This window comes from Pleurodeles waltl, chromosome 8 (assembly GCF_031143425.1).
Source record: "Pleurodeles waltl isolate 20211129_DDA chromosome 8, aPleWal1.hap1.20221129, whole genome shotgun sequence".
In the NCBI taxonomy this organism is placed as follows: domain Eukaryota; kingdom Metazoa; phylum Chordata; class Amphibia; order Caudata; family Salamandridae; genus Pleurodeles; species Pleurodeles waltl.
The window spans coordinates 1,527,607,357-1,527,895,714 of NC_090447.1; the positions used below are offsets into that span (position 1 = coordinate 1,527,607,357).

Here is a 288,358-nt window from a genome sequence, read left to right on the forward strand (position 1 = left end):
CTCTCTCCTAAATCCTATAGAAAATAAACTTATTTTAAATAATCAATGACCTGGAAATATCAAAATCCAAATTTAATCATAATAGTCAAACATATCCTACCTTGTTCATTTGATTGAAATCATTGTAATACACAACAAACCCCCGACAAATTGTGTGAATTATATTTATTTCATGAGATGTTTGGTATTATGGATATTATCTGATTCATACATTTATATCAATTTGGATTAGATAATGAGCGACAGAGAGGATTTCATGCTCCAGTGAGAACTTAATGCCCTGAGGAAGGTGGAGGCAACCAAGCTGGATATATATTGGTTGTGCAAGTCCACCGAAACGCGCGTCGGCGAGTTGGATGGTTCATCAGTTAATTGGATGTGACATTTGATAAACGAATGACATTTGCAAAATCATTTGAAGGTGAACTATGTTTAATGGAGAGTGAGAATTGAATAGACGAAACACGTGTTGGCTGCATATTTATCTGATTATATTGACAGTTTTACATCTACTAACTGAAACTAACGGAGTACTGAAGAACGTATTGAGTTGTTTTTCTACACATCACGGAGTACCACCCAGTGGAATTGGGAGTTTCCATGAATAAACTCTAAAGGACTGGATACCATTATTGGACTGTTTTTGTGATAAAATTTGGATCTATGATATCATTACCTATGAGATTATATTAAGAAGGTTATATGTGATTGATTTATAAGTGTTTTTAATGAGTGCATCACAGTTGTTTCTGTATGTGTTTATTTTGTAAACCAGTTGGGGGATTTGGGGTGTTCCCTTGTGAGTGCACCATTTATACATATTACATATCATCCTTGAGAACCGGTTCTTCCCCCAATCTGCACCCTATTTGGATTAGTTTTCTAGTTCCTCATAAAAGTATTCATATAAGGGGGTTACAAGTTAAGAGGATCAGATAGTGATTGAGCATTTAGATACACCATTTTAATACTGTTAAGGGAGAAACACTAGGTTTTATACCTGAGAAAAATAAAAAATCCATGTAGCAAGTGTGGGCATTGCTGATACAGTTATTTTTTGTAACTAGGCGGACGTCCTGAGTTATGGGCCCAGAGGGGTGTGGAGTAGTGAAAGGTTTTTTTAAACCTTCGATCAAAAACCAGGAGCTACTCCTCACCAAAGTAAGCATCATCAGAAATAACAAATTCTTTGGCCAATGGAGCAGGTCACAGGCCTACCGGGGACAAGGCAGACGATCACTGGGTTTAGCTGGCCTGGGTGTGCATCTGACACATTTAATTATACATATTCCTGTGGAGAATGGATGCCCTACCAGCAGGAAATGAACTTCTGTGATATATGTGTATTAGTTATTAATTTCTGTTGTTTACAGATGCGGTTGTTGTCCATGCCACATTTTTTTGGCCTGTACTTGTTCTCAAAATTTAACACAGATATATTTGAACACAAAAATAATTCAGAATGCAATCCAAGTTAAAAGAACTCAGAACCATTGGAACACAGGATGATGGTGACAAAAGACTTGAAGGATTGCATCTGCTGGTTTACAGTGGTTTGACAGTTTTCTCTATTTTAATAATCCAATATTAATTATGAACCATGTTTCCTTTTTTAAAACTCTGTCACACACGGCAAAGCGCCACACTTGAAGCGGGAACATCAGCGCTCCTGTGTGTGGATGTCGCAGTAGGGACCGCCCAAGTCCTGGCTCAATGCCCCGGTGATGTTGAAGATCAACCTTCAGTATAAAGTTCTGCTGAAACTCACTGTGGGGACGTGAACTTGCACCGTGTGAATAGTAAGGTGCCGAGGAAGGTGGCTTAAGAAGCAATCTTTTCACACATTTGGTATAAAGAAGGGGTCTCGCTGCTCTTTGGATAGTCTGGTTATTTGCAAAACAATTTTTCTCAGTAAAGTTTTTTCGCACTAAGTGTAATGATAGGGCAGCGCTCCCTTGTGTGACGTAGCAGACTTGACTTCTGAGTAAACCTTTTAGCACAGACGGTACAGTTAAAGGGTTTTACCCCAGTGTGTATTCTCTGGTGTCGTATAAGATTTGTCTTTTGAGTAAAGCTTTTTTGACAAACAGTGCAGTGAAAGGGCCTTACCCCAGCGTGGATTCTTTGATGCCTTGTGAGACTTATTTTTTGAGTAAAGATTTTCTCACACACTGTGCAGCGGAAAGGGCTCACTCCAGTATGTTTTCTCAGGGCTGTATGTGTACTTTGATGCATTACAAGACGCTGCTGCTGGGTAAAGCTTTTCTCACAATCTGTGCGTTGAGAAGGCCTCTCTCCAGTGTGTGTTCTTAGGTGCTTTTGAAGATCTGACTTTGCATTGAGGCTCTTCTCACACTCAGTGTAGGGACAAGGCTTCTCTCCCGTAAGTGTTGTCTGGTGCTCTGCAAGATGTGCGCTTTGAGTAAAGCTCTTGGCACACACTGTGCAGTGAAATGGCGTGAGTCCTGCATGTTCCCTTTCGTGAGTTATAAGATTTGACATCTTGGTAAAACTCTTCTCACACTTTTTGCAGGGAAAACGCCTCCTCTCTGAGTGGATTTGTTGATGCTCCACAAGAAATCCCTTCTTGGTAAATGTCTCCTGACACCTAGCGCAGCTGAAGAGCTTCTCGTTTGTGTGGATTCTTTGGTGTTTTTGCAGTGAGCATATTTGGAAACATGTGCCATTCATCTTTCCAGCCTCTGACTGTGGCCCTGAAAAACAAAAAGTAAAATAAAAAAGTATATGAGAAATTTGGTAAACAAAATACAGTATGGTAATGCTACATACCTAAAGTCCCATTTCAGGAAACTAAGCTGTTGAGTGTTCCAATGAAGGAACATATTAAGCTTTCCTTTTGCAGATATTGTACAGATCTGGAATATAAAAAAAACTCACGTTTTCCTATAGGAAATCCAGTGCTAAGCAATAACCATTAAGTATGGTAGTTAGCTAATATTGCATCACATTGTGGTAAGTGTAAGGTTGCCTTGTAGTAAGTGCAATGCACCTGAGAGACGTACCCCACATCTGTCAGGGTATTTCCTGCCCAGATGTCTCAGTCTACATTATCAGCTCATTACAAACCGTCCATTACGACTCACATGCCAACATCCTCCTGTTAGAAAATCAGACATCACATTGTGTTGGCCTGTAAAGCCAATATGCTTCACGGTGTCCACGTGCATTGTAAAGCAAGCCACAAAGCCTCATATTATACATACAATATTTAATGCAAACTCAGCCAGCAGCAATGGGAATAACCAGAACATATTAGAAACAATGCAGCACAGGAATCAAGAGTGCACCCTTTTCTGCTGCAGGGCTGGCAGAAATCTACCAGGTACCTTGCTCTCTGTTTTGGCCAAGCCTGCATGTTAGGGCTTTTAAGGCCAGATGTTCAAAGCCCTTTTGTGGTTGCAAACCATGAGATTCACAGTGTCGCCGGGTCTGTGACCACAAAATGGATTTACGATGAAAAGTGGTTCTGAGTTCTTCGCAAAATCATTAAAGAGCTTTTAAGACCCTTTCCGAATTGTAAATAGGAGGGTGAGTGAAAGAAACACCATTCATATTGGGGAGTTGGAAAAGATTGATGGTTTGACACTACAATTGTGGACGAAAACCATCAGTTACCAGTTCTTAAGCTTGGGTGGTAACTGATTCGCAAAAGGGAAGCTATTTGGGAATCATGTCTGCAGCCTCGGTGGTTCATAGGTCGCAGGCAATTGAGTCTACAGAGACAAAACTTTTTTTTTCAACAGTATCTATCCCTTTAATAAATATAACCTATTTTTTTTTAAAGAAAAAAATTTCCCTGTTTCTACAGTGGGCAAGCATATGCCCAATGTAAGGAAATGCCTCCTTGGCATGGTTACCCCCTAACTTTTTGCCTTTGCTGATGCTAAGTTTTGATTGAAAGTGTGCTATGACCCTGCTAACCAGGCCCCAGAACCAGTGTTCTTTCCCTAAACTGTACCTTTGCTTCCACAATTGGCACAGCCCTGGCACTCAGATAAATCCCTTGTAACTGGTACCCCTGGTACCAAGGGCCATGATGCCAGGGAAGGTCTCTAAGGGCTGCAGCATGTCTTATGTCACCCTGGGGACCCCTCACTCAGCACATACACACTGCCTCACAGCTTGTGTGTGCTGGTGGGGAGAAAATGACTAAGTTGACATGGCACTCCCCTCAGAGTGCCATGCCAACCTCACACTGCCTATGGCATAGGTAAGTCACCCCTCTAGCAGGCCTTACAGGTCAAAGGCAGGGTGCACTATACCACAGGTGAGGGCATATGTGCATGACCACTATGCCCCTACAGTGTCTAAGCAAAAGTTTAGACATTGTAAGTGCAGGGTAGCCATAAGAGTATATGGTCTGGGAGTTTGTCAAACACGAACTCCACAGTTCCATAATGGCTACACTGAAATCTGGGAAGTTTGGTATCAAACTTCTCAGCACAATAAATGCACACTGATGCCAGTGTGCAATTTACTGTAACATACACCCCGAGGGCATCTTAGAGATGCCCCCTGAATACCAACCTGCCACAACCAGACAAGTTGCTGGCCACATGGGGAGAGTGCCTTTGTCACTCTGTGGCCAGGAACAAAGCCTGCACTGGGTGGAGGTGCTTCACACCTCCCCCTGCAGGAACTGTAACACCTGGCGGTGAGCCCTAAAGGCTCACCTCCTTTGTTACAGCGCCCCAGGGCATCCCAGCTAGTGGAAATGCCCACCCCTCTGGTGACTGCTCCCACTTTTGGCGGCAAGGCTGGAGGAGATAATTAGAAAAACAAGGAGGAGTCACCCACCAGTCAGGACAGCCCCTAAGGTGCCCTGAGCTGAGGTGACCCCTGCATTTAGAAATCCTCCATCTTAGTTTTGGAGGGTTCCCCCAATAGGACTAGGGATGTTCCCCCCTCCCCACAGGAAGGAGGCATAAAGAAGGTGTAGCCACCCTCCAGGACAGTAGCCATTGGCTACTGCCCTCCCAGACCTAAACACACCCCTAAATCTAGTATTTAGGGGCACCCCAGAACCCAGGAAATCAGATTCCTTCAAACTGAACTAAGAAGAAGGACTGCTGACCTGAAAGCCCTGCAGAGATGACGGAAGACGACAACTACTTTGGCCCCAGCCCTACTGGCCTGTCTCCTGACTCAAAAACCTGCAACAGCGACGCATCCAACAGGGACCAGCGACCTCTGAAGCCTCAGAGGACTGCCCTGAACCCAAGGACTAAGAAACTCCCATGAGCAGCGGCTCTGCTCAACACGCAGCAACAATATTGCAACTTTTCTGCAACTTTCAAAGACCTCACTCTTCTCGCCGGAAGCGTGAGACTTCACACTCTGCACCTGACGCCCCCGGCTCGAGATCCAGAGAACCAACACCACAGGGAGGACTCCCCGGCAACTGCGAGCCCGTGAGTAGCCTGAGATGACCCCTCTGAACCCCCACAGTGAAGCCTGCAGAGAGAATCCAGAGGCTCCCTCTGACCGCTACTGCCTGTAACAAGGGACTCGACGCCTGGACCAAGCACTGCACTCGCAGCCCCCAGGACCTGAAGGAACCAAACCTCAGTGCAAGAGGGACCCTCTGCCCAGCCCAGGTGGTGGCTGTCCCAAGAAGCGCCCCCCCCCCCCCACCTGTGCCTGCCTGCACCGCTAGAGTGACCCCCCGGGTCCCTCCATTGTTTCCTATCTAAAACCCGATGCCTGCTTTGCGCACTGCACACGACCGCCCCTGTGCCGCGGAGGGTGTGTTTTGTGGACCTACTTGGGTCCCCCCCCAGTGCTCTACAAAACCCACTGGTCTGCCCCCCGAGGACACGGGTACTTACCTGCTGGCAGACTGGAACCGGAGAACCCCTGTTCTCCATAGGCACCTATGTGTTTTGGGCACCTCTTTGACCTCTGCACCTGACCATCCCTGAGCTGCTGGTGCAGTAACTTTTGGGTTGCCTTGAATCCCCAGCGGTGGGCTGCCTATGCCCAAGAACTGAGACCTGTAAGTATTTTACTTTCCTCACAATCTAACCATTACTGTATCGACCTGCGTCTGCCCCTTCTGTCTTTGAGAGGGTTCATATACAGCCTCATGGTGATGATACGTGTTTACTGCACATGTAGTTCTGCATCAGGGTGTGCTGGGTAATGTAGTTTTGCAGTGCTCCATTCTCATGTTTACGACTTTTTTTGTTGCTATCAATCATGTATGTCTTTTCTAATTATTTCACTTTGTTACAGTTACAAATAGTTTACTTACTGTGGCTTGTATTTTTACTATTTGATGAAATTAAGCTGGTTTGCAGCTAAGACACAAACCTTCATGTTCATGTCTACCAGTGGGCCACCTTAGAGAGTGCAGCATTTTTTTTGCTCCTTTTTCTTTAAAACAGTATCTGTAGTCCAAAAGGGTTCATGTGTTGCTCGCTCATCGCACAATAATCCTCACAGCGCTTAGAGTGTTCCCCAGCCTCCCGCTCGCCAGCACACTGCCTCTTCAGCTCTAATTGCTGTTGGAGCGAGCAAATTAGTTTCCATGTCACCAAAGGTCAGTTTTCTGGGGACAAGCTTAACAAGAACATCTCAAAGCGCATCACTATGCTGAACTCCTTGGATAAAGTCCAGCTATTACTCAAAAATGCTTTTGGCCAACGTGTTTTATCTAGGACGGACAGAAACGGGCTGGTATCCAAGTTGCAGCCAGTATGACACACAGTCCCAAATCTAAAACATGAGGCCATTGCCGGTATCAGCTCAACAGATCCATCTTCTACCATCCAAGGAAGGAGGCTATACCAGAGCAAACATTGCCAGTGTTAAGTGTAAGATCAGTACCTCAAAGATTAAGGAGTAAAACTGCAATGTTTTATCAAAGATGATTTCGATTGTGCACAGATTCTTTATACAGTCTTTGGGGCCACATAATTTTAAAACGATCCAGTTCAGACTTATTTTCCTTACTCTATACATTTTTCTCAGAAACTCACTTAATATCACAGGAAATAAAAGAAGCACTGACAGAGGGTGCTATAGAACAAAGTTTACCATCAGTTAGGTTTCTTGATCACTTATCAGTGAAAAAATAAAAACAAGAAACTAAGACCAGTGATCAATCTGCAAAAATTCAGCCAAGACCTTTTCACAAGTGAAACAATTCATCACCTCTGGGAGTGTCTCTAACCTTGCGACTGAATAGAGCATCTAGATTTGAAAGTTGCTTGCCTATGTGTACCAATTCATCCACTGCATCGGAAGTTCCTTCGGTTTCAAAGGGAAAACAAATTCTCCCTTTCGGTCTTTCCTCAGTACCTATGTGTCTTTGCAAGTTTTTAAGGCCTGTCATATATCATGTAAGATTTTAGGGATTCTGCCTACGCAGCTATCTAGATGGCATTCTTATCACATGGCAAGAACGTTCAACGACATCATTTTAAGGCCACAATTTAATTTTCATTAAGTTTAGGTTCCATCATAAAACAACCAAGATTTTTGCTTATTCCATTTTAACCCATAGATTTCCTGGGTTTCTAGTGAACTAAACAAAAAGTAACATTCAACGCCCTGTTTCGAAATTAGTAACTATCAGGAACGAACTTTCACACTTATTAGTTAGTTTTTCAAGTTTCTATGCCATTTAGCACGCATAGTCAGCATTCTTGCCTAAAACATCCAAGACGTCTTTCCAGGCCCTCTTCATTATTGAGACTCAAAATTCGACATCTGAGAAAAGTTACGCTTCTAAGATGTCATTTCTTTAGACCACAAAGCTCAAGAAGAAGCAAACCGATGGTTGGACCATCGTCATTCCTGGAACAGAAGATTGATTTTCAATTCTAACACAGATCTTCTGTTAGATTCTGACGCAAGTTTGTCAGGATGGAGGGGGGGGGAGGTCATTTGGCCAATTATCGAATGGTAGTGCATATTCTCAAAAGGGGACCTCTATACATATAGATTTAGAGCTCCTTCCAGGTTCTTTCGTGGCCAGATTGGTCGGAAAAAAAAGAAACGCCTTTGTACAATACTCCTCAAGATGGACAATTTTGCAGACCTCAAGGTTATCGGTTCCAACAGCATGGTAAAGCTAGCAAAACAATTCTAGAAATATAATCTCCATCATCGCATCTCTGTGACAGCAGTATGTCTCCAGGCCATCTGAATTTAGTGGGGGATTGGTGTTCCTGTCATTGGGGGATTACAGTCATGTGAAACTCTATGTCCTGGTATTTCCGTATATCTACTTAATTTGAAGTCCACTAACAACAGATCTTTTCCGTACGCATTCAATGAACAACTTCCCGATTGTACAATCAGAGACTGCATTTCTTCAACTTTTGAACAAATATCGCCCCTAAGGGTTTCCTCCATTCCTAATGATCTTCGGTTGTCGATCTTACTAATCTTCTCCACCTCCAGTGAGTGAGTGTCACAAACTCATTGTCACAAGCAAACTCCAGCTAATGGCTTGGAGAATTTCAGTAATCCCTGATCTGTCAGAGAGCTTTCATCCTGGGCTCCAGGGACTTCAAAATGTTACTTATCCTGTAGCTACTTGTTCGTAGCGTGTGGTGCTGTACATTCACATGATCTGGATACTCCTGCCTTCTAGTGTTGGGCTGAGATGTAGGCAATTTGTTTTTCTTCAAAAAAGTCTGAGGATTGAGTCACAAGACCCATGGTACACAATGCACCAGGACACCACTAACACCTCAAATTGCTCAGCAGTCAAGTACTGTAGTGTCGAACAAAGTGTGCTGATCATTCTAAAGGGACAGAGTGAAGTAGGAAACATCTACGGTTGCTGGCTTCTGAGGAGGTGGGTGGGGGCCGGTGAATCTACAGGGCTAGAATGCTCACACAGGGTTGATTAGTGAAGATTAGGTTATGTTATGTGTATTTATAGAGTGGAAGGAAGATTATCCTGCCACTAATAACAGGATTTGCATGGACCAAGTCTGGGCTGAGGCTAATCAAAGAGCCTGTCTTCAGTTTCTTGTGGAATTCAGGAACTGTGGTGGCACCGTAGATGTGCAGAGGCAGGTCGGCTTCGGGAGTGAGGTAGGAGAAGGCCAGGGTCCGATTGGCAGACGAGCAGTCAGGCATTGGGTGATGGACCGGTGCCTCACGGTCATGTATGGGCCAGTTTTTCAGGACCTCTGTAAAACAGCCCACAGAGACTTTCTGTCTTTCACAATCCCCACCAGACCACTGTAGTGGGACACCAGCATAATGGACACTTTCCTGCCATGCTGTCAAACTTGGCTGGGGACCCAGTGTTTCTCTGACCCTCACGGCATTTTCACCCCATACCCCGTCTCATGTGGTTGGCCTGATCCAGAATCAGTGACATCCTTCACTGGGCTGTCTCTTTCAGACCATGTTGTGCATGGAGAGGGTGGGAGGATGCAGGGGTCTCGCATGAGGGGTATTCTCACCTAAGCTCCCCTGGTGCATCAGTCCTGTGCTTTCCTTGACCACTCCCCTGCCAGGTCATCACCCTGAGGCTACTGAGGGCTGGGAAGGGTGCAAGTACATGAAGGGGCATCATTAGGGGTCAGGTGGCGTCTCCTCGGGCCCAGTGTCTTTAAGGCCTTTGTAGAGGGATTGGGGGGGTGTTTGCATAGAACAAGCTGCTATGCCACCTTTTCCTGAGAAAAATACATAGGAAGAAGTGTTATGGTCACAGATACTGATGCTGGAACTAGAGAAGTAAGTTTGAGTTCCTGGGTGAGCTCGACATCTTGTGATTCTGGGAAAAATCACTTAATCTCCCTACGTAAACAAATTAATTTGATCTTGTGTAATGTAACTGGTGTTCGTGTAAATTGCTCTAATGCCTTCAGGCTTAGTTCACACTATATAAAAAAATAATAATAACAATAAGGGAATGTGGGCCACTTTTTGTGGGAGTGCCTGGGCCTAATTGTGATCCCAATCCGACCGTGGAGAAGGCACTACACCCAGATCTGGTCCTGTGTATAAAGGGCATGTGTTCAAGTAGGATTCTGGCTTAGTGGGGTGTCTGGTAGGTTTGTGGAAGCTAAAGTGACTGTAGAAAAAAAAGGGGGAGGGGACGATGTGGGGGGCACTGTAGATGTGCATGAGGAGTTTGAAGAGTGCCCGTTTATGGATGGGGAGCCCATGGAGATCTTTGAGGTGCAGGGTGATGTGGGTGCAGGGGGTAGTCTGAAAGTGAGTTTGGAAGATGAGTTGTCAATGATCTAAAGTCTTCTGATAAGTTGTAGGTTGAATCCTACAAAGAGGGCATTGCAGTTGTGCAGCTTGCTGGCGACAAGGGCCTGGGTGATGGTTCTGCAATTGACAAGAAACCACCTGAAAATCTTTTTGAGCTTCTTCAGTGTTTTGAAGTAATAGGTGGAGACTATGTTCACTTGGGTGGTCACAGCAAGCTGGCTGTTGACTACTATGACAAGGTTCTTCACAGGGTTGGTTGAGTCACATGTGGGTCGGAGTTCAGCTGGCCACCAGGTGGAGTCCCACAGTGACGTGTTTTTGCTGAATATAACTAGTTCTGTTTTGTCAATGTTGAGTTTGAGGCACTTGGTTTTCATCCACCTCGCAACATCGGACATGCAGGTGGTAAAGTTTGTCTGGGTGTTCAGTGTTTTGTCAGAAAGAGAGAGGAAAGGGCAGGGTGTTATCTGCATATGATATAATGTTAATGCTGTGTGCACGAAAGACACTGGTGAGTGGGGCCATGTAGGTGATGAACAATGTAGGGCTTAGCGAGGTTCCTTGTGGTACTCCGCAGAAGAGGTTGGTGGTGGCTGACTTGGAAGGGGCCAATCTGATTGACTTTATTCAGCATGTAAGGAAGGAGCAGTTCCTGCGGAGCGCAGGTCCTTGAATGCCGGCTTCCTTTGGGCGTTGAATGAGTATGAGGTGGGAGGCAGTGCCAACAGCAGTGGATAGATCCAGGAGGATGAGGGCAGCAGTGTCTTCTCTAGCCATGATCAGTCGGATGTCGTCAATGGCAGCAATGAGGGTTGTCTCAGTACTGTGGCTGGTTCTGAATCTGGATCGAGTGGTGTTGCGGAGAAAGTTGTTGTTGAGGTAGGAAGCTAGACGTTTGTTCATAATCTTCTCCATGACTTTCACCGGAAAGTGTAGCAGGGAGATGAGTAGGTAGTTGGCTAGCTTTTTTGGGTCTGCAGAGGGTTTCTGGAGGAGGTTGAGAACCGTGACATGTTTCTAGGCATCCAGGAAAGTGGATGTGTTGATTGAATTATTCATGATCAGAGTGAGGGAAGTCTGGTCCTGGCAGCCTTGGTGGTCTTGAGTGGAGCCAGGGTGTGTGTGCAGGAGATGATCCTGAAGTTGAAGTTGGAGGTGGCTCTGGGGAGGTTGTTGATGTGTTGCAGTCAGTGGTGTGGGAGCTCCAAGTCCAGGCTTCTTCAGAGATGTGTTGCAGTCGGTGGTGTGGGAGCTCCAAGGACGAGGGACCTTCAGGGATCTTATTCCAATCACACTGTGAATTTTTGGCAATAGCATTCCTGCAGTAATGAGGGGCATGTATGTTGAAGCGGACGAGGGTGAAATTGGACCAGGTGATAGGGGTGGGCTTGTCCACAGTGATTTCATTGAAGCTGGTGAAGATGGGGTCCATTAAGTGTCCGGCGGCGTGGGTGTGGCCTTCCACTTGCAGAGTTTGACTGAAGCTTATCAAGTCCTCTAGGAGACTGCTAGTGTTGGGGTCAGTGAGATCCTCCATGTAGTATTTGAGTCAACCTGGAGGAAGAAGTGTAGGAAAGTACCATCTTGCCTGGCATGTTACTTATATGTCAGTTTGTTTTTGCCTGTCTCACTGGGATCCTGCTAGCCAGGACCCCAGTGCTCATAGTCTGTGGCCTGAATGTGTGTCCTTGTGTAGTGGCTAACTGTGTTACTGAGGCTCTGCTAATCAGAACCTCAGTGCTTATGCTCTCTCTGCCTTTAAAATTGTCACTGCAGGCTAGTGACCATTTTCACCAATTCTAATTGGCACACTGTAACACCTTATTATTCCCTAGTATATGGTACCTAGGTACCCAGGGTATTGGGGTTCCAGGAGATCCCTATGGGCTGCAGCATTTCTTTTGCCACCCATCGGGAGCTCAGACAAATCTTACACAGGACTGCCATTGCAGCCTGAGTGAAATAACGTCCACGTTATTTCACAGCCATTTTACACTGCACTTAAGTAACTTATAAGTAACCTATATGTCTAACCCTCACTTGGTGAAGGTTAGGTGCAAAGTTACTAAGTGTGAGGGCACCCTGGCACTAGCCAAGGTGCCCCCACATAGTTCAGGGCAATTTCCCCAGACTTTGTGAGTTCGGGGCCACCTTAACACGTGGTCACTACATATAAGTCAATACCTATATGTAGCTCCACAATGGTAACTCCGTATATGGCCATGTAACATGTCTAAGATCATGGAATTGTCCCCACATGCCAAATCTGTTATTGGGCTGCCAATCCCATGCATCCCCGGGGCTCTAGCATGGACCACGGGTACTGCCAAACCAGCCTTCTGGGGTTTTCACTGCAGCTACCGCTGCTGTCAACCCACAGACAGGCTTCTGCCCTCCTGGGGTCTGGGCAGCCCAGTCCCAGGGAGGCAGAACAAAGGATTTCCTCTGAGAGAGGGTGTTACACCCTCTCCCTTTGGAAATAGGTGTTAAGGGCCTGAGAGGAGTAGCCTCTCCAGGCCTCTGGGAATGCTTTGAAGGGCACAGAAGGTGCCCTCCTTGCATAAACCAGTCTACACTGGTTCAGGGAACCCTCAGCCCTGCTCTGGCGCGAAACTGGACAAAGGAAAGGGGAGTGACCACTCCCCTGTCCATCACCACCCCAGGGGTGGTGCCCAGAGCTCCTCCAGTGTGTCCCAGACCTCTGCCATCTTGAATCCAGAGGTGTGAGGGAACAATGGAGGCCTCTGAGTGGCCAGTGCCAGCAGGTGACGTCAGAGACCCCTCATGATTGGTGCTTACCTGACTAGGTGGCCAATCCTCCTCTGAGGGCTATTTAGGGTCTCTCCTGTGGGCTTTTCCGCAGATAACGACGTGCAAGAATTCACCAGAGTTCCTCTGCATCTCCTTCGTCGACTTCTGCCAAGGATCGACCGCTGACTGCTCCAGGATGCCTGTAAAACCGCAACAAAGTAGCAAGAAGACTACCAGCGACATTGTAGCACCTAATCCTGACTGCTTTCTCGACTGTTTCCTGGTGGTGCATGCTCTGAGGGCTGTCTGCCTTCACCCTGCACTGGAAGCCAAGAAGAAATCTCCTGTGGGTTGACGGCGTCTTCCCCCTGCTAATGCAGGCACCAAACTTCAGCTTCACCGGTCCTCTGGGTCCCCTCTCATCGTGACGAGCGTGGTCCCTGGAACACAGGTGCTGGATCCAAGTGACCCCGATAGTCCAGTGGTCCATGTGTCCAAATTTGGAGGTGGTAAGTCCTTGCATCCCCTCACCAGACAGTAATCCTGTGTACTGCAAGAACTGCAGCTGCTAGGGCTTCTGTGCACTTTTGGAAGGAATCCCTCGTGCACAGCACAGCCCAGGTCCCCAGCACTCCGTCCTGCATTTCTCAACTCGCTGAGTTGACCACTGGCTTCGTGGGACCCTCCTTTGTAGCGTTGAGACGACAGCCGTGCTCAGTTTTCTTGAACCTGTGTTCAAGTACTTCTGCGGGTGCTGCCTTCTTGTGCGTGGGCTCTGTGTGTTGCTAAGGGCCCCCTCTGTCTCCTCATCCAAGTGGCGACCTCTTGGGCCCAGGCAGCACCCTTTTTCTTCAACTGCGACCTTTGCAGCTAGCAAGGCTTGTTTGCGGTCTTTCTCCAAAGAAACAACTCTGCATCCTGCAGCACGCTGTGGGACATCTTCTGTGCAAAGGAGAAGTTCCTGGCACCTTCCGTTGTTACAGAATCTTCAGCTTCTTGCACCCGGAGGCAGCCATTTTGCACCTTCATCCAGGATTCAGTGGGCTCCTGCCCCCCCGGACACTTTTGTGACTCTTGGACTTGGTCCCCTTTCTTTACAGGTCCTCAGGTCCAGGAATCCGTCTTCAGTGCTTTGCAGTCTGTTGTGGTCTTTGCAGAATCTCCTATCACAACTTTAGTGTGTTTCTGGGGAAGTAGGGTCACTTTACTCCTACTTTTCAGGGTCATGGGGTGGGGTATCTTGGACACCCTTAGTGTTTTCTTACACTCACAGCTACCCTCTACACACTACACTAGGCCAGGGGTCCCTAAGTGGTTCGTATTCCACTTTCTTAGTATATGGTTTGTGTTGCCCCTAGGCCTATTGCATCCTATTGTATTCTATAGTGTTTGCACTACTTTTCTAACTGTTTTTGGTTTGTGTGTATATTGTGTGTATTTTACTTACCTCCTAAGGGAGTATATCCTCTGAGATACTTTAGGCACATTGTCACTAAATGAAAATGTCACTTACCCAGTGTACATCTGTTCGTGGCATTAGTCGCTGCAGATTCACATGTTTGGCACAGTCTGCTGCCTGGTGTTGGGCTCGGAGTATTACAAGTTGTTTTTCTTCGAAGAAGTCTTTTTGGTCACGGGACCGAAGGACTCCTCCCTCTTTGGCTCCATTGCGCATGGGCGTCGACTCCATCTTAGATTGTTTTCCCCGCAGAGGGTGAGGATGGAGTTGTTTGGTATAAATAGTGCCCATGCAATGGAGTGAATATGTATGTATGATAAGAGTTTCTAATAATTATTTACAAATGTTCAGATGTTTAAGGTTTATGATCTACTTCTAAACGGCTACAGGCTTCCCGGGGAGGTGGGAGGGTACATGTGAATCTGCAGCGACTAATGCCACGAACAGATGTACACTGGGTAAGTGACATTTTCAGTTCGATGGCATATGTTGCTGCAGATACACATGTTTGGCATAGACTATAAAGCAGTTACCTCCCCTAAAAGCGGTGGTTTAGCCTGTAGGAGTTGAAGTAGTTTGGAATAATGTTCTTAGTACAGCTTGGCCCACTGTAGCTTGTTGTGCATTTAGTACGTCTACACAGTAGTGTTTAGTAAACGTATGAGGCGTAGACCAGGTTGCAGCCTTACATATTTCGCTCATAGGAATGTTTCCTAGAAAGGCCATTGTAGCACCTTTCTTTCTGGTTGAGTGTGCCTTTGGTGTAATAGGCAATTTTCTTTTGGCTTTAAGATAGCATGTTTGGATGCATCTGACTATCCATCTAGCAATGCCTTGTTTAGAGATTGGATTTCCTATGTGTGGTTTTTGAAAAGCTATGAACAGTTGTTTTGTTTTCCTGATTAGCTTTGTTCTGTCAATGTAATACATTAGTGCTCTTTTGATGTCTAATGTATGTAGTGCCCTTTCAGCCACAGAATTTGGTTGTGGGAAGAACACTGGCAATTCTACTGTTTGATTTAAATGGAATGGTGAGATTACTTTTGGCAGAAATTTTGGATTTGTTCTTAGAACTATTTTATTGTTGTGTATTTGAATAAATGGTTCTTGTATGGTAAATGCCTGTATTTCACTTACTCTTCTGAGGGATGTGATTGCAATGAGAAATGCGACCTTCCAGGTTAGATATTGCATTTCACAGGAATGCATGGGTTCGAAAGGGGGACCCATGAGTCTTGTTAAGACGATGTTAAGATTCCATGAAGGAACTGGTGGTGTTCTTGGTGGTATAATTCTTTTTAGCCCTTCCATGAATGCTTTAATAACTGGTATTCTAAATAGAGACGATGAATGAGTAGTTTGTAGGTAAGCAGATATAGCTGCGAGGTGTATTTTTATAGATGAAAAAGCGAGATTTGCTTTTTGCAAATGTAGTAAGTATCCTACTATGTCTTTAGTAGAGGCATGTACTGGTTGTATTTGATTGGCATGGCAGTAGTAAACAAATCTTTTCCACTTAGATGCATAGCAGTGTCTAGTGGAAGGTTTTCTAGCTTGTTTTATGACCTCCATGCATTCTGGTGTGAGGTCCAAGTGTCCGAATTCTAGGATTTCAGGAGCCAAATTGCCAGATTCAATGATGCTGGGTTTGGATGTCTGATCTGTTGTTTGTGTTGTGTTAACAGATCTGGCCTGTTGGGTAGTTTGACATGCGGTACTAGTGAAAGGTCTAGTAGAGTTGTATACCAAGGTTGTCTTGCCCATGTGGGTGCTATCAGTATGAGTTTGAGTTGGTTTTGACTTAACTTGTTTACTAGATATGGAAGGAGAGGGAGAGGGGGAAAAGCGTACGCAAATATCCCTGACCAATTCATCCATAGAGCATTGCCTTGTGATTCGCGGTGTGGGTACCTGGATGCGAAGTTTTGGCATTTTGAGTTTTCTCTTGTTGCGAACAAATCTATCTGGGGTGTTCCCCAAATTTGAAAGTACTTGTTCAGAACTTGGGGGTGAATTTCCCATTCGTGGACTTGTTGGTGGTCTCGCGAAAGGTTGTCTGCTAGTTGGTTTTGTATTCCTGGAATAAATTGTGCTATTAGGCGAATGTTGTTGTGAATCGCCCACTGCCAAATTTTTTGTGTTAGGAGGCACAATTGTGTTGAGTGTGTTCCTCCTTGTTTGTTTAGATAATACATTGTTGTCATGTTGTCTGTTTTGACAAGAATGTATTTGTGTGTTATTATGGGTTGGAAGGCTTTTAACGCTAGAAATACTGCCAGCAGTTCTAGGTAATTGATATGAAATTTTGTTTCGTGTATATCCCATTGTCCTTGAATGCTGTGGTGATTGAGGTGTGCTCCCCACCCTGTCTTGGAAGCATCTGTTGTTATAACGTATTGAGGCACTGGGTCCTGAAATGTCCGCCCTTTGTTTAAATTTTTGCTGTTCCACCATAGAAGCGAGAGGTATGTTTGGCGGTCTACCAACACCAGATTTTGAAGTTGACCCTGTGCCTGTGACCATTGTGATGCTAGACACTGTTGTAAGGGTCGCATGTGTAGTCGTGCGTTTGGGACAATGGCTATGCATGATGACATCATGCCTAGAAGTTTTAGCGCAAATTTTGCTTGTATCTTTTGGTTTGGAAACATAGCACTTATTAGCTTGTGGAATGCCTGCACTCTTTGTGGACTTGGAGTGGCAATTCCTTTTGATGTGTTGATGGTTGCTCCTAGATATTGTTGTGTTTGACACGGTTCTAGGTGTGATTTTGTGTAGTTGATGGAAAACCCCAGTTTGTGAAGGGTTTGTATGACAAAGGTGGTGTCGCTTGCGCATTTTTTTACTGTGTTGGTTTTGATTAGCCAGTCGTCTAGGTAAGGGAACACATGTATCTGTTGTCTCCTGATGTGTGCTGCTACTACTGCTAGACATTTTGTGAACACTCTTGGTGCAGTTGTTATTCCGAATGGCAACACCTTGAATTGGTAATGTATTCCTTTGAATACGAACCGTAGGTACTTTCTGTGAGAAGGGTGTATTGGTATATGAAAGTACGCATCCTTTAGGTCTAATGTGGTCATGTAATCTTGCTGTTTGAGCAGTGGAATGATGTCTTGTAGTGTGACCATGTGAAAATGGTCCGATATGATGTAGGTATTTAGTGTCCTGAGATCTAATATTGGTCTCAATGTTTCGTCTCTTTTTGGAATTAGAAAGTACAGGGAGTAAACTCCTGTGTTTTTTTGTTGTACTGGTACTAACTCTATTGCATCCTTTTGCAGTAGTGCTTGAACTTCTAGTCCTAAAAGTTCTAAATGATGTTGTGACATTTTGCGTGTTTTGGGGGGGATGTTTGGTGGGAAGTTGTGGAATTCTATGCAATAGCCATGGTGGATTATTGCTAATACCCAATTGTCTGTTGTAATCTGTTGCCAAGATTGGTAGAATTGGCTTAGTCTTCCCCCCACTGGTGTTGAGTGAAGGGGTTGCGTGACGTGAAAGTCACTGTTTAGGTGGAGGTGTTTTTGGAGTTTGGAATCTTCCCCTACTCCTTGGGAATTGACCCCCCCGATATCCCCTGAAACCTCCCCTTTGGAAGGAACCCTGATATGGTGTGGTTCTTGATTGTTGGCTGGTGGTGTCTGTGGGTTGGCCACGAAACCCCCCTCTAAATGGAGTTTTCCTGAAAGAGCCTCTGCTCTGCGGGGAGTAGAGTGCGCCCATGGCTTTGGCCGTGTCTGTGTCCTTTTTAAGTTTTTCAATGGCTGTATCCACTTCCGAGCCAAACAGTTGTTTCTCGTTGAAGGGCATATTAAGGACAGCTGGATTTCAGGTTTGAAGCCTGAAGTGCGCAGCCAAGCGTGTCTCCTTATGGTGACAGCAGTGTTGACTGTTCTTGCTGCAGTATTGGCTGCGTCTAGTGAAGAGCGGATTTGATTGTTTGAGATCGTTTGTCCCTCTTCCACTATTTGCTGCGCCCTTTTTTGGTATTCCTGGGGAAGATGGTCTACGAGAAGTTGCATCTCGTCCCAGTGTGCGCGGTCATATCTGGCCAGCAGCGCTTGTGAATTTGCGATGCGCCACTGGTTGGCTGCCTGTGACGCCACTCTTTTCCCTGCCGCGTCAAATTTTCGGCTTTCTTTGTCCGGAGGTGGGGCGTCGCCAGATGTATGTGAATTTGCTCTTTTGCGAGCTGCCCCTACTACCACAGAGTCGGGTGGTAACTGCGAAGTAATAAACACTGGGTCTGTGGGTGGTGGTTTGTATTTCTTATCCACCCTTGGGGTGATGGCTCTTGATTTTACGGGCTCCTCAAAAATTTGTTTTGCGTGCCGTAACATCCCTGGTAGCATTGGGAGACATTGATATTGGCTATGTGTAGCCGAGAGGGTGTTAAATAAGAAATCATCCTCTATAGGATCGGAATGCAGTTGGACATTGTGGAAGTCTGCAGCCCTAGCCACCAGTTGCGAGTATGAGGTACTGTCCTCTGGCGGTGACGGCTTTGTGGGGTATGACTCGGGATCATTGTCCGGCACTGGGGTGTCATACAGGTCCCAAGCGTCTTGATCCTGATCGTCATGACTTATGGTAGTTTGCGCTGGTGAGTGCATTTGTGGCGGTGTTTGTGCCGGCGATGCCTGTGGAGGAGAGGGCGGAGGCGTGACTTTTTTAACCACTTTGGCTTGTGGTTGTGTGTCATCCTTTGGAAGTCCGATCCTTCTTTTCCTCATGATTGGGGGAAGGGTTGATATCTTCCCTGTATCTTGCTGGATGCACAGTCTCTTTTGTGTGTAGTCCGATTCTACACTTTGGAGCTCTTGTCCAAATTTGTGCATTTGGCCACTTAGTCCTTGTTCCTCTGAGTAGGATGAAGGTGTGGTATTTTTCGGCGCCGAGAGAGAATCTTTTTTCGGTTTCGGCACCGACAGAATTTTTGTTCCTTTCGGCAAGGATTCTCGGTGCCCATGTTTTTCGGTGCCGGTATCTTGTTTCTGTCTCTCGGAGCCGCTTTCTCGGCTCCGAGGTTGCTCCATGGCGGTCCCTCGACCGGAGTCGGGTGTCTTCGCTATGGGCGTGCCCTTTTTCGGCCCCTTCGACGGGTCGCCTGATTTATGGTCGAGCCATGGCCTGTTGGCAGTGGCGTCCCCTGGGCTTTCGGTTTGTCGATGGATTTACTTTTCGACGTCTTACTCACAGTTTGTTGCTGTTGTTCGACGTCGGAGTCTCCGGATTCTGATTCCGGAACCGAGAATGTTTCCTCTTCGTCGTCGAAACGTTGTTTTGTCGACGTGGACGCCATTTGGTGACGCCTGGCTCTTCGGTCCCGGAGTGTTTTTCTGGACCGGAAGGCTCGACAGGCTTCACAGGTATCCTCCTTGTGCTCGGGGGACAAGCACAAGTTACAGACCAAGTGCTGATCTGTATAAGGATACTTACTGTGACATTTTGGGCAGAAACGAAACGGGGTCCGTTCCATCGGCTTCGATGTCGCACGCGGTCGGGCCGACCAGGCCCCGATGGGGGATCGAAACTGCCCCAAAGTCTTCCGATGATCGGTGTCGATGTACCTAACTATCCCGATACCGAACGGAACAATACCGACGCTTTCTTCCGAGATTCTGACTAACTTTCCGAACCGAAACACGGAGCGAAAAGGAATACGTCCGAACCCGACAGCGGAAAAAAACAATCTAAGATGGAGTCGACGCCCATGCGCAATGGAGCCAAAGAGGGAGGAGTCCTTCGGTCCCGTGACCAAAAAGACTTCTTCGAAGAAAAACAACTTGTAATACTCCGAGCCCAACACCAGGCAGCGGACTGTGCCAAACATGTGTATCTGCAGCAACATATGCCATCGAACATAAAGTACCTTTATTTTTAGTAACTTTGAGTATTGTGTTTCTTATGATATAGTGCTGTATGATATAAGTGGTATAGTAGGAGCTTTGCATGTCTCCTAGTTCAGCCTAAGCTGCTCTGCTATAGCTACCTCTATCAGCCTAAGCTGCTAGAAAACGACTAATCTACTAATAAGGGATAACTGGACCTGGCACAAGGTGTAAGTACCATCAGGTACCCACTATAAGCTAGGCCAGCGTCCTACAAGAAGGCACTGCAGTGGAGTATCAAGGGGGTGACTAAATCCACAAGTGTGCTTCCGAAGCTGGCTTGGAGTCTGAGGGGAGCAGAGGGTGGGGCTCAGGGCCTAGTTGAGAGTGATGTGGAGTTTCAGAGTCAGGTGTTCTATGATGCTTTTTGCTGAAGTAATGAAGCACTGGATGTGCTCTTTGAAGATGATGGCAAGTTTGCCTCCGGGTCTGTTAGTCATGTCTTCTGATCGGGGTTGGACTGCCATGGTGATACTGGGAGCCAACGTAGACAGGTTTCTGTCAGGAATAGGAGGTTGGTCATGCAGCAGGTCCCAGATTCCAATGGCATGTTTGGTATGGGAGCACGAGTAGAGGAGGAGGCAGAACATGGAAGGTAGGGGCAAGGAGTTGCTGGGGTTGGGTGATCATGACCATGCGTGAGGTGGGTGTTAAGTGTGATGCATTCAGGAGTTGCATGGGGGTGTGGGAGGGTGCAGGAGAAGTGGCAGGGACAATGCCTTCAGTGGGGCTTAGAGCAAGGAGGGAAGTGGAGGAGTGGGAGGCGGGCATAGGATCCTGGCACCGAGTGTGGACAGGGTACAGATGGGATTGCTTTTGGAGTAGCTGCACTTCATCCACCATAAGATCAGAGCGGGAAGGGGGGGGGAAGCTTTGGAGGCAGTGGGCGGAACAAAGCATGTGGCAGGAAGGGAGCGAGGCGCAGAAGAAGAGTGCGAAAGAGCGGGAAAGGAATTAAAACTAAGAGGCAAGTGAAAATAGCAGGAATAGGAGGAAAAGACACAGGAGGTGGCAAAGAGAGCACAAAAAGCAGAAAGAATGAAAAAGAATGAGTGAGAAAAGGCACAAAAAAGCAGCAAAGTAAGGATCAGAAAGTAAAGAAAAGTGGCAGAGAAAAGCACAAAAAGGTGACAGAGAATGAATGACAGCACAGGAAGGTACAAGAGCGGGAGGTGGAGAGAAAGGCACAGAAAAACATCAAAAAAGGGCATGGAAAGTGTCCGAGAAAAGCAGCACAGAAAGAACAAAGGGTCGAGAGAGACAGAGAGGAGGTAAAGATGGAGAGCCTTGTGGCAGTGCTGGAGCTGGGCACGGAAGGGCTGGGCCTGGTCAGTGGACCGGGCACATGTAAGGGTGCAGGAGCAAGGCAGGGGCCAGGCGAAGCCAACCTAATGGCTAGTCTGCGCTCCAGCCATCATTAAGTACGAGCAGAGGTGGGAGAAGCTTCGGGCGGTGGGCAGGGCTAAGCGTGCAGCGGAAAGGGAGCACAGAGTGGGGAAAGGGCGCAAGAGAGTAGAAAGGGAGGAAAAACAAGGAGGTAAGTGAAAATGGCAAGAATGGGAGGAAAAAGGCAGAGAAGACAGCAAAGAAAGCTAAAAAAAAAATAGAAAAAATGAAAAAGCGAGTGAGAAAGGCACAAAAAAGCAGCAAAGAGGACAAGAAAGCACGAAAAGAGAGGCAGTGAATGAATGAGGGAGTGCGCAAAGAAATGGAGCAGAAGCACAGAAAAGCAGCAAAGAAGAAAAGCTCAAAAAGTGACAATTAAGGAACAAGAACAAATGAGAAAAGCAGGGGCAAAGAAGAAAAGAGAAAGGCACAGACAAAGTCAAAGAAATAATGATAGGCTCAGACACTTTCAGAGTTTCAGAGGGAAGAAGCACAGAAAGAGTCGAAGGTCAAGAAAGAGAGAGAGGAAGTTGAGACAGGGAGCCTCATGGCAGCCTTGGAGCTGGGACCAAAAGGGCTGGCGATTGGTTAGAGGGCTGGGCATAACTAAGGGTGCACACGCAAGGCAGAGGGCAGGGTGTTGACCACGATACCTTCTAAGGGGATGCTATGTAACAAAGCTAAAGTAGCACCCTCTGCATGTGGAGTGGGCTCTCTGGAGTCAGGGAGTGTCCCCATGGCCTAGCACAGCAAGTCTAGGCACTTGACGATGCATCTCGCAATGCCCGATTTAGAGAAGAAGTGGCTCGTGCGAGATTTGGCAAAGGCTACAAAAAGTTGACTGGATAAATGAAAAGACTTAGGGCCTAATTAAGATGTAGGCAGAGGGGAATACTCCATCACAAATGTGACGGATATCCCGTCTGCCCATTATATCCTATGGGGATCGTAATATGGTGTACGGGATATCCGTCATGTCTGTGACGGAGTACTCCCTTCAGCGACATCTGAATCAGGCCTTTAGTTCTATCAATGTAGTATCTGAGAGCCCTCTTTACAGAATGTTAAGGGCCCTTTCCGCTACAGACTCTGGTTGCAGGAAGAAGACCGGCTGCTCAATGGTCTAGTTCAAGTGAAAGGGTGAGACAAACCTTTGGCAGTACCCCAGTGTAGCTTCAAAGGACTAACCTATCATTGAGAACCTGGATGAAAGGTTCCTGTACTGTAAGATCTTTGAGCTAACCAATGCATCTGAGGGAGGTAATTGCAACTAAGAGAGTCATCTTCCAAGACAGGAAATATAGGGTTACATGAATGTAAGGGATTAAAGGGCACAGGGGCTCAGCTTCCACGTAGGCGCAGGGGCGTTTTGGGAGGTGGTACCCTTTTATGGGCCATGACAAAGGCCTGGAACCTTGAAAAGTGATGTGTTGTCTATTCACTAAATAAGCTGCAACTGCAGTTATGTGTAAATGTACAGAAGTGTAGTCAAGGACAGCCTTGTACACGTATAAGAGGTAGCAAACAGCCCTCTACACTGAGATCTTAACAGAATCTACCTATAGGTAGATACAGGAGTGCATGGATCTCTCCGGTTTATCTGTGAAATAGGCACAAGTAGTGGGTTTGCGCGTTGCTCGCAGGATAAGCACGCACTCCTCTATAAGTCTGAGGTAACCAAACTCCAGACCTGCCAACCTTGGAAAAATGTCTATAGCGTGATCCTTCAGTTGATACACAGGAGTGCGCATAGCAGCGCACGGGCTACGTTGCAAGAGTTAAAACACAAAACATGACATGCTTATTATGAGAATTACCAAGGATCTTATTAAGTGCTGCAAGTGCATTAACTGTGCTTTAAATCGTAACATTATTGTACACATTTAAGTACTTTATATGCATTTATTTGCAGTGTTTCCTTTGCGAGCCAATACTGGTTTGGTAAATAAACTGGCAGTTCTGTTCTCTGCCCAGCCTTAGGCTTTTACATTAGAGATGTAGCTTTTCTATATTGGGAAGGAACAACGCAAGACCTTACGTTTTAAGGACTCATTGTCAGGCTTGAATACATTTTTGGCACGAGACCTGCCCAACAGAAAAAAATGAATTATCAGCAATTACTTGTACAAAATGAACATACCCAGATCCTACTTTGAGGAATGTTTCCTACTACATGACTTAGATGCTGACTTTGCTTTGTGGAGTAATTCATTGAATGGTTCCCAACTATAACATGGAACACTACTTTCTGGAGAGGTATATTTAACAGATAAAATATTGGACAGTGTCTCATCAAGTTTTAACAATGCTCAAGTCACTTATTTTTCCTTACACTGCTAAACACTCTCTCAAGTTCTGCATTCGAATGAGGTATTGAAGTACCAACTTTACAACCTTAAAAAGTAGTTTGAATTGCTTTTGTTTGAATCGCTTTTCATTACTTGTGCCAGTTACAATCATACACTGCAAGTGGTACCATAAAATAGCCATCCGCTGATGGCGCCTGTCCTCTCCATCATTCATAAGGGCCTATGTGAAGGCAGACTGTCCTATTTCCTCATCAGAAACACTTTGATAATCTGACAACTCATCAAACAGCTGCAGGACCTCTTGTTCTGAAAACCTGAGAAGGCTGGAAAATCTAATTACATAGTAATCAACATTGGACTAAGCGGCATTTTCACGGTTTGTAATATTAACTCATTTTGCATTGATAATTAGAAGATTATTAAGTGGAAGGAAAATGTTAATTACCAAGTAAGCATCTTTGAAAGGAAGGCCCAGCACATCCAAGTGTCCATTAATGTCCACAGAACTATTGTCCCATTTCTTCACAAATCACATAATTCAATAAAGTTCTTATGAAAACTTTTTGTTCTTTATTCATCCACAAAAAGTTTTCATAAGAACTTTATTGAATTATGTGATTTGTGAAGAAATGGGACAATAGTTCTGTGGACATTAATGGACACTTGGATGTGCTGGGTCTTTCTTTCAATGTTATGAGCCCTTGGCTATTTGAGGTCTAGGGGGTTGGCCCTCACAACCCGTGCACCCAAAAGTGCCATAAATCGTACGTACAGAATAAAAGCTGAAGGTGCGGTATCAATTCACCTTGACCCCCAATGTTTTCATTTTTACCAAGTAAGCATCTGTTTGTGGCATGTAGTGCTGTAGATCCACATGCTCTGCATATTTCCGCCATCTAGTGTTGGGTTCGGAGTGCTGTAATTAGTTTTTCTTTGAAGAAGCATTTTCGAGTCATGGGAACGAGTGACTCCTCCTTCTCGGTGATACTGCGCATGGGCATCGACCCCTTTGTTAGATTGTGTTCCCGCAGACGGGTGGGACAAGGAGTGTAGAGGAAGTATAGAAAAAGAGATGTCCATGCAAATGTAAATATATGTATGTACAACTATATGCAAGTAAAAAGTAACTGAAATGGCCACAGTCGTCCAGGGAAGACATGTGAATGAACAGCACTACACGGCATAAACAGATGATTTCTGGGTAAGCAACATTTTCCGTTTGGTAGCATGTGCAGCTGTAGATACACATGCTCGGCATAAACAGCAAAGCAGTTCCTCCATGAAAGCTGTGGCTAGCCTGTGAGAGTTGCAGTTGACTGGAAAAGTATTCTTAGTACTGCTTGGCCTACACTGGCTGCTGGCATGCAAGTACATCTACAGAATAATGTTTTGTAAATGCATGCGGTGTAGACCATGTAGCAGCCTTACAAATGTCAGTTATGAGTATATTTCCAATGAAAGCCAGAGTGTCTCCTTTCTTCCTGGTGGAGTATGCTCTGGGATTGACAGGAAGCTGTATTTTCGCTTTAGCATAACAAGTCTAAATAGATTTACTATCCACTTAGCTAGGCTGCTTTTGGATATTGGATTGCCTTTGTGCGGCAGTGAGAAAGCTACAAAGAGCTGTTTAGTTTTTCTAAACTCTTTAGTTCGATCAATGTGGAACATTAACACATATTTAACGTCTAGAGTATGAAGGGCTCTTTCGGCGACTGAGTCAGGCTGCAGAAAGTAGACTGGTAACTAAATGGATTGATTAATGTGGAATTGAGATACCATTTTACGGAGGAACTTCAGATTAGTGCGAATAACCACTTTGTAACTATGAATTTGAAAGAATGGTTCTTCCAAGGTTAGGGCCTGGTGCTCACTAACATATCAGAGATGTGATAGCAACTAAAAGGGCCACTTTCAGGTACAGAAGAGGACATGAGTAAAGCGGCTCAAAAGGAGGATCCATGAGCCTAGTAAGGACAATATTAAGGTTCCTTGATGGTGCAGGAGGCACTATTGGTGGAATGACCCGCTTAAGGCCTCCTATGAATGCTTTGATCACCGGAATTCTAAACAGGGATGTATGTTATTTGCTTTGTAAAGCTGCAAGATGTAAGCGAATGGAGGTGTAAGCTAAATCTGTTTATTGTAGATGAAGCAAGTAGCAGACAATGTCTTTGACAGCAGCTTTAATGGAATTAATGTGTTTCAGTTGACAATAGCAAACAAAGCATTTCCACTTTGCAGAATAACATGCTCTGGTAGTGGGTTTACAAGCTTCTCTGAGAATGTCCATACATTTTGTGGGCAAATCTAAGTAACCAAATTCTATGACTTCAGGAGCCATATCACAAAGTTGAGAGATTTGGGATCTGGGTGTCTGACCTGAACTTGGTTTTGAGTGAAAACGTCTGGCCTGTTGGGAAGCTTCTTGTGGAAGACTACTGAGAGGTCCAGTAGTGTGGTGAACCACGGCTGGCGCGCCTATGTGGGAGATACAAGGATCATTTTGAGAGATGTCTGCCTGATCTGTTGAACTAGAAAAGAAATAAGAAGGGGAGGCTGAAAAGCATAGGCAACTATCCCTGACCAGTTCATTCATACAGCATAGAGGGGTTCACCGCTTCTAGAAGTTTTTTTGAAGGACTTGCGGGTGGAGTTCCTATTCGTGGATTCGTTGCTGCTGCTGAGCAGGTCTGCAGTCGTTGTCCGTCCGTGGGAGATGCTCAGCCGCCAGGTGAATGTTATGGTGGAGAGCCAATTTCCATATTGCCTGAGAAAGTTGTGACAATTAGAGTGACCGTGTCCTCCCTTGTTTCTGAAGGTGGTACAGTGCTGTAATGTTGTCTGCGCAGACAAAAACAACTTTGTGAGAGAGGTGATGAAGAAATGCTTCCAGGGCTGGAAATACTGCCTGAAGCTCGAAGGAAGTTGTTATGTAAGGATTGGTGATGGGGATCCCACTGGCCGTGTACTGAGAGTTCTCGAAGGTGCGCGTCTCAGCCTGTGTGTGATGCATCTGCTGTCAGAATGATCCAAGGCACAGGGCCTGGAAAGGCTGCCCTTTCAATAGGTTGGTGGTGTTCCACTACTGCAGAAAGCAGTGAATATGGCAGTCTAACAACACTAGATATTCCCAGTGACCCTGTGATTGAGCCCACTAATGAGACAGACACTGCTGTAGGGGACACATGTGGAGTCTGGTGTGGGGGAACAATGACAACGCAGAAGGCCATCATCCGAAACAGGTGCATCACAGTTCTGACAGTGTATGATGAATTCTCTAGAAACTGAGGGATAAGAGATTGGAAGTTGTGAACATGAGCCAAAATGGGTACGCTATCCCCAATTCTGCATTAAGAATTGCTCTTAGGGCTGTATCTGAAGAGGTTGAAGGTGGGATTTGAGGAAGATGAGTGTGAAACCTAACATGTGCAGAAGGTTTATTGTCATCTCAGTGTGACATTGGCATAGTGGTAACGTGCTGGCTTTGATAAGCTAGTCGTCTAGGTAGGGAATACGTGTAAATTTTGTCTTCTGAGATGTGCTGCTACTACTGCTAATCACTTTGTGAAAACCTTGGGAGCTGTGGTGACTCGGAAAGGAAGAACTTTGAACTGGTAGTGCTTGCCCGCAATAACAAATCTGAGATATTTGCGGTGTGCAGAGTGGATGAGAATATGGAAATAGTTGTCCTTTAGATCTAGGGCCGTCATAAAGTTATCCTGCTGTAAGAGGGGGATAATGTCTTGAAGTGTAACTACGTGAAAGTGTTCTGATAGAATGTAGTGGTTTAAGGGCCTTAGGTCCAAAATGGGCCCACTAGAGCCGTCTTTTTTTTAGGAATCAGGAAGTATAGGGAGTATACTCTTGTTCCTTGGTGGTGTTGCGGAACTGGCACCATGGCCCCTTTAAGAAGAAGGGATTGTACCTCTTGTTTGAAAAGAAGAAGGTGTTCTTGAGACAGCTTGTGAGACTGAGAGGCAATGTTTGGAGTATTGTAATGAACTCCAGACAGTAACCATGTTGGACAACGGAAAGGACCCATTGGTCCGAAGTGACGTTGACCCATTGTGTACAGAAAGATTGAAGTCTTCCCCCGACAGCTGTGGAGTAGGGGGTGGGAAGAGGTAGGTAGTCACTGCTAGATGTTGATGTAGAGGTGCAGGTGGTGCTTCTTCGTCTACCTCAGGTGTTATTACCTCTATAGGCTCCTCTATAGAAGCCTTGTGAGTATGAACTGGACGGCTGTCTGGGCTGAGAGGTGGAGGTCGTTGTGCTTGTTGGTTTGTAAACACCTCTGAATGTCGGGTGACGAAAAGTGCCTCTTTTGGAGGGGGACTGTAGAGCACCCGTGGCTTCTGCGGTGTCCATATCTTTTTTCAGCTTCTCAAGCTTGGAGTCCACTTGAGGGCCAAAAAGATGCTCCAGATGCTGGTGTTGATACCGCGTGCAGCTGTATCCACACACTGATGGAGTTATTACTGATTGTCTACCCCCCTTGACAATCTGTTGTCCCCCTTCTCTATGCTCATCTGGGAGATATTGGAGGAGCAAATAAAGCTTGTGAGTTGGCGATGTGCCAATAATTGCCTGCTTGCACAGTCAATCTTTTTGCTCTCCTTGTCTGGGGGAGGAGAGCCCTTTGAGGCCTGGCTATTAGCCCGTTTGTGTGTAATGGCAGCCACAATAGAATCTGGCAGGACCTGTGATCTTATGCAAGGTGGATCAGAGGGAGCAGCTTTGTATTTTTTGTCTACTCTAGGGGTGATAACCCTAGAGCATACTGGTTGCTTAAAAAATGAATCTGCATGATGAAGCATGCCAGGGAGCATGGGGAGGAACTGGATATCCCTATGTGTGGACGTTAGGGTATCAAAACGAAAGTCTTGCTCATGGGGTCCCTGTGCAGCTCAACGTTGTGGAAAGTGGCTGCTCGAGCTATTACTTACTGGTAGGACGTGGCATCCTCTGGCAGCGAGGGTCGTGCGAGGTATAAATCTGGATCTGTGGAAATCAGTGGCTCAGGGTCATATGTGTCCCATGGATCTGGGTCCTCCTGTGTCCCACCCAAATCTTCCTCAATTAATAAAGGGGAACCCTGTGGTGTTAGATCTCCTGCAGCAGGAGAATCAGGTGACTGGGGAGGGGAGGGGTGGTGGAGGAGAAGCAGGGGATGGAGGTGGTAGAGAAGATGTTTGCAGAACAAGAGGAGAAGGAAGAGGAATAGGCTTGTGAATAGTGGTGGTAGCCTTGTCCTTAGTCTTCTTTAGAGGTGGTGAAGTATCCAAGGCGTCCTGAAAGGATAGTTTCCTCTTGAAGGTGATAGAGGGGGAAGCAATAATGCGGCCTGTACACTCCTGGATGTGGAGGCAGCGCTGATGAGCATCCATGGTCTCCAAAATGGGAGATGGCGTGGCCAAAGGTTGGCTAGAGTCTTTCAGCTCTGAAGACATTGAATCCCAGGTTTTCGGCACCCAAGATTTCAGTCGGTGTCCTTTTGCTGGAGCCAAAGTGGTGGTGGGGCTTGTTCATCTTGGTGCTGAAGTGGTCGGTGCCACAGGTAGGATGGAAATAGCAACAATATCTTTTACCAAATATGTTGAGATTGATGCCAACGACGATGTCTTGGCAATTTTCGGTGCCAAGCTGGAGGGCAGGGCATCTGAGCCTGTTTTACGGAACCGGCCATGGCCTGGTGGCAGTGGTGCTCCGGAAACCTTGGTAAGGAGCTTTTTGTCAGTCTTAGAGGGTGCAGGAGGGGCCATGGTACTCACCGGTTGCGCCAATATCACCCTGTGGCTTTTGATGTCAAACTAGATGTCAGAGTCCTGGATGGGAAAAGCTCCTACTGGGCGTGCTCCTCCCTGAAGGAAGATGTCCAGAGTATATTCTGAAGGCTTCTGCGCCATTTCCAGATGATGAGCTCTTTGGTCACTAAGAGTCTTTTTCGATCTGAAGGATCTGCAGGCCTCGCAGGTGGCTTCTTGATGGTCTGATGGGAAGAGGCACAGGTTACACACCAGAAGTTGATTGGTGTGGGAGAATTTTGAATAGCACCAATGAAGAAACGAAACGGTGTCCGTTCTATCAGCTCCGCATAATGGTCGGTGCCACATGGTGCGGTATGCCCGAACAAGCGAGGGCGCTCTCGAGGGCAAGCAATCGATTCTCTGATCGACTGAGTGAGACTAATGTGAGAAAAATGCGATCAAGGACAATAATGTTGATGGAGCAAAGAACGGCAAGAAAGGTTTAGAAACCAAAGTGATGAGCAGACGGAGAGAAGAGACACACATCTAAACTCAACAGCGGAGAGAAAACAATCTAACAAAGGAGTCGATGCCCATGTACAGTATCACCGAGAAGGAGGAGTCACTCGATCCTGTGACCCGAAAATGCTTCTTTGAAGAAAGACATCTTGCAACACTCTGAACCCAACACTAGATGGCAGGAATATGCATAGCACATGTATCTACAGCCACACATGCCATGGAGCATGTCTTTTCAATATACTGAAGACTACACTAAAGTACTGTTGTGCTGCCATGAAAGCTTGTGTTCGATGGCATATGTTGCTGCAGATACACATGTTGAGCACAGTCCGCTGCCTGGTGTTGGGCTCGGAGTATTACAAGTTGTTTTTCTTCGAAGAAGTCTTTTTTGGTCACGGGACCGAAGGACTCCTCCCTCTTCGGCTCCATTGCGCATGGGCGTCGACTCCATCTTAGATTGTTTTTTTCCGCTGTCGGGTTCGGACGTGTTCCTTTTCGCTCCGTGTTTCGGTTCGGAAAGTTAGTCAGAATCTCGGAAGAAAGCGTCGGTATTGTTCCGTTCAGTATCGGGATAGTTAGGTACATCGACACCGATCATCGGAAGACTTTGGGGTAGCTTCGATCCCCCATCGGGGCCTGGTCGGCCCGACCGCGTGTGACGCCGAAGCCGATGGAACGGACCCCGTTCCGTTTCTGCCCAAAATGTCACAGTAAGTATCCTTATACAGATCAGCACTTGGTCTGTAACTTGTGCTTGTCCCCCGAGCACAAGGAGGATACCTGTGAGGCCTGTCGAGCCTTCCGGTCCAGAAAAACACTCCGGGACCGAAGAGCCAGGCGTCTACAAATGGCGTCCACGCCGACAAATGAAAATGTCACTTACCCAGTGTACATCTGTTCGTGGCATCAGTCGCAGTAGATTCGCATGTTTTGCAATAGCTCGCCATCTGGTGTTGGGCCGGAGTGTTACAAGTTGTTTTTCTTCGAAGAAGTCTTTCGAGTCACGGGACCGAGTGACTCCTCCTTTTGTCTCCATTGCGCATGGGCGTCGACTCCATCTTCGATTGTTTTTCCCCGCAGAGGGTGAGGTAGGAGTTGAATTGTAGTAATAGTGCCCATGCAATGGAGTGACTAAGTATGCACCTATTTAAGGTTGAGATGATACATATATAAATAGTTGAAGGTAACTTCCAAACTGCTACAGGCTCCCGGGGAGGCGGGTGGGCACATGCGAATCTACTGCGACTGATGCCACGAACAGATGTACACTGGGTAAGTGACATTTTCAGTTCGATGGCATCTGTCGCTGTAGATACGCATGTTTTGCATAGACTAGTAAGCAGTTATCTCCCCAAAAGCGGTGGATCAGCCTGTAGGAGTGGAAGTAGTCTGAAATAATGTTCTTAATACGGCTTGACCTACTGTGGCTTGTTGTGCGGATAACACGTCTACACAGTAGTGCTTGGTGAATGTGTGAGGCGTAGACCATGTGGCAGCCTTACATATTTCTTGCATTGGGATGTTTCCTAGACAGGCCATGGTAGCACCTTTCTTTCTGGTTGAGTGTGCCCTTGGTGTAATGGGCAGCTGTCGTTTAGCTTTAAGGTAGCAGATTTGGATGCATTTAACTATCCATCTGGCTATACCTTGTTTTGATATTGGGTTTCCTGCATGAGGTTTTTGAAATGCAATAAATAGTTGTTTAGTCTTTCTGATGTTTTTTGTTCTGTCAATGTAATACATCAATGCTCTTTTGACATCTAATGTATGTAGTGCCCTTTCAGCTACGGTATCTGGCTGTGGAAAGAACACTGGAAGTTCCACTGTTTGATTTAGATGGAACGGTGAAATAACCTTTGGCAAAAATTTAGGATTGGTCCTTAGGACGACCTTATTCTTGTGTAGTTGTATAAAAGGTTCCTGTATTGTAAACGCCTGAATCTCGCTTACTCTTCTTAGGGTAGTAATGGCGATGAGAAATGCCACCTTCCAGGTTAGGAACTGTATTTCGCAGGAGTGCATGGGTTCAAAAGGTGGACCCATAAGTCTAGTTAGGACAACATTTAGGTTCCATGAAGGAACAGGTGGTGTTATTGGTGGTATAATTCTCCTAAGGCCCTCCATGAATGCTTTAATGACTGGTATTTTATATAGGGAAGTTGAATAGGTAGTCTGCAGGTATGCAGATATTGCTGCAAGGTGTATTTTAATGGAAGAGAAAGCCAGGTTAGATTTTTGTAAGTGAAGCAAGTAACCCACTACATGTTCTGGAGTTGTGTGTAATGGTTGTATTTGATTAATATGGCAGTAGCAAACAAATCTCTTCCATTTACTTGCATAGCAGTGCCTGGTGGATGGCCTTCTGGCTTGTTTTATGACTTCCATACATTCTTGGGTAAGTTGTAAGTGCCCGAATTCTAGGATTTCAGGAGCCAGATTGCTAGATTCAGCGATGCTGGATCTGGGTGTCTGATCTTTTGGTTGTGCTGTGTCAACAGATCTGGCCTGTTGGGCAATTTGATGCAGGGTACTACTGATAGGTCTAGCAGCGTTGTGTACCAGGGTTGCCTTGCCCAAGTTGGTGCTATTAATATGAGTTTGAGTTTGTTTTGACTGAGTTTGTTTACCAGGTAAGGAAGGAGAGGGAGAGGAGGAAAAGCGTAAGCAAATATCCCTGACCAGTTCATCCATAGGGCATTGCCTTGGGACTGTTTGTGTGGGTATCTGGATGCGAAGTTTTGGCATTTTGCGTTCTCCTTTGTCGCAAACAAGTCTATCTGAGGTGCTCCCCAGAGTTTGAAATAAGTGTTCAGAATTTGGGGGTGAATTTCCCATTCGTGGACCTGTTGGTGATCTCGAGAGAGATTGTCTGCGAGTTGATTTTGGATCCCTGGTATAAATTGAGCTATTAGGCGAATTTGGTTGTGAATTGCCCAACGCCAAATCTTTTGTGCTAGCAGGCTTAACTGCGTGGAGTGCGTCCCCCCTTGCTTGTTTAGATAATACATTGTTGTCATGTTGTCTGTTTTGACGAGAATGTATTTGTGAACTATTATTGGTTGGAAAGCTTTTAGTGCTTGAAAAACTGCTAGAAGTTCTAGGTGATTTATATGCAGTTTTGTTTGATGTACGTTCCATTGTCCTTGTATGCTGTGTTGATCGAGGTGTGCTCCCCACCCTGTCATGGAAGCATCTGTTATTACGTATTGTGGCACTGGGTCTTGGAAAGGCCGCCCTTTGTTTAAATTTATGTTGTTCCACCACAGAAGCGAGAGGTAAGTTTGGCGGTCTATTAACACCAGATCTAGAAGGTGACCCTGTGCTTGTGACCATTGTGATGCTAGGCACTGTTGTAAGGGCCTCATGTGCAGTCTTGCGTTTGGGACAATGGCTATGCATGAAGACATCATGCCTAGGAGTTGTAGTACCATCTTTGCTTGTATCTTTTGTGTTGGATACATGCGTTGTATGATGGTGTTGAAATTTTTGATTCTTTGGGGACTTGGAGTGGCTACTCCTTTTGATGTGTCTATTATGGCTCCCAGGTATTGTTGTACCTTGCGCGGCAGAATTTTGGATTTTGTGAAATTGACGGTGAACCCTAGTTTGAAGAGGGTTTGTATGATATGATTTGTGTGATTTGAGCACTGTATTAACGAATGGGCCTTGATTAGCCACTCGACTAGATATGGGAACACATGTATTTGCTGCCTTCTTATGTGTGCAGCGACTACCGCTAGACATTTGGTAAAGACTCTTGGTGCGGTTGTTAATCCGAAAGGCAGTACCTTGAATTGGTAATGTATTCCCTTGAATACAAACCTTAGGTATTTCCTGTGCGATGGGTGTATTGGTATATGGAAATAAGCATCCTTGAGGTCTAAAGTTGCCATGTAGTCGTGTAGTTTTAGCAATGGCAATACTTCTTGTAGTGTGACCATGTGAAAGTGGTCTGATTTGATGAAAGTGTTCACTACTCTGAGGTCTAGGATTGGTCTCAGCGTTTTGTCCTTCTTTGGTATCAGAAAGTACAGTGAGTAAACTCCTGTGTTTATTTGTGTGTTTGGCACTAATTCGATTGCATTCTTTTGCAATAGTGCCTGCACTTCTATCTCCAGGAGATTGGAATGGTGTGTTGTCAAATTTTGTGCTTTTGGTGGTATGTTTGGAGGGAATTGTAGAAATTCTATGCAATAACCATGTTGGATAATTGCTAGAACCCAAGTGTCTGTAGTGATTTCCTCCCATGCTTTGTAATAATGACTTATTCTTCCCCCCACTGGTGTTGTGTGGAGGGGGTGAGTGACATGTGAGTCACTGTTTAGTAGTAGGGGTTTTGGGGCTCTGAAATCTTCCTCTATTCCTAGGGAATTGCCCTCCTCTATATTGTCCCCGAAAACCTCCTCTGTACTGTCCCTGGTAACTGGACGGTGTTGCTTGTGAGGTGCTGGCTTGTGTGCTCTGACCCCGAAACCCCCCTCGAAAGGGTGTTTTACGGAATGTGCTGTAATTGCCTCTGCTCTGCGGGGAGTAGAGTGCGCCCATGGCTTTAGCAGTGTCCGTGTCTTTTTTGAGTTTCTCAATCGCTGTGTCCACTTCTGGACCGAAGAGTTCTTTTTCGTTAAAAGGCATATTGAGAACTGCTTGTTGAATCTCTGGTTTAAATCCAGACGTTCGGAGCCATGCATGCCTTCTGATAGTTACAGATGTATTAATTGTCCGTGCAGCTGTATCTGCAGCGTCCATGGAGGAGCGGATCTGGTTGTTGGAAATGGTCTGTCCCTCCTCAACCACTTGTTTTGCCCTATTTTGTAAGTCCTTGGGCAGATGTTCAATGAGATGTTGCATCTCGTCCCAGTGGGCTCTGTCATAGCGCGCAAGTAGTGCCTGGGAGTTCGCGATGCGCCACTGGTTTGCAGCTTGTGCTGTGACTCTCTTACCAGCTGCATCGAACTTGCGGCTTTCTTTATCTGGGGGTGGTGCATCTCCAGATGTGTGGGAGTTGGCCCTTTTCCTAGCTGCTCCTACAACGACAGAGTCTGGTGGCAGCTGTGTAGTGATGAAAACCGGGTCTGTAGGAGGCGCCTTATACTTTTTTTCCACCCTTGGTGTGATAGCCCTACTTTTGACCGGCTCCTTAAAGATTTATTTTGCGTGCCGGAGCATACCAGGGAGCATAGGCAGGCTTTGGTATGAGCTGTGGGTGGAGGAGAGTGTGTTGAATAAAAAATCATCCTCGACCTGTTCTGAGTGGAGGCTTACGTTGTGAAATTGTGCTGCTCTAGCCACCACTTGAGAATACGCAGTGCTGTCCTCTGGTGGAGATGGCTTCGTAGGGTATGCCTCCGGACTGTTATCTGACACTGGGGCGTGGTATAGGTCCCATGCGTCTTGATCTTGGTCACCCTGGCTTATGGTGGTGTGAGCTGGGGAGTGTGATGGAGTTTGTGCTGGTGAGACGTTAATCACGGGCGGAGGAGAGGGTGGTGGGGTAACTCTTTTCACCACTTTTGGTTGTGGTGTCTGTTCAGTTTGGAACTCGAACCTTCTCTTTCTTCTAATGGGGGGAAGGGTGCTTATTTTTCCTGTCCCCTGCTGTATGAAAATACGCTTTTGCGTATGGTCCACATCAGTTGATTGTAGCTCTTCCTCAAACCTATGCTTTTGCATTTGGGAGGTTAGCGAGTGCTCTTCTGTATAAGAGCCTGAAGCTGGGTCGCTTGCAGTTTGTTTCGGCACCGAAACCCTGTCTGCGTGTTTTTTCGGCTCCGAGGTGACTTTTTTCTTTTTCGGGGCCGAAACCTCTCGGCGTCGATCTTCTTCGGTGCCGCTGTCTCGGCGTTGAGACGTGTCCACACCGGCATCTCGGTGTCGAGGCTTGTCTCCAGCACTTTCTCGGTCCCGAGAAGGCTGCGTGCCGGTGTCTCGACCGGAGTCGGACGATCTCGGCACTGTTTGGGCCTTTTTCGGTGCCGACGGTCGGTCACCGAATTTATGGGTTGAGCCATGGCCTGATGGCAGTGGCGTCCCCTGGGCCTTGTAAATCTTCCTCTGTGTGGTTTTCGACGTCTTACTCACGGTTTGTGTATCGTCGAATCCTTCGGAGTCCGATTCTTGGATCGAGAAGGTACCTTCCTCTTCTTGTTCCTCGAACTCTCGGTGGGCTGTCGGCGCGGACGCCATCTGAAGTCTTCTGGCTCGACGGTCTCGGAGTGTTTTTCGGGACCGGAACGCACGACAGGCCTCGCAGGTGTCTTCACTGTGCTCAGGTGACAGGCACAGGTTACAGACCAAGTGTTGGTCTGTATAGGGGTATTTATTGTGGCATTTGGGGCAGAAACGGAACGGGGTCCGTTCCATCGGCATTCTTCAGCACACGGTCGGGCCGACCAGGCCCCGACGGGGGATCGAAAAACTACCCCGAAGGGCACCGGAGCTCTTCGATCTTCGATGCGGTGTTGAATCTAACTACGCCGATCCCGAACGCAACAATACCGACGAAAATCTTCCGAAATTAGCTATCTTTCCGTTCCGAAACTCGGAGCGACAGGAACACGTCCGAACCCGATGGCGGAAAAAAAACAATCGAAGATGGAGTCGACGCCCATGCGCAATGGAGACAAAAGGAGGAGTCACTCGGTCCCGTGACTCGAAAGACTTCTTCGAAGAAAAACAACTTGTAACACTCCGGCCCAACACCAGATGGCGAGCTATTGCAAAACATGCGTATCTACAGCGACAGATGCCATCGAACACAACGTTTCGACGACGAAGAGGAAACATTCTCGGTTCCGGACTCAGAATCCGGAGACTCCGACGTCGAACAACAACAACAAAGAGTGAGTAAGACGTCGAAAATAAAGACCATCGAAAAAACAAAAGCCCAGGGGACGCCACTGCCAACAGGCCATGGCTCGACCCATAAAACCGGCGACCCGTCGAAGGCGCCGAAAAAGGGCACACCCATAGCGAAGACACCCGACTCCGGTCGAGGGACCGCCATGGAGCAACCTCGGAGCCGAGACAGCGGCTCCGAGAAGCAAAAACAAGATGCCGGCACCGAAAAACATGGGCACCGAGACACACTGCCGAAAGCCACAAAAATTCAGTCGGTACCGAAGCCGAAAAAAGATTCTCTCGGCACCGAAAAGTTCCACACCTCCTTCCTACACAGAGGAACAAGGAATAAGTGGCCAGATGCACAGATTTGGACAAGAGCTCCAAAGTGTAGAATCAGACTACACACAAAAGAGACTGTACATCCAACAAGACACAGGGAAGATATCAACCCTTCCCCCAATAATGAGAAAAAGAAGGATCGGATTTCTCAAGGATGACGCACAACCACAATCCAAAGTGGTTAAAAAAGTCACGCCTCCGCCCTCTCCACCACAACAGGCATCGCCGGCACAAACTCCGCCACAAATGCACTCACCAGCGCAAACTACTATAAGTCAAGATAATCAGGATCAAGACGCTTGGGACTTATACGACACCCCAGTGCCGGACAATGATCCCGATTCATACCCCACAAAGCCGTCACCGCCAGAGGACAGTACCTCATACTCGCAACTGGTGGCTAGGGCAGCAGAATTCCACAATGTCCAACTGCATTCCGATCCTATAGAGGATGATTTTTTATTTAACACCCTCTCGGCTACACATAGCCAATATCAATGTCTCCCAATGCTACCAGGGATGTTACGGCACGCAAAACAAATTTTTGAAGAGCCCGTAAAATCAAGAGCCATCACCCCAAGGGTGGATAAGAAATATAAACCACCACCCACAGACCCAGTGTTTATTACTTCGCAGTTACCACCTGACTCCGTAGTAGTAGGGGCAGCTCGCAAAAGAGCAAATTCCCATACATCTGGCGACGCCCCACCTCCGGACAAAGAAAGCCGAAAATTTGATGCGGCAGGAAAAAGAGTCGCATCACAGGCAGCCAACCAATGGCGCATTGCAAATTCTCAAGCGCTGCTAGCCCGATATGACCGCGCACACTGGGATGAGATGCAACTTCTCATAGACCATCTTCCCCAGGAATACCAAAAAAGGGCGCAGCAAATAGTTGAAGAGGGACAAACGATCTCTAACAATCAAATCCGCTCTTCAATGGACGCAGCCGATACTGCAGCAAGAACAGTCAACACTGCTGTCACCATAAGGAGACACGCATGGCTCCGCACTTCAGGGTTCAAACCTGAAATCCAGCAGGCTGTCCTTAACATGCCCTTCAACGAAAAACAACTTTTTGGCCTTGAAGTGGACACAGCCATTGAAAAACTTAAAAAGGACACAGACACGGCCAAAGCCATGGGCGCACTCTACTCCTCGCAGAGCAGAGGCTCTTTTAGAAAAACTCCATTTAGAGGGGGGTTTCGTGGCCAACCCACAGACACCACCAGCCAACAAACAAGAACCACACCCTAGCAGGGTTCATTCCAAAGGGGAGGTTTCAGGGGATATAGAGGGGGTCAATTCCCAAGGAGTAGGGGAAAATTCCAAACTCCAAAAACACCTCCACCTAAACAGTGACTTTCAAGTCACACAACCCCTTCACTCAACACCAGTGGGGGGAAGACTAAGCCAATTCTACCAATCTTGGCAGCAGATTACAACAGACAATTGGGTACTAGCAATAATCCAACATGGCTATTGCATAGAATTCCACAAATTCCCACCAAACATCCCTCCAAAAACACGCAAAATGTCACTACAACATTTAGAACTTTTAGGACTAGAAGTTCAAGCACTACTGCAAAAGGATGCAATAGAATTAGTACCAGTACAACAAAAAAACACAGGAGTTTACTCCCTGTACTTTCTAATTCCAAAAAAAGACAAAACATTAAGACCAATATTAGATCTCAGGACACTAAATACCTACATCATATCGGACCACTTTCACATGGTCACACTACAAGACATCATTCCACTGCTCAAACAGCAAGATTACATGACCACATTAGACCTAAAAGATGCGTACTTTCATATACCGATACATCCTTCTCACAGAAAGTACCTAAGGTTCGTATTCAAAGGAATACATTACCAATTCAAGGTGTTGCCATTCGGAATAACAACTGCACCAAGAGTATTCACAAAATGTCTAGCAGTAGTAGCAGCACATATCAGGAGACAACAGATACATGTGTTTCCTTACCTAGACGATTGGCTAATCAAGACCAACACAGTAAGAAAGTGCACAAACAACACCACATATGTCATACAAACCCTTCACAAACTGGGTTTCTCCATCAACTATACAAAGTCACACCTCGAACCGTGTCAGACACAACAATATCTAGGGGCAACCATCAACACATCAAAAGGAATTGCCACTCCAAGTCCACAAAGAGTTCAAGCATTCCACAAGGTAATAAGTGCTATGTTTCCAAACCAAAAGATACAAGCAAAATTTGTGCTAAAAATTCTAGGCATGATGTCATCATGCATAGCCATTGTCCCAAACGCAAGACTACACATGCGACCCTTACAACAGTGCCTAGCATCACAATGGTCACAAGCACAGGGTCAACTTCTAGATCTGGTGTTGGTAGACCGCCAAACATACCTCTCGCTTCTATGGTGGAACAGCAACAATTTAAACAAAGGGCGGACATTTCAGGACCCAGTGCCTCAATACGTTATAACAACAGATGCTTCCATGACAGGGTGGGGAGCACACCTCAATCACCACAGCATTCAAGGACAATGGGACGTACACCAAATAAAATTTCATATAAATTACCTAGAACTGTTAGCAGTATTTCTAGCGTTAAAAGCCTTTCAACCCATAATAACACACAAATACATTCTTGTCAAAACAGACAACATGACAACAATGTATTATTTAAACAAACAAGGAGGAACACACTCAACACAATTATGTCTCCTAACACAAAAAATATGGCAGTGGGCGATTCACAACCACATTCGCCTAATAGCACAATTTATTCCAGGGATCCAAAACCAACTAGCAGACAACCTTTCGCGAGATCACCAACAAGTCCACGAATGGGAAATTCACCCCCAAGTTCTGAACAATTACTTTCAAATTTGGGGAACACCCCAGATAGATTTGTTCGCAACAAAAGAAAACGCAAAATGCCAAAACTTCGCATCCAGGTACCCACACCGCGAATCACAAGGCAATGCTCTATGGATGAGTTGGTCAGGGATATTTGCATACGCTTTTCCCCCTCTCCCTCTCCTTCCATATCTAGTAAACAAATTGAGTCAAAACCAACTCAAACTCATACTGATAGCACCCACATGGGCAAGACAACCTTGGTATACAACTCTACTAGACCTTTCACTAGTACCGCATGTCAAACTACCCAACAGACCAGATCTGTTAACACAACACAAACAGATCAGGCATCCAAACCCAGCATCATTGAATCTAGCAATTTGGCTCCTGAAATCCTAGAATTCGGACACTTAGACCTCACACAAGAATGTATGGAGGTCATAAAACAAGCTAGAAAAGCTTCCACTAGACACTGCTATGCATCTAAGTGGAAAAGATTTGTTTGCTACTGCCATACCAATCAAATCCAACCATTGCATGCCTCTACAAAGGACATAGTGGGATACTTACTACATTTGCAAAAAGCAACCCTCGCTTTTTCATCTATAAAAATACACCTCGCAGCAATATCTGCTTACCTACAAACTACTCATTCATCGTCTCTATTTAGAATACCAGTTATTAAAGCATTCATGGAAGGACTAAAAAGAATTATACCACCAAGAACACCACCAGTTCCTTCATGGAACCTTAACATCGTCTTAACAAGACTCATGGGTCCACCTTTTGAACCCATGCATTCCTGTGAAATGCAATATTTAACGTGGAAAGTCGCATTTCTCATTGCAATCACATCCCTCAGAAGAGTAAGTGAAATACAGGCATTTACCATACAAGAACCATTTATTCAAATACACAAAAATAAAATAGTTCTAAGAACAAATCCAAAATTTCTACCAAAAGTAATCTCACCATTCCATTTAAATCAAACAGTAGAATTACCAGTGTTCTTCCCACAGCCAGATTCCGTGGCTGAAAGGGCACTACATACATTAGACATCAAAAGAGCACTAATGTACTACATTGACAGAACAAAGTTAATCAGGAAAACAAAACAATTGTTCATAGCTTTTCAAAAACCACACATAGGAAATCCAATCTCTAAACAAGGCATTGCTAGATGGATAGTCAGATGTATTCAAACATGCTATCTTAAAGCCAAGAGAGAATTGCCTATTACACCAAAGGCACACTCAACCAGAAAGAAAGGTGCTACAATGGTCTTTCTAGGAAACATTCCTATGAGCGAAATATGTAAGGCTGCAACCTGGTCTACGCCTCATACATTTACTAAACACTACTGTGAAGATGTACTAAATGCACAACAAGCTACAGTGGGCCAAGCTGTACTAAGAACATTATTCCAAACTACTTCAACTCCTACAGGCTAAACCACCGCTTTTAGGGGAGGTAACTGCTTTATAGTCTATGCTCAACATGTGTATCTGCAGCAACATATGCCATCGAACTGAAAATGTCACTTACCCAGTGTACATCTGTTCGTGGCATTAGTCGCTGCAGATTCACATGTGCCCTCCCACCTCCCCGGGAAGCCTGTAGCCGTTTAGAAGTAAATCTTAAATCTTAAACATTTGTACATTTGTAAATAATTATTATAAACTTTTTATGTACATACGTATTCACTCCATTGCATGGGCACTATTTATAGCAAACAACTCCAGCCTCACCCTCTGCGGGGAAAACAATCTAAGATGGAGTCGACGCCCATGCGCAATGGAGCCGAAGAGGGAGGAGTCCTTCGGTCCCGTGACCAAAAAAGACTTCTTCGAAGAAAAACAACTTGTAATACTCCGAGCCCAACACCAGGCAGCGGACTGTGCCAAACATGTGAATCTGCAGCGACTAATGCCACGAACAGATGTACAGTGGGTAAGTGACATTTTCATTATACTTCGCTTCCGAGATGCCTCTATAGTAGAGAAGTTGAAGGAGAATAGTTTTTGTTGACAACCCTAGGAAAACATCTTCTGTTGGCTTGTAAAAGTTTTCATAATTTAAATCAGTGTCCCACAGATGAGCTGTCTCCAGGATCTCCAGCAGTATGACACGGTGTGCCAGCTTCTATCCAAATCCAGCATGGCTTTGTGTAAAATATAGATGCATGGTTCTTGCCGCTGCAATAGAGTGTTGAACCACATGAAAATTGGCAGTGCTGACAAATGAAATAGTAGGTGAACCTCTGTTAAAGGATCTTCATACAAGTTTTGAAGTTGCTGAAATCGTACCTTGTGAAATTCTGAATTACAAACTAAGGGCCTCATTCCGAGGCCGGCGGGCGGCGCCTGGCGGGAACCGCCATATGGCCGCTCCGCGGTCGAAAGACCGCGGAGGCCATTCTGGCTTTCCCGCTGGGCTGGCGGGCGACCGCCAGAAGGCCGCCTGCCAGCCCAGCGGGAAACCCCTTCCCACGAGGAAGCCGGATCCGAATGGAGCCGGCGGAGTGGGAAGGTGCGACGGGTGCAGTTGCACCCGTCGCGAATTTCAGTGTCTGCAAAGCAGACACTGAAATTCTTTGTGGGGCCCTCTTATGGGGGCCCCTGCAGTGCCCATGCCATTGGCATGGGCACTGCAGGGGCCCCACAACACCCCATACCGCCATCCTGTTCCTGGCGGGCGAACCGCCAGGAACAGGATGGCGGTATGGGGTGTCGGAATCCCCATGGCGGCGCAGCAAGCTGCGCCACCATGGAGGATTCCTGAGGGCAGCGGAAAACCGGCGGGAGACCGCCGGTTTTCCTGTTCTGACCGCGGCCAAACCGCCGCTGTCAGAATGCCCTGCGGAGCACCGCCAGCCTGTTGGCGGTTGTAAGGAAATGCCTCCTTGGCATGGTTGCCCCCTGACTTTTTGCCTTTGCTGATGCTATGTTTACAATTGAAAGTGTGCTGAGGCCTGCTAACCAGGCCCCAGCACCAGTGTTCTTTCCCTAACCTGTACTTTTGTATCCACAATTGGCAGACCCTGGCATCCAGATAAGTCCCTTGTAACTGGTACTTCTAGTACCAAGGGCCCTGATGCCAAGGAAGGTCTCTAAGGGCTGCAGCATGTCTTATGCCACCCTGGAGACCTCTCACTCAGCACAGACACACTGCTTGCCAGCTTGTGTGTGCTAGTGAGGACAAAACGAGTAAGTCGACATGGCACTCCCCTCAGGGTACCATGCCAGCCTCTCACTGCCTATGCAGTATAGGTAAGACACCCCTCTAGCAGGCCTTACAGCCCTAAGGCAGGGTGCACTATACCATAGGTGAGGGTACCAGTGCATGAGCATGGTACCCCTACAGTGCCTAAACAAAACCTTAGACATTGTAAGTGCAGGGTAGCCATAAGAGTATATGGTCTGGGAGTCTGTCAAACACGAACTCCACAGCACCATAATGGCTACACTGAAAACTGGGAAGTTTGGTATCAAACTTCTCAGCACAATAAATGCACACTGATGCCAGTGTACATTTTATTGCAAAATACACCCCAGAGGGCACCTTAGAGGTGCCCCCTGAAACTTAACCGACTGTCTGTGTAGGCTGACTAGTTCCAGCGGCCTGCCACACCAGAGACATGTTGCTGGCCCCATGGGGAGAGTGCCTTTGTCACTCTGAGGCCAGTAACAAAGCCTGCACTGGGTGGAGATGCTAACACCTCCCCCAGGCAGGAGCTGTGACACCTGGCGGTGAGCCTCAAAGGCTCACCCCTTTGTCACAGCCCAGCAGGGCACTCCAGCTTAGTGGAGTTGCCCGCCCCCTCCGGCCACGGCCCCCACTTTTGGCGGCAAGGCTGGAGGGAACAAAGAAAGCAACAAGGAGGAGTCACTGGCCAGTCAGGACAGCCCCTAAGGTGTCCTGAGCTGAAGTGACTCTAACTTTTAGAAATCCTCCATCTTGCAGATGGAGGATTCCCCCAATAGGGTTAGGATTGTGACCCCCTCCCCTTGGGAGGAGGCACAAAGAGGGTGTACCCACCCTCAGGGCTAGTAGCCATTGGCTACTAACCCCCCAGACCTAAACACGCCCTTAAATTTAGTATTTAAGGGCTACCCTGAACCCTAGAATGAAAATGTCACTTACCCAGTGTACATCTGTTCGTGGCATCAGTCGCAGTAGATTCGCATGTTCTGCAATAGCTCGCCATCTGGTGTTGGGCCGGAGTGTTACAAGTTGTTTTTCTTCGAAGAAGTCTTTCGAGTCACGGGACCGAGTGACTCCTCCTTTTGTCTCCATTGCGCATGGGCGTCGACTCCATCTTCGATTGTTTTTCCCCGCAGAGGGTGAGGTAGGAGTTGAATTGTAGTAATAGTGCCCATGCAATGGAGTGACTAAGTATGCACCTATTTAAGGTTGAGATGATACATATATAAATAATTGAAGGTAACTTCCAAATTGCTACAGGCTCCCGGGGAGGCGGGTGGGCACATGCGAATCTACTGCGACTGATGCCACGAACAGATGTACACTGGGTAAGTGACATTTTCAGTTCGATGGCATCTGTCGCTGTAGATACGCATGTTCTGCAATAGACTAGTAAGCAGTTATTTCCCCAAAAGCGGTGGATCAGCCTGTAGGAGTGGAAGTAGTCTGAAATAATGTCCTTAATACAGCTTGACCTACTGTGGCTTGTTGTGCGGATAACACGTCTACACAGTAGTGCTTGGTGAATGTGTGAGGCGTAGACCATGTGGCTGCCTTACATATTTCTTGCATTGGGATGTTTCCTAGAAAGGCCATGGTAGCACCTTTCTTTCTGGTTGAGTGTGCCCTTGGTGTAATGGGCAGCTGTCGTTTAGCTTTAAGGTAGCAGATTTGGATGCATTTAACTATCCATCTGGCTATACCTTGTTTTGAAATTGGGTTTCCTGCATGAGGTTTTTGAAATGCAATAAAGAGTTGTTTAGTCTTTCTGATGTTCTTTGTTCTGTCAATGTAATACATTAATGCTCTTTTGACATCTAATGTATGTAGTGCCCTTTCAGCTACGGTATCTGGCTGTGGAAAGAACACTGGAAGTTCCACTGTTTGATTTAGATGGAATGGTGAAATAACCTTTGGCAAAAATTTAGGATTGGTCCTTAGGACGACTTTATTTTTGTGTAGTTGTATAAAAGGTTCCTGTATAGTAAACGCCTGAATCTCGCTTACTCTTCTCAGGGAAGTAATGGCGATGAGAAATGCCACCTTCCAGGTTAGGAACTGTATGTCGCAGGAGTGCATGGGTTCAAAAGGTGGACCCATAAGTCTAGTTAGGACAACATTTAGGTTCCATGAAGGAACAGGTAGTGTTCTTGGTGGTATAATTCTCCTAAGGCCCTCCATGAATGCTTTAATGACTGGTATTTTATATAGGGAAGTTGAATAGGTAGTCTGCAGGTATGCAGATATTGCTGCAAGGTGAATCTTAATGGAAGAGAAAGCTAGGTTAGATTTTTGTAAGTGAAGCAAGTAACCCACTACATGTTCTGGAGTTGTGTGTAATGGTTGTATTTGATTAATATGGCAGTAGCAAACAAACCTCTTCCATTTACTTGCATAGCAGTGCCTGGTGGATGGCCTTCTTGCTTGTTTTATGACTTCCATACATTCTTGGGTAAGTTGTAAGTGTCCGAATTCTAGGATTTCAGGAGCCAGATTGCTAGATTCAGCGATGCTGGATCTGGGTGTCTGATCTTTTGGTTGTGCTGTGTCAACAGATCTGGCCTGTTGGGCAATTTGATGCAGGGTACCACTGATAGGTCTAGCAGCGTTGTGTACCAGGGTTGCCTTGCCCAAGTTGGTGCTATCAATATGAGTTTGAGTTTGCTTTGACTGAGTTTGTTTACCAGGTAAGGAAGGAGAGGGAGAGGAGGAAAAGCGTAAGCAAATATCCCTGACCAGTTCATCCATAGGGCATTGCCTTGGGATTGTTTGTGTGGGTATCTGGATGCGAAGTTTTGGCATTTTGCGTTCTCCCTTGTCGCAAACAAGTCTATCTGAGGTGTTCCCCAGAGTTTGAAATAAGTGTTCAGTATTTGGGGGTGAATTTCCCATTCGTGGACCTGTTGGTGATCTCGAGAGAGATTGTCTGCGAGTTGATTTTGTATCCCTGGTATAAACTGTGCAATTAGGCGAATTTGGTTGTGAATTGCCCAATGCCAAATTTTTTGTGCTAGCAGGCTTAACTGCGTGGAGTGCGTCCCTCCCTGCTTGTTTAGATAATACATTGTTGTCATGTTGTCTGTTTTGACGAGAATGTATTTGTGAACTATTATTGGTTGGAAAGCTTTTAGTGCTTGAAAAACTGCTAGAAGTTCTAGGTGATTGATATGCAGTTTTGTTTGATGTACGTTCCATTGTCCTTGTATGCTGTGTTGATTGAGGTGTGCTCCCCACCCTGTCATGGAAGCATCTGTTGTTATTACGTATTGTGGCAATGGGTCTTGGAAAGGCCGCCCCTTGTTTAAATTTATGTTGTTCCACCACAGAAGCGAGAGGTAAGTTTGGCGGTCTATTAACACCAGATCTAGAAGGTGACCCTGTGCTTGAGACCACTGTGATGCTAGGCATTGTTGTAAGGGCCTCATGTGCAGTCTTGCGTTTGGGACAATGGCTATGCATGATGACATCATGCCTAGGAGTTGTAATACCATCTTTGCCTGTATCTTTTGTGTTGGATACATGCGTTGTATGATGGTGTTGAAATTTTGAATTCTTTGTGGACTTGGAGTGGCTACTCCTTTTGATGTGTCTATTATGGCTCCCAGGTATTGTTGTACCTTGCGTGGCAGAATTTTGGATTTTGTGAAATTGACGGTGAACCCTAGTTTGAAGAGGGTTTGTATGATATGATTTGTGTGATTTGAGCACTCTATTAACGAATGGGCCTTGATTAGCCAGTCGTCTAGATATGGGAACACATGTATTTGCTGCCTTCTTATGTGTGCTGCGACCACTGCTAGACATTTGGTAAAGCCTCTTGGTGCGGTTGTTAATCCGAAAGGCAGTACCTTGAATTGGTAATGTATTTCTTTGAATACAAACCTTAGGTATTTCCTGTGCGATGGGTGTATTGGTATATGGAAATAAGCATCCTTGAGGTCTAAAGTTGCCATGTAGTCGTGCAGTTTTAGCAATGGCAATACTTCTTGTAGTGTGACCATGTGGAAGTGGTCTGATTTGATGAAAGTGTTCACTACTCTGAGGTCTAGGATTGGTCTCAGCGTTTTGTCCTTCTTTGGTATCAGAAAGTACAGTGAGTAAACTCCTGTGTTTATTTGTGTGTTTGGCACTAATTCGATTGCATTCTTTTGCAATAGTGCCTGCACTTCTATCTCCAGGAGATTGGAATGGTGTGTTGTTAAATTTTGTGCTTTTGGTGGTATGTTTGGAGGGAATTGTAGAAATTCTATGCAATAACCATGTTGGATAATTGCTAGAACCCAAGTGTCTGTAGTGATTTCCTCCCATGCTTTGTAATAATGACCTATTCTTCCCCCCACTGGTGTTGTGTGGAGGGGGTGAGTGACATGTGAGTCATTGTTTAGTAGTAGGGGTTTTGGGGCTTTGAAATCTCCCTCTATTTCTAGGGAATTGCCCTCCTCTATATTGTCCCCGAAAACCTCCTCTATACTGTCCCTGGTAAGTGGACGGTGTTGCTTGTGAGGTGCTGGCTTGTGTGCTTTGACCCCGAAACCCCCCTCGAAAGGGCGTTTTATGGAATGTGCTGTAATTCCCTCTGCTCTGCGGGGAGTAGAGTGCGCCCATGGCTTTGGCAGTGTCTGTATCTTTTTTGAGTTTCTCAATCGCTGTGTCCACTTCTGGACCGAACAGTTCTTTTTCATTAAAAGGCATATTGAGAACTGCTTGTTGAATCTCTGGTTTAAATCCAGACGTTCGGAGCCATGCATGCCTTCTGATAGTTACAGATGTATTAATTGTCCGTGCAGCTGTATCTGCAGCGTCCATGGAGGAACGTATCTGGTTGTTGGAGATGATCTGTCCCTCCTCAACCACTTGTTTTGCCCTATTTTGGAAGTCTTTGGGCAGATGTTCAATGAGATGTTGCATCTCGTCCCAGTGGGCTCTGTCATAGCGCGCAAGTAGTGCCTGGGAGTTCGCGATGCGCCACTGGTTTGCAGCTTGTGCTGCGACTCTTTTACCAGCTGCATCGAACTTGCGGCTTTCTTTATCTGGGGGTGTTGCATCTCCAGATGTGTGAGAGTTGGCCCTTTTCCTAGCTGCTCCTACAACAACAGAGTCTGGTGGCAGCTGTGTTGTGATGAAAACCGGGTCCGTAGGAGGCGGCTTATACTTTTTTTCCACCCTTGGTGTGATTGCCCTACTTTTGACCGGGTCCTTAAATATGTCTTTTGCGTGCCGGAGCATACCAGGGAGCATAGGCAGGCTTTGGTAGGAGCTGTGGGTGGAGGAGAGTGTGTTGAACAAGACATCATCCTCGACCTGTTCTGAGTGGAGGCTTACGTTGTGAAATTGTGCTGCTCTAGCCACCACCTGAGAGTACGCGGTGCTGTCTTCTGGTGGAGATGGTTTTGTAGGGTATGCCTCTGGGCTGTTATCTGACACTGGGGCGTCGTATAGGTCCCATGCGTCCTGATCTTGGTCACCCTGGCTCATGGTGGTGTGAGCTGGGGAGTGTGATGGCGTTTGTGCTGGTGAAACGTTAATCACGGGCGGAGGAGAGGGTGGTGGTGTAACTCTTTTCACCACTTTTGGTTGTGGTGCTTGTTCCGTCTGGAACTCCAACCTTCTCTTTCTCCTAATGGGGGGAAGGGTGCTTATTTTTCCTGTTCCCTGCTGAATGAAGATACGCTTTTGCGTATGGTCCACATCAGTTGCTTGTAGCTCTTCCTCAAACCTATGCTTTTGCATTTGGGAGGTTAGCGAGTGCTCTTCTGTATAAGAGCCTGAAGCTGGGTCGCTTGCAGTCTGTTTCGGCATCGAAACTTTGTCTGCGTGTTTTTTCGGCTCCGAGGTGACTTTTTTCCTTTTCGGGGCCGAAACCTCTCGGCGTCGATCTGTTTCGGTGCCGCTGTCTCGGCGTCGAGACGTGTCCACACCGGCATCTCGGTGTCGAGGCTTGTCTCCAGCACTTTCTCGGTCCCGAGAAGGCTGCGTGCCGGTGTCTCGACCGGAGTCGGACGATCTCGGCACTGTTTGGGCCTTTTTCGGTGCCGACGGTCGGTCACCGAATTTATGGGTCGAGCCATGGCCTGGTGGCAGTGGCGTCCCCTGGGCCTTGTAAATGTTTCTTTGTGTGGTTTTCGACGTCCTACTCACGGTTTGTGTATCGTCGAATCCTTCGGAGTCTGAGTCCTGGATCGAGAAGGTACCTTCCTCTTCTTGTTCCTCGAACTCCCGTTGGGCTGTCGGTGCGGACGCCATTTGAAGTCTTCTGGCTCGACGGTCTCGGAGTGTTTTTCGGGACCGGAACGCACGACAGGCCTCGCAGGTGTCTTCGCTGTGCTCAGGTGACAGGCACAGGTTGCAGACCAAGTGTTGGTCTGTGTAGGGGTATTTATTGTGGCATTTGGGGCAGAAACGGAACGGGGTCCGTTCCATCGGCGTTCTTCAGCACGCGGTCGGGCCGACCAGGCCCCCGACGGAGGATCGAAAAACTACCCCGAAGGGCACCGGAGCTCTTCGATCTTCGATGCGGTGTGGAATCTAAGTACGCCGATCCCGAACGCAACAATACCGACGAAAATCTTCCGAAATTAACTATTTTTTCCGTTCCGAAACTCGGAGCGACAGGAACACGTCCGAACCCGATGGCGGAAAAAAAACAATCGAAGATGGAGTCGACGCCCATGCGCAATGGAGACAAAAGGAGGAGTCACTCGGTCCCGTGACTCGAAAGACTTCTTCGAAGAAAAACAACTTGTAACACTCCGGCCCAACACCAGATGGCGAGCTATTGCAGAACATGCGTATCTACAGCGACAGATGCCATCGAACAATTAGATTCCTGCACACTACAAGAAGAAGGACTGCCTAGCTGAAAACCCCTGCAGAGGAAGACCAGAAGACAACAACTGCCTTGGCTCCAGAAACTCACCGGCCTGTCTCCTGCCTTCCAAAGATCCTGCTCCAGCGACGCCTTCCAAAGGGACCAGCGACCTCGACATCCTCTGAGGACTGCCCCTGCTTCGAAAAGACAAGAAACTCCCGAGGACAGCGGACCTGCTCCAAGAAAGGCTGCAACTTTGTTTCCAGCAGCTTTGAAAGAACCCTGCAAGCTCCCCGCAAGAAGCGTGAGACTTGCAACACTGCACCCGGCGACCCCGACTCGGCTGGTGGAGATCCAACACCTCAGGAGGGACCCCAGGACTACTCTGATACTGTGAGTACCAAAACCTGTCCCCCCTGAGCCCCCACAGCGCCGCCTGCAGAGGGAATCCCGAGGCTTCCCCTGACCGCGACTCTTTGAATCCTAAGTCCCGACGCCTGGGAGAGACCCTGCACCCGCAGCCCCCAGGACCTGAAGGACCGGACTTTCACTGGAGAAGTGACCCCCAGGAGTCCCTCTCCCTTGCCCAAGTGGAGGTTTCCCCGAGGAACCCCCCCCTTGCCTGCCTGCAGCGCTGAAGAGATCCCGAGATCTCTCATAGACTAACATTGCGAACCCGACGCCTGTTCCTACACTGCACCCGGCCGCCCCCGCGCTGCTGAGGGTGAAATTTCTGTGAGGACTTGTGTCCCCCCCGGTGCCCTACAAAACCCCCCTGGTCTGCCCTCCGAAGACGCGGGTACTTACCTGCAAGCAGACCGGAACCGGGGCACCCCCTTCTCTCCATTCTAGCCTATGTGTTTTGGGCACCACTTTGAACTCTGCACCTGACCGGCCCTGAGCTGCTGGTGTGGTGACTGTGGGGTTGCTCTGAACCCCCAACGGTGGGCTACCTTGGACCAAGAACTGAACCCTGTAAGTGTCTTACTTACCTGGTAAAACTAACCAAAACTTACCTCCCCTAGGAACTGTGAAAATTGCACTAAGTGTCCACTTTTAAAACAGCTATTTGTCAATAACTTGAAAAGTATACATGCAATTTTTATGATTTAAAGTTCCTAAAGTACTTACCTGCAATACCTTTCAAATGAGATATTACATGTAGAATTTGAACCTGTGGTTCTTAAAATAAACTAAGAAAAGATATTTTTCTATAACAAAACCTATTGGCTGGATTTGTCTCTGAGTGTGTGTACCTCATTTATTGTCTATGTGTATGTACAACAAATGCTTAACACTACTCCTTGGATAAGCCTACTGCTCGACCACACTACCACAAAATAGAGCATTAGTATTATCTCTTTTTACCACTATTTTACCTCTAAGGGGAACCCTTGGACTCTGTGCATGCTATTCCTTACTTTGAAATAGCACATACAGAGCCAACTTCCTACATTGGTGGATCAGCGGTGGGGTACAAGACTTTGCATTTGCTGGACTACTCAGCCAATACCTGATCACACGACAAATTCCAAAATTGTCATTAGAAATTGATTTTTGCAATTTGAAAAGTTTTCTAAATTCTTAAAAGACCTGCTAGGGCCTTGTGTTAGATCCTGTTTAGCATTTCTTTTAGAGTTTAAAAGTTTGTAAAAGTTTGAATTAGATTCTAGAACCAGTTGTAGATTCTTAAAAAGTATTCCAACTTTTAGAAGCAAAATGTCTAGCACAGATGTGACTGTGGTGGAACTCGACACCACACCTTACCTCCATCTTAAGATGAGGGAGCTAAGGTCACTCTGTAAAATAAAGAAAATAACAATGGGCCCCAAACCTACCAAAATACAGCTCCAGGAGCTTTTGGCAGAGTTTGAAAAGGCCAACCCCTCTGAGGGTGGCAACTCAGAGGAAGAGGATAGTGACTTGGAGGAAAATTCCCCCCTACCAATCCTATCTAGGGAGAACAGGGTCCCTCAAACCCTGACTCCAAAAATAATAGTCAGAGATGCTGGTTCCCTCACAGGAGGGACCAACAACTCTGAAATCACTGAGGATAACCCCAGTGAAGAGGACATCCAGTTAGCCAGGATGGCCAAAAGATTGGCTTTGGAAAGACAGATCCTAGCCATAGAGAGGGAAAGACAAGAGATGGGCCTAGGACCCATCAATGGTGGCAGCAACATAAATAGGGTCAGAGATTCTCCTGACATGTTGAAAATCCCTAAAGGGATTGTAACTAAATATGAAGATGGTGATGACATCACCAAATGGTTCACAGCTTTTGAGAGGGCTTGTGTAACCAGAAAAGTGAACAGATCTCACTGGGGTGCTCTCCTTTGGGAAATGTTCACAGGAAAGTGTAGGGATAGACTCCTCACACTCTCTGGACAAGATGCAGAATCTTATGACCTCATGAAGGGTACCCTGATTGAGGGCTTTGGATTCTCCACTGAGGAGTATAGGATTAGATTCAGGGGGGCTCAAAAATCCTCGAGCCAGACCTGGGTTGACTTTGTAGACTACTCAGTGAAAACACTAGATGGTTGGATTCAAGGCAGTGGTGTAAGTAATTATGATGGGCTGTACAATTTATTTGTGAAAGAACACCTGTTAAGTAATTGTTTCAATGATAAACTGCATCAGCATCTGGTAGACCTAGGACCAATTTCTCCCCAAGAATTGGGAAAGAAGGCGGACCATTGGGTCAAGACAAGGGTGTCCAAGACTTCAACAGGGGGTGACCAAAAGAAAGGGGTCACAAAGACTCCCCAGGGGAAGGGTGATGAGACAACCAAAACTAAAAATAGTAAAGAGTCTTCTACAGGCCCCCAAAAACCTGCACAGGAGGGTGGGCCCAGAGCCTCTTCACAAAACAATGGGTACAAGGGTAAAAACTTTGATCCCAAAAAGGCCTGGTGTCATAGCTGTAAACAGCATGGACACCAAACTGGAGACAAGGCCTGTCCCAAGAAAGGTTCCACTCCAAACTCCCATCCAGGTAACACTGGTATGGCTAGTCTCCAAGTGGGATCAACAGTGTGCCCAGAGCAAATCAGGGTCCACACTGAAGCTACTCTAGTTTCTGAGGGTGGGGTGGATTTAGCCACACTAGCTGTCTGGCCGCCTAACATGCAAAAATACAGACAGCAACTCTTAATTAATGGGACTAGAATAGAGGGCCTGAGGGATACAGGTGCCAGTGTCACCATGGTGACAGAGAAACTGGTTTCCCCTGGCCAATACCTGACTGGAAAAACTTACACAGTCACCAACGCTGACAATCAGAGAAAAGTACATCCCATGGCAATGGTTACTTTAGAATGGGGAGGGGTCAATGGCCTGAAACAGGTGGTGGTCTCCTCAAATATCCCAGTGGACTGTCTGCTTGGAAATGACCTGGAGTCCTCAGAATGGGCTGAGGTAGAACTAAAAACCCATGCAGCAATGCTGGGTATCCCTGAACTGGTGTGTGTGAAAACAAGAGCACAGTGCAAGGCACAGGGTGAAAAAGTAGAGCTGGAGTCTGGAAAAATGGCCCAGCCTACCAAGAGAACAGGAAAGTCAGTTGGGAAACCAACTGCAACACAGCAAAAGAAAGGGAACCTCTCTTCTCAGGAAGAAGTTCTGCCCTCTGAGGGAACTGAGCCTTTGGAGCTTGAACCTTATCAGGTTGAGCTCTTAGGCCCAGGGGGACCCTCAAGGGAGGAGATGTGTAAGGGACAAGAAACCTGTCCCTCTCTTGAAGGCCTTAGGCAACAAGCTGCTGAAGAGTCCAAAGGCAAGAAAAATGGAACACATAGGGTCTATTGGGAAGATGGACTCCTGTACACTGAGGCCAGAGACCCCAAACCTGGTGCCACTAGGAGAGTGGTAGTGCCTCAGCTGTTCAGAGAGTTCATCCTAACATTGGCCCATGACATTCCCCTTGCTGGACATTTGGGACAAACCAAGACGTGGGAGAGGCTAGTCAACCACTTCTACTGGCCCAATATGTCCAACATGGTTAAGGAGTTTTGCCTCTCTTGCCCCACCTGTCAAGCCAGTGGTAAGACAGGTGGGCACCCAAAGGCCCCCCTCATTCCACTTCCAGTGGTGGGGGTCCCCTTTGAAAGAGTGGGTGTGGACATAGTTGGTCCACTAGAACCTCCCACAGCCTCAGGAAATATGTATATCCTGGTAGTAGTGGATCATGCTACCAGGTATCCTGAAGCTATTCCCCTTAGGTCGACTACTGCCCCTGCAGTAGCCAAGGCCCTCATTGGTATCTTTACCAGAGTGGGTTTCCCTAAGGAGGTGGTGTCTGACAGAGGTACCAACTTCATGTCAGCATACCTAAAACACATGTGGAATGAGTGTGGAGTGACTTATAAATTCACTACACCATACCATCCACAAACTAATGGCTTGGTTGAGAGATTCAACAAGACATTAAAAGGCATGATCATGGGGCTCCCAGAAAAACTCAAAAGGAGATGGGATGTCCTCTTGCCATGTCTGCTTTTCGCTTACAGAGAGGTACCACAGAAGGGAGTAGGTTTCTCACCCTTTGAACTTCTGTTTGGTCATCCTGTAAGGGGACCACTTGCTCTTGTTAAAGAAGGCTGGGAGAGACCTCTCCATGAGCCTAAACAGGACATAGTGGACTATGTACTTGGCCTTCGCTCTAGAATGGCAGAGTACATGGAAAAGGCAACCAAAAACCTTGAGGCCAGCCAACAGCTCCAGAAGTTTTGGTATGACCAAAAGGCTGCACTGGTTGAGTTCCAACCAGGGCAGAAAGTCTGGGTTCTGGAGCCTGTGGCTCCCAGGGCACTCCAGGACAGATGGAGTGGCCCTTACCCAGTGCTAGAAAGGAAGAGTCAGGTCACCTACCTGGTGGACCTGGGCACAAGCAGGAGCCCCAAGAGGGTGATCCATGTGAACCGCCTTAAGCTCTTCCATGACAGGGCTGATGTGAATCTGTTGATGGTAACAGATGAGGATCAGGAGGCAGAGAGTGAACCTCTCCCTGATCTTCTGTCATCAGACCCAAAAGATGGCACAGTAGATGGAGTGATCTACTGAGACACCCTCTCTGGCCAACAGCAAGCTGATTGTAGGAGAGTCCTACAACAGTTTCCTGAACTCTTCTCCTTAACCCCTGGTCAGACACACCTGTGTACCCATGATGTGGACACAGGAGACAGCATGCCTGTCAAAAACAAAATTTTTAGACAGTCTGACCATGTTAAGGAAAGCATCAAGGTGGAAGTCCACAAGATGCTGGAATTGGGAGTAATTGAGCGCTCTGACAGCCCCTGGGCTAGCCCAGTGGTCTTAGTCCCCAAACCTCACACCAAAGATGGAAAGAAAGAGATGAGGTTTTGTGTGGACTACAGAGGGCTCAATTCTGTCACCAAGACAGATGCTCATCCAATTCCAAGAGCTGATGAGCTCATAGATAAATTAGGTGCTGCCAAATTCTTAAGTACCTTTGACTTGACAGCAGGGTACTGGCAAATAAAAATGGCCCCTGGAGCAAAAGAGAAAACAGCATTCTCCACACCTGATGGGCATTATCAGTTTACTGTTATGCCCTTTGGTTTAAAGAATGCCCCTGCCACCTTCCAAAGGTTGGTGAATCAAGTCCTTGCTGGCTTGGAGTCCTTTAGCACAGCTTATCTTGATGATATTGCTGTCTTTAGCTCCACCTGGCAGGATCACCTGGTCCACCTGAAGAAGGTTTTGAAGGCTCTGCAATCTGCAGGTCTCTCTATCACGGCATCCAAATGCCAGATAGGGCAGGGAACTGTGGTTTACTTGGGCCACCTTGTAGGTGGAGGCCAAGTTCAGCCACTCCAACCCAAGATCCAGACTATTCTGGACTGGGTAGCTCCAAAAACCCAGACTCAAGTCAGGGCATTTCTTGGCTTGACTGGGTATTACAGGAGGTTTGTGAAGGGATATGGATCCATTGTGACAGCCCTCACTGAACTCACCTCCAAGAAAATGCCCAAGAAAGTGAACTGGACTGTGGAATGCCAACAGGCCTTTGACACCCTGAAACAAGCAATGTGCTCAGCACCAGTTCTAAAAGCTCCAGATTATTCTAAGCAGTTCATTGTGCAGACTGATGCCTCTGAACATGGGATAGGGGCAGTTTTGTCCCAAACAAATGATGATGGCCTTGACCAGCCTGTTGCTTTCATTAGCAGGAGGTTACTCCCCAGGGAGCAGCGTTGGAGTGCCATTGAGAGGGAGGCCTTTGCTGTGGTTTGGTCCCTGAAGAAGCTGAGACCATACCTCTTTGGGACTCACTTCCTAGTTCAAACTGACCACAGACCTCTCAAATGGCTGATGCAAATGAAAGGTGAAAATCCTAAACTGTTGAGGTGGTCCATCTCCCTACAGGGAATGGACTTTATAGTGGAACACAGACCTGGGACTGCCCATGCCAATGCAGATGGCCTTTCCAGGTTCTTCCACTTAGAAAATGAAGACTCCCTTGGGAAAGGTTAGTCTCATCCTCTTTCGTTTGGGGGGGGGTTGTGTAAGGAAATGCCTCCTTGGCATGGTTGCCCCCTGACTTTTTGCCTTTGCTGATGCTATGTTTACAATTGAAAGTGTGCTGAGGCCTGCTAACCAGGCCCCAGCACCAGTGTTCTTTCCCTAACCTGTACTTTTGTATCCACAATTGGCAGACCCTGGCATCCAGATAAGTCCCTTGTAACTGGTACTTCTAGTACCAAGGGCCCTGATGCCAAGGAAGGTCTCTAAGGGCTGCAGCATGTCTTATGCCACCCTGGAGACCTCTCACTCAGCACAGACACACTGCTTGCCAGCTTGTGTGTGCTAGTGAGGACAAAACGAGTAAGTCGACATGGCACTCCCCTCAGGGTACCATGCCAGCCTCTCACTGTCTATGCAGTATAGGTAAGACACCCCTCTAGCAGGCCTTACAGCCCTAAGGCAGGGTGCACTATACCATAGGTGAGGGTACCAGTGCATGAGCATGGTACCCCTACAGTGCCTAAACAAAACCTTAGACATTGTAAGTGCAGGGTAGCCATAAGAGTATATGGTCTGGGAGTCTGTCAAACACGAACTCCACAGCACCATAATGGCTACACTGAAAACTGGGAAGTTTGGTATCAAACTTCTCAGCACAATAAATGCACACTGATGCCAGTGTACATTTTATTGTAAAATACACCACAGAGGGCACCTTAGAGGTGCCCCCTGAAACTTAACCGACTGTCTGTGTAGGCTGACTAGTTCCAGCAGCCTGCCACACCAGAGACATGTTGCTGGCCCCATGGGGAGAGTGCCTTTGTCACTCTGAGGCCAGTAACAAAGCCTGCACTGGGTGGAGATGCTAACACCTCCCCCAGGCAGGAGCTGTGACACCTGGCGGTGAGCCTCAAAGGCTCACCCCTTTGTCACAGCCCAGCAGGGCACTCCAGCTTAGTGGAGTTGCCCGCCCCCTCCGGCCACGGCCCCCACTTTTGGCGGCAAGGCTGGAGGGAACAAAGAAAGCAACAAGGAGGAGTCACTGGCCAGTCAGGACAGCCCCTAAGGTGTCCTGAGCTGAAGTGACTAACTTTTAGAAATCCTCCATCTTGCAGATGGAGGATTCCCCCAATAGGGTTAGGATTGTGACCCCCTCCCCTTGGGAGGAGGCACAAAGAGGGTGTACCCACCCTCAGGGCTAGTAGCCATTGGCTACTAACCGCCCAGACCTAAACACGCCCTTAAATTTAGTATTTAAGGGCTACCCTGAACCCTAGAAAATTAGATTCCTGCACACTACAAGAAGAAGGACTGCCTAGCTGAAAACCCCTGCAGAGGAAGACCAGAAGACAACAACTGCCTTGGCTCCAGAAACTCACCGGCCTGTCTCCTGCCTTCCAAAGATCCTGCTCCAGCGACGCCTTCCAAAGGGACCAGCGACCTCGACATCCTCTGAGGACTGCCCTTGCTTCGAAAAGACAAGAAACTCCCGAGGACAGCGGACCTGCTCCAAGAAAGGCTGCAACTTTGTTTCCAGCAGCTTTGAAAGAACCCTGCAAGCTCCCCGCAAGAAGCGTGAGACTTGCAACACTGCACCCGGCGACCCCGACTCGGCTGGTGGAGATCCAACACCTCAGGAGGGACCCCAGGACTACTCTGATACTGTGAGTACCAAAACCTGTCCCCCCTGAGCCCCCACAGCGCCGCCTGCAGAGGGAATCCCGAGGCTTCCCCTGACCGCGACTCTTTGAATCCTAAGTCCCGACGCCTGGGAGAGACCCTGCACCCGCAGCCCCCAGGACCTGAAGGACCGGACTTTCACTGGAGAAGTGACCCCCAGGAGTCCCTCTCCCTTGCCCAAGTGGAGGTTTCCCCGAGGAACCCCCCCCTTGCCTGCCTGCAGCGCTGAAGAGATCCCGAGATCTCTCATAGACTAACATTGCGAACCCGACGCCTGTTCCTACACTGCACCCGGCCGCCCCCGCGCTGCTGAGGGTGAAATTTCTGTGAGGACTTGTGTCCCCCCCGGTGCCCTACAAAACCCCCCTGGTCTGCCCTCCGAAGACGAGGGTACTTACCTGCAAGCAGACCGGAACCGGGGCACCCCCTTCTCTCCATTCTAGCCTATGTGTTTTGGGCACCACTTTGAACTCTGCACCTGACCGGCCCTGAGCTGCTGGTGTGGTGACTGTGGGGTTGCTCTGAACCCCCAACGGTGGGCTACCTTGGACCAAGAACTGAACCCTGTAAGTGTCTTACTTACCTGGTAAAACTAACCAAAACTTACCTCCCCTAGGAACTGTGAAAATTGCACTAAGTGTCCACTTTTAAAACAGCTATTTGTCAATAACTTGAAAAGTATACATGCAATTTTTATGATTTAAAGTTCCTAAAGTACTTACCTGCAATACCTTTCAAATGAGATATTACATGTAGAATTTGAACCTGTGGTTCTTAAAATAAACTAAGAAAAGATATTTTTCTATAACAAAACCTATTGGCTGGATTTGTCTCTGAGTGTGTGTACCTCATTTATTGTCTATGTGTATGTACAACAAATGCTTAACACTACTCCTTGGATAAGCCTACTGCTCGACCACACTACCACAAAATAGAGCATTAGTATTATCTCTTTTTACCACTATTTTACCTCTAAGGGGAACCCTTGGACTCTGTGCATGCTATTCCTTACTTTGAAATAGCACATACAGAGCCAACTTCCTACAGCGGTGCTCCAGCCGACCCCGGGTCGGAATGACCCCCTAAGACTTTAAACCCTTATGTTTTGTTAGTGCCCTTTAAACAGAGCATCAGTGACAGCCATATAGTTTCTCCATGCTTTGATACTTTTGTGTACTCCAAATCGCAAAATTCCATGACGTCTACCAATACACCTTTTCTTTTAGAGCTTTTTTCAAACCAATAAAAAAGGACTATCATCATATCCTCTATGTTCTACCCAGTAACAGATTTATAGACATCATTGCCTTCAGAAGCCGTTATATCAGCAAGGTGGCAGGGACATCCAGACATAAAGATACTACTGGACTTCTTTGCAAGCCTGGTAGCCAGGGAATTGTTACAGCCATTAACAGCTGTGTTATCAATACTCACAGAGACAGTTTTTGAATGGTATCTGATCACACTGAATCAAGCTTTTCAACGCAGAAAATATGGATTCATTAGTTGCTCCATGTTCTCCATATATAAGGCACATATCATAAAAATGGTTTGTGACAACACATGCTCTTTCCACATCAAATACATTTATAACCACAGCATTAATTTTCTCTACCCCCGGTGTCATTAGAGACGTCAATCCTTGTGCTAAAGTGTTCATTACGACACAAAGCTATCAATTAATTGTTTGCATTCTGGGTCAACAGCACCATTCAAAATACAGATTGTTTTTGTCTGTGCTGATGCATACTTTTTTGCAATAGCTGAATCGGGAAAGATTGATTTGAATAAAGGGCCCATATGGTTTGCGGTAGAAAGCGGGAAATTATGGTGCACCAAAAATTGTCTTATCTATGTCACTGGCAGCCGTACTCACACCAAATTGCAATGTCTGCAGTGATTTCATCGCATTTACTCGCTTTCTGTGACCCTCCGTACTACAGTGCATCTGTACGTCTCTGACTCCTTGATGATCACATTTCATTACTTTTAAGCAAGCAAGACACTTGTATGAAAACGGATCATTATTCACTCCACAGACAGGGTACTCTTTGGCCCAAGCTGGTTGAAACTTTGTTTTGTATTTTGCTGCGCCATCCAACCTCCTCGTCTTAATAGCCTGACCGCTTCCTTCCTGGCTACTCTTTCTCTTTTTTGGCGTAGGACACCTATCTTCACCACCAATGGAGATTTCAGAGCTGGACAAATATCCTCTTGTAGTACCCTCTGCTACAGACATTCTGCGTCGCACTGAAATAAAGTTAAAAAGATATTGGTCACACTCTGAAAGTCATCCTCTCTTTAAAGCCCTTATTGGACTAATGACCTGTAAACAATCTGACTGCATCTAAGAAATACATTAACAAAAATAATCTTGCTTTTATACAGTTAGCCTGGCGGGTTTCGGATGGACGGGGCATGAAAAGGACCATTAAGGACCACATGATGTAGCACTTGCAAATCTTGTTTTACTGCAGTATGCCTCTCCTCCTGTGTGCGGTTCCCATTGTGAGGCCTCCCTGAGTTCCTAATCTTGAACAGGAAGTGAGGGACGGGACTTATGGCTGTCTGTGACAAATCAAAGTTTAGCATATAGATTCACATCTTACTCACATTTTACTGTGTAGTCTGGAAAGCTAGGAACCCAAATGTGTTAGCCTAATGGAAGTATTATCAGTCAAGGTAGGGTTCTTTTTTTCTTTTATGTTTCTCTGCTAATTCCTACTTTTTCAAAACACAGCTACAAATAAAAATGAAGATGAGCAGATCACTGCAACCATCCACCCTAACTGTTCTCAAAGATTTAGAGCGCAAACACTGAGAAAGCCAAATCTGCAAGGGGAAATGCAAACAAAAATATAGGTTGTTTAGTTTATATGTGCTTATTAAGAAAAATGTCAACGTTTATGATGTAAGTAAAGCCATGGATAGAACCCATCCATCAAGGCACACAGTACTGGTAGAAAATATACGTTTACTAGGCTTAATGTTTAACACAGCCTTCAAAGAACAATCCCACAGAGAATGAAAACATGGCAGATGCTGTAAGTGAGCACACCGTCAACAAGTAACTCTAACATCTTATTATATAAGGGATAAGGTTCCCATACAGTACATTATAAGGCTATTGCATGTCACCGAGGAGTTCCATAACCATATAGAAGAACGAGGCCGAACATGTACGCCAGGGGGGACTTTATCCCATATAATACATGGTCCACCATAATCTTTCCCACAAACCACTTAAAACCTTGGTGCATAACCTTTTCATATGAAAAAGCAAGCATGTTTAAACATGAAGAATACAAATAAAACCTTTAGTGCAAAACTAAACCCATCAAAAACCTGCTGGATAGTATTTGCAAATAGAAATTAGAAACACTGCAATACAAGTCAGTTTTGAAGGAAAAAAATGGTGCAGTAGCTCGGACTGTGTAGAAACATGCAGAAAGAGATTCTAGCCTTTTCTCTATGTAAGGAGTGCAAAGATAAACATATTCTCTCTGCTTGTCTTTCTAAACTATCAAAATAGAGCTGACGAAAGAAAAGCAAAAGCTGTAATCTGCTGCTCTGGATGGACTTGTTGCAGCAAAGCAACAATAAATTCCTGTCACACCTTCTTCTTACCTGGGAGATGTGTGAAGATACATGAAGGAACACACATCTGAGACTATCTCAGCTTTACCTCTCTCCTTGTTTACACCAACAAATAAAAAGGAGAGTCAATGAAAGAAATTATCGGCGGCGGATCACACAAAGTGGCCAAGCAGGGAAGCTAGGATTGGTCCCAGGATTTTGATTGCCACTGCAATTCAGCCACCAAATGGTCATGTTTATCTGACATCAAAGGGTAACGTTTTGTCCAGAGTCACCTCATTGATTCTTGTCAGATAAGGATCTAGACACTATTATGTGCCTGGCAAGAGTACCAAGGAGTACAGAAGGGTGTACCTGCATTGTAAAGCCAACCTCAGAAAGATTGCAAGACTACAAGCTGAAAGCAAATATTTTCTTATGCTTGCAGCATTGCACGGAAAAGCAAGGGAAAGCCTTAAGAAATCTTATTTACATGCAAGTAGTCTTCTAGTGTTCTGCAAGACCCACTTGACAATTAAAACAGGAACTCTAAAAACAACAGAAACAAACCACAGGCAGTTGGGACAAAAGAGTACAACTGCCAATTCACTCCAAGACTCCTCACTAATGGTGGGCTGACTTACAGAACTTAAAAGTATAATTATATCCTTTTGCAGGCCTCAACTGGACAACACAATTTTTTCTGAAGCAACTCTAACAGGCCACGAAGTACACTTGAGCTCCTGAATAGCAAAAGTTCAGTGCTGTAAATACAAGTCCTTCTTCGTATGCTTCAAGAGCACAGCTCCCGGTGTGCTGGCTGACTGGTCCTGACCAGCCTGCCACCACAGGCTAGTTTCTGACACCCTGGACGTAGGAGCCCTTGCTCTTTTGAGGGCAGAAACAAAACCTACTCTGGGCAGAGGTGTTACCACCTCCTCCAAGCAGGATGGCTAATTATCAGCATATCAAGGCAGAATGTTTCAAAGACCTCTGCCACTTTTGTTATGCAACCCTGGCTATCCCAGTCATAGGAGGTGCCAACCCCTCCCACCGCCCCAAGCCTATTTGGCACCAGGACAGGTGGGAAAATTAGCTAGTCAGGAGGTGTGTTTCCTATCAGGCTCGCTCCACCCCTAAGGTGGGCTATCTGATCTGAACACAACACTTCCTGAATCGCACCATCTTGGTTTTGGTGGAATTAGGCTCACCGGGTCAGGGTTATGCGCCCTCCCCACAGTAAGTGGTCATATATAGGGTGTAGTCACCCTAAAGGTAAGCAGCCTATTGACTACTGCCCGTCATTCCCCTTAACACCCCTAAACTGAATATTTAGGAGGCACCCCAGATACCAGGAACTCAGATTTGAGGGATCCAGAAGTAGAGGACAAAGAACAGCCACAAGATAGGAAGTACAGAATACTTGCTGTGGACTTTTGGCACCAAAACCGGCCTGCCTGCACCAGTCCCGACAACTGCGGCAAAGTGATTAGTCCTGCAGCGGAGCATCTGCCAAGAACCCCAGTATACTGGCTGCCCTGCAGAAATTGCCAGCAATCTCCATTGCAGCAGAGAAGCTACTCTCCTGCAGTCGGCAGGCACCAACACCGAAGAGTTCAGTCCACCGTTTTGCAGCTCTCCAGTCTGCCCGATGCCACAGCGCCCAGGACGAGGTATCTGTGCCCCAGAAGGTCAGATCTGTCAACTCACTAAGTGGAAAGAAATCGGACCAACAGGAGCCGCACACCATCAAGAGCCGGGGTATCGGACCCCCTGCACCAAACCAAGCCAGTGGGAGTCAAAGCAGACTCCCACTGCACCAACACCAAGGATCCGTCGAGGGACCTCAGCAACAGAGAGACCCACTTCCAGAGTGGCCCAGCTGTCCTGCTTTTGTACCCTCAACTGACGAGACCAACAACCACAAGGACCTTTGATGTGTCCAGCCCAGCTGATCTATCTACTCTGCATCGAAGCGCCCCAGCCCGGGTACCTGAGAGCCGACTGTGCTTTCTGGCTCCCAGGCCCCTTGCAACTTGAGCCCCCCATTTGGGAGCTCCCAAACTTGTGTCCATGTCACCCTCTGAAGGCTTTTTCCAGGCGGCCTCCTTCTTTCCACCAACCTAGCATGCAAAGCCACCAATCCGACCAGCACCTCTGAACCTGGAAGCCCCGGGGCAGATAACAAGTAACTGCTGGTGGTACTCTGGACCTTGGTCCCCTACAACCCTAAGTCCCGAAGGATATCCCCAGAAACTGACCTTAAATAACTGTATGCAACATATGACTTGCACTGCTTCGTAAAGAAGCATTTAAGTGAACATTTTATTTACATGTAAAAATCAATATTTAGAAAAGTACTTACTGGATAACGAAGTTCTTGGTAACAAAATTTACATAAAAATACTTTCTAATTTTCTAAATTGATATCAGATTTATTCTTTGAATGTGTGTGTCTCATTTATTGCCTTTGTGAGTACAGAAAATGCTTAGCACTACCCTCTCACAGTTGGCCTCAGTAAGCTAATGGGGGTTTGCCTGGAATCTTTACACAGTGTACCTTGTTTTGGCCCACTACATAAAGAGCCAGCGTCCTACAGCTCCCGAACAACAGCTTGTTTTGTTGCGTTAACTGCGTCTCTGGCTCAGTTCTATAAGTTTTGCTTTCCCAACCACAGGTAACACAAGTGAACTTAGTTCAATGTACCAGCACTTGAATGTTAAAGTCAGGTTTTCCTAGCCCCACAGAACCTCACCCAGTATATAGCTGAAGTGGTGTCATTGCCTCTGGGTTACTACCAGACCCTAAACAGGGATCCAGAGTCACCGTGGGGATTAGAAACAAACCTTTTTCGTTCTTCTCAATACCACGCACACAGAAACCGCACAAAGAAAAAACACTCTGACTGAAAAGATGCACCCTGTTACCCATCACATCTAAAATAACCACACAGAATACAATTAAAGCAGCACAAATGCATGTTGCAAACAAGTAGAATAGAATTAACTTTTCTACCATGAAAAAAAGTCATCTAACAACCTAACACCCTAAAACCTGCTTCTTTGTGCTACACTAAATGAGCATGGAGTAAAATTATTTGTATCTATTTATTTTTAGGGAGACTGAGCACACTACACACCTATTTACAGCAAGACACTGTAATTATAAGGAGTCAGGGAGGCTCTGTTCTTTGTGTAAGGCAAACACATCTCATCAGCATCAGCTCTTCCTGGATTCGGGCTCAGCTACAGCAGCATCTCTGGCAGGGAGGATTATCTCTGGCAGTATCTTACACAATAATCCAGAGCAACGAACCTCTTCTGGCAAGTGGTCAAGTGGCAATCCTTTTATACTATATCTTATCTCTGATGTAATATCCAACATCACCTTAGGAATTTCTGGTATAACCAATAAGCATCAAGATCATAGTCTAAGGTGCCTTCTTTTAAACAAGTAAGATAAAAGTATGACAATCCAGACTACATTACTTCAGCCTTTGTTCATATTTGATCTTGAAATTGAGATAACAAGGTACTTGTTCCAGATTAATGTTGAATCAGGTGTCTTGTTAATATCTATATCGGAGTGACTTGCCACTTTCACAGGTTCTTGGAAAGATATGGAAAGACATCTGCTTCAAAGGCAGACATGTTGATGATTTTGAAAAAAATACAGAAAATGGACATTTGGCCTGCTTAAAATGGAGTCAGGCCTTATAGTCTTTACAAGAGTTTCTGTTGCATAACTTCAAGGTGTGCCAAGCCATGGACTTTACCAGTAGAAGATCTTCGGCAGTGCACTTCAGCTTAAGCCCACCGCCTCCAGAGGCACTCCTGGAGTAGTTGCTTGTGCAATCTGGCGTGTGGTACTCTCATTAAGCCTAACACCATCATCTCCAACAATTTTATAACAGTTCTGAAAATTAGGCTCTAACCTGTGGAGCGGGGATGCTCCTGTTTGAGTGCGTGCTAGGCATTGTAATTTGTTTACGCTCTTGAGCAGTCAGTCATTCAAGCATGCAAAGGCATTTCTGTGTAACTGAGCTCCTACTACTACTACTAGGCACTTTGGGCTTGATTTAGATCTTGGCGGAGGGAATACTCTGTCACAAATTTGACGGATATCCCGTTGGCCGTATTCCGAACTCCATAGGTTATAAAGACATCGTAATAGGGCGGATGGGATATCTGTGACGTTTGTGATGGAGTATTCCCCTCCGCCAAGATCTAAATCAGGCGCTTTGTCCGGATCTTTCGGAGGGAGCCATTCTTTTTGTTGATGAGGAAGTAGACAGAGTACACCCCTTTTCTGCATTTGATGGCACCTTTTGCTAAGAACAATGGAACCTCTTCCTGTAGGAGCTGGAAGTTGTCTCAGCTCAGGATGTGGTGGTGGGATGTTTGGTGGTATGGTGTGGAATTCAAGGTAGAACTCGTCTCGCACAATGAAGAGGATGTCCTTTCACCGAGGTAAGAATTTCCTCAGCTTTCCCCAAAATAAGATGTATGAATGGGGTTGGATGGGGTGTCTCTGTCTCCCAGCTGAGGTACTTGGAGCGGATCCACCTCGATCTCTGCCACTGCACATTACTCCTTTAGGCCCCCGATGAAAGGTCTTGGCGTGCTGGTGGTCTTGAAAGGGCTGCTATGTTGTTGATAGGTTGGTTTTTGTGGGCCTGTGGGAGGTGCTTAACCAGCTTCTTCATCTCCTCCCAGAGGTAAGGAGACCCACACAACTGACCATGTACCAGTGGGTGGCAGCTCAGAGCGCCACATGCTTGCCTCCTGTACCTACGCACTTGGACTCCTTATCAGAGGGAGGGGAGTCCTCTGTTGCCTAAGCGGAGCCCCTCTTTCACTCAGTGTGCATGACTAATGAGTCCGGGGCAACCTGGGCACAGATACAGACAGGGTCGTCAGGAGCAGAAAAACTAATTCTCAACCCTGATTGTGACCAAATGCCTGAAGTAATGTTATCATATAAGAAACATCCTGTGGATCACTCAAGAACTATAAATGATGTGTTTCAAATATCATGGATTCACACATTTGTACAGGTTATTATAAAACATCATGAATTTGAGAAAAGAAAAAAAAAAAAAAAAAAAGGGATTTTGTTTTTGTGCAATGAATCATATGTGGCACAAATACAAACTAAATATTTAATCAAAAAATATACAAATAATCATCTATACATATACAAACAACACAGAGATCATATAATACAAAACAATCCAATCCAAAATACATATATAGACCTATGAAACCTATAAGTCCAAGATGGCAAAAGCCACAGTCCATAGTAAGTCCATTAGGTAAATATCATGCTCCTACTTGCAGATAGGGGGATCCATCTCAAAATGTATTCCAAACAGGAAAAAATGCTGCTTGTAATCAAGGAATTCCGCCTGATTGAGATCTTCAGTCTGTATAAAGTCATGAAATTAGACCTAATTTGAACCTGCAGCTTTCCACCTACTTATAATCCTAAGATTCCGTCAAAATAGAACCTTCAACCGATCCTTCAGCCGACACGTTTCGTCCAGAAAATTGACTTTATCAAGGCTCTTGAGCAACAATTCTCTCCATAAATTCACGATCGTATCCTGTGCCCAAAGTGTATATTTACAGAAGTTGGTCTTGATGTAAGTGACGGTACACAAAGTTCTACACAAAACCATTCATCTCCAAACAATCCTCATAAACCCCATATCAATAATCTCGAAGTAGATGTTTTGAATCACTAACACGCCGATTCCACGTCTGAACTGTTCGGATACAAATGTGTGAATCCATGATATTTGAAACACATCATTTATAGTTCTTGAGTGATCCACAGGATGTTTCTTATATGTTTATATTTACTGATTTAGGTTATTCTTATCTCAGTATACATATTAGGCAACAATGAAAATGTCACTTACCCAGTGTACATCTGTTCGTGGCATTAGTCGCTGCAGATTCACATGTTTGGCACAGTCCGCTGCCTGGTGTTGGGCTCGGAGTATTACAAGTTGTTTTTCTTCGAAGAAGTCTTTTTGGTCACGGGACCGAAGGACTCCTCCCTTTTTGGCTCCATTGCGCATGGGCGTCGACTCCATCTTAGATTGTTTTCCCCGCAGAGGGTGAGGATGGAGTTGTTTGGTATAAATAGTGCCCATGCAATGGAGTGAATATGTATGTATGATAAGAGTTTCTAATAATTATTTACAAATGTTCAGATGTTTAAGGTTTATGATCAACTTCTAAACGGCTACAGGCTTCCCGGGGAGGTGGGAGGGTACATGTGAATCTGCAGCGACTAATGCCACGAACAGATGTACACTGGGTAAGTGACATTTTCAGTTCGATGGCATATGTTGCTGCAGATACACATGTTTGGCATAGACTATAAAGCAGTTACCTCCCCTAAAAGCGGTGGTTTAGCCTGTAGGAGTTGAAGTAGTTTGGAATAATGTTCTTAGTACAGCTTGGCCCACTGTAGCTTGTTGTGCATTTAGTACGTCTACACAGTAGTGTTTAGTTAACGTATGAGGCGTAGACCAGGTTGCAGCCTTACATATTTCGCTCATAGGAATGTTTCCTAGAAAGGCCATTGTAGCACCTTTCTTTCTGGTTGAGTGTGCCTTTGGTGTAATAGGCAATTCTCTTTTGGCTTTAAGATAGCATGTTTGAATGCATCTGACTATCCATCTAGCAATGCCTTGTTTAGAGATTGGATTTCCTATGTGTGGTTTTTGAAAAGCTATGAACAGTTGTTTTGTTTTCCTGATTAGCTTTGTTCTGTCAATGTAATACATTAGTGCTCTTTTGATGTCTAATGTATGTAGTGCCCTTTCAGCCACAGAATTTGGTTGTGGGAAGAACACTGGCAATTCTACTGTTTGATTTAAATGGAATGGTGAGATTACTTTTGGCAGAAATTTTGGATTTGTTCTTAGAACTATTTTATTGTTGTGTATTTGAATAAATGGTTCTTGTATGGTAAATGCCTGTATTTCACTTACTCTTCTGAGGGATGTGATTGCAATGAGAAATGCGACCTTCCAGGTTAGATATTGCATTTCACAGGAATGCATGGGTTCGAAAGGGGGACCCATGAGTCTTGTTAAGACGATGTTAAGATTCCATGAAGGAACTGGTGGTGTTCTTGGTGGTATAATTCTTTTTAGCCCTTCCATGAATGCTTTAATAACTGGTATTCTAAATAGAGACGATGAATGAGTAGTTTGTAGGTAAGCAGATATAGCTGCGAGGTGTATTTTTATAGATGAAAAAGCGAGATTTGCTTTTTGCAAATGTAGTAAGTATCCTACTATGTCTTTAGTAGAGGCATGTACTGGTTGTATTTGATTGGCATGGCAGTAGTAAACAAATCTTTTCCACTTAGATGCATAGCAGTGTCTAGTGGAAGGTTTTCTAGCTTGTTTTATGACCTCCATGCATTCTTGTGTGAGGTCCAAGTGTCCGAATTCTAGGATTTCAGGAGCCAAATTGCCAGATTCAATGATGCTGGGTTTGGATGTCTGATCTGTTGTTTGTGTTGTGTTAACAGATCTGGCCTGTTGGGTAGTTTGACATGCGGTACTAGTGAAAGGTCTAGTAGAGTTGTATACCAAGGTTGTCTTGCCCATGTGGGTGCTATCAGTATGAGTTTGAGTTGGTTTTGACTTAACTTGTTTACTAGATATGGAAGGAGAGGGAGAGGGGGAAAAGCGTACGCAAATATCCCTGACCAATTCATCCATAGAGCATTGCCTTGTGATTCGCGGTGTGGGTACCTGGATGCGAAGTTTTGGCATTTTGAGTTTTCTCTTGTTGCGAACAAATCTATCTGGGGTGTTCCCCAAATTTGAAAGTACTTGTTCAGGACTTGGGGGTGAATTTCCCATTCGTGGACTTGTTGGTGGTCTCGCGAAAGGTTGTCTGCTAGTTGGTTTTGTATTCCTGGAATAAATTGTGCTATTAGGCGAATGTTGTTGTGAATCGCCCACTGCCAAATTTTTTGTGTTAGGAGGCACAATTGTGTTGAGTGTGTTCCTCCTTGTTTGTTTAGATAATACATTGTTGTCATGTTGTCTGTTTTGACAAGAATGTATTTTTGTGTTATTATGGGTTGGAAGGCTTTTAACGCTAGAAATACTGCCAACAGTTCTAGGTAATTGATATGAAATTTTGTTTCGTGTATATCCCATTGTCCTTGAATGCTGTGGTGATTGAGGTGTGCTCCCCACCCTGTCATGGAAGCATCTGTTGTTATAACGTATTGAGGCACTGGGTCCTGAAATGTCCGCCCTTTGTTTAAATTTTTGCTGTTCCACCATAGAAGCGAGAGGTATGTTTGGCGGTCTACCAACACCAGATTTTGAAGTTGACCCTGTGCCTGTGACCATTGTGATGCTAGACACTGTTGTAAGGGTCGCATGTGTAGTCTTGCGTTTGGGACAATGGCTATGCATGATGACATCATGCCTAGAAGTTTTAGCGCAAATTTTGCTTGTATCTTTTGGTTTGGAAACATAGCACTTATTAGCTTGTGGAATGCCTGCACTCTTTGTGGACTTGGAGTGGCAATTCCTTTTGATGTGTTGATGGTTGCTCCTAGATATTGTTGTGTTTGACACGGTTCTAGGTGTGATTTTGTGTAGTTGATGGAAAACCCCAGTTTGTGAAGGGTTTGTATGACAAAAGTGGTGTCGTTTGCGCATTTTTTTACTGTGTTGGTTTTGATTAGCCAGTCGTCTAGGTAAGGGAACACATGTATCTGTTGTCTCCTGATGTGTGCTGCTACTACTGCTAGACATTTTGTGAACACTCTTGGTGCAGTTGTTATTCCGAATGGCAACACCTTGAATTGGTAATGTATTCCTTTGAATACGAACCGTAGGTACTTTCTGTGAGAAGGGTGTATTGGTATATGAAAGTACGCATCCTTTAGGTCTAATGTGGTCATGTAATCTTGCTGTTTGAGCAGTGGAATGATGTCTTGTAGTGTGACCATGTGAAAATGGTCCGATATGATGTAGGTATTTAGTGTCCTGAGATCTAATATTGGTCTCAATGTTTCGTCTCTTTTTGGAATTAGAAAGTACAGGGAGTAAACTCCTGTGTTTTTTTGTTGTACTGGTACTAATTCTATTGCATCCTTTTGCAGTAGTGCTTGAACTTCTAGTCCTAAAAGTTCTAAATGATGTTGTGACATTTTGAGTGTTTTGGGGGGGATGTTTGGTGGGAAGTTGTGGAATTCTATGCAATAGCCATGTTGGATTATTGCTAATACCCAATTGTCTGTTGTAATCTGTTGCCAAGATTGGTAGAATTGGCTTAGTCTTCCCCCCACTGGTGTTGAGTGAAGGGGTTGCGTGACTTGAAAGTCACTGTTTAGGTGGAGGTGTTTTTGGAGTCTGGAATCTTCCCCTACTCCTTGGGAATTGACCCCCCCGATATCCCCTGAAACCTCCCCTTTGGAAGGAACCCTGATATGGTGTGGTTCTTGATTGTTGGCTGGTGGTGTCTGTGGGTTGGCCACGAAACCCCCCTCTAAATGGAGTTTTTCTGAAAGAGCCTCTGCTCTGCGGGGAGTAGAGTGCGCCCATGGCCTTGGCTGTGTCTGTGTCCTTTTTAAGTTTTTCAATGGCTGTATCCACTTCCGAGCCAAACAGTTGTTTCTCGTTGAAGGGCATATTAAGGACAGCCTGCTGGATTTCAGGTTTGAAGCCTGAAGTGCGTAGCCAAGCGTGTCTCCTTATGGTGACAGCAGTGTTGACTGTTCTTGCTGCAGTATCGGCTGCGTCTAGTGAAGAGCGGATTTTATTGTTTGAGATCGTTTGTCCCTCTTCCACTATTTGCTGCGCCCTTTTTTGGTATTCCTGGGGAAGATGGTCTACGAGAAGTTGCATCTCGTCCCAGTGTGCGCGGTCATATCTGGCCAGCAGCGCTTGTGAATTTGCGATGCGCCACTGGTTGGCTGCCTGTGATGCCACTCTTTTCCCTGCCGCGTCAAATTTTCGGCTTTCTTTGTCCGGAGGTGGGGCGTCGCCAGATGTATGTGAATTTGCTCTTTTGCGAGCTGCCCCTACTACCACAGAGTCGGGTGGTAACTGCGAAGTAATAAACACTGGGTCTGTGGGTGGTGGTTTGTATTTCTTATCCACCCTTGGGGTGATGGCTCTTGATTTTACGGGCTCCTCAAAAATTTGTTTTGCGTGCCGTAACATCCCTGGTAGCATTGGGAGACATTGATATTGGCTATGTGTAGCCGAGAGGGTGTTAAATAAGAAATCATCCTCTATAGGATCGGAATGCAGTTGGACATTGTGGAAGTCTGCAGCCCTAGCCACCAGTTGCGAGTATGAGGTACTGTCCTCTGGCGGTGACGGCTTTGTGGGGTATGACTCGGGATCATTGTCTGGCACTGGGGTGTCATACAGGTCCCAAGCGTCTTGATCCTGATCGTCATGACTTATGGTAGTTTGCGCTGGTGAGTGCATTTGTGGCGGTGTTTGTGCCGGCGATGCCTGTGGAGGAGAGGGCGGAGGCGTGACTTTTTTAACCACTTTGGCTTGTGGTTGTGTGTCATCCTTTGGAAGTCCGATCCTTCTTTTCCTCATGATTGGGGGAAGGGTTGATATCTTCCCTGTATCTTGCTGGATGCACAGTCTCTTTTGTGTGTAGTCCGATTCTACACTTTGGAGCTCTTGTCCAAATTTGTGCATTTGGCCACTTAGTCCTTGTTCCTCTGAGTAGGATGAAGGTGTGGTATTTTTCGGCGCCGAGAGAGAATCTTTTTTCGGTTTCGGCACCGACAGAATTTTTGTTCCTTTCGGCATGGATTCTCGGTGCCGATGTTTTTCGGTGCCGGTATCTTGTTTTTGTCTCTCGGAGCCGCTTTCTCGGCTCCGAGGTTGCTCCATGGCGGTCCCTCGACCGGAGTCGGGTGTCTTCGCTATGGGCGTGCCCTTTTTCGGCCCCTTCGACGGGTCGCCTGATTTATGGGTCGAGCCATGGCCTGTTGGCAGTGGCGTCCCCTGGGCTTTCGGTTTGTCGATGGATTTACTTTTCGACGTCTTACTCACAGTTTGTTGCTGTTGTTCGACGTCGGAGTCTCCGGATTCTGATTCCGGAACCGAGAATGTTTCCTCTTCGTCGTCGAAACGTTGTTTTGTCGACGTGGACGCCATTTGGTGACGCCTGGCTCTTCGGTCCCGGAGTGTTTTTCTGGACCGGAAGGCTCGACAGGCTTCACAGGTATCCTCCTTGTGCTCGGGGGACAAGCACAAGTTACAGACCAAGTGCTGATCTGTATAAGGATACTTACTGTGACATTTTGGGCAGAAACGAAACGGGGTCCGTTCCATCGGCTTCGATGTCGCACGCGGTCGGGCCGACCAGGCCCCGATGGGGGATCGAAACTGCCCCAAAGTCTTCCGATGATCGGTGTCGATGTACCTAACTATCCCGATACCGAACGGAACAATACCGACGCTTTCTTCCGAGATTCTGACTAACTTTCCGAACCGAAACACGGAGCGAAAAGGAATACGTCCGAACCCGACAGCGGAAAAAAACAATCTAAGATGGAGTCGACGCCCATGCGCAATGGAGCCAAAAAGGGAGGAGTCCTTCGGTCCCGTGACCAAAAAGACTTCTTCGAAGAAAAACAACTTGTAATACTCCGAGCCCAACACCAGGCAGCGGACTGTGCCAAACATGTGTATCTGCAGCAACATATGCCATCGAACATATGTTTTCCTGTGTATGAGCACCGTTTATCACTAGCATTATAAAGGAGGGGAGTGTGCGGCCTTAATAAGGTTTTGTGTTGCCATGTGCATAGTGCCTGAAGTAATGTTGTTGTTGGAAGTCGCAACCAAAGCTTCTTAATCAGGCAATAATTCCTTTATTAGAGGGATGACCTGATTACAGCTGAAAACGTCCGCCCCTCACTTGTCTCCCGAACATTCCATTTGTCACAGCACACCATTCTACTGAAGACAAGGCGAGGTTCCACAAAGGGCTATTCAGACCAATCACCACACCAGCTTTGCCTTTATCATCTCTTTAACGTTCTCTATAAAAACTGTAAACTTTGCACTTGTATAGCGCACTACTCACCCGTTAGGGTCTCAAGGCGCTGTACTCATACCGCTATGGAACCCCTCCTGGCTTTTTTTCCCTGTGAGGTGCCCACTCCTGGGCACCCCCAGGGTGAAGCCAGGCATCCAAGCGCTGGTGGGGCCGTTGTGGAGATTATGCAAGCTATTGCCCAGAGTTGCAGAGTGGGACCCATTAATTAGATTAGGCACCGAGGCGAGAATTATCTGGTCCAAGGGAATTGAGCCCAAGATCTGCCGAAGCAGGACTTGAACCCTGGTCTTGAGCCAGATCTCTGCTTCAGAGATCTATGGCCGGCCTCAGCATTTTCTTTAGCATGGGGAGGTGTCTCAACAAGGTACATCCTCTTGCAGTGTGCATTTTAACATGACAGTGCTGGGTGGCCCTTTGAATAACTACATGGTAGACAGCGGTATCATCTGGTGGTGAGGCTTTGGCGAGATTGGGTATGAAGTGGGATCCTGTGAGAGGGTCAATTATATAATCCTCCTATGGGTTTTCTCCCTCCAGGGGCCCATAGGGTTCTGTGGGAAATATGGGCTCCTGGTCCTTCATTTCCATTCCAAGTGGGCCTTTTCGTGGCCTCAAGGTCGATGCTGCATCAAAAAATTACATGGCTGGGCACACCTGGATAGGACTTTGGTGAGTGTCAACCCTGTCTTTCGTGTCTAGGGAGTGCCGGTTGGCAAAGCCAAGCCCAAAGGTTTCTGCCATTTTCAGACTGACTCATGGTTTGAAGCTGGATATCCTCAGGAGCAGTGCCCTGTATCTGCTGAAGGGTGTTTTGGGTGTCGAGCCTGACCTTGTGGTGCCTGTGGCATTGAAAAGGCACAGGAGGAAGACCTGGTCTTTGGTCCCGGTGCACGGGTGGTGACTGTTTTTACAGTGAGTTCTTCATTGCCTCTTTTTCCTTGGAGGTGTCCGAGAATATGGCTTCCGGGCTCTCTTCTTCTTCGGCTGCTCGAATGCCAGAGGGCAAAGCCTCTTCCTCTTTGACACTGACCAGGTCTTTGTCCCCAAAGATACTGGACGTTTTGGAGGATGCTTGCTGCTGCATCTTGTGGTGAGTCCACAGCCGTACCCTCCAGCACTGAAGGGTCTTCTTGCAGAAGTGGGCTGGAGAGAGGCACAAATTACAAAGATCATTCTGCTCAACCCAAGGAAATTTGGTGTGATACATAAAGCAGAAATGAAAGGGTGTACTTTCCATACCCTCGCCCCTGGTGCATTGTCCAAAGTACAGTCGAAACGCCTGTAGGTTTGTTGAGGGCTGGAGCCAGAAAGTGCAGTAAATGGAAGTCTGACAATGTTGGGTTAGCTGCCTCGGGCTTGCGCAGGTAGAAACTCTCAGCGGAACAGTGGTGTTGTCCTCTTAGCAAGGATCGAAAGTCAAGTAGCTGGCACAGAAAAAAAAACACACTGTAGAACATGTAGGTCCTGCAGATGCAATCTTGAACATCCGAGCCCAATGCGGAAGAAAACAATCAGAGATGGAGGCAGTGTCCTGGTGCATTGTGGACAAACTTCTTATAAGAAAAACAACTTGCAAACATCCGGGCCCACCATTAGATGATAGGAGTATGCAAAGTATGCGTATCTATAGCCACTTATGCTACAAACATATATAGTGCGTGAGAGACATTTTGGCTCAATAGTATGAACCCGTTGAACTTCTGTCACAAACAACAGGTACAATTAAACAATTGATAATCCTCTGACATAGATGGTCCCAAATACGATCTGATGCAGTGGGAAAACATCTGAAGCTTCCCAGCTTCTATAGGTTGCAGAAAAGTAGTAATCAGCTCTACTGGGAATTTGGAAGAGTTGGATCTATTCAATGTTTACGTCTGTGAATGATAAATCCATGAATGAGAAGAGAGACTCCCCTCTTCCTAGTCACAGTTTCCCACCGCTGACAATAGCTCACAGATTATTCTTCCAAAAACAAAGCTTCATTGACTTGCCCACTGGTGGGTCCCGGATCTTCTGTCCCTCAACAAAACACCTACCATATTCTTCAGTGAGTCTGTAGCTCAAGCTAAGCTATGATTTATCAACAAGGTACCCAAGTGGTATGGCTAAACGTGAGAGGAGCAGAATGTATCTGTCATCTGCCTTAGGAACTAATTACCCCTGTACACCTGTCATGAGACTAGGCAAAGGAAATACACTTTAGCTTTACGTGTAAGCCTGAGACGAGGCTCAAAAGATCAGTGTCTTCCAGGTCTGGAAGGTAAATCCTCCACTGTGTCAAGAACGTAAAACAGTTTGTGAGTGTATAGAGAGATGGTGTGTACCTGGAACCATGATTTTATTTACCATATTGTTATCAATATATATTTGTCTTGCTCTCCTACAAGCCCATACATTGGTTCTTGACTACTAGATCCAAAGAATAGGTCACATCCGGTATTTAAAATTTGTATTTATTCACAAAGATTACAGAGTCATCAGAAGTTTGTGCTGTTTTCATAGTACCATTCAGATCGCCACTTTTCTTGTGTGTGTTAAATAATGAGGAACCTATCTCCAGTACACCAGCAAATGTCATTCACACTCAAACATTAAGCTAATGACCAAAATACATGCTTCACCTGTCTTTTCTTGTTCATAGTCCATCTCCACCGGCAGAAGTTTTTTGTTGTCATCAGTAACAGTCTGTGACGTCCCAGGTGTAGCAAGTGGAACACCTAAAAAAAAAAAGGCAGAATATATGAGATAGTACTCGCGACAGTACGTGATGAGGATTCCACACTTTGGGAGGGGACCAGGAGTCTTCATTAGATTTGCGTTGTGTTGCCTGAACTAAATTGGGAGCCCAGTGCTTATTGTTATGTTATAAAATGCAATTTAATAATAAACAGTATTATTGTCATTATGAATATGACAGTAAGGATCCTGAGTATTAGAGAATTATCTAAACTGTTAGAAAAGTTTGGTGCCCCACTACAGAGCAAGTGAAACTGTTTGATTTCCTATGCATACAATTTTGCAAAGGGGTTGGGTAGTGGGGGAAATTTGAGGCAATGTCAAGTATAATCCACTTTCACTTCTACGCCAGACATTTTCTAGGGACCTTTTAGATCTGAATTGGGCTCTCCCATTTCTCTTGATGACAGCGTACTCGCGATCTGTTGAGAAAGGATAATTCTCAACGAGCAGAACTCTCTTTGGATTCTGACATTTTTGACATAGCGTATCACGCCGCTCGCCACTGAATTAAAGCCCTGAAGAAGTCGTTTGGGTCAATCCCCGAAGACGAAACACGTGTTGGCTGTGTATCTAGGAACCATATCAACGAAGTACTGGGAAACGCTTAAAGCTGTTCATCTGTATACATTCCACAGAGGGGGTTCATTGCTTATTGGAACCAGGAGTATTTATTAATTAATTTAGATGGACTGGATATCATTAAAAGACTGTTTATATGATGTTTTATGGACTTACAGTGGTGTTACTTATGGGATAGCATTTTGACGACTATATGTGATATGTATATGGGTGACTAGTAATGAGTGCCTCAAAATTGTATTTGTTCTTGTATGTGCTTACTTTGTAAACCATCTTTGGGGGTTGGGGTGTTCCCCTGTGAGTGCACCATTTCCACACAACACATTATATACCATCCTTGAGCGCCGTTTCTGCCCCTATTTCGCACCCTATACCCAACTAGACTGTGAGAGACCTTTTAGATCTGGCATGGTCACCCACTCAATATTAGGTTCTTTATCATACAGCAAGTGGCAGTAGTGATGAGCGGTGTGTAAACGTAGTATGGTGCACATGTGTGTTGCTAAAGGAAGCTAGTTAATAAAGGAAGAGATCAGAGCCACATGCCGCTAGGGAAGCGGGTGGGAATCTAAAGCACTCCACACAACCAAGCGATGTTTACAGGATAAGTAACATTTTATGTTCATGGTATGTGTTGCTGTCGATACACATGCACTGCACAGACTGGACGATTCAGATGTCTCACATAAGATCCTTAAGGCTGTCTGGCCAGTCACTGCCTGCTGTTTGGCTAGGATATCCTCACTATAATGCTCAGTGAATGTGTGTGAGGTTATCCAAGCAGCAGCTTTACATATGTCAGCTAGTGGAATATTTCCCAGAAAGACCTTGGTTGAGACCTTCTTGAGTGTAGAGTGCACCCCGGATACAACAGGGAGGGCTCTTTTAGCTTTGTGGCAGAAAGTTTGGATGCACTTGACTATCCATCTGGTATTACCATCTTTAGATATGGGTCAGCCTTTGGGAGGTTTAGCAAGGCTACAAACAGTTGGTCCGCTTTGTAGTATATGAGAGCGCGTTTGACATCTAAGGTGTGGACAGTTCTCTCTGCTATTGAGTCTGGTTGTGGGAAAAAGATTAGGAGCTCTATGATCTGGTTACAATGAAAAGTGGAGACTACCTTAGGGTGATTCTCAAAATGAACCCCGAGTTACCCCCTATCTTTATGAACCTCGATGAAGGATTCCTGTAGTGGATGATAGTTTGATATGACCACTGCATCTTCCATACCACAAATGGAAAGAACGGGAGAGGTGGAAAAGGGTAAGCAAAGATCCATGACCAGTTTATCCATAATGCGTTTTAAACAGACTGTGGATGTTGTTTCCTGGAAGTAAAGTTTAAGCATTTTCTGTTTTCGAACGTGTCAAATAGGTCTATTTGTGGAGTGCCCTAGTGCCGCATGGACTGGTGGAGGACTTGTGGGCGGAGTTCCCACTCATGGACTTGTTGATGCGCCCTGCTGAGCAGGCCTGTAAGGTCGTTGTTCACCCCAGAATGTACTCGCCATCAGGTGGATGTGGTGGTGGAGTGCCCAATGCCAGTTGTTCTGAGCCAAAAAGAGGGCGGTAGAGAGTGAGCAGTCCTGTTTCTGTAGGTGGCACTTAGCCTGTCCTGATGAGAACTACTTTGCCCCGAATTAGAGGAAGTTAAGCTTTGAGGTTGAGATGTATGGCATGGAGATCGACATAGCTGAAGCGGAGCCCCTGTTGAAGAATGACCCACATTCCCTGCAAAAAGGTATTGTTTAGATGTGCCCCTTCAACCAGTTTCAGAGGCATTTGTAGCAATGGTAATTTGCAGAATAGGATCTACAAAAGGTCTGCCCGTAAACAGGTTGCTGTTGTTGTTCCACCATGGTAGTGTCCTTTACCAGCACTAGATCATCCATCTGACCCTCTGCCTGTGATCTTTGAGCTGAAAAGCACTGCTGCAGTGGGAGCAGACTCAACCAGGCATGGGGCACTATGGTGATGCATGAGGTGATCAAGCCTAGGAGGTACCTAAATGTCTTGACTGAGATGGGAATTCAGCTGAAAAAGAGGTAAGAGCTGATGGAATGCCAGCCCTCTTAGTGGCGGTACTGAACTCAGTCACAGGCAAAGCCTATGCCAGCCCAGCCAGCTGAATTTGGACAGGTTGCAGGTGAGACCTGGTGGCATTTATAGTGAAGCTGAGGCAGTGGAGGAGCGAGATGTTAACCAGGGTATGCATCAGGCTATGGTGCTTGGATGCAGTCTTGATCAGCCAATCTTCAAGGTAGGGAAGAAGTGAGTGACCCCTCTCCTTAAGTGGGTGGTCACCGCTGCTAGGCACATGGTGAAAACCACTGGGGCAATGGTGACGCCAAATGGAAGCACTTTAGTGATAGTGATGGGCACTTAACATGATAGGTAGTGATGGTGGGCACAATAAATAAGGACTTGACCACAGGCATCCTTGAGCTGTAACGCAGCTGTGCATTTGCCTTGTTGAAAAAGATGGACAACATCCTGCAGTGTTACCATATGGAAGTATTTGGAGAGGATGTACCGACTGAGTGGCCTGAGGTCCACAATGGGCCAGCGGGTATGTTCTTTCTTGGGGATAAAGAAGTAGAGAGAGAGTAAACCCACTTCCCGCTGGTTGCAGGCACTGGTTCTGTGGTCCCTTTTTGAAGGAGTGCTTGTACTTCCTCCTCTAGAAAGTTGAGGTGTTTTCTGCTGACGCTGTGGCAGCAGGGTAGGATGATAGGAAGGTGTGTGTGAAGTTCTAGGCAGTACGCATTGTGACCCACTGCTAATACCCACATGTCTGATGTGATTTCCTGTCAGTGAGGGAGGAAATTCTGTAGTCTACCTCAGATGAGTAGGCAGTGGGGGACGCCAATGTTTTGAGGTGGCGGCCCCTTTGCTGTAACCTCCAGTGCCCCTGCCGCTGTTGCCCCGGTAGGCACCCTGGTGCACTCTAGTGGTGTCTGCTGGTGGGATGAGGAGGCGGAAGGATTCAGGGTGGTGGTCTGGAACTACCCGTATACTGCTGTCTCCGAAAGGAGCATCCAGGCGATAAAGTCTCTATGGCACCCACAGCTTTGACGGTATCAATGTCCCTCCTAACTTTTTCTAAGGTAGGGTCAACCTGTGGGTCGAAGAGATGCTCGACATCGAAAGATGGTTTGAGCAGATGTTGTTGGATTTCGGCTTTAAAACCCAAGGCAGGGAGTCATGCACAGCATCTAAGGAGGCTGGTGTTGACGCCTGTGGACCCAGAGCAGATAGTAACACTGGAGATGGTCTTCTCTTCTGTCACTAGTTCCACCACACTCTTTCTAAACTCCTTGGGGCGATGTTTAACAAATTCCTGCATCTTGTCCCATTGAACGCTGTCTTACTGGAAGGGGAGGCCGACGAGTTGGCTAGCCTCCAGTCAGTGGGGGTGTAGGAAGTTGGCTCTGTATGTGCTATTTCAAAGTAAGGAATAGCATGCACAGAGTCCAAGGGTTCCCCTTAGAGGTAAAATAGTGGTAAAAATAGATAATACTAATGCTCTATTTTGTGGTAGTGTGGTCGAGCAGTAGGCTTATCCAAGGAGTAGTGTTAAGCATTTGTTGTACATACACATAGACAATAAATGAGGTACACACACTCAGAGACAAATCCAGCCAATAGGTTTTTATATAGAAAAATATCTTTTCTTAGTTTATTTTAAGAACCACAGGTTCAAATTTAACATGTAATATCTTGTTCGAAAGGTATTGCAGGTAAGTACTTTAGGAACTTCAAATCATCAAAATTGCAGGTATACTTTTCAAGTTATTGTCAAATAGCTGTTTCAAAAGTGGACACTTAGTGCAATTTTCACAGTTCCTGGGGGAGGTAAGTTTTTGTTAGTTTTACCAGGTAAGTAGGACACTTACAGGGTTCAGTTCTTGGTCCAAGGTAGCCCACCGTTGGGGGTTCAGAGCAACCCCAAAGTCACCACACCAGCAGCTCAGGGCCGGTCAGGTGCAGAGTTCAAAGTGGTGCCCAAAACACATAGGCTAGAATGGAGAGAAGGGGGTGCCCCGGTTCCGATCTGCTTGCAGGTAAGTACCCGCGTCTTCGGAGGGCAGACCAGAGGGGTTTTGTAGGGCACCGGGGGGGACACAAGTTGACACAGAAATTTCACCCTCAGCAGCGCGGGGGCGGCCGGGTGCAGTGTAGAAACAAGCGTCGGGTTTGTAATGGAAGTCAATGGGAGATCTAGGGATCTCTTCAGCGCTGCAGGCAGGCAAGGGGGGGATTCCTCGGGGAAACCTCCACTTGGGCGAGGGAGAGGGACTCCTGGGGGTCACTCCTCCAGTGAAAGTCCGGTCCTTCAGGTCCTGGGGGCTGCGGGTGCAGGGTCTCTCCCAGGCGTCGGGACTTTAGGTTCAAAGAGTCGCGGTCAGGGGAAGCCTCGGGATTCCCTCTGCAGGCGGCGCTGTGGGGGCTCAGGGGGGACAGGTTTTGGTACTCACAGTATCAGAGTAGTCCTGGGGTCCCTCCTGAGGTGTTGGATCGCCACCAGCCGAGTCGGGGTCGCCGGGTGCAGTGTGGCAAGTCTCACGCTTCTTGCGGGGAGCTTGCAGGGTTCTTTAAAGCTGCTGGAAACAAAGTTGCAGCTTTTCTTTGGAGCAGGTCCGCTGTCCTCGGGAGTTTCTTGTCTTTTCGAAGCAGGGGCAGTCCTCAGAGGATGTCGAGGTCGCTGGTCCCTTTGGAAGGCGTCGCTGGAGCAGGATCTTTGGAAGGCAGGAGACAGGCCGGTGAGTTTCTGGAGCCAAGGCAGTTGTCGTCTTCTGGTCTTCCGCTGCAGGGGTTTTCAGCTAGGCAGTCCTTCTTCTTGTAGTTGCAGGAATCTAATTTTCTAGGGTTCAGGGTAGCCCTTAAATACTAAATTTAAGGGCGTGTTTAGGTCTGGGGGGTTAGTAGCCAATGGCTACTAGCCCTGAGGGTGGGTACACCCTCTTTGTGCCTCCTCCCAAGGGGAGGGGGTCACAATCCTAACCCTATTGGGGGAATCCTCCATCTGCAAGATGGAGGATTTCTAAAAGTTAGAGTCACCTCAGCTCAGGACACCTTAGGGGCTGTCCTGACTGGCCAGTGACTCCTCCTTGTTTTTCTCATTATTTTCTCCGGCCTTGCCGCCAAAAGTGGGGCCTGGCCGGAGGGGGCGGGCAACTCCACTAGCTGGAGTGTCCTGCTGGGTTGGCACAAAGGAGGTGAGCCTTTGAGGCTCACCGCCAGGTGTGACAATTCCTGCCTGGGGGAGGTGTTAGCATCTCCACCCAGTGCAGGCTTTGTTACTGGCCTCAGAGTGACAAAGGCACTCTCCCCATGGGGCCAGCAACATGTCTCGGTTTGTGGCAGGCTGCTAAAACTAGTCAGCCTACACAGACAGTCGGTTAAGTTTCAGGGGGCACCTCTAAGGTGCCCTCTGTGGTGTATTTTACAATAAAATGTACACTGGCATCAGTGTGCATTTATTGTGCTGAGAAGTTTGATACCAAACTTCCCAGTTTTCAGTGTAGCCATTATGGTGCTGTGGAGTTCGTGTAAAACAGACTCCCAGACCATATACTCTTATGGCTACCCTGCACTTACAATGTCTAAGGTTTTGCTTAGACACTGTAGGGGCACAGTGCTCATGCACTGGTACCCTCACCTATGGTATAGTGCACCCTGCCTTAGGGCTGTAAGGCCTGCTAGAGGGGTGTCTTATCTATACTGCATAGGCAGTGAGAGGCTGGCATGGCACCCTGAGGGGAGTGCCATGTCGACTTACTCATTTTGTTCTCACTAGCACACACAGGCTTGTAAGCAGTGTGGCTGTGCTGAGTGAGGGGTCTCTAGGGTGGCATAATGCATGCTGCAGCCCTTAGAGACCTTCCCTGGCATTAGGGCCCTTGGTACCAGAGGTACCAGTTACAAGGGACTTATCTGGATGCCAGGGTGTGCCAATTGTGGGATCAATGGTACATTTTAGGTGAAAGAACACTGGTGCTGGGGCCTGGTTAGCAGGGTCCCAGCACACTTCTCAGTCAAGTCAGCATCAGTATCAGGCAAAAAGTGGGGGGTAACTGCAACAGGGAGCCATTTCTTTACACAAGCCCCCCCCAGCCCACAGGCCAGGAGACTCAGCCAACGCTGGAAGAGTCTTCCTAGTCTGTCAGGCGAGGAAGAGTAGAGGAAATGGCTGGTTTGTTGCAGGGCCTACTCTGCCTTACATCCTCCTGTTCAGGTCATTCCCTCTGGGGAACTGACCCACTTCCACAGTGATAGGACCTAGTCTGAACTGCCTCTTGTCTGTGCTTTTTATGTCTTTACCCATTCTCTCTATTTTGAGGTCAGAGGTATCCACCTCTGCTAATCTTATCTTAGCCAGGGTCACCCCTAGCTTACCCAAAGAGGTTACCCAGAGCTGGAGTAACCCCACCATGACCAACAGGGTCAGGGGGCCTAACTTGTTATTTGGCATGGGGTCAGACCACCATGCCAAGGATAGTGCAGCCATAAAGGCTAACACCCAGCAGAGGCCACTGACAGCTGTCAGTGCCCAGAACCACACCTTTAGCTCTTCACCTACAAGGGAAGGGGCTAAGTTACAGGCTTCTTTGGGTTCAGGGTGCCTGTCTGCTGTATTAGAGTGGGGGGTTACCACATCTTGTAGTAAACACCCTTCTTCCACTCTTTCTTCTGTTAGCTGAGGAGCCACCCACTCAGGCTTAACAGTTGCCTGACTAGCCAGGACTTCTTGTGGGTCAGGTTGGACTTTATCAGAGCCATTTTTGGAGTTCTCCCCTACTGGAGCAGAATCTCCTTGGCTTGCTGGAACCTTGGCTAAAGGTTGTCCACCTTTCCTACTCTGTTTCCTTTTCTTTTTCTTCTGGGGCCTACTTGCATTTACTGCAGAGGCAGGCACTTCAGAATCCTTGGGAGAGGACTGGCCCTGGACCAGTTCTTCTCTTAGGCTCTGACTAACCTCTGGGTAGTCATTTCCAAGGAGACAATCAAGGGGGAGGTCTGTACTGACTACCACCCTTCTCCAGCTAAAAGTTCCACCCACTTCTATGGGCACAAGAGCCACAGGCCTATTAGTGACCCTGTCTGGGCTAACTCTTACTCTGGCCATCTCACCTGGGATGTACTGGTTTGAGAGTACCAGCCTGTCATGCACAATAGTGTGACTGGCACAAGTGTCTCTCAGGGCAGTGGTTGGGATTCCATTCACCAGTAGGTGGTGGAAGTGTCTACTTCCCTCTGGAATCTCCAACTCACCTGTTGGGCCCTGTTTCCAGTTGAAGGCTATGAAGACCTCCTCATCTGAGGAGTCATCTCCCATGGCTACACTGGTTACCCCTGGAATTTTGTTCTGGGGTTTGTTTTTGGGACAAGAAGTGTCCTTGGTGTGGTGCCCAGACTGTTTACAGTTGTGGCACCATGCCTTAGTGGCATCCCAGTTCTTACCCTGGTACCCACCTTTGTTTTGGGTTGTGTCTTGGGGCCCACCCACCTGTTCTGGTTTTTGGGGGCCTACAGAGGACTCTTTTTCTTTGTTTCTAGGGTCACCCACTTTCTCCTGGGGAGTTTTTGTAACCCCTTTCTTTTGGTCACCCCCAGTGGAAGTTTTGGTTACCCTAGTCTTGACCCAGTGGTCTGCCTTCTTTCCCAATTCTTGGGGAGAAATTGGACCTAGGTCTACCAGATACTGATGCAACTTTTCATTGAAGCAGTTACTTAAAATGTGCTCTTTCATAAACAAATTATAAAGCCCAACATAGTCACACACTTCATTTCCAGTTAACCAACCATCTAGTGTTTTTACTGAGTAGTCTACAAAATCAACCCAGGTCTGGCTCGAGGATTTTTGAGCCCCCCTGAATCTAATTCTATACTCCTCAGTGGAGAATCCAAAGCCCTCAATCAGGGTACCCTTCATGAGGTCATAAGATTCTGCATCTTTTCCAGAGAGTGTGAGGAGTCTATCCCTACACTTTCCAGTGAACATTTCCCAAAGGAGAGCACCCCAGTGAGATCTGTTTACTTTTCTGGTTACACAAGCCCTCTCAAAAGCTGTGAACCATTTGGTGATGTCATCACCATCTTCATATTTAGTTACAATCCCTTTAGGGATTTTCAACATGTCAGGAGAATCTCTGACCCTATTTATGTTGCTGCCACCATTGATGGGTCCTAGGCCCATCTCTTGTCTTTCCCTCTCTATGGCTAGGATCTGTCTTTCCAAAGCCAATCTTTTGGCCATCCTGGCTAACTGGATGTCCTCTTCACTGGAGTTATCCTCAGTGATTTCAGAGGTGTTGGTCTCTCCTGTGAGGGAACCAGCATCTCTGACTATTATTTTTGGAGTCAGGGTTTGAGAGACCCTGTTCTCCCTAGATAGGACTGGTAGGGGGGAATTGTCCTCCAAGTCACTATCCTCTTCCTCTGAGTTGCCACCCTCAGAGGGGTTGGCCTTTTCAAACTCTGCCAAAAGCTCCTGGAGCTGTATTTTGGTAGGTTTGGGGCCCATTGTTATTTTCTTTATTTTACAGAGTGACCTTAGCTCCCTCATCTTAAGATGGAGGTAAGGTGTGGTGTCGAGTTCCACCACAGTCACATCTGTGCTAGACATTTTGCTTCTAAAAGTTGGAATACTTTTTAAGAATCTACAACTGGTTCTAGAATCTAATTCAAACTTTTACAAACTTTTAAACTCTAAAAGAAATGCTAAACAGGGACTTAACACACAAGGCCCTAGCAGGACTTTTAGGAATTTAGAAAAAATTTTCAAATTGCAAAAATCAATTTCTAATGACAATTTTGGAATTTGTCGTGTGATCAGGTATTGGCTGAGTAGTCCAGCAAATGCAAAGTCTTGTACCCCACCGCTGATCCACCAATGTAGGAAGTTGGCTCTGTATGTGCTATTTCAAAGTAAGGAATAGCATGCACAGAGTCCAAGGGTTCCCCTTAGAGGTAAAATAGTGGTAAAAATAGATAATACTAATGCTCTATTTTGTGGTAGTGTGGTCGAGCAGTAGGCTTATCCAAGGAGTAGTGTTAAGCATTTGTTGTACATACACATAGACAATAAATGAGGTACACACACTCAGAGACAAATCCAGCCAATAGGTTTTTATATAGAAAAATATCTTTTCTTAGTTTATTTTAAGAACCACAGGTTCAAATTTAACATGTAATATCTTGTTCGAAAGGTATTGCAGGTAAGTACTTTAGGAACTTCAAATCATCAAAATTGCAGGTATACTTTTCAAGTTATTGTCAAATAGCTGTTTCAAAAGTGGACACTTAGTGCAATTTTCACAGTTCCTGGGGGAGGTAAGTTTTTGTTAGTTTTACCAGGTAAGTAGGACACTTACAGGGTTCAGTTCTTGGTCCAAGGTAGCCCACCGTTGGGGGTTCAGAGCAACCCCAAAGTCACCACACCAGCAGCTCAGGGCCGGTCAGGTGCAGAGTTCAAAGTGGTGCCCAAAACACATAGGCTAGAATGGAGAGAAGGGGGTGCCCCGGTTCCGATCTGCTTGCAGGTAAGTACCCGCGTCTTCGGAGGGCAGACCAGAGGGGTTTTGTAGGGCACCGGGGGGGACACAAGTTGACACAGAAATTTCACCCTCAGCAGCGCGGGGGCGGCCGGGTGCAGTGTAGAAACAAGCGTCGGGTTTGTAATGGAAGTCAATGGGAGATCTAGGGATCTCTTCAGCGCTGCAGGCAGGCAAGGGGGGGATTCCTCAGGGAAACCTCCACTTGGGCGAGGGAGAGGGACTCCTGGGGGTCACTCCTCCAGTGAAAGTCCGGTCCTTCAGGTCCTGGGGGCTGCGGGTGCAGGGTCTCTCCCAGGCGTCGGGACTTTAGGTTCAAAGAGTCGCGGTCAGGGGAAGCCTCGGGATTCCCTCTGCAGGCGGCGCTGTGGGGGCTCAGGGGGGACAGGTTTTGGTACTCACAGTATCAGAGTAGTCCTGGGGTCCCTCCTGAGGTGTTGGATCGCCACCAGCCGAGTCGGGGTCGCCGGGTGCAGTGTGGCAAGTCTCACGCTTCTTGCGGGGAGCTTGCAGGGTTCTTTAAAGCTGCTGGAAACAAAGTTGCAGCTTTTCTTTGGAGCAGGTCCGCTGTCCTCGGGAGTTTCTTGTCTTTTCGAAGCAGGGGCAGTCCTCAGAGGATGTCGAGGTCGCTGGTCCCTTTGGAAGGCGTCGCTGGAGCAGGATCTTTGGAAGGCAGGAGACAGGCCGGTGAGTTTCTGGAGCCAAGGCAGTTGTCGTCTTCTGGTCTTCCGCTGCAGGGGTTTTCAGCTAGGCAGTCCTTCTTCTTGTAGTTGCAGGAATCTAATTTTCTAGGGTTCAGGGTAGCCCTTAAATACTAAATTTAAGGGCGTGTTTAGGTCTGGGGGGTTAGTAGCCAATGGCTACTAGCCCTGAGGGTGGGTACACCCTCTTTGTGCCTCCTCCCAAGGGGAGGGGGTCACAATCCTAACCCTATTGGGGGAATCCTCCATCTGCAAGATGGAGGATTTCTAAAAGTTAGAGTCACCTCAGCTCAGGACACCTTAGGGGCTGTCCTGACTGGCCAGTGACTCCTCCTTGTTTTTCTCATTATTTTCTCCGGCCTTGCCGCCAAAAGTGGGGCCTGGCCGGAGGGGGCGGGCAACTCCACTAGCTGGAGTGTCCTGCTGGGTTGGCACAAAGGAGGTGAGCCTTTGAGGCTCACCGCCAGGTGTGACAATTCCTGCCTGGGGGAGGTGTTAGCATCTCCACCCAGTGCAGGCTTTGTTACTGGCCTCAGAGTGACAAAGGCACTCTCCCCATGGGGCCAGCAACATGTCTCGGTTTGTGGCAGGCTGCTAAAACTAGTCAGCCTACACAGACAGTCGGTTAAGTTTCAGGGGGCACCTCTAAGGTGCCCTCTGTGGTGTATTTTACAATAAAATGTACACTGGCATCAGTGTGCATTTATTGTGCTGAGAAGTTTGATACCAAACTTCCCAGTTTTCAGTGTAGCCATTATGGTGCTGTGGAGTTCGTGTAAAACAGACTCCCAGACCATATACTCTTATGGCTACCCTGCACTTACAATGTCTAAGGTTTTGCTTAGACACTGTAGGGGCACAGTGCTCATGCACTGGTACCCTCACCTATGGTATAGTGCACCCTGCCTTAGGGCTGTAAGGCCTGCTAGAGGGGTGTCTTATCTATACTGCATAGGCAGTGAGAGGCTGGCATGGCACCCTGAGGGGAGTGCCATGTCGACTTACTCATTTTGTTCTCACTAGCACACACAGGCTTGTAAGCAGTGTGGCTGTGCTGAGTGAGGGGTCTCTAGGGTGGCATAATGCATGCTGCAGCCCTTAGAGACCTTCCCTGGCATTAGGGCCCTTGGTACCAGAGGTACCAGTTACAAGGGACTTATCTGGATGCCAGGGTGTGCCAATTGTGGGATCAATGGTACATTTTAGGTGAAAGAACACTGGTGCTGGGGCCTGGTTAGCAGGGTCCCAGCACACTTCTCAGTCAAGTCAGCATCAGTATCAGGCAAAAAGTGGGGGGTAACTGCAACAGGGAGCCATTTCTTTACAGGGGGCTCCTATGGCTACCCTCTTCCTAGAAGCATCAGGCTTCTTGCTCTCCGTATTGGGCGTATGTGGTATGGATGACTAAGGAGTCGGGAGGGTTGGGCTCCTTGATTTAGGGTGGGTAGCTGGGGAAGGGCCTATCTTTTTCTCAACCTATGGCGGTACCATCATCACCTTGATGAATTCTTTCAAGGTGTCTGTGGCAGATTTTAACATGCCCTTCAGCATGAGGAGGAATTGCACAGTCCTCTCGGACCTAAACAATGTCTCTATTAAGAAATTATATTCCTCCTGGAGGACATCCATATCCACCTTGTGGAAGGTGAGTGCACTCTGCATAACCTCATGGTAATAGGAGGTCTTTTCTGGGGTGATGCCATTACTAGATAATGATCCAGGTCTGGATCTCCCAGGGAATGAAATTCATAACCGTTCTAGGGGTTGTTTGATGGGCACCAGATCAAACAGTGCATCATAAGGGTCGGTGGGATAGAAAGGGCTGCCTTCTCTGTAGGAAGAGTGTGGGGAACTCTCTGGCAATTGTGGAGGTGGTGCTGAAGAAGTTAAAGTGGTGGAGGTGGTGGTAGAAATTGGTGGAGGAGGAGGAAGGAATGGGGGACGGTGTCCCTGTCTTTGCACCTTTTATGCCTGTGAGCTATAAGGGGCTCCAAAGCAAGTTCTTCCTCAAAGGTCCTCTTCCGAGACAAACTTTATGTAGGCAGTTTTGTTGAGATTTCCTTGTTGGGAGTGTAAAAACTGTACTTTATGCCTCCTAACCAGTTCCTCCTGAAGCTGGATAATATAGGATGGGTTGCTTTGAGTCGTCAGTCTGCTGTTGAAGGAGTCCTGAGTGCTGATGGAGTCTTCAACACTGCTGGGTTCCCCGGAACCAAAGGGGTTATTGATGCTGATCCCATTTTTTACACTAATGATCACCTGGAGGCTGGTTTCGGCATCGGTATCAAAAAAGTCTTTGGCATTGAAGGGGCTGGAGGCCTGTGGAGTATCCTTGAGTTAGACCGGAAAAGGTCAAAGCCTGTGGGTGGGAGTGTTGCGGGCTCCACAGCCTTAGAACCCGAGGGTGGTGGCGGTCCAGAAGCCTGCACTTTAGTTGGAATGCTCGATGCTCAGCCCTTTTGGGGCTGTTATTCGTTTCAACTTGGTGCCTCTTGGAAGGCCAGGTGTGTATTTCGGTGTTGCACATACTCATGGTCTGTGCCAAGGTCTTTGTCCGGGGGCTGAAGGATAAGGAAACAAAAGAAGCTTCCTAAACTACTTCTACTGGTTTGAGTCAGAGGAGAAGGCAAGCTCTTGACTAGGTGAGGGCTGTTAGGGTAGAATTCCCTAGGGGGCGGTTTCTTCGTTCTCCTCGACATCAGGTGAGGCATGATCCCCCAAGATGTCTGGGGCTTCCTCAGAGGCTTGGTGCGCCATCCTCTGGTGTGCCTGCCTTCTGTCTCAATGATACAAAGAGTTTTCTTTGAGTGGAAAGTAAGGCAGGCCTTGCACGCAGTGTTCTTGTGCCCAATGGAGAGGCACAGTTTACACACCTTGTGGTGGTCAGTCCACAGGCACTACACGTGGCAATAGGTACAGTTCTGGAAGGGCCTCCGTTCCATCACTGAATGTGAATTTTCCTCCTCGAAGAAGTAATTGAACACTTTTGGCACACAGCCCAGAAGATGACCCAAAGCCCTGGCTATTAAAAGACAATAGTGGGGAAGAGTCCAGGAGGAGTAACAAAGCAACAAGTAAGACTAAGGATTTGCCCCCACCTGAGTATTAGAGACAAATTCACCAGCTGGGCACGAACAATCGTGCAAGGAATGGATCGAACTTCGAGATACCCCCTTAACCCCCCGTACCACAGTATCGGGGGGCACAGCCAGGCCAGGTGTAGAAACTCCGCACCCTCCAGCCCACATCTTGTGCAATTTGCATCTGGTCTTAGACCACACTTATGGAGCTTGATGGGTGTGTAGTACAACCTGTGTAGGAATTTATAGTGTGCAACTCTAAACCTGCTACTGGCTGTGATCCTGCCGGTCTTCTGACAGCAGTATTCCCACTGGTTGTCCAAAAGCTGCATCTGCAGCTCTTCGTCCCACCCCTCTCGTGCCCCCTTCCCCTCACTGACCATTGGCTGCTCCTGCTGTGTGTGGCGATAGAGTGTCGAGACCAGGTGTCGTGGTGAGTTTGCTTGCAGCAGTCTATGAAATGTGTTTGCCTTGGGCGGTTCCAGTGGGAAGGTCGGTGCAATGTCCCTGATGCTCCGCTTGAGGCGGATATACAGGAAATTATCCAATGGAGACTGCAGCATACCGCCTGGGAGTGCATGTCTTTCTCGCAACCGGGCATTCTCGTATAGGTCCCCCCATGTGAGACTGTTTAACCTCGTAAGTAATTTTGTACCTGCTGTTTCACATGCAACTGAGGCCGCTCCCTGTCCCAACAGTGGCATATTCGGCGAATATAATCAGTTCCTCTCTGCATGGCTAGCTATCTTTTGCCAGGCTCTTTGCGTACAGGCCACCGTAGAGTCTCGGGGGGATGTGATCATCATGTCTGGCCTCAAATATGCGGAGTGGGGGGGTCGGGCCATGTGACCCTGCTTTATTGCCAGTTGCGCCATGCAAGGGGGTCGTCTGTACCAGTAACACACAAAGTATGCCTGCACGGACATCTAGTAGAGCTCTAGATCAGGGGCCTCAAAGCCCCCTTTGGAAAACGGTTGGACGAGGACCTCCCATCTCAACCGCGGCTGCTTACCTGCCCATGCCAGTCTAATCATTTGGGTTTTTAACAGTTTAAAGAAATGCTTGGGTGGTGGAAATGGTATATTTAAAAATAAGTAGAGTAATTTGAGAAGGATGACCATCTTCATTAGGTAGATGTGGCCTGCCATCGAAATGGGTAGGGAGATCCAGCGCGTGACACAGGATTGTATACTGTCCTGCGCCACCCCATAGTTTAACCGCATTAATTCTTCCTTATCTCTGGTGAGCTCTATGCCTAAGTAGTGAATATTCGTGTCTAGCCATTGGAGGAGAAAGTCCGATCTGAACCCGGGCGTGTTTGCAGTTAATGGGTGTAAGGAAATGCCTCCTTGGCATGGTTACCCCCTGACTTTTTGCCTTTGCTGATGCTATGTTTTGAATTGAAAGTGTGCTGAGGCCTGCTAACCAGGCCCCAGCACCACTGTTCTTTCCCTAACCTGTACTTTTGTTTTCACAATTGGCACACCCTGGCATCCAGGTAAGTCCCTTGTAACTGGTACCCCTGGTACCAAGGGCCCTGATGCCAGGGAAGGTCTCTAAGGGCTGCAGCATATCTTATGCCACCCTGGGGACCCCTCACTCAGCACAGACACACTGCTTGCCAGCTTGTGTGTGCTGTTGAGGACAAAACGAGTAAGTCGACATGGTACTCCCCTCAGGGTGCCATGCCAACCTCACACTGCCTATGCAGTATAGATAAGTCACCCCTCTAGCAGGCCTTACAGCCCTAAGGCAGGGTGCACTATACCATAGGTGAGGGCACCAGTGCATGAGCATTGTGCCACTACAGTGTCTAAGCCAAACCTTAGACATTGTAAGTGCAGGGTAGCCATAAGAGTATATGGTCTGGGAGTCTGTCAAACACGAACTCCACAGCACCATAATGGCTGCACTGAAAACTGGGAAGTTTGGTATCAAACTTCGCAGCACAATAAATGCACACTGATGCCAGTGTACATTTTATTGTGAAATACACCCCAGAGGGCACCTTAGAGGTGCCCCCTGAAACCTTAACCAACTACCTGTGTAGGCTGACTGGTTTTAGCAGTCTGCCACACTCGAGACATGTTGCTGGCCACATGGGGAGAGTGCTTTTGCCACTCTGTGGCTAGTAACAAAGCCTGCACTGGGTGGAGATGCTATCACCTCCCCCAGGCAGGAGCTGTAACACCTGGCAGTGAGCCTCAAAGGCTCACCCCCTTTGTTCCAGCACCACAGGGCATTCCAGCTAGTGGAGTTGCCCGCCCCCTCCGGCCACGGCCCCACTTTTGGCGGCAAGGCCAGAGGAGATAATGAGAAAAACAAGGAGGAGTCACTGGCCAGTCAGGACAGCCCCTAAGGCAACCTGAGCTAAAGTGACTCTGACTTTTAGGAATCCTCCATCTTGCAGATGGAGGATCCCCCCAATAGGGATAGGAATGTGACCCCCTCCCCTTGGGAAGAGGCACAAAGAGGGTGTAGCCACCCTCAGGGCTAGTAGCCATTGGCTACTGCCCTCCCTGACCTAAACACACCCCTAAATCCTGTATTTAGGGGCTCCCCTGAACCTAGGAAATCAGATTCCTGCAACATAAGAAGAAGAGGACTGCTAAGCTGAAAAACACTGCAGAGAAGACGGAGACACCAACTGCTTTGGCCCCAGCTCTACCGGCCTGTCTCCCCACTTCTAAAGACACTGCTCCAGCGACGCTTTCCCCAGGGACCAACGACCTCTGAATCCTCAGAGGACTGCCCTGCTCTAGAAGGACCAAGAAACTCCTGAGGACAGCGGCTCTGTTCATCCAAGACTGCAACTTTGTTTCAAAGGAGCAACTTTAAAACAACTGCGTTTCCCGCCGGAAGCGTGAGACTTGCTACTCTGCACCCGATGCCCCCGGCTCGACTTGTGGAGAAACAACACTTCAGGGAGGACTCCCCGGCGACTACGAGACCGTGAGTAGCCAGAGTTCCCCCCTGAACCCCCACAGCGACGCCTGCAGAGGGAATCCCGAGGCTCCCCCTGACCGCGACTGCCTGACTCTCAGATCCCGACGCCTGGAAAAGACCCTGCACCCGCAGCCCCCAGGACCTGAAGGATCGGAACTCCATTGCAGGAGTGACCCCCAGGAGGCCCTCTCCCTTGCCCAGGTGGTGGCTACCCCGAGGAGCCCCCCCCTTGCCTGCATCGCTGAAGAGACCCCTTGGTCTCCCATTGATTCCAATTGAAAACCCGACGCGTGTTTGCACGCTGCACCCGGCCGCCCCCGTGCTGCTGAGGGTGTACTTTCTGTGCTAACTTGTGCCCCCCCCCCCCCCGGTGCCCTACAAAACCCCCCTGGTCTGCCCTCCGAAGACGCGGGTACTTACCTGCTGGCAGACTGGAACCGGGGCACCCCCTTCTCCATTGAAGCCTATGTGTTTTGGGCACCACTTTGAACTCTGCACCTGACCGGCCCTGAGCTGCTGGTGTGGTGACTTTGGGGTTGCTCTGAACCCCCAATGGTGGGCTACCTTGGACCCCAATTTGAACCCCGTAGGTGGTTTACTTACCTGCAAGAACTAACAATAACTTACCTCCCCCAGGAACTGTTGAAAATTGCACTAAGTGTCCACTTTTGAAATAGCTATATGTGTTTTGTGTAAAAAGTATATATGCTATTGTGATTATTCAAAGTTCCTAAGGTACTTACCTGCAATACCTTTCAAATTAGATATTACATGTAGAATTTGAACCTGTGGTTCTTAAAATAAACTAAGAAAATATATTTTTCTATAACAAAACCTATTGGCCTGGAATTGTCTCCGAGTGTGTGTTCCTCATTTATTGCCTGTGTGTATGTACAACAAATGCTTAACACTACTCCTTTGATAAGCCTACTGCTCGACCACACTACCACAAAATAGAGCATTAGTATTATCTCTTTTTGCCACTATCTTACCTCTAAGGGGAACTGTAAGGAAATGCCTCCTTGGCATGGTTACCCCCTGACTTTTTGCCTTTGCTGATGCTATGTTTTGAATTGAAAGTGTGCTGAGGCCTGCTAACCATGCCCCAGCACCAGTGTTCTTTCCCTAACCTGTACTTTTGATTCCACAATTGGCACACCCTGGCATCCAGGTAAGTCCCTTGTAACTGGTACCCCTGGTACCAAGGGCCCTGATGCCAGGGAAGGTCTCTAAGGGCTGCAGCATATCTTATGCCACCCTGGGGACCCCTCACTCAGCACAGACACACTGCTTACCAGCTTGTATGTGCTGGTGAGAACAAAACGAGTAAGTCGACATGGCACTCCCCTCAGTGTGCCATGCCAACCTCACACTGCCTATGCAGTATAGATAAGTCACCCCTCTAGTAGGCCTTACAGCCCTAAGGCAGGGTGCACTATACCATAGGTGAGGGCACCAGTGCATGAGCACTGTGCCCCTACAGTGTCTAAGCCAAACCTTAGACATTGTAAGTGCAGGGTAGCCATAAGAGTATATGGTCTGGGAGTCTGTCAAACACGGACTCCCCAGCAACATAATGGCTACACTGAAAACTGGGAAGTTTGGTATCAAACTTCTCAGCACAATAAATGCACACTGATGCCAGTGTACATTTTATTGTGAAATACACCCCAGAGGGCACCTTAGAGGTGCCCCCTGAAACCTTAACCGACTATCTGTGTAGGCTGACTGGTTCCAGCAGCTTGCCACAACAGAGACATGTTGCTGGCCCCATGGGGAGAGTGGCTTTGTCACTCTGAGGCCAGTAACAAAGCCTGCACTGGGCGGAGATGCTATCACCTCCCCCAGACAGGAGCTGTAACACCTGGCGGTGAGCCTCAAAGGCTCACCCCTTTGTTCCAGCACCGCAGGACACTCCAGCTAGTGGAGTTGCCCGCCCCCTCCGGCCACGGCCCCCACTTTTGGCGGCAAGGCCGGAGAAAATAATGAGAATAACAAGGAGGAGTCACTGGCCAGTCAGGACAGCCCCTAAGGTGTCCTGAGCTGAAGTGACTAACTTTTAGAAATCCTCCATCTTGCAGATGGAGGATTCCCCAATAGAATTAGGGATGTGACCCCCTCCCCTTGGGAGGAGGCACAAAGAGGGTGTACCCACCCTCATGGCTAGTAGCCATTGGCTACTAACCCCCCAGACCTAAACACGCCCTTAAATTTAGTATTTAAGGGCTCCCCTGAACCTAAGAATACAGATTCCTGAAACCTACAAGAAGAAGAAGACTGCTGAGCTGAAAAACCCCTGCAGAGGAAGAACAGAAGACACCAACTGCTTTGGCCCCAGTCCTACCGGCCTGTCTCCTGCCTTCCAAAGAAACCTGCTCCAGCGACGCTTTCCAAAGGACCAGCGACCTCTGAATCCTCAGAGGACTGCCCTGCTTCAAGAAAAACAAGGAACTCCTGAGGACAGCGGCCCTGCTCCAAAAGACTGCAACTTTGTTTCAAAGGAGCAGATTTAAAGACCCCTGCAACTCCCCGCAAGAAGCGTGAGACTTGCAACACTGCACCCGGCGACCCCGACTCGACTGGTGGAGAACCAACACCTCAGTGAGGACCCTCCGGCGACTCCGAGACCGTGAGTAACCAAAGTTGTCCCCCCTGAGCCCCCACAGTGACGCCTGCAGAGGGAATCCCGAGGCTCCCCCTGACCGTGACTGCCCGAACCTAAAGTCCCGACGGCTGGAAAAGACCCTGCACCCGCAGCCCCCAGCACCTGAAGGAACGGAACTTCTGTGCAGGAGTGACCCCCAGGAGGCCCTCTCCCTTGCACAGGTGGTGGCTACCCCGAGGAGCCCCCCCTTGCCTGCCTGCACCGCTGAAGAGATCCCTTGATGTCACCTTGAAATCTACAGAGAACCAGACGTGTGTTTGCACACTGCACCCGGCCGCCCCCGCGCTGCTGAGGGTGTACTTTTTGTGCTGACTTGTGTCCCCCCCCGGTGCCCTACAAAACCCCCCTGGTCTGCCCTCCGAAGACGCGGGTACTTACCTGCTGGCAGACCGGAACCAGGGGACCCCCTTCTCTCCATTGAAGCCTATGTGTTTTGGGCACCTCTTTGACCTCTGCACCTGACCGGCCCTGAGCTGCTGGTGTGGTAACTTTGGGGTGGCTCTGAACCCCCAACGGTGGGCTACCTTGGACCCAAACCTGAGACTTGTAAGTGATTTACTTACCTGATAAAACTAACAATAACTTACCTCCCCCAGGAACTGTGAAAATTGCACTAAGTGTCCACTTTTAAAACAGCTTATTGTGTTTTATGTGAAAAGTATACAGGGAGTGCAGAATTATTAGGCAAGTTGTATTTTTGAGGATTAATTTTATTATTGAACAACAACCATGTTCTCAATGAACCCAAAAAACTCATTAATATCAAAGCTGAATATTTTTGGAAGTACTTTTTAGTTTGTTTTTAGTTTTAGCTATGTTAGGGGGATATCTGTGTGTGCAGGTGACTATTACTGTGCATAATTATTAGGCAACTTAACAAAAAAAAAATATATACCCATTTCAATTATTTATTATTACCAGTGAAACCAATATAACATCTCAACATTCACAAATATACATTTCTGACATTCAAAAACAAAACAAAAACAAATCAGTGACCAATATAGCCACCTTTCTTTGCAAGGACACTCAAAAGCCTGCCATCCATGGATTCTGTCAGTGTTTTGATCTGTTCACCATCAACATTGCGTGCAGCAGCAACCACAGCCTCCCAGACACTGTTCAGAGAGGTGTACTGTTTTCCCTCCTTGTAAATCTCACATTTGATGATGGACCACAGGTTCTCAATGGGGTTCAGATCAGTTGAACAAGGAGGCCATGTCATTAGATTTCCTTCTTCTATACCCTTTCTTGCCAGCCACGCTGTGGAGTACTTGGACGCGTGTGATGGAGCATTGTCCTGCATGAAAATCATGTTTTTCTTGAAGGATGCAGACTTCTTCCTGTACCACTGCTTGAAGAAGGTGTCTTCCAGGAACTGGCAGTAGGACTGGGAGTTGAGCTTGACTCCATCCTCAACCCGAAAAGGCCCCACAAGCTCATCTTTGATGATACCAGCCCAAACCAGTACTCCACCTCCACCTTGCTGGCGTCTGAGTCGGTCTGGAGCTCTCTGCCCTTTACCAATCCAGCCACGGGCCCATCCATCTTGCCCATCAAGACTCACTCTCATTTCATCAGTCCATAAAACCTTAGAAAAATCAGTCTTGAGATATTTATTGGCCCAGTCTTGACGTTTCAGCTTGTGTGTCTTGTTCAGTGGTGGTCGTCTTTCAGCCTTTCTTACCTTGGCCATGTCTCTGAGTATTGCACACCTTGTGCTTTTGGGCACTCCAGTGATGTTGCAGCTCTGAAATATGGCCAAACTGGTGGCAAGTGGCATCGTGGCAGCTGCACGCTTGACTTTTCTCAGTTCATGGGCAGTTATTTTGCGCCTTGGTTTTTCCACACGCTTCTTGCGACCCTGTTGACTATTTTGAATGAAAAGCTTGATTGTTCGATGATCACGCTTCAGAAGCTTTGCAATTTTAAGAGTGCTGCATCCCTCTGCAAGATATCTCACTATTTTTGACTTTTCGGAGCCTGTCAAGTCCTTCTTTTGACCCATTTTGCCAAAGGAAAGGAAGTTGCCTAATAATTATGCACACCTGATATAGGGTGTTGATGTCATTAGACCACACCCCTTCTCATTACAGAGATGCACATCACCTAATATGCTTAATTGGTAGTAGGCTTTCGAGCCTATACAGCTTGGAGTAAGACAACATGCATAAAGAGGATGATGTGGTCAAAATACTCATTTGCCTAATAATTCTGCACTCCCTGTATATGCTACTGTGATTATTCAAAGTTCCTAAAGTACTTACCTGCAATACCTTTCAAATGAGATATTACATGTAGAATTTGAACCTGTGGTTCTTAAAATAAACTAAGAAAATATATTTTTCTATAACAAAACCTATTGGCTGGATTTGTCTCTGAGTGTGTGTTCCTCATTTATTGCCTGTGTGTATGTACAACAAATGCTTAACACTACTCCTTTGATAAGCCTACTGCTCGACCACACTACCACAAAATAGAGCATTAGTATTATCTCTTTTTGCCACTATGTTACCTCTAAGGGGAACCCTTGGACTCTGTGCATACTATTCCTTACTTTGAAATAGTGCATACAGAGGCAACTTCCTACAGGAACCGTTGGACTCTGTGCATACTATTCCTTACTTTGAAATAGTGCATACAGAGCCAACTTCCTACATTGGTGGATCAGCGGTGGGGTACAAGACTTTGCATTTGCTGGACTACTCAGCCAATACCTGATCAGACGACAAATTCCAAAAATTGTCATTAGAAATTGATTTTTGCAATTTGAACTATTTTTCTAAATTCTTAAAAGTCCTGCTAGGGCCTTGTGTTAGTCCCTGTTTAGCATTCCTTTTAGAGTTTCAAAGTTTTGTGAAAGTTTGAATTAGAACCTAGAACTAGTTTTAGATTCTTAAAAAGTATTCCAACTTTTAGAAGCATAATGTCTAGTGCAGAGATGAATGTGGAGGAACTCGACCTCACACCTTACCTCCATCTTAACATGAGGGAGCTAAGGTCACTCTGCAAAATAAAGAAAATTACAATGGGCCCCAGATCTTCCAAACTACAGCTCCAGGAGCTTTTGGCAGAGTTTGAAAAGGCCAACCCCTCTGAGGATGGCAACACAGAGGATGAAGATAGTGACTTGGAGGAAAATTCCCACCTACCAGTCCTAACTAGGGAGAACAGGGCCACTCCAGCCCTGTCTCCAAATATAGTAGTCAGAGATGCTGCTTCCCTCACAGGAGGGACCAACATCTCTGAAATCACGGAGGATAACTCCAGTGAAGAGGACATCCAGTTAGCCAGGATGGCCAAAAGATTGGCTTTGGAAAGACAGATCCTAGCCATAGAAAGGGAAAGACAAGAGATGGGCCTAGGACCCATCAATGGTGGCAGCAACATAACTAGGGTCAGAGATTCTCCTGACATGTTAAAAATCCCTAAAGGGATTGTGACTAAATATGAAGATGGTGATGACATCACCAAATGGTTCACAGCTTTTGAGAGGGCTTGTGTAACCAGAAAAGTGAACAAATCTCACTGGGGTGCTCTCCTTTGGGAAATGTTCACTGGAAAGTGTAGGGATAGACTCCTCACACTCTCTGGAAAAGATGCAGTATCTTATGACCTCATGAAGGGAACCCTGATTGAGGGCTTTGGATTCTCCACTGAGGAGTATAGGATTAGATTCAGGGGGGGTCAAAAAACCTCGAGCCAGACCTGGGTTGATTTTGTGGACTACTCAGTGAAAACACTGGATGGTTGGATTCAAGGCAGTGGTGTTAATAATTATGATGGGCTGTACAATTTATTTGTGAAAGAACACCTGTTAAGTAATTGTTCAAAGGATAAACTGCATCAGCATCTGGTAGACCTAGGACCAATTTCTCCCCAAGAATTGGAAAAGAAGGCGGACCATTGGGTCAAGACTAGGGTGACCAAGACTTCCACAGGGGGTGACCAAAAGAAAGGGGTCACAAAGCCTCCCCAGGGGAAAGGTGTTGAGACATCCAAAAACAAAAATAGTAAAGAGTCTTCTTCAGGCCCCCAAAAACCTGCACAGGAGGGTGGGCCCAGAGCCTCTTCACAAAACTATTTTGGGTACAAGGGTAAAAACATTGATCCCAAGAAGGCCTGTTGTCGTAGCTGCAAAAATACAGGCAGCCGCTCTTAATTAATGGGACAAGTGTAGAAGGCCTGAGGGATACAGGTGCCAGTGTCACCATGGTGACAGAGAAACTGGTTTCCCCTGGTCAATACCTGGCTGGACAAACTTATCCAGTCACCAATGCTGACAATCAAACTAAAGTACATCCCATGGCTATGGTAACTTTAGAGTGGGGAGGGGTAAATGGCCTGAAACAGGTGGTGGTCTCCTCAAATATCCCAGTAGACTGTTTGCTTGGAAATGACCTGGAGTCCTCAGCATGGGCTGAGGTAGAACTGAAAACCCATGCAGCCATGCTGGGTATCCCTGAACTGGTGTGTGTCAAGACAAGGGCACAGTGCAAGGCTCAGGGTGAAAAAGTAGAGCTGGAGTCTGGAAAAAGGGCCCAGCATACCAAGAGAAAAGGAAAGCCAGCTGGGAAACCAGCTGCAACACAACAACAAAAAGAGAACCTCTCTTCTCAGGAAGAAGTTCTGCCCTCTGAGGGAACTGAGCTTATGGAGTTAGGGGGACCCTCAAGGGAGCAGTTGTGTAAGGGGCAAGAAACCTGTCCCTCTCTTGAAGGCCTTAGGCAGCAAGCTGCTGAAGAGTCCAATGGCAAGAAAACTGGAACACATAGGGTCTATTGGGAAGATGGGCTCCTGTACACTGAGGCAAGAGATCCCGAACCTGGTGCCACTAGGAGAGTGGTAGTGCCTCAGGCATTCAGAGAGTTCATACTGACCTTAGCCCATGATATTCCCCTTGCTGGGCATTTGGGACAAACCAAGACGTGGGAGAGACTAGTCAACCACTTCTACTGGCCCAACATGTCCCAGAAAGTTAAGGAGTTTTGGGTCTCCTGTACCACCTGTCAAGCCAGTGGACATCCAAAGGCCCCCCTCATTCCACTTCCAGTGGTGGGGGTCCCCATTGAAAGAGTGGGTGTGGACATAGTGGGTCCACTTGAACCTCCCACAGCCTCAGGAAATATGTACATACTAGTAGTAGTGGATCATGCTACTAGGTATCCTGAAGCTATTCCCCTTAGGTCGACTACTGCCCCTGCAGTAGCCAAGGCCCTCATTGGTATCTTTACCAGAGTGGGCTTCCCTAAGGAGGTGGTGTCTGACAGAGGTACCAACTTCATGTCAGCATACCTGAAACACATGTGGAATGAGTATGGAGTGACTTATAAATTCACTATACCCTACCATCCACAAACTAATGGCCTTGTTGAGAGATTCAACAAGACATTAAAAGGCATGATCATGGGGCTCCCAGAACAACTCAAAAGGAGATGGGATGTCCTCTTGCCATGTCTGCTTTTCGCTTACAGAGAGGTGCCTCAGAAGGGAGTAGGGTTCTCACCCTTTGAACTTCTGTTTGGCCACCCTGTAAGGGGACCACTAGCTCTTGTGAAAGAAGGCTGGGAGAGACCTCTTCATGAGCCTAAACAAGACATAGTGGACTATGTACTTGGCCTTCGCTCAAGGATGGCAGAGTACATGGAAAAGGCAAGTAAAAACCTTGAGGCCAGCCAACAGCTCCAGAAGTTTTGGTATGACCAAAAGGCTGCACTAGTTGAATTTCAACCAGGGCAGAAAGTCTGGGTTCTGGAGCCTGTGGCTCCCAGGGCACTCCAGGACAGATGGAGTGGCCCTTACCCAGTGCTAGAGAAGAAGAGTCAGGTCACCTACCTGGTGGACCTGGGCACTAGCAGGAGCCCCAAGAGGGTGATCCATGTGAACCGCCTTAAGCTCTTCCATGACAGGGCTGATGTGAATCTGTTGATGGTAACAGATGAGGATCAGGAAGCTGAGAGTGAACCTCTCCCTGATCTCCTCTCATCAAACCCTAAAGATGGTTCAGTAGATGGAGTGATCTATTCAGACACCCTCTCTGACCAACAGCAAGCTGACTGCAGAAAGGTCCTGCAACAGTTTGCTGAGCTCTTTTCCCTAACCCCTGGTCAGACACACCTGTGTACCCATGATGTGGACACAGGAGACAGCATGCCTGTCAAAAACAACATTTTCAGACAGTCTGACCAAGTTAAGGAAAGCATCAAGGTGGAAGTCCACAAGATGCTGGAATTGGGAGTAATTGAGCACTCTGACAGCCCCTGGGCTAGCCCAGTGGTCTTAGTCCCCAAACCTCACACCAAAGATGGAAAGAGAGAGATGAGGTTTTGTGTGGACTACAGATGACTTAATTCTGTCACCAAGACAGATGCCCATCCCATTCCTAGGGCTGATGAACTAATTGATAAATTAGGTGCTGCCAAATTCTTAAGTACCTTTGAATTAACAGCAGGGTACTGGCAAATCAAAATGGCACCTGGAGCAAAAGAAAAGACAGCATTCTCCACACCTGATGGGCATTATCAGTTTACTGTTATGCCCTTTGGTTTAAAGAATGCCCCTGCCACCTTCCAAAGGTTGGTGAATCAAGTCCTTGCTGGTTTGGAGTCCTTTAGTGCAGCTTATCTTGATGATATTGCGGTCTTTAGCTCCAGCTGGCAGGATCACCTGGTCCACCTGAAGAAGGTTTTGAAGGCTCTGCAATCAGCAGGTGTAGGAAGTTGGCTCTGTATGTGCTATTTCAAAGTAAGGAATAGCATGCACAGAGTCCAAGGGTTCCCCTTAGAGGTAAAATAGTGGTAAAAATAGATAATACTAATGCTCTATTTTGTGGTAGTGTGGTCGAGCAGTAGGCTTATCCAAGGAGTAGTGTTAAGCATTTGTTGTACATACACATAGACAATAAATGAGGTACACACACTCAGAGACAAATCCAGCCAATAGGTTTTGTTATAGAAAAATATATTTTCTTAGTTTATTTTAAGAACCACAGGTTCAAATTTAACATGTAATATCTTGTTTGAAAGGTATTGCAGGTAAGTACATTAGGAACTTTGAATCATTTCAATTGCATGTATACTTTTCAAGTTATTCACAAATAGCTATTTCAAAAGTGGACACTTAGTGCAATTTTCACAGTTCCTGGGGGAGGTAAGTTTTTGTTAGTTTTACCAGGTAAGTACGACACTTACAGGGTTCAGTTCTTGGTCCAAGGTAGCCCACCGTTGGGGGTTCAGAGCAACCCCAAAGTTACCACACCAGCAGCTCAGGGCCGGTCAGGTGCAGAGTTCAAAGTGGTGCCCAAAACGCATAGGCTAGACTGGAGAGAAGGGGGTGCCCCGGTTCCGGTCTGCTTGCAGGTAAGTACCCGCGTCTTCGGAGGGCAGACCAGGGGGGTTTTGTAGGGCACCGGGGGGGACACAAGCCCACACAGAAATTTCACCCTCAGCAGCGCGGGGGCGGCCGGGTGCAGTGTAGAAACAAGCGTCGGGTTTGCAATGTTAGTCTATGAGAGATCAACGGATCTCTTCAGCGCTGCAGGCAGGCAAGGGGGGGCTTCCTCGGGGAAACCTCCACTTGGGCAAGGGAGAGGGACTCCTGGGGGTCACTTCTCCAGTGAAAGTCCGGTCCTTCAGGTCCTGGGGGCTGCGGGTGCAGGGTCTTTTCCAGGCGTCGGGACTTAGGTTTCAGAGAGTCGCGGTCAGGGGAAGCCTCGGGATTCCCTCTGCAGGCGGCGCTGTGGGGGCTCAGGGGGGACAGGTTTTGGTACTCACAGTCGGAGAGTAGTCCGGGGGTCCTCCCTGAGGTGTTGGTTCTCCACCAGCCGAGTCGGGGTCGCCGGGTGCAGTGTTGCAAGTCTCACGCTTCTTGCGGGGAGTTGCAGGGGTCTTTAAAGCTGCTCCTTGAAACAAAGTTGCAGTCTTTTTGGAGCAGGTCCGCTGTCCTCGGGAGTTTCTGGTCGTCGTCGAAGCAGGGCAGTCCTCAGAGGATTCAGAGGTCGCTGGTCCCTTTGGAAGGCGTCGCTGGAGCAGAGTTCTTTGGAAGGCAGGAGACAGGCCGGTGAGTTTCTGGAGCCAAGGCAGTTGTTGTCTTCTGGTCTTCCTCTGCAGGGGTTTTCAGCTGGGCAGTCCTTCTTCTTGTTGTCGCAGGAATCTAATTTTCTAGGGTTCAGGGTAGCCCTTAAATACTAAATTTAAGGGCGTGTTTAGGTCTGGGGGGTTAGTAGCCAATGGCTACTAGCCCTGAGGGTGGGTACACCCTCTTTGTGCCTCCTCCCAAGGGGAGGGGGCACAATCCTAACCCTATTGGGGGAATCCTCCATCTGCAAGATGGAGGATTTCTAAAAGTTAGAGTCACTTCAGCTCAGGACACCTTAGGGGCTGTCCTGACTGGCCAGTGACTCCTCCTTGTTGCTTTCTTTGTTCCCTCCAGCCTTGCCGCCAAAAGTGGGGGCTGTGGCCGGAGGGGGCGGGCAACTCCACTAAGCTGGAGTGCCCTGCTGGGCTGTGACAAAGGGGTGAACCTTTGAGGCTCACCGCCAGGTGTCACAGCTCCTGCCTGGGGGAGGTGTTAGCATCTCCACCCAGTGCAGGCTTTGTTACTGGCCTCAGAGTGACAAAGGCACTCTCCCCATGGGGCCAGCAACATGTCTCTAGTGTGGCAGGCTGCTGGAACTAGTCAGCCTACACAGACAGTCGGTTAAGTTTCAGGGGGCACCTCTAAGGTGCCCTCTGGGGTGTATTTTGCAATAAAATGTACACTGGCATCAGTGTGCATTTATTGTGCTGAGAAGTTTGATACCAAACTTCCCAGTTTTCAGTGTAGCCATTATGGTGCTGTGGAGTTCGTGTTTGACAAACTCCCAGACCATATACTCTTATGGCTACCCTGCACTTACAATGTCTAAGGTTTTGTTTAGACACTGTAGGGGTACCATGCTCATGCACTGGTACCCTCACCTATGGTATAGTGCACCCTGCCTTAGGGCTGTAAGGCCTGCTAGAGGGGTGTCTTACCTATACTGCATAGGCAGTGAGAGGCTGGCATGGCACCCTGAGGGGAGTGCCATGTCGACTTACTCGTTTTGTCCTCACTAGCACACACAAGCTGGCAAGCAGTGTGTCTGTGCTGAGTGAGAGGTCTCCAGGGTGGCATAAGACATGCTGCAGCCCTTAGAGACCTTCCTTGGCATCAGGGCCCTTGGTACTAGAAGTACCAGTTACAAGGGACTTATCTGGATGCCAGGGTCTGCCAATTGTGGATACAAAAGTACAGGTTAGGGAAAGAACACTGGTGTTGGGGCCTGGTTAGCAGGCCTCAGCACACTTTCAATTGTAAACATAGCATCAGCAAAGGCAAAAAGTCAGGGGGCAACCATGCCAAGGAGGCATTTCATTACAGCAGGCCTCTCTATTAAGGCATCCAAATGCCAGATAGGGCAGGGAACTGTGGTTTACTTGGGACACCTTGTAGGTGGAGGCCAAGTTCAGCCACTCCAGCCTAAGATCCAGACTATTCTGGACTGGGCAGCTCCAAAAACCCAGCCTCAAGTCAGGGCATTCCTTGGCTTGACTGGGTACTATAGGAGGTTTGTGAAGGGATATGGATCCATTGTGACAGCCCTCACAGAACTCACCTCCAAGAAAATGCCCAAGAAGGTAAACTGGACTGTAGAATGCAAACAGGCCTTTGACACCCTGAAACAAGCAATGTGCACAGCACCAGTTCTAAAAGCTCCAGATTACTCCAAGCAGTTCATTGTGCAGACAGATGCCTCTGAACATGGGATAGGGGCAGTTTTGTCCCAAACAAATGATGATGGCCTTGACCAGCCTGTTGCTTTCATTAGCAGGAGGTTACTCCCCAGGAAGCAGCATTGGAGTGCCATTGAGAGGGAGGCCTTTGCTGTGGTTTGGTCCCTGAAGAAGCTGAGACCATACCTCTTTGGTACTCACTTTGTAGTTCAAACTGACCACAGACCTCTCAGATGGCTGATGCAAATGAAAGGTGAAAATCCAAAACTGTTGAGGTGGTCCATCTCCCTACAGGGAATGGACTTTATAGTGGAACACAGACCTGGGACTGCCCATGCCAATACAGATGGCCTTTCCAGGTTCTTCCACTTAGAAAATGAAGACTCTCTGGGGGAAAGGGTAGTCTCATCCTCTTTCGTTTGGGTGGCGGGGGGGTTGTGTAAGGAAATGCCTCCTTGGCATGGTTACTCCCTGACTTTTTGCCTTTGCTGATGCTATGTTTTGAATTGAAAGTGTGCTGAGGCCTGCTAACAAGGCCCCAGCACCAGTGTTCTTTCCCTAACCTGTACTTTTGATTCCACAATTGGCACACCCTGGCATCCAGGTAAGTCCCTTGCAACTGGTACCCCTGGTACCAAGGGCCCTGATGCCAGGGAAGGTCTCTAAGGGCTGCAGCATATCTTATGCCACCCTGGGGACCCCTCACTCAGCACAGACACACTGCTTGCCAGCTTGTGTGCTGGTGAGGACAAAACGAGTAAGTCGACATGGCACTCCCCTCAGGGTGCCATGCCAACCTCACACTGCCTATGCAGTATAGATAAGTCACCCCTCTAGCAGGCCTTACAGCCCTAAGGCAGGGTGCACTATACCATAGGTGAGGGCACCAGTGCATGAGCACTGTGCCCCTATAGTGTCTAAGCCAAACCTTAGACATTGTAAGTACAGGGTAGCCATAATAGTATATGGTCTGGGAGTCTGTCAAACACGAACTCCACAGCACCATAATGGCTGCACTGAAAACTGGGAAGTTTGGCATCAAACTTCTCAGCACAATAAATGCACACTGATGCCAGTGTACATTTTATTGTGAAATACACCCCAGAGGGCACCTTAAAGGTGCCCCCTGAAACCTTAACCAACTACCTGTGTAGGCTGACTGGTTTTAGCAGCCTGCCACACTCGAGACATGTTGCTGGCCACATGGGGAGAGTGCCTTTGTCACTCTGTGGCTAGTAACAAAGCCTGCACTGGGTGGAGGTGCTATTACCTCCCCCAGGCAGGAGCTGTAACACCTGGCGGTGAGCCTCAAAGGCTCACCCCCTTTGTTCCAGCACCACAGGGCATTCCAGCTAGTGGAGTTGCCCGCCCCCTCCGGCCACGGCCCCACTTTTGGCGGCAAGGCCGGAGGAGATAATGAGAAAAACAAGGAGGAGTCACTGGCCAGTCAGGACAGCCCCTAAGGCAACCTGAGCTGAAGTGACTAGGACTTTTAGGAATCCTCCATCTTGCAGATGGAGGATCCCCCCAATAGGGATAGGAATGTGACCCCCTCCCCTTGGGAGGAGGCACAAAGAGGGTGGGTCCACCCTCAGGGCTAGTAGCCATTGGCTACTGCCCTCCCTGACCTAAACACACCCCTAAATCCTGTATTTAGGGGCTCCCCTGAACCTAGGAAATCAGATTCCTGCAACATAAGAAGAAGAGGACTGCTAAGCTGAAAAACCCTGCAGAGAAGACGGAGACACCAACTGCTTTGGCCCCAGCTCTACCGGCCTGTCTCCCCACTTCTAAAGACACTGCTCCAGCGACGCTTTCCCCAGGGACCAGCGACCTCTGAATCCTCAGAGGACTGCCCTGCTCTAGAAGGACCAAGAAACTCCCGAGGACAGCAGGTCTGTTCATCCAAGACTGCAACTTTGTTTCAAAGGAGCAACTTTAAAACAACTGCGTTTCCCGCCGGAAGCGTGAGACTTGCTACTCTGCACCCGATGCCCCCAGCTCGACTTGTGGAGAAACAACACTTCAGGGAGGACTCCCCGGCGACTACGAGACCGTGAGTAGCCAGAGTTGCCCCCACTGAGCCCCCACAGCAACGCCTGCAGAGGGACTCACGAGGCTCCCCCTGACCTCGACTGCCTGACTCTCAGATCCCGACGCCTGGAAAAGACCCTGCACCCGCAGCCCCCAGGACCTGAAGGATCGGAACTCCAGTGCAGGAGTGACCCCCAGGAGGCCCTCTCCCTTGCCCAGGTGGTGGCTACCCCGAGGAGCCCCCCCCTTGCCTGCCTGCGTCGCTGAAGAGACCCCTTGGTCTCCCATTGATTCCAATTGAAAACCCGACGTGTGTTTGCACACTGCACCCGGCCGCCCCCGTGCTGCTGAGGGTGTACTTTCTATGCTAACTTGTGCCCCCCCCCCCCCGGTGCCCTACAAAACCCCCCTGGTCTGCCCTCCAAAGACGCGGGTACTTACCTGCTGGCAGACTGGAACCGGGGCACCCCCTTCTCCATTGAAGCCTATGTGTTTTGAGCACCACTTTGAACTCTGCACCTGACCGGCCCTGAGCTGCTGGTGTGGTGACTTTGGGGTTGCTCTGAACCCCCAACGGTGGGCTACCTTGGACCCCAATTTGAACCCCGTAGGTGGTTTACTTACCTGTAAGAACTAACAATAACTTACCTCCCCCAGGAACTGTTGAAAATTGCAGTGTCCACTTTTGAAATAGCTATATGTGTTTTGTGTAAAAAGTATATATGCTATTGTGATTATTCAAAGTTCCTAAAGTACTTACCTGCAATACCTTTCAAATGAGATATTACATGTAGAATTTGAACCTGTGGTTCTTAAAATAAACTAAGAAATGAAAATGTCACTTACCCAGTGTACATCTGTTCGTGGCATCAGTCGCAGTAGATTCGCATGTTCTGCAATAGCTCGCCATCTGGTGTTGGGCCGGAGTGTTACAAGTTGTTTTTCTTCGAAGAAGTCTTTCGAGTCACGGGACCGAGTGACTCCTCCCTTTGTCTCCATTGCGCATGGGCGTCGACTCCATCTTAGATTGTTTTTCCCCGCAGAGGGTGAGGTAGGAGTTGAATTGTAGTAATAGTGCCCATGCAATGGAGTGACTAAGTATGCACCTATTTAAGGTTGAGATGATACATATATAAATAATTGAAGGTAACTTCCAAACTGCTACAGGCTCCCGGGGAGGCGGGTGGGCACATGCGAATCTACTGCGACTGATGCCACGAACAGATGTACACTGGGTAAGTGACATTTTCAGTTCGATGGCATCTGTCGCTGTAGATACGCATGTTCTGCATAGACTAGTAAGCAGTTATTTCCCCAAAAGCGGTGGATCAGCCTGTAGGAGTGGAAGTAGTCTGAAATAATGTCCTTAATACGGCTTGACCTACTGTGGCTTGTTGTGCGGATAACACGTCTACACAGTAGTGCTTGGTGAATGTGTGAGGCGTAGACCATGTGGCTGCCTTACATATTTCTTGCATTGGGATGTTTCCTAGAAAGGCCATGGTAGCACCTTTCTTTCTGGTTGAGTGTGCCCTTGGTGTAATGGGCAGCTGTCGTTTAGCTTTAAGGTAGCAGATTTGGATGCATTTAACTATCCATCTGGCTATACCTTGTTTTGAAATTGGGTTTCCTGCGTGAGGTTTTTGAAATGCAATAAAGAGTTGTTTAGTCTTTCTGATGTTTTTTGTTCTGTCAATGTAATACATTAATGCTCTTTTGACATCTAATGTATGTAGTGCCCTTTCAGCTACGGTATCTGGCTGTGGAAAGAACACTGGAAGTTCCACTGTTTGATTTAGATGGAACGGTGAAATAACCTTTGGCAAAAATTTAGGATTGGTCCTTAGGACGACTTTATTTTTGTGTAGTTGTATAAAAGGTTCCTGTATAGTAAACGCCTGAATCTCGCTTACTCTTCTTAGGGAAGTAATGGCGATGAGAAATGCCACCTTCCAGGTTAGGAACTGTATGTCGCAGGAGTGCATGGGTTCAAAAGGTGGACCCACAAGTCTAGTTAGGACAACATTTAGGTTCCATGAAGGAACAGGTAGTGTTCTTGGTGGTATAATTCTCCTAAGGCCCTCCATGAATGCTTTAATGACTGGTATTTTATATAGGGAAGTTGAATAGGTAGTTTGCAGGTATGCAGATATTGCTGCAAGGTGAATCTTAATGGAAGAGAAAGCTAGGTTAGATTTTTGTAAGTGAAGCAAGTAACCCACTACATGTTCTGGAGTTGTGTGTAATGGTTGTATTTGATTAATATGGCAGTAGCAAACAAACCTCTTCCATTTACTTGCATAGCAGTGCCTGGTGGATGGCCTTCTTGCTTGTTTTATGACTTCCATACATTCTTGGGTAAGTTGTAAGTGCCCGAATTCTAGGATTTCAGGAGCCAGATTGCTAGATTCAGCGATGCTGGATCTGGGTGTCTGATCTTTTGGTTGTGCTGTGTCAACAGATCTGGCCTGTTGGGCAATTTGATGCAGGGTACCACTGATAGGTCTAGCAGCGTTGTGTACCAGGGTTGCCTTGCCCAAGTTGGTGCTATCAATATGAGTTTGAGTTTGCTTTGACTGAGTTTGTTTACCAGGTAAGGAAGGAGAGGGAGAGGAGGAAAAGCGTAAGCAAATATCCCTGACCAGTTCATCCATAGGGCATTGCCTTGGGATTGTTTGTGTGGGTATCTGGATGCGAAGTTTTGGCATTTTGCGTTCTCCCTTGTCGCAAACAAGTCTATCTGAGGTGTTCCCCAAAGTTTGAAATAAGTGTTCAGAATTTGGGGGTGAATTTCCCATTCGTGGACCTGTTGGTGATCTCGAGAGAGATTGTCTGCGAGTTGATTTTGTATCCCTGGTATAAACTGTGCAATTAGGCGAATTTGGTTGTGAATTGCCCAATGCCAAATTTTTTGTGCTAGCAGGCTTAACTGCGTGGAGTGCGTCCCCCCCTGCTTGTTTAGATAATACATTGTTGTCATGTTGTCTGTTTTGACGAGAATGTATTTGTGAACTATTATTGGTTGGAAAGCTTTTAGTGCTTGAAAAACTGCTAGAAGTTCTAGGTGATTGATATGCAGTTTTGTTTGATGTACGTTCCATTGTCCTTGTATGCTGTGTTGATCGAGGTGTGCTCCCCACCCTGTCATGGAAGCATCTGTTGTTATTACGTATTGTGGCACTGGGTCTTGGAAAGGCCGCCCCTTGTTTAAATTTATGTTGTTCCACCACAGAAGCGAGAGGTAAGTTTGGCGGTCTATTAACACCAGATCTAGAAGGTGACCCTGTGCTTGAGACCACTGAGATGCTAGGCATTGTTGTAAGGGCCTCATGTGCAGTCTTGCGTTTGGGACAATGGCTATGCATGATGACATCATGCCTAGGAGTTGTAATACCATCTTTGCTTGTATCCTTTGTGTTGGATACATGCGTTGTATGATGGTGTTGAAATTTTGAATTCTTTGTGGACTTGGAGTGGCTACTCCTTTTGATGTGTCTATTATGGCTCCCAGGTATTGTTGTACCTTGCGTAGCAGAATTTTGGATTTTGTGAAATTGACGGTGAACCCTAGTTTGAAGAGGGTTTGTATGATATGATTTGTGTGATTTGAGCACTCTATTAACGAATGGGCCTTGATTAGCCAGTCGTCTAGATATGGGAACACATGTATCTGCTGCCTTCTTATGTGTGCTGCGACTACCGCTAGACATTTGGTAAAGACTCTTGGTGCGGTTGTTAATCCGAAAGGCAGTACCTTGAATTGGTAATGTATTCCTTTGAATACAAACCTTAGGTATTTCCTGTGCGATGGGTGTATTGGTATATGGAAATAAGCATCCTTGAGGTCTAAAGTTGCCATGTAGTTGTGCAGTTTTAGCAATGGCAATACTTCTTGTAGTGTGACCATGTGGAAGTGGTCTGATTTGATGAAAGTGTTCACTACTCTGAGGTCTAGGATTGGTCTCAGTGTTTTGTCCTTCTTTGGTATCAGAAAGTACAGTGAGTAAACTCCTGTGTTTATTTGTGTGTTTGGCACTAACTCGATTGCATTCTTTTGCAATAGTGCCTGCACTTCTATCTCCAGGAGATTGGAATGGTGTGTTGTCAAATTTTGTGCTTTTGGTGGTATGTTTGGAGGGAATTGTAGAAATTCTATGCAATAACCATGTTGGATAATTGCTAGAACCCAAGTGTCTGTAGTGATTTCCTCCCATGCTTTGTAATAATGACCTATTCTTCCCCCCACTGGTGTTGTGTGGAGGGGGTGAGTGACCTGTGAGTCACTGTTTAGTAGTAGGGGCTTTGGGGCTTTGAAATCTTCCTCTATTTCTAGGGAATTGCCCTCCTCTATATTGTCCCCGAAAACCTCCTCTATACTGTCCCTGGTAACTGGACGGTGTGGCTTGTGAGGTGCTGGCTTGTGTGCTTTGACCTCGAAACCCTCCTCGAAAGGGCGTTTTACGGAATGTGCTGTAATTCCCTCTGCTCTGCGGGGAGTAGAGTGCGCCCATGGCTTTGGCAGTGTCCGTATCTTTTTTGAGTTTCTCAATCGCTGTGTCCACTTCTGGACCGAACAGTTCTTTTTCATTAAAAGGCATATTGAGAACTGCTTGTTGAATCTCTGGTTTAAATCCAGACGTTCGGAGCCATGCATGCCTTCTGATAGTTACAGATGTATTAATTGTCCGTGCAGCTGTATCTGCAGCGTCCATGGAGGAGCGGATCTGGTTGTTGGAAATGGTCTGTCCTTCCTCGACCACTTGCTTTGCCCTATTTTGTAAGTCCTTGGGCAGATGTTCGATGAGAAGTTGCATCTCGTCCCAGTGGGCTCTGTCATAGCGCGCAAGTAGTGCCTGGGAGTTCGCGATGCGCCACTGGTTTGCAGCTTGTGCTGCGACTCTTTTGCCAGCTGCATCGAACTTGCGGCTTTCTTTATCTGGGGGTGGTGCATCTCCAGATGTGTGGGAGTTGGCCCTTTTCCTAGCTGCTCCTACAACAACAGAGTCTGGTGGCAGCTGTGTAGTGATGAAAACCGGGTCCGTAGGAGGCGGCTTATACTTTTTTTCCACCCTTGGTGTGATTGCCCTACTTTTGACCGGCTCCTTAAATATGTCTTTTGCGTGCCGGAGCATACCAGGGAGCATAGGCAGGCTTTGGTATGAGCTGTGGGTGGAGGAGAGTGTGTTGAACAAGAAATCATCCTCGACCTGTTCTGAGTGGAGGCTTACATTGTGATATTGTGCTGCTCTAGCCACCACCTGAGAGTACGCGGTGCTGTCTTCTGGTGGAGATGGCTTTGTAGGGTATGCCTCCGGGCTGTTATCTGACACTGGGGCGTCGTATAGGTCCCATGCGTCCTGATCTTGGTCACCCTGGCTCATGATGGTGTGAGCTGGGGAGTGTGATGGAGTTTGTGCTGGTGAAACGTCAATCACGGGCGGAGGAGAGGGTGGTGGTGTAACTCTTTTCACCACTTTTGGTTGTGGTGTTTGTTCCGTCTGGAACTCCAACCTCCTCTTTCTCCTAATGGGGGGAAGGGTGCTTATTTTTCCTGTCCCCTGCTGAATGAAGATACGCTTTTGCGTATGGTCCACATCAGTTGCTTGTAGCTCTTCCTCAAACCTATGCTTCTGCATTTGGGAGGTTAGCGAGTGCTCTTCTGTATAAGAGCCTGAAGCTGGGTCGCTTGCAGTTTGTTTCGGCATCGAAACTTTGTCTGCGTGTTTTTTCGGCTCCGAGGTGACTTTCTTCCTTTTCGGGGCCGAAACCTCTCGGCGTCGATCTGTTTCGGTGCCGCTGTCTCGGCGTCGAGCCGTGTCCACACCGGCATCTCGGTGTCGAGGCTTGTTTCCAGCACTTTCTCGGTCCCGAGAAGGCTGCGTGCCGGTGTCTCGACCGGAGTCGGACGATCTCGGCACTGTTTGGGCCTTTTTCGGTGCCGACGGTCGGTCACCGAATTTATGGGTGGAGCCATGGCCTGGTGGCAGTGGCGTCCCCTGGGCCTTGTAAATGTTTCTCTGTGTGGTTTTCGACGTCTTACTCACGGTTTGTGTATCGTCGAATCCTTCGGAGTCTGAGTCTTGGATCGAGAAGGTACCTTCCTCTTCCTGTTCCTCGAACTCCTGTTGGGCTGTCGGTGCGGACGCCATCTGAAGTCTTCTGGCTCGACGGTCTCGGAGTGTTTTTCGGGACCGGAACGCACGACAGGCCTCGCAGGTGTCTTCGCTGTGCTCAGGTGACAGGCACAGGTTGCAGACCAAGTGTTGGTCTGTGTAGGGGTATTTATTGTGGCATTTGGGGCAGAAACGAAACGGGGTCCGTTCCATCGGCGTTCTTCAGCACGCGGTCGGGCCGACCAGGCCCCGACGGAGGATCGAAAAACTACCCCGAAGGGCACCGGAGCTCTTCGATCTTTGATGCGGTGTTGAATGTAAGTACGCCGATCCCGAACGCAACAATACCGACGAAAATCTTCCGAAATTAGCTAATTTTTCGTTCCGAAACTCGGAGCGACAGGAACACGTCCGAACCCGATGGCGGAAAAAAAACAATCTAAGATGGAGTCGACGCCCATGCGCAATGGAGACAAAGGGAGGAGTCACTCGGTCCCGTGACTCGAAAGACTTCTTCGAAGAAAAACAACTTGTAACACTCCGGCCCAACACCAGATGGCGAGCTATTGCAGAACATGCGTATCTACAGCGACAGATGCCATCGAACATATATTTTTCTATAACAAAACCTATTGGCCTGGAATTGTCTCTGAGTGTGTGTTCCTCATTTATTGCCTGTGTGTATGTACAACAAATGCTTAACACTACTCCTTTGATAAGCCTACTGCTCGACCACACTACCACAAAATAGAGCATTAGTATTATCTCTTTTTGCCACTATCTTACCTCTAAGGGGAACCCTTGGACTCTGTGCATACTATTCCTTACTTTGAAATAGTGCATACAGAGCCAACTTCCTACAATGGGTAAATGTGCTATTTCCCCGGATTTATTTGTATACCGGACATGTGACCAAATCTTACAAATTCCTGCAGTCTGGGGTTTAAGCTCTCCGCTGGGTTTCTGAGGAACAGTGTTAATCGTCCGCATACAATGATACTGCTATGCGTACGGATAACTAAGTGGTTATGATGCTGACGAAGCTTGGCAACCAGGGGCTCCATTGTAATCGCAATCAGCAGCTCTGGCAGCAGGCATACCTGCCTGGTCCTCCTTGCTATGTGGGAGGGTGTCGAGCGAGCTCCGTTGACCTACAAGGTTGCTAACAGGTTTGTATATAATAATGCGATCTAGTCCCTATCTGCGGGCGGGAAACCCATACGTCACAGTATAATCATTAAACAATCTCATTTTAGGGAGGCAAAGGCCTTCGTGACATCTAGGATTATTGCTGCTACATGGAGCTCAGTGAGGTCTATGCTCTGCTGCAGGGCAAAGAATGTATGCAGATTATGTGATGTGGACCTGCCTGGTACAAACCCTGATTGGTCTGGCCTAACCAGAAATGTCATTAATAGACTTGCTGATTGGCTGGTACTTTCGCCAGTATCTTATTGTCGCAATTAATAAGTGACAGTGGACGGCAGGATTCGCAGCTGGAGGCTGTTTTAGTAGGTTTTAGTAATGTGATGATCAGGGCCTCTCTCATAGTGGGATGGGGGGGGGGGAGTATCCCTTCCACTTTAGCCAGCTTGTAAACCTCTTTCAGCCATGGGACAAGTATGGGCGCATATATTTAGAAAAAATCGTCTGGTATGCTGTCCAGTCCCGGAGCCTTGCCTCACTGTAACTGCATTATGGCTTCTCATATCTCATCTTGCTCTACGTCAGCCGGAAGAAAGTCTCTCTGTGAGTCACTTAGCCAAGCTAATACTACATTCTCTAGTTAGTTATCTGTGTCTGGGGGTGCTTTCCTAGTGGAGGAGTATAGTTGTTCATAATATACTACAAATGTCTGAAGTATGTCAGTGGTGTCCCTAAGTGTATGACCAGATGGATCAAGCATCTCACATAAAGTGTTGTCTGGGCATGTTGTGCGAAAGGCATTCGCTAGTGCCCTTCCTGGCCTCTCCCACTCTCTGTAGGATTGCGCCCGTGCGTATTTACCCCTGAACAGGACCTCCTGTTCCGCCGTCTCCTGATAGTCTGTTAACGCTTCCCGTAGCCGACCGGCCACTTCAGCAGTATGCGTTGCTGCAAGTGCATTTTCTAAATGCTTAATTTCTGTTTCCATGCGCGTGAGGGTGGACCGGACATCACGGAGAACTCCAATGCCCTTTGCTACAAAGCAACCTCTCAGTGTAACTTTGAAGACCTCCCATATTATGCCTACTTTGGGTACCGAGCTGTAGGAGGCTGGACTGGCTTGTAGTGAGTACCAAGGGGTACTTGCACCTTGCACCAGGCCCAGTTATCCCTTATTAGTGTATAGGGTGTCTAGCAGCTTAGGCTGATAGATAATGGTAGCTTAGCAGAGCAGCTTAGGCTGAACTAGGAGACGTGTGAAGCTACTACAGTACCACTTAGTGTCATATGCACAATATCATAAGAAAACACAATACACAGTTATACTAAAAATAAAGGTACTTTATTTTTATGACAATATGCCAAAGTATCTTAGAGTGTACCCTCAGTGAGAGGATAGGAAATATACACAAGATATATATACACAATAGCAAAAATATGCAGTATAGTCTTAGAAAACAGTGCAAACAATGTATAGTTACAATAGGATGCAATGGGGAAACATAGGGATAGGGGCAACACAAACCATATACTCCAAAAGTGGAGTGCGAACCACGAATGGACCCCAAACCTATGTGACCTTGTAGAGGGTCGCTGGGACTATTAGAAAATAGTGAGAGTTAGAAAAATTACCCTCCCCAAGACCCTGAAAAGTGAGTGCAAAGTGCACTAAAGTTCCCCTAAGGACAAAGAGGTCGTGTTAGAGGAATAATGCAGGAAAGACACAAACCAACAATGCAACAACTGTGGATTTCCAATCTAGGGTACCTGTGGAACAAGGGGACCAAGTCCAAAAGTCACAAGCAAGTCGGAGATGGGCAGATGCCCAGGAAATGCCAGCTGCGGGTGCAAAGAAGCTTCTACTGGACAGACGAAGCTGAGGTTTCTGCAGGAACGAAAAGGGCTAGAGACTTCCCCTTTGGTGGACGGATCCCTCTCGCCGTGGAGAGTCGTGCAGAAGTGTTTTCCCGCCGAAAGAACGCCAACAAGCCTTGCTAGCTGCAAATCGTGCGGTTAGCGTTTTTGGACGCTGCTGAGGCCCAGGAGGGACCAGGAGGTCGCAAATTGGACCAGCAGAGAGAGGGGACGTCGAGCAAGACAAGGAGCCCTCTCTGAAGCAGGTAGCACCCGGAGAAGTGCCAGAAACAGGCACTACGAGGATGCGTGAAACGGTGCTCACCCGAAGTCGCACAAAGGAGTCCCACGTCGCCGGAGACCAACTTAGAAAGTCGTGCAATGCAGGTTAGAGTGCCGTGGACCCAGGCTTGGCTGTGCACAAAGGATTTCCAGCGGAAGTGCACAGGGGCCGGAGTAGCTGCAAAAGTCGCGGTTCCCAGCAATGCAGCCCAGCGAGGTGAGGCAAGGACTTACCTCCACCAAACTTGGACTGAAGAGTCATTGGACTGTGGGGGTCACTTGGACAGAGTCGCTGGATTCGAGGGACCTCGCTCGTCGTGCTGAGAGGAGACCCAAGGGACCGGTAATGCAGCTTTTTGGTGCCTGCGGTTGCAGGGGGAAGATTCCGTCGACCCACGGGAGATTTCTTCGGAGCTTCTGGTGCAGAGAGGAGGCAGACTACCCCCACAGCATGCACAAGCAGGAAAACAGTCGAGAAGGCGGCAGGATCAGCGTTACAGAGTTGCAGTAGTCGTCTTTGCTACTATGTTGCAGGTTTGCAGGCTTCCAGCGCGGTCAGCAGTCGATTCCTTGGCAGAAGGTGAAGAGAGAGATGCAGAGGAACTCGGATGAGCTCTTGCATTCGTTATCTAAAGTTTCCCCAGAGACAGAGACCCTAAATAGCCAGAAAAGAGGGTTTGACTACCTAGGAGAGAGGATAGGCTAGCAACACCTGAAGGAGCCTATCACAAGGAGTCTCTTTTTTTTTTTTAAATCTGTTTATTAAGCTTAATACAAAACAGAGTACAAGAGTAGCAGTACATTACATAAGGCTTGGTGAGAGAATGCCCAGCTTCTCTCTCCGTGTGCTTTTCTTAACGTTTGTACATTACACTGTACAACATAGCTGTATTTTAGTGTACTGGCTTTCAATTAACATTATATAACTAGTAACACTTGACATAAAGGTTATTATTCTTAAATATGTATGTTAGCGTCAAATATAATATTGAGAGCGTATGTCTATATAGGCGCTAAGGGCTTCATTTCTATGTGTGCGCTTTGGTGTGGAGAGATGACAGTAACAAGGGGCGGCTGACGGGTAAATAAGTTATGGGTTAGGCATGGCATTACGGTAGAATGGAACTGTTTTCAACAAACTTGATTGTTATGGGTAATTGTAATAATAGCGTATCCCAGGAGTGTTAAAGGGATTTTCTCATGGTGGATATTTGTCGTCTCTGGATTCAATTCTAACTACAAAAAGGTCCCAACTTTCAGTCCCGCCTTGTGTCTGACCTCTATTTTGTAATTGCCTTAGTGTTTGAGATTCCGCCAATGCGTATTCGTGCAGGTCTCGTAGCCAGAGGGAATGAGAAGGGGCATTTGGGGCCTTCCAGTGTGTGGCTATCAGGCGTTTATATGTCACGAATGCCAAATCTACAAACTTGTGAATATGTTTATCTCCTTTTGTGCGGTGGCGTATGTTAAGCAGGCAAGATACTGGAGTAGGAGTTAGCAGCTGGTCTACCACGTCTGCAGTTGTAGCAACGACGCGGTTCCAGCTAGTGTTGATTGCATGGCATTCCCAGACCATATGGTAGAAAGTTGCTGCGGGGGTAGCGCATCTCGGACATATGGAGTTAGCGCCTGGGTATATTTTATGAATACGAGCTGGGGAGAGATATGCTTGATGCACATAATTGAATTGCGTGTATCTTAATCTGGAGTTGCGAGATACGAACTTAATCGAACTAAGAGCTGTGTCTCAGGATTTTTGTGCAATTGGTGCAGGAAGGACGATGTCCCAGCGGTGCTTGACCTGGGTAAGGGCCTTGCAGCTTCCTGCTAGAAGTATTTTATATAGTTTGGTAACAGCGCGTTTTGCCTCGCTCATAGAGAGTATTGCAGTAAGTAGGGGAGATTCTATTGGTTCGTTGTGACCGCAGCCCCATATGTGACGTAGGAGATTAGTTATGGCATTGTATGTCAGAAAGGCTCCCGGTTTCATTACCTCCGTAGCCACCAAGTCCATAAATTTGATTGCACTGGAGTCATAATAAAAATCTCCTATGTTCAGGGTATTAACCGCTCGTACGTCATGGTGAGAGGTTAGGGCCTGGATGCCTGGTAGCTGTGGCATTGGGAGCAGGGGAGAATAGGGGAGGGGCTGCCCTTTGCCCTGCACGTATCTCTTCCAACAGTGTCTGGCCGAGTCCAGTAAGGGAGTATTATGCTGTAGATGAGGGGGACCCGTTAGTAAACATGTTAATGTCGTTGTTGGGGTTGTGTAAGCCCTTATAGCTGTGGACTCTGCATTGGATGGTTCATTAAGCCATTTAGTGACCCACTGAAGTTGGGCTGCTGCATAATACAGCTCAAGGTTCGGCATGCCCAGGCCCCCCCCTCTTCTTGTGGATAGTGTAAAGAAATGGCTCCCTGTTGCAGATACCCCCCCACTTTTTGCCTGATACTGATGCTGACTTGACTGAGAAGTGTGCTGAGACCCTGCTAACCAGGCCCCAGCACCAGTGTTCCTTCACCTAAAATGTACCATTGTATCCACAATTGGCACACCCTGGCATTCAGATAAGTCCCTTGTAACTGGTACTTCTAGTACCAAGGGCCCTGATGCCAAGGAAGGTCTCTAAGGGCTGCAGCATGTCTTATGCCACCCTGGAGACCTCTCACTCAGCACAGACACACTGCTTGCCAGCTTGTGTGTGCTAGTGAGGACAAAACGAGTAAGTCGACATGGCACTCCCCTCAGGGTGCCATGCCAGCCTCTCACTGCCTATGCAGTATAGGTAAGACACCCCTCTAGCAGGCCTTACAGCCCTAAGGCAGGGTGCACTATACCATAGGTGAGGGTACCAGTGCATGAGCATGGTACCCCTACAGTGTCTAAACAAAACCTTAGACATTGTAAGTGCAGGGTAGCCATAAGAGTATATGGTCTGGGAGTCTGTCAAACACGAACTCCACAGCACCATAATGGCTACACTGAAAACTGGGAAGTTTGGTATCAAACTTCTCAGCACAATAAATGCACACTGATGCCAGTGTACATTTTATTGTAAAATACACCACAGAGGGCACCTTAGAGGTGCCCCCTGAAACTTAACCAACTATCTGTGTAGGCTGACTGGTTCCAGCAGCCTGCCACACTAGAGACATGTTGCTGGCCCCATGGGGAGAGTGCCTTTGTCACTCTGAGGCCAGTAACAAAGCCTGCACTGGGTGGAGGTGCTAACACCTCCCCCAGGCAGGAACTGTGACACCTGGCGGTGAGCCTCAAAGGCTCCCCCCTTTGTCACAACCCAGCAGGGCACTCCAGCTTAGTGGAGTTGCCCGCCCCCTCCGGCCACGGCCCCCACTTTTGGCGGCAAGGCTGGAGGGAACAAAGAAAGCAACAAGGAGGAGTCACTGGCCAGTCAGGACAGCCCCTAAGGTGTCCTGAGCTGAGGTGACTCTAACTTTTAGAAATCCTCCATCTTGCAGATGGAGGATTCCCCCAATAGGGTTAGGACTGTGACCCCCTCCCCTTGGGAGGAGGCACAAAGAGGGTGTACCCACCCTCAGGGCTAGTAGCCATTGGCTACTAACCCCCCAGACCTAAACACGCCCTTAAATTTAGTATTTAAGGGCTACCCTGAACCCTAGAAAATTAGATTCCTGCAACAAGAAGAAGGACTGCCCAGCTGAAAACCCCTGCAGCGGAAGACCAGAAGACGACAACTGCCTTGGCTCCAGAAACTCACCGGCCTGTCTCCTGCCTTCCAAAGATCCTGCTCCAGCGACGCCTTCCGAAGGGACCAGCGACCTCGACATCCTCTGAGGACTGCCCCTGCTTCGAAAAGACAAGAAACTCCCGAGGACAGCGGACCTGCTCCAAGAAAAGCTGCAACTTTGTTTCCAGCAACTTTAAAGAACCCTGCAAGCTCCCCGCAAGAAGCGTGAGACTTGCAACACTGCACCCGGCGACCCCGACTCGGCTGGTGGCGATCCGACACCTCAGGAGGGACCCCAGGACTACTCTGATTCTGTGAGTACCAAAACCTGTCCCCCCTGAGCCCCCACAGCGCCGCCTGCAGAGGGAATCCCGAGGCTTCCCCTGACCGCGACTCTTTGAACCTAAAGTCCCGACGCCTGGGAGAGACCCTGCACCCGCAGCCCCCAGGACCTGAAGGACCGGACTTTCACTGGAGAAGTGACCCCCAGGAGTCCCTCTCCCTTGCCCAAGTGGAGGTTTCCCCGAGGAACCCCCCCCTTGCCTGCCTGCAGCGCTGAAGAGATCCCGAGATCTCCCATTGACTTCCATTACAAACCCGACGCTTGTTTCTACACTGCACCCGGCCGCCCCCGCGCTGCTGAGGGTGAAATTTCTGTGTGGGCTTGTGTCCCCCCCGGTGCCCTACAAAACCCCCCTGGTCTGCCCTCCGAAGACGCGGGTACTTACCTGCAAGCAGACCGGAACCGGGGCACCCCCTTCTCTCCATTCTAGCCTATGTGTTTTGGGCACCACTTTGAACTCTGCACCTGACCGGCCCTGAGCTGCTGGTGTGGTGACTTTGGGGTTGCTCTGAACCCCCAACGGTGGGCTACCTTGGACCAAAAACTGAACCCTGTAAGTGTCTTACTTACCTGGTAAAACTAATCAAAACTTACCTCCCCTAGGAACTGTGAAAATTGCACTAAGTGTCCACTTTTAAAACAGCTATTTGTGAATAACTTGAAAAGTATACATGCAATTTTGATGATTTGAAGTTCCTAAAGTACTTACCTGCAATACCTTTCGAATGAGATATTACATGTAGAATTTGAACCTGTGGTTCTTAAAATAAACTAAGAAAAGATATTTTTCTATATAAAAACCTATTGGCTGGATTTGTCTCTGAGTGTGTGTACCTCATTTATTGTCTATGTGTATGTACAACAAATGCTTAACACTACTCCTTGGATAAGCCTACTGCTCGACCACACTACCACAAAATAGAGCATTAGTATTATCTATTTTTACCACTATTTTACCTCTAAGGGGAACCCTTGGACTCTGTGCATGCTATTCCTTACTTTGAAATAGCACATACAGAGCCAACTTCCTACAGATAGTGTGTGGTAGTTAGAGCTACTCTGCGTCTGTCTCTGCCCCAGAGCAAGTCAGTTAATAGGGAATGCGCTTTGTGGAAAAACGAGCGCGGCAAGATCACCGGAAGTGCAGAGAAATAGTATAAAAATCTCGGTAATATTAGCATCTTGACTATTGCTGTCTGGCCCATTGGCGATAGAGGTAAGGAACTCCAAAATATCAGGGAGCCTCGGGTGGAGCGAAGCAGCCTATCTATGTTACCTTCCCTTAGGTCTGACATAGAGTGATATACTTGAACACCCAGATATTTGAAGGTCTGGTGTGTCCATGGTAGTTGATGCATGGGGAGAGACGCTCGCTGTTCAGAGGGCAGACAGGTAAGAGGGAAGATACAGGATTTAGACCAATTCACATGTAAGCCAGAGACAAGAGCAAACATATTCAGTATACGCATTATCCCGGGAAGGGAGACAGAATGATTGCGCAAGTATATCAGGGCATCATCTGCGTACAATGATATTATGTGATATGCGTCAAACTCCCGTATGCCCCATTTATGTGTGCATCCCCTGAGCTTAATTGCGAGTGGTTCCATAGCTATTGCGAAAAGCAATGGAGAAAGCGGGCAGCCCTGCCTGGTTCCTCTATTTACAGGAAAGGCTTCCGACACTACCTGACCGGTTTTAACTCGGGCTGTTGGTTTAGAATATAGTGTAGCAATCCAGCTGATAAAGCCACTCCGGAAGCCAAACGCCTTGAGGGTGCGGAATAGATATTCCCAACCTAGTGTGTCGAACGCCTTCTCTATATCTAGTGACACGGTCACACTATTTGGGTCAGTGGTATTTTGCATGATACGGATTAGGCGCCTTATATTAAGAAAGGTGTTTCTACCCGGGATAAACCCCGACTGGTCAGGGTGTATTAAGTGCGGCATATGGGGGAGCAATCTATTTGCTAGGATTTTCCCTAGGAGTTTGCAATCCGTGTTCAAAAGAGAGAGTGGTCTGTATGATCTAACATCCAATGGATCTCGTCCTGGTTTTGGTAGGACCACTATTAATGCTTCCCTCATAGAGTCTGGTAATTGTTTTCTATTTCGTGCTTCATTAAACACCTCTAGTAAGGGTTGCAGTAGGTGAGTGCTTTGTGAGTTATAGTATTCTAGTGGTACACCATCTGTGCCAGGGGTCTTGCCGCGCGCCATCTGAGAGAGGGCTAAGCGAAGCTCCTCAATAGTAATGGGGCCGTCTAGAATGTCAGCGTTATTGGCGATATTTGAATTTTGGGGGATCTGAGCTAGAAATTCAGCCAGTTGTTGTTCTGCAGGGGGGATAGAGGATTGGTATAACGAGTGATAATACGTGTAAAAGGCCTTGTTGATATCAGCTTGAGTGTTAACCACTATTCCTGTTTGTAATTTGATAGCCCCTATCAGCGACGATTGCGGAGATTGACGCACCAGCCACGCCAGCAGTTTGCCCGATCTGTCCCCCTCAGCGTGTTGTCTCGTTTTGAAGTGTCTATAGTCGTGCTTGCTAAGACTGTCTTCCGTTTCTCTGTATTTTGCTTTCAGTGAGATTAGTGTTTCTGGTGGGGTATTATATGTTGAGACTTCAATCTCCGCCCTATGTATTTCGGATTCTAATTTTAATAACTCTGTGGTCAGCATTTTCTTAATGCCCACAGATGCTGCCAGGCAGTGCCCTCTAATTACTACTTTATGGGCATCCCACTCAGTGGCTCGGGTTGATGTTGTGTTTTTATTTAGAGAGAAATAGGACGACAGGCATGTGGCCAATTCAGTATTAAAAGGGGGGTCAGTCAGGGCGTCTAGCTGCAGGCGCCTTGTTGGAATACGGGCATGTATGTAGCCCCAGAGCAATGTGGAGTAGTGTGGGTTGTGGTCTGATAGAGTACGGGCTAGGTAGCCAGATGTAGCTACTTTTGGGATTATGTTAGGTATAGCGAAGAACATATCTAACCTGGTGTGAAGTTTGTGCACTGGTGAATAGAAAGAATATTCACGTAGTGTGGGATGAAAAGTTCTCCAAATTTTGCTTAGCCTATTATTAGAAGCCCAATCTGCCAGGTCAAGCGATGCTCGTTTAGCTGGGGCGTGAGTTAATGGAGGGGTAGAACGGTCTTTCAAGATATCTAGAACGCAGTTAAAGTCCCCGCCCCATATGGCATCTGTTGCGGGGTCGCTGAGCATGCTACTGCCCAGTGTCCTGAGGAAGTCTTGTTGATTTGTATTAGGAGTGTATAATGTTATCAGGGCTAGGGGGACTCCGTCTAAAGTACCCTCCAGTACCACGTACCGCCCGTTTGGGTCACATTGCATGCGGGACATAGTATATGGAACCCCGGGGGCTATCCAGATTATCGCTCCTCTGGCATATGTTGAGAAGGTGGTCCCATATAATTGGCCTTTCCATTTTGTTTTGGTATATGCCAACGAGGACTCAACTAGGTGGGTTTCTTGCAGCATGGCTATGTGTATCTGGTGCCTCCTGAGGTATGTATAAATCCGTTGCCTTTTGCTTACGGATGCCATGCCCTTTACATTCCATGTGAGAATTTTATAGTGTGTGGTATAGCGCTGATTTTGGGTTGCCATGGGATTTGAGTGAGTCAGTGTGGGGGAGTACCGCCTGTGGTTGCGCAAACCTGATTTTCTTTGTCATTTGATACGTATACTTATCATCTAGCCTCTTAGTTACTGGACTGTGTGACCTGCCTCTTAGGTATATATTATGTTGTGGCGTTCTGTAAATAGTACATGTCAATACATATAACAGTAAAACATTCCATTCAACTACAACTATAAAATCTACTATACTTAGCAGCAGTAGCAGTTGCGGTAAGAACAGGAAGGAAACAAAACTTGTCGTATTAGGGTAACGGTCCATATGGAGCGGGGGATGATCCAAGACTGCGGGCGGTTGAGTGTCTTAGACCCAGCCTATTTTGCGCATGTTGGTGACCTTGTCGAGCAGGAGCGGCAGCAAGCCGACCACACAAGTTAGGGAAAGTAATTTTGTGATGACAAACTACTGAAGTATCCAGATAGGAGTGGCGGGTGAGACGATCTCCTATCTACAGGGGAAGAGATTTAACAAATGTCATCTGCTGTACGTGGAGTGAGGCTGGGGCCACGGGCAGACTCCGCCGAGTCGGAGTTTAACTCTGGGTCGGGATCTGTTTCTGATTGCCCAGATAAGGATGTCGGTGATGCGTTGGCAAAACGCGATGTAGACTGTAGCAATAGCGATCGTTCAACTCGCGATTGTTCAGGAGTAGGTTTATCATCATGTTTACTGCGAGGTCTGCGTTTATCCCTTGGAGGTAGGCTTTTATCATTGGGTGGTAATGGGTCAGCTAGTCCTTTTGCATGAAGCCATGTCCATGCGTCTTCAGGCATAGAGAAAAATAAAGTGCGGGTATTGTCTTGTATGCGAAGTTTAGCGGGGAACAACAAGGAGTATTTGATATTGTGCTCTCTTAGACGCTCCTTGATCCGGTAGAATGAGTTTCGTTTTTTTTGTACCTCTACTGTAAAATCCGGGTAGGCGGTTATTTGCGTGTTCTCAAAGTGCATTGGGCCTGTTTTTCGGAATAGTTGCAGTATAAGGTCTCTATCACGGTAGTTCAGTAATTTTGCTATGAGGGGACGTGGATATGCACCCGGTGGTGGAAGTCTGCCCGGGACCCTGCGGGCGCGCTCTATGGAAAAGAACTTTGGGACATTATTTTTCAATACCGATTCCGTCAGCCATTGTTCGATAAAGAGTTCTGTACTGGGGCCCTCGGCGCGTTCCGGAAATCCCACGAACCGGATGTTATTTCGACGCGATCTGCCTTCGGCTTCTTCGGCTCTGCGTTTAAGTGTCTCAACTTCTGCTTTTATAGCACCCAGCTGTGACTTAACCTCAAGCATAGATGGTGTGAGGTGCGACGTGTCTTTTTCCAGCTCAGCGATCTTTTCTGCTAGCGCCTGTTGGTCCGTGCGGAGCAAGTTAACATCTTCTGTGATTGAGCCAATCTTCGCCTCCAAGGTTATTTTAGTATCAAGTATGGCTTGTAGCACTTTTTCGAGTTGTGTTGAGTGCGTTTGCAATGTCCCTTCCATTTTCTGAAGGGCTTGATATGTGTCTGAGGCCCCGGATGATAGAGGCGGCGTAGCAGAGTCCATGGTTCCAGGGGGCGCTCGTGGAGTCTTTGGTTTTCCCATTAGGTGGTTTTTATGCGATGCTGTTGTTGGTCTTTGGGTTTAACGTTGCGTTGCTTGATTTTATCGCATTGGCTAAGTGCTTTGATGCTGGTAGCGTGGTTAAAATGGTGCAGAAAGGTTTAGCTGCGCTTCAGCGCTTGAGGGTGTCAGGCGGTCCGCTCTTTTCCTACCTCACACTTACTGGTAGGTGCCTCTTGGATCAGTCGCTTCTGCAGTTTGTTACTAGTTGTGTTCCTGTTGATTTCTTACATTGATGTAGTATTATCTTTTCTCTGGCCCTCCAGCTTGGCTTAACATTTCTTTATTGGCCCCTGCTGTGGTGGGCTGGTTTGTTCCCTCGTGGCTACAATTACTGGTGGTTAAAGCCTGGGCTAGCCTTTCAATTGCCCATATTTCTATGTGACTGGTAGCCTCCTGGCTATTGCCCTGGTTAACTGAGAGCCCACAAGTCTTTTAGAGGAGTACAGGAGAGTTATGAAGTGCCTGTGCACCTCGCCCGCGCAGCCGTCGTATCAACTGCCGGCCGCAGTTCCGATGGAGCAAGGCCCCCGAGGCGAAGCAGTAGCGCGGACAAGCCGCCACTTACCGCCTACGGGGATCCCCGACACTCCGCACGGTCGCGGCTCCAGCCGCACTTCCTTTTTGGTGCAGTCAGCGCTCGGTCTCCTCCCAGTACGGTCGCGCGGCGGCAATGGACGCCCCGAGCGCTCCACGGATCGAAAGTGAGCCGAGCGCCCCAGGCAGCTCCTTCGCCGCTCTGCTCGCCACCGCTCCCGCCACGTTCGTTTCGCGGCTGGGGGGGATGGTTCACGGCCCCGCAGCGGGTCAAGGGTCTTTGTAGAGGATTATTATTTTAGGTCGGGTCGGAGCTGCGATTTATGCGTCCGACCCGGTCGCCATCTTGGACACGCCCCCACAAGGAGTCTCTGACGTCACCTGGTGGCACTGGCCACTCAGAGCAGTCCAGTGTGCCAGCAGCACCTCTGTTTCCAAGATGGCAGAGGTCTGGAGCACACTGGAGGAGCTCTGGACACCTCCCAGGGGAGGTGCAGGTCAGGGGAGTGGTCACTCCCCTTTCCTTTGTCCAGTTTCGCGCCAGAGCAGGGCTAAGGGGTCCCCTGAACCGGTGTAGACTGGCCTATGCAGAATTGGGCACATCTGTGCCCAACAAAGCATTTCCAGAGGCTGGGGGAGGCTACTCCTCCCCTGCCTTCACACCATTTTCCAAAGGGAGAGGGTGTCACACCCTCTCTCAGAGGAAGTTCTTTGTTCTGCCATCCTGGGCCAGGCCTGGCTGGACCCCAGGAGGGCAGATGCCTGTCTGAGGGGTTGGCAGCAGCAGCAGCTGCAGTGAAACCCCAGGAAGGGCAGTTTGGCAGTACCAGGGTCTGTGCTACAGACCACTGGGATCATGGGATTGTGCCAACTATGCCAGGATGGCATAGAGGGGGCAATTCCATGATCATAGACATGTTACATGGCCATATTCGGAGTTACCATTGTGAAGCTACATATAGGTAGTGACCTATATGTAGTGCACGCGTGTAATGGTGTCCCCGCACTCACAAAGTTCAGGGAATTGGCTCTGAACAATGTGGGGGCACCTTGGCTAGTGCCAGGGTGCCCTCACACTAAGTAACTTTGCACCTAACCTTTACCAGGTAAAGGTTAGACATATAGGTGACTTATAAGTTACTTAAGTGCAGTGAAAAATGGCTGTGAAATAACGTGGACGTTATTTCACTCAGGCTGCAGTGGCAGGCCTGTGTAAGAATTGTCAGAGCTCCCTATGGGTGGCAAAAGAAATGCTGCAGCCCATAGGGATCTCCTGGAACCCCAATACCCTGGGTACCTCAGTACCATATACTAGGGAATTATAAGGGTGTTCCAGTAAGCCAATGTAAATTGGTAAAAATGGTCACTAGCCTGTTAGTGACAATTTGAAAGAAATGAGAGAGCATAACCACTGAGGTTCTGATTAGCAGAGCCTCAGTGAGACAGTTAGGCATCACACAGGGAACACATACATATAGGCCACAAACTTATGAGCACTGGGGTCCTGACTAGCAGGGTCCCAGTGACCCATAACAAACATACTGAAAACATAGGGTTTTCACTATGAGCACTGGGCCCTGGCTAGCAGGATCCCAGTGAGACAGTGAAGACACCCTGACATACCCCCACTTTTGGCCTGTTTGTGAGTGTAACAAGGCTAGAAAGAGGCTACTTTCTCACACGAGCCCTTATTCCTAAGGAAGAATTCCACTATCTCCGCCCTGAGTTCTTCGTGGAACTGACCATCCAGCAGCATATTTGGGATAGCCTCCAGGAGCTAAGTGGAGAAGCGATTGCTGGTAGTGCTAGCTTAAGATTGACAAGAGAGTGGTCAGAGTATGTGTGGGCCAAATGTGGAACTTCTCTTGTCCAAGATGCCACAGAGTGGGTTATTAACCAATAATCTAGCCTAGACCAGCTGGAGTGCAAGGTGGAGTAAAATGTTCCTTCATCATCATGCGGATTTAGCCAGCACTATCAATCCACCACGTCATACGCCGCTATGTCAGTGCCCAAGTGCTCCGCCCCAATGTTGCACAACGATACCATCCCAGTCCCTCTATCCCTGAGGGGTTCTATGACCAGGTTAAAGTCCCCTCCCCACAATAAATATTGCGATTCTATATCCACCACATGGTTTCTGACATTATCAAAGAATGAGGGGTCGTCAACGTTTGGCGCGTAGCAGTTTACTATTTTGATGGATCGCTGCGCTAGTCTGCCCCAGACGATAGTGTATCTCCCCTGTGGGCCCATTCTAGCCCCCTGCGGAAGGTATGGGGTGCCTTTGTGTATTAGAATAGCAGTGCCACGGGAGTAAGAGGAGTAAGTGGTATATTGTCCATTTGAAGCCCAACGGGTCACAAATACGACCTGTGCGCCGGGTGCAAATGAATCTCCTGCTGCAGCACTAGGTGTGCTTTAAGTCTCTCTAAGTATGCTATTATGTGTCTTTTCTTACATGGATCTCCCAGTCCCTGCACGTTCCATGTAATGCAATTTAGCAAATGGTCCGACAGGGTTGAGGCTATTCACGGACCTGTTGTGGTGTAGTAAAAATTATGTCCTTTCCCTTATGCTTCATTCCATAATGGGATGGAAGAGAATGAGAGAGAGAAATTGCAATGCTCTCTCCATGCAAAGACTGCACAGAATAAGTCCCCTGCAGCATAATGGTTAAGGTCACAGACCCTCACACTGAAAGTTGAGAATTCTATTCCAGGTGTGTCTGTGGTCATTCCCTACTTTAATTTGTTTTCAACATCAAAAGTTATAGGTTCATAATAAACGGTGGTCTCACTTTTTAATTTACAAATACATTTTTCTTTTCAATTTGTCAAGAAGTATCTCATTCTAAGTATATCATCCATCAAAGCCTTAAAAACTCTATCTCTCTCCCTCTCAGTCCTTTTCTCTCTCTCTCGCAATTTCTCTTTTTCAATCTTTCACCCACCCAGACCCTTACACACTCATGCACCCACTCAGACCTTCATGCACACACTCACAGACCCACTCAGACCCTCATGCACCCACTCACAGAAATGAATCTGTCAGAGTTATCTCAGGTAACTATAATTTGCGCCCTCACCATGCACTGCTATTACCCCACAAATTATGGCACTCACGACATGTTTGATAACATCATTAATAATATCATCAATATAATATTTACAGTAAAATTTTTGATGAAAAAATTGCATGGCAGGGGCGTGAGTTAAATTGACTTAGGGTACAAGTTATAGTTACTTCAGTTAATGCCCATGTAACCTTTGTTTTTTTCAGTGAATTTCTATGTTTTTTTACATAGTCATTTCCATTACTATACGTTAATCCAACCACTGCTGCGCACAGCCTTCGGCCGTGCGCCCAGCACCCTATAACCACCCAGCCTTTCACCCTGCTCAGTCGGGTTGGCTGAAGGTCCGCGTGGCCCCCCTCCCACATTTTTTTGTTTGTTTGTGGGGGAGGGGATGGGGATGGGTGTGGCCCCCTCCCTGGGCTGATCTTGGCCCCAGGGGGCTCCACCCCCCAACCCAATCATTTTATTTTATTTTTGGGCAGGGGGTGGGTAAGCACTCACTTGCTGGAACTGGAGTGTTTGCTCTGACTTGGCGGAAGCTATCAAAGCTCCCGCAAAGTCAGAGCAAACAGCTGTGTCTGGGGGTGGGCACCCCGGGACATAGCAGGAGCCGGTCCTGGGGAGTGGCGGTACTCAGGGCCACCATTGTCTCCCTGAGGAGGGCTGTGTGACACCCTCCAACTTATACAGCCCGGGGTGGTGGTGGTCCCCAGGGCAAGAAATCCAAAACTGACCTCCTATCTTATTTAAATTTAGCCCTGTGGACGTGGTGGTCCCCAAGGCTGCAAAGAGGCCAGGTGGCACCCCCAGCATTCTATTCAAATTCTGGGAAGGTTGTGGTCCTCTGGGAGTGGGGCACGTGACCCCATCCCCTCCTCGGCATTCAAAATTTCAATGCCCTGGAGAGCTGGCCTACCTGGGGGCTTCATTTAAACAAGCGCAGGAGACCAGGCTTTTTAAAAAAATAAAATAATAATTGGCGGATCCAAGACGTCTCCCGCTGAAAATTTAAAAAAATGCTTTTTTTTGCTCTGTGTGTGTGTGTGTGTGTGTGGGGGGGGGGGGGGGGGGGGGGGGTTCCAGAGCTAAGGGGGACGAGTGTTGTGATTGGCTGGGCCAAGCTTGATGTGTCACATGATACACTTGCTCAGACTTCTCAATTAAAGTACGTTTAGGTCTACCTAGTATGTACAAGCATTGTTGTTGTACATCTGGAAATAGAACAAGTGTGTGCAAGAGAGAAAACTGAATGCACAACAGAAATGTGTGGATGCCATAAGAGATGTGTAAGAGCAGCACTTACAGGATAGCGCGGTAAGACCAGAAGTCACACAAGTGAGCGTAGGAGGAAGGCTGAGAGTTTATTGTAGATTACAAGTTGAGTAAGCAGCCCTACGCCAACCAACGACTTCTTTTCAGCTCTTCAACCGTCCCTCTCATGCCTCACGTTCCCCAGCATTCTACCTGCGTCATCCATCCAGAGCCTGGAACCCTCTACACATCGCTAACACTCTACACATCACATTGCTAGGATACCACACCACCTCCCCATATCAATTTTCAAACTAAGAGATAACGCACCTAAATATTATTTTACATAGTTCTTAAACCGCAACAGCCTTGTTATATTTCTTTTTGGCCGAGTACCTGCTGGATTTTGCAACTTTGGAACAAAAGGAATAATATGAGTGTCTTGAGCATCAACATTCGGTGGGATGGCATGAGTGTCTTGAGTACCCACACTTGGCCACCCTATTCAGATTCCATATTCTGTGGTCACTCGTCTTCACAGCATTCTTAAACAGCTTCATGACCTCAAAAGGACCTTTGAACTTAGACGGTTTTCCCTCCTTTCTTGGAGACCTTATTTTAACATAATCCCCTTCACGCAAAACAGTTTCCTTCATGGCCTTCTGTACATCATATCTCAATTTTCTTGTATTTTTCACTTCCCTTTCTCTCTCCCTCCAACCTTCAATGTTATCGACCTGGTCATCAACCCCTTTCCTTTATTCTATTACCCATCTGGGCTCAATCTCACTGCATGGTACCCTACCCTTGAACAGTTGGAAAGGAGTCACCCCTGTGGTGGAATGCGGTATCAATCGATACTCACTGACTTTCTTCCTCATTTCACTTTCCCAATCCACGCCACTAACATGCGCTAACTGCATAGACTCTTTCAGTACTTTTATAAAGCGTTGGACAACCCCATTAGATTCTGGGTGATACAGAGCTGTTCTTTTGTGTATAACATTCCTTTCCTTCAAGAAAGACTCAGTTGATTCAGAGACTAACTGCACCCCATTGTCAGTCAGCAACGCAGAGGGAAAACCCTCTCTCTTAAACACCTCATCAAGAAAATTAATTATGTCTTTTGATTCAACCAAACTCACAAATTTGATCTCAGGCCATCGCGAGTACATATCAATGCAGACCAAGACATACCGGTCAGCAGATTTTAACCTAACTGGGCCCAAGATGTCCAAAGCTATGCCAGCCCCGGGCCCAGAAGCCTCCTCTCTTGTGACCATGGGTTGTGTCCTATATTTCAACACTTTGTCAGAACGCGCACCATCATAACTATGGCAGGCCACCAGTAGGCATTTCTTAATCTTTCCTTCGTCTTAGAGATGCCCATATGACTTGCATGGGCTTGATCAATAAGTTTCTTCCTCAAGATTACAGGTGGAACTAATTTGCTGCCCCTCATCAACACCCCATCCACCATTGACAATTCATTCCTGACTTGCCAATAAGCCAAGAGATTTTCATTTTGTTCTTTCCTCACACCCCAAACATTCATGACCTTGCCTAGTATTTCTTGCAAAATGATATCCTTTGACAATTCCTCCATCCACACCGACTCTGGTATCATTCCTTCAGTAACCATGCAGACTTTTATTTCTTCATCAGACAGAGTATCTGCAAAACAACCTCCTTCAATTGTCTCTTCTTCCTTTCCTGTTTCCCTACATAGTCTTAAAAGGCAATCAGCCTGAACATTCAATGCCCCAGGCATGCAGGAGATCACATACATGAATTCTTGCAAGGCTACTACCCACTTCCTAATTCTATGCAGGACCATATCAATCCCCTTTTTTGCAAATACTTTTACAAGAGGTTTATGATCTGTTATTATCTGAAATTTGTGTCCCCACAGATACTTCCTTAGTTTTCTCACGGCCCAAAACACTCCTAGGGCCTCTTTTTCCACTACTGAATAGTTAAATTCAGCCCCCTTCAAACATCTTGATGCATAGAGTATCGTTCTGATTTGCACTTGTTTCTTTTGCAACAAGACTGCCCCAAGCCCTTTGGAGCTAGCGTCAGTCATCAAGATAATTTCATCATGTGCATCAAAACTCCCTAAATCAGCTGCCTTATCCAGACTCACCTTGATGTCCTGATACTCCCTTTCACATTCTTGATCCCACCTAAACTCTGACCCTTTCTTTAATAGCAGTCTCATGCAATATGTTCTTTCTGCAAAACGTGGTACAAAGTTATTGTAGAACTCCGCCATTCCAAGAAACTTTACTAGCTCTTCTTTGTTTTGTGGACTGGGTAGGTTTTTAATGGTATTAACTAGGCTCGCCTTGGGATGGAATCCTTTTGCTGAGATTTCATGACCCAAATACTCAATGTTGGGAATGTTTTTCCTACACTTCTCAGCTTTTAGCGTTAGGCCATTGATATGCAATCTCTCTAACACCAGCCTTAGCCTTTCGTTGTGCTCTTCCAAGCTGGTCCCTGTGATTAAGAGATCGTCCTGATACACCTTCACCCCTTCCGTACCTTTCAATATTTTTTTCTCCATGGCCCTCTGAAATACTGACGCCGATGAAATTAAACCAAACGGCATCCTAAGAAACTTAAATGTGCCAAAAGGCGTTATAAATGTGGTTAGTTCTTAATAAGAACTGGTTAAGTTTATCTGGTGGTAGGCGGAAGTCAAATCAAGAGTTGAGAAGTGCTTCGCTCCACCAAAAGAGCACAGCAACTCCGTTATGTTTGGAAGGGGATAGTGATCTATTATGACTGACTTGTTTAATTTTCTGAGATCAACACAGAGCCTGGCCTCCCCGATGGCCTTCCTTGCCATAACTACCGGTGCCACCTACTCTGAAGCTTCAACTTCCTGAATAATCCCATTCACAACGAGTTTATCAATTCCAGTTTTCATTTTTTCCCCAACCAACAACGGGACATTCCTCACCTTCGCTGCTTTGGGTAGTGCTCCAGGCTTGAGCCTAATCTGATGTACATAGTTCTTGAGACAGCCTAAATTCCAGCTGAACACATCTGGAAACTCGCTCACCCACACACTCACATCTTCTGAGACAGCTTGAACCGCAGGGGTGTCTTTAAGTCTGACAGGAGGGTATTCATTTGGGTCCAGCAGAATTCGCAGATTGCGTTGATGAAACGAGCTGATTAAGGAGTCCCCCTTCACAGAGATATACATTTTTGCTGGTATGAGACAACCCTTGAATTCTATACTCCCCCAAAAGTAACCCAGCAACTTGATTGGCTCACCTCCATAGTCTTTAGGTCTCACATCCGGTTTCAATAAGTTAACTGTCCCCTTTAGATGCTGGTCATAGAATGTTTTCGGTATTAATGTGATCTTTGCCCCAGAATCAAAGAGGATTTTGACCGATTTACCATTGGCTAAAATCGACTCTACAGGACCATCAGAAGACCCAACTTTTGTTTGCAAAATCTGTACCATTAACAAAGACGTCTTCCTTTCTGCGCTGAGGGATGTTCCACACACTCTAGCGTAATTGTTAAAAACCTTTTTCCACTTTTGCCATGGAATGGGCGAATCACCAGGAGAAGACAGAAAGAACGGTGCAGCTGGTACATTTTGCATGCTGACAGGCGCAGGATGAATTGGTTATGTGCAAATAAAACCTGAACTTGAGGGAGGATGCACGCACTGTTATTGGTAAGATGTGCGTATCATTGCAAGAAATGTGAAGTATACAGTAATCACCAAGGTGGGCTCTAGTAGGGGTTTAGCCTGAGTTCAAAGTGTATGATCTGCACCCTACATTTACTGTAAAATAAATCCACACGATTTAGAAAATGAAGAGGAGACACACAGAGTTAAAGGGCCTGGAATACGCGCCCAGTAGTGCCTCCGTCGTCAAGGAGCCCGACTGCAGAAGACACGTTCAGTCAATATGCATCATTTTGGCTCCGTTGGTTACTGTTGCCACGGAGATCAAGGGTGCGCGCGTCAGGGTAAAGCTCGAGCCTCGGGGCTCGTGTGTGCGGAAGATGCGTTCAGTCAAGATGCGTCCCCTTGGCTTCGTTGGTTACTGTTGCCAGGGAGACCAAGCGTACGCACGTCAGGGCTTACCCTTGCGCAGAAAAGCTCAAGCCTCGGGGCTCGTGTCGTCATGGGGCGCAGGCAGAAACCGTCTGATGCAGTGTACACAGGGGCACAGAGGTAATGAAGCAATAAAGTACCTTAAGTTTAAGGAGAGCTCTTGCCGAGATGCCTCTGTCATGTTGTTAGGGCTCAGCTTGTCTGCGCTTGTTTCCGTCTCTGCCGCCTGCACTTCGCTCGTCGCCAATGTAAGAGCGGCACTCACAGGATAGCGCGGTTAAGACTAGAAATCACACAAATGGGCGTAGGAGGAAGGCTGAGAGTTTATTGTAGATTACAAGTTGAGTAAGCAGCCCTACGCCAACCAACGACTTCTTTTCAGCTCTTCAACTGTCCCTCTCATGCCTCACGTTCCCCAGCGTTCAACCAGCATCATCCATCCCGAGCCTGGAACCCTCTACACATCGCTAACACACTACACATCACATTGCTAGGATACCACAAGATGTAGTAGCATTCAGATGCTTCAGCTCTTTACTGATCTTGGCTAAAAAGATACAAGCAAACTCCCATATCTTTAGAATTTGCTGGAAAAATAACACCGAGAAGTAGCTCATTTCAACACTGAGAGCCCTCACAGGCTGACAGAAGAGACACTAAAGAGAACATAAGAGTTTCAACTATGACCACAAAAAGACAGCTCTGCTTTTTAGCTAAATAATGCAACTAGAATCAGTCAAGAATGTTAGACATTCTGACACAGTCTCAAACCTGTGCAGGCCATTTACAAATCCTGTAAACAAATACATAAAATGAATACTGTTGAATTGCATTTCCTGCTGCTCTATAACGAGACAGAACCTCATGAGCACCGACTTCAAGTTCAAATTTATTTATGATAAGGAATTCTTAACGAGGTCCACATAAACGTCAAAAGAAAAAAGATTAAATATATACATAAGTAAACAAATTAATCACCCAACGAACACTGTACTCCACAAGTAAAGTGCATCATATTTAAAATCCATATACTTGATATAAGATTAAAAAGCATTTGAAAAGATTAATAATTCTAAGTCAGAACAATTCACTAACAAAAAGTCATATAAATAAGAAAATTTCACAATCAAACCACATATTCCAAGCACTACAAAATCCCAAGTCACCCCACAAACATTAGGGCCAGCATATGAAATACAACATCTTAAACTTCCATATACTTAATATAAATGTAAAAAACACTTTAAAAAGTTAAAGATTCTAAAACAAAATAGTTCATTGGGAGGATCACACAAGGATTGAAGATTCTCCGGTACAGACAGAATAGAGAGCTGGAGACAAATGGCTCTTAACCACTTACGCCGAAAAAGAAAGAACAGGGCAGGCAGTTAGCACATGATGCAAATCTTGGACTTCAGCTCGACAGAAGTTACACTCCACAGCAGAACTATGCCATTTCGCCATAAGAATCTTCAATGGAAGCAATCCCTCACAAAGCAAAATCCAAAATCGCCTAACCCCATGTGGTAGATTCCATGTAAGATAAGGTGTGCTTTTTTTTTTTACTAAAATGGAATCCGCTAAATTTTGAAAGTTGCTCTTTTTTGCACAACCTATGTCTATTTGAAAGCTTAAAGACCACGTGGCCTCTTTCAAGCCAATTGTCAATTGAGAGGAGGTAATAGCCAGGACCTGATTATGGTCTAACTCCAGCATTTCTAAAGCATAGGAAAATGTCCTACAGATAGTGGACCTGCAGTTATTATTCACCAGAAATTCTTTCCGCAGCAAAGACCTTAATGTATTATCTTTACTCCTTGCAAGGCAAGCAACCCAAAGTACGACCCCTGCTAAGCCCTGAGCAAACACACTTCTTAACCCCATCTTCGACCTTAAGGCCGCCACAGAGGTAGCCGAGTTAACACAAGTGAGTTTTCTAAGGATTTTACCTACTATCAAATTTAAAAACCCTCATTTGGAGATATCAATCAATTCTGAGCCACATAGGAGGGATGCTGGAATTTTTGCATGATAGACCGCTAAAAGATGTGCAAAATGCCTCCTCCCAGTAGCCCTATACAAGGCCCCTGAACCTCTTGCTTGACAGCCAGCTTTACTTTTATTGTTTTCTATGTGCGCCTTGTCACTAAGATTCCTGCACATTATCTTCCCCAAGAAACTATATAAGTTCACAATTTCAAGCTTTTGAGCCCCTAGGGGCCAGTGAAAATTTGGGAACTTCATGTTTTTTGTTTCCATGGAAGCACATAATCTTGCTTTTGGAAGGATTAACATTTAGAATTGGGGCCTCTCTATACTGGGACAAAAGCTGGAGACGATTATTTAAGCCTTTAGGGGTTAAATCTAAAATGATAATATCATCAACATACAATAAGCAGACTACCGATTTCTGGGGCAAAGTCCTCGCTCTGAGAGAGGTAAGAAGAAAGATCTGGGATATATAAAGAGAAGAGCAAAGACGTCAAGTGACACCCTTGTTTTAATCCTTTCAAGATGGGTATCTCTTGGGATAAACCTTTATCCCCCCTTATAATATTCTACACCGTGTAGAAGAGTGAAGCGTAATCACTAGTTCAAGTAAGAAGTTTGGCATACCCAGATTAGCAAGCTTTCCCCACAGCAAGTCTCGATCCACTTTGTCGAAAGCCATTGAACAATCAATAAAAGCAGCACAGACCGCTCCACCTCTTACTTTCACGTACTTTTCTGTGATTACCTGAAGCACTGTAATATTGCACATAGTGCTATAACTACGCCAAACCCGGTTTGCTCCAGGGGAATAATATTGTTTTCACTAGCCCATATAGTCACTTTAGATAGCAGACATTTAGCAAAAAAAATCCCACTGCATCCAGGAGAGCGATCGGTCGGTAGTTAGCTGGACAATTACAATTGCCCTTCTTAAATAAAGGCACAATGATACCTCCAACCCAAGAAGGCGGAATACTTCTGGTTAAGAAGCAATTTCTAAAAACAACAAACAGAATCTTACTCCATGAACGAATATTCTGCTTCATTACAGAGGAGTAATTCATCAGGACCCATTGCGGCAGAGAGGCGCATAGCTGAGATGGCCGGATCTATCTCCTTTACTGAGGGAAAATGATAAGATTGAGATCTCTCACTTACGAGAGGCCGGTTCGACTCTACCCCATTTAATGCATAAACGGTGAGAATAAATTCAGTCCAAGGAGCCTCAGCTATGGCTACGGGGAGGAGCTCATTCTTGACCTGCAGCCTTCACCACCAAAGACCAACAATGTCTAGCCTGTCCTTTTACCGCTGCTTCCCTCAGGTGAATCCGGAGCCTCTCCCAAGAGTCTCTTGCGAGACGGACCTTCCAACGCCTCCTTCTCCTTTTTAATAGGGCCAACCTTGAGTTCCTTCCGGGAGAATACTCCAAGTACTGAATCCTAACCAAAGAATTTATTTCCCTATTCAAGGCGAGTAATGGGCGAGGAATCACCTTATGTCTACTTTTAGAGGATCTTATAGAAGATCTAATTAACAGCTGCTTCATAAAGTTAGCAAAGTGTTCCAATTCATTACCCTCCCAGTTATCCACTGTAGGAAGTTGGCTCTGTATGCACTATTTCAAGGTAAGGAATAGTATGCACAGAGTCCAAGGGTTCCCCTTAGAGGTAAGATAGTGGCAAAAAGAGATAATACTAATGCTCTATTTTGTGGTAGTGTGGTCGAGCAATAGGCTTATCCAAGGAGTAGTGTTAAGCATTTGTTGTACATACACATAGACAATAAATGAGGTACACACACTCAGAGACAAATCCAGCCAATAGGTTTTTGTATAGAAAAATATCTTTTCTTAGTTTATTTTAAGAACCACAGGTTCAAATTCTACATGTAATATCTCATTCGAAAGGTATTGCAGGTAAGTACTTTAGGAACTTTAAATCATAAAAATTGCATGTATACTTTTCAAGTTATTGACAAATAGCTGTTTTAAAAGTGGACACTTAGTGCAATTTTCACAGTTCCTAGGGGAGGTAAGTTTTGGTTAGTTTCCCCAGGTAAGTAAGACACTTACAGGGTTCAGTTCTTGGTCCAAGGTAGCCCACCGTTGGGGGTTCAGAGCAACCCCAAAGTCACCACACCAGCAGCTCAGGGCCGGTCAGGTGCAGAGTTCAAAGTGGTGCCCAAAACACATAGGCTAGAATGGAGAGAAGGGGGTGCCCCGGTTCCGGTCTGCTTGCAGGTAAGTACCCGCGTCTTCGGAGGGCAGACCAGGGGGTTTTGTAGGGCACCGGGGGGGACACAAGCCCACACAGAAATTTCACCCTCAGCAGCGCGGGGGCGGCCGGGTGCAGTGTAGAAACAAGCGTCGGGTTCGCAATGTTAGTCTATGAGAGATCTCGGGATCTCTTCAGCGCTGCAGGCAGGCAAGGGGGGGGGGTTCCTCGGGGAAACCTCCACTTGGGCAAGGGAGAGGGACTCCTGGGGGTCACTTCTCCAGTGAAAGTCCGGTCCTTCAGGTCCTGGGGGCTGCGGGTGCAGGGTCTCTCCCAGGCGTCGGGACTTAGGATTCAAAGAGTCGCGGTCAGGGGAAGCCTCGGGATTCCCTCTGCAGGCGGCGCTGTGGGGGCTCAGGGGGGACAGGTTTTGGTACTCACAGTATCAGAGTAGTCCTGGGGTCCCTCCTGAGGCGTTGGATCTCCACCAGCCGAGTCGGGGTCGCCGGGTGCAGTGTTGCAAGTCTCACGCTTCTTGCGGGGAGCTTGCAGGGTTCTTTCAAGGCTGCTGGAAACAAAGTTGCAGCCTTTCTTGGAGCAGGTCCGCTGTCCTCGGGAGTTTCTTGCCTTTTCGAAGCAGGGGCAGTCCTCAGAGGATGTCGAGGTCGTGGGTCCCTTTGGAAGGCGTCGCTGGAGCAGGATCTTTGGAAGGCAGGAGACAGGCCGGTGAGTTTCTGGAGCCAAGGCAGTTGTCGTCTTCTGGTCTTCCTCTGCAGGGGTTTTCAGCTAGGCAGTCCTTCTTCTTGTAGTTGCAGGAATCTAATTTTCTAGGGTTCAGGGTAGCCCTTAAATACTAAATTTAAGGGCGTGTTTAGGTCTGGGGGGTTAGTAGCCAATGGCTACTAGCCCTGAGGGTGGGTACACCCTCTTTGTGCCTCCTCCCAAGGGGAGGGGGTCACAATCCTAACCCTATTGGGGGAATCCTCCATCTGCAAGATGGAGGATTTCTAAAAGTTAGAGTCACTTCAGCTCAGGACACCTTAGGGGCTGTCCTGACTGGCCAGTGACTCCTCCTTGTTGCTTTCTTTGTTCCCTCCAGCCTTGCCGCCAAAAGTGGGGGCCGTGGCCGGAGGGGGCGGGCAACTCCACTAAGCTGGAGGGCCCTGCTGGGCTGTGACAAAGGGGTGAGCCTTTGAGGCTCACCGCCAGGTATTACAGCTCCTGCCTGGGGGAGGTGTTAGCATCTCCACCCAGTGCAGGCTTTGTTACTGGCCTCAGAGTGACAAAGGCACTCTCCCCATGGGGCCAGCAACATGTCTCTGGTGTGGCAGGCTGCTGGAACTAGTCAGCCTACACAGACAGTCGGTTAAGTTTCAGGGGGCACCTCTAAGGTGCCCTCTGTGGTGTATTTTACAATAAAATGTACACTGGCATCAGTGTGCATTTATTGTGCTGAGAAGTTTGATACCAAACTTCCCAGTTTTCAGTGTAGCCATTATGGTGCTGTGGAGTTCGTGTTTGACAGACTCCCAGACCATATACTCTTATGGCTACCCTGCACTTACAATGTCTAAGGTTTTGTTTAGACACTGTAGGGGTACCATGCTCATGCACTGGTACCCTCACCTATGGTATAGTGCACCCTGCCTTAGGGCTGTAAGGCCTGCTAGAGGGGTGGCTTACCTATACTGCATAGGCAGTGAGAGGCTGGCATGGCACCCTGAGGGGAGTGCCATGTCGACTTACTCGTTTTGTCCTCACTAGCACACACAAGCTGGCAAGCAGTGTGTCTGTGCTGAGTGAGAGGTCTCCAGGGTGGCATAAGACATGCTGCAGCCCTTAGAGACCTTCCTTGGCATCAGGGCCCTTGGTACTAGAAGTACCAGTTACAAGGGACTTATCTGGATGCCAGGGTCTGCCAATTGTGGATACAAAAGTACAGGTTAGGGAAAGAACACTGGTGCTGGGGCCTGGTTAGCAGGCCTCAGCACACTTTCAATTGTAAACATAGCATCAGCAAAGGCAAAAAGTCAGGGGGCAACCATGCCAAGGAGGCATTTCCTTACATCCACCTTCACAAAAGCAAATTCTATAATCGATAACACGCCTGAGATCCTTACATGACCCCACGGAGTCCTCCCTGTCTTTTCATCAAAATTAGAGACTAGCCCGTCCAACTCCTAGTACCCAGTTATTAACATGTTCAGATCCAGCGAGAAAATTAGCAAATTATGGTCACTAACAGGGGTATTCATGATCTTTAAGTCTCTTAATAATGAAAAGGAGGTATAACCTAGCACCAGATAGTCCAACGTTGCATTCCCCCATAGAGAGGCGTGTATATGAAGCTGGCAAATCCTAGAGAGACCTCCCATTTGCAATAATACAGTCATTACTCCTGAGAAGATCAAGGAGGAGTTTCCTTCTCTTATTTGTTCTTATCAAAAGGGGAAAAACACTGGACAGGATTCGCAGGGCTTCCTCTCTCCCTACCTCGTGGACTTGAAGCAAGGCGTGATTAGATATGTTGCAGTTTATATCTACTACTAAAACAACACAGGGGGGTTGCTCACTATCAAGAGCGTTATTTACATAAGCAAAAACCTTCTGCAGCAGAGCATCAGACTGCTTCAGGGGGGATATAAGCATCGACTAGTAACAGGGAGGTAAAACCCTGATCTTATCATGAATATGAAAGGTTAAGGCCATATAAGGATTACTAGCATCTTTATAACAATCATACTTCCACTTGAGTGTAGTTGATAACAGACAGGTGACTCCCACTTTAGCAAGCTCCCCTTTAGGAGTGACCTTACAAGCAATAACATAGTAATCATCCCCCAGCAAATCCCTGTCGGACCAATCTCCTGGAGGCAAATCAAGTCATGACTTAAAGAACTGAAAAGAAGTAACTTCTCCCTACTATATTTTACACCTGCAGCATTCCACAAGGCAACTTCTAGGCCAACGCTAGTTGTGCGGTTGCAACAATACCCTAGACCCCAGTGCCTGATTTAAGACACTCAGTAGCCAGCCCCCCCCCATCCGAACCATTAATTCTTGCTTGATCAGAAGCAATTAAGCATGAGCAGCAACAGGTACTCAGCTGTGACGATAATGTGGATCATGGAAATGACTACACCGTCAGGCACATTATTCAAACTGGTTCCCATGAATTATCCTCTAGGAAGCAAAAGAATAGAGGGGTATGTCATGATCACTGTGTCAAGGCATCTTCCGTTTACATTGCGTTCTTGTTTGCAGATTCTTTTATCTCTTTTAGTTTGAAGTGTGAAGTTTTAGATATGCGCAGAAGCGTTAGTATCATGTCTGCATTCTAGCTAGCCCGACATATTTTTTTTGTTTTTGTTATGGGGGCTGCCATAACATCATGGATGTTTAAGTATTATAGGATTTTAGCTTCTGCTAAAATTTAGTATAGCTCTTAGAAATAGCGATAGGGTGTTAGGATGCTAGGAATGTTCATATTATTTACGCTGGCCATGTCACACATTGGTGTATTTATTTGCTCCTTCTGTGTGGTTACCATTCAGATTTTATACACTTGACTTAAGGTTTAGAAATAAACATTTTGAAGTTCATTCCCTGTTTCTTAGTGCTATTGTGAGTGCTATTTATTTAGCAAAGAGGGTTTGGTGTTCAATAGTGTCCCTGAACCCACCTAGGGGGATTGATTGTGACCAGAAAACACAAGGTACTGCTGTGCGGGTTGTGTTTGGGTTGCAGTGCATCTGGATTTCTAATTCATATTGGTGCGCTAAACTGAGTGCTTGCACCAGGGGGTTCGAAATCCAACCCTTGTGACTCTGGGGGCGACAGGCATCAAGATTGTGACGAATAAATTTTTTTTTAAAAAAAACAACCACAGACTGGTCTGTGAACAACAAGCCAGCGACCAAGCAGAGTTAACTCACAATAAATGTGCATACGGTATTAAAAAAAGCTATCCCAATATTTGACTGGGGCAGGTCACTTACTTGTCTTTTGGTGAGGCCTGATGCCTCTTTTCATCTCAGCGTCTTGACGGCCCATGGAAGACGTCTGTTCCTTCTCTTTGAAGTTGGGCGCAATAGATGTAAAACCAACCATTTCTGTCAAAAACATATACACATTATTTGAAATGAAAAGAAATTGAGAAATGTGTTCATTTGGTGCATGTCAGGGACTCCTAGATTTTAGCAGGGTTAAAGGGAAGATAGGATCTCCTTGTCAAGTCTATCAAAATAACTCACGCTAAGCGGTGAGCAATCAAACGGGACAGCTGACTGAATACCAATGTCAGACATTAAACAGAAGTAGGAGGTTTATCACACCATCAGCATCTCTCAAACATTAACATTCATCATTAATCATGGAGGTCTAGGCGTGAACTGCGGTTCCCAGCAATCTGAATTGTCACGTGACCCAGAGTTGGCTGCCATCTTGGATAAGTGGGTATACCTTGCCTCATGGCATCATTGCTAGGCAATTGTGCTGCAGACAGTACCTGCTACTAGATTCTGGATCCACTTGCTGGGAACATTTTCCTGTTGAAGACTGTATATCAGCCATCATCAGATACACCCTGTCCAGGCAATGGTCTCAAGCAACGGATCAATTGGAAGATCTGGTAGTGGTGATGCCCAGAGTTCAGCACGTGGTGGAATAACACAAAATGTGTCACTGAGAAGACCATTTCCGCTCCTCAGGCACCCATTGCTACAGACACCTCACTTTTAGGGTGGAGGGTGCACCATATCTTTTTTTGGATTATACTATAACAGCTTTTTATACACTTCCTAAGATTCTTAAATAGGAGAAAAAGCCCCCTGGAAGATCATTGTGGCGGGTTGCCAATCTGTTCAACAACCTCTAGCTGAATATGTGGATTTTTTCATTAAACCATTTGCCACATCTACAAGATCTTATACACAAGATAGTTTGGCAGTGATAATGAAAAAAGAGGGACTGGAGTTTGACCCTTTAAACAATATTTTGGTTACTATGGACATTGAAAGTCTTCACGCCAACATTCCACAAACAGAGGCTTAGTAGTCATTGCCACAACATTAGATATGAGACCAAATCCCCATAACATGCCTACTGACTTTATCAAAAATTGTGCTAGGATCTCCTTAGAGTGTAATTTGTTTATGTTTAATGGGGAATTTTTGGGTCAGATTAAGGGCGTGGTTATGGGAGCTATTTTTGCCCCAGATGTTGCAAACCTGTATGTAGCCGAATTTGAGGAAAATGTTATATACAGTGGAACCAATCCTTATTTGAACAACATGAAACATTAGCTAAGATACTTAGGTGATGTTTTATTAATACGGCATGGCTCTATGACCCATCTTTTGGAATTCCACAAGTGGCTTAATGTACAGAACACTAACCTTCATTTTACAATAGAATACAATCATTGTTCTATTAATTTTCTTGACTTGAAAATCTTTCATGAAGATGGTCATTTGTTTGTGAATTTATATACAAAACAAATTTCACTAGCCATCACCCTTGTAATTTGAGAGATAATCTCTCACTTGGGCAGTTTGAACGTATTAGACGTAACTGTACCAAAAAAGATGATTATTTCAATGAGGCAAAAGTATTGTGTTCTAAATTGGTCAATAGAGGGTATCCCTACCGATTGGTTAAAAGATCATTGAAAAGAGCATGGTATTGTGACGGGGAGGCCCTAATACAAGTGAAGGAGAAGTAAGTTCACATGCGTAACGACCTTTGGTACAGAGTCTAATAGGATCAAATGAATTATCCTCAAAAATTGGCACTTGCTGAGTACAGGTCAGATTCATCAATCAATCAATCAGAGTTTATAGAGCACAGCTACTCACTTGTTAGGGTCTCAAGCCACTGGGGCAGGAGGGGGTGTGGGAGGTGGTGGAGGTGTAGCGTGTACCGGAGGTGGATTAAAAAAAAAGCCATGTCTTCAGTTCCTTCGTGAAGCTGGGGAGGGAGTCGGTTTGTCTGATGTGGGTGGGTAGGGAGTTCCAGGTGGTGGCGGCGAGGTAGGAGAAGAAGTATCTTCCTGTTGTGGTTTTCCCGACGCGGGGTACTTCTGCGAGAGAGAGCTGGGCTGAGCGCAGGGTCCTGTGGGGTACATGGAAGTTGAGTCGCTGGTTAAGGTAGGCAGGTCCGGTGTTGTGGAGGGTTTGTGTGCGTAGGTGAGGATTTTGAAAGTGATTATTTTCTCAATGGGGAGCCAGTGCAGTGTGCGTACGTGTTGTGAGATGTGGCAGTGTCAGGGTAGGTCAAGGATCAACCTGGTGGCGGCATTCTGGATGTTTTCCAATTTGCTGTGAGTTTTTTGTTGATTCTGGTGTAGAGTGCGTTGCCGTAATCCAGTCTGCTGGTTGTGAGGGCATGTGTGACGGTCTTTCTATCCTCAAGGGGAATCCATTTAAAGGTCTTGCATAGGAGGCAGAGGGTGTGGAATCAGGTGGAGGTGACTGTGTTGATATGATGGTTCATGCTGAGGTCGGGGTCCAAGATGATTCTGAGGTTGCAGGCATGACTGGTGGGGGTGGGTGGCCACCAGGAGTCGCTCCATGTATTGGGTTGTGGGCCCAGGATGAGTACCTCGGTCTGGTTTGTGTTGAGTTGAAGGCAGCTATCTCTCATCCAGTTGGCGACTGCTTTAATGCCTTCATGGAAATTGTGTCTGGCCTTGTCTGGTTGGTTGCAAAGGGAGAGGATGAGTGGGGTGTTGTTGGCATAGGACAGACCCTTATTTGCTTTTAAAAATGCAAGAATTTAAGGGATTGACTGGTCCAAGCCTACATCCTGAACCAGTTTCACTCCACCAATTATGGGTTTGGAACCTGTTATTGCCATTACCCATGTGGTAATTGCAATGCACAAGGCACAACTGAAATAGTGAAAATATACAAGATTAATGATGTTAACTGGACTGTCAAACACCATTCTAATTGTGGTTCTAAAAATGTGGTATAATGTATTGAATGCCCATGTAAATTATTTTACACTGAAAAAACTAACCAGGAGGTAAGGAAATGTATTACACAACATCAGTTGCGCATTTGATGCAAGGTACAGAATGCTCCCCTTGTTGAACACTATTTGAAAATGTCTCACGCACTAAATGCAATGTAATGGTTTGTGTTAGAAGTTGTGAAATGCCGTAAGCGCAGAGATGATGTGGATCACCTGCTTACAGTGCGCGAAAATAGATGGATTTGTATGGCCAATACTGTGAAGGAAGGATTAAATCAACAAATGGAATGGCAGGTCTTGGCAACTTTATAGTGTCTGACTGGTATCTTGATGGTATATGATTGTAGGGATGTGCTGCAATTCTTCTTCGTCCTTGGTTGGATACCTTTTGGCTGTGAGGTAATGAGGGTTGCATAGGCTGAGTGTGGTGACTCTGGCTTTACTTACTGGTAAGTTCACTTATTGATAGTTTGATTTTCTGAGCGAGATTCAGTATTTATATGCTCCGGTATGTGATCCTTTATGGGGCCCCTTACAAAGGCCTCAGTATTAGGACTTGGAGTATTTGATCACTGAGGTAGGTAAGCCTGCATAGCTATTTGTAATAGGATCCACATTTACTTTGATGTATGGGTGGCCTCCGACTGATACAGGTTTGATTTGTGTTTCATATTGTTGGTCATTTATTGCATGGAATGTTTTGGACGATTAGGAATTGTTTTAGATGATCTATCCTGATTAAGATCTGTTGAAAGATACTCAGTTCTAAGATGGCCACCACGGTCTTGTGGACTGGTCATGTGATTTTTAAGGGATAAGGCCTACCAAGCATTGGGTTAAGAGAGATGTAGGAAGTTGGCTCTGTATGTGTTATTTCAAAGTAAGGAATAGCATGCACAGAGTCCAAGGGTTCCCCTTAGAGGTAAAATAGTGGTAAAAATAGATAATACTAATGCTCTATTTTGTGGTAGTGTGGTCGAGCAGTAGGCTTATCCAAGGAGTAGTGTTAAGCATTTGTTGTACATACACATAGACAATAAATGAGGTACACACACTCAGAGACAAATCCAGCCAATAGGTTTTTATATAGAAAAATATCTTTTCTTAGTTTATTTTAAGAACCACAGGTCCAAATTCTACATGTAATATCTCATTCGAAAGGTATTGCAGGTAAGTACTTTAGGAACTTCAAATCATCAAAATTGCATGTATACTTTTCAAGTTATTGACAAATAGCTGTTTTAAAAGTGGACACTTAGTGCAATTTTCACAGTTCCTAGGGGAGGTAAGTTTTGATTAGTTTTACCAGGTAAGTAAGACACTTACAGGGTTCAGTTCTTGGTCCAAGGTAGCCCACCGTTGGGGGTTCAGAGCAACCCCAAAGTCACCACACCAGCAGCTCAGGGCCGGTCAGGTGCAGAGTTCAAAGTGGTGCCCAAAACACATAGGCTAGAATGGAGATAAGGGGGTGCCCCGGTTCCGGTCTGCTGGCAGGTAAGTACCCGCGTCTTCGGAGGGCAGACCGGGGGGGTTTTGTAGGGCACCGGGGGGGACACAAGTCCACACAGAAATTTCACCCTCAGCGGCGCGGGGGCGGCCGGGTGCAGTGTAGACACAAGCGTCGGGTTCGCAATGTTAGTCTATGAGAGATCTCGGGATCTCTTCAGCGCTGCAGGCAGGCAAGGGGGGGGTTCCTCGGGGAAACTTCCACTTGGGCAAGGGAGAGGGACTCCTGGGGGTCACTTCTCCAGTGAAAGTCCGGTCCTTCAGGTCCTGGGGGCTGCGGGTGCAGGGTCTCTCCCAGGCGTCGGGACTTTAGGTTCAAAGAGTCGCGGTCAGGGGAAGCCTCGGGATTCCCTCTGCAGGCGGCGCTGTGGGGGCTCAGGGGGGACAGGTTTTGGTACTCACAGTATCAGAGTAGTCCTGGGGTCCCTCCTGAGGTGTCGGGTCTCCACCAGCCGAGTCGGGGTCGCCGGGTGCAGTGTTGCAAGTCTCACGCTTCTTGCGGGGAGCTTGCAGGGTTCTTTAAAGCTGCTGGAAACAAAGTTGCAGCTTTTCTTGGAGCAGGTCCGCTGTCCTCGGGAGTTTCTTGTCTTTTCGAAGCAGGGGCAGTCCTCAGAGGATGTCGAGGTCGCTGGTCCCTTCGGAAGGCGTCGCTGGAGCAGGATCTTTGGAAGGCAGGAGACAGGCCGGTGAGTTTCTGGAGCCAAGGCAGTTGTCGTCTTCTGGTCTTCCGCTGCAGGGGTTTTCAGCTGGGCAGTCCTTCTTCTTGTTGCAGGAATCTAATTTTCTAGGGTTCAGGGTAGCCCTTAAATACTAAATTTAAGGGCGTGTTTAGGTCTGGGGGTTTAGTAGCCAATGGCTACTAGCCCTGAGGGTGGGTACACCCTCTTTGTGCCTCCTCCCAAGGGGAGGGGGTCACAATCCTAACCCTATTGGGGGAATCCTCCATCTGCAAGATGGAGGATTTCTAAAAGTCAGAGTCACCTCAGCTCAGGACACCTTAGGGGCTGTCCTGACTGGCCAGTGACTCCTCCTTGTTGCTTTCTTTGTTCCCTCCAGCCTTGCCGCCAAAAGTGGGGGCCGTGGCCGGAGGGGGCGGGCAACTCCACTAAGCTGGAGTGCCCTGCTGGGCTGTGACAAAGGGGTGAGCCTTTGAGGCTCACCGCCAGGTGTCACAGCTCCTGCCTGGGGGAGGTGTTAGCATCTCCACCCAGTGCAGGCTTTGTTACTGGCCTCAGAGTGACAAAGGCACTCTCCCCATGGGGCCAGCAACATGTCTCTGGTGTGGCAGGCTGCTGGAACTAGTCAGCCTACACAGACAGTCGGTTAAGTTTCAGGGGGCACCTCTAAGGTGCCCTCTGGGGTGTATTTTACAATAAAATGTACACTGGCATCAGTGTGCATTTATTGTGCTGAGAAGTTTGATACCAAACTTCCCAGTTTTCAGTGTAGCCATTATGGTGCTGTGGAGTTCGTGTAAAACAGACTCCCAGACCATATACTCTTATGGCTACCCTGCACTTACAATGTCTAAGGTTTTGCTTAGACACTGTAGGGGCACAGTGCTCATGCACTGGTACCCTCACCTATGGTATAGTGCACCCTGCCTTAGGGCTGTAAGGCCTGCTAGAGGGGTGTCTTACCTATACTGCATAGGCAGTGAGAGGCTGGCATGGCACCCTGAGGGGAGTGCCATGTCGACTTACTCGTTTTGTCCTCACTAGCACACACAAGCTGGTAAGCAGTGTGTCTGTGCTGAGTGAGAGGTCTCCAGGGTGGCATAAGACATGCTGCAGCCCTTAGAGACCTTCCTTGGCATCAGGGCCCTTGGTACTAGAAGTACCAGTTACAAGGGGCTTATCTGGATGCCAGGGTCTGCCAATTGTGGATACAAAAGTACAGGTTAGGGAAAGAACACTGGTGCTGGGGCCTGGTTAGCAGGCCTCAGCACACTTTCAATTGTAAACATAGCATCAGCAAAGGCAAAAAGTCAGGGGGCAACCATGCCAAGGAGGCATTTCCTTACACAACCCCCCCCCAAACGAAAGAGGATGAGACTAACCTTTCCCAAGAGAGTCTTCATTTTCTAAGTGGAAGAACCTGGAAAGGCCATCTGCATTGGCATGGGCAGTCCCAGGTCTGTGTTCCACTATAAAGTCCATTCCCTGTAGGGAGATGGACCACCTCAACAGTTTAGGATTTTCACCTTTCATTTGCATCAGCCATTTGAGAGGTCTGTGGTCAGTTTGAACTAGGAAGTGAGTCCCAAAGAGGTATGGTCTCAGCTTCTTCAGGGACCAAACCACAGCAAAGGCCTCCCTCTCAATGGCACTCCAACGCTGCTCCCTGGGGAGTAACCTCCTGCTAATGAAAGCAACAGGCTGGTCAAGGCCATCATCATTTGTTTGGGACAAAACTGCCCCTATCCCATGTTCAGAGGCATCAGTCTGCACAATGAACTGCTTAGAATAATCTGGAGCTTTGAGAACTGGTGCTGAGCACATTGCTTGTTTCAGGGTGTCAAAGGCCTGTTGGCAGTCCACAGTCCAGTTCACTTTCTTGGGCATTTTCTTGGAGGTGAGCTCAGTGAGGGCTGTCACAATGGATCCATATCCCTTCACAAACCTCCTGTAGTACCCAGTCAAGCCAAGGAATGCCCTGACTTGAGTCTGGGTTTTTGGAGCTACCCAGTCCAGAATGGTCTGGATCTTGGGTTGGAGTGGCTGAACTTGGCCTCCACCTACAAGGTGTCCCAAGTAAACCACAGTTCCCTGCCCTATCTGGCATTTGGATGCCTTGATAGAGAGGCCTGCAGATTGCAGAGCCTTCAAAACCTTCCTCAGGTGGACCAGGTGATCCTGCCAGGTGGAGCTAAAGACAGCAATATCATCAAGATAAGCTGTGCTAAAGGACTCCAAGCCAGCAAGGACTTGATTCACCAACCTTTGGAAGGTGGCAGGGGCATTCTTTAAACCAAAGGGCATAACAGTAAACTGATAATGCCCATCAGGTGTGGAGAATGCTGTCTTTTCTTTTGCTCCAGGTGCCATTTTTATTTGCCAGTACCCTGCTGTCAAGTCAAAGGTACTTAGAAATTTGGCAGCACCTAATTTATCAATGAGCTCATCAGCTCTTGGAATTGGATGGGCATCTGTCTTGGTGACAGAATTGAGCCCTCTGTAGTCCACACAAAACCTCATCTCTTTCTTTCCATCTTTGGTGTGAGGTTTGGGGACTAAGACCACTGGGCTAGCCCAGGGGCTGTCAGAGCGCTCAATGACTCCCAATTCCAGCATCTTGTGGACTTCCACCTTGATGCTTTCTTTAACATGGTCAGATTGTCTAAAGATTTTGTTCTTGACAGGCATGCTGTCTCCTGTGTCCACATCATGGGTACACAGGTGTGTCTGACCAGGGGTTAAGGAGAAGAGTTCAGGAAACTGTTGTAGGACTCTCCTACAATCAGCTTGCTGTTGGCCAGAGAGGGTGTCTGAGTAGATCACTCCATCTACTGTACCATCTTTTGGGTCTGATGACAGAAGATCAGGGAGAGGTTCACTCTCTGCCTCCTGATCCTCATCTGTTACCATCAACAGATTGACATCAGCCCTGTCGTGGAAGAGCTTAAGGCGGTTTACATGGATCACCCTTTTGGGGCTCCTGCTTGTGCCCAGGTCCACCAAGTAGGTGACCTGACTCTTCCTCTCTAGTACTGGGTAAGGGCCACTCCATTTGTCCTGGAGTGCCCTGGGAGCCACAGGCTCCAGAACCCAGACTTTCTGCCCTGGTTGGAACTCAACCAGTGCAGCCTTTTGGTCATACCAAAACTTCTGGAGCTGTTGGCTGGCCTCAAGGTTTTTGGTTGCCTTTTCCATGTACTCTGCCATTCTAGAGCGAAGGCCAAGTACATAGTCCACTATGTCCTGTTTAGGCTCATGGAGAGGTCTCTCCCAGCCTTCTTTAACAAGGGCAAGTGGTCCCCTTACAGGATGACCAAACAGAAGCTCAAAGGGTGAGAACCCTACTCCCTTCTGTGGTACCTCCCTGTAAGCGAAAAGCAGACATGGCAGGAGGACATCCCATCTCCTTTTGAGTTTTTCTGGGAGCCCCATGATCATGCCTTTTAATGTCTTGTTGAATCTCTCAACTAAGCCATTAGTTTGTGGATGGTAAGGTGTAGTGAATTTATAAGTCACTCCACACTCATTCCACATGTGCTTTAGGTATGCTGACATGAAGTTGGTACCTCTGTCAGACACCACCTCCTTAGGGAAACCCACTCTGGTAAAGATACCAATGAGGGCCTTGGCTACTGCAGGGGCAGTAGTCGACCTAAGGGGAATAGCTTCAGGATACCTGGTAGCATGATCCACTACTACCAGGATATACATATTTCCTGAGGCTGTGGGAGGTTCCAGTGGACCAACTATGTCCACACCCACTCTTTCAAAGGGCACCCCCACCACTGGAAGTGGAATGAGGGGGGCCTTTGGATGCCCACCTGTCTTACCACTGGCTTGACAGGTGGGGCAGGAGAGGCAAAACTCCTTAACCATGTTGGACATATTGGGCCAGTAGAAGTGGTTGACTAACCTCTCCCACGTCTTGGTTTGTCCCAAATGTCCAGCAAGGGGAATGTCATGGGCCAATGTTAGGATGAACTCTCTGAACAGCTGAGGCACTACCACTCTCCTAGTGGCACCAGGTTTGGGGTCTCTGGCCTCAGTGTACAGGAGCCCATCTTCCCAATAGACCCTATGTGTTCCATTTTTCTTGCCTTTGGACTCTTCAGCAGCTTGCTGCCTAAGGCCTTCAAGAGAGGGACAGGTTTCTTGTCCCTTACACAGCTCTTCCCTTGAGGGTCCCCCTGGGCCTAAGAGCTCAACCTGATAAGGTTCAAGCTCCAACGGCTCAGTTCCCTCAGAGGGCAGAACTTCTTCCTGAGAAGAGAGGTTCCCTTTCTTTTGCTGTGTTGCAGTTGGTTTCCCAACTGACTTTCCTGTTCTCTTGGGAGGCTGGGCCATTTTTCCAGACTCCAGCTCTACTTTTTCACCCTGTGCCTTGCACTGGGCTCTCGTTTTCACACACACCAGTTCAGGGATACCCAGCATTGCTGCATGGGTTTTTAGCTCTACCTCAGCCCATGCTGAGGACTCCAGGTCATTTCCAAGCAGACAGTCCACTGGGATATTTGAGGAGACCACCACCTGTTTCAGGCCATTGACCCCTCCCCATTCTAAAGTAACCATTGCCATGGGATGTACTTTTCTCTGATTGTCAGCGTTGGTGACTGTGTAAGTTTTTCCAGTCAGGTATTGGCCAGGGGAAACCAGTTTCTCTGTCACCATGGTGACACTGGCACCTGTATCCCTCAGGCCCTCTATTCTAGTCCCATTAATTAAGAGTTGCTGTCTGTATTTTTGCATGTTAGGCGGCCAGACAGCTAGTGTGGCTAAATCCACCCCACCCTCAGAAACTAGAGTAGCTTCAGTGTGGACCCTGATTTGCTCTGGGCACACTGTTGATCCCACTTGGAGACTAGCCATACCAGTGTTACCTGGATGGGAGTTTGGAGTGGAACCTTTCTTGGGACAGGCCTTGTCTCCAGTTTGGTGTCCATGCTGTTTACAGCTATGACACCAGGCCTTTTTGGGATCAAAGTTTTTACCCTTGTACCCATTGTTTTGTGAAGAGGCTCTGGGCCCACCCTCCTGTGCAGGTTTTTGGGGGCCTGTAGAAGACTCTTTACTATTTTTAGTTTTGGTTGTCTCATCACCCTTCTGCTGGGGAGTCTTTGTGACCCCTTTCTTTTGGTCACCCCCTGTTGAAGTTTTGGACACCCTTGTCTTGACCCAATGGTCCGCCTTCTTTCCCAATTCTTGGGGAGAAATTGGTCCTAGGTCTACCAGATGCTGATGCAGTTTATCATTGAAACAATTACTTAACAGGTGTTCTTTCACAAATAAATTGTACAGCCCATCATAATTACTTACACCACTGCCTTGAATCCAACCATCTAGTGTTTTCACTGAGTAGTCAACAAAGTCAACCCAGGTCTGGCTCGAGGATTTTTGAGCCCCCCTGAACCTAATCCTGTACTCCTCAGTGGAGAATCCAAAGCCCTCAATCAGGGTACCCTTCATGAGGTCATAAGATTCTGCATCTTGTCCAGAGAGTGTGAGGAGTCTATCCCTACACTTTCCTGTGAACATTTCCCAAAGGAGAGCACCCCAGTGAGATCTGTTCACTTTTCTGGTTACACAAGCCCTCTCAAAAGCTGTGAACCATTTGGTGATGTCATCACCATCTTCATATTTAGTTACAATCCCTTTGGGGATTTTCAACATGTCAGGAGAATCTCTGACCCTATTTATGTTGCTGCCACCATTGATGGGTCCTAGGCCCATCTCTTGTCTTTCCCTCTCTATGGCTAGGATCTGTCTTTCCAAAGCCAATCTTTTGGCCATCCTGGCTAACTGGATGTCCTCTTCACTGGAGTTATCCTCAGTGATTTCAGAGTTGTTGGTCCCTCCTGTGAGGGAACCAGCATCTCTGACTATTATTTGTGGAGTCAGGGCTTGAGAAGCCCTGCTCTCCCTAAGTAGGACTGGAGGGGGGGAATTTCCCTCCAAGTCACTATCTTCATCCTCTGAGTTGCCATCCTCAGAGGGGTTGGCCTTTTCAAACTCTGCCAAAAGCTCCTGGAGCTGTACTTTGGTAGGTTTGGGGCCCATTGCTATTTTCTTTAGTTTACAGAGTGACCTTAGCTCTCTCATCTGTAGATGGAGGTAAGGTGTGGTGTCGAGTTCCACCACATTCACATCTGTGCTAGACATTATGCTTCTAAAAGTTGGAATACTTTTTAAGAAACTAAAACTGGTTCTAGAATCTAATTCAAACTTTTACAAACTTTTAAACTCTAAAAGAAATGCTAAACAGGATCTAATACAAGGCCCTAGCAGGTCTTTTAAGAATTTAGAAACTTTTCAAATTGTAAAAATCAATTTCTAATGACAATTTTGGAATTTGTCGTGTGATCAGGTATTGGCTGAGTAGTCCAGCAAATGCAAAGTCTTGTACCCCACCGCTGATCCACCAATGTAGGAAGTTGGCTCTGTATGTGTTATTTCAAAGTAAGGAATAGCATGCACAGAGTCCAAGGGTTCCCCTTAGAGGTAAAATAGTGGTAAAAATAGATAATACTAATGCTCTATTTTGTGGTAGTGTGGTCGAGCAGTAGGCTTATCCAAGGAGTAGTGTTAAGCATTTGTTGTACATACACATAGACAATAAATGAGGTACACACACTCAGAGACAAATCCAGCCAATAGGTTTTTATATAGAAAAATATCTTTTCTTAGTTTATTTTAAGAACCACAGGTCCAAATTCTACATGTAATATCTCATTCGAAAGGTATTGCAGGTAAGTACTTTAGGAACTTCAAATCATCAAAATTGCATGTATACTTTTCAAGTTATTGACAAATAGCTGTTTTAAAAGTGGACACTTAGTGCAATTTTCACAGTTCCTAGGGGAGGTAAGTTTTGATTAGTTTTACCAGGTAAGTAAGACACTTACAGGGTTCAGTTCTTGGTCCAAGGTAGCCCACCGTTGGGGGTTCAGAGCAACCCCAAAGTCACCACACCAGCAGCTCAGGGCCGGTCAGGTGCAGAGTTCAAAGTGGTGCCCAAAACACATAGGCTAGAATGGAGATAAGGGGGTGCCCCGGTTCCGGTCTGCTGGCAGGTAAGTACCCGCGTCTTCGGAGGGCAGACCGGGGGGGTTTTGTAGGGCACCGGGGGGGACACAAGTCCACACAGAAATTTCACCCTCAGCGGCGCGGGGGCGGCCGGGTGCAGTGTAGACACAAGCGTCGGGTTCGCAATGTTAGTCTATGAGAGATCTCGGGATCTCTTCAGCGCTGCAGGCAGGCAAGGGGGGGGTTCCTCGGGGAAACCTCCACTTGGGCAAGGGAGAGGGACTCCTGGGGGTCACTTCTCCAGTGAAAGTCCGGTCCTTCAGGTCCTGGGGGCTGCGGGTGCAGGGTCTCTCCCAGGCGTCGGGACTTTAGGTTCAAAGAGTCGCGGTCAGGGGAAGCCTCGGGATTCCCTCTGCAGGCGGCGCTGTGGGGGCTCAGGGGGGACAGGTTTTGGTACTCACAGTATCAGAGTAGTCCTGGGGTCCCTCCTGAGGTGTCGGGTCTCCACCAGCCGAGTCGGGGTCGCCGGGTGCAGTGTTGCAAGTCTCACGCTTCTTGCGGGGAGCTTGCAGGGTTCTTTAAAGCTGCTGGAAACAAAGTTGCAGCTTTTCTTGGAGCAGGTCCGCTGTCCTCGGGAGTTTCTTGTCTTTTCGAAGCAGGGGCAGTCCTCAGAGGATGTCGAGGTCGCTGGTCCCTTCGGAAGGCGTCGCTGGAGCAGGATCTTTGGAAGGCAGGAGACAGGCCGGTGAGTTTCTGGAGCCAAGGCAGTTGTCGTCTTCTGGTCTTCCGCTGCAGGGGTTTTCAGCTGGGCAGTCCTTCTTCTTGTTGCAGGAATCTAATTTTCTAGGGTTCAGGGTAGCCCTTAAATACTAAATTTAAGGGCGTGTTTAGGTCTGGGGGTTTAGTAGCCAATGGCTACTAGCCCTGAGGGTGGGTACACCCTCTTTGTGCCTCCTCCCAAGGGGAGGGGGTCACAATCCTAACCCTATTGGGGGAATCCTCCATCTGCAAGATGGAGGATTTCTAAAAGTCAGAGTCACCTCAGCTCAGGACACCTTAGGGGCTGTCCTGACTGGCCAGTGACTCCTCCTTGTTGCTTTCTTTGTTCCCTCCAGCCTTGCCGCCAAAAGTGGGGGCCGTGGCCGGAGGGGGCGGGCAACTCCACTAAGCTGGAGTGCCCTGCTGGGCTGTGACAAAGGGGTGAGCCTTTGAGGCTCACCGCCAGGTGTCACAGCTCCTGCCTGGGGGAGGTGTTAGCATCTCCACCCAGTGCAGGCTTTGTTACTGGCCTCAGAGTGACAAAGGCACTCTCCCCATGGGGCCAGCAACATGTCTCTGGTGTGGCAGGCTGCTGGAACTAGTCAGCCTACACAGACAGTCGGTTAAGTTTCAGGGGGCACCTCTAAGGTGCCCTCTGGGGTGTATTTTACAATAAAATGTACACTGGCATCAGTGTGCATTTATTGTGCTGAGAAGTTTGATACCAAACTTCCCAGTTTTCAGTGTAGCCATTATGGTGCTGTGGAGTTCGTGTAAAACAGACTCCCAGACCATATACTCTTATGGCTACCCTGCACTTACAATGTCTAAGGTTTTGCTTAGACACTGTAGGGGCACAGTGCTCATGCACTGGTACCCTCATGTAAGGAAATGCCTCCTTGGCATGGTTGCCCCCTGACTTTTTGCCTTTGCTGATGCTATGTTTACAATTGAAAGTGTGCTGAGGCCTGCTAACCAGGCCCCAGCACCAGTGTTCTTTCCCTAACCTGTACTTTTGTATCCACAATTGGCAGACCCTGGCATCCAGATAAGTCCCTTGTAACTGGTACTTCTAGTACCTAGGGCCCTGATGCCAAGGAAGGTCTCTAAGGGCTGCAGCATGTCTTATGCCACCCTGGAGACCTCGCACTCAGCACAGACACACTGCTTACCAGCTTGTGTGTGCTAGTGAGGACAAAACGAGTAAGTCGACATGGCACTCCCCTCAGGGTGCCATGCCAGCCTCTCACTGCCTATGCAGTATAGGTAAGACACCCCTCTAGCAGGCCTTACAGCCCTAAGGCAGGGTGCACTATACCATAGGTGAGGGTACCAGTGCATGAGCATGGTACCCCTACAGTGTCTAAACAAAACCGTAGACATTGTAAGTGCAGGGTAGCCATAAGAGTATATGGTCTGGGAGTCTGTCAAACACGAACTCCACAGCACCATAATGGCTACACTGAAAACTGGGAAGTTTGGTATCAAACTTCTCAGCACAATAAATGCACACTGATGCCAGTGTACATTGTATTGTAAAATACACCACAGAGGGCACCTTAGAGGTGCCCCCTGAAACTTAACCGACTATCTGTGTAGGCTGACTAGTTTTAGCAGCCTGCCACAAACCGAGACATGTTGCTGGCCCCATGGGGAGAGTGCCTTTGTCACTCTGAGGCCAGTAACAAAGCCTGCACTGGGTGGAGATGCTAACACCTCTCCCAGGCAGGAATTGTCACACCTGGCGGTGAGCCTCAAAGGCTCACCTCCTTTGTGCCAACCCAGCAGGACACTCCAGCTAGTGGAGTTGCCCGCCCCCTCCGGCCAGGCCCCACTTTTGGCGGCAAGGCCGGAGAAAATAATGAGAATAACAAGGAGGAGTCTCTGGCCAGTCAGGACAGCCCCTAAGGTGTCCTGAGCTGAGGTGACTCTAACTTTTAGAAATCCTCCATCTTGCAGATGGAGGATTCCCCCAATAGGGTTAGGATTGTGACCCCCTCCCCTTGGGAGGAGGCACAAAGAGGGTGTACCCACCCTCAGGGCTAGTAGCCATTGGCTACTAACCCCCCAGACCTAAACACGCCCTTAAATTTAGTATTTAAGGGCTACCCTGAACCCTAGAAAATCAGATTCCTGCAACTACAAGAAGAAGGACTGCCCAGCTGAAAACCCCTGCAGCGGAAGACCAGAAGACGACAACTGCCTTGGCTCCAGAAACTCACCGGCCTGTCTCCTGCCTTCCAAAGATCCTGCTCCAGCGACGCCTTCCAAAGGGACCAGCGACCTCGACATCCTCTGAGGACTGCCCCTACTTCGAAAAGACAAGAAACTCCCGAGGACAGCGGACCTGCTCCAAGAAAAGCTGCAACTTTGTTTCCAGCAGCTTTAAAGAACCCTGCAAGCTCCCCGCAAGAAGCGTGAGACTTGCAACACTGCACCCGGCGACCCCGACTCGGCTGGTGGAGACCCAACACCTCAGGAGGGACCCCAGGACTACTCTGATACTGTGAGTACCAAAACCTGTCCCCCCTGAGCCCCCACAGCGCCGCCCGCAGAGGGAATCCCGAGGCTTCCCCTGACCGCGACTCTTTGAATCCAAAAGTCCCGACGCCTGGGAGAGACCCTGCACCCGCAGCCCCCAGGACCTGAAGGACCGGACTTTCACTGGAGAAGTGACCCCCAGGAGTCCCTCTCCCTTGCCCAAGTGGAGGTTTCCCCGAGGAACCCCCCCCTTGCCTGCCTGCAGCGCTGAAGAGATCCCGAGATCTCTCATAGACTAACATTGCGAACCCGACGCCTGTTCCTACACTGCACCCGGCCGCCCCCGCGCTGCTGAGGGTGAAATTTCTGTGTGGACTTGTGTCCCCCCCGGTGCCCTACAAAACCCCCCTGGTCTGCCCTCCGAAGACGCGGGTACTTACCTGCCAGCAGACCGGAACCGGGGCACCCCCTTATCTCCATTCTAGCCTATGTGTTTTGGGCACCACTTTGAACTCTGCACCTGACCGGCCCTGAGCTGCTGGTGTGGTGACTTTGGGGTTGCTCTGAACCCCCAACGGTGGGCTACCTTGGACCAAGAACTGAACCCTGTAAGTGTCTTACTTACCTGGTAAAACTAATCAAAACTTACCTCCCCTAGGAACTGTGAAAATTGCACTAAGTGTCCACTTTTAAAACAGCTACTTGTCAATAACTTTAAAAGTATACATGCAATTTTGATGATTTGAAGTTCCTAAAGTACTTACCTGCAATACCTTTCGAATGAGATATTACATGTAGAATTTGAACCTGTGGTTCTTAAAATAAACTAAGAAAAGATATTTTTCTATATAAAAACCTATTGGCTGGATTTGTCTCTGAGTGTGTGTACCTCATTTATTGTCTATGTGTATGTACAACAAATGCTTAACACTACTCCTTGGATAAGCCTACTGCTCGACCACACTACCACAAAATAGAGCATTAGTATTATCTATTTTTACCACTATTTTACCTCTAAGGGGAACCCTTGGACTCTGTGCATGCTATTCCTTACTTTGAAATAGCACATACAGAGCCAACTTCCTACATTGGTGGATCAGCGGTGGGGTACAAGACTTTGCATTTGCTGGACTACTCAGCCAATACCTGATCACACGACAAATTCCAAAATTGTCATTAGAAATTGATTTTTGCAATTTGAAAAGTTTTCTAAATTCTTAAAAGACCTGCTAGGGCCTTGTGTTAGATCCTGTTTAGCATTTCTTTTAGAGTTTAAAAGTTTGTAAAAGTTTGAATTAGATTCTAGAACCAGTTTTAGTTTCTTAAAAAGTATTCCAACTTTTAGAAGCATAATGTCTAGCACAGATGTGAATGTGGTGGAACTCGACACCACACCTTACCTCCATCTACAGATGAGAGAGCTAAGGTCACTCTGTAAACTAAAGAAAATAGCAATGGGCTCCAAACCTACCAAAGTACAGCTCCAGGAGCTTTTGGCAGAGTTTGAAAAGGCCAACCCCTCTGAGGATGGCAACTCAGAGGATGAAGATAGTGACTTGGAGGGAAATTCCCCCCCTCCAGTCCTACTTAGGGAGAGCAGGGCTTCTCAAGCCCTGACTCCACAAATAATAGTCAGAGATGCTGGTTCCCTCACAGGAGGGACCAACAACTCTGAAATCACTGAGGATAACTCCAGTGAAGAGGACATCCAGTTAGCCAGGATGGCCAAAAGATTGGCTTTGGAAAGACAGATCCTAGCCATAGAGAGGGAAAGACAAGAGATGGGCCTAGGACCCATCAATGGTGGCAGCAACATAAATAGGGTCAGAGATTCTCCTGACATGTTGAAAATCCCCAAAGGGATTGTAACTAAATATGAAGATGGTGATGACATCACCAAATGGTTCACAGCTTTTGAGAGGGCTTGTGTAACCAGAAAAGTGAACAGATCTCACTGGGGTGCTCTCCTTTGGGAAATGTTCACAGGAAAGTGTAGGGATAGACTCCTCACACTCTCTGGACAAGATGCAGAATCTTATGACCTCATGAAGGGTACCCTGATTGAGGGCTTTGGATTCTCCACTGAGGAGTACAGGATTAGGTTCAGGGGGGCTCAAAAATCCTCGAGCCAGACCTGGGTTGACTTTGTTGACTACTCAGTGAAAACACTAGATGGTTGGATTCAAGGCAGTGGTGTAAGTAATTATGATGGGCTGTACAATTTATTTGTGAAAGAACACCTGTTAAGTAATTGTTTCAATGATAAACTGCATCAGCATCTGGTAGACCTAGGACCAATTTCTCCCCAAGAATTGGGAAAGAAGGCGGACCATTGGGTCAAGACAAGGGTGTCCAAGACTTCAACCGGGGGTGACCAAAAGAAAGGGGTCACAAAGACTCCCCAGCAGAAGGGTGATGAGACAACCAAAACTAAAAATAGTAAAGAGTCTTCTACAGGCCCCCAAAAACCTGCACAGGAGGGTGGGCCCAGAGCCTCTTCACAAAACAATGGGTACAAGGGTAAAAACTTTGATCCCAAAAAGGCCTGGTGTCATAGCTGTAAACAGCATGGACACCAAACTGGAGACAAGGCCTGTCCCAAGAAAGGTTCCACTCCAAACTCCCATCCAGGTAACACTGGTATGGCTAGTCTCCAAGTGGGATCAACAGTGTGCCCAGAGCAAATCAGGGTCCACACTGAAGCTACTCTAGTTTCTGAGGGTGGGGTGGATTTAGCCACACTAGCTGTCTGGCCGCCTAACATGCAAAAATACAGACAGCAACTCTTAATTAATGGGACTAGAATAGAGGGCCTGAGGGATACAGGTGCCAGTGTCACCATGGTGACAGAGAAACTGGTTTCCCCTGGCCAATACCTGACTGGAAAAACTTACACAGTCACCAACGCTGACAATCAGAGAAAAGTACATCCCATGGCAATGGTTACTTTAGAATGGGGAGGGGTCAATGGCCTGAAACAGGTGGTGGTCTCCTCAAATATCCCAGTGGACTGTCTGCTTGGAAATGACCTGGAGTCCTCAGCATGGGCTGAGGTAGAGCTAAAAACCCATGCAGCAATGCTGGGTATCCCTGAACTGGTGTGTGTGAAAACAAGAGCACAGTGCAAGGCACAGGGTGAAAAAGTAGAGCTGGAGTCTGGAAAAATGGCCCAGCCTACCAAGAGAACAGGAAAGTCAGTTGGGAAACCAACTGCAACACAGCAAAAGAAAGGGAACCTCTCTTCTCAGGAAGAAGTTCTGCCCTCTGAGGGAACTGAGCCTTTGGAGCTTGAACCTTATCAGGTTGAGCTCTTAGGCCCAGGGGGACCCTCAAGGGAAGAGCTGTGTAAGGGACAAGAAACCTGTCCCTCTCTTGAAGGCCTTAGGCAGCAAGCTGCTGAAGAGTCCAAAGGCAAGAAAAATGGAACACATAGGGTCTATTGGGAAGATGGGCTCCTGTACACTGAGGCCAGAGACCCCAAACCTGGTGCCACTAGGAGAGTGGTAGTGCCTCAGCTGTTCAGAGAGTTCATCCTAACATTGGCCCATGACATTCCCCTTGCTGGACATTTGGGACAAACCAAGACGTGGGAGAGGTTAGTCAACCACTTCTACTGGCCCAATATGTCCAACATGGTTAAGGAGTTTTGCCTCTCCTGCCCCACCTGTCAAGCCAGTGGTAAGACAGGTGGGCATCCAAAGGCCCCCCTCATTCCACTTCCAGTGGTGGGGGTGCCCTTTGAAAGAGTGGGTGTGGACATAGTTGGTCCACTGGAACCTCCCACAGCCTCAGGAAATATGTATATCCTGGTAGTAGTGGATCATGCTACCAGGTATCCTGAAGCTATTCCCCTTAGGTCGACTACTGCCCCTGCAGTAGCCAAGGCCCTCATTGGTATCTTTACCAGAGTGGGTTTCCCTAAGGAGGTGGTGTCTGACAGAGGTACCAACTTCATGTCAGCATACCTAAAGCACATGTGGAATGAGTGTGGAGTGACTTATAAATTCACTACCCCATACCATCCACAAACTAATGGCTTGGTTGAGAGATTCAACAAGACATTAAAAGGCATGATCATGGGGCTCCCAGAAAAACTCAAAAGGAGATGGGATGTCCTCTTGCCATGTCTGCTTTTCGCTTACAGAGAGGTGCCACAGAAGGGAGTAGGATTCTCACCCTTTGAACTTCTGTTTGGTCATCCTGTAAGGGGACCACTTGCCCTTGTTAAAGAAGGCTGGGAGAGACCTCTCCATGAGCCTAAACAGGACATAGTGGACTATGTACTTGGCCTTCGCTCTAGAATGGCAGAGTACATGGAAAAGGCAACCAAAAACCTTGAGGCCAGCCAACAGCTCCAGAAGTTTTGGTATGACCAAAAGGCTGCACTGGTTGAGTTCCAACCAGGGCAGAAAGTCTGGGTTCTGGAGCCTGTGGCTCCCAGGGCACTCCAGGACAAATGGAGTGGCCCTTACCCAGTACTAGAGAGGAAGAGTCAGGTCACCTACTTGGTGGACCTGGGCACAAGCAGGAGCCCCAAAAGGGTGATCCATGTAAACCGCCTTAAGCTCTTCCACGACAGGGCTGATGTCAATCTGTTGATGGTAACAGATGAGGATCAGGAGGCAGAGAGTGAACCTCTCCCTGATCTTCTGTCATCAGACCCAAAAGATGGTACAGTAGATGGAGTGATCTACTCAGACACCCTCTCTGGCCAACAGCAAGCTGATTGTAGGAGAGTCCTACAACAGTTTCCTGAACTCTTCTCCTTAACCCCTGGTCAGACACACCTGTGTACCCATGATGTGGACACAGGAGACAGCATGCCTGTCAAGAACAAAATCTTTAGACAATCTGACCATGTTAAAGAAAGCATCAAGGTGGAAGTCCACAAGATGCTGGAATTGGGAGTCATTGAGCGCTCTGACAGCCCCTGGGCTAGCCCAGTGGTCTTAGTCCCCAAACCTCACACCAAAGATGGAAAGAAAGAGATGAGGTTTTGTGTGGACTACAGAGGGCTCAATTCTGTCACCAAGACAGATGCCCATCCAATTCCAAGAGCTGATGAGCTCATTGATAAATTAGGTGCTGCCAAATTTCTAAGTACCTTTGACTTGACAGCAGGGTACTGGCAAATAAAAATGGCACCTGGAGCAAAAGAAAAGACAGCATTCTCCACACCTGATGGGCATTATCAGTTTACTGTTATGCCCTTTGGTTTAAAGAATGCCCCTGCCACCTTCCAAAGGTTGGTGAATCAAGTCCTTGCTGGCTTGGAGTCCTTTAGCACAGCTTATCTTGATGATATTGCTGTCTTTAGCTCCACCTGGCAGGATCACCTGGTCCACCTGAGGAAGGTTTTGAAGGCTCTGCAATCTGCAGGCCTCTCTATCAAGGCATCCAAATGCCAGATAGGGCAGGGAACTGTGGTTTACTTGGGACACCTTGTAGGTGGAGGCCAAGTTCAGCCACTCCAACCCAAGATCCAGACCATTCTGGACTGGGTAGCTCCAAAAACCCAGACTCAAGTCAGGGCATTCCTTGGCTTGACTGGGTACTACAGGAGGTTTGTGAAGGGTTATGGATCCATTGTGACAGCCCTCACTGAGCTCACCTCCAAGAAAATGCCCAAGAAAGTGAACTGGACTGTGGACTGCCAACAGGCCTTTGACACCCTGAAACAAGCAATGTGCTCAGCACCAGTTCTCAAAGCTCCAGATTATTCTAAGCAGTTCATTGTGCAGACTGATGCCTCTGAACATGGGATAGGGGCAGTTTTGTCCCAAACAAATGATGATGGCCTTGACCAGCCTGTTGCTTTCATTAGCAGGAGGTTACTCCCCAGGGAGCAGCGTTGGAGTGCCATTGAGAGGGAGGCCTTTGCTGTGGTCTGGTCCCTGAAGAAGCTGAGACCATACCTCTTTGGGACTCACTTCCTAGTTCAAACTGACCACAGACCTCTCAAATGGCTGATGCAAATGAAAGGTGAAAATCCTAAACTGTTGAGGTGGTCCATCTCCCTACAGGGAATGGACTTTATAGTGGAACACAGACCTGGGACTGCCCATGCCAATGCAGATGGCCTTTCCAGGTTCTTCCACTTAGAAAATGAAGACTCTCTTGGGAAAGGTTAGTCTCATCCTCTTTCGTTTGGGGGGGGGTTGTGTAAGGAAATGCCTCCTTGGCATGGTTGCCCCCTGACTTTTTGCCTTTGCTGATGCTATGTTTACAATTGAAAGTGTGCTGAGGCCTGCTAACCAGGCCCCAGCACCAGTGTTCTTTCCCTAACCTGTACTTTTGTATCCACAATTGGCAGACCCTGGCATCCAGATAAGTCCCTTGTAACTGGTACTTCTAGTACCTAGGGCCCTGATGCCAAGGAAGGTCTCTAAGGGCTGCAGCATGTCTTATGCCACCCTGGAGACCTCGCACTCAGCACAGACACACTGCTTACCAGCTTGTGTGTGCTAGTGAGGACAAAACGAGTAAGTCGACATGGCACTCCCCTCAGGGTGCCATGCCAGCCTCTCACTGCCTATGCAGTATAGGTAAGACACCCCTCTAGCAGGCCTTACAGCCCTAAGGCAGGGTGCACTATACCATAGGTGAGGGTACCAGTGCATGAGCATGGTACCCCTACAGTGTCTAAACAAAACCGTAGACATTGTAAGTGCAGGGTAGCCATAAGAGTATATGGTCTGGGAGTCTGTCAAACACGAACTCCACAGCACCATAATGGCTACACTGAAAACTGGGAAGTTTGGTATCAAACTTCTCAGCACAATAAATGCACACTGATGCCAGTGTACATTGTATTGTAAAATACACCACAGAGGGCACCTTAGAGGTGCCCCCTGAAACTTAACCGACTATCTGTGTAGGCTGACTAGTTTTAGCAGCCTGCCACAAACCGAGACATGTTGCTGGCCCCATGGGGAGAGTGCCTTTGTCACTCTGAGGCCAGTAACAAAGCCTGCACTGGGTGGAGATGCTAACACCTCTCCCAGGCAGGAATTGTCACACCTGGCGGTGAGCCTCAAAGGCTCACCTCCTTTGTGCCAACCCAGCAGGACACTCCAGCTAGTGGAGTTGCCCGCCCCCCTCCGGCCAGGCCCCACTTTTGGCGGCAAGGCCGGAGAAAATAATGAGAATAACAAGGAGGAGTCTCTGGCCAGTCAGGACAGCCCCTAAGGTGTCCTGAGCTGAGGTGACTCTAACTTTTAGAAATCCTCCATCTTGCAGATGGAGGATTCCCCCAATAGGGTTAGGATTGTGACCCCCTCCCCTTGGGAGGAGGCACAAAGAGGGTGTACCCACCCTCAGGGCTAGTAGCCATTGGCTACTAACCCCCCAGACCTAAACACGCCCTTAAATTTAGTATTTAAGGGCTACCCTGAACCCTAGAAAATCAGATTCCTGCAACTACAAGAAGAAGGACTGCCCAGCTGAAAACCCCTGCAGCGGAAGACCAGAAGACGACAACTGCCTTGGCTCCAGAAACTCACCGGCCTGTCTCCTGCCTTCCAAAGATCCTGCTCCAGCGACGCCTTCCAAAGGGACCAGCGACCTCGACATCCTCTGAGGACTGCCCCTACTTCGAAAAGACAAGAAACTCCCGAGGACAGCGGACCTGCTCCAAGAAAAGCTGCAACTTTGTTTCCAGCAGCTTTAAAGAACCCTGCAAGCTCCCCGCAAGAAGCGTGAGACTTGCAACACTGCACCCGGCGACCCCGACTCGGCTGGTGGAGACCCAACACCTCAGGAGGGACCCCAGGACTACTCTGATACTGTGAGTACCAAAACCTGTCCCCCCTGAGCCCCCACAGCGCCGCCCGCAGAGGGAATCCCGAGGCTTCCCCTGACCGCGACTCTTTGAATCCAAAAGTCCCGACGCCTGGGAGAGACCCTGCACCCGCAGCCCCCAGGACCTGAAGGACCGGACTTTCACTGGAGAAGTGACCCCCAGGAGTCCCTCTCCCTTGCCCAAGTGGAGGTTTCCCCGAGGAACCCCCCCCTTGCCTGCCTGCAGCGCTGAAGAGATCCCGAGATCTCTCATAGACTAACATTGCGAACCCGACGCCTGTTCCTACACTGCACCCGGCCGCCCCCGCGCTGCTGAGGGTGAAATTTCTGTGTGGACTTGTGTCCCCCCCGGTGCCCTACAAAACCCCCCTGGTCTGCCCTCCGAAGACGCGGGTACTTACCTGCCAGCAGACCGGAACCGGGGCACCCCCTTATCTCCATTCTAGCCTATGTGTTTTGGGCACCACTTTGAACTCTGCACCTGACCGGCCCTGAGCTGCTGGTGTGGTGACTTTGGGGTTGCTCTGAACCCCCAACGGTGGGCTACCTTGGACCAAGAACTGAACCCTGTAAGTGTCTTACTTACCTGGTAAAACTAATCAAAACTTACCTCCCCTAGGAACTGTGAAAATTGCACTAAGTGTCCACTTTTAAAACAGCTACTTGTCAATAACTTTAAAAGTATACATGCAATTTTGATGATTTGAAGTTCCTAAAGTACTTACCTGCAATACCTTTCGAATGAGATATTACATGTAGAATTTGAACCTGTGGTTCTTAAAATAAACTAAGAAAAGATATTTTTCTATATAAAAACCTATTGGCTGGATTTGTCTCTGAGTGTGTGTACCTCATTTATTGTCTATGTGTATGTACAACAAATGCTTAACACTACTCCTTGGATAAGCCTACTGCTCGACCACACTACCACAAAATAGAGCATTAGTATTATCTATTTTTACCACTATTTTACCTCTAAGGGGAACCCTTGGACTCTGTGCATGCTATTCCTTACTTTGAAATAGCACATACAGAGCCAACTTCCTACACCTCACCTATGGTATAGTGCACCCTGCCTTAGGGCTGTAAGGCCTGCTAGAGGGGTGTCTTACCTATACTGCATAGGCAGTGAGAGGCTGGCATGGCACCCTGAGGGGAGTGCCATGTCGACTTACTCGTTTTGTCCTCACTAGCACACACAAGCTGGTAAGCAGTGTGTCTGTGCTGAGTGAGAGGTCTCCAGGGTGGCATAAGACATGCTGCAGCCCTTAGAGACCTTCCTTGGCATCAGGGCCCTTGGTACTAGAAGTACCAGTTACAAGGGGCTTATCTGGATGCCAGGGTCTGCCAATTGTGGATACAAAAGTACAGGTTAGGGAAAGAACACTGGTGCTGGGGCCTGGTTAGCAGGCCTCAGCACACTTTCAATTGTAAACATAGCATCAGCAAAGGCAAAAAGTCAGGGGGCAACCATGCCAAGGAGGCATTTCCTTACAAGAGACTATTTGACCACCAAGTAGTTATGACTGTATACCTGTGTTTAATACCATCTGGATTCCCTTTGATGTTTGAATGCATCATATTGTTGCCCATTTTTTGTATGGAATGTTAGAACTGATCAGGAATTCAATAGGTTTGATGAAAGATATTCTGTTCCAAGATGACCCCTACGTTATGTGGACAGGTTATGTGATTTCTAAGTGGCTATGACATGCAGGCGTTTGGTTAAAAGGGACTGTTTATTAAGTGCCTGAGCTTTATGATTGATTAGAACCCGGTGGGAGTTGAAGTATCTATGGTGAAGTAAGTAATATTTGTGTCCAATGCATTTATGTTCCTTAGCGACTTGAAGTTGAGTATGTTTGTGGGAATATGAATGTGCCGGATGAAAAGTTGCTTTATTTTTGGAATTGGTTTCGGGTATTAGTTGGTTCACTTTGCTTGGAGGTATATAACTTTTGTCAGTTCTTTGAGGGGCACTGATAAGTGGTTTTATTTTATGTGTGTGTATATGTATGTATGTATGTGTGTATGTGTATATATATATATATATATATATATATATATATATATATATATATATATATATATACGGAAAATGTCACCCAGTGTACATCTGTTCGTGGCATGAGACGCTGCAGATTCACATGCTGCGCATTATCCTGCCATCTAGTGTTGGGCTCGGAGTGTTACAAGTTGTTTTTCTTCGAAGAAGTCTTTTCGAGTCACGAGACCGAGGGACTCCTCCCTTTCGGCTCCATTGCGCATGGGCGTCGACTCCATCTTAGATTGTTTTTCCCGCAGAGGGTGAGGTAGGAGTTGTGTATATAGTAAAGGTGCTAATGCAATGGAGTAAGTATGTATGTACATAATGTGATTAAAAGGGATATATATTTACAAATGTACAAGTATCATCAACATATAATATACAGTTTTCATCAACTTAAATGGCTACAGGCTCCCGGGGAGGCGGGAGGGCGCATGTGAATCTGCAGCGTCTCATGCCACGAACAGATGTACACTGGGTAAGTGACATGTTCCGTTCGATGGCATGTGTAGCTGCAGATACACATGCTGTGCACAGACTAGTAAGCAGTTACTCCCCAAAAGCGGTGGCTTAGCCTGTAGGAGTCAAAGTTGTTTGAAATAATGTTCGTAATACTGCCTGTCCTACTGTGGCTTGTTGTGTTGTTAACACATCTACACAGTAGTGTTTTGTGAATGTATGAGGCATAGACCATGTGGCTGCCTTACAGATTTCTGTCATAGGTATATTTCCTAGAAAGGCCATTGTGGCGCCTTTCTTTCTAGCGGAGTGTGCCTTTGGCGTAATAGGTAGGTCTCTCTTTGCTTTAGCATAGCAAGTTTGAATACATTTCACTATCCATCTGGCAATGCCTTGTTTGGATATTGGATTTCCTGCATGAAGTTTTTGGAAGGCTACAAACAATTGTTTCGTCTTGCGAAATTGTTTTGTCCTATCAATGTAATACATTAGTGCCCTTTTGATGTCTAATGTATGTAATGCTCTTTCGGCTACCGAGTCTGGTTGTGGAAAAAAGACTGGGAGTTCCACTGTTTGGTTTAGGTGGAACAGTGATATAACTTTTGGTAAAAAAATTTGGATTTGTGCGTAGAACCACTTTATGTTTGTGTATTTGTATAAAGGGTTCTTGTATAGTTAATGCTTGTATTTCACTTACTCTTCTAAGAGATGTGATAGCTATTAGAAAGGCTACTTTCCAGGTTAAGTATTGCATATCACAAGAGTGCATGGGTTCAAATGGTGGTCCCATGAGCCGTGTTAACACAATATTGAGGTTCCATGAGGGAACTGGTGGTGTTCTCTGGGGTATGATTATCTTTAGACTCTCCATAAATGCTTTGATGACTGGGAATCTAACGAGTGATGTTGAATGTGTAATCTGCAGATAGGCAGATATTGCTGTGAGATGTATTTTAATGGAGGAAAAAGGTAGCTTCGATTTTTGTAAGTGTAATAAGTAGCTTACAATGTTTTTTGCGGACACATGTAGTGGTTGAATTTGATTATTATGGCAGTAATAAACAAATCTTTTCCACTTATTTGCGTAATAAGGTCTTGTAGTAGGTTTCCTAGCTTGTTTAATGACCTCGATACATTCTTGTGTAAGGTCTAAATGTCCAAATTCTAAGACTTCAGGAGCCAGATTGCTAGATTGAGCGATGCTGGATTCGGGTGTCTGATCTGTTGTTTGTGTTGAGTTAACAGATCTGGTCTGTTTGGTAGTTTGATATGAGGTACTACTGACAGGTCTAGTAGTGTTGTATACCATGGTTGGCGAGCCCAAGTTGGTGCTACTAGTATTAGTTTGAGTTTGTTTTGACTCAATTTGTTTACTGGATACGGAAGGAGTGGGAGGGGGGGGGGGAAAAGCGTAAGAAAATATCCCTGACCAACTCATCCATAACGCATTGCCCTTGGAGTGAGGGTGTGGGTACCTGGACGCGAAGTTTTGGCATTTTGCGTTTTCTTTTGTTACGAATAGGTCTATTTGTGGTGTTCCCCAGCTTTGAAAGTAAGTTTGTAGTATCTGGGGATGAATTTCCCATTCGTGGGTTTGTTGGTGATCTCGACTGAGATTGTCGGCTAACTGGTTTTGAATTCCTGGGATGTACTGTGCTATTAGGCGAATGTGATTATGAATCGCCCAATGCCAAATCTTTTGTGCTAAGAGACAGCTGTGATGAGTGTGTCCCTCCCTGTTTGTTTAGGTAATACATTGTTGTCATGTTGTCTGTTTTGACAAGAATGTGTTTGTGGGCTATTAACGGTTGAAATGCTTTCATTGCTAGAAATACTGCAAGTAGTTCCAGATGATTTATATGAAGTTGCCTTTGTTGAGCGTCCCATTGTCCCTGTATGCTGTGTTGGTTGAGGTGTGCTCCCCACCCCATCATGGAAGCATCTGTTGTGATCACGTTGTGAGGTACAGGGTCTTGGAATGGCCCCCCGTGGTTTAAATTTATAGTATTCCACCATTGAAGCGAGGTGTATGTTTGGCGGTCTTTCAACACTAGATCTTGAAGTTGACCCTGTGCGTGTCCATTGTGTTGCTAGGCACTGTTGTAAGGGCCGCATGTGTAGTCTTGCGTTTGGGACAATGGCTATGCATGAAGATATCATGCCCAGAAGTTATCACAAACCTCACTTGATAGTGTTGGTTTGGGCGCATGTTTAGTATTACATTTTGGAATGCTTGTACCCTTTGTGGACTCGGAGTGGCAATCCCTTTTTGTGTGTTGATTGTTGCTCCTAAGTATTGTTGTATTTGACACGGTTGTAGATGTGATTTTTAGTAGTTTATAGAGAACCCTAGCTTGTGAAGGGTTTCTATGACGAATTTTGTGTGTTGAAGACACTGTTGCTGAGTATTGGTTTTTATTAACCAATCATCTAAGTAAGGGAATACGTGCATGTGCTGCCTCCTGATATGAGCAGCTACTACCGCAAGGCATTTTGTGAATACTCTTGGTGCTGTTGTGATCCCAAACGGTAACACTTTGAATTGGTAATGTATGCCTTGGATTACAAACCTTAAGTATTTCCTGTGGGAAGGATGTATGGGTATGTGGAAGTAAGCATCCTTGAGATCTAATGTTGAGATGTAGTCCTGTTGTTTGAGCAAGGGAATCACGTCTTGAAGTGTCACCATGTGAAAGTGATCGGATTTGATGTAAAGATTTAGTGTTCTGAGGTCTAATATGGGTCTCAGTGTTTTGTCCTTTTTTGGAATTAGGAAATACAGGGAGTAAACACCTGTTCCTTTTTGATGGTTGGGTACTAGTTCTATTGCTTCTTTTTGTAACAATGCTTGGACTTCTAGTTGTAACAGATCTAAGTGCTGTTTGGACATGTTGTGTGCTCTTGGAGGCACATTTGGTGGTATTTGTAGGAATTCTATGCAATAACCATGTTGGATAATGGCTAGGACCCACAAGTCCGTAGTTATGTGTTTCCAATTCTGGTAATAATGTGCGAGTCTCCCCCCCACTGGTGTTGTGGGTTGGGGGTTTGTGACGTTGGAGTCACTGTTTAGTTTGTGGAGTTTTTGGGCTTTGGAATTTCCCCTCTCGTTTTAGGGAACTGTCCACCCCTATATTGTCCCCGAAAGCCTCCTCTTTGGTATTGGCCCTGGTATGTGGGTCTGGCCTGTGAGGTTAAAGGCTCTGTGCCTTGGGCCCGAAACCCCCCTCTAAAGTGTGGCTTCCTAAAAGTGCCTCTGCTCTGCGGGGAGTAGAGCGCGCCCAATGCTTTGGCCGTGTCAGTGTCTTTCTTTAGTTTGTCTATTGCTGTATCCACCTCCGGCCCAAACAATTGTTGTCCGTTGAAAGGCATATTCCGCACAGCCTGCTGGATCTCTGGCTTAAATCCGGAGGTCCGGAGGTACGTAGCCACGCGTGTCTCTGAATGGTGACCGTGTTTACTGTTCTGGCCGCCGTGTCAGCTGAGTCCATAGCCGACCTTATTTGATTGATGGAGATGGTTTGGCCCTCCTCTACAATCTGTGGGGCACGCTTTTGGAACTCTTTTGGAAGGTGTTCAATTAAATGTTGCATTTCGTCCCAATGTGCCCTGTCGCATCTTGTCAATAGCGCCTGCGAATTGGCAATTTGCCATTGATTGGCTGCCTGTGCTGCCACCCTTTTGCCTGCCGCATCGAATTTCCGACTTTCTTTGTCGGGTGGTGGTGCGTCCCCAGAAGTTTGTGAGTTCGCCCTTTTCCGGGCTGCTCCCACTAACACTGAGTCAGGAGTCAGTTGTTGCGTAATGTACACAGGGTCCGTAGGGGGAGGTTTATATTGCTTTTCCACCCTAGGTGTGATGGCTCTGCTCTTGACTGGGTCTTGAAACACCTGTTTGGCGTGTTTTAACATGCCTGGTAACATTGGCAAACTCTGATATTGGTTGTGTGTTGATGACAGGGTATTGAATAAGAAGTCATCTTCTATAGGTTCTGAATGCAATGCTACGTTATGAAAAGTAGCTGCCCTGGAAACCACCTGCATGTAAGCAGTACTGTCTTCTGGTGGTAATGGCCTTGCTGGGTAGCAATCCGGACTATTATCAGAGACTGGTGCATCGTACAGATCCCTTGCATCTGGGTCATCTTGCCTCATCCCTGTGTGCGTTGGTGACTGCACCATTGGGGGTGTTGCTACTGGGGACAGATGTGGTGAGGTTGGTGTTGATGGCTGTGGAGAAAAATGTGGTGGTGTTTTTTCTTTAGCCACCTTTGCTTTTGGCTGTATTTCCGCCTCATGGAATGCGAGCTTCTGCTTCATCTTAATTGGGGGAAGTGTACTTATTTTCCCTGTGTCTTTCTGTATATGGAGCCTCCTCTGGGTATGTTCTGGCTCTCCCATCCCCAGTTCTTGTTCAAACCTGTGGCCTTGTAATTGTCAGGAAAGGCCCTGTTCGTCCGTACAGGAGCTTTGTTTCGGCTCCGAGGCTGGGTGTTTCGGCACCAAAACCTTTTCAGCAGTCTTTTTCGGCTCCGAAGAAACCTTCTTGGATTTCGGGGTGCCACTTTCTCGGTGCCGGTATCTCGGTGCGGAGTATATTCAGTGCCGGTATCTCGACCGGAGTCGGATGTCTTCGCCTGCTGTGATGCCTTTTTCTGTGCCGATGCTTGGTCACTGTGCTTTCGGGTAAAGCCATGGCCTGTCGGCAGTGGCGTCCCCTGGGTCTTAATGATTTTTGAGTGAGTTTTTGCCGGGGCAGGTTTACTCACGGTTTGTTGCCTTGTCGGCTGCTCACTCTCGGGCTTGCCAGAGTCCGAATCTGGAATGGAGAATGTCTCCTCTTCTTCGACGTCGGTGTGCCTGGCCGGTGTCGACGCCATCTGAAGTCTTCGAGCTCTCCGGTCCCGTAGCGTCTTCTTCGACCGAAATGCCCGACAGGCCTCACACGTATCCTCTTTGTGTTCGGGGGACAAACACAAATTACAGACCAAATGTTGGTCTGTATAAGGATACTTAGCGTGGCATTTGGGGCAGAAGCGGAATGGGGTCCGTTCCATGAGTCTTGAAGACGCATGCGGTCGGGCCGACCAGGGCCCGCCGAGGAGTGGAAGCCCCGAAGGGCTGCCGGAGCTCTTCTTTTCTTTGGTGTCTATTTGCTATCACTAACCCGACACCGAGCGCAAACAATACCGTCAAATTTTCCGATTGTTAACTAACTTTTCCGAACCCGATGGCGGAAAAAAAACAATCTAAGATGGAGTCGACGCCCATGCGCAATGGAGCCGAAAGGGAGGAGTCCCTCTGTCTCGTGACTCGAAAAGACTTCTTCGAAGAAAAACAACTTGTAACACTCCAAGCCCAACACTAGATGGCAGGATAATGCACAGCATGTGTATCTGCAGCTACACATGCCATCGAACATATATATATATGAATTTGGTGTTGCATGTTATGATGTGAAAAATGCATGTTTTACACTGAGGTTTATGTGGGCTGTATTTGGGGTGCCTTGTAAGTGGGTGATTCACATGCATGTACAGCAAATCAGTCTTGACTCTGCTCCCCATGCGAACAGTCCAGTCTGAACTGCCAGGTCAGGTCCTTCCTTGCCTGGAAACAAGCATTCTGGGACCAGTTTCAGAGTATCAACCCTCATCAGCCAGGCTAGCTTGGATCCAGTGAGCAGGGGATCCATTGTTGCCGTAAGTGGGAAGGGTCTGCTCCCCATGCGAACAGTCCAGTCTGAACTGCCAGTTCAGGTCCTTCCTTGCCTGGAAACAAGAATTCTGGGAACAGTTTCAGAGTATCAACCCTCATCAGCCAGGCTAGCTTAGATCCAGTGAGCAGGGGATCCATTGTTGCCGTAAGTGGGAAGGGTATGCCCAGACGTTGGTCCTGTGCTCGCTATAGCACCAAATTCAAGCTAGCCTGGCTGATGAGGGCTGATACCCCGAAACCGGTCCTAGGATGCATGTTTCTGGTCCAGGGAGTACCTGGCCTGGCAGTTCAGGCTGGGCTGGTTCCATGGGGAGCAGGGTGAAGACTGATTTGCATATGGCTGGTTCCAAACTGGAACGACACGATGAGCGTAAAAACTGATGGATTAAACCCAGATGTCTGTGATTGGCGTTGAATGTTTCATTTGTTTTGCATTGCGCCCTATCATCTGTTGTTTTTGCAGCTGCCCCAAAAAAAGGCATGAGTGAGGTTTGTGAGATGCCCATGGTAGATTAAGCTGGGCACCCACTGACAGGAGTTAGTGATGTTTGTGAGATGCCCAAGCACGATTGCACTTGATGCCCTTCTAAGTGAAGAGTGGGGTTTGTGATGTGCCCAAACTGGATTGCACCAGACACCCTTGGAGTGAATGATGAATTAGGAGTCTATTCATAATTACATAAGGTGACCACTTCTGATTACACAGGTTGTTTCAAGACAGGGATGAGTGTGGTTTCTGAGAGTTGCATTATTGATTTTGGGAGATACCCTTATAAAGACACGAGTGACGGCTGCTATATATCCACCCCACAATGCACAGGATGCCTGGGAGAGGGATTAGTGAGAGTTTTAGAACATACATACCTCTGATTACTGGCAATCTTGTGGAATGTAAGATGCCTGGGTTAAAGCTGTTTTGGATTTGTTTGGGTGGGTAGATGTGTAGTCGGCTGGTTGTTGGAAGCATGCTTCGGTCCCAGTAAGGAATTTATATTCCGATTGTTGATTCATATGAACTTCTTTTGTGTCCCTGTTATCTTTATTTTATAAACATTTTTTGATGAACTTCCTCATGGTGACTTAATTTCCTTTATTCACTACTTCTTTTCAGATGTGTTGAACAGTATTGCAACACTATTCTATAAAATCCAACCTAGCAGGACAGGTGTCCAACGCTCTCTAAACCCTATCTCTGCACAGCAGGAGTATTGCAAAACTGTTCAACAGCACAACAGTATTGTCCATTTTTTGACATTACGGCCCTCATTATGATAATGGCGGTAAATGCCACCTACCAACATTGCGACGGCCATCACAAAACCATCGCCGTGGCTACCTACCGTCCACCATAATATGACCATAGCCAGAATTCTGCCAGCCTTCTGGTGGAATTCCGGCTATGGTGATGGCGGTGGACAGCGGTAAGGTTGAGCTGCTGCCAGCAGCAGCACCACCACGCCAGAGGAACGCTGCCGACCGTATCATGACACATGATACGGCCTGGTGGTGTTCCGCTGGCGGCCGCTGCTGCTGGCAGCAGTGCCACATCCAGTCTCCTGCTGGAGGACCCCCTGCAAGCAGGTAAGTCGGGTGCTCTGACAGGAGAAGGGGGTGCTGTGTGTGGGTGTGTGTTTGTGTCTGTGTGCGTGCATGCAGGTGTGGGGCGTGTGTGATGCGTGTGCGCAAGAATGAATGTGAGTGTGCATGTATGTTGTGATGTGTGAATGCGTGTGCCGGTATATATGTCAGTGTATGTGGGTGGGTGTGTGCATGGATGTATGCATGCGTGGGTGAATGATGTGGGTATGCGTCTGTGTATATTCTGCCATGTGTGTGTGTGTTTATGTTGGGGGGGATGGAAGGGAGAGTGGGGGGGGGGGGAGAGAATGGGAGGGGAATGTGGGGTGGGAGAGACCCCTATCAGTGCCAGGGAAGGAATTCCCTGGCACTGATAGTGCCTACCGCCATGGTTTTCATGGCGGTACAAAAGCCACAGAAACCATGGCGGTGGGTGGGGTCATATTGCCGTGGGTGGCCTAGCAACGGCTGCCAGGCTGGAGACTGTAGTCTCCAGACTTGCGGTCGTTATCGCCTTGGTGGTCGATGTGGTACATTGGCGGTTTGGCTTTAGCCAAACGGCCAATGTCATTATACATTATATGGGAGTATGTACCGCCAGACTGTTGGCGGTACTACCGCCACTATACCACCGACCGCCGGGTCGTAATGACCCCTATATTTTAAGATTTTTATAATCCTTAGTGTACGTGGAAAAAAGAGCAGGGTGTCATAATATTTGCTATATATTCTTTCTCTCTCTCTGTCAGCTTGGCCATAGTGGTGAATTGATTTTAATCTTAATGGCAGGGCGACTCTAAACTGAGGTACAATGTTATTCATTACTACGACCTTTGTGTATTTACTGTATGTAAAAAGTGACTTACCTCCCTGACAGACAACTTTAACTTCCTCAGAGCACTGATCAGCCAAGGGATATGCCTCTCTTTCTTCTTTGATAACGTCCGAGACCACCACTGTGTTAAACTCTTCTTCTGTATTAATGCGGAAAACAAAGAATTATTTTACAGTCACATGAGTTGTAGAGTGTCCTGCTCCCCCTCAACTCCCCACTGACATCATTACATCCATTCATGTCACCATCAGTCACTGGAGGAAGAAAGGGGCCCTGAGCATCCTTGTCACCCTCCTTCTCTCTTCACTGCATCTCTATTGTCTCCTTGCTCTCCTCATGCACTCATTTCACAGTTCCTCACGGGGCAGGGACCTTGGACACCTCAGTCTCTCTGCTCTCCTCAATACATTCATTCATTTGACAGCCAGTCTCTAGAGCAGGAGACGGGTACCCTGGATCCCTCTGTCTCCTCCTTGCATTCCAGGATTTGGAAGTGAAACAGGAAAAAGATCACCTGATCCAGAGTGGCAAATTTTGGAAATAGCGCGCAATTGTCAGAAAGAGGATCTGAGCAAACAACAGGTTTTATAATGAGCTATTTTGGCACTAAAGAAAACAAGGACTTGAGTGTCTTAAAAGCATGATGAACTAAACTGAGAGACAAACCTAATTCTGCTTGAAAGAGGGTGCCAATGGTATGTGGATCAGTAACGAAAGATATCAAGCCGATGGTGGAGTTGAAAGATAAATGGGATGACCATGCTCTGGACAGCCTGGAGACAGTGATATACTGAGATCTGTGGAACTCTCTTGGTTAATTTATTGATCAGTTCTTAAAGGAAGACTGAGAAGATTTTGAGGACATCCTTCAGAGAAGTATGATCACTTCAGATCCAACTAATAATTTAACCAGGGATTATGCTGATTTGGAAGCTTTTCAGATAGGTCAAAGAATACCTATGCCACCTGGGGGTCTTAACACTGCTCTTGTAAGGGAGGAACCAAACAGGAGTGCACAGACCGAGCTGAAGATTAAACAGGGGCTGAGGTCAGCTGTCAGTGCCCGGCATCAGTAGCCATGCTCGTAGTACTGTCAGTGCAATTCCCGATGATGACTTCATTACAGTCAAGAGGAATTTCATGGATTATACTAAGTACTTGAAAATAGCCAATGATATGTAATCTGGTTTGGTTTAGGAAAAAATGGTCAAGATGAAAAAGAGTCATAATGGATGAAGGATCGCTGATTTAAATAACAGATCATACTTAATTTAGAACCAACACTGACTGTCAACACCTTCTTCAGAACAAAGTAACAAGTTATGTAAAATGACTAGAAAACAAGCCATCTTCCATTAGCTGGCACTGCACTGAGAAGCTGCATTTACTCTGATCCTAACCTTTTTAAGAGTGGAACATCTTAGATACAAACTTACAAGGAAACTTCATAGACCTAGTATTTAGAAGGAAGAACAAATTGGCTGATTAAATCTGTTTTCAATGAGGAAGTTGCAGCACCTGTAGAGTATAATCAAATAAATCTAACAAATTGGATAAAAGAATGGACAAAAATACTTTATCAAACCCTTTACCGACTGCAAGAGTATGTTTGTTATCTATACATTTATTTACAATCTCAGGTGGGGTTATGTGCATAGGAAGCACGATAAGACAGTTTCGACAACTTATTCGGAAAACACACATGAGCGAACAAAAAAAATAACAGGAAACACCCAGGAGCAGCCCATTTTAAGGAATGCCACAATTAGGATTATCATTTAATGAAGTTTGTCACCTCAGTTTCCCTCTGCACCATAAAGCTGATGGTTTTAATTCTAAAGAAGGCCTAAAATACTTTTTACAGACATAACTTAAAATGCTTAGGGGGATATATTTATGATCAAGTAATTAAATTAATTTCTTTCACTTCATGTACCATAATTTTGTGAGACTTACGTGAGATCAGCACCTGTTTTTGCTACTTTTTGATTTCTGGGCTTAATGCTGCTATTTGTAGGATTTGGTTGCATTTTGAACCTCTAGTAATTATTGGTGTAGATTGCTTTACACAGGACATTATGGAGTAATTTCAATGTAAGAGGACTATGACAAAGAAGATAATAATGATCAGCTAGCTATATGTAGTCCTTTCCATCATATCAATTATTATTGTATTTATGAGGTGTGTTTGTGTATGCTGATTTCATCCATTGACGATTACTTTGTACAAAACATAACAGAAAGAATATATGAGTAACTGTATTACGTTACCATCATTACATTTAAACAGGTACTGTACTAAACATTTTTGAATTTTATTGCAATTTGCCTACTTCGTACAGGTATATTGCAAGCGTATGTGAAATCAGGGGCCGTACGCTTGAGTTCGGGTAATACACAGGTTTTGACTGAACAAGTAAGAGCTGCTCTTTCCCACTGTGGACTCCTTTTACCAGCTCAAAGTCATGCTTCAACTGCAGAAAGGGCGTTTTAATTGCTGTCAGTTGTGACTTATGTTGCTATTGTTAAATAGAAGCTGTGAGTTGTATCATGTGACCCAACGGAGCTGGAAGAAATGTTGTTAAGCAGTTGGTTACTGTAAAGAAATGGCTTCCTGTTGCAGTTACCCCCCACTTTTTGCCTGATACTGATGCTGACTTGACTGAGAAGTGTGCTGGGACCCTGCTAACCAGGCCCCAGCACCAGTGTTCTTTCACCTAAAATGTACCATTGTCTCCACAATTGGCACACCCTGGCACCCAGGTAAGTCCCTTGTAACTGGTACCCCTGGTACCAAGGGCCCTGATGCCAGGGAAGGTCTCGAAGGGCTGCAGCATGTCTTATGCCACCCTAGGGACCCCTCACTCAGCACAGACACACTGCTTGCCAGCTTGTGTGTGCTGGTGGGGAGAAAATGACTAAGTCGACATGGCACTCCCCTCAGGGTGTCATGCCAACCTCACACTGCCTGTGGCATAGGTAAGTCACCCCTCTAGCAGGCCTTACAGCCCTAAGGCAGGGTGCACTATACCACAGGTGAGGGCATAGGTGCATGAGCACTATGCCCCTACAGTGTCTAAGCAAAACCTTTAGACATTGTAAGTGCAGGGTAGCCATAAGAGTATATGGGCTGGGAGTCTGTCAAAAACTAACTCCACAGCTCCATAATGGCTACACTGAATACTGGGAAGTTTAGTATCAAACTTCTCAGAATAATAAACCCACACTGATGCCAGTGTTGGATTTATTAAAAAATGCACACAGAGGGCCTCTTAGAGATGCCCCCTGTATTTTACCCAATTGTTCAGTGCAGGACTGACTGGTCTGTGCCAGCCTGCTGCTGAGAGACGAGTTTCTGACCTCATGCGGTGAGAGCCTTTGTTCTCTCTGAGGACAGAAACAAAGCCTGCTCTGGGTGGAGGTGCTTCACACCTCCCCCCTGCAGGAACTGTAACACCTAGCAGTGAGCTTCAAAGGCTCAAGCTTTGTGTTACAATGCCCCAGGGCACTCCAGCTAGTGGAGATCCCCGCCCCCTGGACACAGCCCCCACTTTTGGCGGCAAGTCCAGGAGAGATAATGAGAAAAACAAGGAGGAGTCACTGACCAGTCAGGACAGCCCCTAAGGTGTCCTGAGCTGAGGTGACTGACTTTTAGAAATCCTCCATCTTGTAGAAGGAGGATTCCCCCAATAGTGATAGGAATGTGACCCCCTCCCCTTGGGAGGAGGCACAAAGAGGGTGTACCCACCCTCAGGGCTAGTAGCCATTGGCTACTAACCCCCCAGACCTAAACACGCCCTTAAATTTAGTATTTAAGGGCTTCCCTTAACCTAAGAATTTAGATTCCTGCAACTTACAAGAAGAAGAGGACTGCTGAGCTGAAAACCCCTGCAGAAGAAGAAAGAAGACACCAACTGCTTTGGCCCCAGTCCTACCGGCCTGTCTCCTGCCTTCCAAAGAAACCTGCTCCAGCGACGCTTTCCCCAGGACCAGCGACCTCTGAATCCTCAGAGGACTGCCCTGCTTCAAGAAAGACTAGAAACTCCCGAGGACAGCGGCCCTGTTCCAAAAAGGCTGCAACTTTGTTACAGAGGAGCAGATTTAAAGACCCCTGCAATCCCCGCAAGAAGCGTGAGACTTGCAACACTGCACCCAGCGACCCCGACTCGACTGGTGGAGAACCAACACCTCAGGGATGACCCTCCGGCGACTCCGAGACTGTGAGTAACCAAAGTTGTCCCCCCTGAGCCCCCACAACGACGCCTGCAGAGGGAATCCCCAGGCTCCCCCTGACCGCGACTGCCTGACTCTAAAATCCCGACGGCTGGAAAAGACCCTGCACCCGCAGCCCCCAGCACCTGAAGGATCGGAACTTCAGTGCAGGAGTGACCCCCAGGAGGCCCTCTCCCTTGCCCAGGTGGTGGCTACCCCGAGGAGCCCCCCCCTTGCCTGCCTGCATCGCTGAATAGACCCCTTGGTCTCCCATTGATTTACATTGAAAAAACGACGCTTGTTTCCACACTGCACCCGGCCGCCCCAGTGCCGCTGATGGTGTACTTTTTGTGTGAACTTGTGTCCCCCCCGGTGCCCTACAAAACCCCCCTGGTCTGCCCTCCGAAGACACGGGTACTTACCTGCTGGCAGACTGGAACCGGGGCACCCCCTTCTCTCCATTGAAGCCTATGTGTTTTGGGCACCACTTTGAACTCTGCACCTGACCGGCCCTGAGCTGCTGGTGTGGTGACTTTGGGGTTGCTCTGAACCCCCAACGGTGGGCTACTTTGGACCCAAATCTGAACCCTGTAGGTGGGTTACTTACCTGCAAAAACTAACAATACTTTACCTCCCCCAGGAACTGTGAAAATTGCACTAAGTGTCCACTTTTAAAACAGCTATTTGTGTTTTATGTGAAAAGTATATATGCCACTGTAATTATTCAAAGTTCCTAAAGTACTTTCCTGCAATACCTTTCAAATGAGATATTACATGTAGAATTTGAACCTGTGGTTCTTAAAATAAACTAAGAAAATATATTTTTCTATAACAAAACCTATTGGCTGGATTTGTCTCTGAGTGTGTGTTCCTCATTTATTGCCTGTGTGTATGTACAACAAATGCTTAACACTACTCCTTGGATAAGCCTACTGCTCGACCACACTACCACAAAATAGAGCATTAGTATTATCTCTTTTTGCCACTATCTTACCTCTAAGGGGAACCCTGGGACTCTGTGCATACTATTCCTTACTTTGAAATAGCACATACAGAGCCAACTTCCTACAGTTGCCGACAGTCAATTATCTATATTTGTGTACTGCACCATGTGCTCTTTAATAATATAAATGCAGTAATGTTTCTCCATTAGTCAGGGACTTGTGCTGATATTTTAAAGATATGAGAAAAGGACTTTTTGGCACTATCTGGGAGTGAAATTTGTACACTCTGAAGTCTCCTGCGCTTAAAGCCCAGTATCAGCCACACAAATGGTGCCTGTCGTGTTACAATAAGACACTCCCCACAGGGAGCAATCTCAGCAAGAGAGGGATGGAGACTAAACAGAATGTAGTCTTTGTTGTCACCAGCAAGAAACAGCCATGTGGCAGAAAGCCCGGGGGTCTCAGAGTGCACGCACCATGAAACTCAGTCCATGCAACTTATATAAAAAGAACAAAGGAAGGCGGGGCTGCAGACGACAAGCAAAGATCAATTGTCACACTGTGTCCATGAAAGGTATTACCGGCCAAACACAGACAGGGCGGTGGGATATAGGACACAATGGTGGTCATTCTGACCCTGGCGGTCTTTGACCGCCAGGGCGGAGGACCGCGGGAGCACCGCCGACAGGCCGGCGGTGCTCCAATGGGGATTCCGACCGCGGCGGTAAAGCCGCGGTCCGACCGGCACCACTGGCGGGCTCCCGCCAGTGTACCGCCGCCCCATTGAATCCTCCACGGCGGCGCAGCTTGCTGCACCGCCGCGGGGATTCCGACCCCCCCCTACCGCCATCCAGATCCCGGCGGTCGGACCGCCGGGATCCGGATGGCGGTAGGGGGGGTCGCGGGGCCCCTGGGGGCCCCTGCAGTGCCCATGCCATTGGCATGGGCATTGCAGGGGCCCCCGTAAGAGGGCCCCTACATGTATTTCACTGTCTGCTGCGCAGACAGTGAAATACGCGACGGGTGCAACTGCACCCGTCGCACAGCTTCCACTCCGCCGGCTCGATTCCGAGCCGGCTTCATCGTGGAAGCCTCTTTCCCGCTGGGCTGGCGGGCGGTCTGAAGGCGAACGCCCGCCAGCCCAGCGGGAAAGTCAGAATGACCGCCGCGGTCTTTCGACCGCGGAACGGTAATCTGACGGCGGGACTTTGGCGGGTGGCCTCCGCCGCCCGCCAAGGTCAGAATGAGGGCCAATGTGTGGCCTCGGCATCTCAAGGATCCCAGAATACACAAACTGTCCCAAGGGGAGCAAAGGGAAAGCCAGAGACTACGTTGCTTCTGTTCAGGTGGAAAACTGCGATGGGGTAATTCTGCTGTGAGAACAACAACAGAACGTAACCCAGAGATTTGTCTGCCCCACAGCTAACCCTATGTTGATATTTGGGACAGTTTGTGCTTACAATTTCATACTTTTTTCTACAAGACATTTCCAGGCCAAATTTGCACCATTGTTCCACTCATGTGGTGGGGATCCTAACTGTATCCAGGATTATTTGCAAATTGCTTTGGAGGGAACAGACTAAACAGCCAAAATATAACAAATTGTGTTTGTTTTGGTAAAAAAGGCATCAACAAAAGTCTGCTGTGCTATGAGGAAAGCAGAGAATAGATAAAGACAATTACACTGAGAGAGGAAACACAGAATTGAGGAGTAAATAGAGGCTATGGTCCAATATCAAGAGATCAGCTATACTGACACCATGGGAGGCTTGAGGGTCTCACAGCGTGTACACCATAACGCTCATCACAGAGGAGCAAATAAACATTCAGAACAAAGAAAATAACCCTAATTCACAAGTCCATCGGCTCGTGAAAACTTATATTTAGCAACAGCAAGATATACAACTGCTAGGCTTTAAGAAAAGGCGACTAACAATCATATATCCATTCACTCCCACATTACTCCACCACAAAGTAATATTACATGTGGATTAACTCCCAACGCAAGGTGTGGGGAACGGGCAGTTCAGGGTCGTTTCAGCCATGTCAGTTTGTAAGTACCAACAAACACACGCGTTTGTGCCAGCTCACAAACTTCTCCCAACCTTTCACACCTTGGAAATGCTAAGGAGATTTACTCCAGGCAAGGGCTGGAGTAGATTCCTCCAAGTTTTGAGGGATGGTGGTAAAGGGCGTTCTCCACAAGGAAAGGCATTTTCCCTGTGGAGCAAAATGTGAATTTCTCTTATCTCAACCAGCGCTTTAGGTATTTTCTCTAATCAGAGTATTCTGTGAGAAATGGCAATTTTTACATATTCGAAATGTGTACAATATATTTGTTTTATTTTATAAACTCTACAGGCATGGCAACCTGAGCTTGCAGCTTTAGTGAACTGCTTTATAGCACTGACTCTAACAGTAAAAGCTTTACATTAAGGACTCATACATACAGTTTGGAAAACCTTGCAGGTGTGAATGCATGCCTTGCTACAGCAGCAAAGGATTGTTTTTCTCTTAACTATCATGTGACACTAAACTGGCGGCCCTTTGGTGTGTGTAGTAGTAGGAAGGGAGAGAGCCTGTGTCCAGGGACAAAACAGAATGAAGATTTGTTGCTTTTGACCCCAAACAATATGTCCTGGTTGTTGGCCGACGGGAATTACACACCACACGTATAATGGTGTTCTTAGTCAAATATTTTTTTCCTTTTGGCTTAGTGTGTGAAAATGTGCCTGGTACAGGTATATTTCTGTATTTAAAATACAACGTTTTTAAGGAGAACAAGGGATTCTGCACATGGATGGAGATATTCAAGTGTTTATGGTTCAAGAGAGAACATCCATGACAGAGCTAGGATTATATATATACGTAACTTCTCCATCTATTGCCTCACAGAAAAACAGTAATGTTTCCAATTCACCTTCAGACTCCTGGCTTATGAAGTCGCCTCATCATAACCCCTCAACAGCAATACAGGATCATATTACATAGTTACCGTTATGTCTCCCTACTATTGTGATATCCTGAGGTTCATTTTCAACAGTGAATCTAAAACATTCACCCTTTACACCAGTTCTACTGACCTGTGTCAAGGAGACGGGGCTTCTCCATTCTGCCAGCGTTTGGAGGATCCTTCACACGATGTGGTTCCCCTCTGTTGATGGTGAGAACATCAAACCCTGACCTTTTTAAACCTAAAAAAATAAACATGTCAGCCAAACACGAGATTTAGTCCGAATGGAGAACTGCTTTATTTTAGGAAACCGAACACGTCCAGGCTGCTTATAAGATACTCTGATTTCTTAGCGTGTTAATCTTTTTCTTCAATTATCTGCCTCTTGTTTTTCCTCTCTCTAAAGGTTCTGTCTGTTTTTTCCTTTTTAAGACATACATCGGTTGTGATAGAAGGAGCCATAAGCCTGTTCTGTAATATGGCTCACTTGGACACAAGTGCACAAATCAAGAGTGGACAGCATCCATCCACTATTTTTACAATATGTATACAAACCGCCCTACCCCTTGAGTGGATGACATGTGTCGCCTTTATTGTGAGTGGGATGAACGTGAGACCCCCCCACAAAGGTTATTAGGACGGAGAATCAATGTTTGTTCTCACACTCGCAATATGGTCTCGGAGGGTTGTGTAGCACCTTCCGTCTCTGACAAGGGCATAGGAAGGGGTCTCACAACTGCACTGGGAACTGCCCAACATATACACTTGCATCACTTATGGAAGGCTGAAGGAGGCTCTTGTGCCTTGACTCTAGTTATATAACAGGCAACACATGTCTTAACCCCAAACCACTAGCTCTTTAAAAGAAAAAGCAGAAACATACATTGAGCACATTTACATTTTATTTACTAAGTTAAAGCTGCAGTTTGTCTAACTTTGAATTATTTCTCAGGTACAATGTGGAAACATACATGTGATTTACAAAAGGTAAAATTAAACCTAAATTGTTCTTTTCACTTTTCTGTTTTTACTACATTTGGTTTTATTGTGAAGCACTAGTGCCATCAGGCACCTGAGAGTCAATACAAAAAATAACCTCAGACATTTAGAAGGTACCACAAATACCTATCTTTAACTTCAGTCATCTTCTCTGCCATCCACATGAAACGTTTGAAGTATAAATGGTAACAAGTTAAGACTAACTACCTTAAATACCTCAATAGAGCATTTACTTCATTCTTTGATGGAAAACTAATTCTTCAACAAGTGTAAATACGTGTTCATAATTTCATACTGTGCAAATGATTACACAATTCTAATTGTGTGCAATAGTCTTATACTCTTGACATGTAAACCTTTGTATTGCCTACCATAGTCACAAGCAATTAGAAAGGCCAGAATGTATTGTTTAATTACAAATCTTTCCATTATCACTTGAATGCATTTACAGCTAACACATGCACCAAAGTTTGTATCTGACATCCGACCGTTGAATAGGCCTGCTATTGTTACATTTAGGGGTACTGTTGGGTTGTTGCCTCACTTCCTGCCATATCACTTCCTGTGTTATCACTCCACGTGACACTATTATGCACATGGCACTTCTCCTTCTCACGGCTTGTGCCCTGGGTGGACGCTGAGCACCCGTTAATTATCAAGTAGACGTTCCCTTATTGCCATGGCGTTGTGCCACCACTGCCCGTTACTCTATGAAGTAATGTAACACAGGAATATCAGGCACCTGTGGATGGAGAAGTAAAAAGGTCAATAAAACCTCCACAACTACAACGATTTTAACTAATCACTTTAGATTTTGTGGAACAAACAGGACCTGGATATATCTGCACCAGTGACTTTCCCTGGCTCTGTCATTCACCCCTTTGTGCCAAGAAGCCAATATAAAGCACGTTAAAATGCCTCGTGCAAATGGAAATACCATCTGGCAAGGATTCAGAAGCCTTACGTGGTACTTAATCATAAAGTACGCTTTCATGCACCTATGACATGCCTTCCGATAATGTGTGACCTGTTTTCAAGTGGATATATCTAAACATATTAGATAATGAAGTAAGAGTGTGAGGCCATTGCAACATCTCTGACACGCATGTGTTTATGAACAGGTGGTTCAATGCATGCGTGGGCCTGCATTTGTGTACTTTTGCGTACGATCGCATCCGTAAGGATTAATGTACGTGTTTCTGCCTTTGTGAAATGACCATGTGTAGTTACTGATTAAACACTTTTACATTTCTCACTCACTTGGGGAATGCTTGTCACTTTGACTTCTGTCAGATACCCCAATATCCACAGGCCACACAGCATCATTTTCTTTCGCTCTTAATGAAAAGACAGTGGCTGCAACCACAGGACCTGTTTAAACAAAAGAGGGAGAGTGTGTAAGTGATCTGCAGCTCCAACCATTATCTGGTATATTTAAATACCTGTGTAGGGGGCCCTCTTTGGTAGTGCCAGCTCTGTGACAAGGTTGAAGAGGTGGCAGCTATTGTGCTGGCGTGCAAGGGCGGCTGTGGGTCTGGGTTTTGGAAGATCTTGAGAGCACATGAGTTAGGGGACTAGATTGGGAGGCATGGGTATTGGGACAGCAGGTGTGGATAAGGAGAAGAGGGTGCAGAGAGGTCTGGGTATCTTTTGTAGTTTCCTTAAATGTGGAAGGTCTTTTGGGGCTCCGCTATGCAGATGACAGTCAGCTATACAATGGAAGGCCAGTCACAGGAGAGCACAGGACACTGAAAAAGGCCTTTAAAAAAATTAAAAAAAAATCAGATATGCATGGCACAAAAAGTCCTCACATTTAACCCAAACAGGACGAAGGGCCTGATTTCAGCAGACAGGTTACTCCATCACAACAGTGACTGATATCCTGTCTGCGAAATAAAAATCCTATAGGAAATAATGGGATATCCGTCATTATTGTGATGGACTAACCCACCACCCCAAATCTAAATCAGGCCCGAAGTTGCTAACTATGACATTTCCCAAGATCACAATAGATCCACTCCCCAACAGAGGGCAAAAGAACTAAGCAAAGGAAGCCTGCTTAAAGTACTAATCTTACAAGCAACATATTTGCGATTCATGTTGGACTCTTGCCGCTTGCATAACATCACAAGTTCAGTGCACAGGTAGTGGACTGTCATCCTACATCGGTACTAACTCACCATAGCACTTGACATCTTGTGTATCTAAAGATGAAGAAATTAAACAAAAACGCAAGCCAAATGTAAACTTAAATAGTGAAAAAAAGATATAATATTATTTCCAATCTTAAAATCACTACACCTGCAAACTCTTTAGTAATGTTTACAAAATCCAATCAGTGTAACATTACCGAGTGACATCAAAACTTTGTGAATTTCTTTCATCAGATTTGCATAAAGATCCTTTTGCCAGTTGTGTAACAGCTCCCGCTCCTGTTGAGAGAAACCAGCAACAGCATCCTGGAATGTAAGCAGCGCCTGGAAGAAGGAAGAATTATCATTATAAACATTTATGTAATATTAACACTGAAAAGTCAGGCACGGTATAGTTCCTCTAACAAAGAGTATTTGAACCTCCAGATCTTCGGTCACACAGGTCCAGTAATGCTGTACAATGCCTATAGTGCCAGGTGAGGCGCAATGTGTGTTCTTTCTCCATCCCATCTACGCCTGGATGGTATGAAAAGCATGAAACTCCAAAGTGTAAATGAAGATATTCCTCACATCAGCCTGTTAAAAATGTCCCTTTTTGCAGGGTGACCAGCAAACTTTTTGCCTGCCTTCCTCCTATTTTTTCAGATGCTGGTTTATTGTCTCTGTGCACTTTACCACTGCAGATCAGTGCAAGTGCTCCCTATGTAAATTGTATTGGTGATTGATTTACCCATGACTGGCATATTTGCTTTACTGGTAAGTCCCTAGTAAAGTGCACTAGAGGTGCCCAGGGCCTGTAAATCAAATGCTACTAGCGGGCCTGCAGCACTGAGTGTGCCACCATATTACTAGCCCTGTGAACATGTCTCAGACCTGCCACTGCAGTGTCTGTGTGTGCAGTTTTAAACTGCCAATTCAACACAAACCTTCCCTTTTTATACATGTAAGGCACCCCTAAGGTAGGCTCTAGGCAGCCCCATGGGCAGGGTGCAGTGTATGGTAAAGGTGGGACATGTACTGATGTGTTTTACATGTCCTAACAGTGAAATACTGCCAAATTTGGTTTTCACTGTTGAAAGGCCTCTCTCTCGCTCATAGGTTAACATGGGGGGCTGCCTTTAAATATCCTCAAAGTGCAGTGTCCCTTTGAGAGCAGATAGAAATATGGAGTTTGGGGTCTCTGAACTTACAATTTAAAAAAACATATTTTAGTGAAGTTAGATTGTTAGCTTTAGAAAGTGGGCACTTTCTTGCTTAAACCATTATGTGACTTTGGCTGTTTGTGTATTCCACGCCTGGGTCAGACTGATAGATGGGCTGTTGTGAATTCCCTCTAGACAGTGAAACAAAGGGAGCTGGGGTGTAGCCTGCATATCCTGATTGGCCATCTGGGCTAGAGTGGAGGGAGGAGTGGACATTTACAACTGAAAGGGCTGTGCCTGCCCTCACACAATGCATTCTCTGACCCGCTGGAGTGTGTCTGGGGCCAGGTCTGAGCAAGGCAGGATCTTGGGAACAACAGAGACCTTCCTTTGAAGTATGCCTACTTCAAAGGCAGAAAGAGGTATAAGTAGTGGACCCAAAACCCAGACATTTAGAAACTGTCGGGATCAAAAGGAACCTCTGCCAAGGAGAAGGGCTGAAGAGCTGGAGGAGAAGTACTGCCCCTTTGCTGTGTGTGCTTTGCTGGGTTGGCCTGCAGTTGCTGCTTCTGCCTTAAAAGAGAGCAAAGGGTGAACTTTGCTCTGTATCCTGCTTGAGAGAGTTCTCCAAGGGCTTGGAGTAGAGTTTGCCTCCTGTTGGAAGTCTCAGAATACCAAAAACTTCAGTTTCATCTGCCTGCAGCACTGGGAACTGTGTGTTCGGTGCTGTTCAAGAAGAAAAACCATTGTGACGCCGCCAACAACGCCCCCCCGGCCTGCACTGTGACCTGCTGACGCCACACAGAGCCGCACCGCCCCACTTCACACCGCCACCCTGATCTCACCCACACCGCCATCTGAGACGCTGCTTGCCCTGTGATTGTGGGCCCCGCGCTCCGGCATCACCTTGATCACACTGCAGCCTGGGCATCCCCGACGACGACGCTCCTGGTGACACCGGCGCTGTCCCATCCTGCACTGAAGCCCAGGACCACTGACGCCAGACCGATCGACTCCAGTGTCATCACCAGGTGTCCCTGTCTGCACTGCGACCTGTGGACGCTGCATGGAGCACCGACGACAGCGCTTCAGCAATGACGATGCTGCTGCCTGCACGGTGACACCGCACATCACACTGTTCCGCTTCACACCGCAACCCTGGTCTCACAGGGTGTCTGGTCACCGTCACTGAGCCACTACCTGCACCGTGACCTGTGGGCACTGCGCGTCGCATCGTCCCACTTTGCACCGCAGCCCTGACGCCATCCACACCAGTGCTCCTGACTCTATCAGCCCGGAGTTCTATCTGCAACGCATGTGACTTCAAAGGGCCTGACAACCCCTGCACTGACCTCCGGAACTGACACCGCTCTCCGGATCTCATCGCAAGGATCACGACGCCCTGCATTTCCAAGGTACTGTTTCGGGTCTTCCCGACACCGTAGCTGCCCCAGGACGCCGTGGCCGGCCTGAACTGTTGGTTTTGTTGATCACAACGCCGTGATAGCTCCAGGTGGAGCTATCGACTTCAAGGAACTGTATTTTTAAGTAATTCTTGCAAAATTCATTTATTACTGTATGTTGAATTTTTCTTGTTTTGGCCTTGTTTTATATAGATAAATATTCGATATATTTCTAAAATTGGTCTGGTGTCCTTTTGTAGTGTTTTCACTGTATTACTGAATGTTATGTGCAAATGCTTTACACATTGCTTCTGAGATAAGCCTGACTGCTCGTGCCAAGCTACCAAGGGGGAGAGGAGGGGTTATCTGGGCAGGTATCCCTCTTATCCTGACTAGAGTGCGGGTCCCTACTTGGACAGGGTATAAACCAACTGCCAACTAGCGATCCCATTTCTAACACAGCCCATTTGTTTAATTAAATGTGTTTTATGGCAGGGTTTATACAGCACTGTGATGTACTTAAAAAAAATATTTGTATTGCACTGCGATGCAAATGTAGCGTGATTTGGGGCAGACTAAATGAGCAAAGAGAAAAATGACTAACACATACTGTGAATATGTATTTTGAGCTGTGCAAACTTAAGGCCTGATTTAGAGTTTGGCAGAAGGAGTTACTCTGCCACAAACGTGATGGATATCCCGTCCATCGTATTATAATCCCATAATGGCCTATGAAGATTGTAAAATGGCAGACGGGATAACCGTCATGTTTGTGACGGAGTAACATGTCCACCAAACGCTAAATCAGGCCCATAATTTAAAACCAAGTTGGAAAACACAGCCTGATTAAACTAGACTGGCAAAACTGAATCTTAGTGAAATTGACAGAATAACCTGAAGGGGAAAAAGAAGCCATGATTGTGGTAAAATGAATGCAGCCAGAATCGAAATACAGTCCCAGATTGAAAGAGAACAGAAAAGAAAGACTCAAAAGTCTGACTTCTAATAATTCACAAAAAAGTAGAAATATGAAGTTAAATTGATCTTGAAAATGGAGGATGTGCAGAAAAAGGTATAAGTAGTTTCCTGAGGAAAGGGGAGTCTCTGTTATTGACTTCCACTCTAATGCAAAGACAAGTGAGTTACATAAAGGAGTAGAGACAAAGAAAGAAAAGGAAGGCAGGATGGGGAAACTAGGTGCAAGTTCTCAGGGGAGGACTAGTGTTTGGGGTAGAAGAGAGTAAATTAGAAAAAGAGCCCATCTTTAACAGAAGAAGATATAATAATTGGGGATTGTTGGTGAGAGTAAAATATTTAGAAGTTGAAAGACACACAGAAGAGTGTGTGCCAATAGATGAAATACCAAGAAAGAGAAAAAAAGAGGTAAAAAAGTAAAAAAAGAAAAAATAGCCGAAGTAGCAAACGACCACATACCCAGTTCTCTGGCTCATCTCCTCGCTGCAGCAAAACACATTTTGTTGAAAATGCCTCGTCAGATTCACTTTTTCAACCTATGTATTTCTTACATTTCAAAATGTATTTATGGAACATAGACTTGTCCCCATCATCTAAAAATCCTGAACACACAGCAGTAAAATAGTAATAAAAAACAATATTGTCAAGATGGCAGGATCGGAGTCCAGAAGGTGAGTTACTTCTTCAGCAGATAGACCTTTTTCAATCTTATTAAATGTCACATCTTCGTTGGATCTAGGGATTTGCTAAATTAGACTGCCTTTGCTTCTAGTCCTCCTTGAGTTCCACTAGTGATAATTGTAAGGAAATGCCTCCTTGGCATGGTTACCCCCTGACTTTTTGCCTTTGCTGATGCCAAGTTATGATTTGAAAGTGTGCTGAGGCCTGCTAGCCAGGCCCCAGCACCAGTGTTCTTTCCCTAACCTGTACCTTTGTTTCCACAATTGGTACCCCCTGGCATCCAGGTAAGTACCTTGTAACTGGTACCCCTTGTGCCAAGGGCCCTGATGCCAGGGAAGGTCTCTAAGGGCTGCAGCATGTCTTATGCCACCCTGGGGACCCCTCACTCAGCACAGACACACTGCATGCCAGCTTGTGTGTGCTAGTGGGGATAAAACGACTAAGTCGACATGGCACTCCCCTCAGGGTGGCCATGCCAAACTCACACGGCCTATAGGTATAGGTAAGTCACCCCTCTAGCAGGCTTTACAGCCCTAAGGCAGGGTGCACTATACCATAGGTGAGGGCATAAGTGTATGAGCACTATGCCCCTACAGTGTCTAAGCAAAACCTTAGACATTGTAAGTGCAGGGTAGCCATAAGAGTATATGGTCTGGGAGTCTGTCATGCACGAACTCCACAGCACCATAATGGCTACACTGCTAACTGTGAAGTTTGGTATCAAACTTCTCAGCACAATAAATGCACACTGATGCCAGTGTACATTTTATTGTAACATACACCCCAGAGGGCACCTTAGAGGTGCCCCCTGAAACCTTAACCGACTAACCGTGTAGGCTGACTGGTTTTAGCAGCCTGCCACACACCAGGCATGTTGCTGGCCACATGGGGAGAGTGCCTTTGTCACTCTGTGGCTAGTAACAAAGCCTGTACTGGGTGGAGGTGTTTCTCACCTCCCCCTGCAGGAACTGTACCACCTGGCGGTGAGCGTCAAAGGCTCACCCCCTTTGTTACAGCACCCCAGGGCACTCCAGCTAGTGGAGTTGCCCGCCCCCTCTGGCCACGGCCCCACTTTTGGCGGCAAGGCCGGAGGAGATAATGAGAAAAACAAGGAGGAGTCACTGGCCAGTCAGGACAGCCCCTAACGTGTCCTGAGCTGAGGTGACTCTGACTTTTAGAAATCCTCCATCTTGCAGATGGAGGATTCCCCCAATAGGGATAGGAATGTGCCCCCCTCGCCTCAGGGAGGAGGCACAAAGAGGGTGTAGCCACCCTCAGGGCTAGTAGCCATTGGCTACTAACCCCCCAGACCTAAACACACCCCTAAATTCAGTATTTAGGGGCTCCCCAGAACCTAGGAACTCAGATTCCTGCAACCTAAGAAGAAGAGGACTGCTGAACTGAAAACCCTGCAGAGAAGACGGAGACACCAACTGCTTTGGCCCCAGCTCTACCGGCCTGTCTCCCCACTTCTAAAGACACTGCTCCAGCGACGCGTTCCCAGGGTCCAGCAACCTTTGAAGCCTTAGAGGACTACCCTGCATCTAGAAGGACCAAGAACTCCCGAGGACAGCGGCTCTGTTCCCCAAAGACTGCAACTTTGCAACAAAGAAGCAACTTTGAAACAACACACGTTTCCCGCCGGAAGCGTGAGACTTTCCACTCTGCACCCGACGCCCCCGGCTCGACTTGTGGAGAACAAACACCACAGGGAGGACTCCCCGGCGACTGCGAGACCGTGAGTAGCCAGAGTTGACCCCCCTGAACCCCCACAGCGACGCCTGCAGAGGGAATCCCGAGGCTCCCCCTGACCGCGACTGCCTGCTTCAAAGACCCGACGCCTGGTAAAGACTCTGCATCCGCAGCCCCCAGGACCTGAAGGATCCGACCTCCAGTGCAGGAGCGACCCCCAGGTGGCCCTCTCCCTTGCCCAGGTGGTGGCTACCCCGAGGAGCCGCCCCCTTGCCTGCCTTCATCGCTGAAGAGACCCCTTGGTCTCCCATTGAATCCTATTGCGAACCCGACGTTTGTTTGCACACTGCACCCGGCCGCCCCCGTGCCGCTGAGGGTGTACTTTCTGTGCTGACTTGTGTCCCCCCCCCCCCGGTGCCCTACAAAACCCCCCTAGTCTGCCCTCCGAAGACGCGGGTACTTACCTGCTGGCAGACTGGAACCGAGGCACCCCCTTCTCCATTGAAGCCTATGCGTTTTGGGCACCACTTTGACCTCTGCACTTGCCCGGCACTGAGCTGCTGGTGTGGTAACTTTGGGGTTGCTCTAAACCCCCAACTGTGGGCTACCTTGGACCCAAACTTGAACCCCGTAGGTGGTTTACTTACCTGCAAAAACTAACAAACACTTACCTCCCCCAGGAACTGTTGAAAATTGCACTGTCTAGTTTTAAAATAGCTATATGTCATTTATGTGAAAACTGTATATGCTATTTTGCTAATTCAAAGTTCCTACATGAAATACCTTTCATTTGAAGTATTACTTGTAAATCTTGAGCCTGTGGTTCTTAAAATAAACTAAGAAAATATATTTTTCTATAACCAAAACCTATTGGCCTGGAATTGTCTCTGAGTGTGTGCTCCTCATTTATTGCCTGTGTGTGTACAACAAATGCTTAACACTACCCTCTGATAAGCCTACTGCTCGACCACACTACCACAAAATAGAGCATTAGAATTATCTCTTTTTGCCACTATCTTACCTCTAAGGGGAACCCTTGGACTCTATGCATACTATTCCTTACTTTGAAATAGTGCATACAGAGCCAACTTCCTACAATAATGATTTTCTTGTGGAGGCAGACAGGTTGATGGGGATGTACAGCTTTGTAAGTGATGCAGATGGCCTTCAAAATGAACTTAGCCTCTAATCTTAGACAATGCAGATCTGAAAGCACTGGAGAAGGGTCACCAAAATTCTTGCTCTCTGATATAAGCTTTGGACAGCCCTAAAATGCTGAGTAACTGGGGTCTGTATTTCTTTCGAAAGAGTAGCTAGCAATGTGTTTCAAAACCCTGGATTGAAGAGTCTAGTAGCAGACAATGTGGTCTACAACCAGATTTATGTTTCCTGAGCAGGTGAAATTGGTGCTGCCTTCGGAATCTTGGCTCTGTTGTCCTATATTTTATTTTCAGGCTGGCATCAATGTGGAACACAGGATTTAGCTGAATTTCTGCAACATCGATCACTACTAATCTTTTCTACACAAACCATTTAAAGCAATGTTTTATCCAAACCTCACACAGGGCAGGTAGAAATGTAACAATGATTGCTAAAATATATAAAGGCCATCGCTATACTAAGGATGGCCACCGTGATATCAACAAAGGCCACAGTGATGCCCTACCTACATCACTGTCTTTCATGAACCAATAAATAAGCCTGTCAGTGATAAGACTAGGATTACTCTTCATTACAAATGCTAATAGTGCTCTTATCCAGAGGTCGAAGTTGGTGGGATCCGAGTCGCACAACATACCTATATTTTTGTAATTTGACAAAAACAGTTCCCCTACTCTATATTAAAAGACAGCTGTCCGAGACGGTTAATTAACATTTGGGATTCCTCAGCTGAAATGTAAGGAAGGGAGTCTCCAGCGCTGAAGAGTCCAAGGAAGGACAGACAGATAAACAAGAAACAAGCCATCTCACCAGGGAGCCTGTTGCCTGAAATACATGCAAATGTACAAAAGTGATTTATCTGCAAATGTAAAGGCTGCTTGGAAGCCATTACTAGCTTTAATTAATTAAGCCACTTGAAGCTTGGTGATGACAAAAATGAATTATATTTAAGTGGTACTGTAAGCTGAGCTGTGGAGTGTGTGCTTTCTTATGGACAGTTATAAACATGTTTGCACTAGGTGCAGTCTGCATATTACTAAGATCTATATTTGGAAGCACATATTTTTATCTTAAGCCTAATCTTTTTGTGCATTTTGCGGCAGCCTGTATTTATACTGAGTGTAATGCAAATTTAAAATAATGGTATGCATATTCATTGTGCTTTTTGTCACAGGCTGGGACCTCATAACACTAAAAACACATCACTAAGGTGCTCATTCCGAGTCTGGCGGTCTTGAGACCAACAGACCCAGCGTTACCATCGGACCGCCACACTAGTGGTGGCCCAATCCGCCACATTCTGATTGCGGCCGAAACACCGCAGGAATACCACCGACACTGCCACGGCAGAGACGGACTCCGGCCTGGCGATCCCGGTGGTTATAGTCCACCAGGGCAGCACTGCAAGCAGCGCTGCCCACCGGATTAAGAGTTCCATTCTGCCAGCCTTTCCATGGCTGTTCACACTGCCGTAGAAAAGCTGGCAGAATGGGGGTACAAGGGGCCCCCCTGCACAGCCCCGTCGTGCATTTCATTGCCAGAATTATAGGCAGTGAAATGCGCGACAGGTGCTGCTGCACCTGCTGCACTGCCACATTGCGCTGGCTCGATTATGAGCCGGCATCAATGTTAAGGCCCTCTTCACCACAGGCGGTGAAGTCGGAATACAACCGGTGGTGTTCTGACGGCACCAGCCGTCAGGTGGTGGTTTGAGTGTGGCCCCCGCCAAACTCAGAATGAGGGCCTAAGTGCTATATAAATGCAATTAAAATCACAATTCCCCACTGCACTGACTAGGGTTCAAATCTGTGGTTCTCTAGTTGTACTGACAGATAAGTGCAGTGATTGTATTAACAAATAGAGATTTCATAACGCACATTAGACCATCTTTCATGGATTAGCTCAACTTGCATTTATTTTTAATTTAAGGCGTGCTGTATTTATATGCATTTACCTGAAGGTAAAGACCAGGGGTGTCACTTGGTCAGTAACATTGGTGGTGGTGGTTTCTGGGTGGGAGGGAGTTGGGGGCCAGGGCGAGCGTCAGATTTTCCAAAATCAGTCTGTCATATATGTAACAGGCATTTGCAATGCAATGGGTCTTGCGTTTGCTTGAGTTAGAGCTATTAGTGTCGTAAATTCCTAACTGGACTTTTCTTGCCACTTAAATTGAAAATGAAAAGTAAAACAGTTGACATAAGCAGGCCAATTCAAAACGCAACAACCGCCATGAGTGTGCAAGCGAAGGATAGGCACAAAAGGAAACAGAAGTTCACTTGCAGTCAAACATATCGGCAATCGTGCACATATCTATGTAACAGGGTCGGTGTCCACGGTGGTAACAAAACTGTCTTAAAAAAGGACAAGCACAAAGAATTTACCAATGATAACTAAGGATTTTTCAACAGCAAGCCCACGAACGAGTGAAAGGGAAGGTTGTGCGGTGGGCGTGGTCAAAAGCCCACAAGACTTACAATGAATCAAAGCGCTTGCTTGCTCGACCTAAAGATACATTGTAGGACAAGCAGGGCACCGGAGAGGGGGCTAAGGGGAAGTGGCAAGGGACTAAGTGGAGAAAAAACACTATTTTGTAAAATAACCAACACTTTTGAAGACTTTCGAAGGAGGGCGAGAGAGAGAGACTTTTGTCTGTGTTTATTTAAAAACCTCTTGTGAAATCCGACAGACACCTCACCATACCCGACCGAAAGCCCCTGTTTCTAAGTATTCTACAGAAAATGTACTTATTGAGGGGTTTAACACCCCAAACGCCCTCCTTCCCCGATAAACACAAACAGATCCAGGATATTTTGTTCCTTTAGCCAAGCCTGTGACCCGCCGCCGCCGCCGCCGCACTCTGGCCCCGAGCGCACTCGCTGTTCAATGCCCTCCGAGCTCTGCCCTCCGAGCCCTGCCCTCCACCCTCCCCCCCAGGGGCCGGTTCCAGGCCCCAGGGCCAAGGGTTGTAGTTTTGTAACTCTGGGCCTCTGGTCAGACTGTGTTCGTGTGCGCATAGCCTTACTCACCGCCTCCGAGGTCAGGCGCGACATTTCTTCACAGGTGAGACGCGGCGCCTGAGCAGCAACTCACAGCAGCAGCTCCCACCTTCCTCCTCAGAGCCCGGCAGCGGCACAAGCAAAACAGTCAAGTGCGCGTGCGCATAATAGCGTCGCTTCGACGACGCGTGCGTACAACGGATGTGGCGCACGCTAGACTGGAACAACCTAAGAGCGCATGCTCGGGAACAGGACACTCTCGCGGGCGCGAGCTGCAGACGCTAGTCGAGCCTAGCGGGGTGTCTTAGCTGCGCGCATGCCTAGTAATCCTCCTCATTACATCCGTGTGTTGTAAATATTAACGCACAGGAGCAGAAGTGTGCATTTAATAGAGTGAGGACCAGGAGATAAAAGGGACACTGACCTCCTGCTACGTCACACACCCTTCCATTAATGTCAGCGATTTCACTTTCACACTGACCTTCTTCTGTTACGTCATACATCCTGCTATTAATGTCAGAGCTTTCACTTTCACTTTCGGATTGGCTTAATCCACATTCTTTGACGGTCTGCGCCACCATGAGGTCGCTGGTGAGGAACCACAGCTGTTTATGGAGCCTTGCCCATGTCTTGACCATCCCTTGGTGACTTTCATGCACTAGTGGGTTTATCTGGCCCTTTACAGTCTGTGGGGTCATGACACTCCACACTCAGACAACTGAACTATCCATCAATCAATCAATTAATTAATCAGTAATTTGTGAAGCACGCTACTCACCCGGTAGGGTCTCAAGGCGCTGGGGGAGGCGGGGTGGTGGAGGGTTGCTACTGCTCGAAGAGCCAGGTCTTGAGACGCTTCCTGAAGGTCAGAAGGTCCTGGGTCAGACGCAGGTTGACGGGGAGGGAGTTCCAGGTTTGGTGGGAGAAGGATCTGCCACCGGCTGTGGTACGGTGGACGAGGGGGAAGGTGGCGATGGCGAGGTTGGCAGAGCAGAGCTGGCGTGCCAGGATGTGGAATTTGAGATGCTCGTTGAGGTAGGCGGGTCCGGTGTCGTGGAGAGCCTTGTGAGCGTGGATCAGGAGTTTGGAGATGATCCTTTTGTTGATGGGGAGCCAGTGGAGGTCTCTGAGGTGGGCTGAGATGTGTTTGTGGCGAGGGACTTTGAGGATGAGTCGTGCTGAGGCGTTCTGAATGCGCTGAAGTTTTCTCTAGGGCTTGGCAGTTGTTCCCGTGTAGAGTGCGTTGCCGTAGTCCAGTCTACTGCTGCTGACGAGGGCGTGAGTGACCGTTCTTCTGGTCTCAATGGGGATCCATCTGAAGGTCTTGCGAAGCATGCGGAGGGTGTTGAAACATGAGGATGTGATGGCGTTGACTTGCTGGGTCATAGCGAGCGATGAGTCCAGTATGAAGCCAAGTTTGCGTGCATGGGTGGTGGGCGTTGGGGCGACTCCTAGAGTGGCCAGCCACTGGGAGTCGTCCCATGCTGATATGTTGGAGTCGAAGATGATGATCTTGGTCTTCTCTAAGTTCAGTTTGAGGCAGCTTGCCTCCATCCAGTTGGCGATGGCGTGAAGTCTGGTGTGAAGGTTGGTCTTGGCGGTTGCGGGGTCCTTTGTGAGAGGGAGGATCAGCTGAGTGTTGTCCGTGTAGGAGACGATGTTGAGGCCGTGGGATCGGACGATGTTGGTGAGTGGTGCCATGTAGACATTGAAGAGGGTGGGGCTGAGAGAGGAACCCTGGGGGACTCCACAGATGGTCTTGGTGGCTTTTGACTGGAACGGGGTGAGGCAAACTCTTTGCGTTCTGCCGGTGAGGAAGGATGTGAGACAATCCAGGGCTCTGTGGCAGATTCCAACGTCGTGGAGGCGTGTGCGAAGTGTGCGGTGACAGACGGTGTTGAAGGCTGTAGAAAGGTCAAGGAGGATGAGGGCAACGGTTTCACCTTTGTCAAGCCTGCTTCTGATGTCGTCAATAGCAGCGATGAGAGCGGTCTCGGTGCTGTGGTTATTGCGGAAGCCGGACTGGGAGATGTCGAGTAGGCTGTTGTCTTCCAGGAAGCGAGATAGTTGGCTGTTGACTATCTTCTCGATGACCTTCACAGGGAAGGGGAGTAGGGAGATGGGCCGGTAGTTTTTGAGGTCTTCGGGGCGGCTTTGGGTTTTTTGAGTAGGGCGGTGACTTCGACGTGTTTCCAGCTCTCCAGGAAGATGGCAGTCTTGAAGGAGCAGTTGATGATGGTCCGGAGCTGGGGAGCAATGTTTTGGCTGGGTTTATTGAAGAAGTGGTGAGGGCAGGGGTCGGCGGGTGAACCAGAGTGGATGGTGCTCATGGTCTTGGTGATTTCTTCGTCCTTGGTGTGGACCCAGGCACTTAGGATGTTGGTGTGGATGGGTGCGTTGGGGTCGGCGTTGGCAGTGGTAGTGGTGGGGGGTGGTGGTGTGAAGCTGCTATGCCATCCATGCCAATGGATCTGATGCAGGCGGGAGACTCCTGATTTCCTCAGCAAAAACATGGGCTTATTTTGGCTGTCTCCCACCTCAAATGGCCTCTGCTTCAATAGAAGTCAACGCTCTCCTGATTATTGTTTTTCAGATCTCCCACTTTCTGCTTCGTAAGTGTCGGCATACATGCTAAGCCTTCAGTTACCACATCACTCATGGCTTTCTCACCATGCTGGTAGCATGGAGCTTGGGCTTGTGCTCAGGCGAGGCACCTCTGCTATGGCGGAGGGGCGTAACCCCCCACCAGCAGCTGCAAACCTTTTGCTATAAAATTATAATAAACTACGTTTGTAATCATTTTGTAGTAAAAGGGGCGGGACCACGGGCTATGACGGGGAAAGAGGGGAGTGCTCAGCACTTAGGGTGACCACCCGTCTGTAGTTTTCACAGACTGCCTGTAATTTTGGCCTACTGTCCGTGATGAAAGGCTTAACGGACGGCATTTGTCCGTCATTTTAGCCTTTCACCTAAAAGATAAAATGTAATTAGGACAGATCGGTTTTCCCAGCTGGACTGAAAGGCCGGGAGTCTCATGCGCTCTGAGGGAGGGAGGGGCAGACAGATAAGAAAAGGCCTTCTTGCCAAGGTGTCTCCTTCCCTAAAGAAATGCAAATGTGCGCAACTGGTAAATCTGCAAATGCAAAGGGGTTTTTATCAAAGGCTTTAATTAAAGTGACTTTAATCAAAGGAGTCACTTGAAGCTTTCTGATGACATCTGAAGATATTTTCATTTAGAGAGGTACTGTAATGGTATTCTAAGGTGAGCTGTGGAGTATGTGGTTTTAATGGACTATTATTAAAAAATTTAATACTAGGTATAAACTGTATATTATTCAAATCAGTATTTTAGAAGGACTTTTTTTTAATTTAACCGAAATGTATTTGCTCATTTTGTAGCAGCCTATAGTATGATGTGTGTAATACATATTTAAAATAAGGGCTTACATATTCAAAGTTCTTTCAGGGACCTCGGTCCCTTATAGTACTAACAAACATTGGCAAAGCCAATAGATCTCGTCTACACAAGTTATTGGCTTTGCCAGTGTGTTTTAGCCATGTTATACACCAAAGTGGCTGCTGTTCAGCATGGCTAAAAGTTAGTGGCATAGTTGTGTAAAGTGGAGTAGAGTGGCATAGGAGCAGTGGCATAGAACACAGTGGTGCATAGTAGAGTGCAGCGGGATACAGTGCAGTTGTTTGAAGTGCACTGGCGTAGAGTGCAGTGGTTTAGAGTGCAGTGGCATGGAGTGGCGTGGGGCAGAGTAGAGTGGCATAGAGTGCAGTGTAATAGAGTGGCATAGAGTGCAATGGCGTAGAGTGGTGCAGAGTGGAATAGTGTAGAGTGGTGCAGTGCAGAGTATAGTGTAGTGTAGTGCTGTAGAGTGCAGTGGCATAGAGTGCAGTGGTGTAGAATGCAGTAGTACAGCGTAGCATGGTGTAGAGTACAGTGGCAGAGAGTGCAATGTTGCAGAGTAGAGTGTCAGTGCAGTGGTGTAGAGTGGAGTAGAGTGGCACAGAGAGCAGTGGTGTAGAGTACAGTGGGCAAAGCAGAGGGTAGTAACGTGCAGTACAGTTGTTTACAGTGCATTGGCGTAGAGTGCAGTGACATAGATTGGCATGGGGCAGAGTAGAGGGGCAGAGTGGAGTAGAGGGGCATACAATAGCATAGCAGAGAGTGCAGTAGTGCAGATTGGTGCAGTGGCATACAGTGCAGAGTAGACTTGCATGGCATAGAGTGCAGTGGCGTAGAGTGGTGCAGAGTGTAAAGTGGTGCAGAGCAGAATATAGTGCTGTAGAGTTCAGTGGCACAGAGTGGAGTGATGCATAGTAGAGTGGCATAGAGTGCAGTGGCACAGAATGCAGTAGTACAGAGTAGAGTGGTGTTGAGTACAGTGAAAGAGTGCAATTTTGCAGAGTAGAGTGTCAGTGCAGTAGAGTGGAGTACAGTGGTACAGAGAGCAGTGGCGTACAGTACAGTGGTGCAGAGTAAAGGGCAGTGCAATTGTTTAGAGTGCACTGCTGTAGAGTGCAGTGGCATGGGGCAGAGTAGAGAGGCATACAGTGCAGTGGAGTAGAGTGGCATACAACAGAGTGGCAGAGAGTGCAGTAGTGTAGAGTGGTGCAGTGGCATAGAGTGCAGAGTAGACTTAATTGGCATAGAGTGCAGTGGCATAGAATGGTGTGGAGTAGTGTAGAGGGGTGCAGAGCAGAGTATAGTGCTGTAAAGTCCAGTGGCATAGAATATAATTATGCAGAGTAGAGGGTATAGAAGGCTGTGGAATTGAGTGTATTGGTGCAGAATCCAGTAGTACAGAGTAGAGTGGTGTAGAGTATAGTAGTGACCAGTGCAGTGTTGCAGAGTAGTGTGTCAGAGTGCAGTGGTGTATAGTGAAGTTGTTTAGAGTGCATTGGCGTAGAGTGCAGTGGTTTAGAATGCAGTGGTGTAGAGTGCAGTGGTGTAGAGTGCAGTGGTGTAGAGTGCAGTGGTGTAAAATAGATTGTTTCTGAGTAGAGTGCAATGGCATCGAGTGGAGGGGTGCAGGGTAGGGTGCAGTGACAGAGTGCAGTCTTTACTGACAAACCCCATCTCATGCAGGGAGGTGGGCAGAAAGCCTGCGAGCCACCCATTGGACCGGTGCAGCTGAATAATAGCATTTTAAGTCCAGAAGGCCTAATCCACCTGCAGTAACAGTTAGCTTTAGAGTGGAAAGAGCTACCCAACGGCGCCGCAGCGACCAAATCAGATGTGTGGCCTGTCTGAAGAAGGAATGAAGGACGAGTAGGGGAAGGTTTGCAAAATAATACTATCATTGAGGTAGCACCCCATCTTCACTAGTGCCACGTGGACCACTACAGAAAGCACCCTCCAAAAGTAAACTGGGTTTGGAGGAACTGTGACGCGCTGCAGAGATTTCCATCCTGCAAATCAATGGGAGAATGGTAGATATTAATCACTAGGTATCAAAAGGTAACTAGTTCCCAGTTCAATCTGAGGTCTAATTGTATATAAAGGGGAAAACAGTGCCATATGTTAAAGAAACACTAATTACATTTTAAAATCAACATCACACCTACATTTACATCCCAAATATTCTGAATATTCTCCTTGTACTTGACACTTAGGGATAACCCAGATCACTAGTTTGTCTTTTGCTCAATTTCAAAACCATTTTAAGACATGAACAAAGCATGAACTACCTGTTCTGAGACAAATGTAGAGTCCCGGACATACACTCTAGTGCTGTGAGACTTCAGACAAGTTGTGGGTACCTCACATCCTGACATTAGGTGTGAGACTGTCACCCACACCATTTGCCTTGCCTGATTAAATGTTTTTTAGTTTGAAAGTCCATAGGTGGTTGGGGTGAGCCAGATGTTTTTGTTCAATATGTTTAAACTAGCATAAGGTTAATTACCTTAATGTTTCCCAAACTATTTGTCAGGGGTTTTAAAATATTCAGAAACATAATCAAAATTTTGCTGTTGCTTTCTTTTCAAGAAAGATTGGGTAGATTTGGGTAGGGGTGATGGCCTTGACAAGGTGCTGAAGAGCATTAATTTACTACTGAATAAGGACGTAATATGACTCCTGTAAGGAAATGCCTCCTTGGCATGGTTGCCCCCTGACTTTTTTGCCTTTGCTGATGCTATGTTTACAATTGAAAGTGTGCTGAGGCCTGCTAACCAGGCCCCAGCACCAGTGTTCTTTCCCTAACCTGTACTTTTGTATCCACAATTGGCAGACCCTGGCATCCAGATAAGTCCCTTGTAACTGGTACTTCTAGTACCAAGGGCCCTGATGCCAAGGAAGGTCTCTAAGGGCTGCAGCATGTCTTATGCCACCCTGGAGACCTCTCACTCAGCACAGACACACTGCTTGCCAGCTTGTGTGTGCTAGTGAGGACAAAACGAGTAAGTCGACATGGCACTCCCCTCAGGGTGCCATGCCAGCCTCTCACTGCCTATGCAGTATAGGTAAGACACCCCTCTAGCAGGCCTTACAGCCCTAAGGCAGGGTGCACTATACCATAGGTGAGGGTACCAGTGCATGAGCATGGTACCCCTACAGTGTCTAAACAAAACCTTAGACATTGTAAGTGCAGGGTAGCCATAAGAGTATATGGTCTGGGAGTTTGTCAAACACGAACTCCACAGCACCATAATGGCCACACTGAAAACTGGGAAGTTTGGTATCAAACTTCTCAGCACAATAAATGCACACTGATGCCAGTGTACATTTTATTGTAAAATACACCCCAGAGGGCACCTTAGAGGTGCCCCCTGAAACTTAACCGACTATCTGTGTAGGCTGACTAGTTTTAGCAGCCTGCCACAAACCGAGACATGTTGCTGGCCCCATGGGGAGAGTGCCTTTGTCACTCAGAGGCCAGTAACAAAGCCTGCACTGGGGGGAGATGCTAACACCTCCCCCAGGCAGGAATTGTCACACCTGGCGGTGAGCCTCAAAGGCTCACCTCCTTTGTGCCAACCCAGCAGGACACTCCAGCTAGTGGAGTTGCCCGCCCCCTCCGGCCAGGCCCCACTTTTGGCGGCAAGGCCGGAGAAAATAATGAGAAAAACAAGGAGGAGTCACTGGCCAGTCAGGACAGCCCCTAAGGTGTCCTGAGCTGAGGTGACTCTGACTTTTAGAAATCCTCCATCTTGCCGATGGAGGATTCCCCCAATAGGGTTAGGATTGTGACCCCCTCCCCTTGGGAGGAGGCACAAAGAGGGTGTACCCACCCTCAGGGCTAGTAGCCATTGGCTACTAACCCCCCAGACCTAAACACGCCCTTAAATTTAGTATTTAAGGGCTACCCTGAACCCTAGAAAATTAGATTCCTGCAACTACAAGAAGAAGGACTGCCTAGCTGAAAACCCCTGCAGAGGAAGACCAGAAGACGACTACTGCCTTGGCTCCAGAAACTCACCGGCCTGTCTCCTGCCTTCCAAAGATCCTGCTCCAGCGACGCCTTCCAAAGGGACCAGCGACCTCGACATCCTCTGAGGACTGCCCCTGCTTCGAAAAGACAAGAAACTCCCGAGGACAGCGGACCTGCTCCAAGAAAGGCTGCAACTTTGTTTCCAGCAGCTTTAAAGAACCCTGCAAGCTCCCCGCAAAAGGCGTGAGACTTGCAACACTGCACCCGGCGACCCCGACTCGGCTGGTGGCGATCCAACACCTCAGGAGGGACCCCAGGACTACTCTAAGACTGTGAGTACAAAAACCTGTCCCCCCTGAGCCCCCACAGCGCCGCCTGCAGAGGGAATCCCGAGGCTTCCCCTGACCGCGACTCTTTGAATCCTAAGTCCCGACACCTGGGAGAGACCCTGCACCCGCAGCCCCCAGGACCCGAAGGACCGGACTTTCACTGGAGGAGTGACCCCCAGGAGTCCCTCTCCCTTGACCAAGTGGAGGTTTCCCCGAGGAACCCCCCCCTTGCCTGCCTGCAGCGCTGAAGAGATCCCTAGATCTCCCATTGACTTCCATTACAAACCCGACGCTTGTTTCTACACTGCACCCGGCCGCCCCCGCGCTGCTGAGGGTGAAATTCCTCTGTGGGCTTGTGTCCCCCCCGGTGCCCTACAAAACCCCCCTGGTCTGCCCTCCGAAGACGCGGGTACTTACCTGCAAGCAGACCGGAACCGGGGCACCCCCTTCTCTCCATTCTAGCCTATGTGTTTTGGGCACCACTTTGAACTCTGCACCTGACCGGCCCTGAGCTGCTGGTGTGGTGACTTTGGGGTTGCTCTGAACCCCCAACGGTGGGCTACCTTGGACCAAGAACTGAACCCTGTAAGTGTCTTACTTACCTGGTAAAACTAACAAATACTTACCTCCCCTAGGAACTGTGAAAATTGCACTAAGTGTCCACTTTTAAAACAGCTATTTGTGAATAACTTGAAAAGTATACATGCAATTTTTATGATTTGAAGTTCCTAAAGTACTTACCTGCAATACCTTTCGAATGAGCTATTACATGTAGAATTTGAACCTGTGGTTCTTAAAATAAACTAAGAAAAGATATTTTCCTATATAAAAACCTATTGGCTGGATTTGTCTCTGAGTGTGTGTACCTCATTTATTGTCTATGTGTATGTACAACAAATGCTTAACACTACTCCTTGGATAAGCCTACTGCTCGACCACACTACCACAAAATAGAGCATTAGTATTATCTATTTTTACCACTATTTTACCTCTAAGGGGAACCCTTGGACTCTGTGCATGCTATTCCTTACTTTGAAATAGCACATACAGAGCCAACTTCCTACATTGGTGGATCAGCGGTGGGGTACAAGACTTTGCATTTGCTGGACTACTCAGCCAATACCTGATCACACGACAAATTCCAAAATTGTCATTAGAAATTGATTTTTGCAATTTGAAAAGTTTTCTAAATTCTTAAAAGACCTGCTAGGGCCTTGTGTTAGATCCTGTTTAGCATTTCTTTTAGAGTTTAAAAGTTTGTTAAAAGTTTGAATTAGATTCTAGAACCAGTTTTAGTTTCTTAAAAAGTATTCCAACTTTTAGAAGCATAATGTCTAGCACAGATGTGAATGTGGTGGAACTCGACACCACACCTTACCTCCATCTACAGATGAGAGAGCTAAGGTCACTCTGTAAACTAAAGAAAATAGCAATGGGCCCCAAACCTACCAAAGTACAGCTCCAGGAGCTTTTGGCAGAGTTTGAAAAGGCCAACCCCTCTGAGGATGGCAACTCAGAGGATGAAGATAGTGACTTGGAGGGAAATTCCCCCCCTCCAGTCCTACTTAGGGAGAGCAGGGCTTCTCAAGCCCTGACTCCACAAATAATAGTCAGAGATGCTGGTTCCCTCACAGGAGGGACCAACAACTCTGAAATCACTGAGGATAACTCCAGTGAAGAGGACATCCAGTTAGCCAGGATGGCCAAAAGATTGGCTTTGGAAAGACAGATCCTAGCCATAGAGAGGGAAAGACAAGAGATGGGCCTAGGACCCATCAATGGTGGCAGCAACATAAATAGGGTCAGAGATTCTCCTGACATGTTGAAAATCCCCAAAGGGATTGTAACTAAATATGAAGATGGTGATGACATCACCAAATGGTTCACAGCTTTTGAGAGGGCTTGTGTAACCAGAAAAGTGAACAGATCTCACTGGGGTGCTCTCCTTTGGGAAATGTTCACAGGAAAGTGTAGGGATAGACTCCTCACACTCTCTGGACAAGATGCAGAATCTTATGACCTCATGAAGGGTACCCTGATTGAGGGCTTTGGATTCTCCACTGAGGAGTACAGGATTAGGTTCAGGGGGGCTCAAAAATCCTCGAGCCAGACCTGGGTTGACTTTGTTGACTACTCAGTGAAAACACTAGATGGTTGGATTCAAGGCAGTGGTGTAAGTAATTATGATGGGCTGTACAATTTATTTGTGAAAGAACACCTGTTAAGTAATTGTTTCAATGATAAACTGCATCAGCATCTGGTAGACCTAGGACCAATTTCTCCCCAAGAATTGGGAAAGAAGGCGGACCATTGGGTCAAGACAAGGGTGTCCAAGACTTCAACAGGGGGTGACCAAAAGAAAGGGGTCACAAAGACTCCCCAGCAGAAGGGTGATGAGACAACCAAAACTAAAAATAGTAAAGAGTCTTCTACAGGCCCCCAAAAACCTGCACAGGAGGGTGGGCCCAGAGCCTCTTCACAAAACAATGGGTACAAGGGTAAAAACTTTGATCCCAAAAAGGCCTGGTGTCATAGCTGTAAACAGCATGGACACCAAACTGGAGACAAGGCCTGTCCCAAGAAGGGTTCCACTCCAAACTCCCATCCAGGTAACACTGGTATGGCTAGTCTCCAAGTGGGATCAACAGTGTGCCCAGAGCAAATCAGGGTTCACACTGAAGCTACTCTAGTTTCTGAGGGTGGGGTGGATTTAGCCACACTAGCTGTCTGGCCGCCTAACATGCAAAAATACAGACAGCAACTCTTAATTAATGGGACTAGAATAGAGGGCCTGAGGGATACAGGTGCCAGTGTCACCATGGTGACAGAGAAACTGGTTTCCCCTGGCCAATACCTGACTGGAAAAACTTACACAGTCACCAACGCTGACAATCAGAGAAAAGTACATCCCATGGCAATGGTTACTTTAGAATGGGGAGGGGTCAATGGCCTGAAACAGGTGGTGGTCTCCTCAAATATCCCAGTGGACTGTCTGCTTGGAAATGACCTGGAGTCCTCAGCATGGGCTGAGGTAGAGCTAAAAACCCATGCAGCAATGCTGGGTATCCCTGAACTGGTGTGTGTGAAAACAAGAGCACAATGCAAGGCACAGGGTGAAAAAGTAGAGCTGGAGTCTGGAAAAATGGCCCAGCCTACCAAGAGAACAGGAAAGTCAGTTGGGAAGCCAACTGCAACACAGCAAAAGAAAGGGAACCTCTCTTCTCAGGAAGAAGTTCTGCCCTCTGAGGGAACTGAGCCTTTGGAGCTTGAACCTTATCAGGTTGAGCTCTTAGGCCCAGGGGGACCCTCCAGGGAAGAGCTGTGTAAGGGACAAGAAACCTGTCCCTCTCTTGAAGGCCTTAGGCAGCAAGCTGCTGAAGAGTCCAAAGGCAAGAAAAATGGAACACATAGGGTCTATTGGGAAGATGGGCTCCTGTACACTGAGGCCAGAGACCCCAAACCTGGTGCCACTAGGAGAGTGGTAGTGCCTCAGCTGTTCAGAGAGTTCATCCTAACATTGGCCCATGACATTCCCCTTGCTGGACATTTGGGACAAACCAAGACGTGGGAGAGGTTAGTCAACCACTTCTACTGGCCCAATATGTCCAACATGGTTAAGGAGTTTTGCCTCTCCTGCCCCACCTGTCAAGCCAGTGGTAAGACAGGTGGGCATCCAAAGGCCCCCCTCATTCCACTTCCAGTGGTGGGGGTGCCCTTTGAAAGAGTGGGTGTGGACATAGTTGGTCCACTGGAACCTCCCACAGCCTCAGGGAATATGTATATCCTGGTAGTAGTGGATCATGCTACCAGGTATCCTGAAGCTATTCCCCTTAGGTCGACTACTGCCCCTGCAGTAGCCAAGGCCCTCATTGGTATCTTTACCAGAGTGGGTTTCCCTAAGGAGGTGGTGTCTGACAGAGGTACCAACTTCATGTCAGCATACCTAAAGCACATGTGGAATGAGTGTGGAGTGACTTATAAATTCACTACACCTTACCATCCACAAACTAATGGCTTAGTTGAGAGATTCAACAAGACATTAAAGGGCATGATCATGGGGCTCCCAGAAAAACTCAAAAGGAGATGGGATGTCCTCCTGCCATGTCTGCTTTTCGCTTACAGGGAGGTACCACAGAAGGGAGTAGGGTTCTCACCCTTTGAACTTCTGTTTGGTCATCCTGTAAGGGGACCACTTGCTCTTGTTAAAGAAGGCTGGGAGAGACCTCTCCATGAGCCAAAACAAGACATAGTGGACTATGTACTTGGCCTTCGCTCTAGAATGGCAGAGTACATGGAAAAGGCAACCAAAAACCTTGAGGCCAGCCAACAGCTCCAGAAGTTTTGGTATGACCAAAAGGCTGCACTGGTTGAGTTCCAACCAGGGCAGAAAGTCTGGGTTCTGGAGCCTGTGGCTCCCAGGGCACTCCAGGACAAATGGAGTGGCCCTTACCCAGTGCTAGAGAGGAAGAGTCAGGTCACCTACCTGGTGGACCTGGGCACAAGCAGGAGCCCCAAGAGGGTGATCCATGTGAACCGCCTTAAGCTCTTCCATGACAGGGCTGATGTGAATCTGTTAATGGTAACAGATGAGGATCAGGAGGCAGAGAGTGAACCTCTCCCTGATCTTCTGTCATCAGACCCAAAAGATGGCACAGTAGATGGAGTGATCTACTCAGACACCCTCTCTGGCCAACAGCAAGCTGATTGTAGGAGAGTCCTACAACAGTTTCCTGAGCTGTTCTCCCTAACCCCTGGTCAGACACACCTGTGTACCCATGATGTGGACACAGGAGACAGCATGCCTGTCAAGAACGAAATCTTCAGACAGTCTGACCATGTTAAGGAAAGCATCAAGGTGGAAGTCCACAAGATGCTGGAATTGGGAGTGATTGAGCGCTCTGACAGCCCCTGGGCTAGCCCAGTGGTCTTAGTCCCCAAACCCCACACCAAAGATGGAAAGAAAGAGATGAGGTTTTGTGTGGACTACAGAGGGCTCAACTCTGTCACCAAGACAGATGCCCATCCAATTCCAAGAGCTGATGAGCTCATTGATAAGTTAGGTGCTGCCAAATTTCTAAGTACCTTTGACTTGACAGCAGGGTACTGGCAAATAAAAATGGCACCTGGAGCAAAAGAAAAGACAGCATTCTCCACACCTGATGGGCATTATCAGTTTACTGTTATGCCCTTTGGTTTAAAGAATGCCCCTGCCACCTTCCAAAGGTTGGTGAATCAAGTCCTTGCTGGCTCGGAGTCCTTTAGCACAGCTTATCTTGATGATATTGCTGTCTTTAGCTCCACCTGGCAGGATCACCTGGTCCACCTGAAGAAGGTTTTGAAGGCTCTGCAATCTGCAGGCCTCTCTATCAAGGCATCCAAATGCCAGATAGGGCAGGGAACTGTGGTTTACTTGGGACACCTTGTAGGTGGAGGCCAAGTTCAGCCACTCCAACCCAAGATCCAGACTATTCTGGACTGGGTAGCTCCAAAAACCCAGACTCAAGTCAGGGCATTCCTTGGCTTGACTGGGTATTACAGGAGGTTTGTGAAGGGATATGGATCCATTGTGACAGCCCTCACTGAACTCACCTCCAAGAAAATGCCCAAGAAAGTGAACTGGACTGTGGAATGCCAACAGGCCTTTGACACCCTGAAACAAGCAATGTGCTCAGCACCAGTTCTAAAAGCTCCAGATTATTCTAAGCAGTTCATTGTGCAGACTGATGCCTCTGAACATGGGATAGGGGCAGTTTTGTCCCAAACAAATGATGATGGCCTTGACCAGCCTGTTGCTTTCATTAGCAGGAGGTTACTCCCCAGGGAGCAGCGTTGGAGTGCCATTGAGAGGGAGGCCTTTGCTGTGGTTTGGTCCCTGAAGAAGCTGAGACCATACCTCTTTGGGACTCACTTCCTAGTTCAAACTGACCACAGACCTCTCAAATGGCTGATGCAAATGAAAGGTGAAAATCCTAAACTGTTGAGGTGGTCCATCTCCCTACAGGGAATGGACTTTATAGTGGAACACAGACCTGGGACTGCCCATGCCAATGCAGATGGCCTTTCCAGGTTCTTCCACTTAGAAAATGAAGACTCTCTTGGGAAAGGTTAGTCTCATCCTCTTTCGTTTGGGGGGGGGTTGTGTAAGGAAATGCCTCCTTGGCATGGTTGCCCCCTGACTTTTTTGCCTTTGCTGATGCTATGTTTACAATTGAAAGTGTGCTGAGGCCTGCTAACCAGGCCCCAGCACCAGTGTTCTTTCCCTAACCTGTACTTTTGTATCCACAATTGGCAGACCCTGGCATCCAGATAAGTCCCTTGTAACTGGTACTTCTAGTACCAAGGGCCCTGATGCCAAGGAAGGTCTCTAAGGGCTGCAGCATGTCTTATGCCACCCTGGAGACCTCTCACTCAGCACAGACACACTGCTTGCCAGCTTGTGTGTGCTAGTGAGGACAAAACGAGTAAGTCGACATGGCACTCCCCTCAGGGTGCCATGCCAGCCTCTCACTGCCTATGCAGTATAGGTAAGACACCCCTCTAGCAGGCCTTACAGCCCTAAGGCAGGGTGCACTATACCATAGGTGAGGGTACCAGTGCATGAGCATGGTACCCCTACAGTGTCTAAACAAAACCTTAGACATTGTAAGTGCAGGGTAGCCATAAGAGTATATGGTCTGGGAGTTTGTCAAACACGAACTCCACAGCACCATAATGGCCACACTGAAAACTGGGAAGTTTGGTATCAAACTTCTCAGCACAATAAATGCACACTGATGCCAGTGTACATTTTATTGTAAAATACACCCCAGAGGGCACCTTAGAGGTGCCCCCTGAAACTTAACCGACTATCTGTGTAGGCTGACTAGTTTTAGCAGCCTGCCACAAACCGAGACATGTTGCTGGCCCCATGGGGAGAGTGCCTTTGTCACTCTGAGGCCAGTAACAAAGCCTGCACTGGGGGGAGATGCTAACACCTCCCCCAGGCAGGAATTGTCACACCTGGCGGTGAGCCTCAAAGGCTCACCTCCTTTGTGCCAACCCAGCAGGACACTCCAGCTAGTGGAGTTGCCCGCCCCCTCCGGCCAGGCCCCACTTTTGGCGGCAAGGCCGGAGAAAATAATCAGAAAAACAAGGAGGAGTCACTGGCCAGTCAGGACAGCCCCTAAGGTGTCCTGAGCTGAGGTGACTCTGACTTTTAGAAATCCTCCATCTTGCCGATGGAGGATTCCCCCAATAGGGTTAGGATTGTGACCCCCTCCCCTTGGGAGGAGGCACAAAGAGGGTGTACCCACCCTCAGGGCTAGTAGCCATTGGCTACTAACCCCCCAGACCTAAACACGCCCTTAAATTTAGTATTTAAGGGCTACCCTGAACCCTAGAAAATTAGATTCCTGCAACTACAAGAAGAAGGACTGCCTAGCTGAAAACCCCTGCAGAGGAAGACCAGAAGACGACTACTGCCTTGGCTCCAGAAACTCACCGGCCTGTCTCCTGCCTTCCAAAGATCCTGCTCCAGCGACGCCTTCCAAAGGGACCAGCGACCTCGACATCCTCTGAGGACTGCCCCTGCTTCGAAAAGACAAGAAACTCCCGAGGACAGCGGACCTGCTCCAAGAAAGGCTGCAACTTTGTTTCCAGCAGCTTTAAAGAACCCTGCAAGCTCCCCGCAAAAGGCGTGAGACTTGCAACACTGCACCCGGCGACCCCGACTCGGCTGGTGGCGATCCAACACCTCAGGAGGGACCCCAGGACTACTCTAAGACTGTGAGTACAAAAACCTGTCCCCCCTGAGCCCCCACAGCGCCGCCTGCAGAGGGAATCCCGAGGCTTCCCCTGACCGCGACTCTTTGAATCCTAAGTCCCGACACCTGGGAGAGACCCTGCACCCGCAGCCCCCAGGACCCGAAGGACCGGACTTTCACTGGAGGAGTGACCCCCAGGAGTCCCTCTCCCTTGACCAAGTGGAGGTTTCCCCGAGGAACCCCCCCCTTGCCTGCCTGCAGCGCTGAAGAGATCCCTAGATCTCCCATTGACTTCCATTACAAACCCGACGCTTGTTTCTACACTGCACCCGGCCGCCCCCGCGCTGCTGAGGGTGAAATTCCTCTGTGGGCTTGTGTCCCCCCCGGTGCCCTACAAAACCCCCCTGGTCTGCCCTCCGAAGACGCGGGTACTTACCTGCAAGCAGACCGGAACCGGGGCACCCCCTTCTCTCCATTCTAGCCTATGTGTTTTGGGCACCACTTTGAACTCTGCACCTGACCGGCCCTGAGCTGCTGGTGTGGTGACTTTGGGGTTGCTCTGAACCCCCAACGGTGGGCTACCTTGGACCAAGAACTGAACCCTGTAAGTGTCTTACTTACCTGGTAAAACTAACAAATACTTACCTCCCCTAGGAACTGTGAAAATTGCACTAAGTGTCCACTTTTAAAACAGCTATTTGTGAATAACTTGAAAAGTATACATGCAATTTTTATGATTTGAAGTTCCTAAAGTACTTACCTGCAATACCTTTCGAATGAGCTATTACATGTAGAATTTGAACCTGTGGTTCTTAAAATAAACTAAGAAAAGATATTTTCCTATATAAAAACCTATTGGCTGGATTTGTCTCTGAGTGTGTGTACCTCATTTATTGTCTATGTGTATGTACAACAAATGCTTAACACTACTCCTTGGATAAGCCTACTGCTCGACCACACTACCACAAAATAGAGCATTAGTATTATCTATTTTTACCACTATTTTACCTCTAAGGGGAACCCTTGGACTCTGTGCATGCTATTCCTTACTTTGAAATAGCACATACAGAGCCAACTTCCTACAACTCCTGAATGTAGCATACCAGGAGGCAATAAATTATGCTATGTTAAAAAAGAGTAAATAAATACACTGGTAACAGTGAAGCATGGCCTCTCTTGGGTGTATCTTTAAAACTGACACTTGTTCTTGAATTTTTGTCCTGAATTTTGACCCTTCGTCCTGAATTTGTGTCCTGAATTTTGACCCTTTGTCCTGATTCTTTTTACAGTCCTGTCCAGAATTTGCCTCAATGTCAGGTGGTCACTCTAGCAGCACTCCTCCTCAGTGCGGATGTATGTGTGGCTGGCCTTCTCGGGCTGGTCAAACACACATGCGCAGTAGGCTCTCTGCAGCCCGGCACAGTGTTGCCGGGCTGGAGAGAGCAGGCACAGACTCCCAGTCTGCCTGGGAGCGCCCTGACTGGGCGCTTCCAGACAATCCTAACACTGTTCTGAGCAGCGTCAGGATTGGCCACTGGGCAGGCTGGGAGCCTGTGCCTGCAGCTGCAGCAGAGCAGAGGGGTGGCGCGATGGTGGCAGCTGCAATAAAAGTAAGTTCTTTTTTTTTCTTCAAATTAATTCCCCTTCTCCCCCCGCACACGCCGGTCCGGTCCTACAAAGTGCTGTGAGCCGCTCCTTCTTGCACTACCTTTGTCTGGTAAGCTGGATCAGAATGTCTTCAGTGACTTGGTTGTCACAGGTTTTACTCCTTGACGCAAGCATTTATTTTTTGCTAATTGCTCTGCAGTCTCTCAGAGTGGTAAGGCTTTGGGACAGGCCGGTTGAGCAACAAATCTTACATGTTTTTCTGAATCAGATTGTTGAACCCCCACCAAAGATGTGCTTCATCATATCTGGACGACATAGTCATTTTTAGTAAAACCTGGCAAGATCATGTACAGCATATAACAACTATACTGGCAGTTCTACAAAGAGCTGGCCTGCAGATTAAGGTAAAAAAGTCCAAACTAGCACATAATGAAGTCAGATGCCTTGGGGACCTTCTAGGCAATGGGGCTGATAGAACTCCAAGAGAAAAAAAGTAAGAGCAATAATTGCTAGCTCCTTTTCCAAAAGCAAAAGGGATATGTAGGCTTTTCTGGGTCTTTTGAGGTACTCCCTAAATTACACCTATGGCATTTATATTACAGACAGATGCTTCGTTCTGACACAGGCATCTCCGTGTGCAATGGCGAAGGAGCGTCGCCCCCCTGGCTAAGCCAGGAGATGAAAGATAAAACAATATTTAATTATCGTGTTCGGGGCTGGGCTGTGGGAATTGGGAGTGGGGAGGAGGGCAGAGTGCACTAAGTGCGCATGTGTGTTTAGCCGGCCGTTTGAGGCCAGCCAAACACACATGCACACTTAAGTTTCTCCAGCTTGGCTGTGTGCACAGCCCGGCTGGAGAAGGCTTGTGTCTGAGCGGCACTCCGAGTCACTCACACCAATCCTGACACTGATTACATGCTATCTTTAGCATGTAAGCAGCACCAGGATTGCTGGGGAGCCAAAACGACAGAGGAACAACAGAGCAGGAGGCAGCAGCAGCGGCGATAAAAGGAAAAAGTTATGTTTCTTTTATTAATATATATATTTTTATTTATCCCCGTCCTCCCCCTGCCCCTCCCCTTGAGATCTGCGGTGGCCGCTGCTACGTACTATCTCAATTCAATGCCAACAATATGGAAAAATCAATATATAAGCAGATAGCGGTTTCCCAGGGAAATACAATGTGTGATGATCAAATGGGCCAATAAGAAAGTACGCTATTACTTGGGGAGGTGCAGTTTTATTCTGTACACAGGCCATGCCCCCCTCACTTGGATGAGGGGAATAAGGGGAATAACCCAAGGGTGTTCCAAGAGCTCCTGTCCTTGCAGCCACTGCATTTTGAAGTAAAGAACAGGAAGCAGAAGGAACATGGTAATGTTGATTTTCTGTCTTGGCACGACACAGAAGAAAAAAGAAAAATATTAAAGGGGATGCAGGGCAATGGACAAGAGCACAAGAGGAAAGAGTAAAAAAAAAAAAATGTTGTTTCTCCTCCAGGATTTAACCCCAGCAAGAGAAGGACCAGAAGAGGAGCCCTGGATATGAGCAGACAGAGGAGAACGTGGCAATCCGACAGCAAAAGCTCATGTGGGACCTGGCAGCAGTAAGAGAAATAGGAAAGCAGGAAGCCTGGACCTTGAGGCACCGCACAGACGATGGGAGGGCTCAGGCACAGCTGTGGTACCGCCTGTCTACACCGAGGACCAGAGGGAAGCCCACCATATGTTAGCGGTGGCGCGGCGTAGGGTGTAGCGGGCTGGCTCCAAGGCAAAAATGTGGAACTGGGTTGATAAAGCAGAAAGAGCCGCCAGTGGGCATTAGAAGATTTGCTCCTTCATAAGATGTTGTGCCCCTAATATGCGTATGATTCTAGGGTACTCCCTGGAAGTAAAGGGAAATAGGAAGGTAACTTTTTTTTTTTTCAGGAACTCTTTGAGGGAGTCTTTTTTCTTTTTGCTACAACTTTAATTTAGGTTATAAAATATAGGAAGTACAAGTCCAAGCCTATATCCAAGAAAGAGGACAGGCAAATTGTCTTTATTTTTGTGAGGACAGCATAGGTCCATCGTACTTCTGAAGAAAGAGATGGACAGAAGAGAGAAAAATCTCTCAAGTAAGGAGAAGTCAGATAAGGATAAGAATAAAAGGAAAAACTCTCAAAAGAACCCAATAATTACCAGCTCACTGTTTCCTTTTACCAAGGGTCTCTGATCCGCAGAAGCTCCACACCTGTGAAACAGAATAACAGTCGGATTAGTACTTCCAGGAAAATGAACACAGGAAAACCTTCCTACTGCCCAGGACAAGAACAATTTTTGCACAACAGAACTAATTCTCACAATAAACCTACTTAAACGTTAACAACTCTGTATCTCCCTGCATTTTGGTGGCATTTCCATCTCTTCAAACCAGCGTCTTGGTAACAGATACAAGGTTTGTATCACATTTGACCACTCAATCAAAGTAGATCAACACTGGCAACTGTTACTATGCCTTAAGGAGTACCCAAAAATGTCTTTACTGCCCATGTCCTTGCTAAATCTCTCCTCTAACGTCTTAGATTCAGACTAGAAAAATCTGGGATCTTAACTCCTAATACGCTGATGATAAATGGCCTCAACTCAGGACACTTCAGAGGCCAAAATTCACCTAAGGCTGTCTGTCTGCTCTTTGACTGTTTTACTGACCAGGAGACCTTGTTTTACAGCTGATCATTATGTTTTCAAAGATTTTTTTTTTAATTAAAAAAAGTGGCTTAACTTTGTATCTTTCTGCATTAATTATTAAAACACTGGATTTATATTGCTTTCACATACCTTTGGCTCCCCTAGGCCCTTGCACTAAAACGTTTAAAACTTACTGGAAGCACAACTTGGGGGCAGTACTGGTGGACAGTATAGGCACATGTCAACCAGTCCACCAGAATAAAAGTGTCATAGCCGCACGGGCAGTGAGGTTGTAATTTACTCAGTTCTATCAAGTGGAAACGCTGTTTGTCAGTTCTTTGATAGTTTTTACTGGTCAGGAGACTTTGTGTGATTGTTTGTTTTACAATCGTTCATTATGTTTTGAAAAGTATTGTTTTCAGAAAGGTGCTGTATTTTTTATTTTTTTTTGCATCCATTTTTTAAACTCTGGATGTTGATTAATAGTGTTTCCTTTTAGCTTTGGTGTCCCTCAGCAATTTTAAAAACACACTTGTCACTTTTACTAGGAGCGTCATTCCACCAGAATAAAAACGCAGTAACTGTGCAGATGCGCAGCCTACGCAGTGCTGGAGTGACAAAGGCAAGGCCGTCTGCACCTGTCCTCACTTGAACGCAGCCCGTAGTGCAATCAGTTTGCCTAACGGCTCAAAGTCTGAAAGAGGAGGTAAGTAAATTATTTGTTGGGCAAGTCACCAACTTCAGGCCTTAAGCCATGGCCACATAGAGTCAGATTTAATAATTGTGTATAAACTAAAAGGTGAAATGTTGTTTGTTACCAAAATCAATAAGACTAATTTGCCTGGCAGGACATATACTATGAGCGAAATGTAAATAATACCACTTCCCAGAACTACAATAAACCTGACAATCTAAACCTGATGAGGTTTCATGCTGCGTCATACAAAGTGCGCTCAGCACTGTCACAAAGAAGTTAAATCTGCACTCTTTTTGAAAAGTTCAATCTACAGCATCTCCTTTTGACCAAGACTTGTCTCAAACTAATCCTGTCCTATATTAATTAGTTCTAAATGGCTTTAAACTAATATAGGTGATTTAACAAACCAGTAAGATGACAATATAATATTAACTCAAAGTTCCAACCCAGGCCTTGAAAAATCATAAAAATGTTACCAGACCTGCAGTAACTATCTAAATACTAAACCTATATGAGGAGTAGTCTGGACTTAAATCAAACTGGCCCATATCTTTTCTGGTCTCACTTAAAGGAGACAACAAGAACATTAACTGGCAAAGCTCCCTTTCCTTGAATTGTCTTGGTTTTCAATATCTAGGCATCCACATTAAAAGAGTCCCAGTGCTGACATACAGCCCCAATCTCTCCCCTTTTGTGACACAAACGAAGAAAGATCTCCTTAGATGGCCAAGCATTCCATGCCCTAGGTTGAATACCACTGTTCAAAATGAAGGTGCTCCCACAACTCCATTTTGTCCTGCAAAACCTCCAGTTGGTGATCCTACCCCAAGGGTTCAAAACCCTGGCAACCATGAGCCAGGGTTTTCTAAGAGTGTCTTCTTAACCCATCCTGCTTTCATTATACTGAGTCAAATGCTGATTCTTTTCATATCATTTGGCAGAAACCTCAAATAGTGAAGCACCTGTCTGAGATTGGGAGGCAACTGAGCTGGGTTTGGGGGGGGGAACAACTGATCTGACTCCAAGGGGTGCTTTATTGGGATCCTAGAGGATGTGATAGGTACTTGTGAGGCAACGGATATTGGAGAGGTTGGCTACAAGCATCGCCAACAGAAACATTGCCCACAACTGGAAATCATCTAAGTACTGTACCATATGGACATTGCAGTCCACTATTGACTGGTGTGCTAAGGTGGAGGAGCCAATATACTCAGCTAGAGGTTGCTCCAAGAAACATCAGAAGATTTGGGGATGTTGGTAGGAATGTTGTGGCCTATTAGGCAAATTATGTTGTAAGGTACAGGAAGATGTGTTGGGGTGTGAGGGAGGCAGAACTGATGTCTGCAATGGATGTTCTGATTTTTAACTTTGGGTTTGTACATGAAAAAGCAATACAACTGATATATCAAAACAATACACGACATGTGGCAATCGGCAAACCTTCTTCATTAGATGAAGATAATTTTTTTATGATTGATGACCTCATTCAAGAATAAAAAACAGGTCACAGTCAACTTTGTCTGAAAGTCTACTGGCGACCCAGTAGCACACTTCAACAAAGTATCTGAAATTTAATGTGGCTAAAACAGATATGCTTTTGACATCTCAAAATATAATTTTAAATGACCTTCATTAGCAGCCTGAATTTGTTAGCATATGTAACCTAGGTACACACTTAGATTTCCATCTCAGTCTGAGACCCATCTTTCCAAAATTACTAATGTTTGCTTCCATCAGTTAAAAACTGTATGTTCAGTTACAGCTTTCCTTGAAAAAGACTTAGGAATTACTGTGTCAATGCATTGATCCAATCAAGAATTGAATGTGAAAATGCCATGTCCTAAGAAGCTTCTACGAATCAGATTTCATATCTTCAACTAATACACAATGCAGCTCCATGTCTAAAAAAATTGAATCAGTCTCACCATTTCTGAGGAACCTTCGCTGGTTGCCAGTACATAAGAGGATATTATTCAAGGCAATGACCATTTCCCACAGATTAGTCTAGACAAACACACTTAAATTTGTGGCAAAAAATGTCACCTGGTACAAACCGGTAGGGCAACTATGGTCCAACCACAAATTTATCTTTTAGCTACCCAAAGTTCACACATCAACTTATGGAGATAGAGCTTTCTCCAGGGCCCAGAATATCCTCCATTTTAATCTTCATAGTCAAGCCTCACTGACCGAATTAGGAAAATAACTTAACATTTTTCTCTTTAACCAGTAAAGAACCTTTGTGCTGCTGTGTCAAAGTGCCAAGAAACCTCTGGCGTACATTGTGTTCTAGAACTAACCTAACCACAACCATAATCGCCCAAGACTAGATGATATAAAACCCCTTGAAACTCAACCCACTAAAAATTGAGTTTTTGTTGGAAAGCACTAACCTTATATACTGGATCCAACTGAAGCAATGACCACACACAGTTATGACATGAGACAAATAGAAGAGGTGGGTTAAGGGGGATGGGCTTAAGAGAAATCAGAGGCACTGTATATTACCCCTTTGCAGTGTCCTAACGTCTGCAGGTCGGAAGCAATATCTGAATGAAGGCAAATAGCGGATCCTTAGTAACTTGTCATGAATATTCAACATATCTCTCACAGTGACATTCTTGACTTGAAACTGACTTTTCTACAAAATAAATATACCAAGATGTAAGTGATCACAAACATGTTTAACTTCATATATATATTTGTAACTGCTGATAATGATTGACTTGGGTTTTGATTAGTCTTGGACACATCTGCATAATAATTAATATTCCCTGGAAAATAATTGTTAATTCATACCAACCTGAGCTCAGTGATCTAACCACACACATACCACATATTAGCTGCGATGTGTACCTTAAATGTGTATTATATATACATATAATAATAATTAATGTTGCTTAATTCCAGAATTCCTCTTTTCCTTGACAAAGAACTAAAAGTTCAAAACTTGACCAATTAAGTCCAATATCAAAAATAGTTCAACATTTGTTTTCCACTCAACTTGATTTCCAGAATACTTATCGGATTTAAGAATGTCTATCAGCAAAGCTACCAAGGAAGAAGATTATTCCTCCACCACTGAGCAAAAGTCCTGGCTGTAGCAAGATAGTAGCTTGACTGCCCATCAAGAATGCTGTTAAACACAATGAAAGTTATCAGCAATCCAAAATGACCACAGCTGAATGCAACACTTGCACTTCAGGAGACTCTGGCAAATGTAGTTTGCTGTCTGCCTGTGTCATATAGTGCAGCCGTCATGAGTGCAAGCCTTCCACCACGCAGCGACACTTGATGCACACCGCCAGCCTATCCATCGGAAAAATATATAAAGCGCAGGAAGGTTTGGAATATGCACCCACACTTCTGTCGTGTAGCCAACAGTAAGCTCTGTTGCATCTGCCTCCTCAGAGTTTCTACTTATTTCATCAGCAAACAGTACAACTCCTGAATTGACCCCTGAAATAAACTTGATTGGATTCTCCACAGATAATTGTGCTAAATCATTGGACTAAAGAATAAAGCTCCGACCACAAACTGCCCAAAAGTGCAAACTTCCAACTGCAACTACTGTTGGGGATAAGAAAGTTTGTTTACGATCAATGCCTTGTTCTTTCAATATTTCGTTTTATGTTAAATCGATTTGCTTGGAGGAACTTCTCTCCCGTGAGGGTATCCAGTCGCTGGAGCAGGAACGTAAGTGTGGCGAGCTCCTAGCTGAACAGTCAGGTCTTCAGTTTCTTGCAGAAGTTGAGTGGCAAAGGGGCGATCCTGATGTGTTGCAGGAGTTCATTCAAGGAGAAAAAAAGAGTCCTCCTGACTTGCTTTTGCGGATGCCGGGGACTTGTGAGAGGGCAAGTGAGGCTGAGCGTAGATGTCTAGTTCGGTGGTAGAGAAGTTGGTATTTGAGGTATGCAGTTTCAGTGTTGTGGAGTGCTTTGAGACCTGTGGATGAGCAGCTGTAATTGGCATAGTTTCGGGATGGGTAACCAGTGTAGTTATGTGAGGTGGGGTGTGATGTGAGCACATCGGAGGACATTTAGGATGTCTGACGGCAGTATTTTGGATGGTCTGGAGTCTTTGAGTGAGTTGGTTTGGAGATTCTCGCATAGAATGCATTGCCATAGTCCAGTTTAGTGGTTACGAGGGCCTGGGTGACAGTGCATCTTGTGTACGTAGGGAGCCATTTGAAGATTATGCAGAGCATTCAGAGTTTGATGTAGCAGGATGGGGTCACTGTGTTCACATGTTTAGTCATTGTGAGCTTGTTGTCCAGGATGATACTGAGGTTTTTGGTGTGGTCTGTGGGGTTGGGCGCGGGTCCCAGTTCCACTGGTCTCTAGACAGACTCTCATCAGGAGCTCTTGTTTCCGAAGATCATGTTCTCTGTTTTGTCTGTGTTGAGTTTTAGGCAGTTTTCCCTCATCCAGTTGGTCACGTTGGTCTTGTGGGTAGTGAAATTGGTCCCAATGGTGTTGTTCTAATTGGAGAGGGAGGGGAATGAGCTGTGTGGCGTTGGTGTAGGAGACAATATTAATGTTGTGGGCTCTTATGAAGTCAGTGAGGCGTTCCATGTACATGTTGAAAAGAGTTGGGCTGAGGGAGGATCCTTGAGGGACTCCGCAAATGAGCTTCTTAGGTTCAGAGGTGTATGGGGGGATCCTGACTCATTGTGTTCTGTCAGAGAGAAAGGAGGCGATCCATCTCAGGGCAGGTCCTTCAATTCCTGAGTCATGAAGTCTTCAGATGGGGGTGCTGCGAGATATGTTATTAAAAGCTACTGAGAGGTCGAGGAGGGAAAGAGTGGTGGTTTCCCCTCTGTCCATGATGGTCCGGATGTTGTCATTTTCTGCCAAGAGGGCGGTTACCATGCAGTGGTTGCTGCAGAACCCTGATTGAGTGATGTCCAGGAGGTGGTGCTGTTGTAGGTGGGAGGAGAGTTGCCTGTTGATTTCTTTCTTAATGACTTTGGACAGGAATGGTAGGAGCTAGATGGGTATGTAGTTGCTGAGTTCTTCCGGGTCTGCGGAAGGTTTCCTCTGGAGAACTGTGGCCTGTGTGTTTTTCCAGTTATTTGGGAAAGTTCTGCTAAAGATGAAGGTGTTGATGATGGTGGTGAGGTTGGGGCTGATCAGTGTTCCTCCCAAGTTGTAGATATGGTGTGGGCAGAGGTCAGTGGGGACCCCAAAGTGGATGTTCATTATAATTCCAGTATTGTCTTCTTTTGGGGTAGGGGGCTCCAGTTTGTTAGTTCATGGACGTTCTTGGTGGTGGTTGGCAGTTGTCTGATAAGGTCTTATGAGGTGGATTGGGGTTTAAAATTACTGTACATCTTGAGTATTTTATTGTCAAAAATGCTGGAGAGGTTGTTGCAGAAGTCCTGTGAAGGGGTGAGGTTGTTGGAGGCTGTAGAGAATTCTCTGATGATTTTGAAGAGTTCTTTGCCGAGTTGCAGCAGGTTTCCAGTCTCAGTACGAAGGCTGATTTCCTGGCTTCTTTGATAACGTTTAAAATCAGATTTGTAGGTTTCTCTTGAGGTGCAGTCTCGGCTGGTTCTCTATCTTCTCTCTAGTCGCTTACATTAACATTTGGAGTTTCTTATGTCTTGTGTACCAGGAGGCGTGAGCGTTTGTTCTTGCTTGCCTAACTTTCTTCAGGGGAGCCAGTGTGTTGATCCAGTGTGAGATCTAGTTATCGAACATGGTTATGTTGTTCTGTAGGTTGCTGATAAGGACAGGCTGGTTGGATCTGAGGGTGATTCCAGGCTGCTTCTGCTATCTTGTTCCAGTTGCGTCTGAAGTTGCTGGCTGGCTTTGGCTTTCTGTAGTGTGGTGTGCTGATGTAAAAGTGTACAATGGGTGGTCTGTCCTTGTGAGGGTGTTGAGGTGGCAGAAGGTGATCTCGTTGCTGGTTGTGAAGATGGGGTTGAGGGTGTGTCCTACGTTGTGAGTCGGGCCTCGGGTGAGCTGTGCAAGTCCAATGTTGTTGAGGTTATCCAGAAGGGTGGTAGAGTTGGGGTCCCGTGGGTCACCAAGATGAAGGCTAAGGTCACAGAGATGGAATTAGTTGGATCTGATGGCGATGTGAGTGATCAAGTCAGTGAGGTGGTTAATGAAGGTGGTGCATGGTCCTGTTAGTCAGCATGAGGGGGTGCCTGTGATGGTGTGGCATGACTGACTTGTACTCAGAAATGCATGTGTTCCATGAACGAGGTGGGTTCGTCCTGCATATGATTGCCAGGCCTCTGCCAGGTCTGTGGTGGCTGTCCTGGTGGGCGATCTTATAGCCAGCAGGGATGGCAGCAGTGATGGCCGAAGTAGACGACAACTCTCTTCTGACCAGTTTACTAAACAAGCACCTTACACCATGGAGGGCAGTTCTGCATGCAGCGGCTCGTTTTGTAACTAGCAGAAAAAAATAGATCATCCTTGTCTTACAAAGACAATGTCTCCCATAAAACCTTACATTCATTTGTGTCTCATTACACCAAGAAGTTGACATTGTGTGGAGTACAACAGTCTTTCTGAAGTGCATGTTATTTTCATCTTGAACACCAATATTTACAAGTGACCGTGATCTTCTTGACCCCTCTGTCTTCAAAAGAAGAGCGTACCAGGGCATAGTCCTTTTCAGCAACTGCAACAAGAATTTTGAACTCTTCTGTCTGCTTCTCTTGCCACCTTCAAAAATTACCCAGCTTATGTTCCACAGACACTTCAACTCTATCTTTATCAGCTTTTTGCCTTCTTTAATTTCTTTCTCTAATTGACCTTTTTCCATGTTTAATTTATTTTCTCTTTTTACCTATAACCAAGTTGTCTACCTCGTTTTCAATTATGTTCATTTACCTGATCTCAGTTTTAAAGCGCTTAGCCTACATACATGTATTTCTTTAACGTCACCTCTCTAACCCATGCCTATGTCTCTAACCTGCACTCTTGAATTCTTTTATAACCTTATGTTCCTCTATTGTGTGATTTATCTCTCGTCAACTGCTCTTGTTACTCATTTTAAGCATCACACCAGAAGGTACCCAATGTTTATTGACCTTCTGCTTACCTGACTTGTTCTCCTTCAAATTGTTTATTTTTACATTTTAATTTCATCCTTATGGTCATTTGTAAATATTGGTGTGCTTTTGCTTTGACTCCTTTTAATTGGCGGCTTTGATGCTTCTCTCCTGTATCTCTGGTCTTCGACTAAAAGCAATAGTCTAACACCCCATAACCATGTTTGCACCATCTAAAAGCACCAAGAGATAATGAATAAAAAAACCACAAGAAATACAAATGCTCCCCACTGTACTGTTGTCATAGGCCAGCGCATCTCTTGACACGTAAGGGCTGACACTACTTCTGGTGTGTGAACTCTCCTTAGCATGGGTACAACGCTGGGTCAAACCAGACTGTTGAGGACTTCAGCACTGAGCAGACATACGTCTTGGCTGTTTCCAAGCTAGACTCTCCAAGAAACAAGGAGCATATATGCCAGGACACATTACATAACTCCAGCCCTGCCAAATGTCATACATCATGAGCTAGACTTATGCTATTAATGTATTCACACATCCCCGCAGGGAATGACATTTAATAAACAAAAACACATCACTTTGCGCTCTTGTGCAGTCAGGTGACAGCTGTGGTCTGGGTTATACACTGAGAGCTCCCTCTGCTTTCTATGGCTAGTACTGTTGCCCAGGAGACTAGACCAGCACCTGCCCCTTTTCAATGGAGTGATTGTGCTGGAGGCATGTGTGTGCTGCACAAGGACTTTAATTACTGCTTGTCAAAGGTATCACCTTCTACCCTCTGCACTAGCCTTGTGACCCCTCCTTTTGAGATCACAATATAATATCCGGCTAAGAAAAGTTAACTGGGCTCTGTAAGCCAAGTATGTGACAATATCACTTCCTGAATTTCCTACTCCATGGTCCTCCTCAAAAACCCTCAACTAAAAGTAGCAGTTTGAGGGGATATCCCAGGAACAAGGTATGAGAGCATCCGCAGGATGTGCATAGGAAGGAAAAGCAGACAAGGGGACACACCAGTGCCTCCAACACCATACAGGGGGCTGCAACAGTGCCACGTGGAAGGGTCTGCCATTGCTGATCTTTCCATCAAATGTCAGGAAACTGGATATTAACATACAGGAAAGCGTTTTAATACTAGAACTTTGCTACCCAGTTTTCAGTTTGCTGATGCAAGACATTTCAATATTTTCAGTGTTCTTGTGTCAAACATTTATATGCTTTTTCTGCAACACTTCATCATGGGATGAAGAAAGGAATCATCCTCGTAATGAGATACATTTCAGAAATGACCACATTTTTTCAATACTATGGCCCTCATTATGAACTTGGTGGCAATCACCGCCGACCGCCGTGGCGACGGTGAACAGAAGACCGCCAGTGGTGGAAGACTGGACACTGCCCAATTATGATGCCAAAAAGTAAAACCTCCAAAAATCCTGCAACCTCCACCCAAAGTCAGGGCCCACAACGGCGGAAAGGCAGTACACCCCACCCGCCACCGCCATGCAGACAAATCCTCTGCCCAACAAATAATGAAGCAAAAATCCGAGTGGCGGTTAGTGGATGCCGAATGAACATTGGCGGTGCGGACTGCCACGGCCAGCAATGGGACCCACCAACATCATTGGCAACTTTGAAACCCACACACCTGACACACATCCACAACATTATAAAACACACATGTACACACCCCACAATCCTTTGCATCGCCATTAGCACAACTGAGATTGACAACATAACACACATACACTGAACACACCATAACACAAGTCATACACACAAATACACCACCAAAACACATACAAACCCCAAACACCATTACAAGCCACACACATAACCACACGACAGCACCCTCACCAATACACCCACAACACACCACCCAAAACACACACCATGGCACCCGTTAAGCACCCCGCGTCACAGATAGGGAGCTAAGGACCATGGTGGACGAAATACTCAGGGTCGAGCCATAACTATTCGGGGCACAGCTGCAGCAGACACCCGTGGCCAGGAAGATGAAGCTATGGCAGACAATTGTCAACAAGGTCAACGCAGTGGGAAACCATCCACGCACAAGGGATGACAACCGGAAGAGATGGAACAACCTGCGCGGGAAGGTTCGGTCAATGGCATCCAGGTACAACATCGCCGTATAAAAGACTGGTGGCAGTCCACCACCTACACCCCCCAATTACACCGACTGGCAGGATAAGGTCCTTGCTATCCTGCACTCAGAGCGCCTCACTGGACTCACAGGAGGACTGGACTCGGGTAAGTCAACTACAATACCTTAACAGTCACCCCACCTATAATGCATGCATCACCCCACCCCTCTCACTACCACCAGTACCCCATCCCCAGCCAGTCCACAACACTCACATCCAACTAGCCTGCATGCCCACAATTCCACAAACAGACCTCCATCCTGCTCCCTGTGCACAGTGACCTACCCCTGCATGGATTCCCAGCGGCACTACAGCACCCACAATGCACCTCCACTCCCCACATAAAATGCAAAGATATGTACACAGAGGGACCTTGCATGCCACAACAGGGGAATATAAGCACAAAATAGGGCATATAGGTGCATCAATTGCCGGAAAAGTACCTTACACCCACATGCCTATTCCCCCACACAGAGGCACCACCACCCATGCCACCCGGATGGAAACACCAAGGAGTGCCAGCGCCCCACACGAAGAAAGAGGCCCCACTCAGGAGAGTGCAGAGGGATTTATGGAAATTGAGGAATACCCTGGCCCATCACACAGTCCTGGACTGTCACCCTCCAGCAGCCCCACCCAAGATACCACTGACATCCCTACCACCCAGCTATCCTCATCAGCTCTGGCCAAACAACCCCACACCAGTGTCTCCCGGCCACAGACTGGCAGCCCACATGTACAGAGGCCACAGTCTCCACCCACCAACAGGCAGAATGATGAAGGGCCCAGTGTAAATGGGACTGCCAGACCTGTGCACAGGACACAGGCACAGGGGGCTAGGACCAGTGGGAGGACATCAGTGGCCCAGGGGGGGTGGCCAAAAGATGGATGCAGTAGCCCAGGAGGTGATATCTGAAGTCCTGGAGGCATACCACCATACCCAGGACAGGATGAGCCAGATCCTGGCCACCTTGGAGCAGAATCAGAGGCTGCAGATAGCACACCACCAGGAGGCCATGGAGCAATGGAAGCAGCTAAATGCCACCATGGCCAGCACTGCAGAGGTGCTGCAGCACCAGTACCACAGCCAGCCTGAGTCCTCCACCCACCTGCTAGCCCGTACCACTAGCAGGGACACTGCCCTGCCATCTACATCTGCAGCAGCTACTGGACTGGGGGCACGGCCAGAGGACACCCAGGAAATCAGCACCCCTACCCCTTCAGCCCAGCTCCAGTCACGGAAACGTGCCCTCAGACCCAGACATGCCACTGAAACACCAGCCAAGACCAAGACCACCACTAGGAAGTGACTCTGCCCTGAACTGTCTCCCTTGTGTGCCACTGTGCTCCCTTGTTGACTTGCCACTACCATCACACCCTCTACCAATGGCCACATGGAACAAAACCCAGTGCTACCAACAGCTGAGCATATGTACCCGAGTATGGATATGCACCATGTGCCCCCTCCCTGTCACTGTTCCATGAAATATGTATATTTTGTCACTTAATAAAAACACCTATGCACTCAAGTCGTATGTCCCTCGTCAATATGAGATATCAATTGTGAGTGTGTATGCATTAGCCAGTCAATTTCATAATCATACCTTTATTGCAGGAGGGGATCCAACGCACTTGAGTGTCTAAAGTTTGTCACACTGTACCTACTATTGGGTTGCCTGGCACATGCCACTTCAGTCATTAGCTAACAGCGTCAATGACTATAGACGCAACATTACCAATTAAATGAGTCAGACTGAAACTATACAGTGAAGACATCAGCACCAGTGAACAGTACCTCATAGTCCCTGGAAGTATGGGTGGATCAGCTGGTTCCTGGAGCTGATATCCTCCCCCTCTTCCCCCTCAGCATCACTCTCATCCCCCCTCTGAGGTTGCAGGGCTGGTTGGACAGCACCCTCCTCTTCCGGAAGGGGATAGCTTTCCTCACAGCCAGGTTGTGCAGCATGCCGCAGGCCACCACTATCTTTAACACCTTGTCAGGGACATAGCACAGGGATCCCCCAGAGAGATGGAGGCAACAAAATCTAGCCTTCAGGAGACCTATAGTGTGCTCATTCACCCTCCTAGTACATCCATGGGCCTCATTACAATTCCTCTCTCACAGGTGTCAGGAGCCATTGCAAGTAGGGGTAGCCAGAATCACCTGCAAAAGTGGGTGAAACAGGACCTTAAGAAACTGACTTTACATGCACATTGGCTGGCTGGCAGCTATGTACAGATCCAGTGTCATACACACTCACCTATGAGCCATCCTCTGTCCCCTTGTAGTTGTCCCATCAAGTGTGGTACACTGCTGTTTCTCAGGAAAAAGGTATCATGGACTGAGCCTGGGAACCTGGTATTGACATGTGAAATGTAGCAGTACACACCAATTGCATATTCATGGAGTGATAGTTCTTTCGATTCCAGTACACCTGTTCATTCGCTCTTGGGGGTATGAGAGCTATGTGTGTTCCATCAGTGGCCCCAATCACATGTGGGATGTCAGCAAAAGCATGAAATCCAGATTTGATGGCAGGAAGTTCAGTCCTATGGGGAAAAAAACATATGTTTGCAGGGGTTGGACAAATGCATCCAGGAATTTTGACAGGATGAGGCTGAACATTGGCTGTGAAACCCTGCACCCATGCCCACTATCACCTGAAATGAGCCCATAGCCAAAAAATGGAGTACAGATAGCACTTGCACAGTTGTAGGGATGGCATGCTGATTCCGATTAGCTGGTTTAAGTACAGGATCCATTAAAGGACAGAGGTCATGGACAGTAGCTCTATTGACTCTGAAGGTGACAATGATGTGACGTTCCTCCATAGTTTCCAAATCAACCAGAGGTCTGTAAACAGACAGGGCCCTCCCTCGCCACATGGGTCTGTACCTACGGTGGAGGAAAGAACACGTATGAGGAACACACATACACGTGCAAAACTGGTTGTAAATACAGTAATGGATGTGCAATACGTAGGTTACACAGACGCACGCTTCGGTTTATATACAACGTCAGGCAAATGTGTGCAGGGTCAACTCTGTTGTAATGGCATCCCAGTGTGGACACGTTTCATAAGATGGATGCAGGTGAGGATCAGTTACTCATGTGAGCAAGCGAATAAAGGCTGAGTTTTGGACGCCCTGAATGGGGCCCCTGGCCAGGAAATATGTACGTGTTGCTAAAAAGATGGCAGCCTCCTGCCATCCAGGTCTGAGGGGGTGGAAGTGACATCATTCCACTGGTGGTAGTCATCATGGCGGAAGGCGGTGTCATTGGATTACATGGTTGTCAATGGGGAACCTGGCCCTATTGTGATCGCCGACGGCGGTGACAGTGCACACCGCTGCGGAACGTACGCCATGTTGTCACTCCCATGACACTTGACTCCAGATTCCCGTGCAGGGTAGTGCTCTACTGCGTGTGCTGCTGTGTCCTGGCTCTGGTCCCTCAGACGGCAGGGGTCACAGGGGGATGGGCCCGACCTTCACCGCGGAGGAGCTGGAGAAGCTGGTGGATGGGGTCCAACCCCTGTATGCCAAGTTGACGGGCAACCAGAGGAGCAGGTGAGTTGGCGTCTGTCATCCTTAGATGTGTGTGATTGTGGCAAATGCCTGTATGCATGTGGGTTTGATTTGTGACTGTCCAGCCATAGACTGTCTGGCATGTACTCTATGTGAGTAGATAACATGGCTTTCAACAATGGCCGTTCTATAGGAACGACATGTCATCTGTATTCGGTGCACACATACTGACATCTGTTTCTTTGCTGTGTGTGTCGCATGCAGGTCAGCGCCCATCAAAAGAAAGGCCTGTGGCAAGCCATCGCCAAAGAGGTGTGGACCCTGGGGGTCTACAACCATCAGAGAACTCGCTCCAGAAAGCGGTGAGAGGACCTGAGGCCCTGAGCCAGGAAGATCGGAGAGACCCAGCTGGGGAAGACCTCCCAACGATGAAGGGATGCCTGTCGGTCACTGACCCCCCCCTAATGGCCCGCATTCTTGCAGTGGCCTACCCGGATTTGGATGGGAGCTTGAAGGCAGCACAGCAGCCACAAGTGGGTGGGTAGGACCTTTCCACCAGCCTGTGGTCGGCCTCCTCCGTCCTCGTCGGGACTACAAAGATGGCGGTATGTGGATGGACCACTACTTGTTTTTCATGTGCTTCATTATTTGGTGGTCCGGACCGCCACCGGTGGCGGGGCAGTGTTTACCGCCAGGTTCATAATGACCACCTACGTTCTACGAATAATCTTAAAAGTGTGCCAATGTTCCTGAAGTACTCACGCAAGCTCACTTAACTACGTACATTTTCCAACATGATCTATCTCCCATGTACACCCAATGGAAGAATTAGACCGAAATCGATGGTGTCTTCAACTAAATCTGAAGCTCACAACGTTTTCATTCCACTGGAGCAAGAGAGGCCAGGCTTCAAGAGTTGCTCCCAGTTAAGTTGGCTTCTAATCACATAATATATCTATGAATCAATCAGGAGTTATAAAGCACGGCAAATCACCTGAGGGTCTCAAGGCCTGAAGTTGCTAGCTGCTTCAGGGTGCTCTGTTCATTCGAACAGCCAGGTCTTGAGTAATTTTCTGAATTCCCGGAGCAATGCAGTGTTCCTGAACTGCAGGGGAAGGCAGTTCCTGGCTTTGGCCGCTACATGAGAGAATGAGCGTCCTCCTCTGTTGGATAAGTGTAGCCGGGGGAATATTTCCAGGCATTGAGATGACACCCAAGGTCATCCAGGACAATGAACCACTTTTGTGATACATTCCAAAAAAAGCTGCAGTTGTGAACATGGGAAGGCTTTCTGGATGGGGAGATTTGCAGCTTTTAAAATGAATGTTGTGCCCAAAATCCTATACCCTTTTCAGACAATGCTGTGACCTGTTACTCATAGCCTTGTCAGACAGTTCCAGACACATACATTTGTGTTCGGTGGGACGAAGCCAAGGATGGGCCAAGTGTTAACCTGCATGTCCCCAGTTCTTGGAGGGCTGGGCCTTATTGATATCTCACTACTCTCCGGCTATACAGCTGCTGTTTCTTATATAATAGGGCAAAGTGGCACCTAGTTTACTTAATTTTAAAGAAAAGCAAAGGAACGTTTGTTAGGCAGGCAGGGCTGCTGTATTTGGGGATAAAATGCGGAGAACGAATGAGCTGCGGAACCAATTATTTCATGAGCTGAACTGGTCAGTAAATATTATGATGTATAAACAGATGTCACTTGTTTTTAAGATGGTAAAAAGGCTCCTGGTCGTAGATTATTGAGGAATATATTAATGCCCTATCAACATGATTTGACAACAGTGTGCTCATAAATCATGATTATATACCAGGGCTGAAGTAAGGGGGTTGCAATGAGTACCCGATGAGTGCTATGTGTCAGGGGACGCCCTGCACCTACATCACTAGCATTTGCAACAGCTACGCTTCTCTGGTCATGGTGGTCATGGTTCTCCATTCTCCTTTGGTGATACTGACAGATCAAGAGCTGTACATGAGGTACTCTTGCTTTCTGGGACTCTCTGGGCATCTCTAGTATGTCAGTGGTTGGTAGTTACATGCATGGTGAGCACAAGTCTTATGTGACGCACCCACTGTGTATTTTATTATACTCTCTGTGGTTCCCGGGTCAGATGTTCTACCAAATAAACTGTTCTGGCAAATGAACTCTGCCTTAACAAGATGTGACCAGCACTTCCACATTGTACTATTCTTTTGTTATGTACCCTGGCCTCTTATTCACCTAGGTATTTACCATTATTTATTCTTGTTAGCCAGAGGCTCTATTCTTTACATACTAGGACCAATGCTACCAAGTCTCTTTATATACCTGGACCAATGCCACCAAGTCTCTTTATATACCTGGACCAAAGCCAACAAGTCTCCTTATATACTAGGACCAACACCACCAAGTCTCTTTATATAGCTGGACCAACATAACCAAGTCTCTTTATATACTAGGACCGGTGCCACAGAGTCTCTTTATATACTAGGACCGATGCCACTGAGGCTCTTTATATACTAGGACCGATGCCACCAAGGCTCTTTATATACTAGGACTGATGCCACAGAGTCTCTTTATATACTAGGACTGATGCCACAGAGTCTCTGAATATACAGGGACCGATGCCACAGAGTCTCTTTATATACTAGGATCGGTGCCACAGAGTCACTTTATATACTAGGACCGATGCCACCAAGGCTCTTTATATACTAGGACCGATGCCACCAAGTCTCTTTATATACTAGGACTGATGCCACAGAGTCTCTAAATATACAGGGACCGATGCCACAGAGTCTCTTTATATACTAGGATCGGTGCCACAGAGTCTCTTTATATACTAGGACCGGTGCCACAGAGTCTCTTTATATACTAGGATCGGTGCCACCGAGGCTCTTTATATACTAGAACCGATGCCACCAAGGCTCTTTATATACTAGGACTGATGCCACAGAGTCTCTTTATATACTAGGACCGGTGCCACAGAGTCTCTTTATATACTAGGACCAATGACACCAAGTCTCTTTATATACTAGGACCGATGCCACCGAGGCTCTTTATATACTAGGACCGATGCCACAGAGTCTCTTTATATACTAGGACCGATGCCACAGAGGCTCTTTATATACTAGGACCGATGCCACAGAGTCTCTTTATATACTAGGATCGGTGCCACAGAGTCACTTTATATACTAGGACCGATGCCACCAAGGCTCTTTATATACTAGGACTGATGCCACAGAGTCTCTTTATATACCAGGACTGATGCCACAGAGTCTCTTTATATACTAGGACTGATGCCACAGAGTCTCTGAATATACAGGGACTGATGCCACAGAGTCTCTTTATATACTAGGACCGATGCCACTGAGTCTCTTTATATACCTGGACCAACATAACCAAGTCTCTTTATATACTAGGATCGGTGCCACAGAGTCTCTTTATATACTAGGACCAATGCCACCGAGGATCTTTATATACTAGGACCGGTGCCACAAAGTTTCTTTATACACTAGGACTGATGCCACAGAGTCTCTTTATACACTAGGACCGATGCCACAGAGTCACTTTATACACTAGGACCAATGACACCAAGTCTCTTTATATACTAGGACCGATGCCACAGAATCTCTTTATACACTAGGACCGATGCCACAGAGTCTCTTTATATACTAGGACCGATGCCACAGAGTCTCTTTATATACTAGGACTGATGCCACAGAGTCTCGTTATATACTAGGACCGATGCCACAGAGGCTCTTTATATACTAGGACCGATGCCACAGAGCCCCTTTATGTACTAGGACTGATGCCACAGAGTCTCTTTATATACTAGGACTGATGCCACAGAGTCTCTTTATACACTAGGACTGATGCCACAGAGGCTCTTTATATACTAGGACCGATGCCACCAAGTCTCTTTATATACTAGGCCCGATGCCACAGAGTCTCTTTATACACTAGGACCGATGCCACAGAGGCTCTTTATATACTAGGACCGATGCCACCAAGTCTCTTTATACACTAGGACCGGTGCCATAGAGTCTCTTTATATACTAGGACCGATGCCACAAAGTCTCTTTATGTACTAGGACCGATACCACAGAGTCTCTTTATATACCTGGACCAACATAACCAAGTCTCTTTATATACTACGACCGATGCCACAGAATCTCTTTATGTACTAGGACCGATGCCACAGAGTCTCTTTATATACTAGGACCGATGCCACAGAGTCCCTTTATATACCTGGACCAACATAACCAAGTCTCTTTATATACTACGACCGATGCCACAGAGTCTCTTTATATACTAGGACCGATGCCACAGAATCTCTTTATACACTAGGACGGATGCCACCAAGTCTCTTTATATACTAGGACCGATGCCACAGAGTCTCTTTATATACTAGGACCGATGCCACAGAGGCTCTTTATATACTAGGATTCAAGCCACAGAGTCTCTTTATATACTAGGACCGATAACACAGAGTCTCTTTATATACCTGGACCAACATAACCAAGTCTCTTTATATACTAGGACCGATGCCACAGAGTCTCTTTATATACTAGGACCGATGCCACAGAGTCTCTTTATACACTAGGACTGATGCCACCAAGTCTCTTTATATACTAGGACCGAGGCCACAGAGTCTCTTTATATACTACGACCGATGCCACAGAATCTCTTTATGTACTAGGACCGATGCCACAGAGTCTCTTTATATACTAGGACCGATGCCACAGAGTCTCTTTATATACTTGGACCGATAACACAGAGGGCCTGATTCTTACCTTGGCGGTCGGCGGAGAGGCGGCGGTCGGACCGCGAACAGACCGGCGGTCCAAAAAATGGCATTCTGACCGCGGCGGTCACCGCGCGATCGACCGCCACTTCCCCACTCCGACCGCCACGGCGGTCATGACCGACGGGCTGGAGTTCGCACACTCCGGCCCGGCGGTCGACCCAAGACCGCCAACCGTATCATGACCCTGCTTACCGCCGCGGTTTTTGGCGGTCGGGAAACGCCATGCGAACCATGGCGGTAGGCACTATCGGGGCCAGGGAATTCCTTCCCTGGCACTGATAGGGGTCTCCCCCACCCCCCACGAGTCCTCCCCCCACACCCTCCACCCCCCTGCCACCCCCCAGAGGTGGTACGAACCCCCTGCCCCCCCCACCCCGACATGCACATACACGCACCCCGACATGCACGCACCCCCAACATGCACATATGCACACCCCCTACACACACACATACACAACGGGGGCACATACCCGCACACATACATGCCGACATGCGCACCCGCCGAACTACACACATTGCCCAAAGGCACAGCAGCACCCCCCGCCCGCATGCACGCACTCACACACCCCCTCTACACACCCCCATGCACGCACACATCACACAACACCCCCCCACCCCCTCCCCTCACGGACGATCAACTTACCTTGTGCGTTGGTCCTCCGGGAGGCGACGGGAGCCATAGGGACGTGACCGCCAACAGAAGACCGCCAACAGAAGACCGCCACACAGAAATGTGGGTCGTAATTCTGGGGGCGGTGTTCTGCTGGCGTGGCGGTGGAGGTTGACCAGTCTCCACTTTCCCGCCGACCGCCAGTGTGGCTGCTGGCGGTATTCCGGCGGAACGCTCCCAGCGGTCGGAATACGCGCAGCGGCATACCGCCGCGGTCGGCGGTCTTTACCGCGGCGGTAACTCGGCGGTCTTGCGAAAAGACCGCCAAGGTCAGAATCAGGCCCAGAGTCTCTTTATATACCTGGACGAACATAACCAAGTCTCTTTATATACTAGGACCGATGCCACAGAGTCTCTTTATATACTAGGACCGATGCCACAGAATCTCTTTATACACTAGGACCGATGCCACAGAATCTCTTTATACACTAGGACCGATGCCACAGAGTCTCTTTATACATTAGGACCAATGCCACCAAGTCTCTTTATATAGTAGGACTGATGTCACAGAGGCTCTTTATATACTATGACCAATGCCACCAAGTCTCTTTATATAGTAGGACTGATGTCACAGAGGCTCTTTATATACTATGACCGATGCCACAGAGGCTCTTTATATACTAGGACCGATGCCACAGAGTCTCTTTATATACTAGGACCGATGCCACAGAGTCTCTTTATACACTAGGACCCATGCCACAAAGTCTCTTTATGTACTAGGACCAATGCCACAGAGTCTCTTTATATACTAGGACTGATGCCACAAAGTCTCTTTATATACTAGGACTGATGCCAAAGAGTCTCTTTATATACTAGGACTGATGCCACAGAGGCTCTTTAAATACTAGGACTGATGCCTGCAAGTCTCTTTATATACTAGGACTGATGCCACAGAGGCTCTTTATATACTAGGACCAACACCACCAAGTCTCTTTATATACCTGGACCAACATAACCAAGTCTCTTTATATACTAGGATCGGTGCCACAGAGTCTCTTTATATACTAGGACTGATGCCACAGAGTCTCTTTATATACTAGGACCGATGCCACCGAGGCTCTTTATATACTAGGACCGGTGCCACAAAGTTTCTTTATACACTAGGACTGATGCCACAGAGTCTCTTTATACACTAGGACCGATGCCACAGAGTCACTTTATACACTAGGACCAATGACACCAAGTCTCTTTATATACTAGGACCGATGCCACAGAATCTCTTTATACACTAGGACCGATGCCACAGAGTCTCTTTATATACTAGGACCGATGCCACAGAGTCTCTTTATATACTAGGACTGATGCCACAGAGGCTCTTTAAATACTAGGACTGATGCCTGCAAGTCTCTTTATATACTAGGACTGATGCCACAGAGGCTCTTTATATACTAGGACCGATGCCACAGAGTCTCTTTATATACTAGGACTGATGCCACAGAGGCTCTTTAAATACTAGGACTGATGCCTGCAAGTCTCTTTATATACTAGGACTGATGCCACAGAGGCTCTTTATATACTAGGACCAACACCACCAAGTCTCTTTATATACTAGGACCGATGCCACAGAATCTCTTTATACACTAGGACCGATGCCACAGAGTCTCTTTATATACTAGGACCGATGCCACAGAGTCTCTTTATATACTAGGACTGATGCCACAGAGGCTCTTTAAATACTAGGACTGATGCCTGCAAGTCTCTTTATATACTAGGACTGATGCCACAGAGGCTCTTTATATACTAGGACCGATGCCACAGAGTCTCTTTATATACTAGGACTGATGCCACAGAGGCTCTTTAAATACTAGGACTGATGCCTGCAAGTCTCTTTATATACTAGGACTGATGCCACAGAGGCTCTTTATATACTAGGACCAACACCACCAAGTCTCTTTATATACTAGGACCGATGCCACAGAATCTCTTTATACACTAGGACCGATGCCACAGAGTCTCTTTATATACTAGGACCGATGCCACAGAGTCTCTTTATATACTAGGACTGATGCCACAGAGGCTCTTTAAATACTAGGACTGATGCCTGCAAGTCTCTTTATATACTAGGACTGATGCCACAGAGGCTCTTTATATACTAGGACCGATGCCACAGAGTCTCTTTATATACTAGGACTGATGCCACAGAGGCTCTTTAAATACTAGGACTGATGCCTGCAAGTCTCTTTATATACTAGGACTGATGCCACAGAGGCTCTTTATATACTAGGACCAACACCACCAAGTCTCTTTATATACCTGGACCAACATAACCAAGTCTCTTTATATACTAGGATCGGTGCCACAGAGTCTCTTTATATACTAGGACCGATGCCACAAAGTCTCTTTATGTACTAGGACCGATACCACAGAGTCTCTTTATATACCTGGACCAACATAACCAAGTCTCTTTATATACTACGACCGATGCCACAGAATCTCTTTATGTACTAGGACCGATGCCACAGAGTCTCTTTATATACTAGGACCGATGCCACAGAGTCCCTTTATATACCTGGACCAACATAACCAAGTCTCTTTATATACTACGACTGATGCCACAGAGTCTCTTTATATACTAGGACCGATGCCACAGAATCTCTTTATACACTAGGACGGATGCCACCAAGTCTCTTTATATACTAGGACCGATGCCACAGAGTCTCTTTATATACTAGGACCGATGCCACAGAGGCTCTTTATATACTAGGACCGATGCCACAGAATCTCTTTATATACTAGGACCGATGCCACAGAGTCTCTTTATACATTAGGACCGATGCCACCAAGTCTCTTTATATAGTAGGACTGATGTCACAGAGGCTCTTTATATACTATGACCGATGCCACAGAGGCTCTTTATATACTAGGACCGATGCCACAGAGTCTCTTTATATACTAGGACCGATGCCACAGAGTCTCTTTATACACTAGGACCCATGCCACAAAGTCTCTTTATGTACTAGGACCAATGCCACAGAGTCTCTTTATATACTAGGACTGATGCCACAAAGTCTCTTTATATACTAGGACTGATGCCAAAGAGTCTCTTTATATACTAGGACTGATGCCACAGAGGCTCTTTAAATACTAGGACTGATGCCTGCAAGTCTCTTTATATACTAGGACTGATGCCACAGAGGCTCTTTATATACTAGGACCAACACCACTAAGTCTCTTTATATACCTGGACCAACATAACCAAGTCTCTTTATATACTAGGATCGGTGCCACAGAGTCTCTTTATACACTTGGACCGATAACACAGAGGGCCTGATTCTTACCTTGGCGGTCGGCGGAGAGGCGGCGGTCGGACCGCGAACAGACCGGCGGTCCAAAAAATGGCATTCTGACCGTGGCGGTCACCGCCGCGATCGACCGCCACTTCCCCACTCCGACCGCCACGGCGGTCATGACCGACGGGCTGGAGTTCGCACACTCCGGCCCGGCGGTCGATCCAAGACCGCCAACCGTATCATGACCCTGCTTACCGCCGCGGTTTTTGGCGGTCGGGAACCGCCATGCGAACCATAGCGGTAGGCACTATCGGGGCCAGGGAATTCCTTCCCTGGCACTGATAGGGGTCTCCCCCACCCCCCACGAGTCCTCCCCCCACACCCTCCACCCCCCTGCCACCCCCCAGAGGTGGTACGAACCCCCTGCCCCCCCCACCCCGACATGCACATACACGCACCCCGACATGCACGCACCCCCAACATGCACATATGCACACCCCCTACACACACACATACACAACGGGGGCACATACCCGCACACATACATGCCGACATGCGCACCCGCCGAACTACACACATTGCCCAAAGGCACAGCAGCACCCCCCGCCCGCATGCACGCACTCACACACCCCCTCTACACACCCCCATGCACGCACACATCACACAACACCCCCCCACCCCCTCCCCTCACGGACGATCAACTTACCTTGTGCGTTGGTCCTCCGGGAGGCGACGGGAGCCATAGGGACGTGACCGCCAACAGAAGACCGCCAACAGAAGACCGCCACACAGAAATGTGGGTCGTAATTCTGGGGGCGGTGTTCTGCTGGCGTGGCGGTGGAGGTTGACCAGTCTCCACTTTCCCGCCGACCGCCAGTGTGGCTGCTGGCGGTATTCCGGCGGAACGCTCCCAGCGGTCGGAATACGCGCAGCGGCATACCGCCGCGGTCGGCGGTCTTTACCGCGGCGGTAACTCGGCGGTCTTGCGAAAAGACCGCCAAGGTCAGAATCAGGCCCAGAGTCTCTTTATATACCTGGACGAACATAACCAAGTCTCTTTATATACTAGGACCGATGCCACAGAGTCTCTTTATATACTAGGACAGATGCCACAGAATCTCTTTATACACTAGGACCGATGCCACAGAATCTCTTTATACACTAGGACCGATGCCACAGAGTCTCTTTATACATTAGGACCGATGCCACCAAGTCTCTTTATATAGTAGGACTGATGTCACAGAGGCTCTTTATATACTATGACCGATGCCACAGAGGCTCTTTATATACTAGGACCGATGCCACAGAGTCTCTTTATATACTAGGACCGATGCCACAGAGTCTCTTTATACACTAGGACCCATGCCACAAAGTCTCTTTATGTACTAGGACCAATGCCACAGAGTCTCTTTATATACTAGGACTGATGCCACAAAGTCTCTTTATATACTAGGACTGATGCCAAAGAGTCTCTTTATATACTAGGACTGATGCCACAGAGGCTCTTTAAATACTAGGACTGATGCCTGCAAGTCTCTTTATATACTAGGACTGATGCCACAGAGGCTCTTTATATACTAGGACCAACACCACTAAGTCTCTTTATATACCTGGACCAACATAACCAAGTCTCTTTATATACTAGGATCGGTGCCACAGAGTCTCTTTATATACTAGGACTGATGCCACAGAGTCTCTTTATATACTAGGACCGATGCCACCGAGGCTCTTTATATACTAGGACCGGTGCCACAAAGTTTCTTTATACACTAGGACTGATGCCACAGAGTCTCTTTATACACTAGGACCGATGCCACAGAGTCACTTTATACACTAGGACCAATGACACCAAGTCTCTTTATATACTAGGACCGATGCCACAGAATCTCTTTATACACTAGGACCGATGCAACAGAGTCTCTTTATATACTAGGACCGATGCCACAGAGTCTCTTTATATACTAGGACTGATGCCACAGAGGCTCTTTAAATACTAGGACTGATGCCTGCAAGTCTCTTTATATACTAGGACTGATGCCACAGAGGCTCTTTATATACTAGGACCAATGCCACAGAGTCTCTTTATATACTAGGACTGATGCCACAGAGGCTCTTTAAATACTAGGACTGATGCCTGCAAGTCTCTTTATATACTAGGACTGATGCCACAGAGGCTCTTTATATACTAGGACCAACACCACCAAGTCTCTTTATGTACTAGGACCGATGGCACAGAATCTCTTTATACACTAGGACCGATGCCACAGAGTCTCTTTATATACTAGGACCGATGCCACAGAGTCTCTTTATATACTAGGACTGATGCCACAGAGGCTCTTTAAATACTAGGACTGATGCCTGCAAGTCTCTTTATATACTAGGACTGATGCCACAGAGACTCTTTATATACTAGGACCGATGCCACAGAGTCTCTTTATATACTAGGACTGATGCCACAGAGGCTCTTTAAATACTAGGACTGATGCCTGCAAGTCTCTTTATATACTAGGACTGATGCCACAGAGGCTCTTTATATACTAGGACCAACACCACCAAGTCTCTTTATATACTAGGACCGATGCCACAGAATCTCTTTATACACTAGGACCGATGCCACAGAGTCTCTTTATATACTAGGACCGATGCCACAGAGTCTCTTTATATACTAGGACTGATGCCACAGAGGCTCTTTAAATACTAGGACTGATGCCTGCAAGTCTCTTTATATACTAGGACTGATGCCACAGAGGCTCTTTATATACTAGGACCGATGCCACAGAGTCTCTTTATATACTAGGACTGATGCCACAGAGGCTCTTTAAATACTAGGACTGATGCCTGCAAGTCTCTTTATATACTAGGACTGATGCCACAGAGGCTCTTTATATACTAGGACCAACACCACCAAGTCTCTTTATATACCTGGACCAACATAACCAAGTCTCTTTATATACTAGGATCGGTGCCACAGAGTCTCTTTATATACTAGGACTGATGCCACAGAGTCTCTTTATATACTAGGACCGATGCCACCGATGCTCTTTATATACTAGGACCGGTGCCACAAAGTTTCTTTATACACTAGGACTGATGCCACAGAGTCTCTTTATACACTAGGACCGATGCCACAGAGTCACTTTATACACTAGGACCAATGACACCAAGTCTCTTTATATACTAGGACCGATGCCACAGAATCTCTTTATACACTAGGACCGATGCCACAGAGTCTCTTTATATACTAGGACCGATGCCACAGAGTCTCTTTATATACTAGGACTGATGCCACAGAGTCTCTTTATATACTAGGACCGATGCCACAGAGGCTCTTTATATACTAGGACCGATGCCACAGATCCCCTTTATATACTAGGACTGATGCCACAGAGTCTCTTTATATACTAGGACTGATGCCACAGAGTCTCTTTATACACTAGGACCGATGCCACAGAGTCTCTTTATACACTAGGACCGATGCCACAGAGGCTCTTTATATACTAGGACCGATGCCACCAAGTCTCTTTATATACTAGGCCCGATGCCACAGAGTCTCTTTATACACTAGGACCGATGCCACAGAGGCTCTTTATATACTAGGACCGATGCCACCAAGTCTCTTTATACACTAGGACCGGTGCCATAGAGTCTCTTTATATACTAGGACCGATGCCACAAAGTCTCTTTATGTACTAGGACCGATGCCACAGAGTCTCTTTATATACCTGGACCAACATAACCAAGTCTCTTTATATACTACGACCGATGGCACAGAATCTCTTTATGTACTAGGACCGATGCCACAGAGTCTCTTTATATACTAGGACCGATGCCACAGAGTCTCTTTATATACTAGGACCGATAACACAGAGTCTCTTTATATACCTGGACCAACATAACCAAGTCTCTTTATATACTACGACCGATGCCAAAGAGTCTCTTTATATACTAGGACCGATGCCACAGAATCTCTTTATACACTAGGACGGATGCCACCAAGTCTCTTTATATACTAGGACCGATGCCACAGAGTCTCTTTATATACTAGGACCGATGCCACAGAGGCTCTTTATATACTAGGACCAATGCCACAGAGTCTCTTTATATACTAGGACCGATAACACAGAGTCTCTTTATATACCTGGACCAACATAACCAAGTCTCTTTATATACTACGACCGATGCCACAGAGTCTCTTTATATACTAGGACCGATGCCCCAGAATCTCTTTATACACTAGGACGGATGCCACAAAGTCTCTTTATATACTAGGACCGATGCCACAGAGTCTCTTTATATACTAGGACCGATGCCACAGAGTCTCTTTATACACTAGGACCGATGCCACCAAGTCTCTTTATATACTAGGACCGAGGCCACAGAGTCTCTTTATATACTACGACCGATGCCACAGAATCTCTTTATGTACTAGGACCGATGCCACAGAGTCTCTTTATATACTAGGACCGATGCCACAGAGGCTCTTTATATACTAGGACCGATGCCACAGAGTCTCTTTATATACTTGGACCGATAACACAGAGTCTCTTTATATACCTGGACGAACATAACCTAGGGCCAGATGTAGGTAAGTGACAAATTGCGACTTGCAATTTGCGAGTCAAAGCGACTCGCAAATTGCAACTCGCAATTCGCGATGCAGAAAGGTGTCTCAGACACCTTCTGCGGCTCGCTATGGGGTCGCAAAGACCCACCTCATAAATATTTATGAGGTGGGTCGCAGTTTGCGACCCCATAGTGAGTCTAGGCACTCACGGGGATGGTGGCCTGCTGGAGACAGCAGACCACCATGTCCGTGACTGCTTTTCAATAAAGCAGTTTTATTTTTTTTCTATCTGCAGCCCGTTTTCCTTAAAGGAAAACGAGCTGCAAATAGAAAAAATACCGAAACCTTTTTGTTTCGGTTTTTTTCAGAGTAGGCAGTGGTCCATAGGACCACTGCCTGCTCTGAAAAAATACTTTTGTGAGCATTCACAAAGGGGAAGGGGTCCCATGGGGACCCCTTTCCGTTTGCGAATGAGTTACCATCCACTTTAAGTGGATGGTAACTGCGAGTTGATTTGCGACCGCTTTCGCGGTCACAAATCAACTCTACATCACGGTGCGACTCGCAAATAGGAAGGGAACACCCCTTCCTATTTGCGAGTCTGAAACACATTTTGCGAGTCGGTACCGACTCGCAAAATGTGTTTCTGCATCGCGTGAGGCCATCTGCGCCTCGCAAACTGCGTTTTTCGCCGTTTGCGAGGCGCAAAAGGCTACGTACATCTGGCCCCAAGTCTCTTTATATACTACGACCGATGCCACAGAGTCTCTTTATATACTAGGACCGATGCCACAGAATCTCTTTATACACTAGGACCGATGCCACAGAGTCTCTTTATACACTAGGACCGATGCCACCAAGTCTCTTTATATACTAGGACTGATGTCACAGAGGCTCTTTATATACTATGACCGATGCCACAGAGGCTCTTTATATACTAGGACCGATGCCACAGAGTCTCTTTATATACTAGGACCGATGCCACAGAGTCTCTTTATACACTAGGACCAATGCCACAAAGTCTCTTTATGTACTAGGACCAATGCCACAGAGTCTCTTTATATACTAGGACTGATGCCACAAAGTCTCTTTATATACTAGGACTGATGCCACAGAGTCTCTTTATATACTAGGACTGATGCCACAGAGGCTCTTTAAATACTAGGACTGATGCCTGCAAGTCTCTTTATATACTAGGACTGATGCCACAGAGGCTCTTTATATACTAGGACTGATGCCTGCAAGTCTCTTTATATACTAGGGCTGATGCCACAGAGCCCCTTTATATACTAGGACTGATGCCACCAAGTCTCTTTATATACTAGGACTGATGCCACAGAGCCCCTTTATATACTAGGACCAATGCCACCGATTCTCTTTATATACTAGGATCGATGCCACAGAGGCTCTTTATATACTAGGACCGATGCCACAGAGGCTCTTTATGTACTAGGACCGATGCCACAGTCTCTCTTTATATACTTGGACCGATGCCACAGTCTCTCTTTATATACTAGGACCGATGCCACAGTCTCTTTATATACTAGGACCGGTGCCACAGAGTCTCTTTATATACTAGGACCAACGTCACAGAGTCTCTATATATACACTAGGACTGATGCCACAGAGTCTCTTCATATATTAGGACCAATGCCACCAAGACTCTTTAAATACTAAGGGGCATATTTATACTATGTTTGCACCAAATTTGGATCATTTAAAAAAAAAAGCAAATTCGGTGCAAACTTAAGTTCATATTTATATTTTGACGCTAGACACGTCTATGATCTCTCGTTGGCCTTCAAAGGTTCTTCAACCCATGTCTTTACTGAAGTGCAGCTATTACTGAGGCCTTCAGCCATCCTCTCCTGACTCCCTATTTCACAACAGCCTTCGCTCTCGTCTTGAGCATTTCTTAGGTAAATGTCAATCTGTGTTCACCAGCACTGCTTCATTCATGCCAGAAAAAGCATGCCAAGTTAATCATCCAAGTCACATTTTTGTAGCACATTCTTTGCATTTCTATAATTGTGCAATGTCAAATACTGACAACTTGTGCCAAATGTTTTTGGCAGAGACATTCTGCCCTATACTTCCTTTTTTGTATAAAGTCACTGATGTTTTTTGTGCCAACTGATTAGGAGGCAAGAAAATAGGTGATTTCTCTTTTAATTACCCCTTTCCTCTCTGTTTGAAAACAGAAGTTTATATGACTGCATCTGAAATTATTTACTTAGGGTCATATTTATGAGCCCTGTGCGCCGCCGGCGTACCACTTTTTGTGATGCTCCAGTGGCGCAGACTGCTAAATCATTATCTATGAGGCCACTTTGCGTGGCTTTGAATGGCCTCATAGATTTGGAGTAAGGCAAGACAGGGCAAATCGCTGCATTGCCTTCCTCTACACTAGAGAGGAGTTCATTGGGTGTTATGGTGCAGGTTCCACGCAACACCCATGGATTTTGATGCTGGCCCAGATTGACAAAACCATGTAAACCTGGGGCAGGCCAAAACCTTACGCCTCTCCCCGTTTTTGCCTCTTTCCATGTGTGCTGCATTCTGAAGCACATATAGAAAGAGGAAAACTTCTCTCAGGATTGTTAATGTGCATGAAGGTACCCCTTCCTGCCCAAAAACATCCTGCTGATAACACAGGCACCCTTACACCATTAAGCAAGGGTGCCTGCATTGGTGCTAGGCTGACGAAATGGCACCAGCGCAGGAGGAAAGGACAAAAATGCACCATATTGCATAAATATGGTGCATTCCTGTCCTTTCACTTGGACGTAGGACAGCGCAGTAAGGTTACTTGCAGCACTGCCCTTTGCCAAATCCCCATAAATGAGGGCCTTCGTTTCAGAAAAATCAATGCTATGATGTTATGCTCTGTCTGCACATAGAAGGCAAGCCAAGCAGATCCAACGCTATCGGCTGTTGACCCAAGAACTTCCATCTTGCAGCGTTCCCAACAGGAAAGGTCAGCTTGTACAATATTTTGAGACTTTTAAGCAGCATGACCCAATATCATGTAATGTTAAAATAAGTGTGTTCACCCCAAGGGGTGGTGCTATCTCCCCCCACCCCCCGCAGGGTTAACCAAGAAAAATAAAATCAGCGAGAGAAAAAAAAATGAAATTGACAGAGGGTTGCCCGAGAGCAGGGCTAACTCCCGGGAGGGGCACATTTATTTTTCACGGATGTGCGGTTTCCTTGGGGGCCATGATCATCCCACCCACCCCAAGGGAACCACACATCTATAAAAATAAATAAAAAAAGAAGATATATATATATATATATATATAGATCTATAGAGGGAGAGACGTGTGTGTGAATATTGGCCCCCAGGGAAACCACTCAAACATATAAAAGTGATCTCTTTACATATGGAGACAGAGACACTATCTCCCTATATATGTGTACAGGGATGTGGAATTCCTATCGCCCAACGCCTGGGACATATGGTTTAGGGTCAAGGGCAACAAGTTTTCATGTTTATTCTGTCCCTCGGACAAGCAGGCCCAACCCCCTGCAGCACAAACCCTTTGGTTTCCAGTTTACAGAGAAGGGAACTGTCTGCAGTTGAGGTAATGTGTGTCCATATTAATGCTGTTCGAACTTGTATTTATGGTTCATTAATGAAAAGCCTTCAAAATTAGGGAGGGCACTGTAAATAAATGTTTTAAGATGACACTGCACTAATGACAGTGGCTCCTGTAAAAAAGAAAGGTGCACACACATCTTTGAATAGTTTAACAGTATGAGGTTAAGTATAATGCTCCCTGATTAGATGCTAATTTTTGCAGAAGATTGTAAGCAACAGTGATGATTCTTTGCATTTAAAATAAAATGTTCAGAAAAATGCAAGTAGGAAAAAAAACGTTTTGCTACAATGGCATTTTAGGTGGTATTTCTTTGAAGCGTCATTTAGTAAAATGTGTTGACGCATGCTATTATTTACAAAAAGTATTCCTAATGGATAATTAGTGTAACTATTTTCAACAACATTATGGGAAGCATGAAAATAAACAAGCACTGACAAAGCCAACCGATTTTCCATTTTTTTTTTTAGAGTCTTTTGATTTCGTCAATGCGTGTTTTGTTATGACATAGCTTTTTTAACACTTTATTGTTGTGGGAGCTGCCAGGCCCTAACCATTGTAACAAACACTGGCAAAAAAAAAAAAAAGTTTTTGGTCTCAAAGAACGAGTTACTTACCTTCGGTAACGATTTTTCTGGTGGATACATTAGCTACCTGTGGATTCCTCACCTAATGAATACTCCCATGGTGCCAGCATTCGACAGAAATCTTCTTACTAGTCTCTGCACGTCGACGAGGACGTCACTCTAGCCCACGCGACGCCGTCTGACGTCATACAGGCAATAAGAGGTCCTCGCCGACGTGCCGATGACAGTACCAACATTTTTTACGTGCATGAGAATAATAATAACCCAATGTAATGAAAGAGCAAAGCAACATCTCTTAATATTGTAAATCACACAACATTGCAATAAAATAGCTGTAGATTTAATATAACCTTCTTTTTTTTTTTTTTTTTAAACAAATAAATATATTTATACATACGAATCATGTATATACACAATATATATAGATTTATATATAAATATACACATATATACAAATATCATATATGCAAAATGTATTGCAACTTTGAAGACCAAAAGGAGCACACTCAAGGATTGCTTGGAGAGACCAAAAAGGCAACGGGGAGGCGGGTGGGACCGTGAGGAATCCACAGGTAGCTAATGTATCCACCAGAAAAATTGTTACCGAAGGTAAGTAACTCGTTCTTCTGATGGATACAACTACCTGTGGATTCCTCACCTAATGAATAGAGTCCCAAAGCAGTACCACGCCCGGCGGTGGGTGCCTAAATGGTCAAACCAAGAAATCCTGCAGCACTGACCGTGCAAAATGACCGTCCCTTCTGACCTCAGAGTCCAAACAGTAATGTTTCACAAAAGTGTGAAGGGACGACCAAGTTGCGGCCTTGCAGATGTCGACCACAGGAACACCCCTGGCCAAGGCCGAAGAGGCCGACTTAGCTCTGGTGGAGTGAGCTCTAATACCATCAGGAGGATCCTTCTTTGCTAAAGAGTAACAGATTTTAATGCAAAGAACAACCCACCTGGAGAGTGTTCTCTTGTGGACTGCCCTTCCTCTCCTCTTTCCCACGTATCCGATGAAAAGCTGATCCTCCAGCCTGAAATTCTTCGTTCTGTCTATGAAGAAGCTTAACGCCCTCTTTGGGTCCAAGCGGTGAAGTCTCTCTTCTTCCTTTGACGGATGAGGCAGAGGATAAAACGTGGATAGAGTAATTGTCTGGGCCAAATGGAAGGGTGAAACAACCTTCGGAAGGAAAGCAGCCTTGGTCCTCAACACCACCTTATCCCCATAAAAAGATGTATAAGGGGGTTTTACCGATAGAGCCTGCAACTCACTCACTCTCCTTGCAGAGGTAATTGCAACCAGGAAAACCGTTTTAAGAACTAATAATCTTATGGGGCAAGAATGCATAGGCTCAAAAGGGGACCCCATAAGGAAAGTTAGAACCAAGGTCAAATCCCATTGAGGCATAACGAAAGGAGATGGAGGGAATTTATTCATAAGGCCCTTCAAGAATCTAAGCACTATTGGAGATTTCAACAAAGAAGGCTGGTCTGGAAGACAAATAAAGGCTGACAGGGCAGACAAGTATCCTTTAATAGTAGCTACTGCACAACCCCTCTGTGCTAAAGACAAAGCAAAAGATAATACATCTGACAAATGAGCACGTAAGGGATCAATCTGCCTCTCTCCACACCAAACCACAAATTTAGACCACCTATTAGCGTAGATAGATTTAGTGGAGTGTCGCCTGGCTGCTAAGATAACATCCACTACATCAGGCGGGAGAGAAAAGGAACTCCGGTTGCCCCGTTCAATCTCCAGTCATGAAGGTGCAGGCTCTGGAGGTGGGGGTGTAAAACCTGCCCCTGCGACTGCAAGAGGAGGTCTGCCCTGAGAGGGAGACGGAGCGGAGGGCACAGTGAGAGTTGGAGAAGGTCCGTGTACCATACCCTCCTTGGCCAATCCGGAGCTATTAAGATGACTTGGGCCCGGTCTTGGCGTATTTTCCTCAGAACTCGAGGAATCAAGGGTTTGGGGGGAAACGCGTAAAGCAACTGGTCGTACCAGGTCATCTGAAACGCATCCCCCAACGCTCCTTGAACCGGATACTGGAGGCTGCAGAATAACGGGCAGTGCGAGTTCTCCCGGGTGGCAAACAGATCTATCCGAGGAAACCCCCACATCTGGAAGATTAGACAGACCTGATCTGGATGGAGCCACCACTCGTGATCGGCTGAGAAATGGCGACTGAGATTGTCCGCACGTACGTTCAAGACTCCGGCCAGATAATTTGCTATCAAGCAAATCTGATGGACCTTTGCCCAGGACCATAGTCGAAGAGCTTCTCTGCAGAGAAGGTACGACCCTACCCCTCCCTGTTTGTTTATATACCACATCGCAGTAGTATTGTCCGTCAGGACCTGAACCGACTGACCGCGAAGGGATGGGAGGAAGGCCTTGAGAGCCAGACGTACAGCCCGTAACTCTAACAGATTGATACGAAACATCTGTTCTACTGGAGACCAAAGACCTTTGATTTCCAGGTCCCCCAGATGAGCTCCCCACCCTAAAGTGGAAGCATCCGTTATTACTGTGGCCACTGGAGGAGCTTGCGAGAACAGCCTTCCTCGGGAAAGATTGCCGTCCGCAATCCACCACTTCAAATCCAGAGCAGCATCTCTGGAGATCCTCACCAAGCCTTCGAGATCTCCTTTGTGTTGAGACCACTGCCTTCGGAGGCACCACTGAAGAGCCCTCATGTGCCAGCGAGCATGCGTGACCAACAGTATGCAGGAGGCAAACAGACTGAGCAGACGTAGGACCTTGAGGACTGGAATGACCGCTCCACTTTGAAACATTGGAACCAACGCCTGAATGTCCTGAATCCGCTGAGGCGGAGGAAGGGCTCGATTCAATGTTGTATCCAGTACTGCCCCTATGAACAGGAGGCGTTGAGAGGGCTCTAGGTGAGATTTGGGCACGTTCACCGAAAAGCCCAGGTCGTACAACAACTGGGTTGTCGACTGCAGGTGATGCAACACGAGCTCCGGAGACCTGGCTTTGATCAACCATTCGTCCAGATAAGGAAATACTGCTATCCCCTTCCTTCTGAGCTCTGCCGCAACCACCGACATCACCTTCGTGAAAGACTCGAGGTGCTGAAGTAAGACCAAACAGAAGGACCGCAAACTGATAGTGCTGCGACCCCACCACAAACCGGAGATACTTCCTGTGCAACTTGAGTATCGGGATATGAAAGTAAGCATCCTGCAAGTCGACAGACACCATCCAATCTCCATTGTTCAACGCCAATAGCACCTGAGCTAGGGTCAGCATCTTGAACTTTTCCTGTTTGAGGAACCAATTCAAGATCCTTAGGTCCAGGATTGGTCTCAACCGAACATCCTTCTTGGTAATCAGGAAGTACCTTGAGTAACAACCTTGACCCCTTTCCTGCTCTGGGACCAACTCCACTGTGCCCTTTGAAAGGAGGACTTGAACCTCCTGTTCTAACAACAGGAGGTGTTCTTCTGAACAATAAGAGGGGCGGGGCGGGATGGGGGGCGGAAACTCCTGAAAGGGAAGGGTATAGTCCTTTCTCACAATGCTGGTAATCCAGGAGTCTGATGTTATTACCTCCCACTTGTGGAGAAAATTCAGTAACCTCCCCCCTACAGGAGTGGAGTGAGTGGGAATTGGTGGAAGCCTAAGGCTGCTTCCCCTGCTGCACCCCTCCAGAGGAAGAGGAAGAGGCAGAGTGCTGCTGAGTTGCTCCCCTGGTACGGACCCTACCCCTCCCTCTGAAAGATCTATAGGAGAGAGCAGAGGTGGGTGGCTGGAATTTCCCTCGAAAGGGGGAGGAAGAGGAACCACGACCAAATCCTCGAAACCTCCTAAAAAATCTCGAGGAAGTAGACGAAGTGGCTTGCAAGCCCAGCGACTTGGCCGTGGCCCTACTCTCTTTGAACCTTTCTAAGGCCAAATCCGCCTTGGCACCAAACAGCTTGTCACCATCAAATGGAAGGTCCAGTAGGGTTGACTGCACATCAGAGGAAAATCCTGAGTTACGGAGCCAGGCCTGCCTCCTCGTAACTACAGCAGTGCCCATTGCCCTAGCAACCGAATCAGTTGTATCCAACCCAGATTGGATAACCAGAGTTGCAGCTGCCTGAGTGTCCAATACCAGACTTAATAGTCCCTGAGGAACCTCCGTATGCGTTGATGCAATTTCGTCCATCAGGGCATAAATGTACCTTCCTAAAATACATGTAGCATTGGAGGACTTCAATGCCATGCTACATGAAGAGAACACCTTTTTGGATGCCATGTCCATCTTCTTGGAGTCTCTATCCGAGGGCACAGCTGGAAAAGACCCAGGAGCAGACCTTGCCGAGCAGGAAGCCTGGACCACCAAGCTTTCAGGTGTTGGATGCCTGGTAAGAAAACCTGGGTCAGCCGGTGCAACCCAATACCTCCTAGCCACAGATCTATTGACAGATGAAGAAGACACTGGCTTCTTCCAGACTTCCATTATAGGGTCCAGTAGCGCTTCATTGAATGACAAAAGTGGTTCTGCTGATGTAGAGGCAGGATGCAACGCCACTGTCAACAAATTCTGCTTGGCTTCAGTCACCGGCAAAGAGAGGTCCAGGAAGCCAGCTGCCTTCTTGATAACAGAATGAAAAGTGGCCGCCTCTTCTGTGTACTCCCCAGGAGATGACAAGTCCTATTCGGGGGAGGTATCTAGGCCACTAGCAGTGTCCAGCCCATGGCGACCCTCACGAGAGTCCTCAATCTCTCCTTCCTCCAGGTTTTGTCTCTGGTACTCCTGCTCTTCAAGGAGGTAGAGAGCAAGCCTCCTCGAGTGCAGCCTCTTCTCTATTCTCGGCGTCGACATGGCATCAGCGGACATCGAAGAACGACGCCGATCCTCGGATCCGTCCGACGCCGGGTCTACAGGCGCCATAGGCCTCTTCGGCGCCGAACGAGAAACCGGATGGAGTGAAGACTGCCTCGGAGTCGTAGGAGGTCTAGACGGCGTCACTGGCTGAAACATCGAAGCCGCCGGAGCCGAAGCTGTCGGAGCCGAAGTCTCAGGAGCCACCGGAGCCGAAACCGGCGCCGAGCCCACTTTCCTCAGGGGGAGAAAGGGCATAAAGGGTGCTGGTCGAAGCGGAGCCGGAGCACCCATGTTGAAGGCCAAAGGGCCCGAAGGACCAGCCGGTCCACCACCTGGAGCCATCTGTTGGAAGATGGAAAACATTGCATTTAAAAATGCGGTACTATCAGCTCCAGGGGCCGGGAAAGCCGGTTACTGGGGTGCCTGGTTCGAAGGCGACACCGACGCCGGTCTCGACGTCTGCAAAGACGGAGAAAACATCTGAGGCTGCGGAACCTCAAACACTGAAGGTGGTTGGCCCGATGACATGGGCAAAGTCGGTGAAGCTGGAGAAGGCAACGGCGTCGACGGCTGGGGAGTGACAGTGGGACTGACTTCCCAAGTCTTCCGACGTCGAGTTGATGGTGACCTCGACCGAGACCTCTCCCTACTCGACCGGCGCCGTGATTCTCGACGACGCCGGGAGTCCCGATGACGCGGATGAGACTTCGGTGACGAGGCTTTTCGATGATGTCTCTTTTCCTTCTTTTTCGACTTCGCCATAAAAAGCTTGGCCTCGCGCTCTTTCAGGGCCTTAGGATTCATATGTTGACAAGAATCGCACTTGTCAACATCATGATCGGAACTAAGACACCACAAGCAGTCAGAATGTGGGTCCGTTACCGACATTTTGCCCCCACACTCACGGCAGGGCTTGAATCCTGACTTTCTTTGCGACATTGTAATCTCAAAGAAAAAATAGATCCAAAAAACACACTAACTGTCGAACAGCAACAGTAGCTCCCTCGAAGATAACCGTTTCGAATGGCACGGAAAAAAGGGAACTGACGTCGGCACGTCGGCGAGGACCTCTTATTGCCTGTATGACGTCAGACGGCGTTGCGTGGGCAACTGTGACGTCCTCATCGACGTGCAGAAGTTAGGAAGAAGATTTCCGTCGAATGCTGGCGCAATGGGAGTATTCATTAGGTGAGGAATCCGCAGGTAGTTGTATCCATCAGAATAAGTGGCTTTCAGGAATTCACAAGAACTTACAGAAGTAGACCAGGAACTCGTACACTCCTAGAAAATATTTGTGAACTATATTTTAGCATGGACAAATATGCATGTGTAGATTTGCTCGTGTGAAAATCTGTTGAGAGTTTACAAGTTCACTTTCCCTCCGACCACCTTCTTCTCAATACTGGAAGAACTTCTACTTCTGCCATTGTCAGGAGTACATTTTCAACCTTTCTCATTTTGGGACTAGATTAGCCAAGAGCTGGTGAAAATCCTTGAAACATGCAAGTTAGTGGATTTGCAGACTCAAAGGCACTCCAGCCTTGGAGCTATTGCTTACTGCTTCCTCCAGCCCCAGTATGTTGATCTGCGGAAAGGTGGTAAAAAAAGGATATTGCTAGAGTAGGGATTGAAATTGCAAGCATTCAAGCCCTACTATAGTAGGAGCCATGGCATAATCAGAGAGGCTATTATGAGAGCTCTTACATAATGAGTTTTCAGCCATAATTTGTTGCCGCACTACATGGCACCAAAGGGACAAGTAGATTTTTTTTACAGGACAAGTAGATTTATGAAGCAACCTGCCCCATGGACAAGTAGATATTTTAATAAATTCCACACCCCTTTGTGTATATGTTATATTTATTTTAGGAAGCAATAAAAATAACTCTTGTGATTATGTTTCTGCTAGAGAGAGGGATCGTAATTTTGTCTAGTGGCAGTTTTGACACCATAAAGTAGCACAGAAGGTTTATATACCTGCTGCAAAGAACGGTTCTGTGTTGTATGTCAATAGCTGAGTAGATTAGTAAAGCCAGGCATTACCTGCACTTTAAAATAAATGAAATGTATGTGGTGGGGCTATAGAGAGATGAAGGGCAATTTTGCGTGGTGGTAGTGAGAGAATCCAATGAGGAGGTCATGGGAGGGGGAGTAGCAAAAAAGCTTGTCGCACTGGGCACCACCGGTGCTAAAGGCTGTGATGACAGGTATGTGGCAAGGTGAAGTAATAGTACCTTTTTTGTTTTTTCAGTGTCTTCAGAGAACCTGCTGATTGAGGGAAGGAGCAAAGGTAATATAACTGACATTTACTGTTTCACACAATTTTCTCACCATATCTGCCACCTACATAGGCTAGTGCTTTAGAGGGACGGTTTAGCCAGTAGCAGAGATGGTGTTGTGTTGCATGACTGCTGCTCAAGCCCTAGGGTTAGGGAGGATAGCTCTGAGGCAGGATTAGAGACTGAGATAGCAGATACTGAGACAGCATCTGAGGAAGAGGACAATGGAGCAGAATCTGGGAGTGATTTTTCAATTGGCGTAGTACCATCCGACGACACCTCTTCAAGTGATTCTGAGGGAAACGATGAGGAGAGTTTCTCTGTCCCTTCACAAGCACAGTCTGTGCAGTGGGACAGCAGCGGGTTAGCACAAACCAGAGAGTAGGTGTGTGTGTGTGTGGCGGCAAGCACAGACAAAGTGCTCTCTTGGCAGATCCCAAAATTAAGTTCAGCCCCAAATTCCACCTTTTACTGGTGATGCTGGAAGTAAAGTCAATACAGCCAACTTTTTGTCAGTCGACTATGTCCAACTCTTTTTGGATGTTGACTTCCTTCAGCAAATTGTGCAGCAGATAAATTTGAGTGATGAACAATTTCTGCGGGAGCATGTAAGCACTCTAAGGCACGCCAGTGGACTCCTACTTCGCTGGTGGAGTTGAAGATAGCTTTGGGCCTTACGGTCAAAATGGGGTTAGTGCAGAAACCCACCTTGCAGTCCTGCTGTTCGACTTGCAGTTTGGTAACCTCCATATTTGCTCAGGGCTGTGACAGGGAAGGGCCCAAATTGTATTGTGGAGACATCCAAATTATCTATCACAAAACAACCTGGTTTTGTAAGGTGGGCACCTGAGTTTTGGATCCTGGGCTTGGCGGCCATATAGGGAAACCTACTGAACCCAGACATTTCTGAAAACTAAACACACAAGGGAGTCCACAGAGGTGTGGCTTGTGTCGATTCTCTAAAGTGTTCTTACCCAGAATACCCTGCAAAGGTGAAACATTGAAGAAAAACTATATTTTTCCTTACATTTTCTGTCACGAAAAACCAGAGGAATATGCAGGGATCCACAAAATTCCTACCACCCAGTTTTTCCCTACTGGTCCTGATGAAAATGCTACCCTACTTGTGTGCCTGTGCCTAGTGTCGTGTCAGGAATGGATCACCCCAGGGTCAACAGTAGCCCTCATTTAAGAACTACTATTGACCATTGTGTGATCCATTTCTATCACGGGCACTAAGCCCAGGAACACCAGTGGGGTAATGTTTTTATCTAGACAAGTTGGGGAACGCTGGATGGTATGCAGTTTGTGGATCTCTGAATATTCCTGTAGTTTACATCAAAGAAATGCAAGAAAAAAATAGTTTTTTTTAATTCAACGATTTACCTTTGCATGGTGTTCTGAGGGAAAAAACGTTGGGGAATCCTCATAAGCGATACTTCCCTGGACTCCCCTTGATGTCTTCTTATCAGAAATGTCTTTGATAGGTTTCCGTAAAAGGTACCTGATCCCAGGACTAATTATTACACTCATCTTAGTTATCATTATCGCCACAATACATTTTAGGACCTTCCCTGTCAAGGGTACCTGGCCTACCCACACAAGTGAGATAACAATTTTATCGGGGGGACCTGGCAGAATCCTGGGTGGACGGAAGTTTGTGGTTCTCCTCAGATTCAAGAACTTTCCATCACCAAAATGTGCAGAAAATGTGTTTTTTTAAGCCAAATTATGAGGTTTGCAAAGGATTCTGGGTAACAGAACCTGGTGATAGCCCAACAAGTCATCCCATCTGGATTCCCCTAGGTGTCTAGTTTTCAAAGATATATAGGTTTGCTAGGTGTCCCTATGTGCCAACTGAGCTAGTGCCCAAAATCCACAGCTAGGCACTTTGCAAAAAACGCGTCTGTTATTATTGGAAAAATGTGATGTGTCCACTTAGTGTTTTGGGGTGTTTTCTGTCGTGGGCCCTATGCCTACCCACACAAGTGAGGTACCATTTGTTTCAGAAGACTTAGGGGATTGCTGGGTGCTAGGAAGTTTGTGGCTCCTCTCAGATTCCAGAACTTTGCATTGTGGAAATGTGAGGAAAATGTGTTTTTATTAGACAAATTTTGAGGTTTGCAAACAATTCTGGGTGGCAGAACCTGGTGAGAGCCCCACAAGTCACCCCATTCTGAATTCCCCTAAGTGTCTAGTTTGAAAAAATATATAGGTTTGCTAGGTTTCCCTATGTGAAGGCTGAGCTAGAGCACAAAATCTACAGCTAGGCACTTTGCAAAGAACGTGTCTGTTTTCATTGGAGAAACGTGATGTGTCCACATAGTGTTTTGGGGCGTTTCCTGTCGCGGACACTAGGCCTAACCTCACAAGTGCGGTACCATTTTTATCGTGAGACTTGGAGGAATGCTGGGTGGAAGGAAGTCTGTAGCTCTCCTCAGATTCCAGAGCTTTGCATCGCTGAAAGGTGAGGAAAATGTGTTTTTTATGACAAATTTTGACGGTTTGCAAATGATTCTGGGTAACAGAACCTGGTGAGAGCCCCCCATTCTGAATCCCCCTAGGAGTCTAGTTTTATTTATTTATTTAATAGCTATATATAGGTTTGCTAGGCTTCCCTATGTGCTAGCTGAGATAGAGCCCAAAATCCACAGTTAGGCACTTTGCAAAAAAACACGTCTATTTTCACTGGAAAAATGTGATTTCTCAACGTAGTGTTTTGGGGGCTTTCCTGTTGCAGACCCTAGGCCTACCCACACAAGTGAGGTACCATTTTTATCGGGAGGCTTGGAGGAACACAGAAAAGCAGAACAAGTGTTAATGCCAATTGCCTTTCTCTACATTTTTTCCTTCCACATGTAAGACAGTGTTTAAGAAAGGAGACATTTTGAGAAATATTCACATGCTAGTATGGGTACCCCCAAATTCAGAGATGTGCAAATAACCACTACTTCTAAACTCCATATCTTGAGCCCATTTCGGAAATACACTGGTTTTCTTGATACCTATTTTTCACTCTTTATATTTTACCAAATGAATTGCTGTATACATGGTACACAATGAAAACCCATTGCAAGATGCAGCTCATTTATTGGCTCTGGGTACCTTGGGCTCTTGATGAACCTACAAGCCCTACAGATTACCTCAGCCGGAAGGGTCCAGCACACGTAACAGTATATTGCTTTAAAAAATCTGCCATAGCTGGAAAAAGTTACAGAAGAAAATGTAGACAGAAATGACGGGTTTTTTTCAACTCAATTTCAATATTTTTATTTTATTTAAACTGTTACTTTCTATAGGAAAACCTTGAAGGATCTACACAAATGGCCCGTTCGCTGAATTCAGAATTTTGACTACTTCTCAGAAATGTTTTTTTAGCTGTCTGGGATCCACCACTGGTTTCACACCCATTTCTGTCACTGACTGGAAGGAGGCTAAAAGCACAAAAAATAGTAAACATGGGGTATGTCCCAGTAAAATGCCAAAACTGTGTTAAAATTTAGGCTTTCTGCTTCAAGTCTGTCTGTTCCTGAAAGCTGGGAAGATGGTGATTTTATCAACGCAAACCTTTCGTTGATCCCATTTGCAGGGAAAAAAACTGATGTTTTTCTCTGCAGCACTCTTTTCCCATTTCTCCCCCAAAAAACAAACTTTTAGCTGTATTTTGGCTAGTTTCTCCTTCTCCTCCAGCGGAACCCAAAAACTCTGGGTACCTTTACAATCCAGAGGATGTTGGGAAAAAAGGACACAAATTTTGCATGGATAGCTTATGTGGACAAAAAGGTATGAGGGCCTAAGCGTGAACTACTGCAAATAGCCAAAAAAAGGCTCAGCATTTGGGGAGAAAAGACCCAGCAGCTAAGGGATTAACATATTTCATAACCTAAGACCTGTGGAAGGAACCCCATACAAGGAGTCTTGAACATTCAAAAACATAAATAAGGAAAAACCATGTTAGCATGACCAATCAATGTTAGAGGTGAACTAACAGAATAAATATTAAACTACTTGCTCTCCTAAGGAGATGTGAACCCCTGCACGAACACCTCATCAATTCCGTGGAAAGGATCATAGCAATGATATCACAAAGATAAAGAAAATATGAGTAAAAAAAAAACTCTACCGGTGACCTAAGGACAGTATTGCCAAATGAGGTAATGTTCTTATATGTAGATGGAAACTGCATGTTCTACCCTATAGGGCTACAAAGCAGCATAAGATATCATGGAGCCGTACCTCTTACCATGTAAAGGTATATCCTACCAGACCTACACTATAAGACAAAGCTAGAATGTTTATCTCTTGCAGAAAAAACAAATAATTGCGTTCTTTAACAAGGAGTTGAAGAGAACAATAGCAACCATTTGGCCTATAACAAGTTACTTACCTTCAGTAACGCTCTTTCTGGTGGATACACTAGCTACCTGTGGATTCCTCACCTTATGAATTTTCCCAATGCGCCAGCATTCAACAGAAAATTTTGTTCCCAGCTCTCCATTTCGACGAGGACGTCACAATTGCACGGCTCTGCACGCGACTGTCTGACGTCACCGTGGCAATAAGAGGTCCTTGCCGGCGTACTGACGTCAGTTTCACCCTTTTTTACAAGCCTTTAAGGTGAACAGGTGAAAAACGACCTCACAATAGCACATTTATACATAGATATAGCCATATGGATGTAATACAAGCACAACATTTATTTATATAAAAAATATTCAAAACATATATACATTTATAATAAAAAAGCCTTGGTATGACCAGAGAGGCAATGGGGAGGCGGATGGGACTGTGAGGAATCCACAGGTAGCTAGTGTATCCACCAGAAAAAGCATTACACCTTATGAATAGAGTCCCAAAGCAGTACCGCACTCGGAGGTGGGTGCCTAACTAGTCACACCAAGAAATCCTGCAACACAGAACGTGCCAAATTGCCGTCCTTCCTGACTTCCGAATCCAAGCAATGGTGCTCCTCAAAAGTATGGAGGGAAGCCCAAGTTGCGGCTTTACAAATATCTACTACCAGAACACCTCTAGCCAAAGCTGAAGTGGCAGACTTAGCCCTGGTAGAATGAGCTCTAATACCCTCAGGAGGAATCTTTGCTAATGAATAACAGATCTTAATGCAAAGAATGGCCCACCTGGATATGGTTCTCTTATGGACAGCTCTGCCTTTCATCTTGCCCACATATCCAACGAAGAGTTGGTCATCCAAACGAAAGTCCTTTGTTCTATCAACATAGAAACTGAGAGCCCTTTTCGGGTCTAAGCGATGGAGTCTTTCTTCCTCTTTTGAAGGGTGAGGAGGAGGAAAGAAGGATGAAAGCGTAATAGACTGCCCCATATGGAAAGGAGTGACAACCTTAGGAAGGAAAGCCGCCCCGGTTCTCAGCACCACTTTGTCAGCATAGAATGAAGTAAAGGGAGGTTTGACACTAAGAGCCTGAAGCTCACGCACACGCCTAGCAGACGTAATAGCAACAAGGAAAACTGTCTTTAAGACCAACAACCTTAAAGAACAAGAATGCACAAGTTCAAACGGTGAAACCATTAAAAAAGTCAAAACCAGATTTAAATCCCACTTAGGCATGAGAAACGGAGAGAGAGGAAATTTATTTGCTAGGCCTTTAAAGAACCTAACAACTATAGGTGATTTGAACAAGGAAGGTTGATCCGGAAGACAAAGAAAGGCTGACAGCGCCGACAAATAGCCCTTGACATTCGCAACAGCACAACCCTTCTGTGCTAAAGTAAAAGCAAACAACAAATGGGCTTTCAGGGGATCAATTGGTTTCTCTCCACACCAAGCCACAAATTTTGCCCATCTGCCAGCATAAGCAGTCTTAGTGGAGTGTCGTCTGGCCGATAAAATAACATCCACCACTTCTGGCGGGAGAGAAAAAGAACTCAGATTGTCCTGTTCAATCTCCAGGCATGTAGGTGCAGGCTCAGGAGGTGGGGGTGTAAAACCTGCCTCTGCGACTGCAAGAGGAGATCTGCCCTGAGAGGGAGTCGGAGTGGAGGGCACAGTGAGAGTTGGAGAAGGCCCGTGTACCACACCCTTCTCTGCCAATCCGGAGCTATTAAAATGACTTGAGCCTGATCTTGGCGAATCTTCCTCAGAACCCGAGGAATCAAGGGTATGGAGGGAAACGCGTAAAGTAACTGGCCGCACCAGGACATCTGAAACGCGTCCCCCAAAGCTCCTTGCACCGGATACTGGAGGCTGCAAAACGACAGGAAGTGCGTGTTGCCTCGTGTGGCAAATAGGTCTATCCGTGGAGAACCCCACACCCTGAAGATATGAAGAACCAGATCCGGATGGAGACGCCACTCGTGGTCGGCTGAAAAAGGCAGATTGAGACTGTCCGCACGTACGTTGAGAACTCTGGCCAGATGGTTTGCTACTATGCAAATCCGATGGTCCTGTGCCCAGGACCAGAGCCGTAGAGCCCCTCTGCAGAGAAGGTACAACTCTACTCTTCCCTGCTTGTTGATGTACCACATCGCAGTAGTGTTGTCCGTCAAGACTTGAACTGACTGACCGCGAAGGGATGGGAGAAAGGGCTTGAGAGCCAGACATATCACCCGCAATTCCAACAGATTGATATGAAAAGTCTGTTCCACTGTGGATTAAAGACCTTTCGATCTCTAGGTCCCCAAGATGAGCACCCCACCCTAGAGTGGACGCATCCGTTATGACTGTGTCCACTGGAGGTGGTAGAGCAAATGGCCTTCCTTGGAAAAGATTACCGTCCACAGCCCACCATCGTAGATCCACTGCAGCGTCTCTGGAGATAGTTACTGACTCTTATAGATCCCCTTTGTGTTGAAACCACTGCCTGCAGAGGCACCACTGGAGAGCTTTCATGTGCCAACATGCACGAGTAACCAACAGTACGCAAGAAGCAAACAGACCGAGCAGACGTAGGACCTTGAGGACTGGAACAACCGCTCCTCTTTGAAACATTGGAATCAATGCCCGAATGCCCTGATTCCGCTGAGGCGGAGGTTAGGCCTGATTCAATGTTGTATCCAGTACTGCCCCAATGAACAGGAGGCGTTGAGAGGGCTTCCAGGTGAGACTTGGGCATGTTTACCGTACAACCCAGGCAGAACAACAACTGCGTTGTCTTGTCATTTGGAGATGCTGCAGCCCAAGCTCTGGAAACTTGGCTTTGATCAGCCAGTCATCCAGGTAAGGGAATACCGATATTCCTTTCCTTCTGAGATGCGCTGCAACCACCGCCATCACCTTCGTAAAGACTTGAGGAGCGGAAATAAGACCAAAAGGAAGGACCACAAACTGGTATTGTTGCAACCCCACCACAAACCGGAGATACTTTGTGTGACTTGAGAATGGGGATATGAAAGTAAGCATCCTGCAAGTCTACCAACACCATCCAATCCTCTTTGTTCAACGCCAAAAGCACCTGCGCTAGAGTCAGCATCTTGAATTTTTCCTGTTTGAGGAACCAATTCAAAATCCTCAGATCCAGGATAGGTCTCAATCGACCATCCTTCTTAGGAATCAGGAAATATCTCGAATAGCATCCTTGACCTCTTTCCTGCTCTGGAACCAACTACACTGCACCTTTTGATAAAAGGACCGAAACCTCCTACTGAAGAAACAGGAGATGATCCTCTGAACAAAACGAAGGACGTGGAGTGATGGGAGGGGGAAACTCCCGAAAGGGAAGGGCATCCCCTTTCCCCACAACATTCAGTACCCAGTAGTCCGATGTGACTAACTCCCACTCGTGGAGAAAATGAAATAACCTTCCCCCAACGTGAGAAGCATGACTTAAAATGGATGGAAAACTAGGGCTGGTTTCCTTGTTGGACTGCCCAGAGGAAGAGGAAAAGGATGAGGCAGGGTGCTGCTGGGTGGCTCCTTGTGTCCTAACCCCCCCTCTCTAAAGGACCGTATTGGAAGGTTGGCAGGCTGTTGAGTCATGGATTGAGGCCTCCCACCAAAAGCGGCTCCACGGCCAAACCCCCTAAACCTCCTAAAAGAACTGAAAGGAGTAGGTGTGGAAGCCTGCAGTCCCAAAGACTTCACTGTAGCTCTACTGTCTTTAAAGCGCTCTAAGGCAGAGTCTGCTTTGGCTCTAAACAACTTTTCTCCATCGAAGGGCAGGTCTAATAAAGTTGTCTGGACATCAGATGAAAATCCAGAAGACCTCAGCCACGCATGTCTCCTAGTGGCAACTGAAGTATCCATCGCTCTGGCCACTGAGTCTGTAGTATCCAGACCAGACTGGATGATCTGCTTGGCTGCAGCTTGTGTGTCCGACAGGAGTTCATGGAACTGTCCCTGCATATCCTGTGGCAAGTTAGGCACTACGGCTCTAGCATGCACATATCTACCAAACACAACGGTAGCATTAACTGACTTCAGAGCCATACTGCAGGATGAAAAAGTCATCTTAGCTGTCTGCTCCATCCTCTTGGACTCCCTGTCCGATGGAGTAACAGGAAAGGAGCCTGGAGCAGAGCGAGCCGAACACGAAGGCTGGACTACCAAACTCTCCAGAGTTGGATGTTGTGACAAAAATCCCGGATCACCCGGAGCAACTCTGTATCTTCTCGCAACAGTTCTGGACACAGCTGGTGATGTTACAGGCTTTCTCCAGATCTCTAAGATAGGCTCCGTAAGAGCATCATTAAATGGGAGCAAGGGCTCCGCTGAAGCATAAGAAGGATGTAATACTTCAGTCAAAAGAAAATAAGCTACTTACCTGTAACTGTAGTTTTCCAGTATTGGAATCTTTCATAGATTCACATGCTTGAATCCTTCCCCATCGTCGAGATGGGAGCCCCCGGTACATCAAAACAGCAATATATATAAGCTACTGCAATGAAAAAAGGCCCAAAGGCTTTCACTTTAGTAGCCTATCTTTATCTCTATGAGCAAAAAGGACCAAAGCAAGCCCCAGCCAATCAGGCTTCCCCTCCCTCTAGAACCCTCCTGAGAGAAGCTCCCTTCCCTCAGATTTTCTCAAGCACAAGTATAAGAGTATCTGAAGAAGACAGGAAAAGGTGAGCTTCCCAGGGGAGGAGGGAGGGTCGCATGTGAATCTATGAAAGATTCCAATACTGGAGAACTACAGTTACAGGTAAGTAACTTATTTTCTTACTCCAGTATTGGAACTTTCATAGATTCACATGCTTGAATCAGAATAGCAAGTAGTAATGAAGCACACTGTATAACATTAATCCATATGTATAGTAATTGTTACATGCATACACAAATGTATATATATATATATATATATATATATACACACACACACACACACACACACATATATACCTCTATATATATATATATATATATATATATATATATATATATATAAATCTACATCTATACACCTTGGAACATAAATAGATCAGCAAAATCTTGAAGGAAAAGATTACGTAGGAAAGAATAGCGTATTAGGTAAACAATAAGCAAGATAATAGAACGGTACATTAACCTTTTACGTGCGGGCGTCGGCCACTGGCCGACGCCCACACTCCCTCCCTGGTGCGGGTCACGACCAGTGGCCGACACCAAGGAGGGGGTTAAAAATCCTCCGGTGCAATGCACCGGAGGATTTTATTTAATTTTTTTTTCCCCGTGGGAGACGCGGAAGATCCCGCCCCCCTCCCACTCCCCTATGACATCAGCGCGCCGCGAGGCGTGCTGACGTCACCGTTTTTCCCCACCGGAGAAGAAGAGAAGCAGGTAAGCGTTCTCTTTTTCTCCGGTGGGGAAAAAAAGGCCAAACGGCCTCCCCAGATGCCAGGGAGGCATCAATGGAAAGGGGAGGCTCTCCCTTTTCCATCGATGCCTCCCTGGCACCGTTTCCTGGCCAGCCAGGAAACGCCCCTAGGCACCAGGGATCTTCTTTGGGGGGGTCGGCCCCCCCAGGGTAAAAAAAACAACAAAAAAAAAAATTGTTGGTGGTCAGCCCTTAGGGTGACCATCAATGGGGCCATTTTTTTTTATACATGTGTGCTTTGCCAAGGGCAAGCACACATATATAAAAAAAAAAAAAAAAGGTTTGTGACATGAGTGTCTTGTTTTTTCTCTCTCTCTCTCTCATATATATGTGTATATATGTATATATATATATATATATATATATATATATATATATTTCTTTAAAAAAAAAAAAATTCAGGACAAGCATTGCAGCGCCCATGCGCTGCTTTTCTGACTTGTTGGTGTGTATCTGGGCTTCTAACAATGCCCACCTCACGCCCATCACTACCACTCGTTCGTGGGCTTGCCCTTCAAAAATCCTTTTGATTACATTGGAAAATGGTTTACCTTTGTCCCTCCTTGGGTAGGTTTTGTTACCGCCTTGGCCATCGCCCCCTGGTACATGGCTAATTGCACTTTTGCTGTTACGTTTAACTGCGAGCGAACTTCTTTTCCTTTTGTGTATCTCTTCACATGATGCTCATGGTGGCCGTGGCGCTGTGAATCGGCTCTCTTATGTGAAAGAGTTTAACTTTCAATTATCAATTTATGTGGCAAGAAAAGTTGGGTTAGGAGTTTATAACGCTAATAGCTCTAACTCGAGCAGATGCGAGACCCATTGCATTGTAAATGCTTGTTTTTCTTTTGTGTGTTGTTTTATAATGGTGAACAATTTCACTGCACTCCACGAGGACCATGATCAAGACTCCTTGGTGAGTTGAAAAACGTTGGTGGTTATTGACTGCAATAAAATACACGTTTATTTGTACCTCGTGGAGTGCGGTGAAATTTTTCGGCATTACATAATTTCTAGATTGGTCTTCTCTGTCACTGGGCACCGGCAGTGGAGTGTGCCGCCCAGCAACCCTTCAACCACTTTGTTTCTAAACATATATATATATATATTACTATATATATATATATGCAACACAAATTGGTTAAAAAGATTGTTGCGCAGCGCACTCCGCTGCCGGTGCTCAGTGATGGAGGAGAGCAACCTCGAAAATATTTTGCGAACAAGAATCTCACCGCACTCCACGAGGTTCAAATTGACATGTTTTATTGCAAGTATAAACAATGAAAGAAAAGAGGGACTCATTTACTGTAATCAAGACTCCTTGAGAGTCGAAACGCGTACGTGGCTGTTGCTTGCAATAAGAGATGCCAATTTGAACCTCGTGGAGTGGGGTGAGATTCTTGTTCACACAATATATATATATATATATATATATATATATATATATATGCATGCATGCATGCATGCATGTCTGTCTTTTCTGTAGTGGGAGTTGCCATAAAGTAGCTGAGTGGATTAGTAAAGGCAAGCGTTACCTGCGCTTTAAAACAAATGTAATGCCAGGGGGACTATGGAGATATGAGTGGCACTTTTGCTGGGTAGTACTGAGGGAATTAGAAGAGGAGGTAATGGGAGGCACAGCACCAAAAATGACTGTTGCACAGGGTGTGTGGTAAGGTGAAGTAATACATTCTTTTTTTGTTTTTTTCAGTGTTTTCAGAGAATCTGCAGAATTGGAGAAGAAGCGAAGGTAAGGTGACGACATTTCCTGTTGTACACAACAAACATACCCACAAGCAATTTTGTGACTATCTGCCTTCTATGTAGGCTAGTAATTTAGAGGGACAGTTTAGCCAGTTGCAGAGATGGCGTCTCGTCGGATGACTGCTGATCAAGCCCTAGCTCGGGTTAAGAAGGACAGTTCTGATGTAGGCTCAGAGACTGAGACAGCAGACACTGAGACAGCATCTGAGGGAGAGGACAATGGGGCAGATTCTGAGAGTGATTTTTCAGTCGGCGGAGTCCCATCCGACGACACCTCTTCCAGTGAGTCTGAAGGAAACAATGACGACATCCGTGCTGTCCCTTTGCAAGCACATTCTGGGCAGCGGGACCACATTGGGTTAGCCGAACCCAGAGAGCACGTGCTTGCTGCTGCAAGCACAGAGAGAGTGCTCTCTTGGCAGCCCCCCTGTTTGGTTCAGCCCCAAATTCCACCTTTTACTGGTGACGCTGGGTGTAAAGTCGATACAGCTAACTTTTTGCCAGTCGACTACATCTATCTGTTTTTGGATGTTGACTTTCTTCAGAAAGTTGTGCAGCAAACAAATTTGCGTGCAGACCAATTTCTGAGGGAGTGCGGAGGCACTCTAGGGCCCCGTTCTAGGGCACGCCAGGATATTTTGGGGCCTTACGCTCAAAATGGGGTTAGTGCAGAAACCCACCTTGCAGTCCTACTGGATGACTCGCACGGTTTGGGTAACTCCCATCTTCGCACCATACATGAGCAGAGATCGTTTTTTGCTACTGCAGCGCATGCTGCATTATAATGACAATTCTGCTGCATTGCCCCGGGACCATCCAGATCATGACAGATTGTTCAAAATTCGGCCTGTCGTGGAACATTTGTCTGCCAGGTTTCCAGAGATCTATACTCCTGGAAAGAATATAGCAGTCGATGAGTCCTTGATCCTGTACAAAGGACGGCTGCTTTTCAGACAGTACATTGCGAGCAAAAGAGCTCGCTATGGCATAAAGCTGTACATGCTGTGTGAGAGCTCTACTGGCTATGTGTACAGCTTGAGAGTGTATACAGGGAAGGATTCTACCCTAAACCCTGTAGGTTGCCCTCCGGTGTTAGGGGTCACAGGTAAGATTGTATGGGAACTTGTCGAGCCACTTCTTCACAAAGGTTATAACCTTTATGGGGACAATTTCTATACAGGAGTAGAGCTGTTCAGTGAGCTCTACAAAGCTGGCACTGTGGCCTGCGGTACAGTTCGTTGTAACCGCAAAGGATTCCCGCAGGAGCTTGTTTGCAAGAAGCTCCAGAAATCACAGAGTACTGCATTGCGTTCTAACGAACTGCTCGCAGTCAAGTTCCTAGATAGGCGTGATGTATACGTGCTCACTACAATTCATGATGAGAGCACTTCTCCCATCACGGTTTGGGGTAAGATGCCCGAAGTCCACAAGCCCATCTGTATACTCGATTACAATAAGTACATAGGTGGAGTGGACAAGAATGACCGGGTTCTTCAACCATACAATGCGTGTCGTAAAACTCGCACTTGGTACAAGAAACTGTTTACCCACCTGATTCAGATGGCAACATATAGGCCCTCATTCTAAGTCTGCCGCCCGCCATGCGGGAACCACCATTTGGCCGCTATGCGGCCAAAATAGCACTTCTGGCATTCCAACCTTCCCGCTGGGCCGGCGGGCGCTAACCATGTTAGCGCCCGCCGGCCCAGCAGGAAGGAGGCCTGCAACACAGAAGCCGGCTCCGAATGGAGCCGGCGGTGTTGTGGGCGTGCGACAGGTGCAGTTGCACCCGTCACGCTTTTCACTGTCTGCTAAGCAGACAGTGAAAAGCTTCATGGGGCCCTGTTAGGGGGCCCCTGCACTGCCCATGCCAGTGGCATGGGCAGTGCAGGGGCCCCAGGACACCCGTTCCCGCCAGCCTCTTCCTGGCGGTGAAAACCGCCAGAAACAGGCTGGCGGGAAGGGGGTCAGAATCCCCAGGGCAGCTCTGCTTGCAGCGCTGCCCTGGCGGATTCGCCCAACCGGGGGTAAAACGGCGAGAAACCGCCGGCCCCGGTTTTCTGACCACGGCTTTACCGCCGCGGTCAGAATGGGCTTGGAAGCACCGCCAGCCTCTTGGCGGTGCTTCCGTCATTCGCGACCCTGGCGGTCCAAGACCGCCAGGGTCAGAATGACCCCCATAATGCGTATGTTGTTTACCGTCAGACAACCACAGGAAGACTCATGACTTTCCTTGACTTCCAGTTGTCTGTAATTGAAAGCCTCACTGCTGTTACGGAAGAAGCAGCAGCCTCCACCTCATATGTTCTGGAGGATGTGGCAAGGCTGCAGGAGCGACACTTTGCTGATCGCATACCTAAAACACCCAAAAAGGATCGTCCATGTCGTCGCTGTAAAGTGTGCTCAAAGCATGGAAAGCGGCAGGAGAGTCGGTATTACTGTCCCCAGTGTCCATCACAACCAGGCCTCTGTATCCCTACTTGCTTTACATTGTATCATACTAAAGCAAAGTTCTGGGAAATCGACTGAGGTTGAGCTGCTGTTGGGTAATCCTTTCAGTGGCAGTGCATAGATACCGAACGTCCATGGGCCACTGCTTCGTTAGGCAAGGAGCCACAGAATTTTACTTCATCATGGACTTCCTTTTGGCGTGGTCGGTGTTCTGTTCAATTAAAATGCATTATATTCCCCCTACTGCATATACTAGTGGACAGAACATATGCCACATTTCCACGGAGTACCCTTTCTTCACCTGCATGTCTACCTTACTTTCAACGGTAGATATGCTCTCAGTTCGAGGAATCACTTTGTACGGCATACTTGGAAACCCCCAACTTGCTTCCACAAACTAGTATAAGTTCACTTGGCTATTATACAGGATTAGCCAGGACTCTGATGAGAACAGAGACATGGATGGGTAAGGAAAGCTTATGGTAGGAGTGCCTTCACAGGGTTATTGCACAGGTAGAAGGCAGATAGTAAAGGTAGTACAGATGTACATCATCTACACCTATGGATTCAAACCCATTGGTGCCATCCCAGCACTGAAGGAGAATGACTTGTATAGGTCAGTGTTTGACCTGCTTTTCATGTTCATCCTCCATCAGAACTTAGTAGAGGTTCAGTTTGCTGTATAAGTGCATTATAGTCACATCACTGCACATAATGTTGGCTGGGACATATGCTACGTTCTCATGGACTCCCCTATGTACCAAACACTACCCTTTTTCATAGCCTATGACCTTCTCTTTAGGGAACATCATGAGAAATCCCCAGCATGTCTCCCTTAGTTTCAAAGGTAGATATGCTCACTCAGTTCGAGGAATCGCTTTGTACGGCATACTCGGACAACCCCAACTTGCATCCACAAACTGGAAGGAGTTGGATTTAGCACAGAGAGTGCGTTAAAGGCGCATGAAAAACATGTCTTCCTCAGCCTCAGGTGGCTGTCACAGGAGTCATTAGTAAAGGTTTGTTACGCATGCATTTGGTAATGTTAAGGAAGAAGGAGGCAGTTAGCCTATGACCTTCTCTTTAGGTAACAGCATGAGAAATCCCCAGCATGTCTCCCTTAGTTTCAAAGGTAGATATGCTCACTCAGTTCGAGGAATCGCTTTGTACGGCATACTCGGACACCCCCAACTTGCATCCACAAACTGGAAGGAGTTGGATTTAGCACAGAGAGTGCGTTAAAGGCGCATGAAAAACATGTCTTCCTCAGCCTCAGGTGGCTGTCACAGGAGTCATTAGTAAAGGTTTGTTACGCATGCATTTGGTAATGTTAAGGAAGAAGGAGGCAGTTACTTGACAGGTGGTAAAATGTAGTCAAACTTATTCCGTTCTGTGGCGTGTGAATGTGATGGGCCCTAGTCTGGCAGCGGTAAGTTAATGTGAGTGCAGTGATTGGTTGGATTGGGCCCGTGGCTGGTGATATGAAAGGGTTGTTTGTTGTGCGTGTGAATGGACCATAAAGAGGTTGGTGCCTGGACGCGGCTTTATGGCCCACCTTCAGAAGACTTGGTTTCAATATTCAGATACTTTGATAAGTAATCATGCTTTGAAACCATAATTTCTGGAGGTGCTAAAACCAACCAGTGTGAGTGGTGGGTTAACTTTAACAAACTAGTACCAGGGGAGTTCAAGGGTGCAGGACTTGCGTGGCTCTCACCAGTTTTCCTTCACCCAGAATCCCCTTGAAATCACAAAATGTGCTTAAAAAACACATTTTCCTTGCATTCCAATGAGCAGAATTCCAGGGATCTGCAGGGATCCTCAAAATTCCTACCACCCAATGTTTCCTCACTTGTCCTGATAAAAACACAACCCCGCTTGTGTGCCTGCGCCTAGTGCCTGCTTCAGGAATGAATCACTCCAGGGTTAACAGTAGACCTCAAGCAAGGACTACCAGTGACCCTTGTGTGATCCATTCCTGTCGCGGGCGCTAGGCCTACCCACACAAGTGAGATATCATTTTTATCGGGAGACTTGGGGGAACGCTGGGTGGAAGGAAATTTGTGGCTCCTCTCAGATTCCAGAACTTTCTGTCACCGAAATGTGAGGAAAACTTGTTTTTTTAGCCACTTTTTGAGGTTAGCAAAGGATTCTGGGTAACAGAACCTGGTCAGAGCCCCGCAAGTCACCCCATCTTGGATTCCCCTAGGTCTCTAGTTTTCAAAAATGCACAGGTTTGGTAGGTTTCCCTAGGTGCCGGCTGAGCTAGAGGCCAAAATCTACAGGTAGGCACTTTGCAAAAAAAACCTCTGTTTTCTTTCAAAACATTTTATGTGTCCACGTTGGGTTTTGGGGCATTTCCTGTCGCGGGCGCTAGGCCTACCCACACAAGTGAGGTATCATTTTTATCGGGAGACTTGGGGGAACGCTGGGTAGAAGGAAATTTGTGGCTCCTCTCAGATTCCAGAACTTTCTGTCACCGAAATGTGAGGAAAACTTGTTTTTTTAGCCACTTTTGGAGGTTTGCAAAGGATTCTGGGTAACAGAACCTGGTCAGAGCCCCGCAAGTCACCCCATCTTGGATTCCCCTAGGTCTCTAGTTTTCAAAAATGCACAGGTTTGGTAGGTTTCCCTAGGTGCCGGCTGAGCTAGAGGCCAAAATCTACAGGTAGGCACTTTGCAAAAAACAGCTGTGTTTTCTGTCAAAAAATGGGATGTGTCCACGTTGTGTTTTGGGGCATTTCCTGTCGCGGGTGCTAGGCCTACCCACACAAGTGAGGTATCATTTTTATCGGGAGACCTGGGGGAACATAGAATAGCAAAACAATTGTTATTGCCCCTTATCTTTCTCTGCATTTTTTCATTTCAAATATAAGAGAGTGTGTAAAAAAATGTCTATTTGAGAAATGCCCTGCAATTCACATGCTAGTATGGGCACCCCGGAATTCAGAGATGTGCAAAAAACCACTGCTCCTCAAAACTTTATCTTGAGCCAATTTTGGAAATGCAAAGGTTTTCTTGATACCTATTTTTCACTCTTCATATTTCAGCAAATGAATTGCTGTATACCCAGTATAGAATGAAAACCAACTGCAGGGTGCAGCTCATTTATTGGCTCTGGGTACCTAGGGTTCTTGATGAACCTACAAGCCCTTTATATCCCCACAACCAGAAGAGTCCAGCAGACATAACGGTATATTGCTTTCAAAAATCTGACGTCGCAGGACAAAATTACAGAGTATAGCTTTCCGGGATCCAGCATTGGTTTCATACCCATTCCTGTCACTAACTGGAAGGAGGCTGAAAGCACCAAAAATAGTAAAAATGGGGTATGTCCCAGTAAAATGCCAAATTTGTGTTGAAAAATGTGGTTTTCTGATTCAAGTCTGCCCATTCCTGAAAGGTGGGAAGATGGTGATTTCAGCACCAGAAACCCTTTGTTGATGGCATTTTCAGGGAAAAAACCACAAGCCTTCTTCGGCGGCCCTTTCTTCCCATTTTTTTGGAAAAAACGAAATTTTCACTGTATTTTGGCTAATTTCTTGGTCTCCTCCAGGGGAAACCACAAACTCTGGGTGCCATTAGAATCCCTAGGATGTTGGAAAAAAAGGACGCAAATTTGGCGTGGATAGCTTATGTGCACAAAAAGTTATGAAGGCCTAAGCGCGAACTACCCCAAATAGCCAAAACAGGGCTCAGCACGGGGGGGGGGAACGGCCCAGCAGCTAAGGGGTTAAACAGGTAAAACTATGAATATGAGAGCGGTAAAGGAAGGAAAAAAAAAACGTAAACAATGTGCGCAAATTAAACTGGGCTGGCAGGAAAAAAGGAATAAAGAACTTACAACAGCTCACCGTTACTGGAAAAAATGTCTCAACACCACTTGTCCTACCGCCGTATCTCCTTGCTGAGTTTCCTCCAAACAGTAATGTCTTGCGAAAGTATGCACAGACTTCCACGTGGCTGCTCTGCAGATGTCCTGAATGGGCACTCCCGCAAAAAGTGCCATGGATGCAGCCATTTTTCTTGTAGAATGTGCAAGCGGTGGATTCTGCAAAGGTTTACCTGCCGCTGTATGACAATAGTTAATAGCAGATGCTATCCACCTTGCAATTCCTTGTTTAGATAAAGCTCGTCCCTTACGTGGAGCACTGAAAGCCACGAAAAGCTGGTTAGATTGTCTAAACTGTTTAGTTCTGTCCGGGTAAAACTTCAGGCACCTCTGAACATCCAAAGAATGTATAGCCTGCTCTGCTGGCATCGATGGATTAGGAAAGTATCTTTTCAGTATCACCGGTTGATTTATATGAAAATCGGACGGGACCTTAGGTATGAATTTTGGATTTGTTCGCAAAATTACGCTATCCCTTTTGAATTGTAAGAAAGGGTCCTGGATAGTGAAAGCCTGTATTTCGCTTACTCTTCTAGCTGAGGTGAGAGCGAGCAGAAGAGAGACTTTCTGCGGGGTGGCGAAGAGATCCAGGTTTGGTTTCCCCCATCGGGCGAAGACTTGATTCAAGATTTCCTTGTCCAATTTCCACTCGTGACTGGACGACCGTAATCTGCTCAGGTAATCCGCAATGATGTTCTGTATGTCTGGGACATGTTCCGCTCGAAGGTTTACTTGGTGACTGATAAACCATTCCCAAATGCGCTGAGATTCTCTTGATAAGAGCAGAGACCTGGTTCCTCCCTGCTTGTTGATGTAATGCATTGTCGTCGTGTTGTCCGTCCGGATGAGAACCGATGAACCTCATATTTTTGGGAGAAAAGTGCAAAGCGCTAGTCGAACAGCCTTCAATTCGAGGTAATTGATGTGAAAGACTTTCTGATGTGGCTTCCGTTTGCCTCTTACTTGTAGGTGCTGGAAGAAAGCACCCCATCCTACGAGAGAAGCGTCTGTAGTTATCACTCAAGGTGCTTGCTGGGGAAGAAAAGCCCCTTCGCTAAGTGAGACTCCTGAGTCCACTGAGCAAGAGTATCATGGGCTTTGTTATCCTGATGATATCATCGAAAGACCCCATGGATTGTGCCCATTGAAGATCTAACTGCTCCTGAAGGGGTCTCATTCTTAGACGACAGAAAGGCACCAGAGGGATGCAGGAGGACATCATCCCTAACAGGGACTTGAAGAGGTGAACTGAAACGTACTTTCTTTTTTGTAAACGCTTTGCAAGGGAGATGAGCTTTCTCCGTCTGTCCTCTGTAGAGGCTGCATTGTTGGTGGAGGTGTCCAGTATTGCCCCAAGAAAAGTTATTCTCATTAAAGGCTGGAATGCTGATTTTTCGCGTTTGACCGTTAGGCTCGTGAACAGCACGATACAAGCTCTCGTGGACTTCTGCACCTGAGATCTGGATCTGGCTTTGACCAGCCATTCGTCCGGATTCGGGAAGACTTAATGGTTCTGTCTCCTGAGGAAAGCTGCCACTGGAGCCAAGCACTTGGTGAAGATCCTGGGAGCCGATTTCAGGCCGAAGGGCAAGACTTTGAACTGGAAATGGTCTCCAGCTATTGCAAATCTGAGATATCTTCTGTGGGAGGGATGAATAGGGATATGGAAGTATGCGTCCTGCGAATCGAGGGTGGCCATGAAATCCCCCAACTTTAGAAGGGACAGAATGTCTGATAGGGTGATCATACGGAGTGATTGTTTTTTTGGATAAGTGTTGAGAACTCTGAGGTCTAAAATTGGATGCCAACTTTCTTGCTTATTTTGGACTAAGAAGAATCGGGAGTAGTAACCCTTTCTATAGCTCCATTGAGAAGCATGGACTCGACCTCTTGCCTGAGCAGATGCTTCGTAGGTGGGTAGTGCAAGAACTCCAGATATGGCCAAACTGTATGAGATTTAGGACCCATTGGTCTGATGTTATCGTCTGCCAATTGTGGAAGTAGAGGGAAATCCTTCCCCCTAGTCTTGAACGCAAGTGAAGGTTCGTAGCCATCTATACGATGAGTAGCCACGGCCTCAAGCTCCTCAGAAAGGCTGCCTTTTAAACTGCAGGGTGCCCAGGGACCTGGCCATGTCAGAGTCAGTGTTGATTGACTGAAGCGCATCATCAATGTGCTTCCCGAAAAGGGCTTCACCATCAAAAGGGAGGTCAAGGATCTTGTTTTGGACCTCGGGTCTAAATGAAGTCGCTCTAAGCCAAACTTGCCTTCTGAGAACAGCAGAACCTGCCATCTGACGGAAAGCCGTGGTGGCGATGTCCGTAGCGCAGTCTATGATTTCTGCAGAAGACCTCTCCCCTTCCTGCAAGACTTTCTTGGCTTCTAATTTAGAGTCTTCAGGCAGTTGATCCAAATAGGGCGCAATGTCAGCCCATATCTGTCTATCATATCTGCGTAAGATAGCTAGAGAGTTAGAAGCCATTAATGAAAAGCGTTTTCCTATATTGTCTAATCTCCTACCCTCTTTGTCAGGTGGGGCAGAGATTGGTGCTGAAGGGTTCCTTGATCTGCGTTGTGCCGCCTGTGCAATAACTGAGTCAGGTCTGGGATGGCCCGTGAGGCAGCCCGGAGAGTCTTCAGGCGCCTTATACTTTTTGTCAAGGCGAGGTAGAACCGGGGTGACCGTGGCCGGGTTCTTCATAACTTTAATGCCCTCATTCTAGATATAGGCCCTCATTACGACCTTGGCGGGCCGCTGAAGCCCAAGATCGGACCGCCGGGCGCCGGGCTCAGTCGCAACACAGAAGCCATCTCCAAATGGAGCCGGCGGTGTTGCGGCCGTGCGACGGGTGCAGTTGCACCTGTCGCGCTTTTCACTGGCTGCATAGCAGACAATGAAAAGCTGCACGGGGCCCTGTCAGGTAGCCCCTATCACTGTGCAGGGGCCCGTGACTCCCTGTACTGCCAGCCTTTTCCTGGCAGTTCAAACCGCCAGGAAAAGGCTGGCGGTAGGAGGACTCGTAATCCCCTGAGCAGCGATGCAAGCAGCGCTGCCCTGGCGGATTAAAACCGCTGGGGCCATTGTGGCGGGAAACCGCCGGCCCCGGCGGTGCGACCGCAGCACTTCCGCCGCCGTCATAATGCCATGGGAAGCACCGCCAGCCTGTTGGCGGTGCTTCCGTCACAAAAGCCCTGGCGCCCATAGTCCACAATCGGCATAGATTTAACACTCTTCTGAAAAGGCTCCTTAAAATGATACAAAAAGCAGTCCATCTGCTTTGTGGGCATGGGCAACTCAAATCTTTTAGCAGCTCTTTCAAGCAGGTTGTGGAAACCGCCGATGTCATCCGGAGGGGAATTTACAGGAACCGGAGAGGGAGAGGACGGAGTAGGAATGTGATAGTCATCCCATTCTGTTATCGCGTCCAGTAATTCTCCCTCCTCCATGTCATCATCATCCTCAGAAGAGGACAAATCCTGCGTAGGGATGGAAATCGGTGTCTGTGGCGGTACATGGGATGGTTGGATTCCTGGATGGACCGGAGAAGAAGGTATAGAGGGCGCAACAGGCTGCTGAACTTCCAAGCCAGCTGGTGGAAACCACCTTCTGTAGTCGTCCAACATAAGCTGTAGATCAGCTATGAGTGATCCTGGCAAAGAAACCATCTGCTCCTGATAAGGATACTGGTGGGCTTGCGGGTAGTAAGAGTGCGGATCATGCTGGGTGTCTTCCTCTAGATCCTGGCACTTGACGTGTAGTTCTGATGGGCAACCCCAAAAGGTCCCTCATCGTCTGAGTCCTCTTGTTCTAGCAGATGTGTAGGTACCAAGGCTGAAACTCTACTTGGAGATCTTACCAACGGTGAAAGGAAAGAAGACTTCTTGTGTGCTTTAACCCTCGAAGACATTGCCGACACGGATCACATCGTTGACGGGGACGTAGCCGGTACACTCATCGGCATCACCGACGGCATCGTCAATGGAAGCGCCGACGGAGTCATCGCCGGAGACATCGATGGAGAAATTCTAGTCAACGAGGAAAACGACGGCAGAGTCAACGTCGTTGGTCTCACAGGCGGTAGCATCGATGGAGAGGCGATCGGCGAGGCAACCATGAACGTCGTCGACGAGGACGTCGTCGACATGATCGTCGATGAAGAGGACAACGCCGTAGAGATTGTAGAAGTCGTAGCAGTCAACAACAATGCTGGGCAGGCACCTTTAGACACCGCCGACGGTGCTCTCATCAACGATGTCGTCGGCGGTGTCGTCATCGTAGATTTTCCGGATGGCCTCTTAAAAACATGTTTCACCACAGGAGGTAGTGTTGGAGGCTCAGAAAAGGCTCTTTTGCTGCGCTCTGAGGAGACAGATCTTTCTTTTGAGTGCCTTTTAGAAGAAACAGAACTCCTGTGAGGAGAACTGGAAGGACTTCCAGATTTAGAGGACACCCTTTTGGATTTCTTGTGAGCCTTTCTAGAAAGATCTTCTGAGTGAGGTTGAGGAGATCTGCCTCTTTTCTGTAGCTTTCTGGAGGAAGTTGTAGATTCCTCACTGTCAGAACCAGACACTAGATTAGATCTGGACTTCAACTTCTGGAGCCAAATTAGTAGCCTACCCTCCCTGTCTTTGAGGGTTTTGTTAGAATAGGTCCTGCAAACCTTGCAGTCTTTGGCTATATGATCAGGGTAGAGGCAGTAAATACAGTCTATGTGTGGGTCCTCAGAGTGAAGCCTCATCTTCCCACAGGTCATACAGGCTCTGAAAAAGCTTTTCTTCTCTTTATCTGACATAGTGACTTCTTTCCAAAACAGAGTTCCCTTTAGTAAAGTAAGAAGAAAACACCTTACTTTCTGTAGGAAATCCTTTTTCTGAAGAAAAATAGCAAAAATGAACTTCTCTGAAGTGTTGACTGAGCAGAGCTCAATGGAGACTCCCTAGCACGACGTGCAGTAGAAAACCTGAGAGAAGGGAGCTCCTCTCAGGAGGGTTCTAGAGGGAGAAGAAGCCTGATTGGCTGGGCCTTACTTTGGACTTTTTGCTCATAATTATGAGGATGGGCTACTAAAGTGAAGGCCTTAGGCCTTTTTTCATTGCAGTAGCCTGTATGTATAGCTGTTTTGATGTACCGGGGGCGCCCATCTCGACGACGGGAAAGGATTCAAGCATGTGAATCTATGAAAGTTCCAATACTGGAATAGGGTTAGTTTTAACTTCAGCAAGAGGCAATGGAAGGTCCAAAAATTCTGCAGCCTTCTTGATAAGAGCGAAAGGAAGCCGCCTCCTCAGTAAATTCCCCTGGAGATGAAAGATCCCACTCAGGGGAAGTGTCCAGCCTACTAGCTGAGTCTAGGCCCTGAAATTCTCCCAAGGGCTCAGCAATCTCTCCTTCCTTCATCAATTGTCTTTGGTACTCCTGCTCTTCCAATAGCCTCAGCGCTCTCCTCCGCAACCTCAACCTGGCCTCCAATATATGCGTTGACATGGAGTTTGCCGACATCGACAACGCCGTGTTCAGAAGTGATGGGCACGGACCGGGAGAAGGAGATGCACTTCGTCCCGATCGGGATCCATCCAGCGCTGGAGCTGACTCCATCGGTGCTGTTGGCATATGAGGCGCTGCCATCGGCGTTGGCTAACCAAGCGGTGATGTCATCGGTGCCGGAGGCCTATGAGGTGATGTGATGGAGGCCTAAGAGGCGATGTCATTGGCGCCAAACCAGCATCTCCAGCCTGACAAAAAGGCACAAACGGCGCCGACTTGTGTGGAGCCGGAGAGCCCAAAGAGGATGCCAAAGGACCCGTGGGACCATCGGTGCACCAGCAGGGGCGAAAGCCTTATTAAAGATAGTGAACATGGCATTCAGAAATGCTCCCGGATCCGCTCCTGGAGTCTGGAAAGCAGGAAACCTCGGATCTTCATGATGTCAACTTCAGATGGGGAAAGGGATGCGAGGTTGAGCAGAGTTGCCGGGGTTGGCTGACTGGATACCAGTGCCGAAGGTGTGAACCCCAAAGGGCTGTGCAACGGCGCTGTAACGGCTTTGTCAACTGAAGCTGGAGGCCTAACAGAAGCCGAGGGCGAGCCGGCTGGTGTGGACATAGTCATGACCTCTAGCACCTCCTGAGGCCCAAAGGCGCTCTAGGCGAAGGTGATTTCCCAAAAATAGTGTGAATTGTAGAATTCACACATCTGGGTCATAGTCACCGTGGCCCCAGAAAACGGTGGGAAATGCGGGGTAGATTCAGGCCTCGACTCCTCATCCGAGGAATGGTGAGAGGCAGAACACAGCAAAGTCAGGACTTACCTTGTGACGTCGATGGATGACTCCTTGACCGGACTTCGGTACAAGGAGACTGTGACCAGTGAAGACTGGGATGGCTCCGACATCCGCACGCTGGAATTACAGGCAGTGGAATGCCCAACGGGTGCTGCTGCACCTGCCGCTGTGCCACATTGGCACTGGCTCCATTAGGAACCGGCGTCAATGTTAAGGGCCTGTTCACCACAGGGCCGGCAGGCAGTTGCACTGTTTCTGCCAGCCAGCCCTGAGGTGAAGTCCTATTAGGGCTGGCGGGGTTCAGGCCATACAGGCAGTCTGAAGGCGGGAAAAGTTTGGCGGGCGGCCTCTGCCTCCCGCCAAACTCTTAATGAGGGCCTAAGTCACTTACAAGCAGAGGTGCTACCGCCCTTCATTCAGCAGTCTCGTTGAGATACAAGAGTCCTTACGACAACACAATTCCTTCAACCAGACTAGGATGTGTGTCATCTGCACAAGCAAATCGCTCAAAACCCATCAGAGCTGCAGGATAGGCAATACAGATGTTGATTGAAGTGGGTCTGAGCCAGTACCCCCATAGTGTAAAAGAGAGACTGAAATTGCACGAGTTATGTGAGTAAGAGAGAACTGTATCCACCTAAGGGCGTGACTGTCTATCCCCATCTGAGCCACCTTTTTATCAGTGACGGATGGTTAACAGTGTCAAAAGCCACCGGTATGTCAATTACTATAACAGTTTTAACACCATCTCCAACGCAACTCATGTCTAGAATACTGAAGTGCGCAATAATCAAAATGAATAGCAGGTGTTACTTACTATTATGCAATTTCAAGGTACTCAATCTAATGACTTTGAAAGGAAGCGAGGCTGCTTTGGTCTTGCCATGTCTCAAATACTTAATGTGCAGATCAGTTTGTCAGTGGGGAATGTTGTTTGCTGACAGAACTACCTACCCCCACAAAAGGTCAATAATACTACTATTGCCCCTTACCCTCTTTACGTATGCTCTCCTGCCATCCTAGCCCAATAGACAAAAGCGGGCCAGCTATTCACACTACTGACTGGCTCTGATGCCAATAATTCTACAGCAATTGTCAATCTTCAAAGGTACCCTCTCCTGAGTACAATAAACTGTTTTTTTATGTAGATCAACTTATTTTTTCTTTCTGTTCTCTCACCAAATTAGAGCAGATGTTTTTGAAGGACCTCAGACATCTGAAAGCAGTAAGGAGACAGACGTCTGGATTAACTATGTTTTATTCTTGTGATGAGGATTGCTTTTTCAAGCTTCCCAGGACAACACTATCACTTAAGAAGGCTTCTACAGTTTAGATCTGCCATTTTAGGTACAAATTTGCAGATGTGAAAAAAAAAAACAAATGGCACAAACTCACCTAAAAGGAAATAAAGCAAAACGACTGTGCGTCAAATTCAAGATCTGGACGAGGGTAAACATCAGATCACAACCATTTCCACACTTTGTTTATTGTGTTTACAAAATAGGAAATGGAAAGATGAGTTCAAAACCTGTTTGCTATATTTCTTGTTGTGCAGAACAGAAAAAAAATTGCATACATTTTTGCTCCATTTGGATGTTATTGGTTTAAAAAAGATGCCTCTTTTCAGTTCACCCATCCTGCAGTGCCCAGAAAACATTTCTTGTCCCCAGCCTTTCAAAACATACTTTTAAACACTAAAACTCCCCGTACCGAGCTACAGTTATCTAGGTCTCCAAGATAAACCTTAACTATGAAATCTAAAAGCCTACACATAAACCTAACTAAAGAATACAGAATGTGAGGCTTGGCTAGGGAATTGAAGCAAAATGAGACTTCTGCTGGGGCTTTCCAAACCACAGGAGATCTCACTGAGGCCAGCATCCCAGCAGGTCAATCCCTGGCAGCCCCACCTGAATCCCTGGGTCGGGAGTCCGCCAGTGGGAGCAAACATATTGTCCAACCAGGTCTGGATGGGCTTTGCACTTACGACTCATATAACTGTCTTCTACAACGCCCCAAAAGAACGAGTTACTTACCTTCGGTAACGACTTTTCTGGTGGATACATTAGCTACCTGTGGATTCCTCACCTAATGAATACTCCCATGGCGCCAGCATTCGACGGAAATCTTCTTACTAGTCTCTGCACGTCGACGAGGACGTCACTCTAGCCCACGCGACGCCGTCTGACGTCATACAGGCAATAAGAGGTCCTCGACGACGTGCGGACGTCAGTACCAATCATTTTTTACGTGCATGAGAACAACCAGGCAATGCAATGAAAGAGCAAGGCAACATCCCATTACATTGTAAAAATACACAACATTGCATGAATAACTGTAAATCTTTTTTATATATATATATAACTCTCTCTTTTTAAAATATATATCTACACATCAAGTATATACACAAAGATATATACATATAATATATATACAACATCTATTGCACCCTCAAAGACCAAGAGGAGCGTACTCAAGGATTACTTGGCAAAACCAGAAAGGCAACGGGGAGGCGGGTGGGACCGTGAGGAATCCACAGGTAGCTAATGTATCCACCAGAAAAGTCGTTACCGAAGGTAAGTAACTCGTTCTTTTTTTTTTTTTTTTTTTTTTTTAAGTATATTTTTTATTAACATTAACTGTTTGCTGTTTTACATATGTACGTCTGTTTATAGTAACAATTCAACTTTGTTGTACATTTCTGTTGACTGTGCCTCCCCTCCGGTTTACTTTGCTTGCAATGTATTTCACAGTTACATGTTCATTACTGTAATGCTATGGTATTCATACATCGCTGTGCCCAGCCCACAATCAATCCGATGTTATGGCATCAGTTCCTTCAGCCCCCCTTGTTACTTTTTATATTTGTGTCCCAACAACAGACTTAACTCCGCTACTAACTACTAATGAACATGTTGGCATGTGTGGGTGGGGATGCCTAGTTTAAAAAAAAAAAAAAAAAAAGGGGGAGGGTTGTCGTGGCTACCACGTTGTGTAAGAGTGGCCTATACTTCGCATATTACTCCGCACTCCCCCACTCCATATCCGGGCCTGAAGAGTGCGCGGAGATCGATCCGTCATGGCTTCGGAAACCTATTCCCACCAGCATATCAGTTTACCATACCATCAGGATCAACCCACCCCCTCCCGCGCCAACGGATTCTTCGTTAGGTCGTCCCAATTTGTCACTAGGTTTTCCCACTCCAAGGCGATGGGGGTCTGACGAACTCCCCTTGCCTCCTCTGCCTTAAGGACCTGCAACTCAGCTCTGGACCATCTTGCAACATCATCCCTCCACTCTGTCAGGGAGGGGTGCGCCGAGGATTTCCAGCCCTTCGTAATTAGTCTTTTATAGAGGGCCAAGGACATGTCAAGGAAACGTCCGGCAACCTTACTTAGTTTGATGCCGATTCTAAGGCCCAGTAGACACATGGCGGGGATTGGCCGGAGCTCCATCCCGAATAACCCCGTGAGGGTTGCCATCATCGTGCTCCAACCCCTCTGAATCGTCGAGCATCCCCACATCATATGATCAAAGTCGGGCACGTCATCTCCACACCTAGGACAGGTCCTAGGCACCCCCCCGTATATGCGGTGTAGTCGGTGAGGAGTGAGGTATGTTCTGTGTAGGTAGTTGTATTGGATATATCTCAGCCTCGTGTTGCGTGATATCATCCTAGGATAAGCTAATGCTCTGGTCCACTCTGGCTCGGATAGCTCCCGCCCAACTGTCTTCCCCCATTTTTCTCTTAGAGACTGCAGGGGGTCCACAGATGCCTCTATTTGGGCCCGGTATATTTTCGCAAGCAAGTGAGGTTCTTCACCCGCAGTCAACACTATGTGCAACACCCCGTGGACAGCTGGTTCCGCGTTGACCGTGTCCCAATGAGCCTTCAGGGTGTGCACCATCCTCCTGAATAGCAAAAATTGTCCCTGCGGTACTCCCTCCCCTACCAACTCAGCGAAGCTTCTCAGCACCCCTTCCTTGAATAGCCCCCCCGTTGTCTCTATCCCCGCTCTCCTCCAATGTCCCAATCCCAGCCCCCGACTCTCCCCGGGCCCAGGGTCTATAGCTACAGCCGCCAATGGGAGAGCGGGGGAATACGGTGGGCCCACCCCGGTCCTCCTTTCGCACCGTTTCCAGCATTTCAGCGCCACATTACACATTATGTTGTCTCTAATGAGGGCAATTTTTCTGCCCACCATGCTTGCCGCTATCCGAGCTGTGTCCATTTCCCCGTTTACAGTAACCAGGTCTAGTCGTCCCCTGCCCGCCAGCCAGCCGGCCACCCATTGCAACTGGGCTGCCAGATAGTAGGCCTCGAAATCCGGGGCGCCCAGTCCCCCCAGCTGCGCCGGTCTGCAGATGGTCGAGAGCGCCGTTCTCCTGCGACCCTCGTCCCATATCAGCTCTCTAAGCAAGGCATTCAGCTCTCGGAACCACGCAGAGGGGATCCATATGGGTAAGTTAGCAAAATAGTAGAGGAGGCGTGGAAGCATGATCATTTTTGAGAGCGCCACCCTGGCCATGATTGGTAGTTTCAGCGATCTCCAAAACCCCACCGAGGACCGCAGGGACCTGAGTGTCCCACCAAGATTACCGTCCCTAAGGTCGCTTAGTTCGTGAAATATTTGTATGCCCAGGTATTTGAAAGTCCGCGGGGCCCAGTTTACATCGGCTGGGCACGCATCGGGGCGCACGCTATCTGACAACACAGGAAACACATACGTTTTCCCTCGATTAAGTCGGAGTCCAGATAAGCCCCCAAAGTCTTCCAGTATCCCCAGTGCCCATGTGAGCCCACTTGTCCCGTCCCTCAGGTAGAGAAGGATGTCATCTGCATATAGGGAAACAATATGCTCCGCCGGACCCCAAAGGATACCCTTGCCCACTCCTTCACATCGTAGCTGCGATGCCAGAGGCTCGATTGCCAGGGCAAACAGTAATGGGGATAAGGGGCAGCCCTGCCTAGTTCCCCTGTATACTGGGTATGCACCGGAGATCGTCTTTCCGGTCTTAACTCTTGCTAGTGGGGATGAATACAGCAGGTCCACCCATTTCACCCATCCCTCCCCCAGCCCCATTTTTAGCATCACTGTCCTTAAATAGTCCCACCTGACAGAGTCAAAGGCCTTCTCGAAGTCTACCGAAAGTAGGACCCCCTCCGATGGCCTCAGGTCCTTGGGCATATGCAAGATCGTAAAAACCCGTCTCAGATTTAGAGAGGTACTACGGCCGGGGACAAAGCCGTTCTGGTCTGCGTGCACTAGCTTGGTCATAATAGGGAGTAGTCGAGCAGCCATAATCTTGCTAAGAATTTTGAAGTCACTGTTTAGCATTGATAAGGGCCTAAAGTCCTTCACCGAGGCTTCCCTATCTTTTGTCTTGGGGAGCGGCACCACCAGGGCCTCCCGCATCGTACAGGGTAATTCCCCATTTTGTAATGCCTCCGCATACAGCCCTGCCAGCTGGGGAGCCACCAGCGTCTTGTATTTTTAATAAAAATCCATGGGAAGACCGTCTGTTCCTGGGGTCTTCCCAGATGCTAACTGCTCTATTGCTTCATTTATTTCCTCCACCGATACTGGTCCCCCCAGGCTGTCTCTCTCCTCTGCACTCAGTGTTGGTAGTGGGGTTTGCTGCAAGTACCTATTAAAGGATTCCGTTCGCAATTCGCGGGGCTTCCCGTACAGCCGCGTGTAGTATTCCCTGAATGCGTCATTTATGGGGCCCGGCCTGAGCCTGCGAGATCCCTCCTGATCTATCACACATGTAATAGGCTCTCCTTGCCCCCCTGAACGGACCAGCCATGCCAGCATTCTCCCCGATCTGCCCTCCTCCGCCTGCAGGGATGCTAAGTATTTTTGCCTATCATGACACCGGAGCTGCTCTTCAACTCGGGAGTGTTCCCTTCGAGCACGGTTGTATTCTTTATTCTCCTGGGCTATCTCCCCCTGTCTCAGCTCCCCCTCATGCATAACCTTTTCCAGGTCGTTCAGCTCCATCTCAAGCGTGCGCCTCACCCCCACCGACTGCCCCAAACAGAAGCCCCTCGTTACCACCTTAAGCGCCTCCCACTCCATGGCCCTAGAGGAGGTGGACCCACTGTTTATCCCTATATGTTCTGCCAGGTGATCATGTAGGGCCGATCTGTACGCCCGGTCCTCTAGTGCCGAGGGAGTCAGTCTCCATGACGGTATGGGGGGTCTATCCTCCGAAGCCCTCAACGTTAATAGCAAGGGATTGTGGTCAGACAAGGTGCGGGCTAAGTATTCAGAGCGTGTCATATTATTTACCAGGCCAGCCGTGCAGACTACTCTATCGATTCTAGTGTGCACCCGGTGAAGGCCCGAGTAATACGAGTACTCTCTAGTTGTTGGGTGATGTACTCGCCAGACGTCCGACAACCCCCATGTGTCTAACCACTCGCCCAATCTTTTGGCTGTTTTAATTGTCGCTGCCCCTTGTAGCGGCGGAGTGGACCTGTCCATATTTATGTCTAACACCGCATTAAAATCCCCCCCTACTAATAGGTCACCGGCACATTGGCATGCTAGGTGTCTCGATAGGCTCGTCAAGAAGGGTACCTGATCTTGGTTAGGGGCATATATGCAGCTCAAAACCATCGGCATACCTTGCAGCCTCCCCTCTAATATCACGTATCTTCCCTCCCGGTCTATGTTGGAGGAGATCACCGTGAAGGGGACCCCCGCTCTGATCCATACTAACGCCCCTCTGGCATAGGCCGAGTATTCCGACGCGAACACCTGCCCCCTCCACCTGCGTCTCAGCTTCTCTCCCTCGCCAGGTGCCAGGTGAGTCTCCTGCAGCAATGCCACCTGTATGCCCCTTCTCTTTAAATAAGAGAGTATTTTGTGCCTTTTAGCTGGTGTGCCCATCCCCCTAACGTTCCAGGTCAAGAGATTATAATCTGCCATTTCACAATATCAGACTGGTACCATTGACCCCAGCTCTCCCAAACCCTGGAGTTGTCTCCACACATTCTCATGCCCATGCCACCATCTAAGTCCGCCACCCACTCTGCCATATTAACTTGAAACTGTTTGTCCCAACTCCCTGTCCCCAGGGCACCTCTTAAACAGTAGGTTGCCCAATAAACTGTGCAACAGTGCAACTTATTCATCCTCATATCAGCAGTACTCGCCATTTTGTTGGTTAGGCGAGGTTCTGGTCCGGGGGGTGGCCAAGTCCGGAGG

At 47.2% G+C, this 288,358-nt stretch overlaps 1 protein-coding gene across 5 annotated transcripts; it reads right to left on the reverse strand.

The window, feature by feature from the left end:
- Window positions 1-1,541: 1,541 nt before the first annotated feature.
- LOC138248920 (gastrula zinc finger protein XlCGF57.1-like) lies at window positions 1,542-199,416 on the reverse strand. Of its 5 annotated transcripts, XM_069202931.1 has the most exons (9): window positions 199,291-199,406; window positions 189,408-189,534; window positions 188,318-188,428; window positions 186,189-186,299; window positions 177,981-178,088; window positions 144,094-144,207; window positions 76,785-76,880; window positions 60,374-60,747; window positions 1,542-2,714 (listed from the first exon to the last, which is right to left on the reverse strand). In XM_069202931.1, the coding sequence occupies exons 1-9, from the start codon at window positions 199,312-199,314 to the stop codon at window positions 2,688-2,690; spliced, it is 1,092 nt and encodes a 363-aa protein (XP_069059032.1). In that variant the 5' UTR covers window positions 199,315-199,406; the 3' UTR covers window positions 1,542-2,687. The 5 variants fall into 5 exon arrangements, with proteins under 5 accessions (XP_069059032.1, XP_069059028.1, XP_069059029.1 ...); XM_069202927.1 differs by lacking the exon at window positions 60,374-60,747 and having other exon boundaries at window positions 199,291-199,416; XM_069202930.1 differs by lacking the exon at window positions 1,542-2,714 and having other exon boundaries at window positions 59,561-60,747.
- Between the last annotated feature and the right edge of the window lie 88,942 nt (window positions 199,417-288,358).

Bases quoted from the DNA above. Each gene is read 5' to 3' on its own strand.
- LOC138248920 (XM_069202927.1), bottom strand. From the start codon at position 199,314: ATGTCGCGCCTGACCTCGGAGGCG. The intron at 178,089-186,188 runs GTCAGTAGAACT...GCATTAATACAG, and splicing joins GCCCCGTCTCCTTGACACAG to AAGAAGAGTTTAACACAGTG. The intron at 76,881-144,093 runs GTAAGTGACCTG...TTTTTTTTTTAG, and splicing joins CAGGCCTCACCAAAAGACAA to GTGTTCCACTTGCTACACCT.